General features: G+C 45.9%; 2 protein-coding genes and 1 long non-coding RNA gene across 7 annotated transcripts; 2 read left to right on the forward strand and 1 right to left on the reverse strand.

Moving 5' to 3' along the window:
• Window positions 1-24,208: 24,208 nt before the first annotated feature.
• Window positions 24,209-27,423, forward strand: LOC138656745 (uncharacterized). Its single transcript, XM_069743958.1, has 2 exons — window positions 24,209-26,340; window positions 26,815-27,423. The coding sequence occupies exons 1-2, from the start codon at window positions 25,921-25,923 to the stop codon at window positions 27,340-27,342; spliced, it is 948 nt and encodes a 315-aa protein (XP_069600059.1). The 5' UTR covers window positions 24,209-25,920; the 3' UTR covers window positions 27,343-27,423.
• A 3,421-nt stretch (window positions 27,424-30,844) lies between these two features.
• LOC138658262 (uncharacterized) lies at window positions 30,845-31,971 on the forward strand. The gene is made up of 4 exons (XR_011317419.1): window positions 30,845-31,304; window positions 31,558-31,644; window positions 31,727-31,867; window positions 31,944-31,971. It is a non-coding gene; the product is annotated as an uncharacterized lncRNA (long non-coding RNA).
• Window positions 31,972-57,206: 25,235 nt separating this feature from the next.
• Window positions 57,207-207,832, reverse strand: ELF2 (E74 like ETS transcription factor 2). 5 transcript variants are annotated; one of them, XM_069743960.1, is made up of 10 exons: window positions 207,720-207,819; window positions 200,494-200,573; window positions 143,403-143,562; window positions 141,680-141,845; window positions 73,439-73,555; window positions 71,823-71,996; window positions 71,581-71,667; window positions 62,980-63,172; window positions 62,257-62,586; window positions 57,207-58,678 (listed from the first exon to the last, which is right to left on the reverse strand). In XM_069743960.1, the coding sequence occupies exons 3-10, from the start codon at window positions 143,475-143,477 to the stop codon at window positions 58,054-58,056; spliced, it is 1,767 nt and encodes a 588-aa protein (XP_069600061.1). In that variant the 5' UTR covers window positions 143,478-143,562; window positions 200,494-200,573; window positions 207,720-207,819; the 3' UTR covers window positions 57,207-58,053. The 5 variants fall into 5 exon arrangements, with proteins under 5 accessions (XP_069600061.1, XP_069600062.1, XP_069600060.1 ...); XM_069743961.1 differs by lacking the exon at window positions 200,494-200,573 and having other exon boundaries at window positions 71,823-71,993; window positions 207,720-207,832; XM_069743959.1 differs by lacking the exon at window positions 200,494-200,573 and having other exon boundaries at window positions 207,720-207,832.
• Between the last annotated feature and the right edge of the window lie 79,666 nt (window positions 207,833-287,498).

Here is a 287,498-nt window from a genome sequence, read left to right on the forward strand (position 1 = left end):
GGCTCGGAAGGGAAGGCGCGACATTTGACTTTTTGAATGGAAAATTAGCTCCAATTGTTAGCGGACACCATGTCGCGTTTGGAGAGCCCCTGTGTGCCTAAACATTAGAGCTCCCCCACAAGTGACCCCATTTTGGAAACTAGACCCCCCAAGGAACTTATCTAGATGCATATTGAGCACTTTAAACCCCCAGGTGCTTCACAGAAGTTTATAACGCAGAGCCATGAAAATAAAAAATAATTTTTCTTTCCTCAAAAATGATTTTTTAGCCTGGAATTTCCTATTTTGCCAAGGGTAATAGGAGAAATTAGACCCCAAATGTTGTTGTCAAGTTTGTCCTGAGTACGCTGATACCCCATATGTGGGGGTAAACCACTGTTTGGGCGCACGGCAGGGCTCCAATCATTAGCGGACACCATGTGATGTTTGGAGAGCCCCTGTGTGCCTAAACATTGGAGATCTCCCACAAATGACCCCATTTTGGAAACTAGACCCTCAAAGGAACTAATCTAGATGTGTGGTGAGGACTTTGAACCCCCAAGTGCTTCACAGAAGTTTATAACGCAGAGCCATGAAAATAAAAAAAAAAATTATTTTCTCAAAAATGATCTTTTAGCTTGCAATTTTTTATTTTCCCAAGGGTAACAGGAGAAATTTGATGCCAAAAGTTGTTGTCCTGAGTACGCTGATACCCCATATGTGGGGGTAAACTACTGTTTGGGCACACGTCGGGGCTCAGAAGGGAAGTAGTGACTTTTGAAATGCAGACTTTGATGGAATGCTCTGCGGGCGTCACGTTGCGTTTGCAGAGCCCCTGATGTGGCTAAACAGTAGAAACCCCCCACAAGTGACCCCATTTTGGAAACTAGACCCCGAAAGGAACTTATCTAGATGTGTGGTGAGCACTTTGAACCCCCAAGTGCTTCACAGAAGTTTATAATGCAGAGCCGTGAAAATAATAAATACGTTTTCTTTCCTCAAAAATAATTATTTAGCCCAGAATTTTTTATTTTCCCAAGGGTTACAGGAGAAATTGGACACCAAAAGTTGTTGTCCAGTTTCTCCTGAGTACGCTGATACCCCATGTGTGGGGGTAAACCACTGTTTGGGCACACGTCGGGGCTCAGAAGGGAAGTAGTGACTTTTGAAATGCAGACTTTGATGGAATGGTCTGCGGGCCCCTGGTGTGCCTAAACAGTAGAAACCCCCCACAAGTGACCCCATTTTAGAAACTAGACCCCCCAAAAAACTTATCTAGATATGTGGTGAGCACTTTGAACCCCCAAGTGCTTCACAGACGTTTACAACGCAGAGCCGTGAAAATAAAAAATCATTTTTCTTTCCTCAAAAATGATGTTTTAGCAAGCATTTTTTTATTTTCACAAGGGTAACAGGAGAATTTGGACCCCAGTAATTGTTGCGCAGTTTATCCTGAGTATGCTGGCACCCCATATGTGGGGGTAAACCACTGTTTGGGCACACGTCGGGGCTCGGAATTGAGGGAGCACCATTTGACTTTTTGAATACAAGATTGGCTGGAATCAATGGTGGCGCCATGTTGCGTTTGGAGACCCCTGATGTGCCTAAACAGTGGAAACCCCTCAATTCTACCTCCAACACTAACCCAAACACACCCCTAACCCTAATCCCAACTGTAGCCACAACCCTAATTCCAACCCTAACCCTAAGGCTATGTGCCCACGTTGCTGATTCGTGTGAGATTTTTCAGCATCATTTTTGAAAAATCTGCGGGTAAAAGGCACTGCGTTTTACCTGCGGATTTTCCGCGGATTTCCAGTGTTTTTTGTGCGGATTTCACCTGCGGATTCCTATTGAGGAACAGGTGTAAAACGCTGCGGAATCCGCACAAAGAATTGACATACTGCGGAAAATACAACGCAGCGTTTCCGTGCGGTATTTTCCGCACCATGGGCACAGCGGATTTGGTTTTCCACAGGTTTACATGGAACTGTAAACCTGATGGAACACTGCTGCGAATCCGCAGCGGCCAATCCGCTGCGGATCCGCACCGTGTGCACATAGCCTAATTCTAAAGGTATGTGCACACGCTGCGGAAAACGCTGCGGATCCGCAGCAGTTTCCCATGAGTTTACAGTTCAATGTAAACCTATGGGACACAAAAATCGCTGTACACATGCTGCAGAAAAACTGCACGGAAACGCAGCGGTTTACATTCCGCAGCATGTCACTTCTTTCTGCGGATTCCGCAGCGGTTTTACAGTTGCTCCAATAGAAAATCGCAGTTGTAAAACCACAGTGAAATGCGCAGAAAAAACGCGGTAAATCCGCCATAAATCCGCAGCGGTTTAGCACTGCGGATTTATCAAATCCGCAGCGGAAAAATCCGCAGAGGACCAGAATACGTGGGCACATACCGAAACCCTAACCCTATTCTAACATTAGTGGAAAAAAAATAATTATTTTTTATTGTCCCTACCTATGGGGGTGACAAAGGGGGGGGGTCATTTATTTTATTTTTTTATTTTGATCACTGTGATAGATTATATCTCAGTGATCAAAATGCACTTTGGAACGAATCTGCCGGCCGGCAGATCCGGCGGGCGCACTGCGCATGCGCCCGCCATTTTGGAAGATGGCGGCGCCCAGGGAGAAGACGGATGGACCCCGGCAGGATCGGTAAGTATGATGGGGTGGGGGGGAGCATGGGGGGGGGGTGGATCGGAGCGCAGGGGGGGGTGTGGAACGGAGCATGGGGGGGTGGAACGGAGCACAGGGGGGTGGAACGGAGCACGGGGGGGTGGAACGGAGCACGGGGGGGTGGAACGGAGCACGGGGGGTTGAAAGGAGCACAGGGGGGTGGAACGGAGCACGGGGGGGTGGATCGGAGTGCAGGGGGGGTGGATCGGAGTGCAGGGGGGGTGGATCGGAGTGCAGGGGGGGTGATTGGAGCACGGGGGGAGCGGACAAGAGCACGGGGGGAGCGGAGCACAGGACGGAGGGGAGCCGGAGCAGTGTAGCGGACAGATCGGAGGGCTGGGGGGGGGCGATCGGTGGGGTGGGGTGGGGGCACATTAGTGTTTCCAGCCATGGCCGATTATATGGCAGCATAGGCCATGGCTGGATTGTAATATTTCACCAGTTTTAATAGGTGAAATATTACAAATCGCTCTGATTGGCAGTTTCACTTTCAACAGCCAATCAGAGCGATCGTAGCCACGGGGGGGGGGGGGGGGGGTGAAGCCACCCCCCCCCCCCTGGGCTAAACTACCACTCCCCCTGTCCCTGCAGATCGGGTGAAATGGGAGTTAACCCTTTCACCCGATCTGCAGGGACGCGATCTTTCCATGACGCCACATAGGCGTCATGGGTCGGATTGGCACCGACTTTCATGACGCCTACGTGGCGTCATGGGTCGGAAAGGGGTTAACCTTACAGATTAATCCCCTATCTCCAGGTAGAGGTTTCTTTCTGGTGACCGGTTCCCTTTAAAGGGGTTTACTTAGACTAAAGCTTTAACCCCTTCATGACCCAGCCTATTTTGACCTTAAAGACCTTGCCGTTTTTTGCAATTCTGACCAGTGTCCCTTTATGAGGTAATAACTCAGGAACGCTTCAACGGATCCTAGCGGTTCTGAGATTGTTTTTTCGTGACATATTGGGCTTCATGTTAGTGGTAAATTTAGGTCAATAAATTCTGCGTTTATTTGTGATAAAAACGGAAATTTGGCGAAAATTTTGAAAATTTCGCAATTTTCACATTTTGAATTTTTATTCTGTTAAACCAGAGAGTTATGTGACACAAAATAGTTAATAAATAACATTTCCCACATGTATACTTTACATCAGCACAATTTTGGAAACAAAATTTTTTTTGCTAGGAAGTTATAAGGGTTAAAATTTGACCAGCGATTTCTCATTTTTACAACGAAATTTACAAAACCATTTTTTTAGGGACCACCTCACATTTGAAGTCAGTTTGAGGGGTCTATATGGCTGAAAATACCCAAAAGTGACACCATTCTAAAAACTGCACCCCTCAAGGTACTCAAAACCACATACAAGAAGTTTATTAACCCTTCAGGTGCTTCACAGCAGCAGAAGCAACATGGAAGGAAAAAATGAACATTTAACTTTTTAGTCACAAAAATTAACTTTTTTTTCAACAATTTTTTTATTTTCCCAATGGTAAAAGGAGAAACTGAACCACGAAAGTTGTTGTCCAATTTGTCCTGAGTACGCTGATACCTCATATGTGGGGGTAAACCACTGTTTGGGCGCACGGCAGGGCTTGGAAGGGAAGGAGCGCCATTTGACTTTTTGAATGAAAAATTAGCTGCACTCATTAGTGGACACCATGTCGCGTTTGGAGCACCCCAAGGAACTTATCTAGATGCATAGTGAGCACTTTGAACCCCCAGGTGCTTCACAAATTGATCCGTAAAAATGAAAAAGTACTTTTTTTCACAAAAAAATTCTTTTAGCCTCAATTTTTTCATTTTCACATGGGCAACAGGATAAAATGGATCCTAAAATTTGTTGGGCAATTTCTCCTGAGTACACCAATACCTCACATGTGGGGGTAAACCACTGTTTGGGCGCACGGCAGGGCTCGGAAGGGAAGGAGCGCCATTTGACTTTTTGAATGAAAAATTATCTCCATCGTTAACGGTCACCATGTCGCGTTTGGAGAGACCCTGTGTGCCTAAACATTGGCGCTCCCCCACAAGTGACCCCATTTTGGAAACTAGACCCCCCAAGGAACTTATCTAGATGCCTAGTGAGCACTTTAAACCCTCAGCTGCTTCACAAATTGATCTGTAAAAATGAAAAAGTACTTTTTTTTCACAAAAAAATTATTTTCGCCTCAATTTTTTCATTTTCACATGGGCAATAGGATAAAATGGATCCTAAAATTTGTTGGGCAATTTCTCCCGAGTACGCCGATACCTCATATGTGGGGGTAAACCACTGTTTGGGCACTCGGCAGGGCTCGGAAGGGAAGGCGCGCCATTTGACTTTTTGAATGGAAAATTAGCTCCAATTGTTAGCGGACACCATGTCGCGTTTGGAGAGCCCCTGTGTGACTAAACATTGGAGCTCCCCCACAAGTGACCCCATTTTGGAAACTAGACCCCCCAAGGAACTTATCTAGATGCATATTGAGCACTTTAAACCCCCAGGTGCTTCACAGAAGTTTATAACGCAGAGCCATGAAAATAAAAAATAATTTTTCTTTCCTCAAAAATAATTTTTTAGCCTGGAATTTCCTATTTTGCCAAGGGTAATAGGAGAAATTGGACCCCAAATGTTGTTGTCCAGTTTGTCCTGAGTACGCTGATACCCCATATGTGGGGGTAAACCACTGTTTGGGCGCACGGCAGGGCTCGGAAGGGAAGGCACGCCATTTGGCTTTTTAAATGGAAAATTAGCTCCAATCATTTTTTTTTTTTATTCAAATAAATTTTTATTAAGAATAACAAGATAAATGACATGTTGCATTCTCATTTTCAATACAAAGCTTTTTTCTCCCCCTTCAAACATTCCCCTTCAATCCCACCACCCCCCAACCCCACCCAACAAAGCAGCTCACCTTGCTTAGCACTTCCATCATTAGACCAATATACTATCTAATCCCTCGGCCAATAATATAAGCCACATTTAACATTACCATTAATTAGGAACCTTAATTAACTCTCCCTCTATAATACCCCTATCCCATAGCAATCCACGGAGACCACATTTTATTGAACATTTTGATTTTCCTTCTTTTTTTATAAAACCCCTTTTCTAGTGTCAGGCCCTGCTTCACATACTGGAGGAACTCTCCTCTTGACGGCGGTTCTTCCCTAATCCAATTTCGAGCTATTACCTTCCTAGCCATGTATAACAATCTGGCAATGGCTATCTTTAGGTTGTTATCCACTCCAATCTCATCCACACATCCCAACAAGCACACTATAGGATCCCTTGGCACCTTACAGCCATACGCACCTTCCATACGACTCAAAACTACCACCCAAAAAGCAGCCAGTCTCGGACACGTCCACATCATATGGAGTATATCAGCATCTGCAGTTTTACACCTCGGGCATTCAGAATCATCACGCAAACCAGCCTTAGATAGCACCATTGGAGACTTATAAACCCTGTGTATCACATAGAGCTGTGACAGTCTATACGGTTCGCTCAGTGACAATCATGGGACCCATTCTAGCACCGACTCCCAAGTCTCATTCTCCATTGGACCCAGATCCCTCTCCCACTTAGCTCTCGCCATTATTGGAAACCCCAATAGGAAAGTGTGCAACAGATCTTTATACAAAGTAGATATGACTCCCCCAGTAGTCCCTTCATTACACACATACTCCAGTACTATATCCCTCTGAATTCCAATACCTCCGTTTCTACTCTGAGCTCCAAAAGCATGCCTCATCCGCAAATACTGAAATTCCCCCACAGTCCCAAGACCAAATTCCGCCTGTAATTGGGAAAATGATTTCAATTCACCTCGCTCAATTATTTGATACACGTATTGAATCCCTTTGACTTGCCATTCTGTCAGTACCCCCTGTGCCTCAAACTCCTGTAAGTTGCTGTTATGCCATAGCGGTGAGAATCTAGTCAAATCCGTGACCCCCCGTATATGTCTCAGCCTACCCCACAGCCTGCGTATCAACAACACAGTCGGGTATAATTTCCCCAGAGCCCCCAGGGATCCATCCTCCAAACATTGTACCACTGGCCTTCTTTTTGTCACCACTTCCATCAGCCGCTGTACCGCCCCAGATGACCCTTCATGCGCCCAGCCTTTTAGATGCTGACTCTGGGCTGCAAGAAAATATATTTCAGGGTTAGGCAATGCCAATCCCCCATCTTCCTTGGGTCGCTGAAGTGTCTCCAGTTTGATACGCGGATGCTGTCTCCCCCATATCAAATTCCTGAACAGAGAGTTAATCTGTCTAAATCTCCCACGTGGTATCCAAACTGGCGCATTATGAAGAATATACAGTATTTTTGGCATCAAAATCATTTTAATAAGATTCACCCTACCTACCACAGATAAATGCAGTTTAAGCCAAGCATCCGCTTTCGCTTTAAGAACACCTAAGATTGGAGTCAGATTTCTATGTATATAGTCAGTAACAGGCATAGATACCCATATTCCAAGGTACTTAAATTGGCTAGTCATCTCCAGTCGCCCATCCTCCAGTGACTCCCCACCATCATCATCCACCTTAAACAAGACAGACTTACTCCAGTTTATCCTAAGTCCCGACACCGATCCGAAACGCTCAATAATCCCAATGGCTCCCTCCAAGGACATACCCGGGTCAGCCAGAAATAGCAGAATGTCATCCGCATACAACGCCACCCTTTCTTCAATCATCCCATATTTAAACCCAGTCACCTCATCAGACCGTCAAAGCTTAGCAGCCAGTGGTTCCACAGCCAGAGCAAACAAAAGAGAGAGCGGACACCCCTGTCTCGTCCCTCTAGCCAGTTGTATGGTCCGTGATAACTCCCCATTTACCCTAACCCTAGCCATCGGCATCGAGTACATTAGTTGAATCCAGGATATGAACTGCGGTCCAAACCCCATACTCCGGAGCACCTGCCAGAGATATCCCCACTCCACACTATCAAATGCCTTATGGGCGTCTAAAGATGCAATAACTCTCTGGCCACAGTTGTCGGATCTGAGTTGCAAATTCATATACAGCCTTCGTAAGTTGATCGCAGTGGACCGATCAGGCATAAAGCCGGACTGGTCTGAGTGCACCAGGCCGGAAATAACACTTGTCAACCTCATCGCCAACACCTTAGCCAGAAGTTTAACGTCTGTAGTAAGCAAGGAGATTGGCCGATATGAATCCGGCTGTGTCGGGTCCTTCCCCTCCTTAGGAATCACCACTATTATGGCCTCCCGCATAGATGCCGGTAGACGACCGCCACTCCTAGCCTCCTCCAGAAGTACCCTTAATTTAGGGATCAGCACTTCCCCAAAGTTTTTATAAATTTCAGCAGGAAATCCATCTACGCCAGGTGCCTTCCCATTAGCCATAGACTGCAGTGCCCGACCCAACTCCTCCTCCGTGATGGGAGCTTCCAAATCTTCTCTCTCTATGTCACTCAGCCTTGGGAGCTCCAATTCCTCAAGGAACGCCACCGTGTCCTCCACCAACCCATCTACCTGAGAGGAATATAAGTCCGCATAAAAATCCGCAAAAATGTCCAAAATCTCTGAAGTCTCAGAGACAGCCACACCGCTCCCCGATACCAAAGAATGAACAAAGGAAGTGTTTCTCTGGGCAGAAGCCACCATCGATAGCAAATGACCCACAGATTCGCCCTCCTGGTAAAAAGCCAGATTCATGAATTCCCTCTTCCTTTCAGCCTTACCGAGCAATACCTCCTCCAACTGACTCTGAGCTGCCTTTAGCCTCCTCCCAGCTTCCGGAGTACCCGCTATTACCATCTCATCCTCGGCTATCCTCAGCCCATCAACCGCCAACCTCTCTGTCTCTCTTGATTTCCTCTTACACCTGCTAATATCCCTGAACAGCAGTCCCCTCAAGTACGCCTTCATGGCTTCCCACACTGTAAGAACATCTACACTTCCCTCGTTAATCTCAAAAAATTCCACCAACTCCTTCTTTATCTTTTCCAAGTCCATACTGTGTAGCCAATTAGGGTGAATCTTCCACTCCTTCCTGCTCCCGATCCGTGTCCCCACCGGCCAAAATTCCACCTCAACTGGACTATGGTCTGAAAGAGCCCTAGGTAAATATCTCACGTCCCTTACCATCGTGTCCAGTAAACAGTTACCCAGCGCCAAGTCAATCCTAGACAAAGTACCATGAGCTGGCGAGTAGCATGAGTACGTCCTTTCCCCAATATGTCTAACTCTCCATAAATCAATCATACCTACTTCCCGGACATAGGTCCCAAACGTAGTGATATGTCCCCCTGTTCTATTCTAGGGATTTTTGTTTTTATCCCAAAAGTCATCACAGATAGGGTTGAGCGAAACGGGTCGTTCATTTTCAAAAGTCGCCGACTTTTGGCAAAGTCGGGTTTCATGAAACCCGATCCGACCCCTGTGCGGGGTCGGCCATGCGGTACGCGACTTTCGCGCCAAAGTCGCGTTTCAATGATGCGAAAAGCGCCATTTCTCAGCCAATGAAGGTAAACGCAGAGTGTGGGTAGCGTGATGACATAGGTCCTGGTCCCCACCATCTTAGAGAAGGGCATTGCAGTGATTGGCTTGCTGTCTGCGGCGTCACAGGGGCTATAAAGGGGCGTTCCCGCCAACCGCCATATTACTGCTGCTGATCTGAGCTTAGGGAGAGGTTGCTGCCGCTTCGTCAGAAGCAGGGATAGCGTTAGGCAGGGTCCATTAACCACCAAACCGCTTGTGCTGTAGCGATTTCCACTGCCCAACACCACCTTCGGTGTGCAGGGACAGTGGAAGCTACATTTTTTTTTTTTTTTCCCCTCAGCGCTGTAGCTCATTGGGCTGCCCTAGAAGGCTCCCTGATAGCTGCATTGCTGTGTGTACGCCGCTGTGCAAACCAACTGCTTTTTTCAAAGCACAAATCCTCTTGTTCCTTCCTTTCTGCACAGCTATCTTTTTTGTTTGTCCACACTTTTTATTTAATTTGTGCATCAGTCCACTCCTTATTGCTGCCTGCCATACCTGGCTGAGATTACTGCAGGGAGATAGTAATTGTTGGACACTCCCTGTTTTTTTTTTTTTTTTTTTGTGGGAGATTAAGATTGACATTTTTGCTAGAGTGCCATCCCTGTGTGTGCCATCTCTCACTCAGTGGGCCATAGAAAGCCTATTTATTTTTTTGCTTGATTTGGGTTATAAAATCTACCTGAAAAAATCACTACATCAATCAGTGGGAGAAAAATATTGGCCTCAGGGCTTGTGTGCCACTCTTGACTCCTGTGTGTGCCATCTCTCAGTCAGTGGGCCATAGAAAGCCTATTTATTTTTTTGCTTGATTTGGGTTCTAAAATCTACCTGAAAAAATCACTACATCAATCAGTGGGAGAAAAATATTGGCCTCAGGGCTTGTGTGCCACTCCTGACTCCTGTGTGCGTCATCTCTCACTCAGTGGGCCATAGAAAGCCTATTTTTTGTTTTATTTGTTTTATAAATTCTCCCTGAAAAAAAAAGGGAGATTAATATTGGCCTTTGGGCTTGTGTGCCAGTCCTAAGCGTGCCATCTCTCTCTCTCAGATAGTGGGCCATAGAAAGCCTATTTATTATTTTTTTTATTGGGTTTATAAATTTTCCCTGAAAAAAAAAAAAAGTGGGAGATTAATATTGGCCTCTGGGCTTGTGTGCCAGTCCTGAGCGTGCCATCTCTCTCACAAATAGTGGGCCATAGAAAGCCTATTTATTTTTTTGGTTGATTTGGGTTCTAAATTCTACCTGAAAAAATCAATAAATCAATCAGTGGGAGAACAATATTGGCCTCTGGGCTTGTGTGCCACTCCTGACTCCTGTGTGCGTCATCTCTCACTCCGTGGGCCATAGAAAGCCTATTTTTTCTTTTATTTGTTTTCTAAATTCTCCCTGAAAAATCATTTTATTTTATTTGGTTTCTAAATTCTTCCTGAAAAAATCTTTTTTTTTTATAATTTTTTTTTTCTAAAGTCTCCCTGGAAAAAAAAAAAAAAATCAAATCAGTGGGAGATTAATATTGCCCTTTCTGCTTGTGTGCCAGTCTTGACTCCTGGGTGTGCCATCTCTCTCTCTCTCTCTCCAATTGTGGGCCATAGAAAGCCTATTTTTTTTTTTAGCTTGATTTGGGTTCCAAAATCTACCTGAAAAAATCACTACATCAATCAGTGGGAGATAAATATTGGCCTCTGGGCTTGTGTGCCACTCCTGACTCCTGTGTGCGTCATCTCTCACTCAGTGGGCCATAGAAAGCCTTTTTTTGTTTTATTTGTTTTCTAAATTCTCCCTGAAAAAATCATTTTATTTTATTTGGTTTCTAAATTCTTCCTGAAAAAATCATTTTATTCTATTATTTTTTTTTCCTAAAGTCTCCCTGAAAAAAAAAAAAAATCAAATCAGTGGGAGATTAATATTTACATTTGTGCTTCAGTGACAGTCCTGCGTGTGTGGCATCTCTCTCATTTGTTGCCACCAACAACAGAGTGTGTAACATTGTGCCTGATTTTAGTTGTGGTCTCACTCACCTGTAAAGGGGTAGCTAAATCATACTGAAGTTATAGCTCACCGTGTAAGTTGTGTGACAGCAACAAATACCGTTAGTTTAGTTTTTAAAACAATGAGGAAGTCTGGTGGAAGAGGTCGTGGCCGGGGGCGTTCATTGTCAGCTGGTAATGAGGGTAGTGGTAGTGGTGGAGCATCAGCTGGTCGTGGGAAAAAAAATATTGCACCTAAGTCTGGAGCTGTGGAGCCAGGTTCGTCGTCTGGCTACACAAGGCCTCGAACGCTCCCTTTTCTGGGAGTAGGAAAACCGCTTTTAAAGCCGGAGCAGCAAGAGCAAGTTTTGGCTTATCTTGCTGACTCAGCCTCTAGCTCTTTTGCCTCCTCTCGTGAAACTGGTAAATGTCAAAGCAGCGCGTCGTTAGTGGATGTTCACGGTCAGGGACAAGTCGCTTCCTTGTCCTCTTCAGCAAAAACAACAACAGAGAAGAATGCAGCAGGCGACACAACGGGTTACTCCATGGAGCTCTTTACACATACCGTCCCTGGCTTAGAAAGTGAAGCAGTTAACAGTCCATGCCCATTACAAGTTGAATCTGACATGGAGTGCACTGATGCACAGCCACAGCCAGACTACTATGCTGGTCCTTTGACTCAGACCACAACATTGCCCTCGCAGGGTAATGATCAAGAATCAGACCCTGATGAGACTATGTTGCCCCATCACGAACGCTATACCACCGACCGACACGGTGACACAGACGAAGTTGCACACGAGCTACAAGAATAGGTAATAGATGACCCAGTTCTTGACCCCGATTGGCAGCCATTGGGGGAACAGGGTGCAGGCGGCAGCAGTTCTGAAGCGGAGGAGGAGGGGCCGCAGCAGGCATCAACATCGCAACAGGTTCCATCTGCCGGGCCCGTATCTTGCCCAAAACGCGTGGCAAAGCCAAAACCTGTTGGAGGACAGCGTGGCCATCCGGTTAAAGCTCAGTCTGCAATGCCTGAAAAGGTATCCGATGCTAGAAAGAGTGCAGTCTGGCATTTTTTTAAACAACATCCAATTGATCAGCGCAAAGTCATCTGTCAAAAATGTTCAACTACCTTAAGCAGAGGACAGAATCTGAAAAGTCTCAATACAAGTTGCATGCATAGACATTTAACCACCATGCATTTGCAAGCCTGGACTAACTACCAAACGTCCCTTAAGGTTGTAGCACCCTCGGCCAATGAAGCTAGTCAGCAACGCAACATCCCTTCCGGCAGTGTAGGGCCACCATTTTCCGCACCACCTGCAGTATCTGTGCAGGTTTCTTTGCCAGGCCAAAGCAGTCAGGGTCAGGGAATCACCAGTTTCGTAGTAGGAAACACTGCATCTAGGGCACCGGCGGCAACAATACCATCTCCCACCGTCTCTCAGTCTGCCATGTCCACCGGCACCCCCGCTAGTTCCACGATCTCCAGCTCTCCAGTCCAGCTCACCCTACATGAGACTATGGTTAGAAAAAGGAAGTACTTAGCCTCGCATCCGCGTACACAGGGTTTGAACGCCCACATAGCTAGACTAATCTCGTTAGAGATGATGCCCTACCGGTTAGTTGAAAGCGAAGCTTTCAAAGCCCTGATGGACTACGCTGTACCACGCTACGAGCTACCCAGTCGACACTTTTTTTTCCAGAAAAGCCATCCCAGCCCTCCACCAGCATGTTAAAGAGCGCATCGTCCATGCACTCAGGCAATCTGTGAGCACAAAGGTGCACCTGAAAACAGATGCATGGACCAGTAGGCATGGCCAGGGACGTTACGTGTCCATCACGGCACACTGGGTGAATGTTGTGGATGCAGGGTCCACATGGGACAGCAAGTTTGGGACAGTTCTGCCTAGCCCACGGTCTAGGAAACAGTTGGCTGTAGCCGTTCGCACCCCCTCCTCCTCCTCTTCGTCCTCCTGCAGAAGCGAGAGCTCGTCCACAGACCGCAGTCGCACAACCACTCCATCCGCAGCTGCCACTGTTGCACACCAGGTCTCCCATTATGGGGCAGCTACTGGCAAACGTCAGCAGGCTGTATTGGCTATGAAGTGTTTGGGCGACAACAGACACACCGCGGAAGTTCTGTCCGAGTTCTTGCAGAAAGAAACGCAGTCGTGGCTGGGCACTGTAGATCTTGAGGCAGGCAAGGTAGTGAGTGATAACGGAAGGAATTTCATGGCTGCCATCTCCCTTTCCCAACTGAAACACATTCCTTGCCTGGCTCACACCTTAAACCTGGTGGTGCAGTGCTTCCTGAAAAGTTATCCGGGGTTATCCGACCTGCTCCTCAAAGTGCGTGGACTTTGCTCACATATCCGCCGTTCGCCCGTACACTCCAGCCGTATGCAGACCTATCAGCGTTCTTTGAACCTTCCCCAGCATCGCCTAATCATAGACGTTGCAACAAGGTGGAACTCAACACTGCACATGCTTCAGAGACTGCGAACAGAGGTGGGCTGTTATGTTTTTGTGGGAGGATACACATACACGGGCAGGCAGTAGGATGGCAGACATGGAGTTGTCAGGTGTGCAGTGGTCGAAGATTCAAGACGTGTCAAGTCCTTCAGTGTTTTGAGGAATGCACACGGCTGGTTAGTGCAGACAACGCCATAATAAGCATGAGCATCCCCCTAATGCGTCTGCTGATGCAAAGTTTGACGCACATAAAGGATCAGGCGTCTGCAGCTGAGGAAGAGGAAAGCCTTGATGACAGTCAGCCATTGTCTGGCCAGGGCAGTGTACAGGACGAGTTAGCGGGCGAGGAGGACGAGGAGGATGATGGGGATGATTATATTTTTAATGAGGAAGCTTTTCCGGGGCCACTGGAAATTGGTGGTGCGGCAAGGCCGGGTTCTGGTTTTTGGAGGGACACAAGTGACGTGGATTTGCCTGAAACTGCCCCTCAACCAAGCACAACCGCAGATTTGAGAACTGGAACTTTGGCCCACATGGCGGATTATGCCTTACGTATCCTCAAAAGGGACACACGCATAACTAAAATGATGAACGATGACGATTACTGGTTGGCCTGCCTCCTTGATCCTCGCTATAAAGGCAAGTTGCAAAATATAATGCCACATGAGAACTTGGAACTAATATTAGCAACCAAACAATCAACTCTTGTTGACCGTTTGCTTCTGGCATTCCCTGCACACAGCGCCCGTGATCGTTCTCACACGAGCTGCAGGGGCCAGCAGACCAGAGGAGTTAGAGGGGCAGAAATCAGACGTGGCGTTGGCCAGAGGGGTTTTCTGACCAGGTTGTGGAGTGATTTTGCTATGACCGCAGACAGGACAGGTACTGCAGCATCAATTCAAAGTGACAGGAGACAACATTTGTCCAGTATGGTTACAAACTATTTTTCATCCCTTATCGATGTTCTCCCTCAACCGTCATTCCCATTTGATTACTGGGCATCAAAATTAGACACCTGGCCAGAATTGGCAGAATATGCATTGCAGGAGCTTGCTTGCCCGGCAGCTAGTGTCCTATCAGAAAGAGTATTCAGTGCTGCAGGTTCAATACTAACAGAAAAAAGGACTCGTCTGGCTACCCAAAATGTAGATGATCTAACCTTCATTAACCCCTTCATGACCGGGGGATTTTTCGTTTTTCCGTGTTCGTTTTTCGCTCCCCTCCTTCCCAGAGCCATAACTTTTTTATTTTTCTGTCAATTTGGCCATGTGAGGGCTTATTTTTTGCGGGACGAGTTGTACTTTTGAACGACATCATTGGTTTTAGCATGTCATGTACTAGAAAACGGGAAAAAAATTCCAAGTGCGGTGAAATTGCAAAAAAAGTGCAATCACACACTTGTTTTTTGTTTGGCTTTTTTGCTAGGTTCACTAAATGCTAAAAATGACCTGCCATTATGATTCTCCAGGTCATTACGAGTTCAAAGACACCAAACATGACTAGGTTATTTTTTATCTAAGTGGAGAAAAAAAAATCCAAACTTTGCTAAAAAAAAAAGAAAAAAAAATTGCGCCATTTTCCGATACTCGTAGCGTCTCCATTTTTCATGATCTGGGGTCGGTTGAGGGCTTATTTTTTGCGTGCCGAGATGACGTTTTTAATGATCGCATTTCGGTGCAGATACGTTCTTTTGATCACCCGTTATTGCATTTTAATGCAAAGTCGCGGCGACCAAAAAAAACGTAATTCTGGCGTTTGAAATTTTTTTCCCGCTACGCTGTTTAGCGATCAGGTTAATACTTTTTTTTAATTGATAGATCGGGCGATTCTGAGCGCGGCGATACCAAATATGCGTAGATTTGATATTTTTTTTATTGATTTATTTTGATTGGGGCGAAAGGGGGGTGATTTAAACTTTTATGTTTTTTTTATTTTTTTCACATTTTTTTAAACTTTTTTTTTTTACTTTTGCCATGCTTCAATAGCCTCCATGGGAGGCTAGAAGCAGGCACAGCACGATCGGCTCTGCTACATAGCAGCGATCTGCTGATCGCTGCTATGTAGCAGAATTGCACGTGTGCTGTGAGCGCCGACCAAAGTGGGGCGCTCACAGCGACGGGCAATCAGTAACCATAGAGGTCTCTAGGACCTCTATGGTTACAATGGAGACGCATCGCCGACCCCCGATCATGTGATGGGGGTCGGCGATGACGTCATTTCCGGCCACCCGGCCGGAAGCGGTAGTTAAATGCCGCTGTCTGCGATTGACAGCGGCATTTAACTAGTTAATAGGTGCGGGCAGATCGCGATTCTGCCCGCACCTATTACGGGCACATGTCAGCTGTTCAAAACAGCTGACATGTCCCGGCTTTGGTGCGGGCTCACCGCGGAGCCCTGCATCAAAGCAGGGGAGCCGGCATCGGATGGTATAGTACGTCCGATGCCGGTAAGGGGTTAAAATGAACCACAACTGGATTTCGAAATCTTTTGCCCCACCTAGCCCGGCTGACACCTAGCTTTCCTATGAAAAGGTCTTGCCTGTGGACTATTCTGAATGACTTTTCCAATCTCGTAATTTTCTGCACCTGATTGTCCAGCATACGACATGTTTACACCTCACTAAATGGCCAAACTCCCCACACGGGGCCGTGGTATCGACACTTGGCGCCAGCACCCGTGAGAGTGCTGTTTGTCTGAAGAGGTGGGTGTGCCCGCTTTTGGTCGACGGCACTGCCACTGGGTTCCTCCTAGTACAATAAAGTGTCTCTGGCGGTGGTGGTGCGCACCCAACGTCAGACACACCGTTGTAATATGAGGGGCCCTGGGCCTGTACCGCCGGCCACAAGACAGTTCCCCCCCCCCCAGCTCAAACAGTGCTCTACCACTTGCAAAATTATCTCACAGCTCCACCAATGTTTAGTCTATGCGCTGACATCCTTCAATGCCTGCCACTGACAATACCATTGTATTGACATTTTTGTTATGTTAGGCCTTCGAAGCCTGTCTGCGGTCACTCCTTCCACTATGCCTCCACTGACCACACCACTGCTGCCCGTGTACCCCTGGAACCAATTTAAAATTGCCTACAGCCATGTGTTATTATTTTAGGCCTTCGATGCCTGTCTGCGGTCACTCCTTACAATATGCCTCCACTGACCACACCACTGCTGCCCGTGTACCCCTGGAACCAATTTAAAATTGCCTACAGCCAGCCCAATTTTTTTATTTTAGGCCTTCGATGCCTGTCTACGGTCCGTTCTTTCTACTACTACTACACTGGCCAGGCCACTGCTGCCCGTGTTCCCCTGGAACCAATTTAAAATTGCCTACAGCCATGTGTTATTATTTTAGGCCTTCGATGCCTGTCTGCGGTCACTCCTTCCACTAGGCCTCCACTGACCACACCACTGCTGCCCGTGTACTCCTGGAACCAATTTAAAATTGCCTACAGCCAGCCCAATTTTTTTTATTTTAGGCCTTCGATGCCTGTCTGCGGTCCGTTCTTTCTACTACTACTACACTGACCAGGCCACTGCTGCCCGTGTTCCCCTGGAACCAATTTAAAATTGCCTACAGCCATGTGTTATTATTTTAGGCCTTCGATGCCTGTCTGCGGTCACTCCTTCCACTAGGCCTCCACTGACCACACCACTGCTGCCCGTGTACCCCTGGAACCAATTTAAAATTGCCTACAGCCAGCCCAATTTTTTTATTTTAGGCCTTCGATGCCTGTCTGCGGTCCGTTCTTTCTACTACTACTACACTGACCAGGCCACTGCTGCCCGTGTTCCCCTGGAACCAATTTAAAATTGCCTACAGCCATGTGTTATTATTTTAGGCCTTCGATGCCTGTCTGCGGTCACTCCTTCCACTAGGCCTCCACTGACCACACCACTGCTGCCCGTGTACCCCTGGAAGCTATTTATAATTGCATAGAGCATCCTTTTTTTAATAGTAGGCGTACAAAGTCTGTCTGCGGTTCACTATTGAAATTGTCCTCCACTGCCCAGAGCACTGCAGCTTGTGTACCCCTGTAACTTTTTTCTGCTGCAGTGAGCCACATTTTTGGTTTGAGTCCTACTACCTGTGTCTGTCTGCGCCACTCAATTCAGCTGTGTTCCTTTGAAAAAAGCTGAGCGTCAATAGTCTTGTTTTCAGCCTCTAGGAATTTTAAAACTGCATTGGGTGTACAACTTTGGTAGGGCCTACTAACGGTGTCTGCCTCCCCAAGGTGTTCCCCAGGTTTCCTCTCCATTGCTTCAATCTTCATGCTCTCGTTTAGTAGTTGTTGGAAACTACGCTGCATTAGGCCTACAAATTGGGTATGGGGTGTAGAGAGATGGTGTGTTACACTCCAAGGTGTTCCCCAGGTTTCCTCTTCATTGCTTCAATCTTCATGCTCTCGTTTAGTAGTTGTTGGAAACTACACTGCATTAGGCCTACAAATTGGGTATGGGGTGTAGAGAGATGGTGTGTTCCACTCCAAGGTGTTCTCCAGGTTGCCTTTCCTGAGCTTCAATCTTCATGCTCTCGTTTAGTAGTTGTTGGAAACTACGCTGCATTAGGCCTACAAATTGGGTATGGGGTGTAGAGAGATGGTGTGTTCCACTCCAAGGTGTTCTCCAGGTTGCCTTTCCTGAGCTTCAATCTTCATGCTCTCGTTTAATAGTTGTTGGAAACTACGCTGCATTAGGCCTACAAATTGGGTATGGGGTGTAGAGAGATGGTGTGTTCCACTCCAAGGTGTTCCCCAGGTTTCATCGCCATTGCTTCGATCTTCATGCTCTCGTTTAGTAGTTGTTGGAAACTACGCTGCATTAGGCCTACAAATTGGGTATGGGGTGTAGAGAGATGGTGTGTTCCACTCCAAGGTGTTCCCCAGGTTTCCTCTCCATTGCTTCGATCTTCATGCTCTCGTTTAGTAGTTGTTGGAATCTACGCTGCATTAGGCCTACAAATTGGGTATGGGGTGTAGAGAGATGGTGTGTTCCACTCCAAGGTGTTCTCCAGGTTTCATCGCCATTGCTTCGATCTTCATGCTCTCGTTTAGTAGTTGTTGGAAACTACGCTGCATTAGGCCTACAAATTGGGTATGTGGTGTAGAGAGATGGTGTGTTCCACTCCAAGGTGTTCCCCAGGTTTCCTCTCCATTGCTTCGATCTTCATGCTCTCGTTTAGTAGTTGTAGAAAACTACACTGCATTAGGCCTACAAATTGGGTATGGGGTGTAGAGAGATGGTGTGTTCCACTCCAAGGTGTTCCCTAGGTTTCGTCCACATTGCTTCGGTCTTCCGACTCTCGTTTAGTAGTTGTAGAAAACTACACTGCATTAGGCCTACAAATTGGGTATGGGGTGTAGAGAGACGGTGTGTTACACTCCAAGGTGTTCCCCAGGTTTCGTCCACATTGCTTCGATCTTCCGACTCTCGTTTAGTAGTTGTTGAAAACTACACTGCATTAGGCCTACAAATTGGGTATGGGGTGTAGAGAGATGGTGTGTTCCACTCCAAGGTGTTCTCCAGGTTGCCTTTCCTGAGCTTCGATCTTCATGCTCTCGTTTAGTAGTTGTTGGAAACTACGCTGCATTAGGCCTACAAATTGGGTATGGGGTGTAGAGAGATGGTGTGTTCCACTCCAAGGTGTTCCCCAGGTTTCTTCTCCATTGCTTCGATCTTCATGCTCTCGTTTAGTAGTTGTAGAAAACTACACTGCATTAGGCCTACAAATTGGGTATGGGGTGTAGAGAGATGGTGTGTTCCACTCCAAGGTGTTCCCCAGGTTTCGTCCACATTGCTTCGGTCTTCCGACTCTCGTTTAGTAGTTGTAGAAAACTACACTGCATTAGGCCTACAAATTGGGTATGGGGTGTAGAGAGATGGTGTGTTCCACTCCAAGGTGTTCCCCAGGTTTCCTCGCCATTGCTTCGATCTTCATGCTCTCGTTTAGTAGTTGTTGGAAACTACGCTGCATTAGGCCTACAAATTGGGTATGGGGTGTAGAGAAATGGTGTGTTCCACTCCAAGGTGTTCTCCAGGTTGCCTTTCCTGAGCTTCGATCTTCATGCTCTCGTTTAGTAGTTGTTGGAAACTACGCTGCATTAGGCCTACAAATTGGGTATGGGGTGTAGAGAGATGGTGTGTTCCACTCCAAGGTGTTCCCCAGGTTTCCTCTCCATTGCTTCGATCTTCATGCTCTCGTTTAGTAGTTGTAGAAAACTACACTGCATTAGGCCTACAAATTGGGTATGGGGTGTAGAGAGATGGTGTGTTCCACTCCAAGGTGTTCCCCAGGTTTCGTCCACATTGCTTCGGTCTTCCGACTCTCGTTTAGTAGTTGTAGAAAACTACACTGCATTAGGCCTACAAATTGGGTATGGGGTGTAGAGAGACGGTGTGTTACACTCCAAGGTGTTCCCCAGGTTTCGTCCACATTGCTTCGATCTTCCGACTCTCGTTTAGTAGTTGTTGAAAACTACACTGCATTAGGCCTACAAATTGGGTATGGGGTGTAGAGAGATGGTGTGTTACACTCCAAGGTGTTCTCCAGGTTGCCTTTCCTGAACTTCTATCTTCAGGCTCTCATTAAATTGTAGTTACCGTATTTTTCGGACTAAAAGACGCACTTTTTCCCCCCCAAAAAAGGGGGGAAAATGGGGAGTGCGTCTAATAGTCGCAATGCAGGCTTACCTAGGTGGCAGAGGTGCGGTGGCAGAGGTCCGGTGGCAGAGGTGCGGTTGCGGGGGTGTGGCGGCAGAGGAGGCGCAGTAAGCGGGGTCCCTTTCCCCGGTATGGTGATGCAGCAGGCCCGGTATGCAGCAGAGCCGGGTGAATCCTCTTGTTATCGGTGGTGGCGGCCATTTTCCGGAGGCCGCGCGTGCGCAGATGGAGCGCTCTGCTTCCCGGGGCTTCAGGAAAATGGCCGCCGCGATCTCCATCTGCGCACGCGCGGCCTCCCGCGGCCATTTTCCTGAAGCCCCGGGAGCAGAGCGCTTCATCTGCACACGCGCGGCCTCAGGAAGATGGCCGCGCCCACCGATAACAAGAGGATTCACCCGGCTCTGCTGCATACCGGGCCTGCTGCATCACCATACCGGGGAAAGGGACCCCGCTTCCTGCGCCTCCTCTGCCGACACAAACCCCGCCACCGCACCTCTGCCACCGGACCTCTGCCACCGCACCTCTGCCACCTAGGTAAGCCTGCATGGTACGCCAGGGACCCCTCTCACGCCATACCTCTCACTGCACCTCCTGATCCCAGCACCTCCTGATCCCAGCACCTCCTGATCCCAGCACCTCCTGATCCCAGCACCTCCTGATCCCAGCACCTTCTCATCCCAGCACCTTCTCATCCCAGCACCTTCTCATCCCAGCACCTCCTGATCCCAGCACCTCCTGATCCCAGCACCTCCTGATCCCAGCACCTTCTCATCCCAGCACCTTCTCATCCCAGCACCTCCTCATCCCAGCATCACCCCACCTTGCCTCCTGTGACCCTGCTCTGCCACCGCCATAAGATACTGTAAATTCGGACAATAAGACGGACCCCCATGTTATAAAAAATCTTTTTTTCTGCAATTTTCACCCCAAATTTGGGGTGCGTTTTATGGTCCGGTGCGTCTTATAGTCCGAAAAATACGGTAAATGGAACAACTGCATTTGGCGTACTAGTTGGTTTGGGGCCTACTATCGGTGTCTGCCACTCCTTGCTGTTCTCCTGGTTTCCTGTCCTGAAATTCCATTTTCAGGCTCTTGTTAAGTAGTTGTTAATGTTAGACTGCATTTGGCCTACTAGTTGGGTTGGGGCCTACTATCGGTGTCTGCCACTCCTTGCTGTTCTCCTCAACTGAACAAAGCTGGGCCGCCTGTTTACTACGGTTGCCAATTTTGAACTGCATGTCGACTACTTACTGATTTGGGCCTACTCTCTGTGTCAGCCTCTCATTCCAGTTGTCCTCCACTGCAATGCCCCCTGGTTAGTCCTGTGTTACCAATTTTGAACTGCATTTAGCCCACTTTATTCTTTGGGCCTATATCTGTGTTTCCTCCTCATCCTGCCCATTGCCCAGCCAGTGATAGATGAGTCTGCTGGTACATTGACCCATAACGCAAAATTCCCCGTGCACGCTACACAGCAAGATTGTGACCCTGCTGAAAGTCAGGTTCCTCTTCACACATACCATACCACCTTACACGGGGACAAAGAGGAAGGTGCAGATGAAAGTGCAGGTTCCTTCATCAGGTGGGGGGAGGAATACTAGTTGGCGACGTCACTGGCACAGGGCCTCTCATAGTACGCAAAAGTGTTGCTGCCGGTGGGAGGCGCCCCCGCCGTGCAAACACACCGCTGTACTTTGAGGGGCCCTGTGCCAGTGCCAATGCCAACGAGTGGGCCCCCCCTGCTTGCTCAGGATCACAGCACTTGCAAAGTTGAAATACTTACCTCTCCCTGCTCCACTGCCGTGACGTGGTGCAGATTTACTGGGCCCACTAATTACTTGAACCAGCCCTACCCCCCACAACTTTAGCCAAATGACCCCCAATTTCAAATGCCTTCCAATTATTATAAGGTAAATTACGATTGACAAGCTTCTTTAACAAGAATGGATGTTTTTGCCATTAAAATGGGCAGTGTAGGTGTTTTCCTGGCCTCCACTCACTGCCGACTATGCTCCCCCATTGACTTGCATTGGGTTTCGTGTTTCGGGCGATACCCGACTTTTCGCGATAATCGGCCGATTCCACTCGACTTCTAAGACAGTCGGGTTTCGCGAAACACGGCTCGACTCTAAAAAGGTCAAGGTCGCTCAACCCTAATCACAGATATTATTAAGATCGCCAATAATTAGAGATGGTAACGGTCCCCAACGCTCTACCCTCTCCAGCACCTCTCTTATCTTCTTACTTGAGTATGGGGGCGGAATATACATTGCCGCTATACACATCAACACTCCATTTATTTTACATTTCACCACCACATACTGACCATCCACATCCTCTGTTACCGCTACCTCCTCATACTGCACCCCCGCAGGTATTAACACAGACACACCCCTAGAGTACGTCGAGAAAGTAGAATGATATGCCCTCTGTATCCAGCGCCTATTCAATACGTTCACCCTCTCCCGCACTAAATGTGTCTCCAGCAGACATATCATTGAGACCTTCTGTTCTCGGACATACTGCAGACTTGCCGCCCGCCGTGTTTTATCCGCCAGACCTCTCACATTCCAACTCAATATTTTAATACAATCTCCCATCATGTGGTTCATCATTTCTTAAAGTATCCAATTTCCCAAGTATGAGCTGCCCCAACCCTCCCACCCCCCCTGCCCCCTCCCAACTTACCCCCCTAACCCCCCCATTGTAACGCATTCTTCCTCTCAGCAAGAGTGGGGCTCCACTGCCCACTGCGAACACTCTCCCTTACTTAACCCTCTCCATTCGCGTCCCGCTGCCATAGCAATCACAATTTCCCCCCCAACTTTCACTTTATTGTATCTTAACATTTCAACTTATATTAACATATAGAAAAAGTACCAAACCAATTCACAGTACCCAGCATAACCCTCCTCCCCCGTACTTAGTAGTTGGTACTGTCCCCTCCGGCCATTCCTTCAATATGGCCCAGCAAAACCCCCAACAGTTGCTCAACTCTTTAACCATTGCTAACGAGCGCAGAACTCTCCTCCATCGACAGAGAAAACAAATCCCAACTGGATCTCGCCGAAATGTCAATCGCCCATTCCCTTAAGTTTTTTCTCATGAGTATCAAGCCACTGGGTAGCGTCCTCTGGTGTCAGGAAAAAGTGGGTCTTATTAAAAGCCACCAGTTTCAGCTTGGCGGGAAACATCACTGAATACTGCACTCCCAGCTCCCTCAGTCGCCGCTTGACTCCAGTAAACTTCATCCGCTGTTTCTGAACCGCAGCGGAATAATCCGGATAAATGGCGATTTTTTGACCTCCAGCCGTCAGATCCTCCATCTCTCTAGCCTTTCTGAGGATAATGTCTCTGTCTCTGTAATTGAGTATTTTAGCAAGCATGGTACGGGGATTCGCTCCTGGGGCAGGGGGCTGCGGCGGGACCCTATGAGCCCGTTCAACAGCAAAAACTTTTGTCAACACTGTGCTCCCAATCTTCTCCAGCAGCCAGTTTTCAACAAACTCAGTGGGATTTCTCCCCTCAGTCTTTTCAGGCAGCCCCACTATACGTATATTATTTCTTCTGGATCTATTTTCCAGATCCTCATTTTTAGCAGCGAGCTCGGCTATTGCTTGGGCAAACTTCTTTTCAGCTTTTTGTAGCTTAACTATGTGATCTTCTGCCGTGTTCACCCTCTCCTCCACCACTCCTATACGTTTGTCCATTTTCTGCAGAGCCGCATTAATCTGTGCAGTGTCCCCTTTAACTTCCTGCATCTGCTGGGCCAAGGAGTTCAGGGATTGCTGACATGAAGAGATCAGTGTGATAACATCTCTTATGGTACCGTCACACAGTGCAATTTAGATCGCTACGACGGCACGATTTGTGACGTTGCATCGTCGCTTAATTATCGTTTCAAACATCGTAGACTGCGGTCACACTACACGATGCACGACGCTGAAGCGATAAATTCATGACGTATTTGCGATGTAGAAGTCGTATGGGACAGTCGTACGGTCGTGTCACACACGACGATTCAGAGCAAATTTTGCATAATCTGTGCGTGACGTTGTTCACAAGGGGCGTGTTGTGCCACTAGTTAGTGTGGTGATAGGCCAAAGGTTCTGTGCACACAATTGGTTGGAAAATTTGTCACCTGAGCGCTATTGTTCCCAATGCCACTTCACTGCTTTCAAAATTTCCTTTCTTCACTTCGTACTTGGACACTTGGTGGACCTGGACATCGGAATTTTGTACCTCGCTGAATATACCACGCTTTGCACCGCTGCTTCGAGGTATGTAAACCGCTTGGGCGTGGTGGATGGAACGCTGTATGGACGGCATGAGTGCTTCGTTCCACCGCTGAAGCGAAGTGGATGGTACACTGTTGTGACTGGAGGGCTACAATGTGGCAGATGGTACGCTGTTGTGCTTGGTTGTGACTGGTGGGCTACAGCGTGGTAGATGGAACTCAGTTTGTTCGGCATGACCGCTTCGTTCCACCGCTGAAGCGATGCGGATGGTACGCTGGTGTGACTGCTTATGACCGGTTGTGTGTGTTGAGCTAGAGCGTGGCAGATGGCACAATGTATGGTCACCATGAGCGCTTTGTGTGGCTGCTGTAGGGAAGCGGGCGGTAGTGGCCTATGGCGCGGCAGATGGAAGAAGCGATGCGGATGGTACGCTGTTGTGACTGGTCGTGACTGGTCGTGACTGGTGGGCTACAGCGTGGTAGATGGAACTCAGTTTGTTCGGCATGACCGCTTCGTTCCGCCGCTGAAACGATGCGGATGGTACGCTGTTGTGACTGCTTATGACCGGTTGTGTCTGTTGCACTACAGCGTGGCAGATGGTACAATGTATGGTCACCATGAGCGCTTTGTGTGGCTGCTGTAGGGAAGCGGGCGGTACACTGTTTTGGGTTATGGTGGCCTATGGCGCGGCAGATGGAAGAAGCGATGCGGATGGTACGCTGTTGTGACTGGTCGTGACTGGTCGTGACTGGTGGGCTACAGCGTGGTAGATGGAACTCAGTTTGTTCGGCATGACCGCTTCGTTCCGCCGCTGAAACGATGCGGATGGTACGCTGTTGTGACTGCTTATGACCGGTTGTGTCTGTTGCGCTACAGCGTGGCAGATGGTACAATGTATGGTCACCATGAGCGCTTTGTGTGGCTGCTGTAGGGAAGCGGGCGGTACACTGTTTTGGGTTATGGTGGCCTATGGCGCGGCAGATGGAAGAAGCGATGCGGATGGTACGCTGTTGTGACTGGTCGTGACTGGTCGTGACTGGTGGGCTACAGCGTGGTAGATGGAACTCAGTTTGTTCGGCATGACCGCTTCGTTCCGCCGCTGAAGCGATGCGGATGGTACGCTGTTGTGACTGCTTATGACCGGTTGTGTCTGTTGAGCTAGAGCGTGGCAGATGGTACAATGTATGGTCACCATGAGCGCTTTGTGTGGCTGCTGTAGGGAAGCGGGCGGTACACTGTTTTGGGTTATGGTGGCCTATGGCGTGGCAGATGGAAGAAGCGATGGTAGGCATGAGCGCTTTGTGTGGCTGCTGTTGTTAAGCGTTTGGCACACTGGCAAAAGTATTGTTAATAGGACTCTTTGTCAACCATGTAATTTTTTTTTATAATTACTTTTTAGATGTCAAATCGTGTGGAGTTCATCAGGGATTTCATCGAGATTTATCAGTCTTTTCCCTGCCTCTGGAAAATAAAATCTCCTGAGTATTGTAACAGGGAAAAGAGGAGGGAGGGTTACTTACAGCTCATTGAGCTTTACAATCGTCAGGCACCAGATGAGGCAGCTAACGAAGCAGTTATTAAAAAGAAAATCCAGGCGCTCCGCACGGTGTGGAGGAAGGAGCTGAACAAGGTTCTTCAGACTACAAGGTCCGGAGCTTCCACTGAAGAAGTTTATGTGCCAAAACTGTGGTATTTTGAGCATCTTAATTTTCTGAGGGACCAAGAGGTGCCACGGACTTCAACGTGTCTTCGATTGTTGGCACCTGTGGAACCAATAGTTTCGGAGAACCACGCCGAGCAGGAGTCACAAGGGCAACAAGTAAGTAGCTCTTTGGACGAAAGTTCACCAATGTGTCCTATAATTACATAATTTTTCTCTGCATTTTAGGTTTTATACTTCTGATTATCACATCAGTTTGAAGTTGTTACAAAAACATGTACACATAAGTAACCCTGTCGCAGTCAAGTATTATATGGGGAACTTAATATGTATGAAATGGAGATATATGTAAACCATACCATCTAAGCAATATAGAAAATAGTATCGCTTCAAGCTGCCGATGTACTCTTGTTGAGACTATTTAGACTATAAAATATTGGTCAGGTTCCCATAGCAGTCAGAACAGTGTAGTTCAAAGTATTCAATAAAAGGGAGGGTTAAAGAATATTACTAAGCATCAAATATATTATAATCTTTTTGTTACCTACTACGAATATATAGTTTGGATGCGGTTATGGTGGTACTACTTTTTGTTGCCGGGTTCATAACTTGTTTTTTTTTCCCCCCCCCCAGGATGACAGTGCGCAGGAGAGTACACTAGACTGTTCACAGGACTGCACAACAACAGATTTAGTGGAGGCTGCACCTGCCAGGACTCAATCGAGGCAAGGTCCAAGAAAACGGAAAGCCACCTCAGACGCCTCAAATGAACTATTGAGCCTGGCAAAGAAGGTGTTGACAAGAAATGTTAGCCCTGCGTTAGAGGGGTTTGGACACTATGTGGTTGACAAACTGGCCAAAATGGACGACAACCAAAGAATACTAGCAGAGCGTCTGATTCTGGAAGCAGTAAACAAGGGTACTGATGGCGATTTGGACAAGAACACTTGTTTGGTCTCTTCCCGGCCAATACAGCGGACAGAGCCATCAAATTTCAATGGTTGGTCACAGGGTCAGACATCGATGCGACACAATCCTCACGTTTCCCACTTCGGCCAGCCACCCCCTAATAACTCCTACACGCCAATACCTTTACATATGGCTTCGCCCATCAGGCACCAAAATTTTCAGCCGGAACAATCGTCGTATCATAATTTGTGATTTCCTAACTACTTTTACATTCCTTTTTTTTTATTGTCTTGTTAAAATAATGTTTCAAATAAAAGCTTTTATTATAAATTCTATCACTACTTTTTGATTGGTGTGTCTCAATCACAGCACTGTATGAGGGAACAAATTAACGTAACAAATTCATGTACAGTTAACTAAAAAAAAAAATCGAATGAAAGTTTAACAAAATCTTTTAATTGGAACAACAAAAAATGGATTATTGGCCCGCCTACAACTGCTGGCACATGTCCCGCAGCTTCTGCAGCTCCTCCATTGCCACATTGTGCTGCTCCTGAATATGTGCCATAGTGTGGAGTAACTTGTCTATGCCGGCTTCAATATCCTCCTTGTTGACAGTGACGACAGCTGTGGGTCAAAAAACATAACATTAATAACACAGTAGTCTCCCGATGTGTCTTTGCTTCTGTGAATGAAAAAAAAAAAGTAAGCAAAACTGACTTGGGGGGGAAGGGGGGGGGGGGGGGGTGGGGGTTTGGGTTGGGGGTGAAAGAGTGGGCCTGCAACAAAATCAAAATAACTTAATTGTGGGAACCTACTAGGATGTTGAGGCACGGAGGGCACTTCGGGATCTGAGTCGCTGTTGAATGCCTCGTGCTGTCGGCGGCGGCGCTGTCTCTTTGCCTCTGTGAAGGAAAAAAAAAAAACAAGGTCTGTCAGCATATATGGCAACAGTGGCTGCCGGGGGAGGGGGGGGGTGTTAAGAGGGGACCTGCAACTTAATCCAAATCACATAATTGTGGGAACCTACTAGTATCTGGAGGAGTTGACCCGGAGGGCACAGATCCAGGAGAGGCTGGGCGGGATGCCTCGTGGCGGCGGTGGTGCTGTGTCTTTGACTCTGTGAAGAAAAAAAAAATAATATTTTTTTAAAAAAGGTCTGTTAGCATATATGGCAACACTGGCTGCCGGGGGGGGGAAGGGGACCTGAAACAAAATCCAAATCACATTATTGTGGGAACCTACTAGGATCTGGAGGAGTTGACCCGGAGGGCTCCGGGACATTTGACCCTGAGGGCACAGAGCCAGAAGAGGCTGGGCGGGATGCCTCGTGGCGGCGGCGGTGCTGTGTCTTTGCCTCTGTGAAGGAAAAAAATAAAAAAAAAAAAATTAAAAAAAAAAAAAGGTTGGTAAGCATATATGGCAACACTGGCTGCCGGGGCGGGAAGGGGACCTGAAACAAAATCCAAATCACATTATTGTGGGAACCTACTAGGATCTGGAGGAGTTGACCCGGAGGGCTCCGGGACATTTGACCCTGAGGGCACAGAGCCAGAAGAGGCTGGGCGGGATGCCTCGTGGCGGCGGCGGTGCTGTGTCTTTGCCTCTGTGAAGGAAAAAAAAATAAAAAAAAAAAATAAAAAAAAAAGGTTGGTAAGCATATATGGCAACACTGGCTGCCGGGGCGGGAAGGGGACCTGAAACAAAATCCAAATCACATTATTGTGGGAACCTACTAGGATCTGGAGGAGTTGACCCGGAGGGCTCCGGGACATTTGACCCTGAGGGCACAGAGCCAGAAGAGGCTGGGCGGGATGCCTCGTGGCGGCGGCGGTGCTGTGTCTTTGCCTCTGTGAAGGAAAAAATAAAAAAATAAAAAAAAAAAAAGGTTGGTAAGCATATATGGCAACACTGGCTGCCGGGGCGGGAAGGGAACCTGAAACCAAATCCAAATAACATTATTGTGGGAACCTACTAGGATCTGGAGGAGTTGACCCGGAGGGCTCCGGGACATTTGACCCTGAGGGCACAGAGCCAGAAGAGGCTGGGCGGGATGCCTCGTGGCGGCGGCGGTGCTGTGTCTTTGCCTCTGTGAAGACAAAAAAAAAAATTTTTTTTTAAAAAAGGTCTGTTAGCATATATGGCAACACTGGCTGCCGGGGGGGGGGAAGGGGACCTGAAACAAAATCCAAATCACATTATTGTGGGAACCTACTAGGATCTGGAGGAGTTGACCCGGAGGGCACCGGGACATTTGACCCTGAGGGCACAGAGCCAGAAGAGGCTGGGCGGGATGCCTCGTGGCGGCGGCGCTGTCTCTTTGCCTCTGTGAAGGAAAAAAAAAAGTTAGGTCAGCAGTTCGCTGTGCCACATAGTACTTTTCACCGTTCATACTGTCCCATAGCTGTGGCACTGCAACGTTGAAACTGTCCCATAGCTGTGGCACATAGTGGCTCTGCAACGTTCAAACTGTCCCATAGCAGTGGCACATAGTGGCTCTGCAACGTAGAAACTGTCCCATAGCTGTGGCACATAGTGGCTCTGCAACGTTGAAACTGTCCCATAGCTGTGGCACATAGTGGCTCTGCAACGTTCAAACTGTCCCATAGCTGTGGCACTGCAACGTTGAAACTGTCCCATAGCTGTGGCACATAGTGGCTCTGCAACGTTCAAACTGTCCCATAGCTGTGGCACATAGTGGCTCTGCAACATTCAAACTGTCCCATAGCAGTGGCACATAGTGGCTCTGCAACGTAGAAACTGTCCCATAGCTGTGGCACATAGTGGCTCTGCAACGTTCAAACTGTCCCATAGCTGTCCAACATACTTTTGGGTACCTGAGTACTAACCTCTGCTAATCTCCTGGCGAAGCTCCTGCAGGCGCTCTGGCCTTTTCGACTTGAGATCGCCCCATTTTTTAACAATCTGGGCCTTGGTCCGAGTTATCCCAAACCGCTTCCTGAGGCCCTCAGACACCACACGGACAACTTCCTCCTTGTGCTGGTTGCGGTGCAGCACCATCCCTGTGGTTTCATACTGCATCCTATCCATTGTTCCAATAAGGAACTTGAGCTCTGGGATGCCCATAGGTGGACCACGGCGACTGGCAGCCATTATCACGATGTCAGGGGACAAAAACAAGCTAGGGCAGGCACGCAGGAACGCTGTAACGTCATCACGCCGTCATAGACCACGAGCGTACATTACGTGCCGCTCCGGCGTTATATAACGATACTTCGAACGGCATTTACTATGTGCGTTCCTTTCTTAACGCTCAGTCGTCACAAATGTGACGCTGTTCATAAACGGCAACGCTATTGCGATGCCAATGGCGCGGCAGGACGGCGGAGCGCAGCTCCTCCTCTGGGCGTTGCTCTTCAGGGTCATTCCATCTAAAATGGCGGCGAGAATGCGTTCTGCTCCTCTGGGGCAGCCAGAAATCCTTTTTTTTATTTCTCAGATGGATGCCATGGATTACGAGGGTCTGGAGAGCCGCCCTGCCCACCCACACATCCACAAGCGAGAAGTGCTTGGACAAATAACAAGAATGATGGAGAGGAGGTTTGGTGTCTGCCGCAGTCAGCTTCAGCTGCGTAAAAAATGGGCTGACCTCCGCTATAAAACGCCACAAATGTTTGCGGAGTTGCGTGCGGAGGCAAGGCGAGGCAAGTACTAGTATGGGGGGATTGGGAGATGCATGCTGTCAGGAGGAGGGGGGGGATTGGGAGGGAGTCTAGCGCTCATGGTTGCCAACGTGACCTCAAATGCATTAAAACACATGCCCCGTTTTTGTACAATTTAGTTATTCTCCAAGCAGAATATGCGTTGTCCGTGAGAAAACTTGTCGGGTTCCCTAATCTCAACCTCCATCTTGAAATTATTAAGATGTCCATAATTTTTACTTTCTCAATTTCCCATAAATATTAACGGAGGAGGTTGGCCTACTGATGAAATAATACGTTTTCCAAAGACAGGAAGACCATTGAACCCCAGAGCCCACAGACATGTCAGAGTATCGCACCCCTGTAAAGTGTGATCTCGATTTTATGTTTGAGTATATTGTAAGCTTTGCTCTGCAGCACTCAACATTTGTGTGTAAACATTGTGATTCTTTACTTTAGGTGTAGAGAGACAGCGGCGGCAAGTCAGACACACCATTGCCACCAGTACCCCATCTTCAGGCACCAGTGGGAGCCCACAGTCCGGGACATCACGTAAGTTCACAATCATTTATTGCATTTTTTTTAACATCACACGGGACATAACAGGGTAGCTGAAATATTTGAAGACATTACAGACGCAGTAATGACCCAGCGGCCTACCACACCTCCACCATCTGTTGCGACCATGCACCCTCGCACCCCTGTGAAGTGTGATATAAATTTTATGTTTCAGTATATTGTTAGCTTTGATCTGCAGCACTCTACATGTGTTTTTAAAGATTGCGTTTGTAAACTTTCTGTGTAGAGAGACAGCGGCGGCAACAGGTACCTGCCATTGCCAGCAGCACCACAGCATCCACCACCAGCGGGAGCCCACAGTCCGTGACGTCACGTAAGTTAACAATCATAGATTACATTTTTTCAACTGCATACGGGACATAAGAGGGTAGCGGAAATATTTGAATACATTACAGACGCAGTAATGACACAGCGGCCTACCACGCCACCACCAGAGAGCAGACGGCCTCGCACCCCTACACCACCCTCAACACCTCCCTTTCGACACTCCTCTTCCTCCCCCGGGTCCGCGGCATTCTCCCCAGAAGCTAACATACGTAAGTGACCAAAACTGCGAGCGCTTCCCAACGGCGTGTTCCATAGTTAACCAGATCTGTTATTATTTGCTTTTAGGTGCTGCAGCAGTGGCCAGATCGCTGGGACGGGACATTAGCAGCTCTGGTTCTGGCAATGAGGAACCGGCGTCCCTTCTCCGTAAGTATCAAGATAATGCGAGTGGTTTTCTGCTGGATGTCACCATAGACAACCAAAACTGTAAAATTTAATAAAATTTACATCGCCCTGTGGTGCCAGACCAAATAGAAATTTACAACACAGAAAATTAGGTCCTGCCCCAGAGGTCGAGATGTATTTTCAGAGGAATCAACGTTGGTTCTCCAACCTCTTCTATCCACAGAAACGGCCACCGTAGAGTCGGCTCCTCTCCCTGTGATATGGCTTCAGGTCCCCCACTAGCCCCAGCCATGCTGCCTCTCTCCTTCCCCCTCTGTACCTCATGCTGCTCAGCCTTTCTTGCTTCCTCCTCCTCCTGGTCAGCTCCAGATCCTGGTTCTGCCTCCTCAGCAGCCTCCACTCTGGCATACTGCTGCAGCTTTGCGGCCACTTCCATGCGCCGCTGACATGCGGCGTTCTCCTTCTCGGCGTCCTCCCTAGCATCGGAGCTATCTTGGCTGGCTCCTGCATCGCTGGTGCCAGCGTCTTTCTGCCGCCTCCTGGTCATCGCTGCCGACTCCGGACCTTCTGCTCCGCACCGCTGCACTCTCCGGACCTTCAGCCAGCCGGATGTAGGTGAGTTTACCCGAAAATCGGGGTTAAAGCAGGATTTTTGTCCTTCTGGCAGCGGGAGCACTCTTCCCTGCTTCCACTCACATGGCCAGCTAGGACACGCCCCCCAATTAGCTCCAATCATTAGCGGACACCATGTCACGTTTGGAGAGCCCCTGTGTGCCTAAACATTGGAGATCCCCCAGAAATGACCCCATTTTGGAAACTAGACCCCCAAAGGAACTAATCTAGATGTGTGGTGAGGACTTTGAACCCCCAAGTGCTTCACAGAAGTTTATAACGCAGAGCCATGAAAATAAAAAAAAAAAATTATTTTCTCAAAAATGATCTTTTAGCCTGCAATTTTTTATTTTCCCAAGAGTAACAGGAGAAATTTGACCCCAAAAGTTGTTGTCCAGTTTCTCCTGAGTACGCTGATACCCCATATGTGGGGGTAAACCACTGTTTGGGCACATGCCGGGGCTCGGAAGTGAAGTAGTGACGTTTTGAAATGCAGACTTTGATGGAATGCTCTGTGGGCGTCACGTTGCGTTTACAGATACCCTGATGTGGCTTAACAGTAGAAACCCCCCACAAGTGACCCCATTTTGGAAACTAGACCCCGAAAGGAACTTATCTAGATGTGTGGTGAGCACTTTGAACCCCCAAGTGCTTCACAGAAGTTTATAATGCAGAGCCGTGAAAATAATAAATACGTTTTCTTTCCTCAAAAATAATTATTTAGCCCAGAATTTTTTTAATTTTCCCAAGGGTAACAGGAGAAATTTGACCCCAATATTTGTTGTCCAGTTTCTCCTGAGTACGGTGATACCCCATATGTGGGGGTAAACTACTGTTTGGGCACATGCCGGGGCTCGGAATTGAAGTAGTGACGTTTTGAAATGCAGACTTTGATGGAATGCTCTGCGGGCGTCACGTTGCGTTTGCAGAGCCCCTGATGTGGCTAAACAGTAGAAACCCCCCACAAGTGACCCCATTTTGGAAACTAGACCCCGAAAGGAACTTGTCTAGATGTGTGGTGAGCACTTTGAACCCCCAAGTGCTTCATAGAAGTTTACAACGCAGAGCCGTGAAAATAAAAAATCATTTTTCTTTCCTCAAAAATGATGTTTTAGCAAGCATTTTTTAATTTTCACAAGGGTAACAGGAGAAATTGGACCCCAGTAATTGTTGCGCAGTTTATCCTGAGTATGCTGGTACCCCATATGTGGGGGTAAACCACTGTTTGGGCACACGTCGGGGCTCGGAATTTGACTTTTTGAATACGAGATTGGCTGGCATCAATGGTGGCGCCATGTTGCGTTTGGAGACCCCTGATGTGCCTAAACAGTGGAAACCCCTCAATTCTACCTCCAACACTAACCCCAACACACCCCTAACCCTTATCCCAACTGTAGCCATAACCCTAATCACAACCCTAACCGCAACACACCCCTAACCACAACCCTAACCCCAACACACCCCTAACCCTAACCACAACCCTAATTCCAACCCTAACCCTAAGGCTATGTGCCCACGTTGCGGATTCGTGTGAGATTTTTCAGCATCATTTTTGAAAAATCCGCGGGTAAAAGGCACTGCGTTTTACCTGCGGATTTACCGCGGATTTCCAGCGTTTTTTGTGCGGATTTCACCTGCGGATTCCTATTGAGGAACAGGTGTAAAACGCTGCGGAATCCGCACAAAGAATTGACATGCTGCGGAAAATACAACGCAGCGTTTCCGCGCGGTATTTTCTGCACCATGGGCACAGCGGATTTGGTTTTCCATAGGTTTACATGGTACTGTAAACCTGATGGAATACTGCTGCGAATCCGCAGCGGCCAATCCGCTGCGGATCCGCAGCCAAATCCGCACCGTGTGCACATAGCCTAATTCTAAAGATATGTGCACACGCTGCGGAAAACACTGCGGATCCGCAGCAGTTTCCCTTGAGTTTACAGTTCAATGTAAACCTATGGGAAACAAAAATCGCTGTACACATGCTGAGGAAAAACTGCACGGAAACGCAGCGGTTTACATTCCGCAGCATGTCACTTCTTTCTGCGAATTCCGCAGCGGTTTTACAACTGCTCCAATAGAAAATTGCAGTTGTAAAACCGCAGTGAAATGCGCAGAAAAACCGCGGTAAATCCGCCATAAATCCGCAGCGGTTTAGCACTGCGGATTTATCAAATCCGCAGCGGAAAAATCCGCAGAGGACCAGAATACGTGTGCACATACCGAAACCCTAACCCTAGCCCTAACCCTACCCCTAACCCTACCCCTAACCCTATTCTAACATTAATGGAAAAAAAAAATCTTTATTTTTTTATTGTCCCTACCTATGGGGGTGACAAAGGGGGGGGGGGGTCATTTATTATTTTTTTATTTTGATCACTGAGATATAATCTATCTCAGTGATCAAAATGCACTTTGGAACGAATCTGCCGGCCGGCAGATTCGGCGGGCGCACTGCGCATGCCATTTTGGAAGATGGCGGCGCCCAGGGAGAAGACGGACGGACCCCGGCAGGATCGGTAAGTATGATGGGGTGGGGGGGAGCACGGGGGGGGGGGATATCGGAGCGCGGGAGGGGTGGAACGGAGCGCGGGAGGGGTGGAACGGAGCACGGGGGGGTGGAACGGAGCACGGGGGGTGGAACGGAGCACGGGGGGGTGGAACGGAGCACGGGGGGGTGGATCGGAGTGCAGGGGGGGTGATTGGAGCACGGGGAGGGTGATTGGAGCACGGGGGGAGCGGACAAGAGCACGGGGGGAGCGGAGCACAGGACGGAGGGGAGCCGGAGCAGTGTACCGGACAGATCGGAGGGCTGGGGGGGCGATCGGTGGGGTGGGGTGGGGGCACATCAGTGTTTCCAGCCATGGCCGATGATATTGCAGCATCGGCCATGGCTGGATTGTAATATTTCACCAGTTATAATAGGTGAAATATTACAAATCGCTCTGATTGGCAGTTTTACTTTCAACAGCCAATCAGAGCGATCGTAGCCACGGGGGGGTGAAGCCACCCCTCCTGGGCTAAACTACCACTCCCCCTGTCCCTGCAGATCGGGTGAAATGGGAGTTAACCCTTTCACCCGATCTGCAGGGACGCAATCTTTCCATGACGCCACTTAGGCGTCATGGGTCGGATTGGCACCGACTTTCATGACGCCTACGTGGCGTCATGGGTCGGGAAGGGGTTAATCACTTTGTGATTAGCCTTGCTATGACTAGCTGTGTGCTTGCCTGTCCGACTCTGCCCCCTTCTGTGATAAGCACTTCATTGTCTATAGCTATGTACACCGAGAGCCTGGTGGGGGCGAGGGCAGCCTTCTCAGCTCTGCTGCATTGCAGGAATCAGGGTCTCTTTGCCTACATTATGCTGCTCTCAGATGAGGTAGCAAAAAGCTGCTGCCTGCTTGCCTTTACATTTTGTCGTAAGCATGTGAAAAGCATGCGCAACAGGGTTGAGATCTGGTGACCGATCCGGCCATTGCAGAATATTCCACTTAACTCCTGGGTTGCTTTCTGAGCATGTTTTGGGTCATTGTCCATCTGTACTTTGAAGTGCCGTCCAATTAACCTTCCTGCATGAAAGTATCGCCCTGTACACATCCACCTGCTCCTGTCTTCAGTCACATAATAAATACTAGTGACCCAGTGCCACTGGACGCCATACATGCCCAAGCCATCACACTGCCTCCACCATGTTTAACTGAGGATGTGGTGTGCTTTGGATCATGAGCCATTCCAAACCTTCTCCATACTTTCTTCTTCCTATCACTCTGATACAGGTTGATCTGTTTCATCTGTCAAAAAATACTTTTCTACAACTAAGCAGTTTCCCTAGATGATTTTTGTTTTTTGTGTAAAGTCTAATCTGGCCTTCCTATTTTTAAGGCTGATTTATGGTTTGCACCCTGTGATGAATCCTCTGTATTTCCTCTCATGAAGTCTTCTCTTTATGGTAAACTTGGATACTGGAACACCTACTACCTGGAGTGTTCTTCACTTGGGAGATGTTGTGAAGGGTTTTTCTTCACCATGGAAATGATTCTGTGATCATCCACCACTGTTTTCTTCTGTGGACGTCCAAGTCTTTTTGAATCCCCAAACTCACAAGTGTGCTTTTTTTTCTTCTTGTAGAATGTACCAAACTATTCATTTGGCTACTGCTAACATTTCTTCCCACTGTCTGTTTTTTCGGCCTAATGATGGTTTGTTTCTCTTCCATTGAGAGCTCTTTGCACATGATTTCACTTTTGGTCCCTTTCGGGGCTCCTTTCACACTTCCAATTTTAAGGGCCACAAATACAGACACACACACACCCATTGTATTCAATGGTGGTGCACACATATCAGGATTTTATCCACAGCACCGTGAGAAAAAGTCACCTGAGTTCACCGCAGATCAAATCTCTGAAGTGAACTTGGTGACTTTTTCTCATGGTGCTGAGGTCACCGCAGTTCAGCCTGTTTAGAAATGCAGCTTCAGTGACCAGCGGTAACCTCAATGAGGTCACTGATGCTGCCCTCACGGCAGATTATTCCTCAGCGGTTCTCGGCCTGGAAGGCTGCATCTTGGCACTGTCCAGATTGTAAAACTTAGCATTAATATGTATACCTCTAAAAATAGTATATTTCCTTTAAAATCACAATTTGGTGCTCATGTTTAACGGTGCAATAGACAAAAAAATGGGCTTGATCTCACCCAGTCGCTGCCTCTCTCCTTGCTGTAGATTTCTGTGCTTGTTGAGAGCACGACGTGGGGGAGAGACAAATAAACCTTCTTCGAAGGGGGGGGGGGGGGCGGTTTAACAGTTGAAAACTATCTTCCCTGGCGTGCCCCATGTGTATGACTCCCGCCCTGACAAGGGCAGTCCCCGAGTTTGAGCCTACTTAAATGAAGCCCTTTGATATATATATATAGCCACCCTGGATAGTGTATCCTCTTTTTCTTCCCAACGCGTTTCCCTCCCCGTTATGGGGGTTCATCAGGGGAAATTGTCCAGGTTAATGGAGGTATTCTGCAGTGGCAGATATAACCTCATTCAATAGCGTCCTCCATGTGAGAGTAAGGCAGTCTTTCTCTTGTCGGATCAGGTTGCCATTAAATAAGGGAGGGGGAGGTACTTAGATTCAGCTTCTATCATCACTTCCCTTTCACTTATGTCATTTACATACTCAATTCAAATCACTCCTTTTTAAACATACCACTTTCGGCATTGTTAATTAGGCTCTTTAAACAGTTCACATGTACTTATTAGTTGGTTCTGAGACCCTTGCGCCGTTGAGCGTACCTCATTAACACCTCTGTGTAATGGAGCATCTGCGCATGCTCCCTTGAGCCATTGGCTCCTTAATCCCAACCTGCAGTCCCGATCGGTGATCTCTCGGTGCACAACATTACCCAGGCGCCCCTTAAATGACCTGGCACATGATCCCATGGCCTCAGGTCCTTATTATACTGTGTCTATTAATAAGGTCCGGGACCCCTGTATATCTGTCCGCACCTCAGTATACAACTCCGTGTATTATAATTACATCGCATGCGCACTTTTACCAGCTCAACGTTGCCGTTCCCCACAATTGATGAGCAAGTGGGAGAAGGAGGCAACGGCAAGCTCATTAAGATTAATGCAAATTCTAGTGAATGAGGAGAAAAATAATTTTGAAGTTCTTAATGACAAGCTGAAAGAACAGATAGATATCACCAAAAAATTCAAGCAAGAGAGTGATTTCAGTGTAAAAGAGACAGCCCTACAGAATACAATCGAAAAATTCCAGTATCACCTAAAGGAGAGGAAACATAAACAGTTCTGTAGAGACCTACAGGACTTTAAAGACAATAAAGTATATCAATATCCGGGTGGGAGACAGGAAAGGGAGAGAGAAACATATCTCATCAACAGACACAGAGTACTCAGACACAGACGTAAGACAAAAAAACAACAAAGGCCGCCAGAGAGGTAGACAGAGGGGTTACTCTGGGCGATACACAACTTCATCACCAAGAGGGTTTTTTTAGATCGGATATACCCATTGAGGAATCGGAACAATCCGACATACAAAGAGTAGATTCACAAGTTATTAATCTATCACAAAGGGTGATCACGGATATAGAAATGACTGTCTTTAGCAAGGGATTTTCTTTTGTGCCCACAACAGATATGGTAGCCTTTGATGTCATCAAGGATATTAATCTATTCGTGAGAAAGCTTAGATGGCACAAATTTTTTAAGGATAAAGACCTAAAAACATGCCGTGATCATAACATCACTCTAGATATGCTAGCAGATGTACAATGTCTGGCAAACCTGGATGAAGTAGTACCGGCGTCTGTGGGTAAGGGCCCCTTTACTCCCTTCAAAAACCCAAGCACCAGAATGCCCCCCGGAGGGGGAGACATATCAGCTGTAGATGTATTCCTCAACTTGGTGACAAGGGACATCAAGAAAATAGGAAGGATATACACACCACACAATCTCTCCAAAGAACAAATGGAGGCATTGTGTGATCTTGAAAAAAACTCCTCCATATTAATAAAACCCTCGGACAAAGGGGGAAATATTGTCATGATGGATGTCAAACAATATAAAGACATGTGTCTCTCGCTACTAAGAGATACTGTAACATACAGGGTAGTAAAAGAAAATCCAACGGCAAATTGTATGGACACACTTACAAAAATACTGTCAAAAGCTAAGACCAGTCAATTGATCAGCCAAGATGAGCTCTCTTTTTTTGCTTCCTCAATACCCCATTATGGCCACGTTTTTACAGCCTTCCAAAGGTACATAAGGGGTATACCCCTTTGAAGGGAAGACCAATAGTCTCAGGCATAGGAAGCATTTGTAGCAATCTGGGTACCTATGTCGATCACATACTAAAACCTTTTGTGAGTGCATTGCCCTCCTACATCCGAGACACGACCGACCTCCTCCAGAAACTGGAAGGAATACCTATAGAGAATGACACACTGCTGGCAAGTATAGATGTCGAGACTCTATATTCCGCCATACCTCATGAATCTGGAATAAAAGGAGTTAAGTATTTTCTCGGATCTAGAGGATGTCAGTTTGAGAGACATAATCAGTTTGTCCTGGAACTCCTTGAATTCTCTCTAAAAAACAATTTTTTTTACCTTTGATGGAAAAACCTACCACCAGCTCAGGGTCACAGCGATGGGTAATCCATCTGCACCAAGTTACGCTAATCTGTTCCCGTGCGCAGATGGAGATCGCGGCGGCCATTTTCCCGAAGCCGAGTTTGCATCTCGGCTTCAGGAAAATGACCGCCGCGATCTCCATCTGCATACGCGCGGCATCCCGCGGCCATTTTCCTGAAGCCCCGTGCAGCAGAGCACTCCATCTGCGCACGCGCGGCCTCAGGAAGATGGCCGCCCCCACCGATGACAAGGGTAATAGCGCAGATCGCGCGCTTTTTCTTCACCTGCGCGCAGTGGATTCGGCACTTGGACATGCGCACACCACTACGCCACCAACGGAAAGCTGGCGAAGAAACAGCGATGTCACCCCGCCCACCTGACCTGACCAGCCTGATTGACAGGCGAAAACGGCGACTTTGGTAATGTATTTCGCAGCATAGGTGGGGAATCAGGGTACACTACATACACTATTGTAACGCACAGCGCAGGCCCTATTTAACAGTATTTTTATCTCAATCTGAAAAAACAGGGTGACAGGTTCCCTTTAATATCCATTGCCCCTTACCAGCCTGAGAATACCAACTCCCAGCTGCCTGCTTTAGCAAGGCTGGTTGTTGAAAATGGGGGGCCCACAATATTTTTTTAAATTTAGTTAAATAATTTAGAAAAAAAAGTCTAGGATCCCTCTATTCTTGATAACCAGTTGTGCTGAGGGTTGCAGCCTGCATCTGTCAGTTTCACCTAGCTGCTTATCAAAAATATAGGAGATCCCATGACAGTTTTTTTTTATAGCGCAGGCAGTAGCTGATGAATATCCCCATCAGCAGCCACCTGCTCTCACTGTTATTAGCAGCAGCAGGTGTAGGCTGATGAGAGTAGTAGTCCCATCAGCCGCCTGCTCTCGCTATTATCAGTTGAATATAACAACATTCTTCCCTGCTCGTGCTGATTGCCGGCAGAGCAGGGGACAATGATGAGAGCTGTCTTCAGCACCCAGTGTCAGGGAACAGCGCTAACTGTACCGCTACCTCCCTGTACCATGTGGGACTGATGCGGCACACGTTTGCCACAAGAATTATACACACGGACACTGGTATCTCTGGAAGTGCTTTTCCCAGCAAAGGAAAGATCAGGACCTGTGAAACAGTCATAAGAGGATTTCCTCTGGTAAACAAATTATCGAGTCTGAACACAGATTTTTAATTGTACTAAGGTCTGGGCTTTGACTAGACCTCTTAAAACATTTAAAGGTTTCCCCTTAACCCACTGAAGTATTGCTTTAGCAGTATGATTTGGGTTATTGCCCTGTTGGAAGGTGAACTTCTGTCCTAGCCTTAAATCACCAACTAATAGGTATTGCTCAAGAATATCTCTGTATTTCGCACCATCCACATCTTCCTGTCGACTTGGACAATTTTCCCTGTCCCTGCTGCCGAAAAACATCCCCACAGAAAGATGCTGCCACCACATTTCACTGTGAGGATGGTGTTCTTGGGGTGAGGAGGTGTGTTGGTTTGGCACCAGACATAGCATTTACCTTGGTGGCCAAGAAGTATCGTTTCTCCTTGCGGAGATCCACATGCTAAGCATGCTGGGATGAGGAGACATAAAGTTCCAAAGCTCCTCTGGGTAATATGCTAATTATGCAAATTGTCTCTGTTAGGGCTAGCGGAACGCACCAAATAGATTGATACGAGGTGCGTTCGCAGCCCGGGGTCCACCGTGCAGAGATGGTACCTGCTGCTATGTAATGGCGGATGGACACTTAGCTCACACGTGGGTTAGGCTTCACCCAGTGTGAAATGGTAGCGAGCTCTGTTGCTTCACAAGAGTCGCACAATACGCTGCGCCCTGTTAGCAGTCACAAGGTGCAGCTGCAAGACACTAGTGGGATCCCTAAGAATCACCCCCACTAATCTGGTGATTGGACTGCCTCTGACCCTCGGTGGCTTTTGAGCCTGCGCCTGAAGATGCCCCGAGTTAGATGCACAGACCATAGGAATTCCCACCCTATACTGACGGTTGTCAGGAGAGCACACTGATGGCGCACGGTGCCGTAGAGACGGCACTGCAACGTGTGCAGATAGCTCGGTCGGGCGCTAAGTAGCTTTCACCATTCGCGAGCAGTCAACAACACGAGGAATGGGAATGATTAAGGAGCTTTCACCCATCGACAGTCATTCATCTACACACACACATTGTCAAGGTTTACACTAGCGCATGGCCGAGCTGCCATGTAAACCTTTTATAGCAGTAGCGATCCTGGACCTTCATGATGGTCCAATAGGAGCCGCAACAGGACCTGAGCATGTAACCCCTGACCTCCAATGGGAGGTCGCCCCGTGGGCATGCTCTGTGTGAGAAAAGCAGTCCCTGAAACGCCTGCTCGCCACTGAACAGTGCTGGCTACAAAGGCAGAGCCTGGAAAGTTAGCAGTACCCAAGCACACAGTATCAGCTTGATCCAGACACTGGGACAGACGTCTCTGCTGAGCAGGTTCCACTGCAGCTGGAGAATGGGAAACCGCAGTGGACCTAGTTTGAGATTCCCCCTGTGCAGCAGCGGGAACTTGACACCTAACAGTCTCTTCAGAGGAAGAGAGCTAGAACTCTAGTGCCACCTATTGGATGGTAGCAATCCTACAAATCAATGTTGACCCTTTAATGAGCCTTGTCACATGACTTAATAGCCAAACCAGAATCTCAGTTTGCAGACACTTTTTCAGGGTACTGCCCCTCGTCAGTGCAAAGCGGAGATCTGGTATCGCAGCTTTAAGCCTCCTCATCTCGGCATGCTTAGCATGTCACTCTCCACAAGGAGAAACAATACTTCTTGGATAACGGTCTGACGCCTCTCACAGCTAAACCAGATCTCCGCTTTGCACTGATGAGGGGCAGTACCCCAAACACAGTGTCTGCAAATTGAGATTCTGGTTTGGCTATTATCCTAAGTCATTTGACAAGGCTCGTTAACCCCTTCCTGACCTTTGACGCAGCGTATGCGTCATGAAAACCTGTGCCAATACGACCTGTGACGCAGCATATGCGTCATGGTCAAATCGCACTCCTGCAGGCCGGGTGAAAGGGTTAACTGTAATTTCACCCGACCTACAGGGACAGAGGGAGTTCTACTTGAGCCCGGGGGGGGGGGGGGGGGGGGGCTTGCCCCCCCCGTGGCTACGATCGCTCTGATTGGCTGTTGAACGTGACGTTTCACTTTCAATCAGAGCGATAGTAATATTTCACCAATGAAAATTGGTGAAATATTACAATCCACCCATGGCCGATGCTGCAATAGCATCAGCCATGGCTGGAGATCGCGACCACCACCCATCTCCTCCCCTCCGACCTGTCATTTGCTGTCCTCCTCCCCCCAAAGTCCTCCTGTCCGCTCCCCCCGCAGTCCGATCTCCCCCCTCATACTTACCGACCTCCTGTGTCCCTTCCGGTGTCCGTCCATCTGTTCCATGGGCGCCGCCATCTTCCAAAACGGCGGACACATGCACAGTGTGCCGGCAGATTCATTACAGGTACATTTTGATCGCTGTTCTATCACAGCGATCAAAATAAAAAAAATTATAAACAACCCCCCCCCCTTTATCACCCCCATAGGTAGGGACAATAACAAAATAAAGAACATTTTTTTTTTTGCCCCAATAGGGTTAGGATTTGGCTGCGGATCCGCAGCGGATTGGCCGCTGCGGATTCGTAGCAGTTTTCCATCAGGTTTACAGTACCATGTAAACCTATGGAAAACCAAATCCGCTGTGCCCATGGTGCGGAAAATACCGCACGGAAACGCTGTGTTGTATTTTCCGCAGCTTGTCAATCTTTGTGCGGATTCCACAGCGTTTTACACCTGTTCCTCAATAGGAATCCGCAGGTGAAATCCGCACAAAAAACACTGGAAATCCGCGGTAAATCCGTAGGTAAACGCAGTGCCTTTTACCTGCGGATTTTTCAAAAATGGTGCAGAAAAATCTCACACGAATCCGTAACATGGGCACATAGCCTTAGGGTTGGAATTAGAGCTAAAGTTGGAAATAGGGCTAAAGTTGGAAATAGGGTTAAGATTAGGCTGTGGTTAGGGGTGTGTTGGGGTTAGGGTTGGGATTAGGGGTGTGTTGGGGTTAGAGTTGTGATTAGGGTTATGGCTACAGTTGGGATTAGGGTTAGGGGTGTGTTGGGGTTAGGGCTGTGGTTAGGGGTGTGTTGGGGTTAGGGTTGTGATTAGGGTTATGGCTACAGTTGGGATTAGGGTTAGGGGTGTGTTGGGGTTAGTGTTGGAGTTAGAATTGAGGGGTTTCCACTGTTTAGGCACATCAGGGGTCTCCAAACGCAACATGGCGCCACCATTGATTCCAGTCAATCTTGCATTCAAAAAGTCAAATGGTGCTCCCTCCCTTCCGAGCCCCGATGTGCGCCCAAACAGTGGTTTACCCCCACATATGGGGTATCAGCATACTCAGGACAAACTGGTCAACAATTTTTGGGGTCCAATTTCTCCTGTTACTCTTGTGAAAATAAAAAATTGTGGGCTAAAAAATAATTTTTGAGGAAAGAAAAATTATTTTTTATTTTCACGGCTCTGCGTTATAAACTTCTGTGAAGCACTTGAGGGTTTAAAGTGGTCACCACACATCTAGATAAGTTCCTTGGGAGGTCTAGTTTCCAAAATGGGGTCACGTGGGGGAGCTCCAATGTTTAGGCACATCAGGGGCTCTCCAAACACGACATGGTCAAATGTCGCTCCTTCCCTTCCGAGCCCTGTCGTGCGCCTAAACAGTGGTCCCCCCCCCACATATGGGGTATCAGCGTACTCAGGACAAATTGTACAATAACTTTTGGTGTCCAGTTTCTCTTTTTACCCTTGGGAAAATAAAAAAATTGTTGCTAAAACATCATTTTTGTGACTAAAAAGTTAAATGTTAATTTTTTCCTTCCATGTTGCTTCTGCTGCTGTGAAGCACCTGAAGGGTTATTCTCAAAAGTAAATAGTAAAGTAGGGAAACTATATCCAAAATCATAAGAAAATGCCCTAACTATAAAAACACTTTTTATTATTAAAACCAAAGGCAAACTAAAGTGACAACAAAAACAAACAAGTGCTCAAAACCTACCCACAAAACTAATGGGGAATACTAGACGACCCTAGCTCAGATGCCTATAATTGCCCCTTCCTAACTGCGGAGGTTGGCACCCTAGGGGGGAACGTTATGGCGCCCCCGCTCCACGATGGCTCACCCTAGAGGCCCTGCTACACCCTATTACCGCTATTGAGAACCACTACCCATAAACTAAAGGGTCCTCTACCACTAGACAAGGAGCCAACTGTGCTAGGGAGAACCTAGATCCCCACTAAATATAAAAACACACAAATGTATGAACACATGGCATAGAGATGGTGACTCAGATAAAAAGATACCGCTCTGTATGTAGTTTTATACAGTTACTCCAGTATATGAGTATAAGATATCCATAAGGCAGTCATATCCAGACCACCTACACAGACCGCACATATATATATTCAAAGAGATCATAAATGGATCTAATCCTGATAGCACCGATCCACTAGATACACAGTTACAACATGCGGTGTGTTAAAGTACTCATCTCTGGATACGTCAGCGGTACTGCACCATTCGCCATTGTTGATTTGCGCCTCAACGCGTTTCGCCTATGCAGGCTCTTCAGGAGGCCTGATACAAAGATATCCTGTGTCACATACGGTGATAGATAGCTACCTGCCCGGTGTAGTTCACCTTCTCTTTATAGTCACCGCCGCATTCATCCCAACGGGGGACCTCCCCTCCACTTCCTGTGGCGTTCCGGGATACGTAGTGCGCATGACAGCTGGAGCGCAGGCTATTAGCCATTACGGCGCGCACCTTATTTCCGTTCACTCCAACGTCATAGTGTTACAGCGCATGTCCCCTCAGAGTAGCAGGCAGAACTATCCGCCCCTTGATGCCGCCGGCATATACACACTAGTGCGCATGCCCCAGCTGGAACGCAAGTCCTTGCAGCGCACATCTCCTATTCATTCACTCCAGCGAGATCGCGCATGCCCACTCTGGGTATCGGACTGATCCAACCACCCCTTAGTGACGCTGGCCTGTGACCACTCCCAGCCCGGGATTCCAGGTTGTAGGAAACCCCCGAGACCACTCCCAGCCCGGGATTCCAGGTTGTAGGAAACCCCCGAGAAGGAAAATAGAACACATATGCCCACAGGGTGAAAAGAACCGAATCTATCCCTGCGGCAGATGAGCGCAATCCATACTTAAACATCATACTCCCCCGAACTGCCACCAAATCAAAGAGGGGGAGAAAAAGTGCGGAAATACAGAAACACTGCGGGTGTATATAAACAAACCGCCCTCTGATGGTTGCTAGGCTGCTGCATTAGCTGCCATTCTCAAACTCCACATATTCAGCACACAGACACCCAATGCAGTGGTGTATACAATTGCATGATTATATGCCGATACGTGCTTACTTGATTACTAGACGACCAGCAACCCTTCCATATCGCCAATGTTGCTAATGGGAACACAGTGATATAAGATAGGCTATTGGGGGCACCGTGCTATAAAATAGGTTATTGGCCACTATAGACCGAAACTGGGTGCATGGCCCACCCCTAACTGTTAAATGTCCATATAAAGCCCATTCTTCATAGAGGTATATGTGGGAGGAGCCCAGATGCCCCGGGCAAAGTGTCCCCGATTCCGCAAAAAATGCTATATTATAGCCAATTGCTGTCAGGAGGCAGTGAGTATAGAGAGACAGATGAACCTCAAGATATATACAAAAAGATACCAAAAAATGATATCAACAATCTGTCATGGAAATCCATATGACCCCCCCAAAGAAAAAAGGGGGAGTCCATCAAATGTATGTATGGCTAGAATAAGTTTGACAAGGACTAAGTAAAGAAAAGAACCGTTAGGAATGATGCATCAGTCATGTAACGGCATAATGCCCATTTACAAAAAACACGCATATGATACCTGCTCATTCAATCCCTTAGGTTCCAGAGATTCCAATCTGAAAATCCACTCACATTCACGTTGGAGGATCACCCTATCGTGGTCCCCCCCTCTTGGGTTCATTCTCACCACCTCTATGATCATAAATCCCACTTCCGTTGGATCTCCATTGTGGTGAGTGTGAATGTGTTTAGCCAGTGGGGTATCCTTTTATTGCGAATATCCCCCATATGCTCCCCCACTCTTCTCCTAAACTCCCTCCTGGTTTTCCCTACGTAATCTTTTGGACAAGAGCAGGATGCCAAGTACACGACCCCTGTTGTTTTGCAATTAGAGAAGTCGCGGTGGTAGAACATTTTACCAGTAGTGGAACTCTGGAACCTTTTCGATGGTTTCATCCATTTACACAGGCTGCAGTCACATTTGAAAAACCCACATGGTCTCCTATTCAACCATGTGTCCCCAGGTTTTGGTCTTTGGTATTGCCTGTGCACCAACATGTCCCTGATAGATCTACCCTTTCTAAATGTGATGTTGGGGCGTTCCCCCACTATGCCTGAGAGATCCGGGTCAAACCTCAGTACATCCCAATGTTTGGTAAAGATCCTTCTGATAACATCGTGCTGTACATCAAAAGTACCTATGATCCTGATGATGTCCACGGGATCCTCCCTCACACGTTTTTGTAGCAAAGTTTGTCTATCTGCCTTCTTTGTTAGTTTTGTGGGTAGGTTTTGAGCACTTGTTTGTTTTTGTTGTCACTTTAGTTTGCCTTTGGTTTTAATAATAAAAAGTGTTTTTTATAGTTAGGGCATTTTCTTATGATTTTGCACCTGAAGGGTTAATAAACTTCTTGAATGTGGTTTTGTGCACCTTGAGGGGTGCAGTTTTTAGAATGGTGTAACTTTTGGGTATTTTCAGCCATATAGACCCCCTCAAACAGACTTCAAATGTGAGGTGGTCCCTAAAAAAAATGGTTTTGTAAATTTCGTTGTAAAAATGAGAAATCGCTGGTCAAATTTTAACCATTATAACTTCCTAGCAAAAAAAAAAATTTGTTTCCAAAATTGTTCTGATGTAAAGTATACATGTGGGTAATGTTATTTATTAACTATTTTGTGTCACTTTAGCGCTCTCCTTTAACAGAATAAAAATTCAAAATTTGAAAATTGCAAAATTTTAGCCAAATTTCCATTTTTTTCACAAACGCAAAAATTATTGACCTAAATTTACCACTAGCATGAAGCCCAAAATGTCACAAAAAAAACAATCTCAGAACCGCTAGGATCCGTTGAAGCGTTCCTGAGTTATCTCATAAAGGGACACTGGTCAGAATTGCAAAAAACGGCCAGGTCATTAAGGTCAAAATAGGCTGGGTCATGAAGGGATTAAAGGGTCAACATTGACTTGTAGATTGCTACCTTCCAATAGGTGGCACTAGAGTTCTAGCTCTCTTCCTCTCTGAAGAGACAATTTGCATAATTAGGACCTTGGTGGCCAAAAAGTTAAATTTTAGTCTCATCCGATCACAGCACCTTCCTCTATACATTTGGGGAGTCAACCACGTCTTTTGGGAAACTATTTTCGTAAGTAAAGGCGATTTTCTGCCCACTCTTCCGTAAAGGACACCTCTATGTGTATGGCTTATTGTGATCATATGGACAGCTATCCAGTCTCTGCTTGGGAACTCTGCAGCTCATTCAATGTTACCTTTGATCTCTGTGCTGCCGCTCTGATTAATGCCCTCCTAACCCGGGCTGAAAGTTTTGGTGGGCGGCCCTCTCTCAGCAGGTTTGTTGTGGTACCATGTTCCTTCAATTTGATAATGGATGTGATGGTGCTCCTGGGGATCATCAGAGATTGGGATATTTTTTTCTTTTTTATAACTCAACCCTGACAAACACTTCCCAACAACTTGGTGCCTTTTGTTTAATGGTGTTAGAGCATCTGTGGCCTTTCAGACCACGTGACACTTTATGAAAAGATATATATTTTTTTTGTGTTACATAGTTATTAAGGTTGAAGGAAGACTATAAGTCCATCTAGTTCAACCCATAGCCTAACCCAACATGCCCTAACATGTTGATCCAGAGGAAGGCAAAAAAAAAAACATGTGGCAAAGAGTAAGCTCCATATTGGGGAAAAAAAATTCCTTCCCGACTCCACATACGGCAATCAGACGAGTTCCCTGGATCAACACCCTATCAAGGAATCTAGTGTATATACCCTGTAACATTATACTTTTCCAGAAAGGTATCCAGTCCCCTCTTAAATTTAAGTAATGAATCACTCATTACAACATCATACGGCAGAGTTCCATAGTCTCACTGCTCTTACAGTAAAGAATCCACGTCTGTTATTATGCTTAAACCTTTTTTCCTCCAAACGCAGAGGATGCCCCTTAGTCCCGGTTTCAGATCTATGATTAAAAAGATCATCAGAAAGGTCCTTGTACTGTCCCCTCATATATTTATACATTAACATAAGATCACCCCTTAGTCTTCGTTTTTCCAAACTAAATAGCCCCAAGTGTAATAACCTATCTTGGTATTGCAGACCCCCCAGTCCTCTAATAACCTTGGTCGCTCTTCTCTGCACCCGCTCTAGTTCAGCTATGTCTTTCTTATACACCGGAGACCAGAACTGTGCACAGTATTCTAAGTGTGGTCGAACTAGTGACTTGTATAGAGGTAAAATTATGTTCTCCTCATGAGCATCTATGCCTCTTTTAATGCATCCCATTATTTTATTTGCCTTTGTAGCAGCTGCCTGACACTGGCCACTGAATATGAGTTTGTCATCCACCCATACACCCAGGTCTTTTTCATTGACGGTTTTGCCCAGAGTTTTAGAATTAAGCACATAATTATACATCTTATTTCTTCTACCCAAATGCATGACCTTACATTTATCCCCATTAAAGCTCATTTGCCATTTATCAGCCCAAGCTTCTAGTTTACATAAATCATCCTGTAATATAAAATTGTCCTCCTCTGTATTGATTACCCTGCAGAGTTTAGGGTCATCTGCAAATATTGAAATTCTACTCTGAATGCCCCCTACAAGGTCATTAATAAATATGTTAAAAAGAAGAGGGCCCAATACTGACCCCTGTGGTACCCCACTGCTAACCGCTACCCAGTCCGAGTGTGCTCCATTAATAACCACCCTTTGTTTCCTATCCCTGAGCCAGCTCTCATCCCACTTGCACATATTTTCCCCTATCCCCATTATTCTCATTTTATGTATCAACCTTTTGTGTGGCACCGTATCAAAAGCTTTTGAAAAGTCCATATACACTACATCCACTGGGTTCCCTTGGTCCAATCCGGAACTTACCTCTTCATAGAAACTGATCAAATTAGTCATAGTTACATAGTTATTAAGGTTGAAGGAAGACTATAAGTCCAAGTTTTAGAGATTTCATTGCAAAAGGTGTGAACACATTAGCATGTGCATATTTTTAGTTATTTAATCCCATAACTTTACTTTCTGTCCAACTTAAGGTACCGTCACACATAACGATATCGTTAACGATATCGTTGCTTTTTGTGACGTAGCAACGATATCGTTAAGGAAATCGTTATGTGTGACAGCGACCAACGATCAGGCCCCTGCTGGGAGATCGTTGGTCGCTGGAGAAAGTCCAGGACTTTATTTTGTCGCTGGACCTCCCGCTGACATCGCTGAATCGGAGTGTGTGACGCCGATCCAGCGATGTCTTCACTGGTAACCAGGGTAAACATCGGGTTACTAAGCGCAGGGCCGCGCTTAGTAACCCGATGTTTACCCTGGTTACCAGTGTAAACCTAAAAAAAACAAACACTACATACTTACCTTCCGTGTCTGTCCTCGGCGCTCTGCTTCCCTGCACTGGCTGTGAGCGCCGGCCAGCCGGAAAGCACAGCGGTGACGTCACCGCTCTGCTTTCCGGCTGGCCGGTGCTGACAGTGCAGAGGAAAGCACAGCGCCGGAGGAGACACGGAAGGTAAGTATGTAGTGTTTGTTTTTTTTTTACGTTTACGCTGGTAACCAGGGTAAACATCGGGTTACTAAGCGCGGCCCTGCGCTTAGTAACCCGATGTTTACCCTGGTTACCCGGGGACTTCTGCATCGTTGGTCGCTGGAGAGCTGTCTGTGTGACAGCTCTCCAGCGACGCTGCAGCGATCGAAATAGTTGTCGGTATCGCTGCAGCGTCGCTTAGTGTGACGGTACCTTTAGACTAGTGCTGACTCACCACACACAAATCAAATTACTTTCGCAAGCCACTGTATACATTACACAGAACAACTAGAAAGTGGGAATACCACTAGAGGTATGGCACCCATAGGAGTTGGCGTATGTTAAATGCCAGCAACAGGAAGCCCTACGTGAGCTGAACAATTCGGACTTCCTGGGTCATTTGCTATATACACTTCCTGCTGCTGCCATGTAACACACGCCGACTCCTATGGGTGCCATACCACTAGTGATATTCCCCCTTTCCAGTCACACTTTATTCTGTATATAGTTTCAGCATTGAGTCCTATATACTTCTATGGCAATCCGTATATCCGAAGTAGCTCTAAACTGAGACCGAAATGTCATGTTTATGTGGAGTGTAAATAAATAGTCTTTGTTCTACATCATCTGATGGCCAAGTTCTTCATAGATCTACTACAGATTGGCTCCTACATGTGCACCTGCTGTCAGGAGTGCTATGTTCTACTGCTTGCTACAATCTGGAGACTAATGCCACTCACATGCCATTGTCACCCAATTAAGACAAAGTAATGGGAGCATTACAACCCTCGCTCGTCAGATTCCTGATGCAGCATCCCTTACTCCAGTCCAGCATGCTTCCTCATCCAAAGGTGAAAAACCGCAAGTCTTAATGATCCAATACCTGTGTGACGTTGCCTTTCTTGGACCAAGGATGAGGAAGCACTACACCTGAGCGACAGGTTGTTTTACACCCTAAAATGCATCCGGCTCCCTAACAAAAACTGGGAAAAAAAAAAAAGGTTTGTATTACTCATGCCCTACCTGTTCAAACCATTTCTCCAGTACATACCAATGTTACTTAGCCAGGAACGACTGGCAGCTACTCGCCATACAATTGATACCAGGGAGGGGTTCCTCTGCTCATGTATTCTGCCAGCACTATGGTTTTCTTACCCCCACTTCCCAGTATGTATTTGCAATTTCATGTGTGCACATTGTCCCATGGTATGCTGCGCCATTATGTTGTATATAGGTTTACAGAAGCGGGCAAGAGCAGCAACACAATGGCATACCATAGAAATAAGCATAGCCAAGCCTATAAGGTCCCTACTCTCCATAAGGAAAAGCTTTACACCTTAACGTTCCAACCAGATTTCTCTCAACCAGCCAAACCTGATCTCCTGCTTTACCCTGATGAGTGGAATACACCCCAAAACACACCTGCTAATGGAGTTACTGGTTTGCATTCTTATACCAAGTCGCATGGCAAGGCTGAAGAATATTGACTTTTAGGATTGCCACTTCCAATATGGGGCACATAAAGAGTACTACTTTTTCACTTAGAAAAGGATTCTGGCATATGTAAAAATTCCAGGGGAGCATTGCATGGTCTCCCTATGCAGATTGGCACTTTGCACAAGGAGAAACTTGTGGGGGAGACTCCTGCACCAAAGTCATCAAAAGGTGTGTGCCCGTTAATGAATTCTGAGCACTTTCTCATTATAGTCTCCCTTATGACGACGCGTGTCAGTGACTGCAGTATCATCTCTGACAAAAACGGCCAGCGGTTTTGATGAATTGGGCGAGTATGGCCACGTCAAGTCCCGGCCTGGATCTCCCCAGCTCAAGCTGCTGTAAATTTGAGTGAAACGGCCAAAAGTCACAATATTTTTGTGCAGAAATTATTCGACATTTCACAACAGTTTTCCAGCATAAAACATTTGATTAATTGATCCTTCACCTACAGAAATAAGCACAAGTCATGCTGCAGTGTTCACAGGGATCACAATCCTAATGTATGATCAATGGCGGCAGCAAACCCCACACATGGTATCAAGATGAGCTGCATCGATCAGCTGCTGGCCACAAGTATTGCGATGCCGTATTGTAGCCGCACAAGATCGGAACTACTGATCAAATCAGCATTGCTGGAAGGAAAGGATCAATAGGGTTGGCAATAGCGTGCAAGTGCAGGAGAAACCACAGACTGGAGGATTCAGAATGCTGGATTGTTTGGTCAGTATTAGTATTCTGTCTGTGTGTACAATGAACAGCACACTGAGCCAACAATAAGCAAAGTATATCTAACAAAAAAGATGAAAAAAAAAAAAAAAATATATATATATATATATATATATATATATATATATATATACACACAATTAAAAAAACATTATCTACATATACACCATTTTGTTTGTAATAAATTGCAGCCTGTAGTAGCTTGGTCAGTTTTAAAAGACTAGGCCTTCTGCAAGCAATAAAAGGCAGTGGCGGCACCTTTCCACAAATAGGATGAGCACGCAAAGCTAATTATGTTAGTACAGACATGATTGGCCTGCAGCCATCCAAAAGTCACCATGCATACTATGTCACAGACTTATGAAACAGTTACGGTTCTCCTGACCTGAACCTGACAGCTTCATATTGTACATGCCCTTGAGGCTGTCAGGTTCAGGTCAGGAGAACCCTGGCCAGTCTGTGAATCACAGTGACACACGGATGTGTGAATGCGGCCTGAAGGAAAGCACCTATGACGCCACTATCACTTCCTATACCAATTTCTGTGTGTCCCTACTGTTATAGGAGAAATAAAAGTTAGAAACTGGCCAAAACTTAAGTAACTTTTCAGATTGAATTAAGGAAAGAAATATATCTTGGTACCGTGTTAGCCAGTAGATAGAAAAATATGTAGAATTGAGAGTCCTCAGTGGTTGATACCTTTTAATGGCTAACTGAAAAGATGGTAACAAATTGCAAGCTTTCGAGACTACACAGGTCTCTTCAGAATTTCTTTTGGTCTATGCCTGATGAAGAATCACATATTTATGCACAACATCGTATAGAAAAAAAGAGGGGAAAGAAAAAACCATGGATAAGCCATGATGACCCCTCATAACAAATCTCTGTCTCCCAAATCATAACATTATGGACATGAAATTACTTGTGCTTAAAGGTAATTTCAAATCGCAGAAAGACAGAAGAGTCTGGGAATATAAACTGATGACGACCTTTGACACTCTCACTGCAGGAATGAATGTGTCGCATGGATTTATGTCTTTTTACATCAACTAAGGAACCTGCCCCTCAGACTATGAGGGGTCATCACAACAGAGACCCTAATCACAGGACAATAAAACAATCCTTATCTAAGAGCTGGCCCAATATTTATGGACGTAACTGTTTATCACCCATGGTAATTCTGCTTCATGTCACCTGGCTTATCCATGGTTTTTTCTTTCCCCTCTTTTTTTTTCTATACTATGTTGTGCATAAATATATGATTCTTCAGAATTTGTTTTAGTCTTTGCCTGATGAAGAGACGCATGTAGTCTCGAAAGCTTGCAATTTGTTACCATTTTTTCAGTTAGCCATTAAAAGGTATCAACCACTGAGGACTCTCAATTCTAAATAATTTTCAGATTGAATTAAGTCATTCTTAGTAAATAAGCGACTGTTTCCCAATCAGGTCCTGAAACCCTTTTAGGCTAGGTTCACATTGCGTTAGTGGGTGTCCGCTGACAGAATCCGTTACATAGCGCCACTAACACAATCTAACAGATCCGTTAGCGCACCCATGTATGTAACGCATCCCTAACGCATGCCTTTTTTGGCATGCGTTAGCGATGTTCCGTTATTTTGTGACGGACCTCGAACGCTGTCTGCAGCGTTTTTGGGTCCGTTCTCGCTAGCGCAGATTGGGCATCTGTGATAGCGCGATCGCTAAATGCGATCCTTTTTAGACATTGCGTTAACGCAGTCCGTTGGCGTATGCGCTAGACAGACTGCACAACGCAAATGTGAACCTAGCCTTACTTGTGAATATTAGCAGACCCAATTGATTGAAGCAGTTTGAGATATCTAAAGGCAATTTACTGGGTCCCAAGAGGTTAAATCTGGGCACAATAAGCAAAGGTCAGTCCATCTGTAAGAAGCCACGCATTACTATAGGTCTGCCTAGTAGATCATTCGCAGACCTTCCACTGTACGTTGTCCATGTGGAACGTATCACTTTACATTGTTAGAAAATATACATCGAAAAAAAAAAACTTTGGATATGATACAGCACTGGGAAACAATGAGCTTTTGGTAAACTGGAAAGTTAGGAAATGCATTGCAAAATATAGTGACCGAATTTGAGAAAGAAATCCAAGCGACATTTTATTAATTGTTGTTATACTGGGTGTTCTGCAACCTTAGGGTTTTTTCGTGCAGAAACGCTGCAGATCCGGAAAAAAAAAAAAAAAAAGCTGTGCTAATGGTGCGGAAAAATCCACACGGAAAACACAGAGGATTAAAAAAACAAGGACCATATCAATTCTTTTTGCGGATCTGCTGCATTTCTGCACCCATTCCATAATAGAAATCCACAGGAGTAAAAAAAAAAAAAAAGTAAGAAATTGGCAGCAAATCCACAGAAATAAAAAACCGCAAAAAAACGCAGATTCTGACCTACGTTTTCTGCCAAGAAATGCAGAATCTGCACAGAAAATTGTGTGCATATAGCCTTAACAGGAATCTGACGGTTCTTGCTGCACCATGTGAGGGGAGCATGAGATACCGATCTCACCTATGAGTGACTTAGGCCGGTTTCACATTTGCAGTTGTGTCCACATGCATCTTGATTTAATATCTTTTACATTGTGGACGCAGGTACATGCGTTCGCCTGCGGTTGCTTACGCATACGTCTTTTCGCGGTGTGTGGCGAGGCACGGCTAACGCACCATGTTGCAATTTTTGAGGCGGCAAATTTCCGTCAAATATGCGCAGGCATGAGTGCGTTATAAAAACGCATTACTGTCTATGGGAACGCATGCGTACTCATGCCTTTGCGTACGCATGCGTTCGTTGCGTACTTCAGACTGCGCATGACCAGGAACTGATTTAGACACGCCCTCCTGGAAATATTGAACGCATGCGCATAGAAACCGTAAACGCATGCAAAAACGCATACAAACCCAGTGTTTTTTTTGCAGTCATGCGTAAGCTGATAAACGCTGCGACTCCACCGCAAATGTGAAACCGGCGCTGCTTGCTGCAGTTTTGATTTTTTTTTAGGGTACGTGCACACGTAGGTGGGATGTCTGCGGATTTTTCCACACCTGTTTTTGTAAATTCAAATAAACCGCACTGCGGATTACCTGCGGATTCACTGCAGAATTACCGCGGTTTTTGTGTGGATTCCACCTGTGGTTTTACACCTACGGATTCCTATAATGGAGCAGGTGTAAACCGCTGCGGAATCCGCACAAAGAAGTGACTTATTGCGGAATGTAAACCGCTGCGTTTCTGCGCGTTTTTTTACACAGCATGTGCACTGCGGATTTTGTTTTCCATAGGTTTACATGATACTGTAAACGCATGGAAAACTGTTGCAGATCCGCAGCGTCAAATGCACTGCGGATCCGTAGCAAAATCCGCAGCGTGTGCACATACCCTGAATCTATTTTCTTTACTGCAGATCTACCAGTTCACTGATTGCTGAGCTCTGTAACACCCCACTCACACCACTGATTGCACCTTTCTGCCTATGCAGTGTACACAGAAAGCGGTCAGTGGTGAGGGCAGGGTTATACAAAGCTCAGGAATCATGACTACAAGGCAGCAGGTTGCCTAGTCCTTTGATAAAAATCACTTATCAGCTGGAGATTATCACTAAACTACAGCAAGCAGGCCAGTAGCTAACACATTGCATGAGTCAGGGTCTCTGCCCCTACATTATGCTGCTCTCAAGGTGGCAAAAACTTGATGACAGATTCCCTTTAGAGCTCAAGATTCCAAGAAATGATAATCCAGAACCTTTCAGGTCCCTATTCGTATGGTACAATGAAGATCAAGTGATATCATCCATGGTGGCAAAAAAAACAAAAAGACAAGACAAGGCATATAATTAATTTTCTATATTGCAGTAAAATCTACTTGAATACACTTTGAAACAAGAGTACAACAAAATAGAATATACTTCAAATGTTGAATATACAAACTATTGTAGTTCATTCTGAACACTGGTACTTTATCCCTCCCTCCCCTAGACTGCCCCAATTACTTCAACTAAAAAAATAGCAGGCTTCAAAATGCTTGCACTCCAAAAAAAAAGGGGCTCATGCGTGTGGGGACCGCTCAAATGGGTAGCAGGAGCTGAAATGTATGCCTGGATTCCGTGTGACAGAAGCAAGTTGCCGTACTGTTGCCTGTCGTGCCCGTAGTTTAACCCTTCGCTGATTGAAAGGCTGGCAGCACATGTATGTTTTTAGACTTTTTCAGCCGTTTAATATTTAAAAAAAAAAAAAAAAAAAAATCAGACTTTATTCTACCATATAAAATATGTTACAAGTAATTCTATGCCAATACTGTGCTAGGTACAAGTTCCTTTTTTTCTCTCCATATTTTCTATAATATATTTATATATTTATATATATAAAAAAATTGCTTTACACAAGCCGTTAGCTTATTCAGAGGAAAAATAAAATTGAATCAGTCTAAGGCTTCCACATGAAATCCACTTCTTAATCCAAATCTCTTTTGCACATTGCGCGTAAAAATAAAAACTTAAAAAAGGAGTCTCTTTACACGCGCCACGTCACATACTTGTATAGCAGAGTTGTCACATAGCACCGGTTCAATGAGGGCTATTTGTACACAGTGGTATAAATTGCTGGTATTAAAAAAAAAAAAAAAAAAAAGAAGAACTCATATATACTGTAAATATATAAAGAAATAAAAACATGATCATATACAATTCCGCTTTGACCTAATCTTTGTTTTGGGAGCATAAACAGCCACTCTGCAAAGTAATTTTAGTGTTCGGTCTTATTTAGTGCACCTTAAAAATAGATCTATGTATATCTGAATGAACACTTTGGTCCCTTTCGGTTTCCTTTTGCGGTCACGTTTCCTGGTGATCTTAGAGGCAATATTCCAGTCAGCGTGCGACCCAACATCCGCTCACAGAATTGTCTTTTACACTCCACATATACACATCGTCTGTCACTTGCTTTAAAGTCTCGCTGGACTGGAACCACCTCCCTTTCATCCACAGAAAATGTTTTCAGTTTGACCCAAATCTTACACCCCGCTAGTGGAACGCGTCTCACTTTTCACAGACCACCGTCCCTTCTTGCTTGACAGTCACAGGCAAAGTAATTCCTGCAGGAGCACTAACCACCACAACATGAGTTACTGTTTTGCCCCCATCGGCTGGATTATCCTCTTGAACCAGCTGATAGGTTTTCATTTCTCCGTCCTGCCTGCTCACCAGTATGTCCGATTTCATTTCAGGTCCTTTAATAAGGGTGCTAATGACTCGGGGTGGCGTCTGGCACCGAGCCTGATGTGCAGGCATCGCTAGTCTCATAACAGGGGTCCCATGGGCGATGGACACAGGAGTAAGTGCTCGCACAGTCAGTGGTGTGCCCAACAGATTCAAGCCCCCAGCACCACCTAAGTTGGGCTTTGTCTGCAGCTGACACTGGGTGAGCTGAGAGGTTGGGATGGTTATTATTTTGGCAGGTTGCACTGTGAATTTGTCACTTTCTGAGGAAGCTTGCATCATCGTTGGTATTGTCTGGATTACAACCTTTGGAGCTGTTGCAGTTGTGGGGCTTGTATTGGCTAACAAAGGGGACCCTGGGTTCATGGACTGGACGGCCAAAGTGGAAATTTTCTGGCCCAGGGAAGTCATCACAACAGGCACTTGCATTGCAACACGAACAGTCCTATGAAGAAACAAAAATATCAAATTACTCTCTGCGCCAAGCTACAAACACCAATATTATAATATATCTATCTATCTATATACATACACACTACCGTTCAAAAGTTTAGGGTCACCCAGACAATTTTGTGTTATCCATGAAAACTCATACTTTTATTAACCCCTTCATGACCGGGGGATTTTTCGTTTTCCCGTGTTCGTTTTTCGCTCCCCTCCTTCCCAGAGCCATAACTTTTTTATTTTTCTGTCAATTTGGCCATATGAGGGCTTATTTTTTGCGGGACGAGTTGTACTTTTGAACGACATCATTGGTTTTAGCATGTCGTGTACTAGAAAACGGGAAAAAAATTCCAAGTGCGGTGAAATTGCAAAAAAAGTGCAATCCCACATTGGTTTTTTGTTTGGCTTTTTTGCTAGGTTCACTAAATGCTAAAACTGACCTGCCATTATGATTCTCCAAGTCATTACGAGTTCATAGACACCAAACATGACTAGGTTATTTTTTATCTAAGTGGTGAAAAAAAATTCCAAACTTTGCTTAAAAAAAAAAAAAAATAAATAAATAAAAAAAAAAATTGCGCCATTTTCCGATACTCATAGCGTCTCCATTTTTCATCATCTGGGGTCGGTTGAGGGCTTATTTTTTGCGTGCCGAGATGACGCTTTTAATGATAGCATTTCGGTGCAGATACGTTCTTTTGATCGCCCGTTATTGCATTTTAATGCAATGTCGCGGCGACCAAAAAAACGTAATTCTGGCGTTTCGAATTTTTTTCCCGCTACGCTGTTTAGCGATCAGGTTAATACTTTTTTTTAATTGATAGATCGGGCGATTCTGAGCGCGGCGATACCAAATATGCGTAGATTTGATATTTTTTTAATTGATTTATTTTGATTGGGGCGAAAGGGGGGTGATTTAAACTTTTATGTTTTTTTTATTTTTTTCACATTTTTTTAAACTTTTTTTTTAAACTTTTGCCATGCTTCAATAGCCTCCATGAGAGGCTAGAAGCAGGCACAACCCGATCGCCTCTGCTACATAGCAGCGATCTGCTGATCGCTGCTATGTAGCAGAATTGCACGTGTGCTGTGAGCGCCGACCACAGGGTGGCACTCACAGCGACGGGCAATCAGTAACCATAGAGGTCTCAAGGACCTCTATGGTTACCATTCACAAGCATCGCCGACCCCCGATCATGTGACGGGGGTCGGCGATGACGTCATTTCCGGCCGGAAGCGGTAGTTAAATGTCGCTGTCTGCGTTTGACAGCGGCATTTAACTAGTTAATAGGTGCGGGCAGATCGCGATTCTGCCCGCGCCTATTACGGGCACATGTCAGCTGTTCAAAACAGCTGACATGTCCCGGCTTTGGTGCGGGCTCACCGCGGAGCCCTGCATCAAAGCAGGGGAGCCGGCATCGGATGGTATAGTACGTCCGATGCCGGTAAGGGGTTAATCAAATGAGTTGCCAAATGAATTGAAAATATAACTAGTCCAGACATTGACAAGGTTCAAAAACAATATTTTTATTTTAAATAATTTTCTCCATCAAACTTTGCTTTCGTCAAAGAATGCTCCCTTTTCAGCAATTACAACATTGCTGACCTTCAGCATTCTAGCAGTTAATTTGCTGAGATAATCTGGAGGAATTTCACCCCATGCTTCCAGAAGCCCCTCCCACAAGTTGGTTTGGCTTGATGGGCACTTTTTGCGTACCATACGGTCAAGCTGCTCCCACAACAGCTCAATGGTTGAGATCTGGTGACTGTGCTGGCCACTCCATTACAGATAGAATACCAGCTGCCTGCTTCTTCCCTAAATAGTTCTTGCATAATTTGGAGGTGTGCTTTGGGTCATTGTCCTGTTGTAGGATGAAATTGGTGCCAAACAAGCGCTGTCCACAGAGTATGGCATGGCATTGCAAAATGGAGTGATAGCCTTCCTTATTCAAAATTCCTTTTATCTTGTACAAATCTCCCACTTTACCAGCATCAAAGCAACTCCAGACCATCACATTACCTCCACCATGCTTGACAGATGGCATCAGGCACTCTTCCAGCATCTGTTCAGTTGTTCTACAAATGTTCTTCTGTGTGGTCCAAACACCTCAAACTTGGATTTGTCTGTCCATAAGACTTTTTTCCAATCTTCCTCTGTCCAATGTCTGTGTTCTTTTGCCCATATTAATCTTTTCCTTTTATTAGCCAGTCTCAGATTTGGCTTTTTATTTGCCACCCTATCCTGAAGGCCAGCATCCCGGAGTCACCTCTTCACTGTAGACGTTGACACTGGCGTTTTGTGTGTATTAATGAAGCTGCCAGTTGAGGACCTGTGAGGCGTCGATTTCTCAAACTACAGACTATAATGTACTTCTCTTGTTGCTCATTTGTGCAGTGGAGCCTCCCACTTCTCTTTCTACTCTGGTTAGAGCCTGTTTGTGCTCTCCTCTGAAGGGAGTAGAACACACCGTTGTAGGAACTCTTCAGTTTCTTAGCAATCTCTCGCATGGAATGGCCTTCATTTCTAAGAACAAGAATAGTCTGTCGAGTTTCACATTAAAGTTCTTTTTTTCTGGCCATTTTGAGAGTTTCATGGAACCAACAAATGTAATGCTCCAGATTCTCAATTAGCTCAAAGGAAGGTCAGGTTTATAGGTTCTCTAATCAGCAAAACAGTTTTTAGCTGTTCTAACATACTTGCACAAGGGTTTTCAAGGGTATTCTAACCATCCATTAGCCTTCTTACACAGTTAGCAAACACAAAGTACTATAAGAACACTGGAGTGATGGTTGTTGGAAATGGGCCTCTATACACCTGTATTTCTGAATCATTTAATCTTGGCTTCATTTGAAAAAAAACTATGCTTTTCTTTAAAAAAAATAAACTTTCGAACGGTACATACATACACTTTTTATACCAAGCAGGGTCGCCAATTCTCAGCAATCCTTACACAGTTTACAAAAAGGGGGACTTTTTCCAATGCCCGTAAAACATTACTGTGACTATTTTAGAATTCAATCTTACTATTGTCTTTATATCAGTTCTGTTCTATAGACAACATGACTTAAAAGCTCAATGAATCTTTACTTAGACCTCAATGAAAAAATTATTCAGGTTGGCAACCCTGGTGGCATGTCTTGATACCAGGCTGTGCTCTCAAAATCAGACGGAGTTACTATCCATTCTAAAAAGCCTCTAAGATGATTGACAGGTGGCCAGCAGAGAGCGCTCTGAGTGAAGCAAGTGCTGCCTGGTACCAAGTAGACCTATATGATGAACCATGAAGTTTCTGTTGAACCCAGGGTAAGAAAGAAATGGCTTTTTCTTGGGTGCTGTATCTAGTGGGCTGGACATATTGACTATATGGATAACTTAGTAATACCCCATTTATAGAGCCGTGTCAGTATAGAGATAAGTAAAGAAGCATGTTATCGGTATATTATCTGCTGGGGTACATAAGTCTCAAATTATGTGCTCTGCATAGCAGAAGACTATCCATGCCTCTGTTTGGGAACAATTTCAAAATAATGGGAAAAAATGACTCAATGTACTTCAAAAACCTGTAATGAGATACTGACCTCTGTGCTGGGTTTGGTGTGGTGCTGGTGGGCGAGTGAGGAGGTGCCTCACTGACAGGAGACACCAAGCTGACAAGTCTAGGCTTTCTTGGTGATGTTTGTTGAGTCGGGTTTTTCTCTATCCGTGCTGGCATAGACATTTTAAGTATGCCCTCTGTGGGAATAGATACCCGCTCCAGAGACTTGTCATCAATTGCAGACACCATCTCTTCCGTGCAGGCCTCGGCTTTGTCATCTTCTATGACCACAATATTCTTGGGCATCTCTTTGAACTGGTACACGAGCCGCTGACCCTCCACTTTTGCTAGAATTCCTCTTTGATAGTAATATCTAAAGGATGAAAGTCAATAAGGTAACATGAGTACCCACTTATGTAAAGCAGACAATGAAAGTTGATTTGCAGTTTGCAGCCATTGAGACCCACTCATTTGGGGTGTGCCTAAACGTTGTAGTGTCCATCTGGAAACAGTTTCAATAAGTGGCATGCCCATAAGTGAAACAGTTTTGACATGGCTTTAAAAAAAAAAAAATGTAGATTTTGCAAGGAAGAGTCAGTGTGTTGGTGACACACTCATACCCCAACAATATCTTCAGTATCTGGGCAGCTTTCTCTCTGTACCAGGTACTGCCTTCAGATCTGGTCATGGTTAGGAGTGAAATCAGGGCAATTACTCTGATCACTCTCACAGTCATGTTCTAGTCTGTAATGTGTGTCCTACTTACCGTAAAGCTCTCCCCATAGTCTCATAGTTCATGTCTGGTTTGTTTTTGTGTTTCCCCCAAAGTTTTGAAACGGCTTTAGAATCCACCAGCTTGAAGATGCCCTTCTCCCTTTGTGTCCACTTGATGTATCTGGGGCACGTATTCTTATCCTGAAGCAAATCTAACAGGAACTCCCACAGGTAAGTCGTATTTCCTAGAGAAACCCAAAAATATTTCTTCATTCCTAGCAGTCACATGTACTTATCAGCAGAAGAATTCTTTGCCCCATAAACAGTCCAAAATGAGCAGGAGCACTAATGATTCTGCAAACTGTACCTCTATTTTCACAATGGTCATCTGGTCTGCAGAATAAGCAGAGTAAGGCTATGTGCACACGTAGGAAATGTGGTGCAGAATTTTCTGCACTAAATCTGCATCTGCAGATTTGATGCAGTTTCTGTGCAGTTTCTGTGCAGTTTCTGCGCAGTTTCTGCGCAGTTTCTGCGCAGTTTCTGTGCAGTTTCTGTGCAGTTTCTGTGCAGTACAATGTAAATCAATGAGAAAAGAAAAAAGCTGTGCACATGGTGCAGAAAAATCTGCTCAGAAACGCTGCAGAACTGCACAAAAGAAGCGACGTGCACTTCTTTGAAATCTGCAGCGTTTCTGCGCAGATTTTTCTGCACCATGTGCACAGCTTTTTTCTTTTCTCATTGATTTACATTGTACTGTAAATCACAGTGCAGTTCTGCAGCGTTTCTGCAGCAGAAAAATCTGCTGCAGTTCTGCACCAATTCTGCACTAAATCTGCATCGTGTGCACATACCCTAACACCTCACTCAGACGTCGGTATTTCTCATACGAGTGCCTTCCGTGCTTTTCTCGTACCTATGACAGTCTGTGGTGCTTGTTCACGTGCCTGAGTTTTTCCTCAGACTAAGGCTATGTTCACACTCTGCAGATTCCACTGCGGATTTTTCCGCAGCAGAATTGCAAAATCCGCAGTGAAAACCCATCGCGGTTTTTACTGCGGATTTATCGCGGTTTTTACTGCGTTTTCTTCTGCAGATTTTCATCTGCAGTTTTCTATTGGAGCAGGTGAAAATCAGCAGAAAAGAAGTGACATGCTGCGGAATGTAATCCGCAGCGTTTCCGCGCGGATTTTTCTGCAGCATGTGCACAGCGTTTTTTGTTTCCCATAGGTTTACATTGAAATGTAAACTCATGGGAAACTGCTGCGGATCTGCAGCGGTCAAATCCGCTGCGGATCCGCAGCAAAATCCGCAAAGTGTGAATATAGCCTAAGTATTCCATTTAAAAGAATGGAGACCTATCCTGGTAAGATCAAAATCCCGTGTGGTCACGTGGTCCCGCTCATTACAGCGAGGAATATGGGGGGGTGGGGAGGGAGGGATGATATATCATACCACGGGAGAGAGAAAGGAGAATTCAGACTTTTGCCACTCGCACCGCGTCACATGATCGGGGGTCATCGGTGTATTGCCATAACCGCCAAATGATTGTTGATGGCACATTGCTGTGAGTGCCACCCTGTGGTTGGCGCTCAAAGCAATGCTGCATTTCTGCTACATAGAGGTGATCTGTGCTTCACCTCTATGTAGCAGAGGTAATCAAATCATGTAGAGCATGCTTCTGTAGTCCCATAGAGGCTATTGAAGCATGCAAAAAAAAAAAAGTTAAAAAATATAAATTTTTTTTTATAAAACTTCAAATCACCCCCTTTTCGCCCCAATCAAAATAATAATAATAAAAAAAAAAAATCAAACCTACACATATTTGGAAAGAGGCTAGAAGTAGGAAGGCACTAAGGCGGCTAAGAGGCAAACAATTCACTTCTTCACGCAGGATTCAATTCAGGACATATGCGGCACGAAATCCAGGATGGCAACTAATGGGTGGTGCTCAACCATAAGATATATAATAACGATCCACGTAGAGAATAAATGAAAGTGGCACTCACCCAGATGTTGCTGAATAATGATGTCCTTTATTCAGAAAAACAAATGGACAAACATGGAGAGGAGAGGCGGCTGGTAGCAGTTAGGGTGCGGGTCCAGGACCGGCCGTCGTCCATTTCCTCCTTCCCGCACCCTAACTGCTACCAGCCGCCTCTCCTCTTCATGTTTGTCCATTTGTTTTTCTGAATAAAGGACATCATTATTCAGCAACATCTGGGTGAGTGCCACTTTCATTTATTCTCTACGTGGATCGTTACTACACATATTTGGTATTGCCACATTCAGAATCACCTGATCTATCAATAAAAAAAAAAAAAAAAGGATTAACCTAATCGCTAAACGGCGTAGAAAAAAAAAATCAAAAACGCCAAAATTACATTTTTTGGTCGCCACGACATTGCATTAAAATGCAATAACGGGCGATCAAAAAAATGTATCTGCACAAAAGTGGTATAATTAAAAACATCAGCTCGGCACGCAAAAAATAAGCCTGCACCCAACCCCAGATCACGAAAAATGGAGACGCTACGGGTATCGGAAAATTGCGCAATTTTATTTTTTGTAGCAAATTTTGGATTTTTTTTTCAACACTTAGATAAAAAAAAGAACCTAGACATGTTTGGTGTCTATGAACTCGTAATGACCTGCATAATCAAAATGGCAGGTCAGTTTTAGCAGTTAGTGAACCTAGCATAAAAGCCAAACAGAAAACAAGTGTGGTATTGCATTTTTTTTTGCAATTTCATCGCATTTGGAATTTTTTTCCTGCTTTCTGTTACACGACATGGTAAAAACCAATGGTATCGTTCAAAAGTACAACTCGTGCCGCAAAAAAATAAGCCCTCACATAGCCATATTGATGGAAAAACAAAAAAAGTTATGGCTCTGAAAAGAAGGGGAGCGAAAAACGAACACACGAAAAAAGCTCCGGGGGTTAAGGGGTTAAAAAAAAAGTGCGTCATTTTCCAGGACCTGCAACATCTCCATTTTTCAGGATCTGGTGCTGGGTGAGAGCTTATTTTTTTGTGCGCCGAGATGACTTTTATTGATACCATTTTAGGGTAGATATAGTTTTTTATCATTGCGCCGTTTACCGATCAGATTCATTGGGCTTTTCTGAACGTAGCGATATCAATTTTTTTTTAATTATTATTGTTTTATTATGAACTAGATGGTGGCCCGATTCTAACGCATCGGGTATTCTAGAATATGTATGTAGTTTATTTATGAAGATTTTAAAACAATACAATGAATACACAGAATTCGGCTGGCCGGGCGCGACCAATTAGCGAAGCGTGGTTCAATTCCCGCGCCAATTTGCGGCCGGACTGCGCCTGTCGCTGATTGTTTGCGGCCGGCCACATAGCGTATAGCACAGCCCACGTAGTATATAGCACAGCCCACGTAGTATATAGCACAGCCCACGTAGTATATAGCACAGCCCACGTAGAATATAGCACAGCCGACGTACTATATAACACTGCCCACGTACTATATAACACTGCCCACGCAGTATATAACACTGCCCACGTAGTATATAACACTGCCCACGTAGTATATAACACTGCCCACGTAGTATATAACACTGCCCACGTAGTATATAGCAATGTGGGCACCATATCCCTGTTAAAAAAAAAAAATTAAAATAAAAAATAGTTATATACTCACCCTCCGGTGGCCCCTGGATCCAGACCAGGCCTTTCCCGCTCCTCGCGCACCGCTCTGGTCCCAAGCGGCAATAACACGTGATAATGTAGCGGTCTCGCGAGACCGCTACGTCATCTCCAGTCATTGCCGCAATGCATTATTGCGACCGGAGCGGTGCGCGAGGAGCGGGAAAGGCTTGGGCTGGATCCGGGGGCCACCGGAGGGTGAGTATATAATGATTTTTTTATTTTATTATTTTTAACATATGTTTTTACTATTGATGCTGCATAGGCAGCATCAATAGTAAAAAGTTGGTCACACAGAGGGTTAATGGCAGCGTTAACGCACTGCCTTACACCGCGTTATGCGTATGAAGGGGGCACTGACTGCAGGGGAGTAGGGAGCGGCCATTTCGCGGCCGGACTCTATGCCCGTCGCTGATTGGTCACAGCCAGCTGGCCGCGACGCGGGATTTCCGTGAGACAGAAATACAGAAAAACGGAAGTGACCCTTAGACAATTATATAGTAGATGGGGCAAAAGGGGGGCGATTTGGATTTTAACATTTTTAATTTTTTTTCCCCCACACTTTTTACTTGCTTCAATAGTTTCCTTAGGAGACTTGACGCTTCCATTTTCTGATCGCTTGTGCTACACATAGCAGGAATGATCATCTGCAACGACAGCTGGCCACGGGCCAAGGTTCATAGCAGATCTGCAATGACAAGCATAGGTCTTCTGCAGACCCCCGGTTGTCACGCCAACCTATTGGCGCACCATAATCACGTGGCAAGGGTGCCGCTGGGTGGGGTTTGTGACATGCTTCCTGTCACTCAAATGCCAAAGTCAGATTGACAGCGAGATTTAACATGTTAACAGACCCAGGTGGGTTGAGATACCACCCATGGCTGTTAGGAGCACATGTCAGCTGGTCAAATCAGCTGTCATGTGCCTGAAAAGATGCGGGCTTAGCACCGGCATCAAAGAGAAGGAGACGACCTATGACACACCTATAGATCGTAGGTCGTAAATGGGTTAAATGCCGCTCAGAGCTAGTCCTAGTCGCTGCTGTAAAACTAACATCTTGTGTAGAATAGGCTCAGCTCCTAAACCTGTTCTAGAACATAGCACATTATGGGGCAGGAAGGGGTTAAAAAAAAATTGAACAGCATTCCATGCCACATTGGGTTTGCCACAAGTGATTTGCGTACTACTAGTGCGGCTGGTAAGATTTTAGTAGATCAAGTATTTTTAGAAATGCTCATTTCTGAAAGCAATTTATTAGGCCTGCATAGCTGATGTTTTTGTGGATGGAGATGTCCACCATTCCCATCTGATTTTGAACTACAAGTTTTCCTGTATAAAATTGGATCCCTGAACATCTCCAGTCAACATCAGCAGCAGTCAGTGGCTAGTGAAGAGTATGACAAACCAGAAAAGTTTTCTAGTTTTGTTTTTTTTAAACAAAAACAGATACTAGATTTCCTGGGATAGATCTCTCTATATTCTCTAAATAAACACGTGCACAAGCAGAGATAGACTTTCTTTTGTATAACCCAAGCATGCGCTGATCTGAACAGTGATCACTGAGCAGGGGATCACCCGAGCAACGAGTACACTCGCTCATCACTAATGACAATGAGACTGATGAAAAGTCTTTTCGTAAATAACAGGAAATGTGAAAGCGGCAGGATTTCTGCCAGAGTCACACTACCATATAACACGGCAGAGTGCTACGAGTTTAAACATGGCATAGCGCTCTGCCCAGTGTTATACTATGGGGCCGCTCAGATCCGTCATTATTTTGTTATAGCGATTGGCAGCGACACTCTGCTCACTCACACCTATACAAGTCTATGGGTGCGAATGAAACATCGCACTGCAGTGGGATATCACGTAAGTGCAGGGAGATTCCCACGGACGCTGGCAGCAGAGGAGATGGAGGAATTACTGTCCCCTCCCAGCTGTGCTTCTATCCTGCCCTGCCAGAGGATTGGCGCACAGCGGTAGGATACTGGGCAGCAGAGCAGAAGCTGGGGGTCATGAGCATATTGCATCTGATGCTATACGCAAATGTGGCTCCGGAAAACAGAAGTTATAACGGGACCTGCTCATTAGATTCATGCTGCCTGAATTACAAGCAGCATGAAGACGACAAGGGGTCTCAAAAACGCTGCCCAGGATGGGGGGGGGGGGGAAAGGCATTACCACAAGATGGCAACCAGGATGGGGGAGAGGCATTACCACAAGATGGCGACCAGGATGGGGGGAGAGGCATTACCACAAGATGGCGACCAGGATGTGGCACATTACTACAAGATGGCAACCAGGATGGGGGAGAGGCATTACCACAAGATGGCGACCAGGATGGGGGGAGAGGCATTACCACAAGATGGTGACCAGGATGGGGGAGAGGTATTACCACAAGATGGCTACCAGGATGGGGGAGAGGTATTACCACAAGATGGCGACCAGGATGTGGCACATTACTACAAGATGGCGACCAGGATGGGGGGAGAGGCATTACCACAAGATGGCGACCAGGATGGGGGAGAGGCATTACCACAAGATGGCGACCAGGATGGGGGAGAGGCATTACCACAAGATGGCGACCAGGATGTGGCACATTACTACAAGATGGTGACCAGGATGGGGGGAGAGGCATTACTACAAGATAGCGACCAGGATGGGGGGAGAGGCATTACCACAAGATGGCGACCAGGATGGGGGGAGAGGCAATACCACAAGATGGTGACCAGGATGGGGGAGAGGTATTACCACAATATGGCTACCAGGATGGGGGAGAGGTATTACCACAAGATGGCGACCAGGATGTGGCACATTACTACAAGATGGAGACCAGGATGGGGGGAGAGGCATTACCACAAGATGGCGACCAGGATGGGGGAGAGGCATTACCACAAGATGGCGACCAGGATGGGGGAGAGGCATTACCACAAGATGGCGACCAGGATGTGGCACATTACTACAAGATGGCGACCAGAATGGGGGAGAGGCATTACCACAAGATGGCGACCAGGATGGGGGAGAGGCATTACCACAAGATGGCGACCAGGATGGAGCACATTACTACAAGATGGCGACCATGATGGGGGGAGAGGCATTACCACAAGATGGCGACCAGGATGGGGCACATTAGTACAAGATGGCGACCAGGATGGGGGAGAGGCATTACCACAAGATGGCGACCAGGATGGGGCACATTACCACAAGATGGCAACCAGGATGGGGTAAGAGGTATTACCACAAGATGGCTACCAGGATGGGGGAGAGGCATTACCACAAGATGGCGACCAGGATGGGGGGGGAGGGGAGAGAGGCATTACTACAAGATGGCGACCAGGATGGGGGAGAGGCATTACCACAAGATGGCGACCAGGATGTGGCACATTACTACAAGATGGCGACCAGGATGGGGGGAGAGGCATTACCACAAGATGGCGACCAGGATGGGGGGGGAGGGGAAGGCATTACCACAAGATGGCGACCAGGATGGGGGGAGAGGCATTACCACAAGATGGCGACCAGGATGTGGCACATTACTACAAGATGGCGACCAGGATGGGGGGAGAGGCATTACCACAAGATGGTGACCAGGATGGGGGGGGGGGGGGGGAGGCATTACCACAAGATGGCGACCAGGATGGGGGGAGAGGCATTACCACAAGATGGTAACCAGGATGGGGGAGAGGTATTACCACAAAATTGGCTACCAAGATGGGGGAGAGGCATTACCACAAGATGGCGACCAGGATGGGGGGGGAGGGGAGAGAGGCATTACTACAAGATGGCGACCAGGATGGGGGGAGAGGCATTACCACAAGATGGCGACCAGGATGGGGGAGAGGCATTACCACAAGATGGTAACCAGGATGGGGGAGAGGTATTACCACAAGATGGCTACCAAGATGGGGGAGAGGCATTACCACAAGATGGCGACCAGGATGGGGGGGGAGGGGAGAGAGGCATTACTACAAGATGGCGACCAGGATGTGGGGAGAGGCATTACCACAAGATGGCGACCAGGATGGGGGAGAGGCATTACCACAAGATGGCGACCAGGATGGGGCACATTACTACAAGATGGCGACAAGGATGGGGGGGGGGGGGGGGGGGGGGGGAGGCATTACCACAAGATGGCGACACCACAAGATGGCGACCAGGATGGGGGGGAGGCATTACCACAAGATGGCGACCAGGATGTGGCACATTACTATAAGATGTTTGCTAGAATTACTATACAGTGCTAATTGTAAGACAATATTACTGTATGTGGCTATTTGGAGAAAACAAAATTGTAAAAATAAAAAATAAAGCATGAAAAATATTTTGCCACTAAAAGTGCTATTTTCTATAAGTTGAAGTAAACAAAAAAGTGCACATTTGCTATCACCATATCCATAACAACCCAAGCACTACAGAAAATATAATAAACATGGCAAAAATGTTCAAATGGTGTATAGGAAGGAAAAATGGTACAAATAAAAATGTCTCTTTATCTTTCAAGGAATGCGGCCTCCCAAATGCAGTTTATTTTTCTATATGAGGCCCATACACCCAGCCTAGTTTGAAACTCCTGAATTAGATAATGGCTTTGTGACAGCAGCTGAGTATGTTTTACCCTGAAAAGCTAGCTGGGGGCTAGAGAGAGATTAGACTAGTCTGGTGCAGCCCCCCACTGGCTTCTCCTAGCCCCCTTCCAGTTGACTGACCGTCCTCTCCCACACATGTACAATGGGAGCGACCTGTCAAGTAGAGCAGGGAGAAGCCAGTCAGGGACCGCACCGGACTAGTCAGATCTCTCTAGTCTTCAGGCGGATTTTCAAATGACATTCTCTGAAATGCTGCAGCTTTTCGGAGTAAATTACCTAGCTGCGGTCACACAGCCCGACTGATTCATGCTGCAGGAATCAGGAAATCCTGACAGCTTCCATGTAATGTGTTTTTTTTTCTCTTTCTTTGCTGTAAGCTCTTTTTACCTTTTCCTTCCCGTGGTTTCTTCTTTATGCCCAAATCTGGCGAACCGTTGGCAAATGTTGGCTGCTGCATCTTTGGTTTACGACCAGCTGTACATAGAAATACAGTAAAGGCCATAAGACCACTTAATTGATATAACAGAATATGTATAAAGCGATTACTGCTCCCTACTGGAATACAGCGCTACATTTTAGATCCAGGCATCAGAAAAACATAAAAATCTGTAGAAATTAATTGAAATTACCTTTTTTCTTTTTCATGGGCTCTCCAAGCTCAATAGATATCGGGATGGGGGAGGAATCCATGGGCTCAGAGTCCTCCGTGGACACTTCCACCACAGTCTCCGTGATCACGTCTGGCCTCATGGCAGCATGGATGAACTCTGGGGTGGACACACATGGTGGTACATACACTTCTACTGTAAGAGGGAAACAAGTACACACATTAGTTTCCGCCACCATGCACCTACTCTGTAACACTGCTGCCTTTCCATCTAATGTACAAGGATATACCGGTTAAATGCAGTGTATGGCATTACCATAGCTGGTGAATTTGTAGCTGCCATCTACCGGACTATATTTATTATTTATTGGGTGATAATATTACTAGTGTGTTTGCACAAGAAAACAAATCACTCTGGTGTTAAAGTGCTTCTCCAAAGATCTACTTCACAGTAGCAAAACCAGCGACAGCTGTCTTTCCATGTACACATGGTAAAATGCTAGGACTGCGTTAAAGTAGTTGTATAGGGTTAACAACGAATTACTAGTGCCACAACTACACTTTTTATATCACTATAAAATATTAACATTTCACACAGCCTTAAAGTTCAGATTAAAACTACCATTGTGTCTTCAGCATGTGTGCAGACATATGCATATCCATGGTTACAGACTACAAACCCTGTGAGCGCGATCCCACCAAGTAACATAACATGAAGTAGTCATTACAGATGAGAAGTACACAAGTCTAGCTGTAGTTTATAATATGGATATGTGCAGGAGCTTTAGAAGCAGGCATTATACAGAGATTAGAGCAGTGCATATGGAGGTACAGGACCTTTAGTACATCTCCAGGTTATAGGGCAATATGTCCAGGGACAGGTCTGTTCTCACACTATCCTAATATTGCGCCATATTTCACTACACTCATTAATACAGAAGGCTTATAACAAAGATCACTGCTAATCTCTGAATATCTCTGTCTGCCATGTATACTGTTACACAGGTTGGCTGGCTCATAAAGACATGGGGATTTGGACGTCATAGAGGATCTAATGTTCGAGACCCCCACTATCAGTACAAAAACAGTTTTGGAGGACTCTAGTAGTGCTTGTATTACAGGGGCAGGATTTATCAGACCAGACACAGAGGCTTGCAGACACATGACTCCGCTGACCGCCAGAGTGGCCATAATTTGCCAACAATTGTATCTGATGACAAACCCCATAAAGGGATTGTCCACTACTCAGGCAACCACTTATCAATTACGATATTCCGCCATGTAAAATAACAGTCTGTATACCCCTACGGTGTCGGCGCTGGGATTCCCAGGAATCACATGACGTATGTCACATGAGCACTGCAGCCAATCTGTGGCAGCTAATGGATGGCATCACTCCTGTCCTTCAGATGAAACGGACATCAGGAAGACGTTACCAGCTATCCTGTGGATTGGTGATAAAGGGGTTGTCTAGTGAAAACAAGTTAACGTGCTCACTTTTTGTTTGGAACCAGGAGTGAGCAAAGTGGTAAGTGGCACAGGACAGGAACTGGTTAATTTCATATTTGTTAATTAAATGTGCAAGAATCAAGCTTGTTAGCATGCCAACACAGTAAGTGAAGGGAAAACAAGGTGTACCTGGGGGGCTCCTGGAATCCCGGAGGATGGTGGGAGACTCCATGTGTAGCAGAGCCTCTGCTGCCTCAATGGTCTTATCTGTGCAGTGGACATGGCTGCTGTGTACAGACGCTTCAACTGTGAAAGCAGAAAACCCTGGCATTAGAGATGGAAACATTTATCACAGAACACTTTGGATCTATCAGCTAGAAGTGAGGTTATGCTCCGGAGATGCAGCGTTGCGGCACCTTCATTCCTCACAATCCAGAAGTCCTGGTAGCCTCCACTATGGAGAACATCACTCTGCAGGCTTGTCACTTTTCTCATCCAGAGGCAATGTCATAATATAAAAGGTGGCTCATGCCAACGCCCAAACTACTAATTGGGAGTAATGAGTTTATTTTTTTTTTCACTCGAGGTTTTCCTCACTTGTGCTGATGAATAATGCACTTGATTACTACACAAGCCTGCGGAGCATGCACATGGAGAGACGAGTTATATTTCACAGTAGCATGAAGCAACAATCTATGCCAGACTCCAGAATGGCGGCTGTGCCTTGTTAAGCAGTGATATGGAATTAGGGTGGATCGGTGCACAACCACACTGGGCGCATAGTGATGAACATGCTGGCTGAATTAACCAGACATTTACACAACCAGTCTCAGCACAATGCTTATGCTATGTATGTAATATAGTGTAGGTTTTACAATACCTACTGATCACCATCTTGCCTGGTTTCTAGAGCAGTTCTAGAACTCTTTTGCCCCATGTGACCCGCATTGCTGGCTCACCCGGCTCTGTGCCGCTCACCCAGTGTCCGTAGTTATGGTAAAGCGACATCCAGCCACATAAACCCATGAGCCATGATTTCATGTCACGTGGGTAAGAAGAGGACCAGCGTGGTGTTGGCAGCCAGGGAAAGTGGCGATGGCTAGGTATTTTACACTACATTACATACCTAAACAGGAAGGATTGGGAATACAAGTTCTGCTGAACAGACAATACAAGGACAACAGTCACCCATCGTGTAACAACTATGGACATTGATTTTGGCTTTTCACAATGGTGAACACTTGGATTTTGAAAATAAACTTTAATTATCTAAAGAAAAAAAGAAAGTGTTCATTTATTCAGTGCCAGCTACCAGCTTCTGATCATCCTTCTTTAAATTTACATAAGGCCAAAACATGGCTGGTGGGCAGAGAGGTTTCAGGGAATGGAAAGGTGAGTAAATGTCATTCTTATTATTTTCTGCATCAGGGCCATATGTAACGTTATAGGGGTTTTCCATTTTAAAGTAGTTACCATCCAGCCACGGGATAGGTGATAACTTGTTGACTGGTGGGGGTCTGACTGCTCGAAACTGCACCAATAAGCACAACAGGGAACAATTCTCCCTGCTAGAACGGTGTACCAGTGCACATACTCATCCACCCCCCATTCCTTCCCTACGCGCTCAGCTTTCTTCAGCAGCCCCAAAGAGGGAAAAAAGAGCAGCGGTTAGATGTTCAGCCTGCCGCCCCCTTTTGTAATGGGGATAAAAATTCATGGTTTTGCCTATTGGTGCGGATCCCAAAGGTGGGACAATGAACAAGGTGTAAACGTTACATTCCTAAGATAGGCGATAACCTAAAAAAGGGGTCTGGATCATAAGAACTGCAGAGAGCAGTTCTGCAAAGAGTTGAAGTGCGCATGCTCAACCTCCGTTCTATTCATTCTCAATGGGACTGACAAAAAGACCTGCGCTCTGAACATCGCTTTCTCCAGCAGTCTATCGACTTGTCAGATAATAATCCTTCTATATTATTTCACATTTCGGTGATTACTTTGTATTTCCGTTCATACTGCACCCACACACACAAATGATGCACCATTTGAAAGGTAAACTTGCCCCTTCAGCAAGAAAATAGCCAAACAAACCACACATCCACGATGTGATCACAAAATACACTTGAAACATTAATTTTCATAAATCTGTAGTAAGGAAAAAAATCACCTGCAGGTGGCACCACACTACCCCAAAGTATATTAATACAAAGCTGAAACAAATCCTAACATTTGCCTTTGGGGCTTTCCAGCTTGCCGAACTTGCCCAGCCGATTTCAGGCAGGTACATATAAAATATTTGCTACATATGTGGAAGTAGAATAAAAGTAAAACTTTACCTGTTTAAGACTTCAGCATTAAAACTGAAGATATAAATGAATGCAACCTAAAAGGGACCGGACAGGTTCTGAACCATCAGATTTTCTGTATTATTGGACAGTCATTGAAAAGTCTATCTTCCTTCTAAGGTTGCAGCTTGTTGATGACCTGGAGTCACATCTGGTTCCAAGTAAAAAACTGCAGCGTTGACATAACTCAGACTGTACATTGGTTCCCGATGGGAGAGATTGGTGGAAACAACCTTGCAAATATTGAAAACAAGAAATCCAACCGCAGGGGGGAAAAAAAAAAAAAAAAGGTAAAAATCTGCAGATATTACTTTTTTTTTTTAAAGGGATATTCCCAATTATTATACAATGGGCTCAGTTATGGGGTCAATTCTCCTTCCTAATTTTTACTGTCAAAGTGGCACTGCTGTACAGGGAGCTGCTCCGTTCACATACATAGGGCTGTGTTGCACTTCCCTACAATGCAGATAGATGGCAGTGCTGCTGTGGAGGGGGGAAAAAATGCTGCTGCCCCTGTTCTTTTGCAAGGTCATGACAATCAGACCATTTCTGATCAGTAAGTAAAACACCATTATGATTAATGTTGGGGGATCTCCTTTAAGCTGGAGTCACACACAATGTATACAAAAAAAAAATATTGGTCCGTTTTACATGGACGAGAATCACAGAAATGTTCCCTGAACAGTGATCCGTATGTCATCCGTGTGCAATGCGAGGATGCGATTTTCTCGCATGTAAGCATCCGTGTGACATCCGTATGGCGAGATTTTCATCCTGGCTTGCAAAATGGATATAGATTATATATATATATATATCTATATATATATCTATATATATATATCTATATATATATATCTATATATATATATCTATATATATATATATATCTATCTATATATATATATATATATATATATATATATATATATATATATATATATATATATATATATATCTCTCTCTATCTATATATATATATATATCTCTCTCTCTATCTATCTATATATATATATATATATATATATATATATATATATATATAGAGAGAGAGATATAGATAGATAGATAGATAGAGAGAGAGATACTAGATGGTGGCCCGATTCTAATGCTTCGGGTATTCTAGAATATGTATGTATATAGCAGCCACATAGTATATAGCAGAGGCCACCTAGAATATAGGAGCCATGTAGTATATAGCAAATACTACGTGGCCTGTGCTATATACTATGTGGCTGCTATATATATACATATTGTAGAATACTCGATGCGCTAATACAGGCCACGCAATATATAACAGTGGCCACGCAGTATATAACACAGCCACGTATTATATAACAGCCCACGCAGTATATAACACAGGCGACGTAGTATAGAACACAGGCAGTATATAACAGGGCACGTAGTGGATAGCACAGCCCACGCAGTATATAGCAGCCACGTAGTATATAACACAACCCACGCAGTATATAGCAGCCACGCAGTATATAACATAGGCAACGTAGTATATAACACAGGCTACGCAGTATATAACAGGGCACGTAGTAGATAGCACAGCCCATGCAGTATATAGCAGCCACGTAGTATATAACAGCCCACGCAGTATATAGCAGCCACGCAATATATAACATAGGCCACGCAGTATATAACACAAAGCACGTAGTAGATAGCACAGCCCACGTATATATAACACTGCCTATGTAGTATATGGCAGCCACGCGGTATCTAACACAGCCCACGTAGTATACAGCAGTGTGGGCACCATATCCCTGTTAGAAAAAAATACCGTATATACTCGAGTATAAGCCGAGATTTTCAGCCCATTTTTTGGGGGCTGAAAGTCCCCCTCTTGGCTTATACTCGAGTCATACCCGGGGGTCGGCAGGTGAGGGGGAGCGGGGCTGTCTAGTTATACTTACCTACTGCTGGCGCGGTCCCTGCAGTCCCTGCTTCTTCCAGCACTGAGCGGTCACATGGTACCGCTCATTACAGTAATGAATATGTGGCTCCACCTCCCATAGAGGTGGAGCCGCATATTCATTACTGTAATGATCGGTAACTGTGACCGCTCAATACAGGAAGAAGATGCAGCGGTGGAAGAAGCAGGGACGTGCAGGGACCGCGCCAGGAGCAGGTAAGTATACGGGGAGCGCTGCGCGATATTTACCTGCTCCTCGCTCCGGTGCGGCTCCGTCTCTAGCGTCCTCTGGCTGTGACGCTCAGGTCAGAGGGCGTGGTGACGTAGTCAGTGCGCGCCCTCTGCTGAGCGTCAGTGCTGGAGACGGAGCCGCACGAGGAGCAGGTAAATATTGAAAGCGCCGACGTCATGAGCGAAGAGGTGAGTATGTGATTTTTTTTTATTGCAGCAGCAGCATTATATGTGGCACAGCTTTATAAGGAGCATCTATGGGGCCATAATGAACGGTGCAGAGCAATATATGTGGCACAGCTTTATATGGAGCATCTATGGAGCAATAATAAACAGTATGGAGCATTATATGTGGCACAGCTTTATATGGAGCATCTTATGGGGCAATAATGAACGGTATGGAGCAACTATTTACCGGTAGCTGTGGCATTTCCTACCCTAGGCTTATACTCGAGTCAAAAAGTTTTCCTAGTTTTTTGTGGCAAAATTAGGGGGGGGGGGGGGATAATCGGCTTATACTCGAGTATATACGGTAATTAAAATAATAGTTATATACTCACCCACGGGGATTCAGCGTAGATCCACCAAACCTCTGGCGATACGCGTGCGGCTGCCATCTTCCGTTCCCAGGATGCATTGCGAAATTACCCAGATGACTTAGCGGTCTCGCGAGACCGCTAAGTTTTCAGGGTAATTTCGCAATGCATCGCCAGGAACGGCAGATGGCGGCAGGCGCGTGCGGCTCGGCGGACTACGGAGGGTGAGAATAGCAGGTTTTTTGCTTTTTATTATTTTTAACATTACATTTTTTTTTTTTTACTATTGATGCTGCATAGGCATCATCAATAGTAAAAAAGTTGGTCACACAGGGTTAATAGCAGCGGTTGCGGAGTGTGTTACCCGCGGCATAACGCTGTCCGTTACCGCTGGCATTAACCCTGTGTGAGCGGTGACTGGAGGGGAGTATGTGGGCGCCGGGCACTGACTGCGGGGAGGAAGGAGCGGCCATTTTCTTCAGGACTGTGCCCGTCGCTGATTGGTCGCAGCAAAACAGCCACGACCAATCAGCGACTTGAATTTCCATGACAAAGAGGCCGCGACCAATGAATATCCATGACAGAAAGAAGGTAAGACAGTAAGACGGAAGTGACCCTTAGACAATTATATAATACTAGCTTGTGGCCCGATTCTAACGCATCGGGTATTCTAGAATATGCATGTCCCCGTAGTATATGGACAATGATGATTCCAGAATTCGCAGCAGACTGTGCCCGTCGCTGATTGGTCGAGCAACCTTTATGACATCATCGTCGCCATGGCAACCATTATGACATCTACGTCGATACTGTGCCCGTCACTGAATCAGAAACGTGGGATTTATACGTCCTTTATGACATCGTCGCTGTGCCCGTCGCTGATTGGTCGAGGCCTTGCGGCCTCGACCAATCAGAAACGCGGGATTTCCAGGACAGACAGACAGACGGAAAAACCCTTAGACAATTATAGATTTTATATATATATCCGGAGATAAGTGACGTCAACAGTGTCCAGTGTCTGATTGGTTGCCGCCTGCTGCGAGCGACCAATCAGAAACGTGCCGTACTGTGACACACTCCGCCCGCCATTTTGGTGTGATTTTTGAATTTTTACCTCACAGCAAGTTTCTACTGCGTGGAGGCGGGCCCAGTGACGTTGCTCTTCAAGCTCCTGCCGAATTTCGTCAAAAAAAATGATAATACCATTTACCAAAACTATATATATTTAGTTGTGAAGTGGTTCAGTGACATTTTCACACCAATTTTGAACTTATGTTTGGTGTTTTCTCCATATACTGCCTATTATTCACTGACTGTTATACTGAGAGACTGCCGTTTATTAACCTCTTCTTTGCCACATTGGGTATATTGCTCTATTATTTGCCACATAAGGACATTGTCCATTATTGCCCAGCAATTTCTCTGCAATATAAACTGCCTATTTATTAATATCTGCATTCCTGCAAAGAACTATTGCCTATTATTAACTGGCTATTTTCCTACTACCTGACACTGCCTCTTATTAACCTGTTGTTTGCCACCACCACGCTTAAAGCTGTTTAGCTTAGCCAACATGAGCTCTAATAGTAAGGATACTAATGACACAGAGCCCAAAGCTGCATGTCATTGATAGAGTTTTACGTGATGTCATGACAACAAATGTAGCTCACAAAGAAAAAACACCGTTTGGAGGTAAAGTGATTGTTTTTGGAGGCGACTTTAGACAATGTCTTCCTGTCATCCCTCATGTGACAAGAACTGATGTTGTACAGAGCTGTATAAAATATTCACAACACTGGCAACATTTTACTCGCCTGCCACTTATTAACAACATGCGCTCCATTGATCCTCACTACAGCAGTTGGTTGCTTCAACTGGGAAATGGTGAACTATCTAATGAACATAACCTTGGAGATGATGTAATTGAAATTCCTCCAGACATGGTAGGTACTGGCTCTTTAATAATTGAAATTTTTGGAGATAATCTTTGTATTGATGTGAATGACACCGAAAGTATAAATACAGCTGCATCTCATGCAATTTTATGTCCAAAAAATGAGGACGTTGAGAAAGTCAATTCCCAAGTCATGGATTTATTGATAGGTGACTATACTGAATATATCAGTGATGATTCCATCGATCCTCATGAAGCTGATGACCTCGATCAATACCCACTTGAGTTTTTGAATTCACTAACACCAACTGGTATGCCTTCACATCGGCTGAAACTTAAAATTGGCACCATTGTCATGTTATTACGTAATGTGAACACGAATAAAGGTCTCTGCAATGGCACGCGGCTCATTGTCACTGCCTTACATGCCAATATCATACTGGCTAAAGTAATTAGTGGGTCAGCAGCAGGAAATGTGGTATTCATTCCACGAATTGATTTGTGTCCATCAGAGACTGGATTACCTTTTAAATTAAGAGGGAGACAATTTCCCATCAAGCCCGCATTTGCAATGACCATAAATAAATCTCAAGGCCAGACCCTCCATCGAGTTGGCATTTATCTACCAGAACCTGCTTTTGCCCATGGTCAATTGTATGTTGCTTTTTCCAGGGTGAAGCAATGTTGCAATGTGAGGGTTAAAGTGGTTAATACACCACTTCAAGGACAATTATTGGCTGATAGTACTAAAGTCTTCACACGTAATATTGTGTACAAAAATATTTTAGTTTAAACTTAATTTTCTTTTTCTTCATTATTCAGTTTTTCTAATAACATAGACAGCAATAGGCAAATTCTATGTGTAGAGATAAGGAAAAAAAAAAAATAAATTAGTGTAGCCATAGACATGTAGATTTTAAGTACTTATGTAGGAAATACGTATATAACATACGTACTCATTAGCATATAGGGTTAATAACTCTATATCATATCTACATAAATTTAGAAATATGATATATCAATACATATTTTTATAGGTAAGTAGAACACACATTAAGTACAAGATGTAAGATGTGTATCATTCAAATGCCTGTATTTGGTGATAGGAACCTGTATTTGAAGCTCCAGCAGTATAGCTGCTGAGAGATTTCATTTTGTTTTTAAAAAGGGTGAGGTTTTTGTGAACAGGTAAGAGACGGGTGGGATGGCTGTTCACACACATCTCTATCTTCAGGTGTGTTCTGTACATAGAAATAGATATATAGATAGGTACATTTTTAGATAGATAGGGAAAGAATAGAGATTTTGCTTTCACATCAACATTTTTCTGCTATTTGGAGAATTTATGGTGGAAAAAAGGCTATTTCTGCACTTCCTGCCTAAGGGCTGACCCACGCCACTCTTGCTGTAAGTTGCATGCAATGTATACGGAATTTGTACTTCACTTGCGGCAGGTGCGGCACATGTGGTTTCTGCTGTTTTCGCCACAAAATCTCCACTTACCAGTGTTTTTGTTGTGGCTGCATTTAATGCAATTGCCGAAGCCGCGTTTGCTGCATTTACTGCAAGTTAACTCCAAGCTTCATCTACATTGCATGGCACTTGCTGAAAGTGTGTTGTAGGTCAGTTCTTTGGTGCCAAGTGTGGAAGTTGTATTGTTTTTAACATTACTTCTGCAAATATCAGAAACATGCAGATGTGAAAGAGGTCTGAGTATTAAGAAATAGGAATCAGTTAGTTAGGACCCATCAGTTCAAAGGCTACCGTGATGTGGTTGATGGGCATGCTTATATTAGCCCATCGGTGTACTATGAACGTTGATTTCTTAAATTTTACACTTCTGTAAAAATAAACACAAAAAATTTGGGTACACAAAAAGGCTTTTATTTCTGTTGTACCTATTAGAATTACTTAAAATGAAGGCTTAGCTAAGCCCAAGAGATGATTAAAAACGTTTCATACCAACCCATCAGATGTAAAATTACTGTGAAAATACCTGATGGGCACACAAGTATGCGCCAGTATGGGTACTAAGAGCCTTTCCACATAATAATGAAATATTTTAAAATGTCATAGAACATACCAATATACATAGTTATTGATACATATTATTTACATTATTGTTCTTAAGCAAAGAACCGTTGTTGTGGCATTTGCCACAACACGCAAAGTTGTCGTCTGATGTCTTTCATCCCTCCCCTCATAAGCATGTTCATGGATCCTGTGTAACTGTACCTTAAATAACAAGAATTGTCAAGAGCTGGTGAGTGCAGCCATTTTTTGTTCTTTCTTACTATTATTTATTAATTGTATTATTCTTACATTTGAATAAATAAAGTATATATGGATTCTAGACTCCCGATTCTTTAGAATCGGGCTGCCATCTATTATATATATATATATATATATATATATATAGATAGATAGATAGATAGATAGAGAGATAGAGAGATAGATAGAGATATATATATATATATATATATATTACTATTGTCTAAGGGTCACTTCTGTCTGTCTGTCACGGATATTCATTGGTCGCGACCTCTGTCTGTCATGGAAATCCAAGTCGCTGATTGGTCGTGGCAAAACACCCACGACCATTGCCACGACCTATCAGCGACGGCCATAGTCTGGCAGCGAAATGGCCGCTGCTTTACAGCCCTGCAGTCAGCGCTGAGCGCTCACACAGGGTTAATGCCAGCTTAACGGATCGTGGTGTAACGCACTCCGTTACGCAGCTATTAACCCTGTGTGACCAACTTTTCACTATTAATGCTGCGTATGCAGCATCAATAGTAAAAAGATCTAATGTGCCAAATAATAATAATAAAAAAAAAGGTTATTCTCACCCTCCGACGTGGCGCGCTGTCCCCAGCAGTGCAAGCGGCAGGTTCCGGTGCTAAGGATACTATGCGAGAAGGACCTGCCATGACGTCACGGTCATGTGACCGTGACGTCTTCACAGGTCCCGCGCTCATACCAACCCTGGGACCGGAAGCTGCAGGCACAAGGACTTCAAGGGGCCTTCGGAAGGTGAGTATATGTTTATTTTTTATTTAAATTATTTTTTAACCACGCATATAGTGCCCACATTGCTATATACTACCTGGGCTGTGTTACATACTGCGTGGGCTCTGTTATGCTGTGCAATACACTACGTGACTGTTATATACTACATGCCTGTGCAATATACTATGTGCCTGTGCAATATACTACGTGGCTCTACAATATACTACGTGGCTCTGCTATATACTACATGGCTGACCAATATACTACGTGGCTGACCAATATACTACGTGGCTGACCAATATACTACGTGGCTGACCAATATACTACGTGGCTGACCAATATACTACGTGGCTGTGTTATACACTACGTCACTGTGCAATATAGTACGTAGCCTGTGCTATTTACTACCTACATATACTAGAATACCCGATACGGCAGAGTCGGCCCACCATGTAAAATATATATATAGATCAGTGAGTGACACACATACCACTCGGTGTTCTTTAGCATTAAATACATTTGACCAGCTTAATTTTCCTGAAATTGCCTGCGACAATTAATGTACGAAAGTTTAACAGGGGCCAACTAGTTGCATGAAATCTGCACCAATGTTTTGCTGTGACAGGCGCTGTGAACAAAGTATCCAGCACATGTGCCATACTTTACGGTAAATGTGTTTCATAGCTTTGCATCTTATTTGTGTTCACTGGTTTTTGGAGGATTGAATTCAACATATACACTCACCGTATATGTCTTCTAGCAGAAAAAAGTGGCTTTGTAGGGTGTGTGTCCACGGTCCGGATTGTCGGCGCTTTGGACGGAGAGGAAAACCCGCTCTGTCCAAAGCGCCGCCCCCTTCTGTACGCGCGGCGATTCCGGATGTCTTCATTGCACACATCTGGAATCGCTGCACCCCATACATAGGACCCTGATATTTTCCTTGTGGCGGCGGAGCGCCGCCACAAGGTAAACAGACAATGCTGCGTTCTAAAAAGACGCGCCGCGTGTCTGGAAACGCAGGGCCGCCGGATGCGTGTTCGCGCGCATAGTGGAGACGGGATTTCATAAAATCCCCTCCACTATGCTGTAACACCTGGAAGTGCTAATCAGTCCCGTGGACACAACCTTAGGGTATGTTTCCACGGTCAGGAAACCTTCAGGATTTGCTGCGGATTGGACACTACGTACAGCAGCAGCGTCCAGATATTACAGCATAGTGGAGGGGATTTTATGAAATCCTGTCTCCATTATGCGTGCAGTGACGCCTCCGGCTTCCTCCATAACCGGACATGTGGCACGTCTTTCCAGACCACAGCATGTCTATTTATCTTGCGGAGACACTCCATCTCCACAAGATAAATAACCCAGTCTATGAATACGTTACAGTGATTCTGGATGTGTTCAATCACCGCGTGTACAACGGGGGCAGAGCGGGGTATCCTGAGCGTGGAGACATAGCCTTAGGCAGGGATCACACATGCGAGAAATAGGTCCGAGTCTCGCTTGGTAATCCCCAGCCCTGCCGCCTGCACTCTGGAGCAGAGCGTGCGGCCGCATAGCAATACATGGAGCCGCACGCTCCGCTCCTGAGTGTCGGGTTCAGGGACGGGGATTACCATGCGAGACTCGGACGTATTTCTCGCATGTGCGATCCTGGCCTTATACTTGTGCTGCATTGCATACTGGTCTGTAATGAGAGCTGTGTGCAGATGGTTAGGAAGCCTGTCTCACATCATGCACAGGGGCAGGCATAGCATACTAGGGGAGCATCTGAGGACAAGAATGCAACAGAAATAAGGAGACTAAACGAATGAATCACTAGCTTTAAACCAAGACTGAATTAACAGGTGAGGAATCGTATGTACAGCTGATTGCTGACGGGTAATGCTTCAGGGAATTCAGGAGAGGTGGAATAAAAGATATATTGGAGCTGAGAAAACAGTGTCAGCGGAAAACACTGAAGCAATACAGTGTAACCCGACAGTACAGAATTGGGGGGAATGCTCGTTTTGTGACAGACTAAGAGTTTATAGTTGGCAAGCCAGCTCAGCACCTGCTGCCCCCCACCCTCTCCCGATGCTAGGTGCCATCTCCTATTCCTCTAGCCATTTATGGCTATGTGCACGCAGCTGATCCCTTCCAGCAGCGAGCCCTGCATGCGCCTATCTTTAGGTGACCCTTTCTTATTCCTCCTGCACGACTATTTAAAAGCAGGCCACTTTACAGACCATACCGGCTGACCTGGACACGCTGGAATGTACGGTATAAAAGGTTGGCATATGTCAAGTCTGATTCATGCTGTGCCACACCATGGGATCTCAGGAGGCTACCGGCACATCAGCACACACTGCACTGTATTCCAGCCTGTTCGACCTATGCCGCACTTCTGACATGCCATGGTTCTGAGCGACCACCACAACTGAAACAAAGAGGCAAAAGTGCTCCTATGGCAGTAAGTGGCCCCTCCTGAGCCCGTGTACCACTTGGCTCCAAGATGAGAGCTGAGCAGGGGTCATAGCTGATTGGGCAGTTTTCAGCTATACTCTTGTACCAATCCGTCTCCGCAATCAGTGGGGCTTCACTACTAGGGTTGAGCGACTTTTACTTTTTTAGGGTCGAGTCGGGTTTCGCGAAACCCGACTATCTCAAAAGTCGAGTGAAATCGGCCGATTATGGCGAAGAGTCGGGGATCGACCGAAACACGAAACCCAATCTCAATCTCTCTCTCAACAGAAAAGCTGGTGTTACACATTGCAAATCGCTACAGCGCACAAGCGACAAGATGGCGATAGGCTGAAAAAATGGCGCGAAACACGACTTTGGCGCGAAGATCGCCGACCGCATGGCCGATCCCACACTAGGATCGGGTCGGGTTTCATGAAACCCGACTTTGCCAAAAGTCTGCGACTTTTGAATTTGTCCGATCCGTTTCGCTCAAGCCTATTCACTACTATTGAAGACCAGAAAAGCTGATCTGTGGCAGCCACTTCCTGTACAAAGCCGCCATCTTCTGCCCCATGCACGGTTTACAGGCAGTGGTGTATGATTGGTCATCATCGATATAAAAGTAGAAGACAACCCAGGACATCTTTTTTAACGATGGGCAGAGGCCTAGAAATACTGAAAACTGTGCATGAAGGTCATTTTTACTGAATACAGTCATGTTCCTGATCTGTACACATGTGTATGGAGGATGTCGTGTTTGTCCCGCATCACTTTGCATCTTAGACAGGAGCATGAATATGCAAGGCTATAGTAAGCAAATCCATCGTCAACTACAACATGACCACTAAATACATGTGTGTGATTCATAAACAATGTAACCGGAACCGCAAAAACTACAAATTAAAAAAAAAAAGGGTAAATCAATGCTTTCTTCAAATAGTGGATATAAGCTAGTAGTTTAATAAACGGCTGTCTGTGGTCTCTACCTTGATAGACAGCAGCAGGGACAGGCAACTCCATTTATAATGGGGTCCATGGGGTTAAGCCAAGGTGCCTGTTTACACAGGAAAAATAATGTTGTATGCAGCCTTACATTTCCATCAAGATCTCTAATCTGTGAGAAAAGCTCTAATGGATATGTGACCACAATCTAAGAAAAACCTTAGCAAGGAAAGCAACTAATATAAGAAGCAGATCTGCACAGCAGAGAAGACTGGCCGCGCTCGAAGATGCTGGATCCTGCCCGGAAAAGCGCTTACGCTGCCAGTAGGATAATAAGCAGTTAAGACCTTTAGAGAAAAAGAGAGCGGCCACATTTGGCAGGCGGCCCGAGTCTGCTCCTGGTAATCAGTCACTAGTGGGTGTCACTATGAATATCACAATGCCAGACCCAGGCGGCAGGAGGAGCCGGGAATGTGCCAATCCAGACTCTCACAGCACTCACTTATGGAGCAAACGTGACTGGGATTACTAATCTGCATCTATAGATAGAGACACAGAAGCAGAATACTAAAAGCTCTGGCACACACTGGCAGCAGAGCCACTCCGAAAAGTGAAAGCCTCATCCAGGCTGTGCTAGTCCTGGCCCTCGGGAGCCAGCAGGCAGGTTACATTATCTAGTAACACAGGTCGCTGATCTCCAACCCCAACCACTGAAACTGACTGTGCACATGGCAACAGTGGCGGAAACAGCATTTCAGTGAGGACTGACAGGCGTCATTTGTGTCTCCTGAAAACCTGGACCCTACTGGAAGCCATTATCATAACCACAAGTTTACAGCTCGGGACAGAAGCAGGTACCGGAGGTTTATTTCTGGAAACAGGCAATATGAAGTGATAATCCCCAGCACGATTAGCGACAATGGCACGCCAACATTTCTGGAGTGCGGCTAGACTGACGTGATGTTTGCACCATTAGAAGAGCATTATGTCCTACATCATGGCAGAGGTACAGCTAATAATAATCCCTCAGGCTTTGTGGATCTGTCATCAGATTTCACAACATGAACAGCACAACGCACACAGATACCCTACACCTAATGAGGCTCGACCCGGTACTTGTTTTGAAAATATAAGTCAGGGACGTCTGGACGATTCTATGTTGAAAGCTTTCTCGCTTAATAAAATGCCTTAATGTTTTAATATCGGGATGATAGATCCATTTAGACATGAATTTTTCCAAGTGAGTACACCTGCCTCTTCAGGTCTAAGATCTATTTGATCGTGAGAGATCTGGTGATAGACCCACTTTAATACTGAAATGCTACATATCAAACAGCTAATTTTGGAATACGGTCTAAATGAAAAAACAAATCCAAAAACTAGACAAATTTCCATATAAAGGCATTTAATCTTCTAAAAACCCAAGACTATAAACAGCATGAAAAGAACACAAAATGTATTTACTGTATCCCATAATGAGGTCTGACAGTGCCACAGAAGCCAGTAGTCTGTCACTCCAAAAATAAGCCACCTAAATATTTATATAGGCGATGTAAAAATCGTGCCCCCAGTTTACATTTTAGTGTACTAGTGGCTGAGAAATCGACTTTTTAATTCATATGCAGTAGGAGTCTTTGAAGCCCCCTTGGCATGGCAGTTATGCCCACCACATTTGGCATTAGCACAACGCTCACTCCCCCAGAGCCAGCACTCCGGAACGCCATCTGCATCCCTGCATGTTCATGGAGTGGCCTCAGGAGTAATGAAAGATCTTCTCCACCCTCTGACGTCGCTCATTACACTTCCAGGTGCATCAGTGTAGCGAGTGTCGGCCACAGTCAAGATTCAGGGATCAGAGCAGGCTGAATCCACAGTGTGAATGCTGCCAGTGCACAAGCAAATTGAGCTCAGACAGCTCTTGTGAAGAGAGTCCGGTAAGTCCGAAAAATGCAAATTGGGATGGGGTGCAACTGCACTGAGCCATTGGACACTATGGGTGTGCAGAATCACCCTCATTTGCACATGGACTCAGTCAATTTCTCAGCCACCAATACTCTAAGGCCGGGATCACACATACGCGAGATATGACCGAGTCTCGCAGGTGATAACCAAGCTCTGGCGTCGGCACTCCGGAGCGGAGCGTGCAGCCGCACAGCAAAACATGGAGCCGCATGCTCCGCTCTGGAGTGCCGACGCCAGACCTGCGAGACTCAGCCGTATCTCACGTATGTGTGATCCTGGCCTTAGCCAGATGCTCCTGATTCCTAAGGAGATGTGCCCCTCTTAATGAACTCGGCTCAACTGAAAAGTGTTGTGCGCGTCTCCACAAATCTTACTCCATCCAGTCAGATCTGAGCTGTAAGGAACGATTAGGGTATGTTCACACGTTCAGGATTTCCATCCTTTTTTTTTCAGGACAGTTTTTTTAAAAAAACTGCAGCTCTTGGCAGAAAACGCAGGTCCTTTTTTTGTCCTTTTTTGATGCGTTTTTTTATCCTTTTTTTACTGTGTGTTTCCTAGGAAGCTTTTTAGGGCTAAAATGGCTGAAAATACCCTAACCCTACCCCTAACCCTATTCTAACCTTAGTGAAAAAAAAAAAAAAAAAATTCTTAATTTTTTTATTGTCCCTACCAATGGGGGTGACAAAGTGGGGGGGGGTGTCATTTACTATTTTTTTATTTTGATCACTGAGATATAACCTATCTCAGTGATCAAAATGCACTTTGGAGCGAATCTGCCGGCCGGCAGATTCGGCGGGCGCACTGCGCATGCGCCCGCCATTTTGCAAGATGGCGGCGCCCAGGGAGAAGACGGCCGGACGGACACCGGGTAAGTATAAGGGGGGGAGATTAGGGCACGGGGGGGGGCATCGGAGCACTGGGGGGGGGCATCGGAGCACGGGGGGGCGGGATCGGAGCACGGGGGGGCGGCCACACTCCGCCCACGCACTTCCGCCCGCTCCCCCGCACTTCCTGCTGCAGCGGTTCTGCACATCAAATCGCAGTAAAACCCGCAGATATATTTTTGATCTGCGGGTTTTACTGCGATTTTGACCTCACAATGGAGGTCTATGGGTGCAGAACCGCTGCGGTTCAGGAAGAAGAATTGACATGCTCCTTTTTTCCGGGAGCTATTCAGCGCGGCTTTTTTTTTTACAATTTCCGGACCATGTGCACAGTGTGTCCTGTTTTCCATAGGGTACAGTGTACTGTACCCTGCATGGAAAACAGCTGCGGAACCGCAGCGGCAAAACCGCCGCGGTAAAAAACGCACTGTGTGAACATGGCCTTAGATGAGACCCGTCTCTCCTCGGCTCCTCTCTCCTTGTTGGAGCAAAGCTAAAATGGCATGAATGCCAAAAAACATTATATTTTAGTGCAGCACAAAAATTGTGTGACCTTTCAAAGAATTCTGGCAGAAAAGCTCTGATGATGCGAGCCCCGGGTATACACTGCTGGAATGATTTTTACAGGGGCTAAATCCCCTGTATAAGGCCGGTGTCAGACTGGCGTGTGCAATGTGAGTCCCTCGCCTCAATACCTGGCACTGCCGCTAGAGGTTCAGACCGGAGCATCCAGCTGTATAGAAATACATGCAGCCGCACGCTCCGGTCCTGAGTGCCGGGTATTGAGGCGAGTTTCTTGCCTTGCATACGGAAGTGTGACCCCGGCCTAACTGCAAATTTTATTTTGCACTTTTGGGGGTGACAGACTAAGTTTAAAGAAGTGTGACAATTTACAAAAATAAAAGGCATAAAGCCTAGAGTGCTGCCATATCATGACCAATCTTCCCTTGCAGAATACAGAACGTGCATCTCCTTGGGGCCCATTCACATACTGTCTGCAGTTTATGTCAGGAGGATTTGTCTAATGAATGCCCCTGACGTATGCCACTATATGCTCACATGTTAAAAAGACAACTGTACATTCACACGGTACAAGATATTTTCCTCTGTACGGAAAAGCACAGTAGTGGGGGTTATTCTCTTGTATAACTTGTACGTCCCTTAGGTATCAGTCAGAACTGGGACCTAGAGGACTCTACTTTAACCTCCATAGACAGTAATGTTTGAAACTGTTAAACTGTAAAGCGCTGCGGAATATATAAAGATTATTATTATGTGATTATATAGATTTGACTGAAACTCAATTACACAAAATACTAAATACAGAGCATCAGTAACCAAAACTGATCCAACAGCTGCTATATCACTACAGATTTCCATGGGAGAAATCCTATTCTCACTATAAAGCCTGTGCGCCAATGCCCCACAGGCAGCAGATACGGCCATGTATTACCATCAGTCACCTACTAATATAAGGGGAAAGTGTGTGGCCCATCAGGACTGTATAACCCCGGGCTATGGGCCAGTTTGATCGCTTCCATTCAGGGTAACATTCCCAAATGACAAATGCAAAAATCATGTGGCCTTCAGCTACAACTCTGCTTTAGTAATGAAAAGAACTGCTTAACATCCTGCTGATCTTGATGGCTGTGCCAAGATCACAAAAGCTGGAAGGAAAGCTGAAAAACCAGTCTTTCCAATACACGCAAAAAAAGAAAACCAATAATTTTTACAGTTGCACGTGTCAGGTTATAGCAAATATCCGCTTACAAAATCATTACTCCTAAATGGGTTCATTGCCAAGTAGATGGAGCCATTGGTTGCAGTGAGATCAGGTAGACTCTGTACGTGCCCTTTTATAGCAGGGCCTTTATGTTCCCTAGATGGTCACAAGGACATAGCGTAACTATCCTCTCATACTTCTCCAAAGAGACAGACATCGGAGCAAAAAAAAAAAGCCCGATTCAGTTTCCAGCGATCACACCCCTGCTGAATGCAGTGCACTGAGCCCTAATAGTGGAAGCACCCGAATCTGCAGATATCCAGGCACCCTGACGGGAAAGTAGTAATTATCCTCAGGACAACTGATGACTTGCTGATCGCTCGCAGGGGGTCCTACTGGTAATGATAATGGGGCTCTGCGGCGTCCTGTCAGAATGAGCCCCATCCTTTGATTAGTGATTGACGAGACTTGCAATAGAAACGTTGTCCCCTCACCACCACCGGAGCTGCCGCATCCCTATTATCCGGTATTTTCTATGTAACCCCTATGTGCAGCCCCATGGAATCGATGGCGTGCTCTAAACTGAGTCCATTTATGGTGTATGGATCTGCGAGAGGTAACTCCAAGCACCATCCTCAGCATGCTTAGGATGAGAGCACCCCACCAGCCAGCCATGCTGTGGACACTTGGTGGCCCGTAATACTGGCCGCTATTACACACGGCAGACATTCTACATCCCGAGCCCCGGGAGGTGCCCGCACCATGGCTACACACCGCCATTGGCCGCAGCCGTGTTCCCGGGGCCGCACGCGCTCGGAGCCCCAGCTGCTGACGCCCCGCCCCCCACTTCCGTGTTTACATCTCTTCTCTTCCCTCCAATTCCATCCGCATTGTGAGCTCACACTCCGCTGCCAATCAAAGCCGTCCTGAGCGCCCATTGGCCCGCGGCCCATCCTCTCCGCCGCATCCTCATTGGTTAGCGCTCAGATTTCGAACCATCCCCGGGAGCGGATTGGCTGCGTGCGCTGTCCATCTCACGACCCTCCTGCCCGTTTGATCTCTGCGCTTCCGCTATGAACGGGTTTTTTTAAGGTTACATAAAAAAATAAAAATGGCAAAACCCCCCTGACCCCGTGCTGCCTGCGGGAAGCCTCGCACCCCAATGGCCGGCCGCCACCACGCAGGCGCAGCAGCACAGTGCCAGGCTCGGGCCGCACATTGCACGGACGCTGCACTCGGCGCCGGAGCGCTGCACTGTGCCATGTGTGGTGCACGGGAGGCGGCCGGGAGCAGACAGCGTGGCATCACACACTTCCTGGTCCGCGGCCTCATCCCTGCGCCCGGCCTCCATCACTCACTGCCTGCAACGTGCGCAGCTGCATCCCACCCCCTTCCATCCCAGCCAGTGCCCAGCACACTGGGCCGGGGCAGGCGGTGCATGCTCACTGGCGCGGCCGTGCACCCCCCTGCACCGCATGCATGCGCTCACCGGCTCGGATGAGCAGATCCAGCTGGTTGGTCGGTCCTTCATGCAGCGACGTCGCCATGTTTATCCCGAGCTTGTGCTTCACATTGAGTCACAGCAGCAGCAGCAGCACAGAGGAGGAAGCGGGGTACAGTGCGTGTGTGCGGGGGGCGGAGCCACGGCGGATCCTTCCGCCGCTACAGGAAGACGCGCGCTGCCCCCTCCGCTGTGTGCTGCGGCCGATCCGTCCGCCTCTCACAGCACGCAGGAAGTGCCCGTACGCACGTCTGTTCTCCTCCCGCGGAGGGCACCCACTCGTGACCGACGCAGCCGGCATGAGATGCACGTCAGGGCCATGCTGCCAACAATACACCCGGGATTCCGCCCCGTCTGACAGCTAAACATAGGAAATGTGCACAGCTCCTATGCGAGGCTGTGTGTCTCCATGGTTACACGCTACAAACAAACCCTGTGTGGCCTGACAGGCCCATGTGTGGGGACTCAGTGGCCCGAGCAGAGAAGGCGCCGGCTCAGGAGCGGAGCCTGCAGTAATGGGCACAGCCGGCACCGGAGTCATTCATGCCAGCCCTAGGACTGAGCGCAGCGGTTTAACCCCTTAACTGCTGCGGTCAAGCTGTGACGGATGGTGGCCACCAGTCCCCACGGCCTGCAGAGCCGGGCACACAGGTTATATTCACCGCCTCCCCCAAATAACATCTGGCATTGGGGCATGTAGGGACGAGGGAGCTCGGATACTATGGCCGGGGGTCTCCTGGCTGATCCACAGCACGGGCAGAGATGGGCTGGAGACCCCACTACACCATACTGGAAAGAGGGGCTCTCCAAGAGCATGCGAATAGGCGGACTATGAAGAGCTGTGCCCACACCATTGGGAACACCCAAAAGTGAATATAGTTTCCAGTCTTTAATAATCAGCAGACAACACAGACTCAATAAACACATGTCTAGTTATACCCATAATGTGGCAATAACCACACTAAACCCTAAGCAACGTGTATATCAACATGGATAAATGCATGACAAATGGAGAAGACACCGTACACTGAAAAACCAATGGGAACAACATATATCCGCAGGACTGCATACACCTATTCATTGTATGACAAGGGGGCTGGCTCACTGTGTGACCTGAGGAACCAACAATAGAGACAACCAATACTTATAATAAATCCATGTGGTACAACCTGGAATTCAAGCCCATTGGTACAAAGATGGAAGGACCATGAAAAAAGCCATGAGGAGGGGACAGAGCACACGTACCGCCACCAACTATGTGGCTTCTTCAGGGAAAATAGCCCCTGACACTATGTAGACTATATAGAGACTATTTTCCCCAGAAGAAGCCACATAGTTGGTGGCGGTACGTGTGCCCTCTGTCCCCTCCTCATGGCTTTTTTCATGGTCCTTCCATCTTTGTACCAATGGGCTTGAATTCCAGGTTGTACCACATGGATTTATTATAAGTATTGGTTGTCTCTATTGTTGGTTCCTCAGGTCACACAGTGAGCCAGCCCCCTTGTCATATAATAGCAGATGTGTGCATTTTGGAGCATTATTCGATCCTTAATCTTATTATTGCTATTTGGTTTGCTGATTAGGGTTTAGTGTAGGTTAGTTATTGCCACATTATGGGCATAACTAGACATTTTTTCATCTTTTGTTTTTAAATGTTTTTATTGAGTCTGTTGTTTTTTTGCTGATTATTAAAAATTGGAAACTATATTCACTTTAACCTATTTTGGGTGTTCCGAATTGTGTGGGCATGGCTTTTTTTTTCTTTCTTGTCCTTCATGTAATCTCTGCATGTACTGCAGCTGTCAAACAACCATGAGACACTCCGCCACGGGGACCTGATCATAGAGGGTCTTCAGCGTGCTCGAATACTATTAGCACGCAAGCACGCTCGCTCATGACTAGTCCTATGGCATCAAACTACCGCGTGACGCACAAAACACACGTTCTAAAGGTCAACAGTGGTGAAGAAAATTAATGTTACGGGTCTCAGAACCGAGACCGAGCAAATACTCTTAGAGTTTGGATTTTCTTTTACCCACCGATTAAAAAAAAAAAAGTTTTATACATTTGGTATCACTGTGAATGTATTGACCCGGAGAATGATGTTGCCTGGTTACTGGGGGGAGATAAAAAGGTGGGTATTATTGGTGTAGAAGGGCACTACACTGTGTGCAGAATTATTAGGCAAGTGGTATTTTAGAGGATTATTTTTATTATTAATCAACAACTATGTTCTCAATCAACCCAAAAGACTCAAATATCAAAGCTTAATATTTTTGGAAGCTGGAGTGGTTTTTTTTTTTTTTTAGATTTGGCCATCTTAGGAGGATATCTGTTTGTGCAGGTAACTAGTACTGTGCAGAATTAATAGGCAACTTAATAAAAACCAAGTATATTACCATCTCACTTGTTTATTTTCACCAGGTAAACCAATATCACTGCACAAAATCTAGAAATAAACATTTCTGACATGCAAAAACAAAACCCCAAAAAATTAGTGACCAATATATCCACCTTTCTTAATGATGACACTCAGCAGCCTCCATCCGTAGATTCTGTCAGTTGCTTGATCTGTTTACGACCAACATTGCGTGCAGCAGCCACCACAGCCTCCCAGACACTGTTCACAGAGGTGGACTGTTTTCCCTCCCTGTAGATCTCACATTTTATGAGGGACCACAGGTTCTCTATGGGGTTCAGATCAGGTGAACAAGGGGGCCATGTCATTATTTTTTCTTCTTTGAGACCTTTACTGGCCGGCCACGATGTGGAGTAGTTGGAGGCATGTGATGGAGCATTGTCCTGCATGAAAATCATGTTTTTCTTGAACAATACTGACTTCTTCCTGTACCACTGCTTGAAGAAGTTGTCTACCAGAAACTGACAGTAGGTCTGGGAGTTGAGCTTCACTCCATCCTGAACCCGAAAAGGTCCCACAAGTTCATCTTTGATGATACCAGCCCATACCAGTACCCCACCTCCACCTTGCTGGCATCTGTGTCGGAGTACAGTTCTCTGCTCTTTACTGATCCAGCCTCTGGCCCATCCATCTGGCCCATCAAGAGTCACTCTCATTTCATCAGTCCATAAAACCATTGAAAAGTCAGTCTTAAGATATTTCTTGGCCCAGTCTTGACGTTTTATCTTATGTTTCTTGTTCAAAGGTGGTCGTTTTTCAGCCTTCCTTACCTTGGCCATGTCCCTGAGTATCACACACCTTGTGCTTTTTGTTACTCCAGTAACTTTGCAGCTCTGAAATATGGCAAAACTGGTGGCAAATGGCATCTTGGCAGCTTCACGCTTGATTTTCCTCAATTCATGGGCAGTTATTTTGCGCCTTTTTAGCCCAACACGCTTCTTGTGACCCTGTTGACTATTTGCCATGAAACGCTTGATTGGTGATCACGCTTCAAAAGTTTTGCAATTTCAAGACTGCTGCCTCCCTCTGCAACACATCTCACAATTTTGGACTTTTCAGAGCCCGTCAAATCTCTCTTCTGACCCATTTTGCCAAAGGAAAGGAAGTTGCCTAATAATTAAGCACACCTTATATAGGGTTTTGATGTCATTAGACAACACCCCTCCTCATTACAGAGATGCACATCACCTGATTTACTTAATTGGTAGTTGGCTCTCAAGCCTGAACAGCTTGGAGTAGGACAACCTGTAAAAAAAGTATCATGTGATCAAAATACAACTTGCCTAATAATTCTGCACACAGTGTATGGGGCTTTATTGCTGCCTGCATTACAAAATATAACATTTTATTATAATAAATGAATTAAAGGGTCACCTTCAATTTAACCCCTTCATGACCTTGGGATTTTTCGTTTTTCCGTGTTCGTTTTTCACTCCCCTCCTTCCCAGAGCCATAACTTTTTTATTTTTCCGTCAATTTGGCCATGTGAGGGCTTATTTTTTGCGGGACGAGTTGTACTTTTGAACGACATCATTGGTTTTAGCATGTCGTGTACTAGAAAACAGGAAAAAAATTCCAAGTGCGGTGAAATTGCAAAAAAAGTGCAATCCCACACTTGTTTTTTGTTTGGCTTTTTTGCTAGGTTCACTAAATGCTAAAACTGACTTGCCATTGTAATTCTCTAGGTCATTAGGAGTTCATAGACACCTAACATGACTAAGTTATTTTTTATCTAAGTGGTGAAAAAAAATTCCAAACTTTGCTAAAAAAACAAAAACAAAAAAAATTGCGCCATTTTCCGATACCCGTAGCGTCTCCATTTTTCGTGATCTGGGGTCGGTTGAGGGCTTATTTTTTGCGTGCCGAGATGACGTTTTTAATGATAGCATTTCGGTGCAGATACGTTCTTTTGATCGCCCGTTATTGCATTTTAATGCAATGTCGCGGCGACCAAAAAAAACGTAATTCTGACGTTTTGAATTTTTTTCCCGCTACGCTGTTTAGCGTTAATGCTTTTTTTTAGTTGATAGATCGGGCGATTCTGAGCATGGCGATACCAAATATGAGTAGATTTTATATTTTTTTTATTGATTTATTTTGATTGGGGCAAAAGGGGGGTGATTTAAACTTTTATATTTTTTTTATTTTTTTAACATTTTTTTCAACTTTTTTTTTTTTACTTTTGCCATGCTTCAATAGCCTCCATGGGAGGCTAGAAGCAGGCATAGCACGATCGCCTCTGCTACATAGCAGCGATCTGCTGATCGCTGCTATGTAGCAGAAATGGAGGTGTGCTGTGAGCGCCGACCACAGGGTGGCGCTCACAGCCACCGGCGATCAGTAACCATAGAGGTCTCTAGGACCTCTATGGTTACAATGGAGACGCATCGCCGACCCCCGATCATGTGACGGGGGGTCGGCGATGACGTCATTTCCGGCCAGAAGCGGTAGTTAAATGCCGCTGTCTGCGTTTGACAGCGGCATTTAACTAGTTAATAGGTGCGGGCAGATCGCGATTCTGCCCGCGCCTATTACGGGCACATGTCAGCTGTTCAAAACAGCTGACATGTCCCGGCTTTGATGCGGGCTCACCGCGGAGCCCTGCATCAAAGCAGGGGATCTGACCTCGGATGTACTATCCCGTCCAAGGTCAGATAGGGGTTAATTTTTATTTCTTAAATCAATAGGCCATATGGAAATATATTACAAAGTTACCAGAGAAATCTTTCTCCTCCAGGACTGATCATTTATTTGTTTAAATTGTGAGTTCATGGGTAAAGTCTGTATTCAGTGAGGACAGAATATGACATTACTGAGATGGTAGATGGCAGTCACTACTGATGAGATTCCATGTAGAGGGGAGGATCAGGAGGCAGAGCTCCTCTCCCTCCTTCTACATAGAATGTTATAAGAACCGACTGCCATCTACCATCTCAGTAATGTCACAATCTTTCCTCACTGAATACAGACTTTACCCATGAACTAAAAAATAATCAGTCCTGGAGGGGAAAGCAGCAGATTTCTATGAGGAGATAGATTACAAAGCTGCTACTCTTTAAAGGGACACTGTCACCTGGATTTGGAGGGAACAATCTTCAGCCATGGAGGCAGGGTTTTGAGGTTTTTGATTCACCCTTTCCTTACCCGCTGGCTGCATGCTGGCTGCAATATTGGATTGAAGTTCATTCTCTGTCCTCCATAGTACACGCCTGCGCTGTGCAAGATTGCCTTGTGCAGGAATGTACTATGGAGGACAGAGAATGAACTTCAATCCAATATTGCAGCCAGCATGCAGCCAGCGGGTAAGGAAAGGGTGAATCAAAACCCCCAAAACCCCACCTCCATGGCTGAAGATTGTTCCCTCCAAATTCAGGTGACAGTGTCCCTTTAAACCTTTGGAAGTCTTTTGCTTTTTTATTGATAATTTGTTAATATACGGTATGTTTAATATTACCATCACTGCACTACGGACTTATTACCGGACATTTGGCCACTATAAGATACAGGTATATCTTGATAAAGGCTCATAGTCAGCTGAAATGTTGAAATTGATACCCGATATGAAACTGATACCTGATATTTTCATCTTGTTTTGCTACCGTGTGCAGACTCTACTTTTTGCATTTAATTCTTGAATTATGAGATATTAAGAAGACTATAATAAACTTCATCATTCATTTAGATTCCTCTTGTGTGCCGGAGTTTTTTCTAATATACCATATTACCCATTAGGTTCTTGTGTGATTATCAGCACCTCCAGCACTTTGGATGGGTGCAGTGGGTGCTAGAAAGAAATGAGCCAAAGACATATGTGCAGTACATTCTGTAGAGACGAGTCAAAGAAGTCATTATGGTGGTCTGGGCCAGAGGAAAGGGAAAACCCAGGCCACGGTCACACGTTCAGTATTCAGGCTACGTGCACACGTTCAGGTTTTTTCACGATAAAAATGCTATAAAAACGCATTAAAAACGCAAACATTATGCATCCTATCATTTAGAATGCATTCTGCATGTTTTCTGCACATGATGCGTTTTTTTTCCGCGAAAAAAATGCATCGCGGTAAAAAAAAAAAAAAAGCAGCATGTTCATTCATTTTGCGGATTTTCTGCGTTTTCCCCCGCTATTCTATGCATTTGGGAAAAAACGCACAAAAAACACGTAAAAAACGCATGCGGATTTCTGGCAGAAATGTTTTTTGTCAGGAAAATTTCTGCAAAAAATCCTGACGTGTGCACATACCCTCAGTGAGTTTTTTAACTCCATGTTTTTAAGCTAAAACCAGGAGTGGATCAGAGGAGACGTATAATAGCGACACGTCACCACTTCTGTATTTATCACCCACTCCTGGTTTTGGCTTACAGATACTATGTTATCGGTGGGGTTACATAGGACTGAAAGAGGCATCTACTACAGTTGCAGAAAAGGAAAAGTGTCTTTATTTTGGCTGTCATTACTTTTATTTTTATAATTGAGGAAGGGGTGTAGCCCACAAACATGGAGTGGTTTCTGCCACAAATTGCGCAACTCGCTTTGCTATATCTCTCTGAAGGCAATTTTTAAGAGTTAGCAAGTATGACTTAAAGGGACACTGTCACCTGAATTTGGAGGGAACAATCTTCAGCCATGGAGGCGGGGTTTTCGGGTGTTTGATTCACCCTTTCCTTACCCGCTGGCTGCATGCTGGCTGCAATATTGGATTGAAGTTCATTCTCTGTCCTCTATAGTACACGCCTGTGCAAGGCAACCGGCGGGTAAGGAAAGGGTGAATCAAACACCCAAAAACCCCGCCTCCATGGCGGTCACCTGAATTTGGAGGGAACAATCTTCAGTGTCCCTTTAAAAGGGAACCTGTCATGGGAAAAACTATTAACCTGCAGGTGTGGGGTAAATCTGCTAATTAGTAGCATTCATAAGCCATGCTGCTGCCACATCGGGACTGCCGGAAGGAAATGAACTTTAATGCCATCAGCAGCCAGGGGCTTTCAGTCATGGAGACATGGCTTTGCTCAGTGCACAGTGAGCGGAGACTGTAATCATGCTCCCAGCACTGACTGACAGACGATCTGTACTGATGTACTGTACAGCCGGCAGTCAGTCCCAGGGCTGCGGTCACTGAGCGGTGACTAAAGCCACGCCTCCAAGACTGAAAGCCGGAGGTTGCCGGGAGGAATAAAGTTAATTTCCTGCCGTCACTTGGGCTCCCAGTGCAGAGACAGAACGGCTTCTGAACACTACTAACCTGCAGACTAACCCCATGCCTGCAGGTTAATAACGTTTTTTTCACATCACATGTTCCCTCTGAAGTATCATGACAAATTAAGAAATCTATAAACTCTCTAAGTTTAGTTAGTAGGGTCTGGGTGCGAAGTCTCACTGCTTTCTGAAATGGCCAGATGAGAGCTCTGCCCTTTTGGCTGCTTTGGTGATAAACTCTCCCTTTAAAAAAGACCATGTACAGACTAAAACCTCATTCAGACGTCAATGTTTGTTCACATAACCAAAAACCTGTAGGGGTGCCATCAGTGTTTTGGATCCAATATTAGGCCAGTTTCACACATCAGTACCTCCGGTACGTGAAATGACAGTTTTCTCACGTACCGGAGACACTGACACACGTAGACCCATTCAAATGAATTGGTCTATGTAGATGTCAGCGTGTTTTGACGGACCATGTATCCGTGTGCAAAACACGCAGACATATCAGTTTTTACCCAGACACACAGCACGCTAAACGTCCCGCACACGTGCACAGGGAGAACCGTGTACACTATCCTCCATGCGCACGGACAGCCGCAGGGGAAGCAGCACTACTGTAAGCCGCTGTTCCCCTGTGTGTGGTGCTGAACCTGGCTTTCATCCATTGCTCTCTGCTCTGCTGGCAGCAGCGTGAGCAGAGGACAGTGAATGAAAGAAAAAAAACGACGTGGGGTCTCCCCTAAATTTTACAACCAACGTGGCAAAACTCACAGGTGCGGGCTGCTATTCTCAGGCTGGTAAGGGGCCATTGATATGCCCCCCCTCAGCCTAAAAAAGGCAGCCCACAGCTGCCCAGAAATGGCGCATCCATTAGATGCGTCGATCCTGTAGCTTTGCCCAGTTCTTCCCACTTGCCCTGCAGCATTGGCAAGTGGGATAATGAAGGGTTAATGTCGCCTTCCTATTGTAAGGTGACGTTAAGCCAGCTTCATAATGGAGAGGTGTCAATAAGACACCTATCCATTACCAATTCTAGAGTAGTTAAAGGGAACCTGTCACCCCGTTTTTTGAGATTGAGCTATAAATACTGTTAAATAGGGCCTGCGCTGTGTGTTCCTATAGTGTATGTAGTGTACCCCGATTCCCCATGTATGCTGAGAAATAACTTACCAAAGTCGCCGTTTTCGCCTGTCAATCAGGCTGGTCAGGTCGGGAGGGCGTGGTGACATCGCTGGTTCTTCCTCAGCTTTACGTTGGTGGCGTAGTGGCGTAGTGGTGAAGACACAGCGTGCGATCTGCGCTGTCATCCCTTTCGTCGGTGGGGGCGGCCATCTTCCTGGGGCCGCGCGTGCGCAGATCGAGTGCTCTGCTGCACGGGGCTTCAGGAAAATGGCCGCGGGATGCCGCGCGTGCGCATTAGAGATCGCGGCGGCCATTTTCCCAAAGCCGAGTTTGCATCTCGGCTTTGGGAAAATGGCCGCCGCGATCTCTAATGCGCACGCGCGGCATCCCGCGGCCATTTTCCTGAAGCCCCGTGCAGCAGAGCACTCGATCTGCGCACGCGCGGCCCCAGGAAGATGGCCGCCCCCACCGACGAAAGGGATGACAGCGCAGATCGCGCGCTGTGTCTTCACCACTACGCCACTACGCCACCAACGTAAAGCTGAGGAAGAACCAGCGATGTCACCACGCCCTCCCGACCTGACCAGCCTGATTGACAGGCGAAAACGGCGACTTTGGTAAGTTATTTCTCAGCATACATGGGGAATCGGGGTACACTACATACACTATAGGAACACACAGCGCAGGCCCTATTTAACAGTATTTATAGCTCAATCTCAAAAAACGGGGTGACAGGTTCCCTTTAAAGGGTTAGTCAAACACAGGACACAGTTAGAAAAGTCTTTTAATGAAATAAAACAATATACACATTTTTTCTATCTTTATTACTCTGCCATTCTAAGCGAAGCCCTCGATCTCCTGGAAAACAAGTAAAAAAAATAAATCAACAATACCTGTCCGGCGTACAGTCCGTCCCACGCGGTAATCCTTATCTAGGGGAATTTATAGTTTAGAATCGGGAGCGCTGCTAATGCGACCACTCCCGGCTATAAACTACTGGTGAATGAATGAAATGCTGGGAGCGGAGCTTTGGTGAATAGTGGTGACGTCACCGAAGCTGCGCTCACTGGCGGCCTGAAGTAAAATAAACTCTTCAGCGTGGGAAAATCAGCTGGCATTTTCCCACGCTCAAGTAAACTGTAAATTCCCCTAAATAAGCATTACGGTGTGGGACTGACTGTACGCCGGACAGGTATGGTATATTGTTGAGTTTTTTGTTATTTTTTACTTTTTTTCCAGGAGATAGAGGGCTTTGTTTAGAATGGCAGAGATATAAAGATGGAAAAAATGTGTATATTGTTTTATTTCATTAAAAGACATTTTTCTAACTGTGTGGTGTGTTTGATTAACCCTTTAACTGCTCTAGGATTAGTAATGGATAGGTGTCTTATTGACACCTCTCCATTACTAAGCTGGCTTAATGTCACCTTACAATAGGAATGTGACACTAACCCCTTATTACCCCACTTGCCAACGCTACAGGGCAAGTGGGAAGAATCGGGCAATGCTCAAGAATTGGCCCATCTAACAGATGCAACTTTTCTGGGCAGCTGCGGGCTGCTTTTTTTTAGGTTGGGGAGGGCTATATCCATGGCCCCTTACCAGCCTGAGAATTGCAGCCCGCACCTGTGAGTTTTGCCGGGTTGGTTGTAAAATATAGGGGGGACCCCACACTGGGTTCTTCTTTCAATCATTGTCCTCTGCTCGCGCTGCTGCCCGCCGAGCAGGGGAGAACGGATGACAGCTGGCTTCAGAACCACAAGCAGGGGAACAAGCGCTTACTGTAGCGCTGCTTCCCGGCGGCCGTATGTGTGGTTCTGAAGCGGCACACGTGTGCCACACGGATGTATCACACGGACATGGATATCTCCGGTACCGTGTTTACCGATACTGAAATATCAGGACGTGTGAAACCGGCCTTAATCAGTGTTTGGCCAGAGGGTCTGTCTTTACCATCAGTGTTTTATATGGAATTTTCTCGTATTGATAAACTACAAAGATTCTCCTAAACATTGCAATGAATATCAAGGACTGCATACGTCATAGTCTGATGGGCCATCCGTGTGTTGTTTATCAATGACTGTTGAGAGAAAGTAGAGTAACCTTTTTATAATTTTTTATCTTTCATATACAAGAAAAAATTATGAATATCAGACCACATTCTGATGAAATGTGGACGACAATCACAATAACGTTATCAAAGCTAAGTAACCAAAAGTATCAAAACAAAAGTTTTATTTAAAACAACATACCAAAAGGAGACCAAAAAACACAGTTGAAAAAATCACATTAAAACGGCAAGTGACCTAATTTAGCTAATCGATGCAGAAAATCTGCAACACCAAAATCCCACTAAATACTCATCGCGAGAACTTAGAAAAAGGACTTGTTCAGACGTGTGTGTAACACAAATGAGTGTTGTCTTAGGCCGGTTTCACACGTCAGTGGCTCCTGTACTTGAGGTGACACTTTCCTCACGTACCAGAGACACTATAAAATAAACCCAGCACTCAACTTATGGTGAATCTCTTGGGATTTATTAACAAGAGAGAAGATAAACATTTCGGCCAATATTGGCCTTCCTCAGTAACGTACTGCCAATAGGAGCGGTGAAAGGTGAGTCAGTGAAATTCTGCCAGTGCTGTGAGTTCAGGAAGTAGATAGAAGCAGGCTCACAGGGTCCGACCAAAACAGGGTCTGGAATAGCGTGGGTGGCCTGAGAGGAGCTGTAGAACAGATTAGTCCATGCGACGCGGTGGCAGACAAGCGGTGGACACCGCATCGCATGGACTAATCTGTTCTACAGCTCCTCTCAGGCCACCCACGCTATTCCAGACCCTGTTTTGGTCGGACCCTGTGAGCCTGCTTCTATCTACTTCCTGAACTCACAGCACTGGCAGAATTTCACTGCCTCACCTTTCACCGCTCCTATTGGCAGTACGTTACTGAGGAAGGCCAATATTGGCCGAAACGTTTATCTTCTCTCTTGTTAATAAATCCCAAGAGATTCACCATAAGTTGAGTGCCGGGTTTATTTTATATTGATATATGGTGTGGGATCCTACCCGGGCACCTTCACAGGGTAGTGCTTACGGTTCTTTTTCCCATAAGTGTACCAGAGACACTGACTCACGTAGACACATTAAAATCAATGTGTCTCTGCACATGTCAGCGTGTTTTCACGGACCGTGTGTCCGTTTGAAAAACACGGAGACATGTCAGTGTTCGTGGGAGCGCACGGATCACACGGACCCATTAAAGTCAATGGGTCCGTGTAAAACACGTACCGCACACGGATGCTGTCCGTGTGCAGTCCGTGTGCCGTGCAGGAGACAGCGCTACAGTAAGCGCTGTCCCCCCAGCTTGTGGTGCTGAAGCCCCATTCATTTCTTATCTCCAGCAGCGTTCGCTGGAGCGAAGGAATGAAAAATCTTTTTTTTTTTTTTGTGTTGTTGTTAAAGTTCCCAGTAATTACAGTGATGAATATGCGGCTCCACCTCCCATACGGGTGGAGCCGCATATTCATCACTGTAATGTGCGGCACCACGTGACCGCTCATACAGGAAGAGCTGCGACGCTGAGAGGAAGCATCGAGGGAGCCGGGTAAGAATTTTAATGCCAGCGGGCGGGCGCACAGGGGGACGGAGGGGGGAGATTACCGGGAACTTTATTTTAACAACAAAAAAATAAAAAATAAATGATTTTTCATTCCTTTGCTCCAGCGAACGCTGCTGGGAAGAAGGAATGAATCCTGGATTCAGCACCCAAAGCAGGGGACAGCGCTTACTGTAGGGCTGTCTGCTGCACGGTGCGTGTGGTACCCAGTCGGCACACGGCTGCCGCACGTGTGCCACACTGATGTGCCACGTGAGCACACGGACAACTCCAGTACCGATTTTTCCGGTACCGGAATTATCTGGACGTGTGGGACAGGCCTTAGGGCTCTTTCAGATGTCAGTGTGTATGGTACATGTACGGTTCAAGTGAATGGGTTGTAACAGGACAGGACACAAAACATCCCGCACACGTGCACACTGATGACATCCATGTGTCATCAGTGCGACACACACCAGTGCCTGGGAATTAGAGGTGCCGTTCCCCTGCATCAGATGAAGACAGTTCACATTATTGTCCCCTGCTTGTGCAGCAAGCAGGGGACAATGTTGAGAGTTGTATTTGACTGAAAACAGTGAGAGCAGGTGGCGGCTGATCAGAGTATTCATCAGCCGGCAACAGCACTCCAAATAAATAATTATAAAAAGTAAAAGTGGAGTGGGTTCCCCTGTATTTTTGGTAACCAGCCAGGCAAAACTGACAGATGCCTGCTGCAACCCTCAGCTGTCAGCTTTAGCAAGGCTGGTTATCAAGAATTTGAGTCCCCATGCTGTTTTTTTAATTATTTAAACAAAAACAGATTGGGTCACCCCCATTTTTTGACAACCAGCCAAGCTAAAGCAGACAGCTGGGTGCTGGTATTCTCAAGATGGTAATGGACCATGGATATTGACCCCCACAGCCTAAAATTAGCAGTCAACAGCCGCCCCAGAAGAGGCACATTTATCTGATGCGCCAATTTTGGTGCTTTGCCCGGCTCTTCCCATTTGCCCTGTGGTGGTGGCAAGTGGGGTTCATATTTATGTGGGTCGATGTCACCTTTGTATTGTCCGGTCACATCAAGCCCACGGTTTAGTAATGGAGAAGCTTCTATAAGGCTACTTTCACACATCAGATTTTCGCTGTCAGGCTCAATCCGGCTAATTTTCAAAAAACCGGATCCGGCGAATGTTGCCGCCGGATCCGTTTTTTTTCCCATAGACTTGTATTAGAGCCGGATTGTGCAGGATTACCTTGCGTTTCATCCAGTTTTCCCCAGATCAGGCAAATTTGCAGTTTCCGTTTTCTGGCAAAAAAAAATCATCGCAACGTTTTTGGTCTCCGGCGAAAAAGCCGGAAGCGGCACTTCTGGCTGTTTGCTAGAATGGAAGCCTATGGGAGCCGGAAGGTGCCGAATCCGGAAAATGACGGATTCCGGCGCCAGATTCCGTTTCTTTAAACTGAGCATGCTCCAATTTTTTTTTTTATCCAATTATCTGGATATGCTAGTCGGATCCATCAAAAAAACGGATCCGTGGCATCAGTTTCTCACAATCTGCGCCGGATCAGTTTTTACCAACATTCGCCGGATTGTGCCTGATGCAAAAAACCTGATGTGGGAATGTAGCCTAATTCACCTATACATCACTTATCCTATAGCTATATCTATATACATAATTGTCTAAGGGGTACTTCCGTCTGTCTGTCTGTCCTTCTGTCACGGTTATTCGTTCGCTGATTGGTCTCGGCAGCTGCCTGTCATGGCTGCCGCGACCAATCAGCGACGCGCACAGTCCGGAAGAAAATGGCCGCTCCTTACTCCCCGCACTGACTGCCCGGCGCCCGCATACACCCCTCCGCTCACCGATCACACAGGGTTAATGACCGCGGTAACGGACCGCGTTATGCCGCGGGTAACGCACTCAGTTACCGCTGCTATTAACCCTGTGTGACCAAGTTTTTTACCATTGACGCGGCCTATGCAGCGCCAATAGTAAAAACATCTGTTAAAAATAATAATAATTAAAAAAAACGATTATATACTCACCTACGCTGCCTTTCCCACTCCTCGCCATACAGCCGCCACGTTCCGTTGGCACAGATCGTCTGGCAGAAGGACCTGCCGTGACGTCACGGTCATGTGACCGCGACGTCATCACAAGTCCTGTGCGCCTGCGCGAAAAGGACCTGCCGTGATGTCACGGTCATGTGACCGCTACATAGTCATGTGACCGCAACGTCACGGCAGGTCCTGCACGACAAGGACCTTGCCGCTTGCAATGCAGCGGTCCCGGGAGCGTGGCGAGGAGCGGCAAAGGCGGCGGATGGTAAGTATAGCAGGACTTCCAACGGGCCTTCGGAAGGTGAGTATATGTTTATTTTTTTACGTCTCTATACTACGTGGCTCTGTGCTGGACAATATACTACGTGGCTGGGCAATATACTACATGGCTCTGCTATATACTATGTGGCTGGGCAATATACTACGTGGCTGGGCAATATACCGTACTACGTGCCTCTGCTATATACTATGTGGCTGGGCAATATACTACGTGACTGGGCAATATACTACGTCACTGGGAAATATACTACGTGACTGGCCAATATACTACGTGACTGGCCAATATACTACGTGACTGGCCAATATACTACGTGGACATGCATAATCTAGAATACCCGATGCGTTAGAATCGGGCCACCATCTAGTAGTAAATAAACACACAGCAAGTATAAGTCCCTTATTTGAAATAAAAACACACTTCCTTTTTTATTTAAAACTAACAAACACAGTTAGGCTGTGTGCACACGATGCAGATTTGGTGCAGAATTTTCTGCATAAAATCTGCACTAAATCTGCATCTCCTGGCAGAATCCGCAGGTGCGTTTTTTGTGCGTTTTTAATGCGTTTTTTACCAATGGATTTCTATTATGGAGGGTGCAGAAACGCTGCAGAACTGCACAAAAGAAGTGACATGCACTTCTTTGAAATCTGCAGCGTTTCTGCGCAGATTTTTCTGCACCATGTGCACAGCTTTTTTTTCTCACATTGAGTTACATTGTACTGTAAATCACAGTGCAGTTCTGCAGCGTTTCTGCAGCAGAAAAATCTGCTGCAGTTCTGCACTAAATCTGTATCGTGTGCACATACCCTAATACTCACCTAACGCCTATTCCACTGAAGCCCTCATCTCCTGTAATAAAAAACAACCATATCCCTCACCGTAATCCATGTCTGGGGGACATAACAGTTTTCAACCTGGACAGTGCCAAGTTGCTGACGTCACCATAGTTCAGGGGCCCGGCTGGGGACACAGCCTCAATGATGTCACAGCTGGTCACTCATTCCCCAGTGGTTCTAAGCCGGGATGGTCGCATTTTGGCACAGTACAGGTTGAAAACTATTTATGCCCAGACATGGATTACGGCATGGGACAGAATGACGAACATGTGAGGGATATAGTTGTTTTTTGTTTTTTTTTTATAGCAGTCTATGCCTTCAGTGGAATGGGCGATATACTTACCTAACAGTTTTTGTTGTGTTTTTTAAATAAAAAAGGAAAAGTGTGTTTTGTTTTCATTTCAAATAAAGGACTTTATTCTGCCTGTGTCTTTATGTACAATATAACTATAGGATTAGTAACGGAGAGGCGTCTTATAGAAGGTGACATCAACCTCACAAACATGAACCCTACTTGCCATCGCCACAGGGCAAGTGGAAAGAGCCTGGCAAAATGCCAAAATTGCCACATCTAGTAGATGTGCCTTTTCTGGGTGGCTGCAGGCTGCTATTTTTAGGCTGGGGGGGGTCAATATCCATGGCCCCTTACCAGCCTGAGAATAGCAGCCCCCAGCTGTCTGCTTTAGCTTGGCTGGGTGTGAACAATGGCCGATTTTTTTATTTATTTAAATAATTAAAAAATACAGTGTCGGGACTCCTCTATTCTTGAAAAACAACCTTGCTAAAGCGGACAGCTGAAGGTTGCAGCCTGCAGCTGTCAGTTTTGCCTGGGGAACCCATGTAATTTTTAAAATGTATTTATAGCGCAGGAGACGGCTGATGAATACTCCCATCAGCCGCCGCCTGCTCTCACTGTTATCAGTCTGAGGCTGCCATCACTAGCAGTATTTGGTCAGTATTTTACATCAGTATTTGTAAGCCAAATCCAGGAGTGGGTGATAAATACAGAAGTGGTGCATATGTTTCTATTATACTTTTCCTCTAATTGTTCCACTCCTGGTTTTGGCTTACAAATACGGATGTAAAATACTGAACAAATACTGATAGTGTGATGGCAGCTGGAGTCACACACAATGTATAAAAAAATCTGTCCGATTTTGTCTGCTGAGAATCGCACAAATGTTCTCCGTATGGTGATCCGTATCTCATCCGTGTGCAGTGCCAGGATGCATTTTATTCTCAAAAAAGTATCCGTGTGTCATCCGTATATCATCCTTAGGGCCCCTTTCCACTTGTGTGAGAAAAAACCGGTCCGATTTACGGACCGAAAAAACGGATGTAACGTGTGCGATTGTCATGCGAGTGTAATGCGATTTTTTAATCACATCATCCGTTTTTACATCCGTATGCAATCCGTTTTTTTTCTCTGCAACTATTTTTATACAGTCATTTACAGGACTATTTACAGTGTTCTGTGCCACAGAATGGTAAGGTATCCGTAAAAAACGGATGGAATACGGATGGTCCGTATTCCATGCGTTTTTTTTCTCGCACCCATTGACTTGCATTGGTGAGTCTCGTCCGAGAATCTCAGCAATACGCAGCATGCTGCGATTTTTTTCTCAGCCGACACAGATTTTTCTCAGTCCGATTTCGGCTGGGAAAAAAATCGCAAATGGAATGTCACCTATTGAAAAACATTGGTCCAAGTGCAATCCGATTTTTTATCGGATTGCACTCGTCCGTTTTTCTCACAAGTGGAAAGGGGCCCTTATGCTGAGATTTTCTCACACATTTGCAAAATGAGCAAATAACGGCTGAGCCTTTCCTGTCACCTGCCCAATGCCTGAGAATTTCTCGCAAGTCATACTGATGCTCTGTGTGCTGTGCTATTTTTTCTCATACCCATAGACTTGCATTGGCGTTTCTCAGCTGAGAAACACGGACAATCGCAGTATGCTGAGATTTCACTCGCAAGTGTAATACGGACGAGAAAAAAAACGGATGATGGGAGCTGCCCCATAGATTAACATTGGGCCGAGTGTTATGCGATTTTTTATCGCTGAACACTCATCTGTATTACCCTGTAGTGTGACCCTGGCCTAATACAACTCTCAATATTTTCCCCTGCTAGTGCTGATTGCTGCGCAAGCAGGGGACAAGGATGTGAGCTGTCTTCAGCACCCGGCGCCAGGGAACAGCGCAAACAGTACCGCTGATTCCCAGGCGCCGATACGTCTGATACTGATGTGGCACATGGTTGCCACATGTATTAAAACACATACACTGTTTTTTCCAACAATGGAAATATCAGGACGTGTGAAAGAGCCCTTAGTGAAACTCAGACAGCACACTGACCAATGTAACTCAATAGGGCTGTTCAGAAGACAGGTTTTTTTTCTCATGGCAGAGTGTCCGTGTTGAAAAAATAAATAAAATTGCAGCATGTACTATTCTCCGACAACCATTCAAGCCTAATTTATCAAAGTTTTACACCAGAACAAACTATGAAACGGCGCAAAATATTTGCCCAACTTTAGACTGTGCTAAAATTTGGCATCTTGCCTTGCGCAGGCGTGTACTACGGGGGACAAAGAATGAACTTCAATCCAATATTGCGGCCAGCATGCAGCCAGCGGGTAAGGAAAGGTTGAATCAAACACCTGAAAACTCCGCCCATATGACCGAAAACCGGTCCCGCCAAATTCAGGTGACAGGTTCCCTTTTAAGAACAGGTATCAATCAAAGTCTGATCTTGAATATTCACAACAAGTTTGTGGAAGTGTATCATTACAGGAACAAAAAAGATTTCTGAAGGCCACAGGAGGATTACTGATGCTTATCAGGCTGGAAATGGTTGTAACACCTTATCACACAGATTGTGTACAAATGGAGAAAATTCAAGATCATTATTGCCCTCCCCAGGAGTAGTCAACCCACAAAGTTTACTCCCAGAGCAAGGTGCATAATAGCCCACAAAGAAAGCCAAAGTAAACCTTTATCAACTAAAGGCTTCTCTCAAATTAGCTAATGTTAACCCCTTCCCACTGGGCAATTTTTCCCTTCAGCCACAAGCCACAACTTTTTTTAAAAATTTTTCTGTAGACCGATATGAGTTCTTGGGAGTTTTTTTTTCTTCAGGATCAGTTGTAGTTTTGAGTGGAAAAATGAATAATGCCATTCAATGTACTGGAAAACATGAACAAAATTCAAATGTTTTTATAAGGTAAATGACTTGTCAACAGTTTTTCGAAAGTCAATCAAATTTAGTTTTTTTTGTTGTTTTGTTTATTAAAAAGGTTAATATACAGGGGAAAATGTATTAGTGTTGCCATTTTTTGAGATCTAAACCTGCATGGCATGCTAACAATTTTATTAATATTTTTGGACAGACACCGCAAATTCATCGCTTCTCATTGCTTTTTTTTTTAAAATTGCAACAACTGGAAAAAACACTTATCTCGCTTTTTGATTTCATTATTTTTCTTTCTCATTATGTCGTTTAACTAACAGGTTTTTTATTTTTTTATTAGACTTTTACAAATAAGGCAATACCAAGTATATGTTTTTTTGTTTGATTTTGTTGCTCTTTATTGGTGGGGTGGGTGAATTGAATTTTTAGATACATTACTGTGCGATAATTTTAAGCAGGTATGGAAAAAAAATGCTGCAAACATAGAATGCATTCATTTGTTCATCAATTAACCCCTTCATGACCCAGCCTATTTTGACCTTAAAGACCTTGCCGTTTTTTGCAATTCTGACCAGTGTCCCTTTATGAGGTAATAACTCAGGAACGCTTCAACGGATCCAAGCGGTTCTGAGACTGTTTTTTCGTGACATATTGGGCTTCATGTTAGTGGTAAATTTAGGTCAATAAATTCTGCGTTTATTTGTGATAAAAACGGAAATTTGGCGAAAATTTTGAAAATTTCGCAATTTTCACATTTTTAATTTTTATTCTGTTAAACCAGAGAGATATGTGACACAAAATAGTTAATAAATAACATTTCCCACATGTTTACTTTACATCAGCACAATTTTGGAAACAAAATTTTTTTTTGTTAGGAAGTTATAAGGGTTAAAATTTGACCAGCGATTTGTCATTTTTACAACGAAATTTACAAAACCATTTTTTTTAGGGACCACCTCACATTTGAAGTCAGTTTGAGGGGTCTATATGGCTGAAAATACCCAAAAGTGATGCCATTCTAAAAACTGCACCCCTCAAGGTACTCAAAACCACATTCAAGAAGTTTATTAACCCTTCAGGTGCTTCACAGCAGCAGAAGCAACATGGAAGGAAAAAATGAACATTTAACTTTTTAGTCACAAAAATTATCTTTTAGCAACAATTTTTTTATTTTCCCAATGGTAAAAGGAGAAACTGAACCACGAAAGTTGTTGTCCAATTTGTCCTGAGTACGCTGATACCTCATATGTGGGGGTAAACCACTGTTTGGGCGCACGGCAGGGCTTGGAAGGGAAGGAGCGCCATTTGACTTTTTGAATTAAAAATTGGCTCCACTCTTTAGCGGACACCATGTCACGTTTGGAGAGCCCCCGTGTGCCTAAAAATTGGAGCTCCCCCACAAGTGACCCCATTTTGGAAATTAGACGCCCCTAGGAACTTATCTAGATGCATAGTGAGCACTTTGAACCCCCAGGTGCTTCACAAATTGATCCGTAAAAATGAAAAAGTACTTTTTTTTCACAAAAAAATTCTTTTAGCCTAAATTTTTTCATTTTTACATGGGCAACAGGATAAAATGGATCCTAAAATGTGTTGGGCAATTTCTCCAGAGTACACCAATACCTCACATGTGGGGGTAAATCACTGTTTGGGCACATGGTAAGGCTCGGAAGGGAAGGAGCGCCATTTGACTTTTTGAATGAAAAATTATTTCCATCGTTAGCGGACACCATGTCGCGTTTGGATAGCTCCTGTGTGCCTAAACATTGGCGCTCCCCCACAAGTGACCCCATTTTGGAAACTAGACCCCCCAAGGAACTTATTTAGATGCCTAGTGAGCACTTTAAACCCTCAGGTGCTTCACAAATTGATCTGTAAAAATGAAAAAGTACTTTTTTTTTCACAAAAAAATTCTTTTCGCCTCAATTTTTTCATTTTCACATGGGCAGTAGGATAAAATGGATCATAAAATTTGTTGGGCAATTTCTCCCGAGTACGTCGATACCTCATATGGGGGGGTAAACCACTGTTTGGGCACATGGTAAGGCTCGGAAGGGAAGGCGCGCCATTTGACTTTTTGAATGGAAAATTAGCTCCAATTGTTAGCGGACACCATGTCGCGTTTGGAGAGCCCCTGTGTGACTAAACATTGGAGCTCCCCCACAAGTGACCCCATTTTGGAAACTAGACCCCCCAAGGAACTTATCTAGATGCATATTGAGCACTTTAAACCCCCAGGTGCTTCACAGAAGTTTATAACGCAGAGCCATGAAAATAAAAAATAATTTTTCTTTCCTCAAAAATGATTTTTTAGCCTGGAATTTCCTATTTTGCCAAGGATAATATGAGAAATTGGACCACAAATATTGTTGTCCAGTTTGTCCTGAGTACGCTGATACCCCATATGTGGGGGTAAACCACTGTTTGGGCGCACGGCAGGGCTCGGAAGGGATGGCACGCCATTTGGCTTTTTAAATGGAAAATTAGCTCCAATCATTAGCGGACACCATGTCACGTTTGGAGAGCCCCTGTGTGCCTAAACATTGGAGATCCCCCAGAAATGACCCCATTTTGGAAACTAGACCCCCAAAGGAACTAATCTAGATGTGTGGTGAGGACTTTGAACCCCCAAGTGCTTCACAGAAGTTTATAACGCAGAGCCATGAAAATAAAAAAAAAATATATTTTCTCAAAAATGATTTTTAGCCTGCAATTTTTTATTTTCCCAAGGGTAACAGGAGAAATTTGACCCCAAAAGTTGTTGTCCAGTTTCTCCTGAGTACGCTGATACCCCATATGTGGGGGTAAACTACTGTTTGGGCACATGCCGGAGCTTGGAATTGAAGTAGTGACGTTTTGAAATGCAGACTTTGATGGAATGCTCTGCGGGCGTCACGTTGCGTTTGCAGAGCCCCTGATGTGCCTAAACAGTAGAAACCCCCCACAAGTGACCCCATTTTGGAAACTAGACCCCGAAAGGAACTTATCTAGATATGTGGTGAGCACTTTGAACCCCCAAGTGCTTCACAGACGTTTACAACGCAGAGCCGTGAAAATAAAAAATCATTTTTCTTTCCTCAAAAATTATGTTTTAGCAAGCATTTTTTTAGATTCACAAGGGTAACAGGAGAAATTTGACCCCAGTAATTGTTGCGCAGTTTGTCCTGAGTATGCTGGTACCCCATATGTGGGGGTAAACCACTGTTTGGGCACACGTCAGGGCTCGGAAGTGAGGGAGCACCATTTGACTTTTTGAATACGAGATTGGCTGGAATCAATGGTGGCGCCATGTTGCGTTTGGAGACCCCTGATGTGCCTAAACAGTGGTAACCCCTCAATTCTAACTCCAACACTAACCCCCCCACACCCCTAACCCTAATCCCAACTGTAGCCATAACCCTAATCACAACCCTAACCACAACCCTAATTCCAACCCTAACCCTAAGGCTATGTGCCCACGTTGCGGATTCGTGTGAGATATTTCCGCACCATTTTTGAAAAATCCGCGGGTAAAAGGCACTGCGTTTTACCTGCGGATTTTCCGCGGATTTCCAGTGTTTTTTGTGCGGATTTCACCTGCGGATTCCTATTGAGGAACAGGTGTAAAACGCTGCGGAATCCGCACAAAGAATTGACATGCTGCGGAAAATACAACGCAGCGTTTCCGCGCGGTATTTTCCGCACCATGGGCACAGCGGATTTGGTTTTTCATATGTTTACATGGTACTGTAAACCTGATGGAACACTGCTGCGAATCCGCAGCGGCCAATCCGCTGCAGATCCGCAGCCAAATCCGCACCGTGTGCACATAGCCTAATTCTAAAGGTATGTGCACACGCTGCGGAAAACGCTGCGGATCCGCAGCAGTTTCCCATGAGTTTACAGTTCAATGTAAACCTACGGGAAACAAAAATCGCTGTACACATGCTGCAGAAAAACTGCACGGAAACGCAGCGGTTTACATTCCGCAGCATGTCACTTCTTTGTGCGGATTCCGCAGCGGTTTTACAACTGCTCCAATAGAAAATCGCAGTTGTAAAACCGCAGTGAAATGCGCAGAAAAAAACGCGGTAAATCCGCCATAAATCCGCAGCGGTTTAGCACTGCGGATTTATCAAATCCGCAGCGGAAAAATCCGCAGAGGACCAGAATACGTGTGCACATACCGAAACCCTAACCCTACCCCTAACCCTACATTAGTGGGAAAAAAAAAAAATTCTTTATTTTTTTATTGTCCCTACCTATGGGGGTGACAAAGGGGGGGGGGGGGGGGTCATTTATTTATTTTTTTTATTTTGATCACTGAGATATAATCTATCTCAGTGATCAAAATGCACTTTGGAACGAATCTGCCGGCCGGCAGATTCGGCGGGCGCACTGCGCATGCGCCCGCCATTTTGGAAGATGGCGGCGCCCAGGGAGAAGACGGACGGGACCCCGGCTGGATCGGTAAGTATGATGGGGTGGGGGGGGTCCACGGGGGGGGGGGATCGGAGCACGGGGGGGGGAATCGGAGCGCGGGAGGGGTGGAACGGAGCACGGGGGGCGTGGAACGGAGCACGGGGGGGCTGGAATGGAGCACGGGGGGGTGGAACGGAGCACCGGGGGGGTGGATCGGAGTGCAGGGGGGGGTGATTGGAGCACGGGGGTGAGCGGACAAGAGCACGGGGGGGGAGCGGAGCACAGGACGGAGGGGAGCGGGGCAGTGTACCGGGCAGATCGGAGGGCTGGGGGGGCGATCGGAGGGGTGGGGTGGGGGCACATTAGTATTTCCAGCCATGGCCGATGATATTGCAGCATCGGCCATGGCTGGATTGTAATATTTCACCAGTTATAATAGGTGAAATATTACAAATCGCTCTGATTGGCAGTTTCACTTTCAACAGCCAATCAGAGCGATCGTAGCCACCCCCCCTGGGCTAAACTACCACTCCCCCTGTCCCTGCAGATCGGGTGAAATTGGAGTTAACCCTTTCACCCGATCTGCAGGGATGCGATCTTTCCATGACGCCACATAGGCGTCATGGGTCGGATTGGCACCGACTTTCATGACGCCTACGTGGCGTCATGGGTCGGGAAGGGGTTAACAAAATGCAAAATGAATGAACAAAAGATAAATCGAAATGAACATTTGGTGTGACTACCTTTTGCCTTCAAACCACAATCGATTCTTCTAGGTACACTTGCACAGTTTTAACCTCCTGACGACCTTTGAGGTACCTATATATCATGGTTGAGAAGGGGTTCCCACCCAATGATGTACAGTGACATCATAGTGATCAAGCAGGCACAGGAGCTGTGCTCGGCTCAGCATTGGGAGCTCAGCTTAAATGATAGCCGAGCTCCGGTTAGCACAGCTAGGGACGGTACCCAAACCACCCTCAGTTGTTTAACCTTCGTCGGGCTGCATAATTTTATAACGTAAGGCCGGTTTCACACGTCAGTGGCTCCGGTACGTGAGGTGACAGTTTCCTCACGTACCGGAGCCACTGACACACGTAGACACATTGAAATCAATGCATCTGTGCAGATGTCATTGATTTTTTGCGGACCGTGTCTCCGTGTGCCAAACACGGAGACATGTCAGTGTTCATGGGAGCGCACGGATTACACGGACCCATTAAAGTCAATGGGTCCGTGTAAAACACATACCACACACGGACGTTGTCCGTGTGCAGTCCGTGTGCCGTGCAGGAGACAGCGCTAAAGTAAGCGCTGTCCCCCCCACTGGTGCTGAAGCCGCAATTCTTATCTTCTCTGCAGCAGTGTTTGCTGTAGAGAAGATATGAATATTCCTTTTTTTTTTTGTTTCTCGTGTTTAAAATAAAGATCCATGTGCCCACCCCCCTCCCACCCCCTGTGCGCCCGCCCGCTGTTCTTAAAATACTCACCCGGCTCCCTCGCTGGCTGGCGCTGCTTCCTGTCCTGGCCACATCTTCTACTGTATGAGCGGTCACGTGGGGCCACCGATTACAGTCATCAATATGCGGCTCCACCTCCCATAGGGGTGGAGCCGCATATTCATTACTGTAAATGAGCGGCCAGTGACCGCTCATACAGTAGAAGATGTGGCCAGGGCAGGAAGCAGCGCCAGCCAGCGAGGGAGCCGGGTGAGTATTTTAAGAACAGCGGGCGGGCGCACAGGGGGTGGGAGGGGTGTGGGCACATGGATCTTTATTTTAAACACGAGAAACAAACAAAAAAAAGTAATATTCATATCTTCTCTACAGCAAACGCTGCTGCAAAGAAGATAAGAATGGCAGCTTCAGCACCAGATGCAGGGGACAGCGCTAAACTTTAGCGCTGTCTCCTGCACGGTGCGTGTGGTATCCAGTGGGCACACGGGCGGCACACGTGTGCCACACTGATGTGCCACAGAAACGCACGGGCACACGGACACTGATAATTCCGGTACCGGAATTATCTGGACGTGTGGGACTGCCATTAACAGGCTGCAGAGGTACAATTGTACCTTCATATATATTTTATTGAAATTTGGCCAATATATTCTTGACCAAAACTGCAGAGATGTCACGAAATTTCAGCCCTCTACGGCTTTTCGAAAAAAAAAGTTATTGCAATTTTAAAACGGAATAGTTACAATTGTACCTACTCAGCCGGACGAAGGTTAAGCCCCTAAATGTTGTGAACAATAGCTATTGCAGTATTTAGAAGGCTGGGAGATGGAGGGGGCTCTCTCTCCAAACCGATCGGTACCCCCGAGACGTAATCGCAGGCTGCCAATGGTAGTCATGGCAATCAGAGGTCACATGACTACCTCTTGAGACTGCCAGCTACACAGTGGCCTGTTAGACTATACCAGGAGCATGGTCTAAAAGGCGTTCTCTCAGTGTAACACTGGCAGGTGTAATGCACTGCAATGCATTATACCAGTGATCAGAGTAATCTTCATGGCTGCTCCTCGATTTGAACCAGTGACCTTTCGTTTGGAAATCAACCTAATAACACACTGAGCTATTAGGGAACGTGAGAACAGGTTGTAATTTGGAGTATACTAGAAGAGAAAGATTTCTCCACCACCATAAGGGCTCATACTCACTTGCGAGAAAATCGGATGCATTACCGAGCTCAGATCAGGCTTCATTCTCTCTCTGCATGGATCTTGCTCAAGTATTCAAGTGTCATGCCTTCAACAGACACTTTGATACGCTTTCTAATAACAGGCAGCACATCGCAGCGCTTGTAAGCTGAAGGTACAACACTTCAAAGCATCGGCAGGATCCAGGCAGAGGAGGAGAGTGAAGTCTGATCTGAGCACTGTCAGTTTCCAGCATATCTTTATTATTTTACTAGCTGAAGAGCCCGGCGTTGCCTAGGCATAGTAAATATCTGTGGTTAGTTATAGCAACTCACTTCACTTATTTTCCCATCATGCCTCTCATTTTCCCAATCACATCTTTCATTTTCCCCCTCACATCTCTCATTTTCTCCCTCACACCTCTCATTTTCTCCCTCACTCCTCTTATTCTCCCCCTAACACTTGTCATTTCGACCTCACATCTGTCATTTTCCGATCACTCCACTATTTTCCCTCACTCCTCTTCATTTTCACCTCACACCTCTCATTTTCACCTCAGTATATACGTTTGTCATCTCCCTTATATATAGTATACACCTGTATGTCATCTCCTGTATATAGTATATACCTGTATGTCATCTCCCCTGTATATAATATATACCTGCTGTGTGTCATCTCCTTCTATATATAGTATATACCTGTATGTCATCTCCTCCTGTATATAGTATATACCTGTGTGTCATCTCCCCTGTATATAGTATATATCTGTGTGTCATCTCCTCCTGTATATAGTATATACCTGTATGTCATCTTCTATATATAGCATATACCTGTATGTCATCTCCTCCTGTATATAGTATATACCTGTAGGTCATCTGCTCCAGTATATAGTATATACCTGTGTGTCATCTCCTCCTGTATATACTATATACCTGTATGTCATCTCCTCCTGTATATAGTATGTACCTGTATGTCATCTCCTCCTCTATATAGTATATACCTGTGTGTCATCTCCCCTGTATATAGTATATACCTGTGTGTCATCTCCTCCTGTATTAGACCTTGTTCACACGTTATTTGCTCAGTATTTTTACCCCAGTATTTGTAAGCTAAATTGGCAGCCTGATAAATCTCCAGCCAACAGGAAGCCCTCCCCCTGGCAGTATATATTAGCTCACACATACACATAATAGACAGTGTTATGAAAGGCAATTCAGTACCACAATGGACATAGGGGTCAGAGCACATACAGTGATCTGACAATAACCCAAAATCATAGAACGAGCTCTGAGACGTGGGAACTCTGCAGACCGCAATCCCTAATCCTCTCCAAACAACACTAGAGGTAGCCGTGGATTGCGCCTAACTCTGCCTATGCAACTCGGCACAGCCTGAGAAACTAACTAGCCTGAAGATAGAAAATAACCCTACCTTGCCTCAGAGAAATACCCCAAAGGAAAAGGCAGCCCCCCACATATAATGACTGTGAGTTAAGATGAAAAGACAAACGTAGAGATGAAATAGATTCAGCAAAGTGAGGCCCGACTTTCTTAACAGAGCAAGGATAGGAAAGGTAACTTTGCGGTCCACACAAAACCCTAAAGAAAACCACGCAAAGGGGGCAAAAAGACCCTCCGTACCGAACTAACGGCACGGAGGTACACCCTTTGCGTCCCAGAGCTTCCAGCAACAAAATAGACAAGCTGGACAGAAAAAATAGCAAACAAATAGCAAAGAAGAACTTAGCTATGCAGAGCAGCAGGCCACAGGAATGATCCAGGGAAAAACAAGTCCAACACTGGAACATTGACAGGAAGCCAGGATCAAAGCATTAGGTGGAGTTAAGTAGAGCAGCACCTAACGACCTCACCAAATCACCTGAGGGAGGAAACTCAGAAGCCGCAGTACCACTTTCCTCCACCAACGGAAGCTCCCAGAGAGAACAAGCCGAAGTACCACTTGTGACCACAGGAGGGAGCTCTGCCACAGAATTCACAACAAGACAGGTCATGTGACTGACAGCTGCCGTATTTCCTATATGGTACATTTGTTGTAGTTTGTCTGCTTATTAATCAGATTTTTATTTTTGAAGGATAATACCAGACTTGTGTGTGTTTTAGGGCGAGTTTCGTTTGTCAAGTTGTGTGTGTTGAGTTGCGTGTGGCGACATGCATGTAGCGACTTTTGTGAGATGAGTTTTGTGTGGCAACATGCGTGTAGCAACTTTTTGTGTGTCGAGTTGCATGTGACAGGTTAGTGTAGCAAGTTGTGTGCAGCAAGTTTTGCGCATGGCGAGTTTTGCGCGTGGCGAGTTTTATGTGTGGTGCGTTTTGAGTATGTGCAAGTTTTGTGTGAGGCAACTTTTGCATGTGTTGCAACTTTTGTGCATGTGGCAATTTTTCCGCGTGTGCAAGTTTTGCGTGTGGCGAGTTTTCCATGAGGTGAGTTTTGCACTTGTGGCAAGTTTTGCGTGAGCCTAGTTTTTGCATGTGGCGAGTTTTGCGCGTGGCGAGTTTTGAGCGGCAACTTTTGTGTTTCGACTTTTATGTGGCGAGGTTGGTGTATGTGTGGTGAAATGTGTCCTGAGGGTGGTATATGTGTTCAAGCACGTGGTAGTTTGTGGCGCATTTTGTGTGTGTGTTCATATCCCCGTGTGTGGTGAGTATCCCATGTCGAGGCCCCACCTTAGCAACTGTACGGTATATACTCTTTGGCGCCATCGCTCTCATTCTTTAAGTCCCCCTTGTTCACATCTGGCAGCTGTCAATTTGCCTCCAACACTTTTCCTTTCACTTTTCCCCATTATGTAGATCGGGGCAAAATTGTTTGGTGAATTGGAAACCGCGGGGTTAAAATTTCACCTCACAACATAGCCTATGACGCTCTCGGGGTCCAGACGTGTGACTTTGCAAAACTTTGTGGCTGTAGCTGCGACGCTTCCAACACTTTTCCTTTCACTTTTTCCCCATTATGTAGATAGGGGCAAAATTGTTTGGTGAATTGGAAACCGCGGGGTTAAAATTTTGCCTCACAACATAGCCTATGACGCTCTCGGGGTCCAGACGTGTGACTGTGCAAAATTTTGTGGCTGTAGCTGCGACGGTGCAGATGCCAATCCCGGACATACATACATACACACACACATTCAGCTTTATATATTAGATTTTTATTTTTTTTAGAGACAGTCAAGAGAAGATTTTTCCAAGATTAGTGGTTAGTCAGTCGGTGGCATCATGTTGGGGAACATATAGCTTTTTGCCAAACACATTATGAGAAGCAATATAAACAAAATAACAATTCTGCCAATGTTTTTTTTTTCTTTTTCGTTGTAAGGCCACGTTCAAACATTAAGTATTTGGTGAGGTTTTTTTTACCACGGTACTCGTAAGCCAAAACCAAGGGTAAGGCCGGAGTCACACTAAACGTATGCAAAATCAGTCCGAGTCTCCCTGACGAGAGTCACACGAGTGTAATGCGAGTACGACCCGATTTTTCACACCTAGCACCCAATTTACGTCAGACTGCAATGGGATTTTAACATGCACTTTTAGGCCGGTTTCACACGTCAGTGGCTCCGGTATGTGAGGTGACAGTTTCCTCACGTACCGGAGACACTGACTCACGTAGACACATTAAAATCAATGTGTCTCTGCACATGTCAGCGTGTTTACACGGACCGTGTGTCCGTTTGAAAAACACGGAGACATGTCAGTGTTTGTTCGAACGCACGGATCACACGGATCCATTAAAGTCAATGGGTCCGTGTAAAACACGTACCGCACACGGATGCTGTCCGTGTGCCATGCAGGAGACAGCGCTACTGTAAGCGCTGTCCCCCCAGCGTGGTGCTGAAGCCGGAATTCATCCCTCCTTCCCAGCAGAGTTCGCTGGAGAGAAGGAATGGAAATTTTTTTTTTTTTCCCCCTTAAAAATAAAGTTTGTGCGCCCCCTCCCGCCTCCCATCCCCTGTGCGACCACCCCCCCGCTTGCCAGGAAATACCGACACCCAGCTCCAGTGATGTCTCCTCTCAGCGGCTGCAGCCTGTGCTGTGTGAGCGGTCACGTGGTCCTGCTCATTACAGTGAGGAATATGCGCATATAATTAGCCTTTGCTGGCTATTAAAGTGGGAGACCCACAAAAATAAATGATGTGGGGTCCCCCCATAATTAATAACCAGTAAAGGCTATGCAGACAGCTGCAGGCTGATATTAATAGCCTAGGAAGGGGCCATGGATACTGCCCCCTCCCCCAGGCTAAAAACATCAGCTCTCACATTTGTATTGTCAGGTAACATCAAGACCCGAGGTTAGTAATGGAGAGGTGTCAATAAGATGCCCCCATTACTAACCCCATAGTCACATTGTAAGAAAATACAGACACCCAGAAAAAAAAGTCCTATAATTGAAAGAATGCCACAGACTCCTTTAATATTCTTAACTCCTTAATGAACAGAGGTATTTTTCATTTTGCATTTTCATTTTTTGCTCCCCATCTTCCCAGAGCCATAACTTTTTTATTTTTCTATCAATATGACCATGTGAGGGCTGTTTATGCGGGACGAGTTGAACTTTTGAATGACACCATTGGATTTACCATGTCGTGTACTCGAAAACGGGAAAAAAATTCCAAGTGCGGTGAAATTGCAAAAAAAAAGTGCAATCCAACAGTTGTTTTTTGTTTAGCTTTTTTTTTTTTTTTTTACTAGGTTTGCTAAATGCTAGAACTGACCTGCCATTAGGATTCTCTAGGTCATTACGAGTTAGTTGACACTGTCTAGGTTTTTTTTTATCCAAGTGGTGAAAAAAAAATTATAAACTTGGTTTAAAAAAAAAAAAAAAAAAAAAACACCATTTTCCGATAACCGTAGTGTCTCCATTTTTCGGGGTCTCGGGTCAAGTGAGGACTTATTTTTTGCGCTCCAAGCTAACGTTTTTAATCATACAATTTTGGTGCAGATATGATCTTTTGACTGCCCATTATTGCATTTTAATGCAATGTCGCGGCAACCAAAAAAACGTAATCCTGGTGTTTTGAATTTTTTTTTCTCGCTACGCTGTTTAACAATCAGGTTAATCCTTTTTTTTCTAGTGATAGATCGGGCGATTCTGAACGCAGTGATACCAAATATGTGTAGGTTTGATTTTATTTTTGTTTTATTTTGAATGGGGCGATTTGAACTTTTCTTTATTCTATATTTCTTTATATTTTTAAAAACTTTTTTTTTTTTTTTACTTTTGGCACGCTTCAATAGTCTAGAAGCTGCCATAACCCGATCGGCTCTGCTACATAAAAGCGGTGATCAGATCACCTGTATGTACTAGAATTGCAAAATTGCTAGGTCTCCAGACCTCTGGTTGTCATGCCAACCCACTTATGACCAGCGATCACGTGACAGGGGTCAGCGGTGGGCAGATTTCCGGCACGATTGCCGGAAATGCATATTAAATGCCGTGGTCAGCGTTTGACAGCGGGTCAATAGCCACGGGTGGATCACGAGTCCACCTGCGACTGTTCCGGGCACATGTCAGCTGACATACATCAGAAAAGATGTGGGATCACCGCCGGAGCTCACATCAAAGGGAGGGAGTCCGACATTGGTATAAATGTATGGCCGATGTCGGAAAGGGGTTAATTAAATCATACTTACGACCTCGCCCATTTCCTCGATGCCCTCGTCATCTGCAAAAGAGGTATAAAAAAAAACAAACAACAATATTCTTCACCTATCCGCAGAGATGCTTTTAATCCATTTGTCCCATGACAGGTCCAGCTCTGCTACATCTAGATGGCAGGCTGTATTATGAGACCTTGCAGCCTGGCATCCAGTAGACACCATGTGCTCAGTGTCTGCCTGTGAACTGCTGTTCCCTGTCTGATGGCATCGCGAGAGTGAGAAAGTTCTCCTGCTCGCGGTGCCGTCTGACAGGTCCCGAGAGTTCACGGCCAATGAACTCACTTCACCTTTCTAAGGTCAGCACGAGCGCCGTGGGAAAATGTCCCACCCGTCTCTTACCACTGCACACCGGCGCCATCCACAGGTAACGTCTGTACCACTCCTCATATCGTGCGGTTTTCTCTGTATCCTATATCTCACAACAATCAGGTAAGATGCTATCTTTACATCTCCTTACTTATCTCATATTTATACGTATAATTTGGTTTATGTTTCTACCTTAATATTTAAAACCTCCATACCTCTCCAAGGTTCATCACTTGTTTAATCATATTAGAGCTTTATTTAGCTCCATGTAATAGGAGTTTATCTTTTACCTCTATCCGATTCTAGTATATGTAGCGAATTCTTGATGAATATACCAGTATATAGTATGTGATTTGTCACCTGCATTCATCTTTATTGTGCCATTTCTTTTGATATTCATTGTATATATTTTCTCAGATTTTCTTGATGATTGTACTCATATCAGTAATTTTGTTTATGAAGAGATGGATCTCATGTTTTGTGTTTCCTCTTTATATCCCAGTATGAGGAAGGTCTGAGTTAAAGACAAACGTCAAATTTTGGGATTGATCTACTTTAATAAACATAAATTGATGCTATAAAGGAGTGCCAGAATTTTTTCTATAATCATCATTATAGTGTATCAGGGCAGGGACCCACTCGCTGTCTGTGCATCCTCTGCCTGAACAGTCAGTGCTGAGAGTCGGAAGACAGCGATGCTGAGGAGTCCGGACCTCCGGTCATCGAGGAGATGTATTTATTTTTTTTATTTTTTTATGTTTGGAGCATTTTGGGGCCCATCATATACTCAAGCATCATATGGGGCCCATTATACTGTATGGAGCATTGTGTGGGGCCCATTATATATAGAGAAATATATGGGGCCCATCATATATGGAGCATCATATGAGGCCCATTATATATGGAGCATCATATGGGACCTGTCATATACTGGAGCATTATATGGGGCGCATTGTACTGTATAGAGCATTATATGGGGCCCATCACATACTGGAGCATTATATAGTGCCCATTATACAGTATGGAGCATAATATGGGGCCCATTATAAATATATGGGGCCCATCACATACTGGAGTATCATATGGGGCCCATTATATATGGAGCAATATATAGGGCTTATCATATACTGGATCCTTATATGGGCCCATCATATACTGGAGGATTATATGGGGCTCATCATATACTGTATGGAGCGTTATATGGCGCTGATTATGTATGGAACATTATATGGCACTCATTATGTATGGAACAAAATATAAAGCCCATCATATACTGTATGGTGCATTATATGGAGCCCATCATATACTGTATGGAGCATTATATGGGACTCACTATGTATGGAGTCCATCATATACTTTATGGAGCATTATATGGGGCCCATTATATATGGAGCAATATATGGGGGCCATTATTCTGAATGGAGCATTATATGGGGTGCATTATACCATATGGAGCAGTATATGGGGCTCATTATACTGTTTGGGGCATTATATGGAACTCATATTGTATGGAGCATTATATGGGGCTTATTATATTGTATGGGGCATTATATGGGATCTATTATTCTGCATGAAACATTATATGGGTCTCATACTGTATTGAGAATTATATGGGGCACATTATTCTGTATGGAGCATTATATGGGGCTCATTATTCTGTATGGCGCAATATATGAGGCTCATTATTCTGTATGGAGCATTATATGGGGCTCACTATTCTGTATGGCACAATATATGAGGCTCGTTATTCTGTATGGTGCAATATATGAAGCTCATTATTCTGTATGGAGCATTATATGGGGCTCATTATTCTGTATGGAGGACTATACTGTCGGATTTCTGAGCTATCACTCATGTAATGCAAGAGAAATCTTTGGCATGGTACTATACCTAGATTTTTCCACCGTATCTGTACATCATGGATTGTGGTATGTGCTTGTGTTAAAGGCTCCCACTGATAGTCTTGCGCCCGGGGCCCACGAAAACCTGGAGCTAGTCCTGGCAGGGACAGTAAACATTTTTTTTTTATCTCCCCAGAATACCACCTTAATCCACGCTCACACTATCAGTATTTGGTCAGTATTTGTAAGCCAAAACCAGGAGTGGGTGATAAATACAGAAGTGGTGACGTGCTTCTATTATACTTTTCCTCTGATTGTTCCACTCATGGTTTTGGCTTACAGATACTGATGTAAAAAACTCACCAAATACTCAACATGTGCACAGGGCCTTAAAGGGAAGATACCGCGTTTGTAGGTCATTAATAAATCACTGTAATGTAGCATAACATGCTGCTATAAGCAAGTTTGAAATGCATGTGAAACAGATTGCATGTGTTATATGAGTTTAAAGAATGCACTGGGGGCTGACATCTTGGTTTTGCAGCAGTAGCAGGGCCCTATCAGTGTCAGATTACGGCACCCCATGGACATAGGAGATAATAGACCAGCACTGACCATATCTCTAACATTGTAGCAGCATTAGCAGTGAGCTGGGCACGCCTCTGTGGGCTGCACAACTCACTGCTGTAGGTGTGACTAGCTGCCATTTTATTATAGCCCTGTGCTCTCTATCACAGGACAGAAGCCCTCACTGCTCCTCTGTACTCCAAGCAGGCAGACATCCTCTGCTCCTCACACGCTTCTCTTGCTGTGTCTCCCCCTCACACACAGTCCCTGTGATCTCCGATGCTGCACTCACAGCCTACAGAGAGGGAGGTGACACCTGGAGAGAGAGAGCAGGGCAGCTGACAGGACAGGGATTAAGGTGGGGGAAGGGGGATGGCAAGAATGTTATTCACAAAAAATGCTGCTGAGCCCACTGTGTTCTGCTCCTCTGTAAACAAGCTGTGCCTCTGATGCAGTAACTGCTGGTGATAGCAGGTCACAGGGCAGTCACACACAAAATGGTGCTGCCCTGTGATGCTGCTCTTCATTCTTACTGTTGGGGCAGTAACTGCTGACATCACCATTTCCCTCCCCTTTTGGGTGGTCTAATATCCCTGGGGCAGAGCTGCTAAATCTTACTATAGCTACTTGAGGTCTAAAACGGAAAATGCTCCCCCTAGTGGTCAATATATATATATATTTGTAGAAAAATATATAATATTTTTCATATAGAAATGTTTGCAAACATGACACCAAATTGTCATGATACCTTTTTGTTGTGGGGTGATAAAGACATGGTATTACCACAGATGGAGCTGTATAAAGGCTAGTTTGTTTGGCGGGACACGCTGTACTTTTTACTGGTAATAGCAGGGGTAATGTCTCAGGCTATGAAGGCCATCTTCAGCTCTACCCGACGCGGCTCAGGTCCCACCCTGCCATCTTGTCACAGCAATTTCTGACTGACCAGACCTTGGTTTTGGCTTACAGATACTGAGGTAAAATACTGACCAAATACTGCTAGTGTGACGGCAGCCTTACTGTGAGGAGGTGACATGACCAATAATCCATGTACAGAAAATGGTTGACTCCTTGTGTGGTGACAGAATAATACATTTTTTTTTTCAAGCTTTACATTACAGTTAAAAGGGTTTTCTGCGCCATACAACAACTTTGCAGAGACTATCATGCCGAGTCCTAAACCAAGTACTATTTAAATACTAAAGAGTTGTAGGACGAACATTACAAAAATTTAGCACCATAACTATATGGTAAACTAGTAATTAGTTCCATGGCGCCAAAACCCAAAAGATAAAAGGAGAAAATTAATAGGCACAAGTGTGATAGAAATCATCATTAAGATAATAGTCAAGAAGAGCTACATGAAGGTAATGTACAAGCCCCCGTGTAGTGGACATGCGCCTCTCCAGGGTCCTGTGAGGACACATGGTGGACAGTATGCACGCACACGGTGCTGAGTATACATACACCTCATCCCATATACGTGCTGTACTAGAAGCATGCTGGAATACCAGAAATTGGCTATTTTTCTGGGGTAGATTCTAAATGAACATTTATTAAAACAAAAATGTGAACACAGCCTAAATGTATGGCATCAATTGTCTGAGGTTCACACATGCTGGATTTTGCAGAACATTTACAAAGGATTTCACTCTTGCTGCATTAAAAGGGTGAAATCTGTGGTGAAAACCAGCCACAGAAAATAGCATACTGTACAATCAAGGGCTAGTCCAAAAAAGGGGGCTAACTTGTTTTTCTATCTACAGGATAGGGGATAATCTGTTCAAAATTTGGGGTCTGACTACTAGGAACCCCAGTCTTCTCGAAACCAGTCCTGTGCTGAATGGAGCAGAAGTGTGCTCTGCCACTGAGTCAGTCATCGCCTATGGGACAGCAGAGTGCAACACTCTGTTATATCCGTCAGTCCCACAGACAATGAAGGGAGCAGAGGTTGAGCATACACATCTAATTTTATTCAAGATGGGATGGCAGAGCCTTGTCCTTGGGGTTCCAAAGCATCGATCTCAAGACCACAGGGGTCCTATTGCGGAGACTCCAAACAATTCTGAGATCAAGGCTATGGAACTCAGAAAATGGGGCTCTGCTAGATAGTTTGGATATAAATTGTTTTTGGTGAAATAACCCTTTAAAAGATCTGCATCGCAGGTGAGTGTATGTTTGGAAGCATGCGGCTGAGACATGTTATAATCATATACACATGCCTGCTGCTATATACTACTGCAGATGTTTCCTTTCTAAACCTGCAGATCAAATCCAAAGCAATTCCAATCCATGTGGACTTACCGATAAAGAGTCCGATTACAGTCGATTATTAATATTTAAAAAAACATTGTGTAAATTACACAAGATCTGAGATAAAGATAAAACCCTTGTATGACTGGTATCAAACATGAGACTCCAGGCAGTTTCACTTACCCAAAATCAATCACTTAGTGTACGTTAGTAATTGTACGATTAATAGCTGTTTGCAATACAATATATATTCTGTTAAAATATGTTAACACAACAGTCTATTCAACTTCTCATAGTGTGTAGCTTTCCCACCTACAAAGAATGGAGAGGTCTGTCATTTATCAGAAGCACACTCCAACGCCGATTACAGTCATGAATATGCGGCTCCACCTCCCATAGGGGTGGAGCCGCATATTCATTACTGTAAATGAGCGGCCCCACGTGACCGCTCATACAGTAGAAGGTGCGGCCAGGACAGGAAGCAGCGCCAGCGAGGGAGCCGGGTGAGTATTTTAAGAACAGCTGGCGGGCGCACGGGGGTGGGAGGGGGATGGGCACATGGATCTTTATTTTAAACACGAGAAACAAAAAAAAAAGGAATATTCATATCTTCTCTACAGCAAACGCTGCTGCAAAGAAGATATGAATGGCAGCTTCAACACCAGATGCAGGGGACAGCGCTAAACTTTAGCACTGTCTCCTGCACGGTACGTGTGCTACCCAGTGGGCACATGGGCAGCACACGTGTGCCACACTGATGTGCCACAGAAACGCACGGGCACACGGACACGGATAATTCCGGTAGTGATTTTTCCGGTACCGGAATTATCTGGACGTGTGGGACTGCCCTCAAAGAAACAGTATCAATTTTATTGATTACATCACAGAATAACTACAATTACATATAGAAAAAATTAAAAAAAGACAACAAGGTAAAAGAATAATAAAATCCACAGAAGGTGGGTTTTGAAAAATTACATAATCTCTACATACATGTATGATATAATGATATAACGGTTATCCAGGTCAGGTAAGTACAGTAATAGCAGTAAAATCTGAATTTATATTAGTCTAATGATTCAACCGGATGTGGCGCCATACAAATCGACATCAGTCCCGACTTAACCCTTTCACGACATGCGCAGTAATAGTACGGCGCATGTCGTGTCTCCCCCTTTGATGTGGGCTCCGGCGGTGAGCCCACATCAAAGTTGCGACATGTCAGCTGTTTTGTACAGCTGACATGTGCGCGCAATAGCGGCGGGTGAAATCGCTATTCACCCGCCGCTATTAACCTGTTAAATGCCACTGTCAAACGCAGACAACGGCATTTAACCGGTGCTTCCGGCCGGACGACCAGAAATGATGTCATCTCCGACCCCCGTCACATGATTGGGGGTCGGCGATGCATCAGGAAGGTAACCATAGAGGTCCTTGAGACCTCTATGGTTACTGATGCAGGCCTGCTGTGAGCGCCACCCTGTGGTCGGCGCTCACAGCACACCTGCATTTCTGCTACATAGCAGCAATCTGATGATCGCTGCTATGTAGCAGAGCCGATCAGGCTATGCCAGCTTATAGCCTCCCATGGAGGCTATTGAAGCATGGCACAAGTAAAAAAAAAAAAATGTTTTTAAAAATATGAAAAAAATATAAAAAAATATAAAAGTTTAAATCACCCCCCTTTCGCCCCATCCTAAATAAAACAATAAAAAATTTTTTAAAAAAAAACACTACACGTATTTGGTATCGCCGCGTTCAGAATCGCCCGATCTATCAAAAAAAAAAAGCATTAACCTGATCGCTAAACAGCGTAGCGAGAAAAAAATCCGAAACGCCAGAATTACATTTTTTTGGTCGCTGCGACATTGCATTAAAATGCAATAACGGGCGATCAAAAGAACGTATGTGCACCGAAATGGTATCATTAAAAACGTCAGCTCGGCATGCAAAAAATAAGCCCTCTCCTGACCCCAGATCACGAAAAATGGAGACGCTACGGGTATCGGAAAATGGCATTTATTTTTTTTTAAGCAAAGTTTGGAATTTTTTTTCACCACTTGGATAAAAAATAACCTAGTCATGTTAGATGTCTATGAACTCGTAATGACCTAGAGAATCACAATGGCAGGTTAGTTTTAGCATTTAATGAACTTAGCAAAAAAGCCAAACAAAAAACAAGTGTGGGATTGCACTTTTTTTGCAATTTCACCGCACTTGGAATTTTTTTTCCCGCTTTCTAGTAAAAGACATGGTAAAACCAATGGTGTCGTTAAAAAGTACAACTCGTCCCGCAAAAAATAAGCCCTCACATGGCCATATTGACGGAAAAATAAAAAAGTTATGGCTCTGGGAAGGAGGGAAGTGAAAAATGAAAACGCAAAAACGAAAAAGGGCCGCGACTTGAAGGGGTTAAAGGGTATAATGAAAAATTTACAGGAAAAAAATGGCAGAATGAGTAGGGGAATGAGATCGTATGCAATCCATAAGGAAGTAGGGGTGGTCTCCTCAGTAAAAAGGATCAAAATTGTACAGCATGATTAAAGTGACTGGCAAAATTCATAACACACGGTAAAGCAGGGGTGCCAAACTGCATTCCTCAAGGGCTGCAAACCATGCGTGTTTTCAAGATTTCCTTAGCATTGCACAAGGTGCTGCAATCATTATGTGTGTAGGTGATTAAATTATCACCTGTGCAGTACAAGGAAATCCTGAAAACATGACCTGTTTGCAGCCCTCGAGGAATGCAGTTTGACACCCCTGCGGTAAAGTGCCTTATATACAGTGCCTTGTGAAAGTATTCGGCTCCCTGGAACTTTTCAACCTTTTCCCACATATCGTGCTTCAAACATAAAGATACCAAATGTACATTTTTGGTGAAGAATCAACAAGTGGAACACAATTGTGAAGTTGAATGAAATTTATTGTTTAATTAAAATTTTTGTGGAAATTCAAAAACTGAAAAGTGGGGCGTGCAATATTATTCGTCCCCTTTATCTTAATACTTTGTTGCGCCAACTTTTGCTGCGATTACAGCTGCAAGTCGCTTGGGGTATGTCTATCAGTTTTGTACATCGAGAGACACTGTACATAGTGAGAAAATCATGAAGTACAATATGATAAAAGTAACTGACAAACTTGCGAGAAGAAAATATAGTGACAAATGTCTAGGAATTACCAGTTGCCAAGAAGGATGTACAAAGGAGTATAAAATTACAAATGGAATACAAACCATGTAAAGCATGGAGAGGACTGATAATATACTAACCCACACTGCGTGTGCCCAAAGTGCCTGTGCTTTGACAAGAGCTTGATTTGTAAGGCGCCACCTCAGGTTGAATCATTAGACTAATATAAATTCAGATTTTACTAATATTATTATACTTACCTGACCTGGTTACCCATTGTATCATTATCTCATACATGCATGTAGAGATTATATGTCATTTTTCAATACCCACATCCTGTGCATTTTATTATTGTTTTACTTCATTGAGTCTTTTTTCATTTTTTCTTTATGTAATTGTTGTTATTTTGTGACGTAATTAACAACATTTATACCGTTTCTTTGACATGCATTGTGAATCATGTTATAGGTTACAACTGCAATAGGATACACAACAGAGTTGGTCATTTATTTCTTACATAACATGTTTCCCCCACAATGCTTCACGGGTGGGAAGGTATTCTTGGGGTTGTGTTCATCCTTTTTCTTCCTCCAAATATAGTGTGTGGACTTGATACCAAAAAGTTGTGTTTTGGCCTCATCTGACCACATGACCTTCTCCCATGCCTCCTCTTGATCATCCAGATGGTCATTGGCAAACTTCAACCGGGCCTGGACATGTGCTGGCGTGAGCAGGGGGACCTTGCGTGCCCGGCAGGATTTTAATCCATGACGGCATAGCGTGTTACTAACAGTAATGTTTGAGACTGTGGTCCCAGCTCTCTCAGGTCATTGAACAGGTCCTCCGGTGTAGTTCTGGGCCGATTCCTGACCTTTCTCAGAATCATCCATACTCCATGAGACAAAATCTTGCATTGTAAATCTTCCTGGGTCTGGGGTCAGTCATCTTGTGTTTCTTCCATTTTCTAATAATTGCGCAAACAGTTGTTGCCTTTTCACAAAGGCCATGGTGGAGAGGTTGGAGTGTGATTGAGTGTGTGGACAGGTGTCTTTTACACAGGTAACGAGTTCAAACAATTACAGTATATACTCGAGTATAAGCTGACACCCCCTAATTTTGCCACAAAAAACTGGGAAAACTTATTGACTCGAGAATAAGCCTAGGGTGGAAATGCAGCATTTACCGGTGAATTTCAAAAATAAAAATAGATCATTCTTGCCCCATAGCTGTGCCATATAGTGCTCTGCATGTTCATTATTGCCCCATAGCTGTGCCATATAGTGCTCTGCACCGTTCATATTTCCCCATAGCTGTGCCATATAGTGCTCTGCACCGTTCATATTGCCCCATAGCTCTGCCATATAGTGCTCTGCGCCGTTCATATTTCCCCATAGCTGTGCCATATAGTGCTCTGCACCGTTCATATTGCCCCATAGCTCTGCCATATAGTGCTCTGCACCGTTCATATTTCCCCATAGCTGTGCCATATAGTGCTCTGCACCGTTCATATTGCCCCATAGCTCTGCCATATAGTGCTCTGCGCCGTTCATATTTCCCCATAGCTGTGCCACATAGTGCTCTGCACCGTTCATTATTGCCCCATAGCTGTGCCACATAGTGCTCTGCACCGTTCATATTGCCCCATAGCTCTGCCATATAGTGCTCTGCGCCGTTCATATTTCCCCATAGCTCTGCCATATAGTGCTCTGCACCGTTCATATTGCCCCATAGCTCTGCCATATAGTGCTCTGCACCGTTCATATTTCCCCATAGCTGTGCCATATAGTGCTCTGCACCGTTCATATTTCCCCATAGCTGTGCCATATAGTGCTCTGCACCGTTCATATTTCTCCATAGCTGCCATATAGTGCTCTGCACCGTTCATATTTCCCCATAGCTGTGCCCCATATAGTGCTCTGCACTGTTCATATTTCCCCATAGCTGTGCCCCATATAGTGCTCTGCACCGTTCATATTTCCCCATAGCTGCCATATAGTGCTCTGCACCGTTCATATTTCCCCATAGCTCTGCCATATAGTGCTCTGTACCGTTCATATTTCCCCATAGATGCTCCACATAAATCTGTGCCGCTGCTGCTGCAATAAAAAAAAAAAAATTCATACTCACCTTTGTTGCTTGCAGCTCCCAGCGTCCGGTCCCGGCGTCTCTCCGCTCTGACTGATCAGGCAGAGGGCGCCGCGCACACTATATGCGTCATCTCGCCCTCTGACCTGCACAGTCAGTGCAGATAGATGCCGGGAAGATGGAGCGGCGCCCGGCAGCTGGAACGTGGACAGGTAACTATGCGATACTTACCTGGTCCCGGTGTCCGGCTCCTTCTCCCGCACAGCTGGTCTTCGGTGCCGCAGCTTCTTCCTCTATCAGTGGTCACCATTACCGCTGATTAGAGAAATGAATATGCGGCTCCACCCCTATGGGAGGTGGAGCCGCTTATTCATTTCTCTAATGAGCGGTCCCACGTGACCGCTGAAGAGGGGAAGAGCTGCAGCACCGAAGACCGTGGGACGGCAGGGGGAGCGCCAGGATCGCTGGAAGCAGGTAAGTATGCCTCAGCGCCCTCACCCCCTCACCTTGCCACCCACCTTGACTCGAGTATAAGCCGAGAGGGGCACTTTCAGCCCAAAAATTTGGGCTGAAAATCTCGGCTTATACTCGAGTATATACGGTAATACAGGTTGTGAGTGCAGAATTCTTGCTGGTTGATAGGTGATCAAATACTTATTTTATGCAATAAAATGCAAATTAATTACCTTATATACTCGAGTATAAGCCGACCCGAGTATAAGCCGACCCCCCTAATTTTGCCACAAAAAACTGGGAAAACTTTTTGACTCGAGTATAAGCCTAGGGTGGAAATGCAGCATTTACCAGTGAATTTTAAAAATAAAACTAGATCATATTTCCCCATAGCTGTGCCATATAGTGCTCTGCACCGTTCATTATTTCCCCATAGCTGTGCCATATAGTGCTCTGCACCGTTCATATTTCCCCATAGCTGCCATATAGTGCTCTGCACCATTCATATTTCCCCATAGCTCTGCCATATAGTGCTCTGCACCGTTCATATTTCCCCATAGCTGCCATATAGTGCTCTGCACCATTCATATTTCCCAATAGCTCTGCCATATAGTGCTCTGCACCGTTCATATTTCTCCATAGCTGTGCCATATAGTGCTCTGCACCGTTCATATTTCCCCATAGATGCTCCACATAAATCTGTGCAATTGCTGCTGCTGCCATAAAAAAAAAAAAAGCCATACTCACCTTTCCTGCTTGCAGCTCCCAGCGTCCGGTTCCTGCGTCTCTCCGCACTGACTGATCAGGCAGAGGGCGCCGCGCACACTATATGCGTCATCGCGCCCTCTGACCTGCACAGTTAGAACGGAGGGGCGCCGGGAAGATGGAGCGGCGCCGGCAAGATGGAGCGGCGCCCGGCGGCTGGAACGGGGACAGGTAAATATGACATACTTACCTGGTCCCGGCGTCCGGCTCCTTCTCCCGCACAGCTGTCTTCGGTGCTGCAGCCTCTTCCTCTATCAGCGGTCACCGTTACTGCTGATTAGAGAAATGAATAGGCGGCTCCACCCCCATGGGAGGTGGAGCCGCCTATTCATTTCTCTAATGAGCGGTCCCACGTGACCGCTGATGGAGGAAGAACTGCAGCACCAAAGACCGTGGGACGGCAGGGGGAGCGCCAGGATCGCTGGAAGCAGGTAAGCATGCCTCAGCGCCCTCCCCCCCTCACCCGCCGACCCTGGCACCCACCTTGACTCGAGTATAAGCCGAGAGGGGCACTTTCAGCCCAAAAATTTGGGCTGAAAATCTCGGCTTATACTAAAATATATACGGTATGTAAAAATCATACAATGTAATTTCCAGGATTTTTTTTTTTAAGATTCTGTTACTCACAGTTGAAGAATACCTATGATAAAAATTACAGACCTCTCCATTTTTTGCAGCTGGGAATACTTGCAAAATCGGCAGTGCATCAATTTTTATTTTCCCCACTGTATACATACATATACATATATATGCACAAAACATGATTAAAAAGAAAATGAAGTACTGCAATTAAAAACAAAGCCATGAGTAGCGTGAATAAGACACCACAGAGACAAAAATGGAGTTCAAGATGGTAATGTGTCGAATGAGGGCCCCTGAAGAAGGCAATGCCAAAACGTTTGTTGGTGCAGACGCCACCACTTTACGTTGGCACAAGCATTTCAGACTTTTTATGCATTGGAAATGTGATTCATTTTGCAGCATCACAATTGTATATACCGTATATACTAGAGTATAAGCCGAGACTTTCAGCCCAAAAAAAATGGGCTGAAAGTGCCCCTCTCGGCTTATACTCGAGTCATGGAAGGCGGGGGGGGGGGGGGGGGGTCGGCGGGTGAGGGGGAGCGACGACGGTCACATACTCACCTGCTCCCAGCGCTCCTGACGTTGTCACTGACTGTCCCATGGTCTCCGGCGCCGGCACCTTCTTCCTCTATTCAGCTGTCACGTGGTACAGATCATTAAAGTAATGAATATGGACTCCACTCCCATAGGGATGGAGCCACATATTCATTACTGTAATGAGTGGTACCAGTGACCGCTGAACAGAGGAAGAAGCTGCGGGCGCCAGAGACAATCTTCCGGGAGCAGGTGAGTATTTCATATTCACCTATCCCTCGTTCCAGCATCGGCGCTGCTCCGTCTTCCCGTCCTCTTGCAGTGACTGTTCAGGTCAGAGGGCGCGATGACGTATTAGTGTGCGCGCCGCCCTCTGCCTGAACAGTCAGTGCGGAGAAACGGGACGTTGAGGAGCAGCGACGAGAGGTGAGTATGTCATTTTTTTTTTTTTTTATTGCAGCAGCATTATATGTGGCACATTGTTATATGGAGCGTCTAGGGGGCCATAGTGAACTGTATGGAGCATTATATGGGGCACATTTGTATATGGAGCATCTTATGGGGCCATAATGAACTGCATGGAGCATTATATGGGACATATTTGTATATGGAGCATCTTATGGGGCCATACTGAACTGTATGGAGCATTATATGGGGCATATTTGTATATGGAGCATCTTATGGGGCCATACTGAACTGTATGGAGCATTATATGGGGCACATTTGTATATGGAGCATCTTATGGGGCCATAATGAACTGCATGGAGCATTATATGGGGCATATTTATATATGGAGCATCTTATGGGGCCATAATGAACTGTATGGAGTATTATATGGGGCATATTTGTATATGGAGCATCTTTTGGCCATAATGAACTGTATTGAGCATTATATGGGGCATATTTGTATGTGGAGCATCTATGGGGCCATAATGAACTGTATGGAGCATTATATGTGGCATATTTGTATATGGAGCATCTTATGGGGCCATAATGAACTGCAAGGAGCAGTATTTGTGGCACATTTGTATATGGAGCATTATATGGGGCGTATTTTAATATGGAGCATCTTATGGGGCCCATCATGAACTGTATGGAGCATTATATGGCGGCTCCTGATTCAATATAGATTTTCAAAAACACTTAGGGTATGTGCACAGTTTGCGGATTCTCTGCGGATCCGCAGCATTTTTTGCAGTGCAGAAACGCTGCAGATCCGCAATTGATTTACAGTACAATGTACATCAATGAGAAAAAAAACGCTGTGCACACTTTGCAGAAAATCCGCTGCAGAAACGCTGCGGTTTAAAAGAAGTAGCATGTCACTACTTTTTTGTGAATCTGCAGCGTTTTTGTACCCATTCCATTATAGAAAACCGCAGGCGTAAAAAAAAACGTAGCAAATCCGCAAGAAAACCGCAGCAAAAACGCACAAAAAAACGCTGCGGAACCGCACAAAAAACGCGACAAATCCGCAGGTGCGTTTTCTGCCAGGAGAGGCAGAATCCGCACCAGAAATTCCTAAGGCTAAACCGCAACGTGTGCACATAGCCTTAACCTACTGATGTCTCAATTAATTTTACTTTTATTGGTATCTATTTTTATTTTTGAAATTTACCAGTAGCTGCTACATTTTCCACCCTAGGCTTATACTCGAGTCATTAAGTTTTCCCAGTTTTTTGTGGCAAAATTAGGGGGGGTCGGCTTATACTGGGGTCGGCTTATACTCGAGTATATACGGTACTTATACCTCATGTACTGTTGGTTTTGCACATTATTAATCTAATTCAATAGATTATATACACATATTTGTCTCCCACCCTGTTTACAATCATTCATCGCAAAACGATCTTGATCTCCATTTTGTCTCTGCTGTGTCTTATTGACGCCAATCATGGCTTTGTTGTAAATTACAGTAACCAGTTTTATTTTTAATCATGTGTTGTACTTTATTAATATATATACATTAATTCTCAATTTGTGTGCATTAGCACTGGAGAAGCGTGGAGGAATTGAGGGTGGTCATTATCCAGGTATCTTCTGAGCGGTACGAGCATGCAATAGACTAGAGCCTGCTAGCGGCACTGCACTCCTCACCTAACTAACCAATCTGAGACTGCAGTGATGATCGATAACCTACGCACTGACTGTACCCTACAGAATTAAAAATTCTACTATACTTGAGAAAAAGGATTTCTAAAAAGAGATAGTTATTTGTCTTGACGAGCACTTTACAATTTTAACCATTTCAGAACTTGAAACAACTACTTTAAAGGGAATATTTCAGTAAGGCTATGTGCACACATTCAGGATTTCTTGCAGAAATTTCCTGAGCAAAACCGAACATTTTCTGCAAGAAATCCGCATGCGTTTTTTTTTTTTTTTTTGCAGATTTTTTGCATTTTTTTCCGGAGCTTTCCCAATGCAATGATATAGTGGGAAATCTGCAAACAATCCGCAAAATTAACGAACATGCTGCGCTTTTTACCGTGATGCGTTTTTTTCACGGAAAAAAATGCATCATGTGCACAAAAATTGCGGAATGCATTCTAAATGATCTAATGCATAATGTATACGTTTTTATAGCGAAAAAAAACGCGAAAATCCAAAACGTGTGCACACAGCCTTAGATCAAACCTCCTAACTCATCTATATAGACACGCAGGTCATGGAAAGTTGAATAAAATTATACTTTGATGTCTGCGATCCAATGTCTTATTCTATATCCAAGAAATCCAAAATTTCTTAATATCTAAATGGGTTAAGATCTATGGGTGGGTACAAATCTGCATGAGATTCTGTCTGCAAAGCTTATTTTAAGTGAAAGTGGGCAGTACCAGTGTGAGACATGTAACTAACACAGAACAGTAGAACTGAACTTTGTCTCCTTGCAAACACATTTCTGTAGCTCTCATAGATCAACACTGGTCACCTGTGAAATGGAAGCTGAAGCACTGAGAGGAACCTGCACATGTGTCAGTAAGGGTGCAGTCAGACTAAGGGTAAGTTCACATTTGAGTAGGCAAGGACATGCGTACGCATGCGTTCCCATAAACAGTAATGCATTTTTTTAAAGCACTCATCCACATGCGTATGCTTGCGCATATTTGACAGATTTTTGATGCTTCCAAAAATGCAACATGTTGCGTTCGCCAGACACCGAGAAAAGACACATGCGTCCGTAAACGCATGTGAACTGATGCAAACGCATGCCCTGCGTGGTTGGCTCTCCTGACCTGAGCATGACAGCTGCACAGAAATACATGGTGGCATGCTCGGGTCAGGAGAGCTGATGGCCAGTCCGAGGATTACGATGCGATCCTCCCACGAGTAATACAGCAGTCTGACTGCACCTTATAATCACATACAGCTCTGCAGTGAGATCAGGAGACCATAGAGTGGCCATTACATATCACATGGATATTGCCCCCTTTCATATAAAATAATCCCTGGAGGCAGATTGTCATGGAGATCAGTGTTTGACCCATAGCCCTGAGCAGCTCATATTCTTTTAAGAAAAATGTGGATTTCTTTTAAATAAGTCATCGAATTGCAGATATCACGGTATAATTTTCTTTAACTTTCCATGACTTGTGTGGCACCCCTAGGGGTATTTGCCACAAAAATAGTTACTGACAGTAAATACAAATACTAAAATAGCAAGACTGCACTACCACCTCCGGCCAGAAGGGGGAGCTCCAGAGACTCCCCTTGATCCATTCTGGTCTGAGAGAAGAAATGGCAGTTGGGCCAAGGAGCTGATAGTGAGAGGTCATACAGTTGAATCTCTAACAGCCCTGTGACTGTTACCAGGCCTAAATCACCAGCCTGAGGAGAAGAGGGATAGAGAAAAAGGACATTGTGAGAACCGGGTAGCATTAATCACTACCCAGAACAGGCGCAAAGACGGATACCGGATCCGTGGCTGTATTCATTATATATAATACAGCAACCGGAAAAACGTGAGGTGATATCAGCTTCACTAGGGTCGGACGCAGCAACAGACACAGAGTTCAGCGGTACTCCTGGAGGGGGTAAGCCGATAAAAGGACTCGGGTTGCCCGTCGAACCAGGACCCGGAGGGGACAGATTGGGCCGGCAGCCAGTTCACATACAGCAGCAGGGCCACACAGAAATTGCGTACAATAAGAGGCGAAGACCCCGGCAGGGTCAAAGTAACTCAGAGTTCCCATACAGACTCCGGTGACAGGACTGGTTGTAAATCCTTTTATGTTAAAGTAAACTGGTTAAACATTTCAGTGCCTCAGTCTTTCATTTGGACAATAGCCATCTATCCAGGATCGGGATCATCGCCGCTGGGAGAACCTGCTGCTGATCAAGTAAGTGCCTGTCCCCTCACGATACCCCTTACACTGTGCATTGCCTGAGGCCACAGCACCGGGTCAATCCACCCGTGACATCCCCCTCAAGAGACAGACCCCATTGGTCCGGTGCTGGGTATCCTGGTCTCTTGGGCGTCACACTTGCATGTCCATATACAGTAGACGGCTTGGGATGGTTGATCCTATGGATAGATTCCCTTTAACCCTTCTCCTAGACCAGATTACCAGCGTCACCAGTGTAGCTAATCACTGAGCTCAGCCGCTGTGCCGAGGCGGAAGACACAACTCTGAGCTCACTCACTGGTTAGAGCAGTGATGCGCACTGTTGTCATGATGTCAATGCTACAGCCAAAGCCCCGAGACCGGAGCAGAGGCTGAACCCAGAGGGCGAGTACCTGCTGAGTTTGTTATTTTACGCAGCTTAGGGCCTAATTTTCCTGAAAGTATACAATCCCTTTAAGCTGCCGTAATACCCTAGGCCACCAAGAATGGCGGCGTTAACCCTGTTTAATACATTAGCACAACATGGAATACCTTGTTAACACCCATCCAGTACCTTAGACCACCAAGGATTAACTCTCAACTACCCTAAACCACCAAAAAAGCATGGATTAAAAGGGTCTTTCTTATGTTCAGCCTACCACATGCTTGAAAAGTGGGCACTCATATTTAAGAGAAACGCTATGTGTGGAAAATCACTGCTAAAGTTAATTTCCTAGTACTGTGTGACAAACAACTATAAGAGTCTGGCAAAGCAGGTGACACCAACCTATCTCCACGGTCTCAGTCTCTACTTCCTGTTCTTCTGCCACATCTTGCATCATGAAGGTCTCGTCATCATACACCAGGACCTGAGCAGCGTACCCTTCCTCTAGGATGGCACAGGGGACTGGCTCCACAATGACAGCTGGGTACTCAATTTCCTGAACTTCTTCCTGTTAGGACCAAAATAATGTAAGAGAAGGGAAGGAATCGGAAGAAACACGATCGCTGAAATTAGTTCCATTTTGAGGAAGATTATTGGTTCATAGAATTCTAGCGTTCTGACTTTATCAGCCTAAATAATAGAATGATGTCATGAGACAGATAAAGTAAAAGTAGGAAATACCTATTAGTCATGGTATCTTATCTGTAAATTATGGGAATAGGAGGTTGTCAGGGATCAAGCCAGATCCTGCAACTGTTTTAGGTCTTACATACACTGACTGAGTGGATAGAAGTCATTTTGGGGTGGTGTCTTTCCTTCCCATCTGTCCAAGCATGTGATTTTTCAGACTCACTTTTTTATGGCAATGTGATAGAGAAAAGACATCAGTTCCGGTTAGTACTGTCTATTCGGGATAAGGAAAGATGACATCTAATTGCCTGACTCCCAGGAGAAGTCTGATAAGATAAGGTATCATGGAAGTCATATTAGCGTTTATGGTGGTGAAGGCTTTTACTTATTTATCTGTGTCTCCAGCTTACTGAGCTGCAGAGTTGAGCAAAAAGATTCGCAGGCCTCTGATTTAGAGGCCACATTGGTAGTCTGTGGCTGCTAAACCAGAGCCTTGCAAATCTGTTTTGCTGAACTCTACTCATAGCTTCCTTTGTAATACATTGCTGTACACATTCTTATACAAGGATGAATGTGGTATATTACTGGTCTTTATACTGTTATGCTTTCTATCACTTATAGGGGTTGTCTGGGACTTAAAATCTGATGATCTGTGGTTAGGATAGGTCATCATTAGAAGATGAGTGTTCTGACAACCATCACCCCCAGAATCAGCACAAATCTGACGAACATAAGCTATATATGAGGTGGAACACAGCGGTCATCAATTTGTAAGTCCTGAATAATCCCTTTAATGTAGTGCAAAAAAAGAAAGGTGGGCACATTTGTAGATTACCCCTACTAACTACTGAGCACTGATGTTACCTTTAATGCAATGTCATAAAAATTGTAGAAAAACTAAAAATCGAGAAGTAATATGTCACACGCTATATTGACCTTAGTACGAGGGAGCCTGCGGTGTGTGACGGTTTACCTCGCAATTTTAATTGCTATTTTATATTATTTTTTTTATCTAATAGATCTGGGACATTACAATAAAGTGACTTACTATTCACACGTCCCTTTCCATCTGACACGAAAGGTATGTGGCCGCTGCATTCTAGTGGGAGTATGGCCCCTTACCGGATGACATCCACTGCTCTTGTTTTGATTAGCAACCATGGCGAGATATCACACGTGTCCCACAGCAACAAAGGCCAGTTAATCAAAAGAAGAGCCATGAAGGCCTGTAGGTAAGAGAAGGTATACATACTAATGTCCTGACCGATGGAATTGGGTGTGCAAGAAAATTCACACCATCTGGAGTATTTACTGCACCTGTCCCTGTACCTCTTTGTAGTTTGAGGTCAAGGTCCCGGTTTGCATGGTGTTACTTATTGCACTGTATATAGGTAAAACTGATTGTACCTTATTATAATGTTGATTCTTTTCTCACCTGTTCAGGATTTTCCACTCCATTGCTGACATAGCTCCCCACTGACCCACCACCATCTAACACAGCGGAGGTCATGTTGCATCCCCTGACTCTCGCTGCAAGCAAACTGGCAAACTGGTCAACCAGTCGTCTCAAGAACCACTTGATCTTCACAATGATCCTGTAGAAAAAGAAAAAATATGGCACCTTTAAAAAACATGTTTAATATGCTTTGGATACACCTCATTTTATACCTTACCTTTATGTAGAAATATTGTGACTTAAAATATATAATGTGCTAACTATACAAAAGTCCGAAAACTGACAAAATCGAAGGTGCAGACAAACAGAAAATGTGCAGTAAGGCTTCTTTCACACTAGCGTCGGGCCGAGGTTACCGACGCTAGCGTTGTAAGCGCTGCACAACGGGTGCAGCGGATGCAGATATTCATCGCATCCGCTGCCCCATTGTGAGGTGCGGGGAGGTGGGGGAGGAGTTGCGGCCACGCATGCGCAGTCGGAAAAAGCGGTCCGTCGGCAGCAAAAAAGTTACATGTAGCGTTTTTTGTGCCGACGGTCCGCCAAAGCACGACGCATCCGTCGCACGACAGATGCGACGTGTGGCAATCCGTCGCAATGCGTCGTCAATACAACTCTATGGAGAAAAAACGCATCCTGCAAGCACTTTTGCAGGATGCGTTTTTTTCTGCAAAACGACGCTTTGTGACGGATTGCAGTTAACGCTAGTGTGAAAGTAGCCTAAGAAGAAAGAATGCAGCTTTTGTCTGTATCCCATCGCAGGAGAGGTCACCTGCACATTAGCCATGAATCCCACCAGCTTATCAATATATATATATATATATATATATATATATATATATATATATATATATATATATATATATATATAGTACAGACCAAAAGTTTGGACACCTTCTCATTTAAAGATTTTTCTGTATTCTCATGACTAGCTGCTTTGATGCCTTCGCTGTGAATGTACAATTTTCATAGTCATGAAAGTACAGAAAAATCTTTAAATGAGAGGGTGTGTCCAAACTTTCGTTCTGCACTGTATGTATGTGTATTTATATATTATATCATATACAGTGGGGCAAAAAAGTATTTAGTCAGTCAGCAATAGTGCAAGTTCCACCACTTAAAAAGATGAGAGGCGTCTGTAATTTACATCATAGGTAGACCTCAACTATGGGAGACAAACTGAGAAAAAAAAATCCAGAAAATCACATTGTCTGTTTTTTTAACATTTTATTTGCATATTATGGTGGAAAATAAGTATTTGGTCAGAAACAAAATTTCATCTCAATACTTTGTAATATATCCTTTGTTGGCAATGACAGAGGTCAAACGTTTTCTGTAAGTTTTCACAAGGTTGCCACACACTGTTGTTGGTATGTTGGCCCATTCCTCCATGCAGATCTCCTCTAGAGCAGTGATGTTTTTGGCTTTTTGCTTGGCAACACGGACTTTCAACTCCCTCCAAAGGTTTTCTATAGGGTTGAGATCTGGAGACTGGCTAGGCCACTCCAGGACCTTGAAATGCTTCTTACAAAGCCACTCCTTCGTTGCCCTGGTGGTGTGCTTTGGATCATTGTCATGTTGAAAGACCCATCCACATTTCATCTTCAATGCCCTTGCTGATGGAAGGAGGTTTGCACTCAAAATCTCACGATACATGGCCCCATTCATTCTTTCATGTACCCGATCAGTCGTCCTGGCCCCTTTGCAGAGAAACAGCCCCAAAGCATGATGTTTCCACCACCATGCTTTACAGTAGGTATGGTGTTTGATGGATGCAACTCAGTATTCTTTTTCCTCCAAACACGACAAGTTGTGTTTCTACCAAACAGTTCCAGTTTGGTTTCATCAGACCATAGGACATTCTCCCAAAACTCCTCTGGATTATCCAAATGCTCTCTAGCAAACTTCAGACGGGCCCGGACATGTACTGGCTTAAGCAGTGGGACACGTCTGGCACTGCAGGATCTGAGTCCATGGTGGCGTAGTGTGTTACTTATGGTAGGCCTTGTTACATTGGTCCCAGCTCTCTGCAGTTCATTCACTAGGTCCCCCCGCGTGGTTCTGGGATTTTTGCTCACCGTTCTTGTGATCATTCTGACCCCACGGGGTGGGATTTTGCGTGGAGCCCCAGATCGAGGGAGATTATCAGTGGTCTTGTATGTCTTCCATTTTCTAATTATTGCTCCCACTGTTGATTTCTTCACTCCAAGCTGGTTGGCTATTGCAGATTCAGTCTTCCCAGCCTGGTGCTGGGCTACAATTTTGTTTCTGGTGTCCTTTGACAGCTCTTTGGTCTTCACCATAGTGGAGTTTGGAGTCAGACTGTTTGAGGGTGTGCACAGGTGTCTTTTTATACTGATAACAAGTTTAAACAGGTGCCATTACTACAGGTAATGAGTGGAGGAAAGAAGAGACTCTTAAAGAAGAAGTTACAGGTCTGTGAGAGCCAGAAATCTTGATTGTTTGTTTCTGACCAAATACTTATTTTCCACCATAATATGCAAAAAATGATAAAAAAACAGACAATGTGATTTTCTGGATTTTTTTTTCTCAGTTTGTCTCCCATAGTTGAGGTCTACCTATGATGTAAATTACAGACGCCTCTCATCTTTTTAAGTGGTGGAACTTGCACTATTGCTGACTGACTAAAAACTTTTTTGCCCCACTGTGTATATATATATATATATATATATATATATATATATATATATATATATATATATATATATATATATATATATATATATATATATACACATATACATATACATACACACACACTAGATGGTGGCCTGATTCTAACGCATCAGGTATTCTAGAATATGTATTTATGTACGTATATAGCAGCCACATAGTATATAGCACATATCATGTAGTATATAGGAGCCATGTAGTATATAGCAGACAAATACTACTTGGCCTGTGCTATATACATACATATTGTAGAATACCCGTTGCGTTAATACAGGCCACGCAATATATAACAGTGGCCACGCAGTATATAACACAGCCACGTACTATATAACACAGCCCACGCAGTATATAGCAGCCACGCAGTATATAACACGGGCGACGTAGTATATAACACAGGCCATGCAGTATATAACACTGGCCACGTAATATATAGCACAGCCCACGCAGTATATAGCAGCCACATAGTATATAGCACAGCCCACGCAGTATATAGCAGCCACGTAGTATATAACACTGCCTACGCAGTATAAAGCAGCCACGTAGTATTTAACACTGCCCACGCAGTATATAGCAGCCACGTAGTATATAACACTGCCAAAGCAGTATATAACATTGGCCACGTAATATATAGCACAGCCCACGCAGTATATAACACTGCCTATGTAGTATATAGCAGCCATGCAGTATCTAACACAGCCCACGTAGTATACAGCAGTGTGGGCACCAGATCCCTGTTAAAAAAATAATTAAAATAAAAAATAGTTATATACTCACCCCCTAGGATCCACCGAAGCTCCGGCGATACGTGTGCGGCTGCTGCCATCTTCCATTCCCAGGATGCATTGCGAAAATATCCAGATGACTTAGCGGTCTCGCGAGACCGCTAAGTCTCCTAGGTAATTTGGCAATGCTTCGCCGGGAACGGAAGATGGCGGCCGGTGCGAGCGGCTTGGCAGACTACGGAAGGTGAGAATAGCGGGGTTTTTTAAATTATTTTTAACATTACATTTTTTTTTACTATTGATGCTATTGGGGACACACAGGGTTAATAGCAGCGGATACGGAGAGTGTCCTTAAAACAAGTCAAAATGATGCTCAGTAGTGTGTGTCGCCTCCACGTGCCTGTATGGCTGCCGTCACACAAGCAGTATTTGATCAGTATTTTACATCAGTATTTGTAAGCCAAAACCAGGCTTGGAACAGTTAGAGGAAAAGTAGAATAGAAACATATGCACCACTTCTGCATTTAATCACCCGCTCCTGGTTTTGGCTTACAAATACTGATGTAAAATACTGACCAAATACTGCTAGTGTGACGGCAGCTTATGACCTCTCTACAACGCCTGGGCATGCTCCTGATGAGTCGGCGGATGGTCTCCTGAGGGATCTCCTCCCAAAACCTGGACTAAAGCATCCGCCAACTCCTGGACAATCTGTGGTGCAACGTGACGTTGGTGGATGGTGTGAGACGTGACTTCCCAGATGTGTTCAATCGGATTCAGGTCTGGGGAACGGACGGGCCAGTACATAGCTTCAATTCCCTCATCTTGCAGGAACTGCTGACACACTCCAGCCACATGAGGTCTGGCATTGTCCTGCATTAGGAGGAACCCAGGGCCAACCGTACCAGCATATGGTCTCACAAGGGGTCTGAGGATATCATCTCGGTACCTAATGGCAGTCAGGCTACCTCTGGCGAGCACATGGAGGGCTGCATCGCCCTCCAAAGAAATGCCACCCCACATCATTACTGACCCACTGCCAAACCGGTCATGCTGAAGGATGTTGCAGGCAGCAGATCGCTCTCAACGGCGTCTCCAGACTTTGTCACGTCTGTCACATGTGCTCAGTGTGAACCTGCTTTCATCTGTGAAGAGCAAAGGGCGCCAGTGGCGAATTTGCCAATCCTGGTGTTCCAGCACGGTGTTGGGCTGTGAGCACAACCCCCATCTGTGGACGTCGGGCACTCAGAACATCCTCATGGAGTCGGTTTCTAACCGTTTGTGGCCTGCTGGAGGTCATTTTGCAGGGCTCTGGCAGAGCTCCTCCTGTTCCTCCTTGCACAAAGGTTGAGGTAGTGGTATTGCTGCTGGGTTGTTGCCCCTCCACGTCTCCTGGTGTACTGGCCTGTCTCCTGCCTCTGGACACTAAGCTGACAGACACAGCAAACCTTCTTGCCACAGCTCGCATTGATGTGCCATCCTGGATGAGCTGAACTACATGAGCAACTTTTGTGGGTTGTAGAGTCTGTCTCGTGCTACCACGAGTGTGAAAGCACAACCAACATTCAAAAATGACCAAAATATCAGTCAGAAAGCATTGTTACTGAGATGTGGTCTGTGGTCCCCACCTGCAGAAACATTCCTTTGAGTGTGTCTTGATAATTGCCAATAATTTCCATCTGTCGTCTATTCCATTTGCACAATAGCATGTGAAATTGATTGTCAAACAGTGTTGCTTCCTAAGTGGACAGTTTGATCTCTCAGAAGTTTGATTTACTTGGAGTTATATTCTGTTGTTTAACCCCCTTTACCCCCAAGGGTGGTTTGCACGTTAATGACTGGGCCAATTTTTACAATTTTGACCACTGTCCCTTTATGAGGTTATAACTCTGGAACGCTTCAACGGATCCTGATGATTCTGACATTGTTTTCTCATGACATATTGTACTTCAAGATAGTGGTACAATTTCTTTGATATTAGCTGCGTTTACTTGTAAAAAAAAAAACCCAGAAATTTGGCAAAAATTTTGAACATTTCTCATTTTTCCAACTTTGAATTTTTTTGCCCTTAAATTACAGAGATATGTCACACAAAATACTTAAGTAACATTTCCTACATGTCTACTTTACATCAGCACAATTTTGGAACCAACTTTTTTTTTGTTAGGGAGTTATAAGGGTTAAAAGTTGACCAGCAATTTCTCATTTTTACAACACCATTTTTTTTTTAGGGTCCACATCACATTTGAAGTCACTTTGAGGGGTCTATATGATAGAAAATAACCAAGTGTGACACCATTCTAAAAACTGCACATCTCAAGGTGCTCAAAACCACATTTAAGAAGTTTATTACCCCTTCAGGTGTTTCACAGGAATTTTTATAATGTTTGAAAAAAAAAATTGAACATTTCATTTTTCACAAAAAATTTACTTCAGCTACAATTTGTTTTATTTTACCAAGGGTAACAGGAGAAATTGGACCCCAAAAGTTGTCCAATTTGTCCTGAGTACGCCGATACCCCATATCTGGGGGTAAACCACTGTTTGGGCGCATGACAGAGCTCGGAAGCGAAGGAGCGCCATTTGACTTTTCAATGAAAAATTGACTGGAATTGAGAAGGGATGCTATGCCGCGTTTGGAAAGCCCCTGATGTGCCTAAACATTGAAACCCCCCACAAGTGGCACCATTTTGGAAAGTAGACCCCCTAAGGAACTTATCTAGATATGTGGCGAGCACTTTGACCCACCTAGTGCTTCATAGAAGTTTATAATGTAGAGCCGTAAAAATAAAAAATAATTTTTTCACAAAAATGATATTTCGCCCCCAATGTTTTATTTTCCCAAGGGTAACAGAAGAAACTGGACCCGAAAAGTTGTTGTCCAATTTATCCTGAGTACGCTGATACCCCATATGTGGGGGGAAACCACCATTTGGGCGCATGGCAGAGCTCGGAAGGGAAGGCGCGGTTTGGAATGCAGACTTAGATGGATTGGTCTGCAGGCGTCACGTTGCATTTGCAGAGCCTCTGATGTACCTAAACAGTAGAACCCCCTCCCCACACACACACACACACACACGTGACCACATATTGGAAACTAGACCCCCCCAAGGAACTTATCTAGATGTGTTGTGAGAACTTTGAACCCCCAAGTGTTTCACTACAGTTTATAACCCAGAGCTGTAAAATATAAAATCCTTTTTTTTCCCACAAAAATTATTTTTTACCCCCGGTTTTGTATTTTCCCAAGGGTAACAGAAGAAACTGGACTCCAAAAGTTGTGCAATTTGTCATGAGTACGCCGATACCCCATATGTGGGGTAAACCACTGTTTGGGCGCATGGCAGAGCTTGGAAGGGAAGGAGCGCCATTTGACTTTTCAATGCAAAATTGACTGGAATTGAGATGGGACGCCATGTCGCGTTTGGAGAGCCCTTGATGTGCCTAAACATTGAAACCCCCCACAAGTGACACCATTTTGGAAAGAAGACCCCCTAAGGAACTTATCTAGATATATTGTGAAAACTTTGAACCTCCAAGTGTTTCACTACAGTTTATAACGCAGAGCAGTGATAATAAAAAAAAAAAAAAAAAATGTATCCACAAAAATTATTTTTTAGCCCCCAGTTTTGTATTGTCCCAAGGGTAACAGGAGAAATTGGACCCCAAAAGTTGTTGTCCAATTTGTCCTGAGCACACCGATACCCCATATGTTTGGGTAAACCTCTGTTTGGGCGCACGGGAGAGCTCAGAAGGGAAGGAGCACTGTTTTACTTTTTCAACGCAGAATTGGCTGGAATTGAGATCGGACGCAATGTCGCGTTTGGAGAGCCCCTGATGTGCCTGAACAGTGGAAACCCCCCAATTCCAACTGAAACCCTAACCCAAAACACACCCCTAAACCCTAATCTCAACCATAACCCTAACCAAACCCCTAACCCTTATCCCAACCCTAATCCCAACTGTAAATGTAATCCAAACCCTAACTTTAGCCCCAACCCTAACCCCAACTTTAGCCCCAACCCTAACGGGAAAATGGAAATAAATACATTTTTTAAAATTGTACTATTTTTCCCTAACTAAGGAGGTGATGAAGGGGGGTTCGATTTACTTTTATAGCTTTTTTTTGGCTGATTTTTATGATTGGCAGCCGTCACACACTAAAAGATGCTTTTTATTGCAAAAAATAGTTTTTGCGCCTCCACATTTTTAGAGCTATAATTTTTCCATATTTTGGTTCACAGAGTCATGCGAGGTCTTGTTTTTTGACGGTCCGATTTGACGTTTTTATTGGTACCATTTTTTGGGCACGTGACATTTTTTGATAGCTTTTTATTCCCATTTTTGTGAGGTAGAATGAACAAAAACCAGCTATTCATGAATTTCTTTTGGGGGGGGGGGGGGGGAACGCTTATACCATTCCACGTTTGGTAAAATTGATAAAGCAGTTTTATTCTTCGGGTCAGTACGATTACAGCGATACCTCATTTATATCTTTTTTTATGTTTTGGCGCTTTTATACAGTAAAAACTTTTATATATAAAATAATTATTTTTGCATCGCTTTATTCTGAGGACTATAACTTTTTTATTTTTTTGTTGATGACCCTGTATGGCGGCTCGTTTTTTGCGGGTCAAGAAGACGTCTTCAGAAGTACCATGGTTATTTATATGTCTTTTTGATCGCGTGTTAGTCCACTTTTTGTTCGGCGGTATGATAATACAGCGTCTTTTTTTTCTTTTTTTAACGGTGATCACTGAAGGGGTTAACTAGGGGGACAGTTTTATAGGTCGGGTCGTTACAGACGCGGCGATAGTCAATATGTGTATTTTTATTGTTTTATTATTTTTTTATTACTATTTAGAAAAAGAAATTTATTTGTTGGAACAATATATATATATATATATATATATATATATATATATATATATATATATATATATATATATATATATATATAAATTTATTTATTTTTTTTTGTTATTTATTTTTTTCTTTATTTAGGAATTTATTTATTTTTTTACACGTGTAAATATATATATTTTTTTACTTTGTCCCAGGGGAAGACATGACTATATAGGGTCAGATCGCTGATCTGACACTTTGCTGTGCACTGCTCTGAGCAAGCGCTGTGAAGCCACCTCCCTGCAGGACCCGGAAGGCCCCCGTGGCCATTTTGGATCCGTGCCTGCAGGGAGGAGGAGGCAAGAGACCCTCGGAGTAACGCGATCACATCGCATTGGTCCAAGGGTCTCAGGGAAGCACGCAGTGAGCCCCCTCCCTGCGCGATGCTTCCCTATACCGCCGGAACACTGCGATCATCTTTGATCTGAGTGTGCCGGGGGTTAATGTGCCAGGAGCGGTCCGTCAGCTGCGATAGCGGACACCCGGCCCCGATCGGCCACGCTCCCCCGGTGAGCGCAGCTGATCGGTGATGACGTACTATCCCATCGGTGGTCATACGGGCCCATACTACCTCGACGGGATAGTACGTCCGATGTCAGAAAGGGGTTAAGTGTTCCCTTTATTTTTTTGAGCAGTGTATTATATATACCGTGCCTATTTGTTGAGAATTTCAACCTAAGTATTGCAAGGGGTGAAATCCGCAACAAATACCATACAAAGAAGAGACATGCTGCAGATTTTTAAATTAATATTTTTTAATCTTACTAATCCTTTAAAAGACAAAGAAAATTTGACCTAAAATGTCTTTTGTACATATCCATTTTAAACCCATAACCACTTCGGTAATTTGCTTAATTTTAAAATACCTTACAGTTCTTCTGAAATACTAAATCACTATATGTGCTTTATTTAGTCCACTTCCTCTAACGTTTTGTTTGAGGGAAGTCACAAACACGACGTCATCAGGATGATGGCCCTTAAGTTACTTCTCCTGTCAAATAACCCCTCCCAGAAAAGGGGTCACGGGATGGCGCTGCGGTCATTTACCACAGGTTTTTTCATTCCTGCCCCCTGATGACAGTGAGGTGATAGAAACAGTGAGAGGTCAGTGACGGCCAGCAGCTTGTTTCCATGATACAAATCATCATCAGGTGGCGGTGATAGAGGCAGGGTCAGTGACTCGGCTTGGGAGTTTGCCTATCCTGTTCTGCTTTTGCCTTCTCTTTGGTAATTATTTACCCAACATTTAACAGTCTCCATCATTTTCTCTTTGTGACTCAGGTTATATACTTGCAGAATTGTTTTGAGAGAATAAACACCATTGCAGCTAAACCAACTCTCATATGCAGGGTGATTATAAAAGATTCATCAGTTTTCAAAAGAGGTATATGTTAAAATGTATTACATGCACAATAGGGAAAGGCACATGATAAACTCTCCAATAGGGATGGGTGAACCCAAATAGTAAAGTTCGCATCCGTACCAAACTCCTACTGTTTCTCGCACTGTCATGTGCATGACAGTGTGGAAAACACTGCCTCTGATCAGTGGTAGAATCATTAACACAAGTTAGACAGTCGCAGTTCCCACACTGTAAATAAGAGCGTCAGCCCGCAGCTGTGATCGGAGGTAAAAAGTTTACCTCCAGTCACTGGCGTTGGCTGATGGGACTACTGTTCCTTCAGCCGATGCCTGCAGCTGATAACAGCGAGAATATGCAGCAACTAATGGAAGAATTCATCAGCCGGCCCATGCGCTCTAAATAAAAAATTGTTTTAAAAAAAAAAAAATGGAGTGGGTTCTCCTGTTTTTTTTCTTTGTTCTCTCGTTTTTTTTTGTTTTTTTTTATAACCAGCCAGGCAAAATTCACCGCTGCAGGCTGCAACCCTTAGCTGTCAGCTTTAGCAAGGCTGGTTATCAATAACAGAAAGGTCCCCACGCTGTTTTTAATTATTTAAATAAATAATGAAAAAACAGCGTGGGGTCTCCCCCATTTTTGACAACCAGCCAAACTAAAGCAGATAACTGGGGTCAGGTATTCTCAGGCTGGTAAGGTGTCATGTATATAGCCCTCCCGCCAGCCTAAAAATAGCAGCCCGCAGCCACCCAGAAAAAGTGCATCTTAAGTCATCTATTAGATGTGCCAATTCTTATAAACACCTATCCATTACTAAGCCGTGGGCTTGATGTCACCGGACAATATAATGGTGACATCAACCCCACAAATATGAACCCCACTTGCCACTGCCACAGGGCAAGTGGAAAGAGCCGGGCAAAACGCCACAAATTACGTAACTAATAGATGCGCCTTTTCTGCGTGACTGCAGGCTGCTACTTTTAGGCTGGGAGGGGTCAATATCCATGGCCCCTTACCAGCCTGTGAATACCACACAAGTTGCCTGCTCTGCTCTAGCTTGGCTGGTTGTCAAAAACGGGGGAGACCCCATGCTATTTTTTTTACTTCTTTAAATAAATTTTTGAATAAAGCAAAGAGGGGACCCCTCTATTCTTAATAACGAGCCTTGCTAAAGCTGACAGCTGAGGATTGTAGCCCCCAGCTGGGAGTTTTGCCTGGCTGGTTATCAAAAACACAAGGAAACATGCCAGTTATTTTTTCAATTATTTAGAGCGCAGGCATCAGCTGATGAATACTCACACCAGCCGCCGCATGCTCTCGCAGTTATAAGTAGCAGGCACAGGCTGAAGGAAGCAGTAGACCCATCAGTCGACGTCAGTGACCGGAGGTAAACTTTTTACCTCCGATCATAACTGCAGGCTCACACTCTCATTTGACAGCGTGGTAACTGTGGATCTCTCGATGTTCGTCCCCTCCATTAAAGTGAATGGGGTCCGGTACTGTTCAGGCACCCAAACTTTTTTTTTTTTTTTTAACTGTTCGGCAGAACCCGAACATCCAGGGGTCCACGCATCTCTACTCTCCAAGTTTAGCACATGTTTACAAATGTTCTATGTGTCATCCTTTTGTCACACAACACACATCTATGCGGTAATCCAGTTCGACCCAAACATGCTGCAGCATGTCGATGGTCATTAGATCGGCGGTAAAGCTCATCCATTATTGCTGGCAGCAAGTAAACAATGTCTTTGACGTACACCCAAATAAAAAAGTCAAGCACTACCCAATTTGGAGACCTGGGGGGGGGGACATTTGAAGAGTGCCAAGTCAACACCAGTACAGAACCTAATCCACCAGTTTAGGAGTTCCTCATTGGAATAAGGATGCACCTCTGAATGCCAGTAAGGTGGAGTTCTGTCTTGTTGGAAAATTAAGTTTAAGTTTATACAAGCATCCTGTGTCCTTAAATTGTCAATACCACCGCAGAATGCTCTGGAGGGCAGATGGATCACTTTCATACAGTCTTTGGAACGCTCGCTGCACAGTAACGATTGATATACACTTCTCTAATGCTTGCTCTTGCATAGTTGCCATTTTGGGATCTGATGCCGCAAAAAATCTTTTCAAGGTTAAAAAATTTGGATAAGGAAAAAAAAGTGCAAATACTGGATCCAATTGCAGTAGTTTAGCCTCATAAATGCCACAGGGCCAAAAGTGACCATTGCATCTAAGTGGTTTGACAGCACCACTCTGACTCCAAGGTGTCACCATCACCTCATGTTACATTCGTTAGGAGTGGAAGCGTTGTTATGGCAGCTTCAGGCTGTTATGGCAACCAAGGGCCTGTGGCAGGGCCTTCATAGGCAAACAATAAAATAACAGTGCAATGCATTACAGAAGCAGTGCGGTGTTTTCTACAGGCGATCGAGCCAGCTTAGGCTCAAGTCCCATAAATTGTCTGATAACACACTGTGTGCAGAATTATTAGGCAAGTTGTATTTTAGAGGATTATTTTTATTATTGATCAACAACTATGTTCTCAATCAACCCAAAAAGACTCAAATATCAAAGCTTAATAATCTTGGAAGTTGGAGTGGGTATTTTTTAGATTTGGCTATCTTAGGAGGATATCTGTTTGTGCAGGTAACTATTACTGTGCAGAATTAATAGGCAACTTAATAAAAAACCAAATATATTCCCATCTCACTTGTTTATTTTCACCAGGTAAACCAATATAACTGCACAAAATCTAGAAATAAACATTTCTGACATGCAAAAACAAAACCCTCAAAAATTAGTGACCAATATATCCACCTTTCTTTATGATGACATCCGTAGATTCTGTCAGTTGCTTTATCTGTTTACGACCAACATTGCGTGCAGCAGCCACCACAGCCTCCCAGACACTGTTCCAAGAGGTGGACTGTTTTCCCTCCCTGTAGATCTCACATTTTATGAGGGACCACAGGTTCTCTATGGGGTTCAGATCAGGTGAACAAGGGGGCCATGTCATTATTTTTTCTTCTTTGAGACCTTTACTGGCCAGCCACGCTGTGGAGTAGTTGGAGGCATGTGATGGAGCATTGTCCTGCATGAAAATCATGTTTTTCTTGAACGATACCGACTTCTTCCTGTACCACTGCTTGAAGAAGTTGTCTTCCAGAAACTGGCAGTAGGTCTGGGAGTTGAGCTTCACTCCAAACTGAACCCGAAAAGGTCCCACAAGTTCATCTTTGATGATACCAGCCCATACCAGTACCCCACCTCCACCTTGCTGGCGCCTGAGTCAGAGTGGAGCTCTCTTCCCTTTACTGATCCAGCCTCTGGCCCATCCATCTGGCCCATCAAGAGTCACTCTCATTTCATCAGTCCATAAAACCTTTGAAAAGTCAGTCTTAAAATATTTCTTGGCCCAGTCTTGACGTTTTATCTTATGTTTCTTGTTCAAAGGTGGTCGTTTTTCAGCCTTCCTTACCTTGGCCATGTCCCTGAGTATCGCACACCTTGTGCTTTTTGTTACTCCAGTAACATTGCAGCTCTGAAATATGGCAAAACTGTTGGCAAATGGCATCTTGGCAGCTTCACGCATGATTTTCCTCAATTCATGGGCAGTTATTTTGCACCTTTTTTGCCCAACACGCTTCTTGCGACCCTGTTGGCTATTTGCCATGAAACGCTTGATTGTTCAGTGATCACGCTTCAAACGTTTGGCAATTTCAACACTGCTGCATCCCTCTGCAAGACATCTCACAATTTTGGACTTTTCAGAGCCCGTCAAATCTCTCTTCTGACCCATTTTGCCAAAGGAACGGAAGCTTCCTAATAATTAAGCACACCTTATATAGGGTTTTGATGTCATTAGACAACACCCCTCCTCATTACAGAGATGCACATCACCTGATTTACGTGTATAAAAAGTATCATGTGATCAAATACAACTTGCCTAATAATTCTACACACAGTATAAGTATGTAAAAAAAAGTGTTTTACAAAATTTTGAAATATTAAACAAAAAAAATGCATCTTTAAAGGGCCACTGTCACCCCCTCCAGCCGTTATAAACTAAAAGAGCCACATTGTGCAGCAGTATGCCACCTTGTGCATAATGCATAACACAGTGCGGGGCGGGGATTCCAAAGGTGGCTGGCCGCAATGCCCGCGCAGGCACAGTCTGCAAGCCTGGCTGGGACGTCAGACGGCCAGAGCTTACTGCGTCTGCGCAGCACAGCAGTACACTGCGCAGGCGCCGGTTTTGAAACGTACACAGCGCTGAGGGGGCGGCGCCGAAAGCGCATTAAGATTGGAGTGACGGCAGAGGATTGGTTAGAGCTGGGGAGTGAGGACCCGCCTCCCTGGCTAGAGACAGGAATTGTGGCTAAGTATAAAAACGCTTTATTTGGGGTATACTTGAACCTAAAACTAAAAGAGCCACCTTGTTAGAATGCAGCATTACTGCTGCACAATGTGGCTCTTTTAGTTTATAACGGCTGGAGGGGGTGACAGTGGCCCTTTAAGAGTCCTAACAAAATATTGTATTTCTCCCACAAAGTGAAAAGTGTAAGAGCAAAAAATGTAAATCCATTGTGAAACCTTACCTTCATTCCATCAAATGAAAAATAAAAAACAAAATAAATATAAAGTCATGGCTTCCAGAATTTTCAACACAAACCAATTTTTTAAGTGTTTGTTTTTAACAGTAGTTAAAAAAAAAAAGCTATAGAAACTTGTCATCTGTGAAAGGGAATCTGTCAGCAAGTTATCAGAGGACAGCATGAGATAGGGATTAATAAATCACAGTTTTAAGCGATGTGTCAATTATCATGCTGTATGCGGGTTTTCTTGCCCTGAAGATTTTATCACTGGGACATACGGTATATCATTACTGGCAATGAGCACTAGTCCGACTCCGCCCCCTCCTCTGATAAGTAGCACACTGTCAATAAACTACGTACATACAGAGGCTGGAGTGGGAGGGGGCGGCTTTCTCAAAGAATACAATTGAAAACTCCTCCAGTCAAATGGCCAGATAAAAAATTGAAAACATTATCGGAGTTCGGTTAAAATAGACAGCATATCAGTCCTTAATCATGGATGACTAGTATCCAGTCTGAAACGTGTAGGGAATCTATATACCATTGCTGGATGTAACTGAAGATGGCATTCTTTTCAATTTTTTACCTGAACATTTCGCTGAAGGATTTTTCCCATTAGATTCACACAGCAGTGGACTCAGCAGGAGCGGCTCCTCCGTGCCGATGTTTGTAGAGTCATTGCAGGGGTGAGCGGATTTCATTCTACTACTCAGCTTTCTTAAGTATACTGAATCTAAGAACTCTGGGTCAGAACTGCTGCACCCAGTAACCTAAGGGATACATCAAATGATTCAGGGTCATACTGCTCTCAGATGAGGTAGAAAAATCCTGCTGACAGATTCCCTTAAGTGTTTTTTTTTACTGTACTTCCTATGATGACATTTTGACATCACAGGAGGCTGGAGCTGCACTCACTTCCCACAGCGCCCATCGCCTTTCCTAGAACAGGACGTCACATGAGGGAGCACTGCAGTTACTCACTAGTTTGTTGCATCGTCGCCCCCTCCGAAGACGTCCTGGATTCTGGGTCGTGGACACTGTGGCCGATGTGAATGCAAGCACCTGCTCTATGCTACTGTCCCCGCCGCTGCCATAACTTGTGTGAAAGACGTCACCAGTGGGCAGGGATAGAAGCGGAGATTGATACCAGTGACGGCTCACAGCTCTTCTAACTCTCCCCTTAAACGAGTTGTCATCAGGGGCAGTGATAGCAGCAGAGATCAGGGTCTGCACTCACATCTGTGTCCATCACCCAGGATCCAGGACGCCTAGTGAGCAGCTGTAGCGCTGCCCCTGTGATGTCCTGTTCCAGGAGAGGCGATGGATGCTGTGGGGAGTGAGTGCAGCCCCAGCCTCCTGTGACATCACGTCGGAAACTCCTCTGAAACAAAACGTCACAGGAAGTGCAGTAAAAAAAAAACCCACACATTTAGAGATTGGGTATGTATGGATAAGTGTAGGGTGTTGTGTAATAAATCAGATTACAAAAGATAGTTAAAAAAATACATTTTAGGTGCTGGACCAGGCTTTTAAGTGAATGGTGTCAATCAGAACTACAACTTTCCCCACAAAAACAAACAAACATATGACTGTGAAAAAACTAAAGAGAAAAATTACTGCATACTGAAGGGGTTAAAATAGTTGTCCACATTTATTTAGGGCTAAAAATAAGTTTTTGCCTTGAGATCCATTAAACAATGTTGCAACATTTGCACTTTAGCCTCTGTGTAGCACAGTCTATTGCTGGCTGTAGAATAAGTTAGAGGGGTTGTCCGGTCAGATACTCTGGGTGACTGCAGACTTTATGAATCCCCCCAGTGCAGGCACTGTGCACTGCGGGGATTCGCTGGGATCAGACCGAGGAATGGAGGGTATACATCCCCACAGCCAATGGGCGCAGTCTCACTCTCTATACAATTTCTATGGACAGAGGTCGCTCCCTCTAGTCGGATATGCCCAATGGCCGTCTGTGCCACTAGATGGGGTATGGAGCAAAGCCATGCCCACTGGCTGGGGGCATGTACAACTCATACATCCCTTCTGGCAAATCAGAGCAGCACACACACTATGAACTGGGGGTTTTAAAAGTCTGCAGTCACACACAGGGACTGCAGACTTATGGTTTTTTGCCGGATAGCCCCTTTAAAGAAGTAATCCCATCATTTTTTTTTTTTCATTAAAAGTGTGTATATGTGTATGGTATGTAGTGTGTATCTCTCAGGTATCCAGTGCCGCTCTTCCCACGTCCCCGCTACTAGCTGTCTCGCTCTATGCTCTGCGTGGCCCAAAGTCTCTTTTACAATGTATGCCTACGGAGCCACGTGCTGATGCTCCACACACTTACACCACAAAAGCCACGTCTGGGCCACGCAGAGCACAGCCTGATCCGGAGCGTCTGCAGAGCAGTGAGGTTACTGAGAAGAGGAGCAGAACGGTGCTGGACCCCGGAGGGAGAAGCGGCAGGTGAGTATAGTAATGCACTCACACCACAGTACACATGCACTCACATGTAGTGACAAAAAATGGGAGTGCTTCTGAGAATCGATCAGGCAGCCCGCCATCATGGCCTGAGTTTGTAACTCCTCTCTGGTGACTGATGACCACAGAACAGATAAAAGTTGAATGTGCAGGGAAACAATGATTCTGTGAAAGCCAAACTAAACCCGATTGCAAAACTGATTTTTATCCCCAACCAGATGAATTTAAAGGGGTTTTCTGTTACCTAAAATGCCTGCATTTAACCCCTAACCACCTTTGTAATTTGCTTTATTATAAAATTCCCCCCTATTCTCTCCATACAGGCAGCGGTGATGGAAGCATGGACTGTGGTGGTGGTGGTGTCTGAAGATGTGGGCGGCGAGCATACAAGAAGTGTGACTGCGGCCACTGAAGCAGCTGTCAATTCTCCATCACCCCTCCTAGTCAGGACGTCATCAGGGCACGGCGGTGGCAGAAGCTGTGGGTGGTGACGGCAGAATCCCCCTGTGACGTGCGGCTTGAGACTCCCCTTACATGGAAAACTTCACAGGAAGTACAGTAAAACCACACAACTCGCGATTACAGATAGCGGTGTAGGGATTACGGTACATTACACTATGGTGCTGCATAGGCAGCATCAATAGTAAAAAGTTGGGGACACACAGGGTTAATGCGCGGGTAACGCACTCCGTTACCGCCGGCATTAACCCTGTGTAAGCGGTGGCTGGACGGGAGTATGCGGGCGCCGTGCACTGACTGCGGGGAGTAAGAAGCGGCCATTTTCTTCCGGATTGTGCCCGTCGCTGATTGGTCGTGGCTGTTTTGACACGACCAATCAGCGTCTTGGATTTCCTTCACAGACAGAGGCCGCGACCAATGAATATCCGTGACAGAAAGAAGGACAGACAGAAAGACGGAAGTGACCCTTAGACAATTATATAGTAGATGAGGGAGTTCTATAATAATGCAAATTACAAAAGTGGTTAGGTTTTAGAAATGTATATTTATAAATAGCATTATAGGTATTGGACAAACCCTTTCATGAAGCCCTCCTATGGACTTTTCTTTCACCTAAACCTGTGTCTAGCGGCATCTGCGGCCAGTGAATGAATATGCCTCTCCAGTGTCCAGCACCATTCTGCTCCTCTTCTCAGTGACGTCACTCTGGGCTCTGTGTGACCCAGAAGTGGCTCTGCCCACATAAGCCTATACAGTGTCAGAACGCGGCTTCTGGCTCACACCAAGAGCGCAGCGTGGTCCGAAGAGCCTCACATGCAGTCACGGCACTCAGGAGAGGGGCGGAACGGTATTGGATCCTAGGCCTGGACTCTGGGCTTCCAGCCAAGGGCACACGGCTACAGCCAGCGGGGTTGTCACTGACAACTCTAATATAATAAAGCATTGCAGACATATCAGGGCACGTTTACCCCCAGGATTTTACTTCTTACTTATTGCCTATAGCTCAGAAAAGCTTTACAGGTTGTCTAGGGCTCGGATCACAGCTCGGCTTTTGATGTCATGAGGTATACACAAGCCATTGCTTCTCATTCCAAAAACACATACCCCATGTGCTTTACTTTTATTACTGCGTTCCACTGTATAGAAAAGGCTGGGCAGGCTATTCTTTCCTGAAGGATTATAAAAAATATAAAGTCAGAGGATGTCATATGCCAAAAGGAAATTCTGTTGGCTCACACTTGGTACAAGGGGCCTACAGAGACGGACAGCCGCAGTGTGCGCACTCAGATTTCCTGGCACTCCCATCAGACATTTAGAGAAAAAAAGTATTAAGAATAATCTAAAGTCTTACTCTCAGCATTTCAAAACAGAAAGAAAATTGTGAAGCATCAGCTTTGTCCCACTACGGTGAGGTCCCTAAATTCATTAGTAAGCAGCAGACTGACCATTCTCTCCCATAATGTTGAAATACAGTCATGGCCAAAAGTATTAACACCCCTGCAATTCTGTCAGATAATACTCAGTTTCTTCCTGAAATTGATTGCAATCACAAATTATTTGGTATTATTATCTTCATTTAATTTGTCTTAAATGAAAAACACAAAAGAGAATGAAGCAAAAAGCAAAACATGGATCATTTCACACAAAATTCCAAAAATGGGCCAGACAAAAGTATTGGCACCCTCAGCCTAATACTTGGTTGCACAACCTTTAGCCAAAATAACTGCAACCAACCGCTTCCGGTAACCATCAATGAGTTTCTTACAATGCTCTGCTGGAATTTTAGACCATTCTTCTTTGGCAAACTGCTCCAGGTCCCTGATATTTGAAGGGTGCCTTCTCCAAACTGCCATTTTTAGATCTCTCCACAGATGTTCTATGGGACTCAGGTCTGGACTCATTGCTGGCCACCTTAGATGTCTCCAGTGCTTTCTCTCAAACATTTTCTAGTGCTTTTTGAAGTGTGTTTTGGGTCATTGTCCTGCTGGAAGACCCATGACCTCTGAGGGAGACCCAGCTTTCTCACACTGAGCCCTACATTATGCTGCAAAATTTGTTGGTAGTCTTCAGACTTCATAATGCCATGCACACGGTCAAGCAGTCCAGTGCCAGAGGCAGCAAAGCAACCCCAAAACATGAGGGAAGCTCCGCCATGTTTAACTGTAGGGACCGTGTTCTTTTCTTTGAATGCCTCTTTTTTCTCCTGTAAACTGTATGTTGATGCCTTTGCCCAAAAAGCTCTACTTTTGTCTCATCTAACCAGAGAACATTCTTCCAAAACGTTTTAGGCTTTTTCAGGTAAGTTTTGGCAAACTCCAACCAGGCTTTTTTTATGTCTCGGGGTAAGAAGTGGGGTCTTCCTGGGTCTCCTACCATACAGTCCCTTTTCAATCAGACGCCGACGGATAGTATGGGTTGACACTGTTGTACCCTCGGACTGCAGGGCAGCTTGAACTTGTTTGGATGTTAGTCTAGGTTCTTTATCCAACATCCGCACAATCTTGCATTGAAATCTCTTGTCAATTTTTCTTTTCCATCCACATCTAGGGAGGTTAGCAATAGTGCCATGGGCTTTAAACTTCTTGATGACACTGCGCACGGTAGACACAGGAACATTCAGGTCTTGGAGATGGACTTGTAGCCTTGAGATTGCTCATGCTTCCTCACAATTTGGTTTCTCAAGTCCTCAGACAGTTCTTTGGTCTTCTTTTTTTTCTCCATGCTCAATGTGGTACACACAAGGACACAGGACAGAGGTTGAGTCAACTTTAATCCATGTCAACTGGCTGCAAGTGTGATTTAGTTATTGCCAACACCTGTTAGGTGCCACAGGTAAGTTACAGGTGCTGTTAATTACACAAATTAGGGAAGCATCACATGATTTTTCGAACGGTGCCAATACTTTTGTCCACTCCCTTTTTTATGTTTGGTGTGGAATTATATCCAATTTGGCTTTAGGACAATTCTTTTTGTGTTTTTTTCCATTTAAGAAAAATTAAATGAAGATAATAATACCAAATAATTTGTGATTGCAAGAATTTTCAGGAAGAAACTGAGTATTATCTGACAGAATTGCAGGGGTGTTAATACTTCTGGCCATGACTGTACATCGTAAATGGCACTTTTCCACTGGTAAGTGCTGTATGGACATGTTGATAATATAAACGTATTAATGCACTATAACAATGTAATCTGCACCGCGGTCTCGCTTTCAGACCCTTCTCCTCATTCCAGAATATCGACTTTTGCTGTCCTTGATGCAGGCAGCTCATAGTGGCACTGACCCGCAGAACAAAGCTAATCGCCAATATATTGTCAAAAACAAAATCTGAAAAGAAATCAACGCTGGAATTGTGCACAGGCAAACAGCCACCTCTAAAAATGGTATTTACCTGTAGATTTAATGGTAATCCACAGGTAAATAGCAGACAAATCCTGTGCAGCGGGCTTGCTGGAGCAGTGGCTACAAGGAGAGAGTGTAGAGGGTGCAGGGGGCTGTTACTTAAAGTCATAACGTCATGGCTCACTAAAGTGAGGGCACTGTAATCACTCTCCGACATAATGATATTCACCATTCACTGTCAGAGCAGGAGAGTGATCACAGCAAGCTCACTATGTAGAAAGCGCGGACTAACCGCTCCCTGCACCCCCCAATGACTGGAAGTGAGCGGCTGCAGGGGGAAATATCAATATAACTATTTTCTCCCAGTAGCCACTGCTCCAGTAAGCTTGAAAGACATGATTTAAATAATGTTTACCTTAGATTACCATTACAGCTGTAGGTAAATACTTTTAAAAATGTTCTAGTCCCTTTAAAGGGGTTGTGTCATGTGGAAAACCTCCCTTCTGCCCTGGAAACTCAAGTCATCTGGCATGGCCCGGCAAAAGTAAGGTACAGTAGTTGGCTAAAGGGAATGGATCGTTAGAAAATTAAATAATTTAAAGGGGTTTTCCAGAGTCTAGGTCTAAGAACCTACAGGCAGATAGTTGCTAACTACCTACCTGTTCTGCTCCTGTTGTCAATTCTCCTTTTGGCGACAATACTGAATGACAGCCAGCTGTCAATCAACATGATGTCTAGTGACACCCCATCTACAGAGCAGAACGGAAGTGAAGGCAGTCCTGTTGACATGAAGCAGTAAAGTCACCACCTAAGCAGGCACAGATCATCACTGTACAGAACAGGCAGATAGTTAGCAATTACCTGATTTTATCTTCTTAGCCCAATAAGAATCATTAACCAAAGTCCTGGAAAATGCATTAAAATCACGTTTTTACTGTTTAACAAATTAAAAAATAATTAGTTTGATAGATTTTTTAGCATTTACATCTCACTATAATCAATAAAGGAATCTTAGACTTTTTATCATGGTCACTGAGCCTCACAACAGGCAGAAAATTAAAAACAGTGTGGCAATGCTTTATTAAACCACAAAACGGGCAGATAGCACATAGAACAGTCTCTCAAGAGACACACACAGAGAGGAGGTAACAATAAGCACAGGAAGATGACAGTCTATTGAGTCCATACAAGGTACAAGGCCACTTGACACGAGAGTCACAACCTGGCTTATCCAAACATCTCCATGGAGACAGGCCACCAGCGGGTCCAAATCCTGGCTTTCTCCAGACGTATCCATGGTCCAGCGATGCTCAATGGAGCAGATCTGTATTCTTCCAACCGGAGCCGAAAACCTCTAAGTTGTTCCCTGTAGAATGATAGATCTGTGTCCCTCGTGATGGTGCCATATTGGCTGCTGTCCTGTCTTTGGTCCTTTGGATGTATGTGTCTTGGCAGAATCTCTGGCTGTTTCTCTCCCAGTCTGTCTCTGATTCTCTTTATACAGAGGCATGTATCCCATTTTTAGATTTATCCAGTGTCTTTCAGTCCAGTATCAAGATAAAGGGAACAATGGTGATGAGATCAAGTAGCATTACTTGATTACTTAATCTATTTGCATAGTTTTTCCCTCTCTGCTTTCGAAGTCAACAAACTGGCTCCATAATACAATGCATAATTAGCAAACATCACTAGTCAAAGATAAGTGCACACAATATTATATGGAATATCAGCTTACAAGTCACTATTACAGATTTACACAAGCAAAAGTATAGATAACAGCATATTCTTCTAGGTTTGCTAAAAATAGTCATCTGGGTAATTAAGATACAATCGGGTTTCTTCACATTGCTGCCACATCTTAATTAGCCAGACGTGATAAGATTCCGATCATCCTTCTCCACATATAGGGAGCAGTCCACAACATGTCTTTAACCCCTTAATCCCATATGACGTACTATCCCGTCCAGGTGACCTGGGACTTAATTCCCATGGACGGGATAGTACGTCATATGCGATCGGCCGCGCTCACGGGGGGAGCGCGGCCGATCGCGGCCGGGTGTCAGCTGCCTATCGCAGCTGACATCCGGCACTATGTGCCAGGAGCGGTCACGGACCGCTCCCGGCACATTAACCCCCGGCACACCGCGATCAAAGATGATCGCGGTGTGCCGGCGGTGCAGGGAAGCATCGCGCAGGGAGGGGGCTCCCTGCGGGCTTCCCTGAGACGATCGGTACACGGTGATGTGCTCACCGTGTACCGAGCGTCTTCTCCCTGCAGTCCCCGGATCCAAAATGGCCGCCGGGCTGCATCCGGGTCCTGCAGGGAGCACTTCCGGGTCAGGATCAGGCTGCAGCTGCAGCTCTAATCCTGCCCGGCTGTATGTCAGATCACCGATCTAACAGAGTGCTGTGCACACTGTCAGATCGGTGATCTGTGATGTCCCCCCCTGGGACAAAGTGAAAAAGTAAAAAAAAAAATTTCCACACTTGTAAAAAAAAATAAAAAAAAAAATCCTAAATAAAGCAGAAAAAAAAAAAATATTATTCCCATAAATACATTTCTTTACATAAAAAAAAAACAAAAAAAACAATAAAAGTACACATATTTAGTATCGCCGCGTCCGTAACGACCCGACCTATAAAACTGGCCCACTAGTTAACCCCTTCAGTGAACACCGTAAGAAAAAAAAAAAAAAAACGAGCCAAAAAACAACGCTTTATTATCATAACGCTGAACAAAAAGTGGAATAACACGCGATCAAAAAGACGGATATAAATAACCATGGTACCTCTGAAAACGTCATCTTGTCCCGCAAAAAACGAGCCGCCATATAGCATCATAACCAAAAAAATAAAAAAGTTATAGTCCTGAGAATAAAGCGATGCCAAAATAATTATTTTTTCTATAAAATAGCTTTTATCGTATAAAAGCGCCAAAACATAAAAAAATGATATAAATGAGGTATCGCTGTAATCGTACTGACCCGAAGAATAAAACTGCTTCATCAATTTTACCAAACGCGGAACGGTATAAACGCCTCCCCCAAAAGAAATTCATGAATAGCTGGTTTTTGGTCATTCTGCCTCACAAAAAATCGGAATAAAAAGCGATCAAAAACTGTCACATGTCCGAAAATGTAACCGATAAAAACGTCAACTCGTCCCGCAAAAAACAAGACCTCACATGACTCTGTGGACCAAAATATGGAAAAATTATAGGTCTCAAAATGTGGAGACGCAAAAACTTTTTTGCTATAAAAAGCGTCTTTTAGTGTGTGACGGCTGCCAATCATAAAAATCCGATATGAAAAACTCGCTATAAAAGTAAATCAAACCCCCCTTCATCACCCCCTTAGTTAGGCTAGGTTCACATTGCGTTAATGGGTTAACGCTAACGGACAGCGTTGCACGGCGAAAATGTCACAATTAACGCCGTGCAACGGGTCCGTTAGCACAACCATTGACAGCAATGTGATTTTCGGGTGTAGCGCATCGCTAGAGCGTGCCATTTTCGGCTCGCGCTAGCAAGGTGCCGTTCTTTTGTGGCGCGCCTCAGACGCTGCTTGCAGCGTCCGCGGCGCGCCCGAGGTCCGATCCCCGATCTTCCAGAGCGGGGACGTTAACGCGACCACTAAACACGACACCTAAAAAGACATTGCGTTAGCGCAATCCGCTAGTGCTAAACGGATTTCCCTAATGCAATGTGAACCTAGCCTTAGGGAAAAATAATAAAATTAAAAAAAATGTATTTATTTCCATTTTCCCATTAGGGTTAGGGTTAGGGCTAGGGTTAGGGCTAGGGTTAGGGTTAGGGTTTGTATTACATTTACGGTTGGGATTAGGGTTGGGATTAGAATTAGGGGTGTGTCAGGGTTAGGTGTGTGGTTAGGGTTACAGTTGGGATTAGGGTTAGGGGTGCGTTTGGATTAGGGTTTCAGTTATAATTGGGGGTTTCCACTGTTTAGACACATCAGGGGCTCTCCAAACGCGACATGGCGTCCGATCTCAATTCCAGCCAATTCTGCATTGAAAAAGTAAAACAGTGCTCCTTCACTTCCGAGCTCTCCCGTGCGCCCAAACAGGGGTTTACCCCAACATATGGGGTATCATCGTACTCGAGACAAATTGGACAACAACTTTTTGGGTCCAAGTTCTCTTGTTATCCTTGGGAAAATAAAAATTTGGGGGGCTAAAAATCATTTTTGTGGGAAAAAAAAGGATTTTTTATTTTCACGGCTCTGCGTTGTAAACTGTAGTGAAACACTTGGGGGTTCAAAGTTTTCACAACACATCTAGATAAGTTCCATGGGAGGTCTAGTTTCAATATGGGGTCACTTGTGGGTGGTTTCTACTGTTTGGGTACATCAGGGGCTCTGCAAATGCAACGTGACGCCTGCAGACCAATCCATCTAAGTCTGCATTCCAAATGGCGCTCCTTCCCTTCCGAGCTCTGCCATGCGCCCAAACAGTGGTTCCCCCCCACATACGGGGTATCAGCGTACTCAGGACAAATTGAACAACAACTTTTGGGGTCCAATTTATTCTGTTACCCTTGTAAAAATACAAAGCTGGGGGCTAAAAAATCATTTTTGTGAAAAAAAAAAGAATTTTTATTTTCACGGCTCTGCGTTATAAACTGTAGTGAAACACTTAGGGGTTCAAAGTTCTCACAACACATCTAGATAAGTTCCTTGGGAGGTCTAGTTTCTAATATGGGGTCACTTGTGGGGGGTTTGTACTGTTTGGGTACATCAGGGGCTCTGCAAATGCAACGTGACTCCTGCAGACCAATCCATCTAAGTCTGCATTCCAAATGGCGCTCCTTCCCTTCCGAGCTCTGCCATGCGCCCAAACAGTGGTTCCCCCCCACATATGGGGTATCAGCGTACTCAGGACAAATTGGACATCAACTTTTGGGGTCCAATTTATTATGTTACCCTTGTGAAAATACAAAACTGGGGGCTAAAAAATAATTTTTGCGAAAAAAAAAAAAAAATTATTTTAACGGCTCTGCGTTATAAACTGTAGTGAAACATTTGGGGGTTCAAAGCTCTCAAAACACATCTAGATAAGTTCCTTATGGGGTCTAGTTTCCAAAATGGTGTCACTTGTGGGGGGTTTTAATGTTTAGGCACATCAGGGGCTCTCCAAACCAACATGGCGTCCCAACTTAATTCCAGTCAATTTTGCATTGAAAAGTCAAATGGCGCTCCTTCCCTTCCGAGCTCTGCTATGCACCCAAAAAGTGGTTTACCCCCACATATGGGGTATCGTCGCACTCAGGACAAATTGCACAACAACTTTTGTGGTCTAATTTCTTCTCTTACCCTTGGGAAAATAAAAAATTGGGGGCGAAAAGATCATTTTTGTGAAAAAAAAAAGAATTTTTATTTTCACGGCTCTGCGTTATAAACTGTAGTGAAACACTTAGGGGTTCAAAGTTCTCACAACACATCTAGATAAGTTCCTTGGGAGGTCTAGTTTCTAATATGGGGTCACTTGTGGGGGGTTTGTACTGTTTGGGTACATCAGGGGCTCTGCAAATGCAACGTGACTCCTGCAGACCAATCCATCTAAGTCTGCATTCCAAATGGCGCTCCTTCCCTTCCGAGCTCTGCCATGCGCCCAAACAGTGGTTCCCCCCCACATATGGGGTATCAGCGTACTCAGGACAAATTGGACATCAACTTTTGGGGTCCAATTTATTATGTTACCCTTGTGAAAATACAAAACTGGGGGCTAAAAAATAATTTTTGCGAAAAAAAAAAAAAATTATTTTAACGGCTCTGCGTTATAAACTGTAGTGAAACATTTGGGGGTTCAAAGCTCTCAAAACACATCTAGATAAGTTCCTTATGGGGTCTAGTTTCCAAAATGGTGTCACTTGTGGGGGGTTTTAATGTTTAGGCACATCAGGGGCTCTCCAAACCAACATGGCGTCCCAACTTAATTCCAGTCAATTTTGCATTGAAAAGTCAAATGGCGCTCCTTCCCTTCCGAGCTCTGCTATGCACCCAAAAAGTGGTTTACCCCCACATATGGGGTATCGTCGCACTCAGGACAAATTGCACAACAACTTTTGTGGTCTAATTTCTTCTCTTACCCTTGGGAAAATAAAAAATTGGGGGCGAAAAGATCATTTTTGTGAAAAAATAAGATTTTTTATTTTTACGGCTCTGCATTATAAACTTCTGTGAAGCACTTGTTGGGTCAAAGTGCTCACCACACATCTAGATAAGTTCCTTAAGGGGTCTACTTTTCAAAATGGTGTCACTTGTGAGGGGTTCCAATGTTTAGGCACATCAGGGGCTCTCCAAACGCAACATGGCGTCCCATCTCAATTCCAGTCAATTTTGCATTGAAAAGTCAAATGGCGCTCCTTCCCTTCCGAGCTCTGCCATACGCCCAAACAATGGTTTACACCCATATATGGGGTATCAGCGTACTCAGGACAAATTGGCCAACAATTTTTGAGGTCCAATTTCTTCTCTTACTCTTGGGAAAATAAAAAATTGGGGGCGAAAAGATAATTTTTGTGAAAAAATATGATTTTTTATTTTTACGGCTCTGCATTATAAACTTCTGTGAAGCAATTGGTGGGTCAAAGTGGTCACCACACATCTAGATAAGTTCCTTAGGGTGTCTACTTTCCAAAATGGTGTCACTTGTGGGGGGGTTTCAATGTTTAGGCACATCAGTGGCTCTCCAAACGCAACATGGTGTCCCATCTCAATTCCTGTCAATTTTGCATTTAAAAGTCAAATGGCGCTCCTTCCCTTCCGAGCTCTGCCATGCGCCCAAACAGTGGTTTACTCCCACATATGGGCTATCAGCGTACTCAGTACAGATTGTACAACAATGTTTGGCATCCATTTTATCCTGTTACCCTTGGTAAAATAAAACAAATTGGAGCTGAAATAAATTTTGTGTGAAAAAAAGTTAAATATTCATTCTTATTTAAACATTCCAAAAATTCCTGTGAAACCCCTGAAGGGTTAATAAACTTCTTGAATGTGGTTTTGAGCACCTTGAGGGGTGCAGTTTTTAGAATGGTCTCACACTTGGGTATTTTCTATCATATAGACCCCTCAAAATGACATCAAATGAGATGTGGTCCCTAAAAAAAAATGGTGTTGTAAAAATGAGAAATTGCTGGTCAACTTTTAACCCTTATAACTCCCTAACAAAAAAAAATTTTGGTTCCAAAATTGTGCTGATGTAAAGTAGACATGTGGGAAATGTTACTTATTAAGTATTTTGCGTGAGATATCTCTGTGATTTAAGGGCATAAAAATTTAAAGTTGGAAAATTGCGAAACTTTCTAAATTTTCGCCAAATTTCCGTTTTTTTCACAAATAAACGCAAGTTATATCGAATAAATGTTACTACTAAAATGAAGTACAATATGTCACGAGAAAACAATGTCAGAATCGCCAAGATCCGTTGAAGCGTTCCAGAGTTATAACCTCATAAAGGGACAGTGGTCAGAATTGTAAAAATTGGCCCGGTCATTAACGTGCAAACCACCCTCGGGGCTTAAGGGGTTAAGCACAGTCACGAATGTAAGAGACACCTTTATGACACAAAACTTTCTATCATCCAGTTTCCTCAGAGCATATTCCGTGTTTTCCTTGCGGAAATAAACTCCACACGTAATTGAGGGAGAAACGACTCATATCCATTGGGTCCACACATGGCTTCCTCCGCACTCCGTAGTTCCTGGATTAAATTCCATTCAATCCGCTTAAGCTGGCACATCTCCTGTACTTTCCGTTTCTTTTTAGGGTCATATTTCCATTCTGGTCTTCTTCCCAAGGCCAAGTTGGTGGGATTGGACATAGTAGCATCCAAAACCTTCTGTGCATGCCTCATCAATGGTCTGCTGGATCTCACTGTATGCCTCCCTGGTAGTGAAGCACGGGACAGAGAGTAAGGACACCAGTTCCCGGCAGCTCCATTTCTGCCGGGCTGACTAGTATCCCACTGCTGTATCAAAAAACTTGGCACTCAATAATGCTTGTAGAAAATAAAGTCATTTATTTTGCATCAGGACAAACAGATCAGCTGTAGCTCGTATCTTGCTAAACGTTTTCGGTCCTTTGTGGACCTTCCTCAGAGCAAGTTTATCTGGAGCGTAGGATCTGGACATATACCCAGATGCATGAGTATGCTGACACTATATGTAGAGGCAAATTTCAGAGGCACTAATGGAGACCGTAACTGAGCAGATAAAGCTGCTTGGGCATACGATGTGCCCACACTGTGCACGTTCTATTGCCTGGAGCGCTGGTGGCGTCTCAGCACGCCACCAGCGCTCCAGGCAATAGAACGTGCAGAGACGCCACCAGCGCTCCAGGCAATAGAACGTGCACAGTGTGGGCACATCGTATGCCCAAGCAGCTTTATCTGCTCAGTTACGGTCTCCATTAGTGCCTCTGAAATTTGCCTCTACATATAGTGTCAGCATACTCATGCATCTGGGTATATGTCCAGATCCTACGCTCCAGATAAACTTGCTCTGAGGAAGGTCCACAAAGGACTGAAAACGTTTAGCAAGATACGAGCTACAGCTGATCTGTTTGTCCTGATGCAAAATAAATGACTTTATTTTCTACAAGCATTATTGAGTGCCAAGTTTTTTGATACAGTTGATTTAAGGGGCTGGAAACCCTACTTGAGCACCTCTACTCACAAATCTATAGAGTGCCGTGTATCTTGTTCTTAGTATCCCACTGCTGCCACCATAATGTGGACACACGGGGGGGGGTCGGCAGGAAACCAATGTCCACTAGGCGGAACAGCATGGACCAGGGATAGTCCCGCCGAACGCACGTTCTCTGTTTAACGTGGGCGTAACGCTACTCAGACAACATAGAGCAAGGGTAAAACAGTGTGGCAATGCTTTATTGAACCACAAAACAAGCAGATAACATATAGCACAGTCCCAGCACAGTACCCAAGATGGTGCACATTACAGAGTCTCACCCTTCTGCTGACTCGCCGGGATAATAGCAGCTGTGACTTTAGATCTTTCAGGGTTGCTACCCCACCTGTGGCACGCACACAGAGTAGGTAACAACAAGGGTAGGAAGAGGACGGTCCATTCAGTACATACAAGGCCAGTTGATCTGAGGATCACAACCTGGCTTCATCTTCCAGGGTCGGTTATGCCACCTGTGGCACGCACACAGAGAGGATCTAACGACAAGCGTAGGAAAATGACAGTCCACTGAATCCATACAAGGTACAAAGCCGGTTGACCTGAGGATCACAACCTGGCTGCTCCAAACGTATCCATAGTTCAGTGTTGGGTCAATGCAGCAGATCTGTATTCTTCCAACTGGGGACGAAAATCCCTGGGTTGTTTCCTGTAGAATGATAGATCCGTGTCCCTCGTGATGGAGCCATGATGTAAAATGGCTGCTGTCCTGTCTCTGGTCCTTTTGGATGTATGGATGTCTTGGCAGAATCTCTGGTTGTCTCTCTCCTCCAGTCTGTCTCTAAGTCTCTTTATACAGAGGCATGTAATCTATTTTTAGATTTACCCAGTGTCCTTCAGTTGAGTATCAAGATAATGGGCACAATGGTAATGAGATCACATAGATTAAGTAATCAAGTAATGCTATTTGCCTAGTTTTTTCCTCTCTGCCTTCAAAGTCAACAAACTAGCTCCATAATATAATGCATAATTAGCATATCAGCAAACATCACTAGTCATCAAAGATAAGTGCACACTATGTTATATAGAATATCAGTTACAAGTCACTATTAAAGGCTTACACAAGCAAAAGTATAGATAAAAGCATATTCTTCTTGGTTTGCTAAAAACAGGATAATTAAGATATAATCCGGTTTCTCCACAAAAATGTTTTTATGTCTTCCATGTTTTCGCCTTTCATACTCTTTGCAAAATATACTTGTATGAATGTGGCCAATCGCAGGATTCAGCAATCACTTCCCGTCTTGGCAGAGACAACCGATCTACACAGTGGCACTGAGCTGTGTAGATGTGAATCCAGCACCGGGGATGAGACTTCTTTGAAAGCTCAGCCCAATCTGTTTGTGTCTCCCTGCTGCTTGTTTTCTCACTATGCTCCTGACTACCTCTCTCTTTTTCATAGACTATAATGGGTTCTGTAATGTAACACCGACAGAAGTTGGCAGTCGATATTGTCTGAATACCACAGAGCTTAACTGGGGGGTGGGGGGTTGTGCATGGTAAGATTAGGAAGCAGGGAATACAGGAAAAAGTGTGTAATAACGGGAGACTAAAGATGACATCAATTCACATAGGCCTGATCCAGGAAGCAGTAATCCGTGGCCACCACACGTGAGCCCTGCCTCCTACCTGCCAGAATCCCCGACACCTCTTTCAATTTGTAGGATCAGCGTGATATCTTCATTGCAGCGTGACGCACACGGGATGCTAGCAAGTAGATGTTACGCAGGGTTCCTGTTCAGTGGTTACAGACTACCGACATGGCAGCTGGATCGGAGATTCAATTCACTCATTTTTAGTGGGGAAGGAAGAAGATTTCTCTGATAAAATGTATTCCAATGATTCTTATACTCACCTGTACTATTGATTTATGGAAAATCTGCTGAAAGTCCAGTACCATTTTAAGTTTATTAAACACAAAATTATTTCAATAAGTAAAGAAAATTAAAATAAAGCGTGACTTTCACTAAATGGACCTTTCTCGCCACAAAAATTTAAGATGTGCGCTTTCCTATACCGTAATTATTTCACTTCATCATCTCCAAAAGAATGATTTTACTACTTCGTAAAACAGCTGAAATAAATGTGGTAGGTTTTTTTATTGAGCTCCGTTCTAATATAGGCGTAATAGAAAGAATAAATCTGCGTTCCTGAACACTGCTTGGATTCTTTGTAGCTACAATATGGGCCATTGTTAGAGCCTGGCCTAGATCCAGGGCTCCGAGACAGATGTGCAGAGTGAGTGTAACCGGGGAGGGAGTCATGGAAAGGGAGCGGCCCTGCGCGGATCACACAACATGTCCCTGCGCTGCCCCACTATGCTGTTGCCAAGCAACCGGTAATCTTCCTGTTTGGCCCAGCACTTCCGACATTCACCCATCACAGAACAACAGCAAGTGTAAACAGGCGCAGGAAATTTACTGTAATCAGCTGGGTTAGAATCCGGACACACCAGTAAACATACCGCCACAATGCAGATTTATCATCCGGGCTGCAGAATTTGCAATCGGATGTCTGGAATACGAGTTCTGTACTATGCGTCTAATAGAAATGCCATACAACTGAGCCTAAGCCAACATGCCCACCTTACCCAAAGCCAACCGGAGAAAATAAGTACATTCCAAAGTATCTTGGGGGCACAAGTCACTTTAAATCAATGTTTGGCACCTTCTTATGCCAGTTTTGGGTTATATTCACACAGGGTGGACAGGCTGGGTGAATATACCATCTATACGTTCTATCTGCGCTGCGGATTTTAAATCAAATGCCAAAATAAACTCCATTTCTTGCATATTTTGAAGAAACCTGCAAAGTGTGAAAACAAAGCCCACTATCCTCAACTCCGCTGGGGCTTCGGTGGCTCCCTAGGCGAGTCCTCTCTGTATACAATGACATCTTGTCCCATGTGTCTGCGGCCACAGCAGTCAGGATAAGAGATCGGGTGGTACGGAACAAGGGACCAAAATGGTGTCTGTACAACTGCAAATCTGCAGAGAAATCTGCACCAAAATCCTCACACTTTGATGTGGATTGCTGCTGCACACTCTCTGGTGGAATTGCAGCAGGAATTTCCCCCTGTGTGAACATACACCTACAACTCCAAAACATCAAGAAATGTACAAGTAACAATCATGGCATCATTCACTACCAATACAAGTTACATTCAAGATTGTCCTCAATTTCACATCAAAGCATACCATTGTGAATAGAGAAAATGTTAATAAATGTTTGTGGTTAAAAGTCTGACACATGCATAAGTGGCATTAATAAACTCGCCACATTTTTATCTTAGGAGGTATCGTGCACCTAGGTCTAAATGTGTGGAAATGTTCACAATCTCCAGATCTCAGTAAATATCCCGACAAACGTCAAGGCCCACTAATAATAACTGGGAAACAAATATTTGTAGGAAGGCAAGTTCCAAGCTATTGGCCCATCTATACAGGTCAGCAAACACCCGATGAACCTGCGAAACTATGCAGCCAGAAAAATGATCGTTCTCGGCATCACATCATCCTGTGTAAACAGGTTATGTGCTGCCAAGAGCCATGATATTCTCTGCATACAGAAGGATGATATTACCGACAGTGATGAGCGAACGTGCTCTCACAACGTCTTACCAGTGCACGATTGGGTGTTATCAGAGTATCTGGGAGTTCTGGTATATTGTGTTCGAGTCCCTGCGGCTGTTAGACAGCCTGAATACATGTGGGGATTCCGTAACAAAGAGGCAGTCCACACATGAATTGCCGCTGTCTAACAGCTGAGAATCATGCAGCCGCAGGGCCTGGAAGAGAATATACGAGCACTCCTAGATACTCCGATAACACCCAATCGTGCACTGATAAGACGTTATCTGAACACGTTCACTCATCACCAATCACCGATTGTTCCAAGAGAACAAGCCTGCGGTCGTCCTGTCTAAACAGGTCAATAAACGACAGGTAATCAGTTTGCAAGTAGCCAATTGGCGATTGATTAATGGCCGTAGTAAAACCAAGCCTTATGACACCTATAAATATATCCTTTCTTTATAGATCTATGCTTCATGGCATAAATAAACACCTACAAGAAGGCTTCATCAAGGGGCAGATAACATCAATAAAATCACGTTTATTAGATACAGTAATAAAATCAAACCATGAAGGTAAATAGGAAAATAAAAAAAGTGACAAAACAAAGATGAGATAGATAGGTGGCACAGCCTGGACTTATGTCATTAAAGGGAACCTGTCACCCCCAAAATCGAAAGTGAGCTAAGCCCACCAGCATCAGGGGCTTATCTACAGCATTCTGGAATGCTGTAGGTAAGCCCCCGATGTATCCTGAAAGATGAGAAAGAGAGGTTAGATTATACTCACCTGGGCGGGCGATCCGAAAGTACTGCAGTGCGCAGGTGCCGGGAAAGGTCAGAGAGGCCGCAGCGTGAATACAAGAAGAGGACGTCATCGTAAGAACATGGGAGGCCCCGGACCGGACCGCGACGCCCATCGTACCGGGACCGCCCCTGGGTGAGTATAATCTAACCTCTATTTCTCATCTTTCAGGATTACAGAATGCTGTAGATAAGCCCCTGATGCCGGTGGGCTTAGCTTAACTTCGATTTTGGGGGTGACAGGTTCCCTTTAAGTAGTAAGTATACAAAAAACTATAATATATAGGTAGTAGGCAATGGCATGTACAGCTGTGGGTAACAAGGTATTTGTTCTCTGTAAGGCAAAAATGTTATTGTGTAATAATTGCTAGCAGCAGAGTGAAATGACCAAAACAGGCTGTATACAGAGATGCTGAACATAGGGCTAGCTTATATTAAAAAGTGCATGTATATTCAAAAACTTAAGGTGTAATTGTTTAGGCAAAGTAGTATAGTCATAATATTGCAGCCTCTCAGTATATGTAAGACTCGTATAACATATAAGTCAACAGTGGACATCCCCATTATAACGGAATAGTTGTACACACTATAGTGAAGCCACATTAGCAAAGAATGCCGCATAATGAAAATCAAGCACAATAGTCTATACCAATGATGTCTTTCAAGCCACATATCCATGCTCTTGCCTCCTCCTGCCGACTCAAACTTTAAAAATATTTCCCGGATCCGTGCATTCTTTGACCATGAAACCACAAAAACACTAGTGCACGCCCTTATCATCTCCCACCTTGACTACTGCAACATCCTACTCTCTGGCCTCCCCTCTAGCATCACTCCAATCCATCCTCAACTCTGCAGCCCATCCACCTGTCTCCCCGTTATTCCCCAGCCTCCCCTCTCTGCCAAGCACTGCGGATTTACTGCGGAATTACCGCGTTTTTTCTGCGGTTTTTGTGCGGATTCCACCTGCGGTTTTACACCTGCGGATTCCTATAATGGAGCAGGTGTAAACCGTTGCAGAATCTGCACAAAGAATTGACATGCTGTGGAATAAACAACGCAGCGTTTCCGTGTGTTTTTTTCCGCAGCTTGTGCACTTGGATTTTATTTTCCATAGGTTTACATGGTACTGTAAACTCATGGAAAACCGCTGCGAATCCGCAGCAGCCAATCCGCTGCGGATCTGCAGCAATATCCGCAGCGTGTCCACATACCCTCACTATGACATACAAAGACATCCACAACCTGTCTCCTCCATACATCTGTGACATGGTCTCCCGTTACCTACCTACACGCAACCTCCGATCCTCTCAAGATCTCCTTCTCTACTCCTCTCTCATCTCTTCCTCCCACAACCGCATCCAAGACTTCTCCCGTGCTTCCCCCATACTCTGGAACTCTCTACCCCAGCGCATCAGACTCTCACCTACCATAGAAACCTTCAAAAGGAACCTGAAGACTCACTTCTTCCGACAAGCCTACAACCTGCAGCAAACCTCTGTCTGCTGGACCGCCGCACGACCAGCTCTACCCTCTCCTAGTGTACCCTCACCCATCTCCTGCAGACTGTGAGCCCTCGCGGGCAGGGTCCTCTCCTACTGTACTGGTGTGTGCCTGGTTTTACTCATGTTTATTGTACTTGTCTATATTTGCCCCGTTCACATGTAAAGCGCCATGGAATAAATGGAGCTATAAAAATGAATAAAATAATAATAATGTAGGCAGCAGTCCAGGCAGCCACCACACCCGATGCACGCTTCACAATGAAATGCTTAGCACGATAAAAATTACAGAGCTCTCCATTCTTTGTAGATGGGAAAACTGGCAAAAATCAGCAGTGTATCAAATACTTATTTTCCCCTCTGTATAACATACAGTTATGTCACGTCCCTGACTTCAATGCGGGCTAACAACCCAAGCCCACATGTTCGCTGGCAGACAATGGCTGAATTATTTAACTGCGTATGTTAACCTGTAAAATGCCACTGTCAATCTCTGGCAGCAGCACTTAATCTGCACCAGGAGGTGGGCGTATCATTCTACGCACCCAATGGCGTGCCCATGGCAGGGTGTCGATGGGTGGCCATGATAGCTAGGGTCTGCTAACGTTCCCTGTGCCTTTCATTACGGTACTCCTTTGAATGCCAGCCCTTGCTTTAGTACTGCTGTGTTTAGTACAAGCAATGGGATGATAGTGGCTACTAACAAATACAGTAGAAAGTGAAAAAAAAATTAAAGTATGAAAAAAATACAAAAAAAAAAGAAAGTTCTAATCACCCCATTAAAAATAAAGCAATTTAAAAAATAGACATAATTGGTATTGTTGTGCACGTAAAAGTCTGAGCTATCAAAATATAAAATATATTAATTTGATTGGTGAACGGCGTAACAGGGAAAAAAATAAAAATAAATCAAAACACCAGAATTTGGCTATCGCAATATTGCAATAAAAACAGAATAATAGGCAATCAAAACATTGTATCTACCCCAAAATTATATCAGCAAAAATGACAGCCCAGGGCACAAAAAAAAAAGCCCTCACGCAGCCCCACATCCTGAAAATTGAAAACGTTGGGGAATGATATTGCGAGCAGGGCTGTGGAGTCTGTAAGCCAAACCTCCAGCTGCCTCACTACTGAGCATGTGCATAAAGTGCAGCACAGATTCATCTCAGCTAAAGGCCCAGATCAGGAACAGAACAGACATTTATAGGACATTTCCCAGACTCCAACCCCACAGTCCCACAGCATTGGTCACTACTGAGCATGTACATAAAGTGCAGCACAGGTTCATCTCAGCTAAAGGCCCAGATCAGGAACAGAACAGACATTTATAGGACATTTCCCAGACTCCAACCCCACAGTCCCACAGCATTGGTCACTACTGAGCATGTACATAAAGTGCAGCACAGGTTCATCTCAACTAAAAGACCAGATCAGGAACAGAACAGACCCTTAATAGGACATTTCCCAGACTCCAACCCCACAGCAATGGTCACTACTGAGCATGTACATAAAGTGCAGCACAGATTCATCTCAATTAAAGACCGAGATCAGGAACAGAACAGACATTTAGGCTATGTGCACACGTTGCTGATTTTTCGCTATAAAAATGCTATAAAACCGCAAAAAAACAGCATACATTATGCATCCCATCATTTAGAATGAATTCCGCAATTTTTGTGCACATATGCAAAAAAACGCATCGCGGTAAAAAACGCAGCACGTTCATTAATTTGTTTGCGGAATTCCCACTATATAATGCATTGGGAAATGTCCGGAAAAAAATGCAACAAAAACGCGCAAAAAAAGCATGCAGATTTCTAGCAGAAAATTTCAGGTTTTCCTCAGGAAATTTCAGCAAGAAATCCTGAACGTGTGCACATAGCCTTATAGGAGATTTCCCAGACTCCACCCCCACAGCACTGGTCACTACTGAGCAAGTACATAAAGTGCAGTACAGATTCATCTCAGCTAACGCCCAGATCAGGAACAGAACAGACATTTAGGCTATGTGCACACGTAAGAAAAGAGGTGCAGAATTTTCTGCACAAAATCCGCATCTCCTGGCAGAATCCGCAGCCGCGGATTTGCCGCGGTTTTTATGCGGATTTTCAGCGGTTTTTGCTACTGCGGAATTTTAACATGGAGGAGTGCAGAAACGCTGCAGATCCGCACAAAAGAAATCCGCAGCAATTCAGCACTGATTTTTCTACACCATCTGCACAGCTTTTTTTTTCCTATTGAATAACATTATACTGTACATTACAGTGCGGGTCTGCAGCGTTTCTGCGCGGAAAAATCCGCTGCGGATCCGCAGCAAATCCACATCTTGTGCACATAGCCTTATAGGACATTTCCCAGACTCCAGCCCCACAGCACTGGTCACTACTGAGCATGTACATAAAGTGCAGCACAGATTTCTCTCAACTAAAGGCCGAGATCCTTAGATCAGGAACAGAACAGACATTTATAGGACATTTCAAAATTTTCCCAAATTCTTAGGAAAACATTTACAGCACATCTTGTATTGTACTACTGTACCCAATTTAATGCTGTATGCGTTGCATACGTTTTGCAGTTTTTAGACGCATCCGTTTTTTCGGGAAAAAGACGATTTTGTGACGGTTTGCAGTTAACGCTAGTGTGAAAGTAGCCTAACAGAACTCCTGCCTGCAAAATATTTTAACCCCTTCAGATGGATTTACATCGTTGGACCTTACAGATCCTCGGAAGGTATGTATATTCTTGGTTTATTTTTTTTTTTTTTATATACAGATCAAGGGTCTTCATTGAGTGGATTGAGAGAGTAGAATAAATTAATACAACAACCTTTGTGTTTTTTTCATTAAATTAATTTTTAATAATGTGTGTGGGTTTTTTTTAACCCTTTACTAGTATTGGATTAATAATGGATAGGTGTCATAATTGACGCCTCTCCATTATTAATTTGGCTTAATGTCACCTTACAATAGCAAGGTGGCATTAACCCTTCATTACCCCATATCCCACCGCTACACGGGAATGGGAAGAGAGTGGCCAAGTGCCAGAATAGGCGCATCTTCCAGATGTGCCTTTTCTGGGGTGGCTGGGGGCAGGTGTTTTTAGCCTGGGGGGGGGCAATAACCATGGACCCTCTCCAGGTTATTAATATCTGCCCTCAGTCACTGACTTTACCACTCTGGCGGAGAAAATTGTGCGGGAGCCCACGCCAATTTTTTCTGCCATTTAACCCCTTAATTTACTAGCTAGAACGGCCAAATTTTGCATATACACACTACTAACATTAGTAGTGTGGAATATGCAAAAAAAAAAGGGGATATGAGATGGTTTACTGTATGTAAACCATGTCTCATATCATGTCGGGTTTTAGGAAGGAGAAAGCAAAAGTCGGTAATTGAATTACCGGCTTTCTGCTATATCGCGCTGGATGAAATATTAATATATATATATATATATCAGTATATATGTTTTTTTTTTTTTTTAACACATGGATCCCTTGTATAGCCGTATGTCGGTTTTGCAAGCCTGCGATAAAAACACGCATTGCGGCTGCCGTACGGATTGCATGCGGAGGATGCCATGCGCGGGGAACGGTGGCGCACCCTGCCTGCGGAGGAGCTGCGGACCACTGTTTTCGGGACTTTTCAGCGTATTACGGCCGTAGTGTACGGACCGTATTTTCATACGCTGTGTGTGACGCCGGCCTGAGAGGCAAAAAAATGGAGTTCCATACACATAAATACAATTTGAAAAAAATGTAGATTTTGTTGCAGATATTGTTGCACAATTTATCAGAAGAGCAGGCAGGGGACCCTGGTGGGAGACGGGTTGGCCCGGGCATGGGAGTAAGTGTGGACCATCACAATGGTGCTAGTATAAACCACCGCAAATCACACTGGCTATAGATCATTCTGCTATCCAATGCAGTTACCCTACATATACGTCACCGCTCTGCTGTCCAGAATCCCAGAGTGCCTATCAGCCATATCCTCCTTCTCCTCTCGCTTCCTCAAACTCGATGTGGACAAATCTGAACTCATCATCTTTCCTCCATCCCACAAATCTTCCCTACTTGACCTATCTATCGCAGTCAATGACATCATGCTTTCCCCTGTACCCGAAGTCCGCTGCCTCGGAGTAACCTTCGACTCTGCCCTGTCCTTCAAACCACACATCCAAGCTCTTTCCACCTCCTGTCGCCTCCAGCTCAAAAATATCTCCAGGATCCGTCCTTTCCTCAACCCCCAATCTACTAAAATGCTTGTGCACGCCCTCATCATTTCCCGCCTCGACTAATGCAACATCCTTTTCTGTGGCCTCCCTGCTAACACCCTTGCACCTCTCCAGTCCATCCTTAACTCTGCTGCCTGACTAATCCATCTCTCTCCTCGCTACTCCTCCGCTTCCCCCCTCTGCAAATCTCTTCACTGGCTCCCATTCCCTCAGCGTATCCAGTTCAAATTGCTAATACTGACCTACAAAGCCATCCACAACCTGTCTCCTCCATATATCTCTGAAATAATCTCTCGATATCTTCCCTCACGTGATCTCCGGTCCTCCCAAGACCTCCTTCTCTCCTCCACACTTATTCGCTCCTCATCCAATCGCCTCCAAGACTTCTCCCGAATATCCCCCATCCTCTGGAACTCTCTGCCCCAACACGTCCGACTATCAACCACAGTCGGATCCTTCAGACGGAACCTGAAAACTCATCTCTTCAGGAAAGCCTACAGCCTGCACTGACACCGCTGCTGCCTCATCACTATCGAAGCTACCGCCTCACCAACACCGGAGCTACCGCCTCACCAACACCAGAGCTCCTGCAACCCTCGACCTACTGTCTCCTTCCCCATAATCCTGTAGAATGTAAGCCCGCAAGGGCAGGATCCTCGCCCCTCTGTATCAGTCCGTCATTGTTAGTTTGTTTACTGTATGTGATATTTGTAACTTGTATGTAACCCCTTCTCATGTACAGCACCATGGAATCAATGGTGCTATATAAATAAATAATAATAATAATAATAATAATAATAATAATAATTTATTATATATTTTAGGAGTCAGAGTTGGTCAATTTTAAATGGACTCCGACTCCACCAAAATGGACTCAGACTGACTCCACAGCCCAGATTGCGAGGTCAGTTTTACCGTATTGTGAACATTGTAAATAATAAACCCAAAAAACAACTGTGGAATTGAACTCTTCGAAACACTTTTTTTCTGCTTTCCAGTGCATCACATGATAAAATGAATGGTTTCACTTAAAAGTACAATTCATCAAGCAAAAAACAAGCCCTCTTACCATTATGTAGACAGAAAAACAAAAAAGTTATGGCTCTTGGAAGCAGAGGAGGAAAAAATTAAAAGAAAAAAAAAACAGAAGTTAGCCATGGCGTAAAAGGTTAAATGGAATCTGTCACCAGGTTTTGGTACCCCATCTGAGGAGCAGCATGATATAGGGGCAGAGAGGGCTTGTTGTCATTTTGATAAAATCACTCTTTTATCAGCTGCAGATCTAGCAGTTCTCCAAATTCTGAGCTCTGTTTAACTGCCACACCTCTGATTGGCATCTTTCTGCCTATGCACAGTGTACACTGAAAGCTGACAATCAGTGGTGGGGGTGGGTTATACACAGATCACGAACAATGAGGACTACATGGCAGCAGGTACTAGCCCTCTAGTGAGAATTTCCTGCTGATAAAACGGTGATTTTATCAAAATTACAGCAAGCAGCACAGTAAGAGACATATTGCTGGAAACAGGGGCTCTGCCTCTACATTATGTTGCTCTTAGATTAGATGGCAAAAACCTGATGATAGATTCCCTTAAAATAGCTAAACATTTACAATTTCACAATGCTATGAGAACGGCCTGATCTCTGCTGTGCTCTTTGGCCTAGCTTTGACATTATGCAGACCTGTTGTTCAGCATGAAAAGGTTTTCATCTCCAGCGGTGGATAACAACCTAATAAATCCAAAATTGGGCTGCATCGGTCATTCTCATCCTTCCATAAGAAGACATTGATAGTTGGCAGAAAATGGCCTAAATTAATATTTTAGCCGTCCAAAATCTCTAATGTGTGGGACAGCTAGGAAGTGCAGAGTTCACCGTAGGGTAGGTAATGTTATAAAATAAGGAAATCAGCATTTCCTACCCATTCACTCTCCTGCTGCTGTGGTGGTCCCCACCAGTACCAGAACTGATGACATCCCGCCCCTGAGTCACCTGATGTGTCAATCACTTCTGGGGCATACAAGGGGTGCTAATGCGTATTGCATTATTAGATTCCTTACCTACCACTGCAACTAATACAATGACTTTATAAGATTTCTGATTAAACCCATGATTACATGGCTCACAGCGGCCAACAAAGGCCTTGTGACCAGCACCAGAGTCCCCAGACTGGCAGTCCGCAGAATGAATCAGCGGCAAGACCCAGGGAAATCCAGCGCCCTGCAGACGTGTCCTTACAATGTGTATCGGGAACATCAGCCGCTGCAGCACCCTGCCCGAAAGCCTCAGCAGAGTCTCCACAGCCATATACCCGGCGACTCCATCAGCCTACATGTTACTGCTCATTGTACTCTAATCCATGCTAATCTGAGGAACTACCCAGCAATGGTGCCCTGCACTAAACACATTACATAAGCAAGAAACACAATGTAAATAGACAGCACAAAGCCTCGCAGGCACTTCTCTACAGATCAGTTACCCTGATGGAAATCATTAACCCCTGGGCCTCACAGCATGCTTTGGCCTTTATAACAGAATGGGGTTTTTTTTTATTTTGTTTTTCAGTAAAATGATACCAGATTTATATCACTTTCTTACTTTCTACAATAAATACATTATATACACTTGGGGGAAAAAATTGTTTTTGTGTGGCCACGTTCTGAAAGCAAGAGGTTTTACAGTTGTCTCACAGCGGTGCTCTATGAGAGCTTATTTTTTATATCATTTATGCCGCATGCAACTCTTTGGTCGCTTTTTATTATACACTCTTTGGAGGCAAAATAAAATATTTCACTTATAAATAAACACCGATCATAGTAAGGTATAATCATGTTATCTTCATTCTGTAGGTCCAATGTGATCACGACAAAAGCACATTTATATACCTTTATTTATGTTTTACTAGCTTTGCACAAAAAAATAAAATCTACTATATAATTGTCTAAGGGTCACTTCCATCTGTCTGTCTGTCTGTCACGAATATTCATTGGTCCCGGCCTCTGTCTGTCATGGAATCCAAGTCGCTGATTGGTCGTGGCAATGGTCGTGGGCGTTTTGCAACGACCAATCAGCGACGGCACAGTCCGGTGGCAATATGGCCGCTCCTTCCTCCCCGCAGTCAGTGCCCGCTCCTTACTCCCCTCCAGTCATCCAGTCAGCCCTCACACAGGGTTAATGCCAGCGTTATGCCGCGGTGTAACGCACTCCGGTTATGCAGCTATTAACCCTGTGTGACCAACTTTTCACTATTGATGATGCGTATGCAGCATCAATAGTAAAAAGATCTAATGTTACAACTAAGAATAATTTTAAAAAAAAAAGGTTATTCTCACCCTCCGACGTCGTGTCCTGTCCTCGGCAGTGCAAGCGGCAGGTTTCGGTTCCAAAGATGCTATGTGAGAAGGACCTACCATGACGTCACAGTCATGTGACTGCGACGTCATCACAGGTCCTGCGCTCATCCAACCCTGGGACCGGAAGCGGCCGAGTGCACCACACACAGGCGACAGGACTGCAAGGGGCCCTCGGAAGGTGAGTATATGTTTTTTTACTTTTTAACCTGTTACTTACGTAGCTGGGCAATATACTACGTGGCTCTGTGCTGTATACTACGTGGCTCTGTGCTGTATACTACGTCACTGGGCAATATACTATGTGGCTGGGCAATATACTATGTGACTAGGCAATATACTATGTGGCTGGGCAATATACTACGTGGCTGGGCAATATACTACGTCACTGGGCAATATACTATGTGGCTGGGCAATACACTACGTGACTAGGCAATATACTATGTGGCTAGGCAATATACTATGTGGCTAGGCAATATACTACGTCACTGGGCAATATACTACGTCACTGGGCAATATACTATGTGGCTGGGCAATATACTACGTGACTAGGCAATATACGATGTGGCTAGGCAATATACTACGTGACTGGGCAATATACTACGTCACTGGGCAATATACTACGTCACTGGGCAATATACTACGTGACTAGGCAATATACAGTGGGGCAAAAAAGTATTTAGTCAGTCAGCAATAGTGCAAGTTCCACCACTTAAAAAGATGAGAGGCGTCTGTAATTTACATCATAGGTAGACCTCAACTATGGGAGACAAACTGAGAAAAAAAAATCCAGAAAATCACATTGTCTGTTTTTTTTATCATTTTTTTTGCATATTATGGTGGAAAATAAGTATTTGGTCAGAAACAAACAATCAAGATTTCTGGCTCTACAGACCTGTAACTTCTTCTTTAAGAGTCTCCTCTTTCCTCCACTCATTACCTGTAGTAATGGCACCTGTTTAAACTTGTTATCAGTATAAAAAGACACCTGTGCACACCCTCAAACAGTCTGACTCCAAACTCCACTATGGTGAAGACCAAAGAGCTGTCAAAGGACACCAGAAACAAAATTGTAGCCCTGCACCAGGCTGGGAAGACTGAATCTGCAATAGCCAACCAGCTTGGAGTGAAGAAATCAACAGTGGGAGCAATAATTAGAAAATGGAAGACATACAAGACCACTGATAATCTCCCTCGATCTGGGGCTCCACGCAAAATCCCACCCCGTGGGGTCAGAATGATCACAAGAACGGTGAGCAAAAATCCCAGAACCACGCGGGGGGACCTAGTGAATGAACTGCAGAGAGCTGGGACCAATGTAACAAGGCCTACCATAAGTAACACACTACGCCACCATGGACTCAGATCCTGCAGTGCAAGACGTGTCCCACTGCTTAAGCCAGTACATGTCCGGGCCCATCTGAAGTTTGCTAGAGAGCATTTGGATGATCCAGAGGAGTTTTGGGAGAATGTCCTATGGTCTGATGAAACCAAACTGGAACTGTTTGGTAGAAACACAACTTGTCGTGTTTGGAGGAAAAAGAATACTGAGTTGCAACCATCAAACACCATACCTACTGTAAAGCATGGTGGTGGAAACAGCATGCTTTGGGGCTGTTTCTCTGCAAAGGGGCCAGGACGACTGATCCGGGTACATGAATGAATGAATGGGGCCATGTATCGTGAGATTTTGAGTGCAAACCTCCTTCCATCAGCAAGGGCATTGAAGATGAAACGTGGCTGGGTCTTTCAACATGACAATGATCCAAAGCACACCGCCAGGGCAACGAAGGAGTGGCTTCGTAAGAAGCATTTCAAGGTCCTGGAGTGGCCTAGCCAGTCTCCAGATCTCAACCCTATAGAAAACCTTTGGAGGGAGTTGAAAGTCCGTGTTGCCAAGCGAAAAGCCAAAAACATCACTGCTCTAGAGGAGATCTACATGGAGGAGTGGGCCAACATACCAACAACAGTGTGTGGCAACCTTGTGAAGACTTACAGAAAACGTTTGACCTCTGTCATTGCCAACAAAGGATATATTACAAAGTATTGAGATGAAATTTTGTTTCTGACCAAATACTTATTTTCCACCATAATATGCAAATAAAATGTTAAAAAAACAGACAATGTGATTTTCTGGATTTTTTTTTCTCAGTTTGTCTCCCATAGTTGAGGTCTACCTATGATGTAAATTACAGACGCCTCTCATCTTTTTAAGTGGTGGAACTTGCACTATTGCTGACTGACTAAATACTTTTTTGCCCCACTGTACTACGTGGCTAGGCAATATACTACGTGACTGGGCAATATACTATGTGGCTAGGCAATATACTACGTGGACATGCATATTCTAGAATACCCGATGCATTAGCATCGGGCCACCATCTAGTTATATATATTTATCAACATATTTTATAACCATATTTTGATATCCTTAATATTTTTTATTTTTGAGTTGTGCAAGGGCTTTGGTTTTGCCGAACAAGCCGTAGTTCTTACTAATACCATTTTTAGGTACATATATATCTTTTCAATCACTTATTAATTCATTTTTTAATTGGAGATCCATACAAAAAAAAGAAAGTTCACCTTATAGTATCAGGCCTCATTCAGATGTCTGATGTTTTGCGTCCAAGAAAATCAGACCGATTGTTCTGATCAGAGTGTAGTATAAGAGTGCGGTATATGAGTCATTCGATTTTCTCGTAAGTGGAGGAAAAAAAGAAAAGTTCCTTGACCTTCCCCATTTTGACAGTCCATGAAAATCAGATGTATAGTCCAATATTTTCACTGAACCATAGCCTTGCTATCAAAATCGGACGTCTCTGCAATTTACCGCAGACATGTGTGGTCCCATAAGCTACATAGGTATAAAAAACACGGCTGGCCCTCATCCACAAGAGGACGTCAGAATGAGACCTAGCTGACATGTTAACTATATTGTACGTGTTAAGGCCATGTTCACACAGAGCTTTTTTTTCTGCGGAACCGCTATGGAAAACCCTATGGAAAACAGGAACCACTGTGCCCATGATGCGGGAATCGGGAAAAAAAGCCGCGCTGAATAGCCGCGGTAAAAAAGAAGTACCATGTCACTTCTTTTTTCGGAGCTGCAGCGGTTCTGCACCCATAGACCTCCATTGTGAGGTCAAACCCGCAGTAAAACCCGCAGATCAAAAATATATCTGCGGGTTTTATTGCGGTTTGTGGTGCCGAACCGCTGCAGCAGGAAGTGCGGGGAAGTGGGCGGAAGTGCGTGGGCGGAGTGTGGCTGCCCCGATCCCACCCCCCCCATGCTCCGATGCCCCCCCCCCCGTACTCCGATGCCCCCCCCCCCCCCGTGCTCTAATCTCCCCCCCTTATACTTACCCGGCGACCCGGTGTCCGTCCGGCCGTCTTCTCCCTGGGCGCCGCCATCTTGCAAAATGGCGGGCGCATGCGCAGTGCGCCCGCCGAATCTGCCAGCCGGCAGATTCGTTCCAAAGTGCATTTTGATCACTGAGATATAACCTATCTCAGTGATCAAAATAAAAAAAATAGTAAATGACACCCCCCCCCCTTTTGTCACCCCCATAGGTAGGGACAATAAAAAAATTAAGAATTTTTTTTTTTTCCCACTAAGGTTAGAATAGGGTTAGGGTTAGGGGTAGGGTTAGGGGTAGGGGTAGGGTTAGGGTTAGGGTATTTTCAGCCATTTTAACCCTAAAAAAACTTCCTAGAAAACACACAGACTCTGCATAGAAAACTGCATTAAAAAAAGGATCAAAAAACGCATAAAAAAAAGCACAAAAAAAAGGACCAAAAAAAGGACCTGCGTTTTCTGCCAAGAGCTGCGGTTTCAGTCCTGAAAAAAAAAGGATGGAAATCAGGAACGTGTGAACATACCCTAATACTATTAGGGTATGTGCACACGATGCAGATTTAGTGCAGAACTGCAGCAGATTTTTCTGCAGCAGAAACGCTGCAGAACTGCACTGTGATCACAGTACAATGTAAATCAATGTGAAAAAAAAGCTGTGCACATGGTGCAGAAAAATCTGCACAGAAACGCTGCAGATTTCAAAGAAGTGCATGTCACTTCTTTTGTGCAGTTCTGCAGCGTTTCTGCACCCCTCCATAATAGAAATCTGCAGGTGCGTTTTTGATGCGTTTTTTGTGCAGATTTGTGCTAAAAAACGCATAAAAAACGCACCTGCAGATTCTGCCAGGAGATGCAGATTTAGTGCAGAACTGCAGCAGATTTTTCTGCACCAAATCTGCATCGTGTGCACACAGCCTTACAGTGATGCCCAATTTATCTTTTTTGTTTGCTTTTACTACTTTTGGACAACAAAATCACCTTTTAAAAACAATTTTTTTTTTGTTGACTTATTGCGAGAGCCATAGCTTTTTCATTTTTTTGAATACCGAGTGATATGAGAGCTTGTTTTTTGTGTATCGAGATGCAGTTTTTATGGGTAATAATAATAATCTCTTTATTTATATAACGCTAACATATTCCGCAGCGCTTTACAGTTTGCACACATTAGCATCACTGTCCCCGATGGGGCTCACAATCTAAATTCCCTATCAGTATGTCTTTGGAATGTGGGAGGAAACCGGACAAACACGGGGAGAACATACAAACTCCTTGCAGATGTTGCACTTGGTAGGATTTGAACCCAGGACCCCAGCAGTGCAAGGCTGCAGTGCTAACCACTGAGCCACCAGTGGGTACCATTTTGAACAGACACAGCTATACTGGCAGTGATATGATGTGTTTTTTCCACAGCATTAAATGTGCGCAATAAATGAAAAGAATTTTATAGTGCTAGTTGTTACAAATGCAATTATACTCAACAATATTTGCTGTTTTTGCAGGGATTTGAATTTTTTTTTACATTTTAATCCATTTTTTATTATTTAAATTGGAATTTGGGGTGACTTTTTTTTTTTTTTACACTTTAAAATATTTTTTAGTTTAACAATTATAAGGATACTAGATGGTGGCCCGATTCTAACGCATTAGGTATTCTAGAATATGAATGTCCACGTAGTATATTGCCCAGCCACGTAGTATATTGCCCAGCCACGTAGTATATTGCCCAGCCACGTAGTATATTGCCCAGCCACGTAGTATATTGCCCAGCCACGTAGTATATTGCCCAGCCACGTAGTATATTGCTCAGCCACGTAGTACATTGCCCAGCCACGTAGTATACAGCACAGAGCCACGTAGTATATTGCACAGCGACGTAGTATACAGCACTGAGCCACGTAGTATATTGGCCAGTCACGTAGTATATTGCCCAGCCACGTAGTATATTGCCCAGCCACGTAGTATATTGCCCAGTGACGTAGTATATTGCCCAGCCACGTAGTATACAGCACAGAGCCACGTAGTATATTGCACAGCGACGTAGTATACAGCACTGAGCCACGTAGTATATTGGCCAGTCACGTAGTATATTGCCCAGCCACGTAGTATATTGCCCAGTGACGTAGTATATTGCCCAGCCACGTAGTATACAGCACAGAGCCACGTAGTATATTGCACAGCGACGTAGTATACAGCACTGAGCCACGTAGTATATTGGCCAGTCACGTAGTATATTGCCCAGCCACGTATGTCTCAGGTTAAAAAATAAAAAATAAACATATACTCACCTTCTGAGAGCCCTTTGTAGTTCGGTCACATGACCGTGACGTCATGGCAGGTCCTTCTCGCTCAGGGCCTGTGATGACATCGCGGTCACATGACGGTGACGTCACGGCAGGTCGTTCTTGCGCAGGGCCTGTGATGACATCGCGGTCACATGACCGTAAGTCCTTCTCACATACCATCCTTGGCACCAGAACCTGCTGGAGGTCACGGGAGCATCGCGAAAGGTGAGTATATAATGATTTGTTATTTTTTTTAAATTATTTTTAACATTAGCTGTTTTTACTATTGACGCTGCATAGGCTGCGTCAATAGTAAAAACTTGGTCACACAGGGCTAATAGCGGCGGTCCGTTACCGCTGGCATTAACCCTGTGTGAGCGGTGACTGCGGGGAGTATGGAGCTGGCACCGACTGCAGGGGAGTAGGGAGGGACTAATCGGACTGTGGCCATCGCTGATTGGTCGCAGCAGCCATGACAGGTAGCTGGCGAGACCAATCAGCGACTTGGATTCCATGACAGACAGAGGCCACGACCAATGGATATCCGTGACAGACAGAAAGACAGAAGTGACCCTTAGGCTGCCGTCACACTAGCAGTATTTGGTCAGTATTTTATATCAGTATTTGTAAGCCAAAACCAGGGGAGGAACAAATAGAGGAAAAGTATAATAGAAACATATGCACCACTTCTGCATTTATCACCCACTCCTGGTTTTGGCTGAGAAATACTGATGTAAAATACTGACCAAATACTGATAGTGTGACGGCAGCCTTAGACAATTATATAGTAGATGTTTCCATGGTCAGGATTGGCTCATCATTTGCTCAGGATTTGAGTTTCTGATGCATTTTTATGTGTTTTTTTTATTACATGCGGGGTTTTTTTGTCACTTGAAACAAAGCTAATTGAAAGTTGGATTCTGGGAAGGAAACAAAAGTGATTTCCTGTTTGCAGATATATTATAGTTTTCTTGAAGCAGAAAAAATTTTTTAAAAAATGTTCTCGGCATCAGGTATGTGCACACAGTCAGTAAAGTCTGCAGGTTGGACGCTGTGTACATCCGCAGCATCCAGATGTTACAGCATAGTGGAGGGGATTTCAAGAAATCCCATGTCCACTATGCATTCAAAGACGCTGGTGGCAGACCTGCGTAACCAGGCATGCGGTGCGTCTTTCCAGACTGCAGCATGTCTATTTACGATGTGGAGACGCTCAGTCCCCTCAGCGTAGATTTCCCATAGACTATCATTAGATACAGTAAAACTGCATCTAATTATTATTCACATGCGTATTAACTGCAGAAATGCAGCTTACTACACGTCTACAGGTCTGTAATCACGGCGCTTTGGACGGAGCAGAAAATCCGCTCCGGCCAAAGTGCCGCCCCCTTCTGTACGTGCAGTGATTCCGGATGTGTGCAATGAACACATCCGGAATCTCCACACCCCATACATAGGGCCCTGTGATTTACCTTGCGGCGACGCTCCGTAAACAGACATGCTGCGATCTAAAAAGACGCGCCGCATGTCCGTTAACGCAGGGCCACCGGATGAGTGTACGCACGCATAGTGGAGACGGGATTTCCTAAAATCCCCTCCACTATGCTGTAATATCTAGACGCTGTGGGTTTAACGCTGCGGAAGTATGTGACACAGGAAGTTCCTGAAAGCAGAGAGAGGTCAGTAATATGTAATGTCCTTTCCTCCAGCCAGAGTAAAGCAGACTACTGGGGACTGGTATTTCAGGCTGGTAGGGAGCCAATATCCATGAAACTTACCAGCCGGATAATATCAGGCCGCAGGAGTCTGCTTACCTTGGATGGTTAAGAAAAATAGTGGGATTCCCTTGAAAAACAAAAAATAGCGTGGGGTCCCCCTATTTTTGTTAACCAGCCAAGTAAAAAGCAGATGTACGCAGCGTCAAACTCGCAGCGTTTACTGACCATGGAAACATACTCTTATGGGTCCCATAAGAGGACTTTGATCGCATGTTGTATGAAGCATTACCCGATCAGTGTTTGACTGACCGCTAAACAACCAGGCCCCACTCTGGTGGGATCTGATGGCCGGAGTCTTATGGCAGACACAGAAAGCAAGTCATCCGTACACCACGATCGCGCTGCGATCCTGAGGAGGAGTGCTGGAATCAGAATTAGGTCTGGTCCCAGAACACTCAGCAAAAGTTCAGCTATGTATACCAACTCATGAGCCCATGCCATCCCGCGCAGGGATCCAAGAGATAAAGGGGCCCACTACCACCCCCAAAACAAGTGGAATTGTGCATCAGGAGACGTTATTTGATGGCAAATGGCCCATATACTGTGTCTTGCACAGGGACCTTTTTTCAGTCTCTGTCTGCCACTGGGAAGGTTGAATAAAAAAAAAATCATACCATTATGTCTGCAATCTCATATTTTATTCCAGAGAAATCCAAGTTTTTCTTAATATTTTAAATTAGCTGTTAATATCTATGGGCCGGACATAGATCTCCCTGAGAATCTGCCTCCAGAGCTTATTTTAAATGAAAGGTAGAATTACCAGTGTGAGACATGTAATGACCGACAGTCTGCTGTCCTGATCTACATGTCTCACATCGGTTATGTCTCCTTTCATTTCAAATAAGCTCTGGAGGCAGAAACAGTAGATTTCTTGGGAATAAAACATTGTATTGCAGATATCAAGGCATCATTTTATTCACCCACCTATGACCTGCGTGCCCATACAGATGTCTTAGGAGGGTTGATCCTAAGATTCCGTATACAGTAAATCAACTTAGCCTAAACTATATAGCAGTAGCTCATATGATTGATGTGTAAATATCTGTTTCCACCTTTTAGTTAAAAGTTGGAAAATGTGCTCTACAAGCCATATGTACAAAAAGGTTTTTTTATGGCCTACTGTAAACAGTAGGGCAGGAAAGACATGTTAGAGAACAGTTACAGCATCTGGCAACAAATCAGCAATGTTTCTTCCTGTATGTTAAGCAATCATTATCTGAAAGTGTTACATGAGGCAGAGTCCAAGCTCTTGATACCAATAAAAAGGCCATCAAAAGTTCAGATCAGAGACATGTTGGTACAAGTGTGGACAGTTTTGGTCAATAAAGGACTAAAGGTACCGTCACACTAGACGATATCGCTAGCGATCCGTGACGTTGCAGCGTCCTCGCTAGCGATATCGTCCAGTGTGACAGGCAGCAGCGATCAGGCCCCTGCTGTGCTGTCGCTGGTCGGGGAAGAAAGTCCAGAACTTTATTTGGTCGCTGGACTCCCCGCAGACATCGCTGAATCGGCGTGTGTGACACCGATTCAGCGATGTCTTCACTGGTAACCAGGGTAAACATCGGGTAACTAAGCGCAGGGCCGCGCTTAGTAACCCGATGTTTACCCTGGTTACCATCCTAAAAGTAAAAAAAAACAAACACTACATACTTACCTACAGCCGTCTGTCCCCGGCGCTGTGCTCTGCACTCCTCCTGTACTGGCTGTGAGCGTCGGTCAGCCGGAAAGCAGAGCGGTGACGTCACCGCTCTGCTTTCCTGCCGCTGTGCTCACACAGACAGTACAGGAGGAGTGCAGAGCACAGCGCTGGAGGACAGACGGCTGTAGGTAAGTATGTAGTGTTTGTTTTTTTTTACTTTTAGGATGGTAACCAGGGTAAACATCGGGTTACTAAGCGCGGCCCTGCGCTTAATTACCCGATGTTTACCCTGGTTACCGGCATCGTTGGTCGCTGGAGAGCGGTCTGTGTGACAGCTCTCCAGCGACCAAACAGCGACGCTGCAGCGATCCGGATCGTTGTCGGTATCGCTGCAGCGTCGCTAAGTGTGACGGTACCTTAATGCTCTTTCTATAGTTCTAGGACTGGAGCTCATTTCCATCAGTCCTGTCCTCACAAATACAATCAGATGAGGGAGCAGGTCATTGCTTCTCACATTATCAGAACAAGGAATTCTCTGAATTGCCGTAATAAAATATACCAGTTTTACTAGGGCTCTCCCCATTCACATCTGACTAGTACAGATAGTAGCCTTAATTACAGAACTTGGCCTCTGGAGACATACTAATACACAATCCTGCCCTGGTGCCAGTGATCTCTGCCCTCTCTAAACCCCCGTGTGATAAACAGGAATCACCAAGCTTCTATTCTGCCACAGGGCCAAAAGGTACACTGGGAATTTCTCTTTCAGACACTTTTGCAGTCTCTTATGTGAAGCTGACGTCTTTGGATGCAAATGTATGAAGGTACTTTTGGTGGACAACCCTCATTGAGGATGGGTCTACTAGTCAGCACAGTCCAGCAGCAGCAGACCCCAGACCTGTCACCACTAGAGTTGAAAAATATTTAGAATTGAGAGTCCTCAGTGGTTGATACCTTTTAATGGCATTCAGTTGGCCATTAAAAGGTATCAACCACTGAGGACTCTCAGTTCTAAATATTTTTCTATCTACTGGCTAACACAGTACCAAGATATATTTCTTTCCTGTATCACTAGAGTTGAGCGACTTTTACTTTTTTCGAATCGAGTCGGGTTTCGTGAAACCAGAATTTGTCAAAAGTCGGGTCGGGTGAAATCGGCCGATTATTGCGAAAAGTCGGGGGCCGACTGAAACACGAAACCCAATGCAAGTCAATGGGGAATCTAAATCGGCGATGAGTGGAGAACAGGAACACCTACACCTACAGTGCCCATTTTAATGCCAAAAACATCAATTCTTATTTCTTAAGCTTGTCAATCATAATTTACTTAATAATAATAGTTAGCAATTGAAAACTGGGGGTCATTTGGCTGAAGTTGTGGGGGGGGGGGGGGGTAGGGATGGCTCAAGATTTTCGTGGGCCCAGGAAACACGGAATACATCACGGCGGTGGAGCAGGGAGAGGCAAGTATTTCAACTTTGCAAGTGCTGTGATCCTGAGCAAGCAGGGGGGGCCCACTTGTTGGCACTGACACATGGCCCCTCATAGTGCGGCGGTGTGTTTGATGGCGGGTGGCGCCTCCCACTGCCAGAGACACTTTTGCATATTATGAGGGGCCCTGTGCCAGTGGTAGAGCACTGTTTGAGCTGAGGGGGGAACCTCTCTTGTGGGCGGCGGTACTGGCACAGGGGCCCTCATATTACGACGGTGTGTCTAACGTTGGTTGTGCACCACCACCATCAGAGACACTTCATTGTACTATGAAGGACCCTGTGCCAGTGCCGTCGCCCAAGAGTGGGCCCACCCACCTGTCCAGGCAAACGGAACTCGCACGGGTGCTTGCGCCAGGTGGTGACCACGGCCCTGTGGGGGGAGTCAGCCCATTTAGGGAGGTATAAAAATGGCCTATGGTGGACATTCAGCAGCTGTAAATGGAGGAATTGGAGAAGTCAGTAAGAGGAGGCCAAAAGCAAGACATTTTTCAGGCAAGCTACGTGTCAGCAGGGGAAGGTGGGGCAAAAATAATTTGAAATCCATGATTGATTCATTTTAATGAAGGTAAGATCATCAACAGTCTGAAGAGGAGGCGAAAGAGCTAGAGGCTGAGTCAGCAAGGAAAGCCAAAACTTTTTCCTGCTGCTCCGGCTTTAAAAGCGGTTTTCCTACTCCCAGATAAGGGAGCCTTCGAGGCCTTGTGTAGCCAGACGATGACGCTGCCTCAACACCTCCAGCCTTAGGTGCTATTGTGCTTTTGCCACTACCACCAGATGCACCACCACCACCACCACCATCAGTACCAGCTGGCAACCACCGCCCACGGGCTCTTCCACCATACTTCCTCATTTTTTTGAAAATCTAACCAAAATAAGAACCGTTATATGGTACTGCAAAACAAGGTAGAAGGTGTATATAAACTTGTTGAGAATTTAAATCTCCCTTTTTTGGGGGGAGACTGAACCAAAACTCAGGCCCAGTGTATATAACAATGCAATCTAAGTGGTAGAAAGTGGCTGGCTGACATACGACAAACTAACAGGACTGAAGTATATCCACTTTGTGATAATTTGAATCTCACTTTTTTTGGGGGGGGAGACTGAACCAAAACTCAGGCCCAGTGTATAAAACAACACAATGTAAGTGGCAGAAAGTGGCTGGCTGATATATGAAAAAATACAAGGACTGTAGTACAATTTCAATCTCCCTACAATGATCTCAGGAAAAGTATGGCAGCAATAAAAAGGACTGCTGCACACAAAAGTGTAGACAAAGAAACAAGAGAACTGTGCAGAAAGGAGCAACAGGATTTTTGCTTTTAAAAAAGCAGTTGGTTTGCACAGCTTGCAAACAACAATGCAGCTATCAGGGAGCCTTATAAGGCAGCTACAGAGCTGATGCACAAAAATAAAAAACTCCACTGTCCCTGTCCCTGCAAAGAAAAGGTGGTGTTGGGCAGTGGAAATCGCTACAGCACAAGCAGTTTGGGGGTTAATCTTCCCTCCCTAACTATATCCCTTCTTCTGATGAAGCTGCAGCAACCTCTCCCTATGCTAAGATTGGCAGAAGTAAGATGGCGGTCGACGTGCACGCCCCTTTATAGCCCCTGTGACGCCGCAGAAAGCAAGCCAATCACTGTCATGCCCTTCTCTAAGATGGTGGGGACCAAGACCTATGTCATCACGCTGCCCACACTCTGCGTCCTCCTTCATTGGCTGAAAAATGGCGCTGAAAGCATCATACGAAATGCGACTTTTTCATGCAGATCGCCGACCTCACGGCCGATCCCACACTAGGATCGAGTTTCACGAAACCCGACTTTGCCGAAAGTCGGCGATTTTTTAATTTGTCCGATCCGTTTCGCTCAACCCTAGTCACCACCACTGCTGCTCCATCTGAAATACCAGTTCTGGAGCGACTATTCTTGAGCAACAATTCTGCCACATTTTTCACACATTGCCTTGTACCACATTTACTCTGGGTTTTAAGACACTCTTTATACCTTGATAGGCAAGAGGATGGGGCTTAGCATGGCACATTCTGGCAACATTTTGGCCTCCAAAAATGGTCTAGTGAAAGCCTATCAAGAGATGAGATGAATCTAGACACAGGTCTACGTGTTTTGAGCTCGAACGCTCTTAATCCCGACCGAGGTTCCCCCAATCCCCTATTTTTTCAGGTTTTGTTTTAATGTATCAATAAAGTCATGTTTTAATATATTAGCCCATATGCCGCAGATGCTGGATTTTTTCTGTCTTCTCTACAGATGCGTCATACAGCACGAGCCCCTGTTATATATTTGGCACATCTTGTCTAAGGCTACGTTCACACTTGCGTACCGGGGCTATGCGGATGGCTGCGTACTTCCACCCTGAAGCTCCGCCTACTTCCGCACTTCTTCCGCTTACTTATTTTTAACATTGGGTACGCAGGACATAGGATGCGTCGTTTTGACCCGCCCGCTGACCGCAGGGGGACGCAACACATTCCCGTGCGGTCGGCGGGCGCGTCAAAACGACGCATCTGCATACATCTGCATGTCCTGCATACCCAATGTTAAAGATAGGTACGCAGGATGCATGCAGAAGTAGGCTGACCTAAGCGGAAGAAGACAGAAGTGGGCGGAGCTTTGGGGAGGAAGTATGCAGCCGTCCATAAAGCCCCAGTACGCGAGTATGAACGAAGCCTAAGTTGTCTACATTTAAGACAGTGATCCTAAAATCTGCCCCATCCTGTTATTCCTCGTATTTATGAAAACATTGACAAATAGGCGTAACTATTCCCATTATGATTGGACAGTGTTAATGTCCCCATACACACTAGACTAATATCAATTGAACTCGCGCACCTCAACAGTCTAATGTGTATGGGGGTGCTGAACAACAAATCTTAAGGGTAGAGGTGTTCAATTTCACTTTGTTCTCCCGGAGATAAGCCGCCGGCAGAGATGTCTGTCAGTGGCTTTCTCATCGAGAACACAGAAATGCTCGGCCCGAGATGGCCATTAGCTGAACGATTGACGGAAGCATCATTCAGCTGACAGCGCTCTAATGTGTACGGCTTCATAGACACCCACCCAAATGGTAACACCCAGTTTCCAATTTAGGGTATGTTTCCACATGGCGTAATACATCCGGATTTGCTGTGGACTGGACGCCAAGTCCAATCCACAGCATCCAGATGTTACAGCATAATGGAGGGGATTTTGTGAAATACCGTCTCCACTATGTGCACACAGCCGCATCCGGCGGCCCTGCGTTTATGCGCATGCGGCGCATCTTTCTAGACTGCAGCATGTCTATTTATCTTGTGTAGACACTCAGTCTCCGCAAGATAAATAGCCCAGTCTATGAATACAATGCGGTGATTCCGGATGTGTTCAATGAGCACATGCGGAATCACCGCGTGTACAAAGGGGGGTGGAGCGGGGTATCCGCTGCGTCCAAAGCGCTGCGTTTCCTGACTGTGGAAACATAGCCTTATTCATACATTTCTAGGAGGAAAAACAGAGGAACCGGACAATGCAGCTATATATAGAGAGAGAGATGATCCAGAACAGCAATTTTATTACAATTACTTCCTAATGTAATTTCACAGAATAAAAGTACAACACTACAACCACAGTCAGCAGGAAAACACAAGATGCGCAGCACATGGTGATGGCGTTGACTCATCCTACTTCTGCACGGTAATGGACAATTTTCCTTGACATCAGTGTCCTTCAGTCACACTGTCCATGCACAGATGTTACAGACAATGGATAACAAAATATAAGCTATTGCAGCTTACCAGGGCTGTGATGGTGTGCTCTGGGTAAGACATCAGGGCTGACACTAATGATATGCTACAAAAAGTCCATCAAAGCATACCTAAAAAAAGAAGTAAGCCTGTCATTTATGGAGGAATAATAGCCCAAAATTATCACTGCAAGGATCCCAATCCGTATAATGCATGCAAAGGCGCAACGCAAGAATCCGCAGGGTAGAGCGGGATAACCTGGGGTAAGTCAAACGTTCCAGGCCTTTACCACACCAGAGTCTGGTCAGTAACAATTGCTACATAGCTATACACTGCTAAATATAAAGGGGTTTTACTTATACTCTTAGAATGGCTTGGCCATCACTTCATGATCGATGGTAGTCTCATCTCTGGAACCCACAATAATGGTAGAAAATAGTGGGTGTCATGGGAAGGTGCCCATTCTTAGGGTAGGGTCCCAGAAGTCGGACGCCTACAAATTATAAAATGATGGCATATTCTAGTCACCAGCCATCACCTTAAAAGAAGGGTATAAAACAAAAGGTGTATTCCAAGGGGACATCCAGTACTTTTCTATAGATGATCTGTCCTAGGCATCCAGTAGGAGCTGATCTGCAGTTTCGGGAAGCAGCCCCTTATCAATATATGGAGCTGTGCTCTCCTGCACCATACATGGTTTACATCGGCCAAGGTGAGAACAGCGGATCCAAGAGGTGCCGAGTGTCACACTCCCCAATTTTATATTGATGGGCTAAGGATAGGTTAGCAATATAAAAAGTACTGGACAGCCCCTTTCTGATCTGTTATTTTGAACTAAGAAAACGCATTTACAAAAACAACAATCAAAAACTCCATGAAACGCATGAAAATAAAACCATTTTTAGCAGGGGATCATCATTTTGCATAGTATATAATGAAGACTTTCAGGAAAAACACCAGAAAAAAACTCCAATTAGAGTATGCTGTGTTATGGAGACTACGGACCCCAAAAATGCCAGAAACCAAAATTAGTATTAGATTTTCCTTTAGATTTTAATGTAACATCTGCAGATGAAGCCCAGCAAACTGCTGTACGTGAAGCCAACCGGAGGCCAAGCTCACACCATCGTCAGTCTGAGCTCTGTCCGTGGAAAAAACGGACATCACAAGGACATGGCTAGGACCAATGTTATTCAATAGGGCCATTGAGATGACCGAATGAACATGTGAAAAAAAAAGCATCATGTGCACAAAAATTGCGGAATTCAGTCTAAATGATGGGATGCATAATGTATGCTGGGTTTTTTTTGCGGTTTTATAGCGAAAAACCGCAAAAAAAACACGAAAAATCAGCAACGTGTGTACACAGCCGAGTACCAATATTTTGTCAGATCACACTTGGAATAAAAATTCAGTCATCTGCACGACCCTACAAGGATTCTTTTTTGGCTGGTTACATGCCAAACAAACAGCGTGGCTGGTTACAATGGCTGTGCAGTTTGTCCAGGGGGAACACTTGCAAAATCAAGGTACGGTAATCATTTAAGCAGAAGTATGAAAAATCACAGCAGCCGCCTGAGCCTGTCAATATACTCTAGCATCAGTCATTTATTCAAGTGCTTTGGCGGGGGGTAGGGCAAGACCACAAGCGGCAGATGGCCTTGTGCAGAGGAAACTCAACAATCGTGCAGCTATTGGCCAGCCACAGGTGAGCGCAGTACCCCTCAGAGAAGCCCAACCTGGAGCAATCAGCTGGTCGTGGAGATCGCTACTATTATCACAACCCCTTTAATTGTTGGCTTTTCATCAATCATCACTCGTATGGGTCTTCCTAGGGTGGGGGCACATGGAGCAGTGGCCGCGTGGCGGAGATGAGGCCACCCTGAAGCAGCTGGCGGCACATTGTAAGGGAGTGAAGATGTTATTTGCACAACCGCTCTGCCACTATCACTTCCTTATACCGGATTGTCACACACCGTCATGTTGGCGCCATACCACGTCTGTACCCCGCTCACGCTCTGGCCGTGGCACTATGCTTGACTCTTAATGGAATTAATCTAATAAAAACACAGCCCCCTAATCTCTCCCCATATGTGACTAATAAACACTATCCTCACCAGGAGAAAGTGACCAAAGCAGCAGCTGAAAATGATGCAACTACATGAAATATATCAGGATCCATGTTTCATCCTGTAGTGAATAAAACATAAAACGGCTTTAAGGCATGATATAATGGGAAATTCCGGCAACCTCAGCAGACAGGCATCATCTGCCAGGAAGCCGCTTCACGTACTCGGAGGGTTTCCTCTCCGCTGGCCACTTTAGCCTGCAAGGGCAAATGTAAAAAGCACCTATGCCGAACACTGTGTATAGTCCATGAATCTTAGGCTCTGGCCATACTGCGTTCATGCCCACAACTAGAAGGACACGCTCAGGAAGTATGCGCCCTATAATAGTCTGAGCCATCCGTCCACCATAAAGACCCACAGTAATGCAACATCCACCGCATGCTATAGCCCACAGTAACGAAACATATACCGCATGCTATAGCCCACTGCAATGAAACATACACCGTATGCTATAGCCCACTGTAATGAAACATATACCGCATGCTATAGCCCACTGTAATGATACATATACCGCATGCTATAGCCCACTGTAATGAAACATACACCGCATGCTATAGCCCACTGTAATGATACATATACCGCATGCTATAGCCCACTGTAATGATACATATACCGCATGCTATAGCCCACTGTAATGAAACATACACCGCATGCTATAGCCCACTGTAATGATACATATACCGCATGCTATAGCCCACTGTAATGATACATATACCGCATGCTATAGCCCACTGTAATGATACATATACCGCATGCTATAGCCCACTGTAATGAAACATACACCGCATGCTATAGCCCACTGTAATGATACATATACCGCATGCTATAGCCCACTGTAATGAAACATACACCGCATGCTATAGCCCACTGTAATGAAACATACACCGCATGCTATAGCCCACTGTAATGATACATATACCGCATGCTATAGCCCACTGTAATGAAACATACACCGCATGCTATAGCCCACTGTAATGAAACATATACCGCATGCTATAGCCCACTGTAATGAAACATACACCGCATGCTATAGCCCACTGTATAGGAAAGTGCAGGCTGATGCCCAAACCTACACAGGAGAATTAATGTACGCCGTTGCAAACTGACAATGAAGACACTTTTGGCCTCCGCCTAGTGACTGGGGGCCTATGGGAACATTACAGTATATGCCAAGAGAAGTCCCGCAGATACACCGTAGGCTCAGCGTACAGACTGCGCAGATGTCACATAACATAAAACAATGTGGAAATAGGTGACACATGAACACTAGACAGTAAGTGCCCCCTCCTGCCCACTGGACTTATACACAACTTACATGGGTGTTTAATACAAATTGTGCACCCATTCCCTGCCACCACAAAGCCGCAGAGTATAGTGTACGTTACATCAATTCCAGTGCATTAATGAACGGCTCTGGGTACTGGGCAATGCAGCCGTACAGATGTTACTGCCACATCACACTGGTATTTAAGAAGCCCACAATCACTAGCACTATAATGCCCCTCGGTGTAGATTTTCACCCCAAAACACATGGCGAAAAACAAGTCTACCAGTCAAAACCAAAACAAAGAACAACAACATCCCCGCCAGATCCAAACGAGGCTGGCATTTTTCAGAGAGACCACTAGTAAACACCACCTTATGGCCATTTAAAGGGGCTATCCAGGACTGTATTCATTTTTTTTTACTATAGGCTCCAGATCTAACAGGCAGATAGTTACTAACTACATCTGTCCTGCCCAGCACAGATTTCTGCTGGCACAGAGTGGTCACTGGCTGCGACTGCCAGCCATTCTGCAGTTTCCGCTGACGTCATGTTGACAGAGCAGTGGCTTATTTGCTGATCTAGTCTGCTGACATCATGCTGAATGACAACCAGCTCCCTGCTGCCTAACTGCAGGGAGCCAGCTGTCAAACAACATGACATCGGAAGTCACGCCCCATCCACAGAACACCCTGGAAGAAGAGCTGCTTTGTTGACGTGTAGCAGCTGAATCGCTGGCAGGACTAATTAGACTGGCGAATAGTAAAAACATAATTTAGTCCTGGATGACAGCTATATTTTTAAAGGGAACCTGTCATCCCCAAAATCGAAGATGAGCTAAGCCCACCAGCATCAGGGGCTTATCTACAGCATTCTGGAATACTGTAGATAAGCCCCCCGATGTATCCTGAAAGATGAAAAAAGAGGTTAGAATATACTCGCCCAGAGGCGGTCCGATCCGATGGGTGTCTCGGGTCCGGTCTGGGCCTCCCATCTTCATAGGATAACGTCCTCTTCCTGTCTTCACGCTGCGGCTCTGGCGCAGGCGTACTTTGTCTTCCCTGTTGAGGGCAGAGCAAAGTACTGCAGTGCGCAGGCGCCGGGCCTCTCTGACCTTTCCCAGCATCTGCGCACGGCAGTACTTTGCTCTGCCCTCAACAGGGCAGACAAAGTACGCCTGCGCCGAAGCGTGAAGACAAGAAGAGGACGTCATCGTAAGAAGATGGGAGGCGCTGGACCGGACCATGATGCCCATCGGACCAGACCGCAGCGGGAAAGCCCCTGGGTGAGTATAATCTAACGTCTTTTTCTCATCTTTCAGGATACATCGGGGGCTTATCTACAGCATTCCAGAATGCTGTAGATAATCCCCTGATGCCTGAGGGCTTAGCTCACCTTAGATTTTGAGGGTGACAGGTTCCCTTTAAGGAGACATGCTGATTATCCATAATAATCATTAACGAGTGAAATCAGTAACAGTGGTTATCTCATGACAGTGATTAAAGCCCCACGGTGTGATGGCCAGACAACTGGGGAGGGAAAATAGCTGGTCTCGTTGGGGGGTTCCAATATGCAGGGGTTGGTACCTACCAAAAATGCACCAGAATCAGGGTGATGGGTATCCAAAGCCCACTAATACAGGTGGTCACTAAGGCCTGTCAGGGGGTCCGATCCTGTAAAAATTACTGTAGCAGAAATTGCTGAAAAAAAAGTGATACTTGCTACATAGTGGTAGGAGTGCCCATGCTAACCCCGTCCTGAAAGTGACGGCCTAGTCTGATGAATCGCCTTAAATAGTGTGTGCATTGTATCATTGGTTAAGAGGTGGCACCAACATGGACTATGGAGAAAGGGTAAGATGGCGTGGTGCCCTGAGCAATGCGCTGCTGGTAACCCTTGGGCCCTTGTCTCAGGCAGACGGTACATGACCTGTACTGCCCTCTGATCCACCCTTCATGGCCCAAGTATTCACCAATGGCAGCACCGGCTTTCATCAGACAAATTAGATCAGTGTTCAGGAAAGGTCTGAGGAACGTGACACCGAGCGCCAGGCGCTGACTGGTCCTTTATAGTCCCGGATCACTATCTGCACCCCGGCCGTGCAGCACACCCCATCTCAGACGCCGCACAGGACTTTTCTGATAAACATCGGGCACCATCTGCTGAGTATGAGGGCAGCCGGCTGTAATATATCCGCCAGCCTTGTTCCCGTGGCAGTAAACATGCACGCTTGGCCAATCTTAGCGTATGTGGTAATGGAGGAGTCAGGGGAGACGGTTGGTGGCCCAGTGAGCAGCCATGTAAGGTGTGACAACCGCGGAAGGTCCATGACAACACTGCTCAGGAAAGCGTCACCAGCCGGGCATCCACGGGACTGACGCTAGTGCACACAGCTGTCACCAGTGACGGTCAGTTACAGCCCAGCGGCGCTCAGTGACAGCCCAGTGACAGCCCTGCGGGCCCAGCGACGCTCAGTGACAGCCCTGCGGGCCCAACGACGCTCAGTGACAGCCCTGCGGGCCCAGCGACGCTCAGTGACAGCCCTGCGGGCCCAGCGACGCTCAGTGACAGCCCTGCGGGCCCAGCAACGCTCAGTGACAGCCCTGCGGGCCCAGCGACGCTCAGTGACAGCCCTGCGGGCCCAGCGACGCTCAGTGACAGCCCCGCGGGCCCAGTGGCGCTCAGTGACAGCCCTGCGGGCCCAGTGGCGCTCAGTGACAGCCCAGGGACGCTCAGTGACAGCCCTGCGGGCCCAGTGGCGCTCAGTGACAGCCCTGCGGGCCCAGTGACAGCCCAGTGACGCTCAGTGACAGCCCTGCGGGCCCAGTGGCGCTCAGTGACAGCTCTGCGGGCCCAGTGGCGCTCAGTGACAGCCCTGCGGGCCCAGTGGCGCTCAGTGACAGCTCTGCGGGCCCAGTGGCGCTCAGTGACAGCCCTGCGGGCCCAGTGGCGCTCAGTGACAGCCCCGTGGGCCCTGTGACGCTCAGTGAAAGTCCTGCGGGCCCAGTGACGCTCAGTGACAGCCCCGCGGGCCCTGTGGCGCTCAGAGACAGCCCCGTGGGCACAGTGACAGCCCTGCTGGCCCAGTGACGCTCAGTGACAGCCCTGCGGGCCCAGTGACGCTCAGTGACAGCCCTGCGGGCCCAGTGACGCTCAGTGACAGCCCCGTGGGCCCTGTGGCGCTCAGAGACAGCCCCGCGGGCCCTGTGGCGCTCAGAGACAGCCCCGCGGGCCCTGTGGCGCTCAGTGACAGCCCCGTGGGCACAGTGACAGCCCTGCTGGCCCAGTGACGCTCAGTGACAGCCCAGCGACGCTCAGTGACAGCCCTGCAGGCGGTCCCATGCCCTCATCAGTAATGGGCTCGTCATCAGTGCACAAGTAAAAAGCGAAAGTAGCAGACAGCAAACAAGTGAGAAGCAGAAGTGACAGCGAACTTCAGAGGCCGTGGAGTCACATGACCTGGGTGCCACATCCTGCCGCCACCCCGGGGGGCACACGGTGCCGCTCTCCCCTCCCATGCACGCTGCACTGGGTTTCACAACAAACATGTAGGCCCCAATGACACCAGGCACATCCCCACCCCCAGCGGCCGGGACTCGGCTCCCAGAGCTCAGGATGGCAGGCTGCGAGGGGCTGCAGTGGAGGGAGCGGACCCCCGGCCTGTTAACCCCTAACGTGCGGAGAGGAATCGCTGGCACTGAAGAGGTTAAAGGGCAATGGCGGCAAAGCACAGATAAGCGGGCACAAGGGTGACCAGCGCAGGGCACAAGCCTCGCACCCCGGGATCACCGGAGCTGCCGTCATGCCCGCTGGCTGCATGGGGCGCTATCACACCGGGCAGTACGGGGCGCAGCGCTGCGCTCTCCCGGGCACGGCACCCTTACCTTGCCGAGAATGAGGTCCCGGGGCACGGAGCGACCGCTGGAGAGTGGGGGTGGCAGCGGTGACAACAGAGTGAGAGGCGGGGAGGAGGGGATGTCAGAGCGGAGATACACCGACCGTGTCACAGGAGGAGGAGGCGGGACTACGGCAGCTCTGCCTCCACTGACCGAGCCCACCGGGACTGGAGGAAGCGCGGGGCCACGCGGGACCTGTCACCTCACGTGTCCTCCCGCTGCTAGTCACAATCACTGGTAATAATAATCTGCACTGCTAGTCATAGTAATCTCTGCTGACTAGTGATAATCACTGCTGATGGCCAGACTAATAATAACCATCCTTACTGATAATAATCACGCTAAGGCTATGTGCACACGTATTCTTGATGTCTGCGGATTTTTCCGCAGCGGATTGAGAAATGCACAGGTAAGGCACTGCGTTTTACCTGCGGTTTACCACATATTTTGTGCAGATTCCTATTGTGGAGCAGGTGTAAACCGCTGCGGAATCCACACAAACAATTGACATGCTGCGGAATGTAAACCGCAGTGTTTCCGCAACATGTGCACTGCGGATTGCGTTTTCCATAGGTTTACATTATACTGTAAACGCATGGAAAGCTGCTGCGGATCCGCAGCCAAATCCGCAACGTGTGCACATGGCCTAATAATCTCTGCTACAGTGTTACTTCTAATTTCCACCACTAATAACGTTGTTGAAACCGTTGAACTCAACTAATTTTGTGATGCCGAAAACAAATATGCTGCTTACATTTGCTGATTTGCTCTCATTTTCAATATCCAGAGGAGGTTGTGATTACTTCTGACCTCTTTCGTACAGGCTTATAGAAAAAAGTTGTCATAATTTCATCCTTATTATTGCATTGGCAGCAGATAGTGTATTACATAAGCTATTTAGTCTATTGAGCCTTCAGTATTCTATCTTATGGCGACCAATCAAAAAATGACAACTCTGCTCCAATGACGAAATTCTACCTACAGCTGCATCACCTACTTTTAGAAGAGCTCTGTGTAAGGCCTCGTTCACACGTCCAGATAATTCCGGTACCAGAGAAATCGGTACCGGAATTATCCGTGTCCGTGTGCTCACGTGCGGCAGCCGTGTGCCGACTGAGGACCACACGGACCGTGCAGGAGACAGCGCTACAGTTAAGCGCTGTCCCCTGCGTGTGGTGCTGAAGCCGGTATTCATCCCTTCTCCCCAGCAGCGTTCGCTGGAGAGAAAGAATGAAAAATCAATGTTTTTAAATTTATTTTCCCTTAAAAATAAAGTTTGTGCATCCCCTCCCTCTTCTTAGCTTAGTTTCTTAGCATATTGTCATGTTTCTATGTTTTTTTTTTCAGATATGCCTCATTCTTGCACCTCTTTACCCCCAAGGGTGGTTTGCACGTCAATGACCGGGCCAATTTTTACAATTCTGACCACTGTCCCTTTATGAGGTTATAACTCTGGAACGCTTCAACGGATCCTGGTGATTCTGACATTGTTTTCTCGTGAGATATTGTACTTCATGATAGTGGTAGCATTTCTTTTATATTACCTGCGTTTATTTGTGAAAAAAACAGAAATTTGGCGAAAATTTTGAAAATTTTGCAATTTTCCAACTTTGAATTTTTATGCCCTTAAATCACAGAGATATATCACACAAAATACTTAATAAGTAACATTTCCCACATGTCTACATCAGCACAATTTTGGAAACAACATTTTTTTTTGTTAGGGAGTTATAAGGGTTAAAAGTTGACCAGCAATTTCTCATTTTTACAACACCATTTTTTTTTTTAGGGACCATGTCACATTTGAAGTCATTTTGAGGGGTCTGTATGATAGAAAATACCCAAATGTGACACCATTCTAAAAACTGCACCCCTCCAGGTGCTCAAAACCACATTTAAGAAGTTTATTAACCCTTCAGGTGTTTCACATAAATTTTTGGAATGTTTAACCCCTTCCCGACCTTTGACGCATACGCTGCGTCATGAAAGTCGGTGCCATTCCGACCCATGACGCAGCATATGCGTCATGGAAAGATCGCGTCCCTGCAGATCGGGTGAAAGGGTTAACTCCCATTTCACCCGGCCTGCAGGGACAGGGGGAGTGGTAGTTTAGCCCAGGGGGGGTGGCTTCACCCCCTTGGCTACGATCGCTCTGATTGGCTGTTGAAAGTGAAACTGCCAATCAGAGCGATTTGTAATATTTCACCTAAAAAAATGGTGAAATATTACAATCCAGCCATGGCCGATGCTGCAATATCATCGGCCATGGCTGGACACACTAATGTGCACCCACCCCACTCCTCCGATCGCCCCCCCAGCCCCCCGATCTGTGGTCTGCTCCCCTCGGTCCTGTGCTCCGCTCCCCCGTCCTCCTGCCTGCTCCCCCCGTGCTCCAATCAAACCCCCCCGCACTCCGATCCACCCCCCCGCACAGCGATCCCCCCCCCCGCACAGCGATTTCCCCCCCCCCCCCCCGTACTCCGATCCACCCGCCCGCACAGCGATCCCCCACTCCGTGCTCCAATCTACCCCTCCCCGTGTTCCGGCCCCCCCCCCCCCCGTGCTCCGACGCCCCCCCCCCCCTCCCGTGCCCTGATCTCCCCCCCCGTGCCCTGATCTCTCCCCCCGTGCCCTGATCTCCCCCCCCTTATACTTACCTGGCCTCCCGGGGACCGTCCGTCTTCTTTCCTGGGCGCCGCCATCTTCCAAAATGGCGGGCGCATGTGCAGTGCGCCCGCCGAATCTGCCGGCCGGCAGATTCGTTCCAGAGTGAATTTTGATCACTGAGATAGGTTATATCTCAGTGATCAAAATAAAAAAAAAAAGTAAATGACCCCCCCCCTTTGTCACCCCCATAGGTAGGGACAATAAAAAAAATAATTTTTTTTTTTCCACTAAGGTTGGGGTAAGAACTAGGGTTAGGGGTAGGGTTAGGGGTAGGGTTAGGGTTAGGGTTTCGGTATGTGCACACGTATTCTGGTCCTCTGCGGATTTTTCCGCTGCGGATTTGATAAATCCGCAGTGCTAAACCGCTGCGGATTTATGGCGGATTTACCATGTTTTTTTCTGCGCATTTCAATGCGGTTTTACAACAGCGATTTTCTATTTGAGAAGTTGTAAAACCGCTGCGGAATCCGCAGAAAGAAGTGACATGCTGCGGAATGTAAACCGCTGCGTTTCCGTGCAGTTTTTCCGCAGCATGTGTACAGCGATTTTTGTTTCCCATAGGTTTACATTGAACTGTAAACTCATGGGAAACTGCTGCGGATCCGCAGCGTTTTCCGCAGCGTGTGCACATACCTTTAGAATTAGGCTATGTGCACACGGTGCAGATTGGCCGCTGCGGATCCGCAGCAGTGTTCCATCAGGTTTACAGTACCATGTAAACATATGGAAAGCCAAATCCGCTGTGCCGATGGTGCGGAAAATACCGCGCGGGAACGCTGCGTTGTATTTTCCGCAGCATGTCAATTCTTTGTGCGGATTCCGCAGCGTTTTACACCTGTTCCTCAATAGGAATCCGCAGGTGAAATCCGGACAAAAAACACTGGAAATCCGCGGTAAATCCGCAGGTAAAACGCAGTGCCTTTTACCCGCGGATTTTTCAAAAATGGTGCTGAAAAATCTCATACGAATCCGCAACGTTGGCACATAGCCTTAGGGTTAGGGTTGGGTTGGAATTAGGGTTGTGGTTAGGGTTAGGGGTGTGTTGGGGTTACGGGTGTGTTGGGGTTAGGGTTGTGAATAGGGTTACGGCTACAGTTGGGATAAGGGTTAGGGGTGTGTTGGAGTTAGAATTGAGGGGTTTCCACTGTTTAGTCACATCAGGGGGTCTCCAAACGCAACATGGCGCCACCATTGATTCCAGCCAATCTTGTATTCAAAAAGTCAAATGGTGCTCCCTCACTTCCGAGCCCCGACGTGCACCCAAACAGTGGTTTACCCCCACATATGGGGTACCAGCATACTCAGGACAAACTGCGCAACAATTACTGGGGTCCAATTTCTCCTGTTACCCTTGTGAAAATAAAGAAATGCTTGCTAAAACATCATTTTTGAGGAAAGAAAAATGATTTTTTATTTTCACGGCTCTGCGTTGTAAACGTCTGTGAAGCACTTGGGGGTTCAAAGTGCTCACCACATATCTAGATAATTTCCTTGGGGGGTCTAGTTTCTAAAATGGGGTCACTTGTGGAGGGTTTCTACTGTTTAGGCACATCAGGGGCTCTGCAAACGCAACGTGACGCCCGCAGAGCATTCCATCAAAGTCTGCATTTCAAAACGTCACTACTTCAATTCCGAGCCCCGGCATGTGCCCAAACAGTAGTTTACCCCCACATATGGGGTATCACCGTACTCAGGAGAAACTGGACAACAAATATTGGGGTCAAATTTCTCCTGTTACCCTTGGGAAAATTAAAAAATTCTGGGCTAAATAATTATTTTTGAGGAAAGAAAACGTATTTATTATTTTCACGGCTCTGCATTATAAACTTCTGTGAAGCACTTGGGGGTTCAAAGTGCTCACCACACATCTAGATAAGTTCCTTTCGGGGTCTAGTTTCCAAAATGGGGTCACTTGTGGGGGGTTTCTACTGTTAAGCCACATCAGGGGCTCTGCAAACGCAACGTGACGCCCACAGAGCATTCCATCAATGTCTGCATTTCAAAATGTCACTACTTCACTTCCGAGCCCCGGCATGTGCCCAAACAGTGGTTTACCCCCACATATGGGGTATCAGCGTACTCAGGAGAAACTGGACAACAACTTTTACCCTTCGCCACGACAGCACCCCACATGAGAGAGAGGGATCCGCCCATAGGAACAGGAAACCTACAGAATAAAAGGAGGCGGTCCCCTCTCCTCCTCAGTTTAGGTTTCCTGTTCCTACAGGGACCCGGCTTACCTACAGATGAAGAGGATCCCTGGGCCATGCACCCGCCTGCGCCGGTTTCTGTGGGAACGGCAGGGGCTGCGGTACCAGAAGCAGCGGCGGGGGAGCCCCTGCTTGCAGCCTCCCCCCTCGTCTGGCCAAACATCCACGGTCCGGGTCCGGTCACCGTAGGTCCGGCCGGCACTGTGAGGACGCGCGCGCTGCAGCGGCCGGCTTAATAGCCTCTGGCGGCCGCATGGTGGTGAGAGCGGCGCGTCTAACCCGGAAGTCGCGGGAGCACTTCCGGGTTGGTCCGGGGAGGCAGGAGAATGGGCGGCAAGTTTAAAAATGCAGCGCTAGCGTCGGGCCGGTGTGTGTGAAATGGCTTCACCGGCCGACGAAGCGCACCTGCCCGCAGTGCAACAGCGCTCTCCCAGCAGGGAGAGAAGCACGAGGAGCAGCACAAAGAGTGGTGGCCGACCTCCAGAGAAGAGTTCTACCACCAAACGAATTCCGCCTCCAGAACCGGTACCTGTCAGCTTCACTGGGTGAGTTTTTGAAAGAGTCTCTTCCTATATGCTGATATATGTTCCTCCTGTATCCTTCCTCTAGACTAAGAAAAGGACACACAAATCTAAGCATAAAGAGTGTGCTTTATGTACGCAGCCCCTCCCGGATGATTATGCCAAAAAACTGTGTGCAGAGTGTATCATGCAAACTCTACGGCAGGAAAATATCATGACTCCCTCAGATGTCAGAGCTATTATCCGAGAAGAGATGCAGGGTTTGGCGCAGACAAGTAGCGCCAGTACCCGTCAGCCTAGCAGGTCCCGGTCTCCGGTTAGTTCGGAGTCAGAGGGTGTATGTATTTCTTCAGACGAAGAGGGATCTCAGCCGAGCTCATCCGAGACTGAAGGGGGACTTTGTCTTCCCAACAGTAATGTGGACAATTTAATAAAATCTGTCAGGAGCACGATGGGGTGCCCAGATGGGAAAGAAAAGAAATCAGCACAGGACATAATGTTTGCGGGGTTAGGACAGAAGAAACGTAGGTCCTTCCCCGTCATACAAACCATCAAAGATATTGTCAAAAAGGAGTGGGACAAGCAGAATAGAGGGTTTTTACCATCATCCTCTAAAAGGCGCTATCCCTTCAGCGATGAAGACCTAAACACCTGGTCAAAGGTGCCAAAAGTTGATGCTGCGGTAGCCTCCACAACCAAACAGTCGGTCCTACCAGTGGAGGATTCAGGGGTCCTAACAGACCCGCTGGACCGTAAAGCAGAAGCTTTACTAAAGAGGTCATGGGAAGTCAATACGGGGGCGTTCAGGCCCGCCATATCTAGTACCTGTACTGCAAGATCTCTACTAGTATGGACGGAGCAATTGGAGGAACAGATTAGAGGCAAAACTTCGAGGGAATCTATCCTGCTGAAATTGCCTCAAATTAAAGAAGCAGTAGCATTCCTAGCTGATGCCTCAGTGGACTCGCTACGTCTTGCAGCCAGGTCAGCCGGCCTAGTCAACACAGCCCGGCGTGCACTCTGGCTAAAGAATTGGAAGGGGGACGCACAAGCTAAAGCAAAACTTTGTGCGATTCCCTGTCAGGGTGAGTTCCTTTTTGGGAAGACGCTGGATGAACTCCTGAATAAAGCAGGTGAAAGGAAGAAAGGCTTCCCTAACCAGTATCTTCCATCCTACAGGAGAGCCTTCAGGAGACGCCCCTTTACTAGGAACAAGCCGCTTGAACAAAGAGAGCGATGGGAGTCGAAGGACCCAAAGCAAAAAGGTGCCTTTTTTAGCGGGTCCCATAATCCGAGACGTAAATACCGCTAACCAGGAAGTAGGCGGCAGATTAAAATTTTTTCTTCCCCAATGGGAACAGATAACATCCAGCCAGTGGATTCTGGACATTGTGCAATACGGCCTTAAATTAGAATTTGATCGAATCCCTTGGGATTCCTTCATAATAACATCTCCAAAAGGTCAGGACCAACAGAGGGCTCTAGAAATAGAGATCCTATCTCTTCTATCTAAGAAAGTCCTGATTGAAGTTCCCCAGGATCAAAAAGGGAAAGGGTTCTACTCCCCTTTATTCCTGATTAATAAACCAGATGGTTCATTTAGAACCATCATAAATCTTAAAAAATTAAATTCTTTCCTGCGTAATCATACCTTCAAAATGGAATCCATTAGTTCTACCATAAAACTCTTATTCCCTAGGTGTGTCATGGCCGGAATAGACTTAAAGGACGCCTATTACCATCTTCCCATACATGCCGAACATCAGCAGTACCTAAGGGTAGCAGTCACCCTGGAGGGAAAGGTTCGTCACTTTCAATATGTTGCAATGCCATTTGGGCTTTCTATGGCTCCCCGCGTCTTCACTAAGGTGATACTAGAAGTGATGGCTCATCTACGCCAACGAGATACCTTGATAATACCCTACCTAGATGACTTTCTAGTGGTAGGAAGCTCTGCACTTCAATGTAAAACTCGTTTATCTAATACGATCTCGTCCCTACAGGAGTTAGGTTGGATCGTCAACTTCGAAAAATCTCGGCTGAATCCAGAAACCGTTCAGACATTTCTAGGAATCCAGCTAGACTCCGTAAGTCAGAAATGCTTTCTTCCTCAGTCAAAGAGGTTGACTATACAATCAAAGGTATCAGACGCAATACGCAAACCCTACATGACACTAAGAAAGGCCATGTCCTTACTGGGGTCATTATCATCATGTATCCCTGCTGTACCTTGGGCACAATTCCATACCCGTCAATTGCAGTACGAAGTATTGTCGGCTCAGGGGAAAGACGGTTATCTAGAAAGTAGAATAACTCTTTCCAGTAATGTCTTAGAATCGCTATCCTGGTGGCTAGACATGGACCACCTATCACAGGGTGTGCCATGGATAATAGACCCGTCTAAAATAATTACCACCGACGCCAGCCCTATTGGGTGGGGAGCACATATGGAAGACAATCTGGCCCAAAATACTTGGGATCAGACAGAATTAATATGTTCCTCCAACTGGAAGGAGTTAAAAGCAATAGAATGTGCCTTATATCATTTTCTTCCGCAGATTCATGGAACAAATGTAAGAATTTACTCAGACAATTCCACCGCAGTGGCATACTTGAACCGTCAGGGTGGTACAAAGTCAGGAAGTCTGATGACCATAGCTGCAAACATCTTTCAGCTGGCAGAGGCTCATCTAACATCCTTAACAGCCCTGCACATCAAAGGTGTAGAGAACATCAGGGCAGACTACCTCAGCAGAAACGAGTTGCGTCAAGGAGAATGGACCTTAAACAAATCCATATTCAGAAGGATAACAGAAGCATGGGGGATACCACAAATCGACCTATTTGCCACAAGAGACAACCGGCAAGTACAAAGGTTCGCTTCCCTGAACACCAGGGATCACCCAGATATGTTGGACTCTCTCCACCATCCTTGGCGGTTCAGACTGGCATATGCCTTTCCTCCAATGTCTCTGATTCCTCTAGTGATCAGAAAGATCAGGAGGGAACAGGCAAGAGTAATCCTCATTGCACCATTCTGGCCGAAAAGACCATGGTTCTCTTGTCTCCAGACCATGTGCCTATGCGATCCTTGGATCCTCCCATCAGACAAGGAGCTGCTGTACCAAGGCCCCTTTTTCCACCCGCAAGTGAAAGGTCTTCACTTGACGGCGTGGAATTTGAGAGGCAACTATTAAGTTCCAGAGGGTTCTCAACAGAACTAGTAAACACCCTCTTATTGAGCAGGAAAAGATCTACCACCCTAATATATAGTAGGGTATGGAATAAATTTTTAGACTTCTACACGGTACCGTTCACTAAGCAAGTTCCACTCACACCTATCCTAGAGTTCTTGCAAAAAGGCCGAGAGTTAGGACTATCTGTAAATACCTTAAGAGTTCAGGTCTCGGCATTAGGAGCCCTATATGGATGCAATATAGCAGCTAATAGGTGGATCTCCAGATTCATAAAATCTTGTGAACGTAGTAAACCGGTCCATATTCCCCGTCTACCTCCGTGGGATTTAAATCTAGTATTAGAGGCCTTAACAAGCTCTCCATTTGAACCATTAGATTCAATACCTTTAAAAATCCTAACATATAAAGTAGCCTTACTAGTAGCCCTAACCTCAGCTAGACGGGTTAGTGACATCCAGGCCCTATCAGTAGACCCACCTTTCTTACTGATATTTCATGATCGGATAGTCCTGAAACCAGACCCCTCATACCTCCCTAAGGTAGCGTCCACCTACCACAGGTCACAAGAAATATTTCTCCCTTCCTTTTTTGATTCACCTGTAACTCCAGAACATCATAAGTTCCACACCTTAGATGTCAGAAGAGCCATCCTGACTTATATAGAAAGGTGTCAGACATGGAGGGAGAGTAGGGCTCTGTTTATCTCCTTTCAGGGCCACAAGAAAGGACATGGGGTCACGAGAGCTACCATGTCTCGGTGGATCAGAGAGGCTATCTGCTTGGCCTATACGTCAAAAGGCGAGATTCCTCCAGTGGGTATAAAAGCGCACTCAACACGAGCCATGGCTTCCTCCTGGGCGGAACAAGCAGATGTACCGATCCATTTAATATGTAAGGCTGCAACTTGGTCTACACCTTCTACCTTCTACAACCATTATAGACTTGATCTGTCCACGTCTTCTGATCTGACCTTTGGTAGAGCTGTTCTTAATACAGTAATCCCACCCAAATAATGACTCTCTGAAAATCTCTCATGTGGGGTGCTGTCGTGGCGAAGGGTAAAAAGCCGGATTACGTACCGGTAATGCTCTTTTAATGAGTCCACGACAGCACCCATGTATTACCCTCCCTAAATTGTGCACAGCTCTTTACTTTAAGGTCACAAATAATGGTTGTATAGAGTTAAGAAATTTATGTGACTGAATAAGAATGAATACTAACACTTTTGCGGTTCCCTTTTTATACTCTGTAACTAAACTGAGGAGGAGAGGGGACCGCCTCCTTTTATTCTGTAGGTTTCCTGTTCCTATGGGCGGATCCCTCTCTCTCATGTGGGGTGCTGTCGTGGACTCATTAAAAGAGCATTACCGGTACGTAATCCGGCTTTTTGGGGTCAAATTTCTCCTGTTACCCTTGGGAAAATAAAAAATTGCAGGCTAAAAGATCATTTTTGAGAAAATAATTTTTTTTTTTTTATTTTCGTGGCTCTGCGTTATAAACTTCTGTGAAGCACTTGGGGGTTCAAAGTCCTCACCACACATCTAGATTAGTTCCTTTGGGGGTCTAGTTTCCAAAATGGGGTCATTTCTGGGGGATCTCCAATGTTTAGGCACACAGGGGCTCTCCAAACGTGACATGGTGTCCGCTAATGATTGGAGCTAATTTTCCATTTAAAAAGCCAAATGGCGTGCCATCCCTTCCGAGCCCTGCCGTGCGCCCAAACAGTGGTTTACCCCCACATATGGGGTATCAGCGTACTCAGGACAAACTGGACAACAATATTTGGGGTCCAATTTCTCCTATTATCTTTGGCAAAATAGGAAATTCCAGGCTAAAAAATCATTTTTGAGGAAAGAAAAATTATTTTTTATTTTCATGGCTCTGCGTTATAAACTTCTGTGAAGCACCTGGGGGTTTAAAGTGCTCAATATGCATCTAGATAAGTTCCTTGGGGGGTCTAGTTTCCAAAATGGGGTCACTTGTGGGGGAGCTCCAATGCATAGGCACACAGGGGCTCTCCAAATGCGACATGGTGTCCGCTAACAATTGGAGCTAATTTTCCATTCAAAAAGTCAAATGGCGCGCCTTCCCTTCCGAGCCCTGCCGTGTGCCCAAACAGTGGTTTACCCCCACATATGAGGTATCGGCGTACTCGGGAGAAATTGCCCAACACATTTTAGGATCCATTTTATCCTGTTGCCCATGTGAAAATGAAAAAATTGAGGCTAAAAGAATTTTTTTGTGAAAAAAAAGTACTTTTTCATTTTTACAGATCAATTTGTGAAGCACCTGGGGGTTCAAAGTGCTCACTATGCATCTAGATAAGTTCCTTGGGGCGTCTAGTTTCCAAAATGGGGTCACTTGTGGGGGAGCGCCAATGTTTAGGCACACAGGAGCTCTCCAAACGCGACATGGTGTCCGCTAACGATGGAAATAATTTTTCATTCAAAAAGTCAAATGGCGCTCCTTCCCTTCCGAGCCTTACCATGTGCCCAAACAGTGGTTTACCCCCACATATGAGGTATCGGCGTACTCAGGAGAAATTGCCCAACACATTTTAGGATCCATTTTATCCTGTTGCCCATGTGAAAATGAAAAAATTGAGGCTAAAAAAATTTTTTGTGAAAAAAAAGTACTTTTACATTTTTACGGATCAATTTGTGAAGCACCTGGGGGTTCAAAGTGCTCACTATGCATCTAGATAAGTTCCTTGGGGCGTCTAGTTTCCAAAATGGGGTCACTTGTGGGGGAGCTCCAATTTTTAGGCACACGGGGGCTCTCCAAACGTGACATGGTGTCCGCTAAAGAGTGGAGCCAATTTTTGATTCAAAAAGTCAAATGGCGCTCCTTCCCTTCCAAGCCCTGCCGTGCGCCCAAACAGTGGTTTACCCCCACATATGAGGTATCAGCGTACTCAGGACAAATTGGACAACAACTTTCGTGGTTCAGTTTCTCCTTTTACCATTGGGAAAATAAAAAAAATGTTACTAAAAGATAATTTTTGTGACTAAAAAGTTAAATGTTCATTTTTTCCTTCCATGTTGCTTCTGCTGCTGTGAAGCACCTGAAGGGTTAATAAACTTCTTGAATGTGGTTTTGAGTACCTTGAGGGGTGCAGTTTTTAGAATGGTGTCACTTTTGGGTATTTTCAGCCATATAGACCCCTCAAACTGACTTCAAATGTGAGGTGGTCCCTAAAAAAAATGGTTTTGTAAATTTCGTTGTAAAAATGACAAATCGCTGGTCAAATTTTAACCCTTATAACTTCCTAACAAAAAAAAAATTTTGTTTCCAAAATTGTGCTGATGTAAAGTAAACATGTGGGAAATGTTATTTATTAACTATTTTGTGTCACATATCTCTCTGGTTTAACAGAATAAAAATTCAAAATGTGAAAATTGCGAAATTTTCAAAATTTTCGCCAAATTTCCGTTTTTATCACAAATAAACGCAGAATTTATTGACCTAAATTTACCACTAACATGAAGCCCAATATGTCACGAAAAAACAGTCTCAGAACCGCTAGGATCCGTTGAAGCGTTCCTGAGTTATTACCTCATAAAGGGACACTGGTCAGAATTGCAAAAAACGGCAAGGTCTTTAAGGTCAAAATAGGCTGGGTCATGAAGGGGTTAAAAAAAAATGAACATTTAATTTTTTTTCACAAAAAAATTACTTCAGCTCCAATTTGTTTTATTTTACCAAGGTCAACAGGAGAAAATAGACCCCAAAAGTTGTTGTACAATTTGTCCTGAGTACCCGGTTACCCCATATGTGGGGGTAAACCACTGTTTGGGCGCATGGCAGAGCTCGGAAGGGAAGGAGCGCCATTTGACTTTTCAATGCAAAATTGGCTGAAATTGAGATCGGACGCCATGTCGCGTTTGGAGAGCCCCTGATGTGCCTAAACATTGAAACCCCCCACAATTGACACCATTTTGGAAAGTAGACCCCCCACAAGTGACCCCATATTGGAACCTAGACCCCCCAAGGAACTTATCTAGATGTGTTGTTAGAACTTTGAACCCCCAAGTATTTCACTACACGAAAAAAAAAATTTAGCCCCCCAAATTTTTATTTTCCCAAGGGTAACAAGAGAAATTTGACCCCAAAAGTTGTCCAATTTGTCCTGAGTACGCTGATACCCCATAAGTTGGGGTAAACCCCTGTTTGAGAGCTCGGAAGGGAAGGAGCACTGTTTTACTTTTTCAACGCAGAATTGGCTGGAATTGAGATCGGACGCCATGTCGCGTTTGAAGAGCCCCTGATGTGCCTAAACAATGGAACCCCCCAATTCTAACTGAAACCCTAACCCAAACACACCCCTAATCCCAACCACACCCCTAACCCCAACCCTAACCACACCCCTAACTCCAACACACCCCTAACCCTAATCCCAACCATAATCCTAACCACACCCCTAACCCTGACACACCCCTAATCCAAACTGTAAATGTAATCCAAACCCTAGCCCCAACCCTAGCCCTAGCCCCAACCCTAGCCCCCACCCTAACTCTAGCCCTAACCCGAATGGGAAAATGGAAATAAATACATTTTTTTAATTTTATTATTTTTCCCTAACTAAGGGGGTGATGAAGGGGGGTTTGATTTACTTTTATAGCGGGGTTTTTAGCGGATTTTTATGATTGGCAGCTGTCACACACTAAAAGACGCTTTTTATTGAAAAAATATTTTTTGCTTTACCACATTTTGAGAGCTATAATTTTTCCATATTTTTGTCCACAGAGTCATGTGAAGTCTTGGTTTTTCTTGTTTTTTGCGGTACGAGTTGACATTTTTATTGGTTACATTTTCAGGCACGTGACATTTTTTGATTGCTTTTTATTCCGATTTTTATGAGGCAGTATGACCAAAAACCAGCTATTCATGAATTTCTTTTGGGGGGGCGTTTATACCATTCTGCATTTGGTAAAATGGATAAAGCAGTTTTATTCTTCGGGTCAGTACGATTACAGTGATACCTTATTTATATCTTTTTTTATGTTTTGGCGCTTTTATACGATAAAAACTATTCTATAGAAAAAATAATTATTTTTGCATCGCTTTATTCCGAGGACTATAACTTTTTTATTTTTTCACTGATGACGCTGTTTGGCAGCTCGTTTTTTGCAGGACAAGATGACGTTTTCAGCGGAACCATGATTATTTATATCTGCCTTTTTGATCACGTGCTATTCCACTTTTTGTTCGGCGGTATGATAATAAAGCGTTATTTTTTGCCTATTTTTTACGGTGTTCACTGAAGGGGTTAACAAGTGGGACAGTTTTATAGGTGGGGTCGTTACGGACCTGACGATACTAAATATGTGTACTTTTATTGTTTTTTTTATTTAGATAAATGAATGCATTTATTGGAACAATATATATTTTTTTTCTTTTATTTATTTAGGATTTTTTTTTTTTTTACACATGGAAATATTTTTTTTTTAACTTTTTACTTTGCCCCAGAGGGGGACATCACAGTAAAGTGACTGATCGCTGATCTGACACTTTGCTGTGCACTGTGTCAGATCAGCAATCTGACGTGCACAGCAGGGAGGCTTCCCAGCGCCTGATCTGAGCAGGCGCTGTGAAGCCACCTCCCTGCATTACCCGGATGCAACCCCGCGGCCATTTTGGATCCGGGGCCTGCAGGGAGAAAAATGTAGGAGACCCTCGGAGCAACGCAATCACATCAAGTGGAAGTACGCATCAGGGACTTTTAGTTCTAGAGTGATCGGGTGTCGGACATTCTCAGCCCTGGGACCTTCCAGTTACCCCCTGTAATGCAGGTTCAGAACGTATTCCAGAGGTCGTCTGTCACGACCCTTGGTGCAGATAGTCACAAGGGACTGCATGCAGCTGCGAGGGAAGTGAACAAAGAGCGACGGTGATATCACCAGGCTGTGTGCAGGACCAAATCCACGTGACCCAGGGGGTTGGTCGGGGAAAGGAGCCAAGCGCCAGAGAGTTGCGGTGAGCTAAACGGACCTGCGCCACGTGACCCTGGGGGAGTGGCTGAGGGCGGCGTCAGGCGCCGGAGAATGACAGAGACAAGTGTAACCGAAGAGAAGTCAGAACGTTCTGAGGTCAAAACCGGGAGGTCAAAGAGGGATGAGATGAAAGAGAAGTCAAAACATAGCGAGAGGTTAGAAAGCCGGGCAAAGCAGTGAGGTACAAAAGGTAGCAGAGTCCAGATGGGCCAGAAGGTCAGAACCAGAGAAGACAGTAAACTAGAAACGCAAACAGAGTAAACAGACCAGGTCATACACGGAAGGCAATCAAACAATGCAGTATGCATGCACACCAGGGGGTCAGGCACACAGACAGAACAAAAGTATAACTGACAGAGAATCCTAGCCCGGTGCAGGTACAGTATATATATGTCCCTCCCAGATCCAAAAGGAGGCCACATACAATTAACCCCGCGAGGACAGGGAAGGAACCCTGTCCGCAACCATGACATCGTCTTTCTGGAGATTTGTGGCACCTCTGGTACCTCCACCTCCACGATATATATATATATCTATCGTATATACTCGAGTATAAGCCGAGAATTTCAGCCCATTTTTTTTAGGCTGAAATTGCCCCTCTCGGCTTATACTCGAGTCATACCCAGGGGTCGGCAGGGGAGGGGAGCGGCAGCGGTGTAATAATACTCACCTGCTCCTGGCGCGGTCCCTGGTTCCCCGGCGCCGGCAGCTTCTTCCTGTAGTGAGCAGTCACATGGTACCACTCATTACAGTAATGAATATGGACCCGACTCCACTCCCATAGGGGTGGAGCCGCATATTCTTTACTGTAATGAGCGGTACCATGTGACTGCTCACTACAAGAAGAAGCTGCCGTTGCCGGGGAACAGACGTGCAGGGACCGCGCTAGGAGCAGGTGAGTATATATTCACCTGCTCCCCGTTCCACCGCTGGTCACCGCTGTGTCTTCCCCGTCCTCTGCAGTGACGCTCAGGTCAGGGCACGATGACGTGCTTAGTGAGCGCCGCCCTCTGCCTGAACAGTCAGTGCAGAGGACGGGGAAGACACAGTGGCGGTCGGCGGTGGAATGGGGAGCAGGTGAATATAGCAAGTGCCGGGGGCCTGAGAGGTGAGTATGTGATTTTTTATTTAATCGCAGCAACAGCATATGGGGCAAATATCTGTATGGAGCATCTTATGGGGCCATGTGCAGCATTATATGGGGCAAATATCTTTTAGGGGCCATGTGCAGCATTACGGTATATGGGGCAAATATCTGTATGGAGCATCTTATGGGGCCATGTGCAGCATTATATGGGGCAAATATCTGTAAGGGGCCATGTGCAGCATTACGGTATATGGGGCAAATATCTGTATGGAGCATCTTATGGGGCCATGTGCAGCATTATATGGGGCAAATATCTGTATGGAGCATCTTATGGGGCCATGTGCAGCATTATATGGGGCAAATATCTGTATGGAGCATCTTATGGAGCCATGTGCAGCGTTATATGGGGCAAATATCTCTATGGAGCATCTTATGGGGCCATGTGCAGCATTATATGGGGCAAATATCTCTATGGAGCATCTTATGGGGCCATAATCCGCATTTGTGGAGCATTATACGGGGCAAATGTGTCTATGGAGCATCTTATGGGGCCATAATCAGCATTTGTGCAGCATTGTATGGGGCAAATGTCTGTATGGAGCATCTTATGGAGCCCATCATGAACTGTATGGAGCATTATATGGGGCTCCTGATTCAATATGGATATTCAAAAACACTTAAAGGGAACCTGTCACCCCCAAAATCGATGGTGAGGTAAGCTCACCGTCATCAGGGGCTTATCTACAGCATTCTGTAATGCTGTAGATAAGCCGCCGATCTTACCTGAAATAGGAGAAAAAGACGTTAGATTATACTCACCGAGGGGCGGTCCCGCTGCGGTCTGGTCAAATGGGTGTCTCAGGTCCGCTCCGGCGCCTCCCATCTTCATTCCATGACGTCCTCTTCTGGTCTTCACGCTCCGGCGCAGGCGTACTTTGTCTGCCCTGTTGAGGGCAGAGGAAAGTACTGCAGTGCGCAGGCGCCGGAAAGGTCAGAGAGGCCCGGCGGCTGCGCACTGCAGTACTTTGCTCTGCCCTCAACAGGGCAGACAAAGTACACCTGCGCCGGAGCCGCGGCATGAAGACCGGAAGAGGACGTCATGGAATGAAGATGGGAGGCGCCGGAACGGACCTGAGACACCCATCGGAGCAGGACCGCCCCTGGGTGAGTATAATCTAACGTCTTTTTCTCCTCTTTCAGGTAACATCGGCGGCTTATCTACGGCATTACAGAACCAGTCCCCTCAACAAAATTCGAAAAATAGTGTTGCATGTGGAGCACCCCCCAGGGGCTAGGGGTTTCTCGGATCCGGGCCCTTCTTCTGTACTCAGTGGGGATGTCACGGTGGCTTACCCGGTCCGTGGCCCTAGGGGAACGTCAGCTGTAAGTTGTGGGGAAAGGTCTTTAAAGGGATAATGTTCGTGACGCCACCTGTGGTATTCGGTCAGGGCGACCGACGCTGCTAGGGGTCCGCTGGTGTGATGTTATGGCAGCTAGATGGTATACCTTCCCACAGGTGCAGTATGTCCCCAGGGCTTCCCAGAGTGTAGATCAGACCTGGGCAAGATGCGGCCCGCGGGCTGCATCCGGCCCGCCTGATGATTTTAAGCGGCCCATCAGCTAGCTGTCACTTCTGACAGCCGCCCCCGACACCGCTCGGCCAGCCGCTTCTGAGGAGGACCGCGCGGGTGGCTGGAGTGAAGGCCAGGTTGATACCTGTTTATCGGTGGCGGCGGCCATCTTCCCGAGGCCGCGCGTGCGCAGATGGAGTGCTCTGCTTCAAGGGGCTTCAGGAAAATGGCCGCGGGAGGCTGCACGTGCGCAGATGGAGATCGCGGCGGCCATTTTCCTGAAGCCAAGTTTGCAGATTTAGATCTCAGCTTCAGGAAAATGGCCGCCGCGATCTCCATCTGCGCACGCGCGGCCTCCTGCAGCCATTTTCCTGAATCCCCGTGAAGCAGAGCACTCCATCTGCACACGTGTGGCCTCGGAAAGATGGCCGCCGCCACCGATATTCAACCTGGCTCTGCTGCTGACTGTAATGACCTGGTGGTTAGGAGCACCCGGAATGACCTGATAGTTAAACCACATACAGGACGAACTCTGGGATGTGGGAACTCTGCTGACCGCAAGCCCTAATCCTATCACACACACTAGAAATAGCCGTGGAGCGCTCCTGACCAGACCTAGGCGCCTCGTCACAGCCTAAGGGCTATCTAGCCCTAGAGAAGGAAAATAAAGCCTACCTTGCCTCAGAGAAATTCCCCAAAGGTAAAGGAAGCCCCCCACATATATTGACTGTGAGTAAAGATGAAAGTCACAAACACAGAAATGAAACAGGTTTCAGCACAGGGATGCCAGACTAACTAAATAGACAGAGGATAGGAAAGGTAACTTTGCAATCAGCACAAAAACCTACAAAAGACCACGCTGAGTGCAAAAAAGACCTCCGCACCGACTCACGGTGCGGAAGGGGCCACTCTGCATCCCAGAGCTTCCAGCTAGCAAGACAAAATCATGATAACCAGCTGGACAAGAAAACAGAGAACAAATAAAGACTATCAGGAACTTAGCTTCTGCAGGAGAAGGCAGGTCACCAGAGAGATCCAGGAGCGAACTGAACAAATGCAAAAACATTGACAGCTGGCATGGAGTAACGATCTGAGAGGAGTTAAATAGAACAGCCAACCAAAGGATAAACCACGTCACCTGAGTAAGGAACCTCAGAAGCCGTAGCTTCACTCATAGCCACCAGAGGGAGCCCATAGACGGAACTCGCCGAAGTACCATTCGCGACCACAGGAGGGAGCTTGACAACAGAATTCACAACAGCTGACATTGCATTCCGGGCCGCTGCATCACCTCACCGGTGGAAGGAACCCTGCACACGCCATAACGCACCTCTGCCGCCGCACCTCTGCCGTGGCCACACCACTGCTGCAACCCCCCATGGACACCAGGCCGTGGTGTCGCCCGCCTAAGCAGGAAGGGACCCTGCTCAGGTGCACGCCACACCGCATCACTCCACCTCTGCCGACACCATGCCTTCTGTGACCCTGCTCTGCCACCGCCAGCCCTCAGGTAAGAATCTTACCATAAGATACTGTAAATTCAGACAATAAGACGGACCCCCATCTTATAAAAAATATTTTTTTCTGCAATTTTCACCCCAAATTTGGGGTGCGCCTTATGGTCCAGTGCCTCTTATAGTCCAAAAAATACGGTAATTATATTAGTTCGGCCCTCTAAAACAATCCCACTTTCTCATGCGGCCCCGTGGCAAAATTAATTGCCCACCCCTGGTGTAGATGGTGGATGATGTAAGGCACAGTGAATAACGAGGACACAAGGTTGCAGTCTCTTTACCTTTACTGAAGGCTTCAGCATCCAGGGTAGGGACCACAGGGTAGGCAGAGTCCGGCCAGTCTGAAGGCAAATCCAGAGTCCCCTTATCCAGGTGGAATGCAATAGCCTTCCTCTAGCGCCAGGGAGTTGTAGTACATCCCTGCTGAGCAACTCGGTAAGGTCCTCACAACTATTGTAGATGTTAAGTCTCTTCCACTTTGTCCCCCTGACGGATAGGACAAACCCATATGACTGGAGGCCTGAGGCTTTTTATAGGGACCATAGAGACGCCCTGGCCCCACAAGTTGCCACCCTGCCTCCTGGGTATATAGTCGGGCAGCCAACGTGAAATCAACTGTCCTGCCAGTCTCTGAAGTAACGGCATAGAGATCCTTACTCCCTCGGTGTTCTGGCTACCGGTACTGCGCTTCAGAAGGAGGCAGCCTGCTTCTAGCTGGTCTCCCACTGATGTTCCTCTCCTGTTGCTATGACTTCATTGCTCACTCACTGCATCACAATTCCTTTCAATGTCTCCTTCTTGGGATGCTGCCGCATGGGATGCAGGCGCTGCTCCGTGTACCCTCGCCTTCCGCAGGCCGCAGTCTGGAGCTGGCTGGAACCCACTCCAACCAGCCTCTGCCAAACTCGGTCGGGACTCACTGACTATCTCACACTCCCTCTAGTCAGCTTCTGTCTAACTTCCTAACCAACCCACCAGTTTTACCTAAGTGTGAGGAGTGCCCTAATAGATAGAAGCATGGCTCCCCCTGGCGGACTGGAGTGTGAAGCGTGTTTTGTGGTTGTGATACCTGGACAGAAGATCTCCTTCATTGCCTTCAGACGTAACATCACTCCCCCTGGTGGAAGAATAACATTACTGCAACAACCAGGACTCTGGGGCGCTGCATATGTACCCCAATTTGGTATCAATGAAACAGTCAGCTTGCCATACTCAAAAAGCTCTTCTACCGGTCAATCGACAGAAAAATAAAAGTGGAAGGGTTTTGGAAAATGGCGACACAAGCCATTTTTTTCTTCCAAACTTCTTAATTTTTTTTCACCATTTAAATGAAAAAACAAATATGCAAGTTAAGTGTCGCTGGAATCGTACAGATCACGGGAATAATGCTGCCAGATCATTTTTACCATGGAACCAATGCAGTAAAAACAAAAGCACAAGAACAATGGAGGAATTACATTTTTTCACCATTTTATCTCATTTGCATTAGATAGTAAACTGAATGATCTCTTCAAACAACAACTAGTCCTGCAATAATCAAGCCCTCATGTGTCTGTCTTGACAGAAAAAAAAAAGTTATGGCTCCTGTAAGGGGAGGAAAAAACAAAAGTGCAAACACAGAAAATTGGCTCCAGAAACAAGGTGTTAAATAGTTAGTCTTGTCATAATGAATAGTTAAAAACAAGCACATTTTCAATTCCCTTGACTGTACAGCTTATAAACAGTCCAGAACGCTGCATCCGGCCAGCTTCAGCACCACTGCACACCTCTGATGCTGCAGAGGCAAAGCTCCCTCAGCGTTACTGCAGCACAAACTCGTGACCCCTCTCACCAGCAAGTAGGAAGGCAAGGGACCAGTGGATTCAGTAATCCTGTGACTCACTAAGGCTACGTTCACATTTGCGTTCCGCCAATGTGCGTCGCTGTTGCGCCGGCGACGCAGCGGCGACGCGCCCCTATGTTTAACATAGGGGACGCGTGCGTTGTTTTGGTGGCGTTTTTCGCCACGTGCGTCGTTTCCGACGCTAGCGTCGGACGCAAGAAAACGCTACATTGTAGCATTTTCTGTGCGTCCGATTTTCGTCAAAAACGACGCACGCGTCGCAAAACGCGTTTGCGCGCGTTTTTACGTGCGTCGCGCGTTGCGTCGCCGACGCAGGGCGGCGCAACGCTAGTGTGAACCTAGCCTAAGAATTATTAAGACATCAATTTTTCACTTACGAGTGCAATCCTTCTTTTTCACACGTAGAGCTTGTACCTGTGAAAGTCTATGGGGCTGTTCACATGTCTATGATTTTCTTGTGGATTGTGGAGACATGTCCGATATTGATCCGAGTGTTGGATCAAACTTGGGAATGAAAGTTGATGTGTCCGTGAAAAAATTGGACAGTACTTAGATGCCATCCATGTGCTGTCTGTTTTCCACTAAATGATAGGAGAAAGTGGAGAAACTTTTTTTTTTTTTTTGTTAAATCAAGCTATAGGCCGGGGTAACACTTGCGAGTTCAATGCGAGAAACTTGCGTGAGTCTCTCGCATCAAGTCCCGGCACTGCCGCCGCCACTTGACACCGGAGTTTGCGGCTGCATGTATTTCTATGCAGCTGCACGCTTCGGTCCCGAGTGCTGGCGGCAGTGCCGGGACTTGATGCAAGAGACTCACGCAAGTTTCTCGCATTGAACTCGCAAGTGTGACCCCGGCCATAAGCTGGGTCTCACAGACTGTGTCAGTAAGATACAGTCTCATGCACTGCAGTACCCGAGTACTGCAGTGTATGAGACCAGAATAGATATCAAGCTTAAAATTATACATGTCTCACAGTGGGACTAAATAGAAAAAATAAAAAAGTGAGATAAATATGCTAAAAAAGTTTTTAAAAAAAACACAAAAAAAGCACACACAAATCACAAAAATCTGTTTCACCACACAAAACACTGCATTTGTGAAAACATATAAATTAACAAAAAAAGTACACAATTGTTATTGCCGCATCCAGAACAACCCGATCTATGAAACTGGCATGTTATTTATTATGTATTGCGAACACCGTAAAAAAAAAATAAATAAACAACATGCAAAAAATGTCGCTTTTTCATCATACTTAGTCACAAAAAAAGTGAATAGATAAAAAAGTCATGGAAAAAATGGTATAAATGAAATTGCCAAACCGTCGTGCAAAAACAAGCCCTAATATGGCTCGTTCAACCAAGAAATTAAAAAGTTACAGGTCTTGGAATATGATAATGCAAAAACAAATTGATTTCTGTAAAATATTGTTTTTAGTGTGTAAAAATAGCAAATCATAAAAAAAAATACAAATTTGGTAACGCTTTAATTGTACAGACCCAACGAACAAATCAGTCTTATCACTTTTACCGCACGGTGAACGGCGCAAAATATAAAAACAATAACTAAATTACTGTTTTATGTTCATACTGTGTCTGAAAAATCTAAATAAAAAGTGATAAAAAATGTTATATACCCCAAAATGGTACCAAAAAGTCTGCAACTCGTCCCGCAAAAATAAGCCCTCATACTTCTCTGTTTCTGTTTGCCAAAAAAATAGTTACAACTCTCAGAATATGGTGACAAAAAAAACTACTCGTTATGAAAAACATTTTTTACTGTGTGATAGCAGCAAAGCTTAAAAAAAACAAACATATAAATCTGTTATCGCTGTAATCACACCGACCCGCCTTATCACTTATACCACACAGGGAACCGTGCAAAAATAAAAATAAGAACTATTCTTGTACTGCTGTCTAGTTGTTCATTCTACCTCCCAAAAATCAGAATAAGGCTCTACTCACATTTATCCTGTGCTCTTTGCTGAGCTTTTACGTCACGGTTTCCATGTAAATTCCCCAAAACCGCGATTCAGGCAATCCCCATACGGAACCATTCATTTATGAGGTAGATGGAGTCACTTTGGACTGGTTTGTGTTTCGGCTGTGTCCCATCATTTTCAGTGTCAACAGCCCAAAGTTGTTGTTTTTTTTATTACAGTCTTCACTTGAAAAGTGCCAAACTGCATTGATAAACTACACTGCTCATAGAGCTGAAGATGGGGGAGGATGGTGACAGAGGAGAGTCTGGAGCTATATACTGGTGACAGGGTGAGTCTGGAGCTATATACTGGTGACAGAGGACAGTCTGGAGCTATATACTGGTGACAGGGTGAGTCTGGAGCTATATACTGGTGACAGGGTGAGTCTGGAGCTATATACTGGTGACAGGAGAGTCTGGAGCTATATACTGGTGACAAGGGAGGCTGGTGCTATATACTGGTGACAGGGGAAAGTCTGGAGCTATATACTGGTGACAAGGGAGGCTGGTGCTATATACTGGTGACAGGGGAGGCTGGTGCTATATACTGGTGACAAGGGAGGCTGGTGCTATATACTGGTGACAAGGGAGGCTGGTGCTATATACTGGTGACAAGGGAGGCTGGTGCTATATACTGGTGACAAGGGAGGCTGGTGATGCTATTTACAGGTGAACAGAGGAGGCTAGTGCTATATATTGATGACAGGGAAGGCTGTGCTGTATACTGGGGAACAGGGGAGGCTGGAGCTGCTATATACTGGGGAACAGGGGAAGCTGGTGCTGCTATATACTGGTGACAAGGGAGGCTGGTGCTGCTATTTACAGGTGAACAGAGGAGGCTGGTGCTATATATTGGTGACAGGGAAGGCTGTGCTGTATACTGGGGAACAGGGGAGGCTGGAGCTGCTATATACTGGGGAACAGGGGAGGCTGGTGCTGCTATATGTTGGGGAACAGGGGAGGCTGGGGTTGCTATATACTGGTGAACAGGGGAGGCTGGTGCTGCTATATGCTGGGGAACAGGGGAGGCTGGGGCTGCTATATACTGGGGAGGCTGGAGCTGCTATATTCTGGTGAACAGGGGAGGCTGGAGCTGCTATATACTGGGGAACAGGGGAGGCTGGGGCTGCTATATACTGGGGAGGCTGGAGCTGCTATATACTGGGGAGGCTGGAGCTGCTATATACTGGTGAACAGGGGAGGCTGGAGCTATATACTGGTGACAAGGGAGGCTGGAGCTATATACTGGTGACAAGGGAGGCTGGTGTAATATACTGGTGACAAGGGAGGTTGGTGCTATATACTGGTGACAAGGGAGGCTGGTGCTATACACTGGTGACAAGGGAGGTTGGTGCTATATACTGGTGACAAGGGAGGCTGGTGCTATATACTGGTGACAAGGGAGGCTGGTGCTATATACTGGTGACAAGGGAGGCCGGTGCTATATACTGGTGACAAGGGAGGCTGGTGCTGCTATTTACAGGTGAACAGAGGAGGCTGGTGCTATATATTGGTGACAGGGAAGGCTATGCTGTATACTGGGTAACGGGAGGCTGGAGCTGCTATCTACTGGTTAACAGGGGAGGCTGGTGCTGCTATATACTGGGGAACAGGGGAGGCTGGTGCTGCTATATACTGGGGAGGCTGGAGCTGCTATATTCTGGTGAACAGGGGAGGCTGGAGCTGCTATATTCTGGGGAACAGGGGAGGCTGGTGCTGCTATATACTGGGGAGGCTGGAGCTGTTGTATACTGGGGAACAGGGGTGGCAGACTGGTGCTATGCAGGCTGGCGATTTGGGGGTGGCTGACACTTTAGAATAGAGATTAGTGGGCATATTGCTAGAGATGACCTTGAAAAGCTGAAGGTGTCAAAAAAACGCTCAAAAGACTGAACCTGTGCACAGCACGTGCAGGCATTAATTATTTCAGTGTTTAATTAGCGCTTTTTAAAGCGTTTTACAAAGTGCATCTGCCTTAAATAGATGTCGTGTGCACAGACTCAGTGTGTGACGTCAGTAAGGGGTGCAACCACGAAAAGTGCCTAGGGCAGCATAAAGGACAAATATGGCCCTGGTCAGGGGCTTTCCAAATGCGACATGGCATTCACAATCTATTCCAGACAAATAGCGCTCCTTCCTTTCCTAGACCTGTCATGTGTCCAAACAGAAGTTTTTGACCACATATGGGGTAGCATCACATTCTGGAGAAATTGCATAACAAATTATGCCGTCCATTTTCCCTATTATCCATTGTGAAAATTACAAATTTGGGGCTAAAACAACAGTTTTGTGGAATAAAATGAAAACTTTCAATATGACGACATAATGTTATCAAATTCTGTGTAGTGCCTATGTGTTCAAATTGCTTGGGGGTGTAGTTTCCAAAATGGAATCACTTGTGACGAGTTTTCAGTTAACAACAGTAAAGAAAAATATTTTTAATTGTTCAACCTTTAGTAAATAGCTAAAGTGAAATATGTTATCAGCCAAACCACAGGATTCCTGGGAGGTGGGCATCAGACCATCTAAATTTTACGGGAGCTCAAACACTGTAGCCTCTTTAACAGCTGCTATATGGGCTTTTCTGGCTAAAGAGTGACTACCCTTAAAATTATGGACTGTTTATGTCTTTGTCAGTGGGCAAGCTTACAAAATCAGCAAGGGATCAAATACTTATTTCCCCAACTGTATCAAATGCTTTAGCACATTTCTCATACTATTTTAATGCTCTTTAATAAAGTTCTGGTTTTATGAAGATGGTAATGCTGGATTTCTCAATTTTTATATATCTGATGTTTCCCTATATTCTCCTGTTTATAAAGCTGCATTGCTGGAGCAGTACACTGCAGCTGATGACCTGGGATACACCATCATGATCACATCACCATGGACATGAGATTACTTGTATTAAAGGGTAATTTCAAATCTTAGAGAAACAGAAGGGTCTGGGAGTATAAGCTTATGACAACCTTTGCCGCTCTCAGTGCAGGAATGAATGTATCACATGAATTTATGTCTTTTTACATCAATTAAGGAATTTGCTCCTCAGACCTTGTGGGGGCATCACAACACAGAACCAGACCCCAATCAGAGGACAATAAAACATTCACACTCCTTATCTATGAACTGTTCCAATATTTATGGACATAACTGTTTATCACTCTCTCATCATGGTAGTTTTGCTTCACATCACCTGTCTTATCTATGGCACTATTTCTGTGCTGTGTTGTGCATAAATATGTGATACTTCAGAATTTGTGTTAGTCTATGCCTGATGAAGGGACCTGAGTAGTCATCTTTTCATCTAGCCATTAAAAGGTATCAACAACTGAGGACTCTCAATTCTAAATATTTTTCTACCTACTGGCTAACACGGTACCAAGATATATATCTTTGCTTTATCAATACAGTAGATGGATTCACTGCTGTTCAGAACTTTTACCACTAGGTGGAAGTATGCTGCTAGTTTCTTTTACAACATTCATCCTAAGCGCTCATACCCATCACCGTGAAAAAAACAGTCCGATATCGGTCCAGAAAAGTGGGACAAGTGTCATACAATTTGCTTGCAATTACAGTGCGATTTTCATCACCTAGAATCCGAATGACATCGGTTTTACTTGCGAATGCCATACGATTGCAATGCAATTTTAACATGAGCCTTTACATAGAGTAATTCTGTGTCATTTACACATAGTTTTCAAAGGAAATATTGTTCTATACAATACATTTTTAAAGAGGTCTAGGTATGGAAAGTATTCAGACCCCTTTAAAACAAAATTTCACTCTTTGTTTCATTGCAGCCATTTGGTAGATTCAAAAAAGTTCATTTTTTTCACATTAATGTACACTCTGCACCCCATCGTGACTGAAAAAAAAAACAAATGTAGACATTTTTGCAAATTTAATTAAAATAAAAGCTGAAGTATCACATGGTCATAAGTATTCAGACACTTTGCTCAGACACTCATATTTAAGTCACATGCTGTCCATTTCCTTGTGATCCTCATTGAGATGATTCTACTCCTTCATTGGAGTCCAGCTATGTTTAATTAAACTGATAGGACTTGATTTGGAAAGGCCGACACCTGTCTATATAAGACCTCACAGCTCACAGTTCATGTCAGACCAAATGAGAATCATGAGGTCAAAGGAACTGGCCAAGGAGCTCAGAGACAGAATTGTGGCAAGGCACAGATCTGGCCAAGGTTTCAACAGAATTTCTGCAATACTCAAGGTGCCTAAGAGCACAGTGGCCTTCATAATCCTTAAATGGAAGAAGTTTGGGACCACTTGAAGTCTTCCTAGACCTGGCCATCCAGCCAAACTGAGCAATCGTGAGAAGAGCCTTGGTGAGAGAGGTAAAGAAGAACCCCAAGATCACTGTGGCTGAGCTCCAGAGATGCAGTAGGGAGATGGGAGAAAGTTCCACAAAGTCAACTATCACTGCAGCCCTCCACCAGTCAGACCTTTATGGCAGAGGGGCCCGACGGAAGCCTCTCCTCAGTGCAAGACATAATGAAAGCCTGCATAGTTTGCTAAAAAAACACATGAAGGACTCCCAGACTATGACAAATAAGATTATCTGGTCTCATGAGACGAACATAGACCCTTCTGGTGATAAAGCGGTATGTGTGGAGAAAACCAGGCACTGCTCATCACCTGTCCAATACAATCCCAACAGTGAAACGTGGTGGCAGCATCAAGCTATGACGTTGTTTTTCAGCAGCAGGCGACAGGACGTCTGGTTGCCATTGAAGGAAACATGAATGTGGTTAACTACAGAGATATCCTGGATGAAAACCTCTTCCAGAGTGCTCTGGACCTCAGACCTGGCTGGAGGTTCACCTTCCAACAAGACAATGACCCTAAGCACACAGCTAAAATAACAAAGGAGTGGCTTCAGAACAACTCTGTGACCATTTTTGACTGGCCCAGCCAGAGCCCTGACCTAAACCCAATTGAGCATTTCTAAAGAGACCTGAAAATGTCTGTTCACTATCCAACCTAACGGAAGTAGAGAGGATCTGCAAGGAAGGATGGCAGAGGATCCCCAAATCCAGGTGTGAAAAACTTGCATCATTCCCAAGAAGACTCATGGGCAGGGCAGGCAGACCAGGCCGATGCCTGAGGCCCCCACCTACAAAGGGGGACCCCTGAGTCTGCAGCCCCTTTATGAAGTGCCCAAAGGGTGTACAGCAGTGAAAAATGCTGTGCATTGCCCTGTAGTCCTGGAGTGTCTCTCGCAAACCCCCCTTGACTGGTCCCGGAGCTCTGCTGATTGCTGTAGGATCAGTTTTAACAGTCACATACAGCAGGGATCAGCATAGGCTCTGACCACAGTCTCTAAATCACTGCTTTTAATCTGACAGGGCGACCTCCTGTCACTACTGTCTGGATGACACAAGGCAGGAATATTGTCTGCTGAACCAGGGTATTTATTATATAGAAATAAATGAATTCCCACGTGAAATAATAGGGGTAAACCATACACATACAGGTGTGCATAGAAATCAGCGTTTTTGGTGCATTTTTAGTTTGCAGCCAAAGCCTGCTCTCTTGGCAGTAAAAACACTGCTTTCACAACACCCATTTTTTAGGGTATGTGCAGATGATCTGGAAATGGCAGCCCTTTGGATGCAGCAGACATTCGCTGCGGGTTGGACGCTGTACACACACACAGCTGCCGACCCGCAGCATTTACTAATTGTGGGCACATACCCTTAGAGCTTTTGCTGCTTTTTTTTTTTTTTTTTTACAGTATGCATTTTGTCTACAGTACATGTTAAATAAAGTTAGTTTTATTCACCAAAAATGCAGCGAAAAGCAACGTTGTGACATTTGCAGCATTTTTTAAACTTTGTCATTGACTTCTACGGGTGAAAAAAATTGCTGAAAGAAGTGATATGCTGCAGATTAAAAAAAGATGCAGTTGTGAAATTCAGTCAGGAGAAAATAAAAGGGTGTGCAGGAGATTTCTGAAAATCTCAGTTTTTGCTTGTGCTGTAAAATGCTGTAAACTTCTTATTTGCAGAAGAAATGGCTGCAAAAATTCTGCATATGAACATGGCGAAAAGCTGCTTTTTAGGGTATGTGCACAAGTATCTGTGAGGGCTGCGGATTTTTCCGCAGCGGATTTGATAAATCCACAGTGCAAAACCATTGCGGTTTTTCCTGCGGATTTATCGCGGTTTCTATTGCGGATTCCGCTGCGGGTTTACACCTGCGGTTTTCTGTTATGGAGCAGGTGTAAATCCGCAGCGGAATCCGCACAAAGAATTGACATGCTGCGGAATGTAAACCGCTGCATTTCCATGCGTTTTTTGCGCAGCATGTGCACTGCGGATTTTGTTTCCCATAGGTTTACATTATACTGTAAACGCATGGGAAACCACTGCGGATCCGCAGCAAAATCCGCAGCATGTGCACATACCCTCAAAGTGCCAGCAAAACATAGGAGATTTCCAAAAGCTCCTGCATGCGCTTGTTTTTTTTTTGACTGGAATTCAGAACTTTAGCACTTTTTAAATCTGTAGAGGGTCACTTCTTTCAGTGTGTTTTCACCTGTAGAAAGAAATAAAAGAATAAAAAAGCTGCAGATATTGCAACGGCATTTTTCACTGCAATTTTTTGAGTGGTTTTAGTGAATTAAACTATTAGGTCTCGTTCACATGTTCAGTATTTCGTCAGTATTTGTAATGCAGACACAGCAGTGGAGCAATGAGAAACACGTCACCACTTCTGTATTTCTCAACGTCCTGGTTTTGGCTTACACATACTGATGTGAAATACTGACCAAATACTCAACGTGTGAACGTGGCCTTAATCATACTGTAGACAAAGCAAACATCCTCCCAAAAAAAAGCTGAAAAAAGTGTGAAGAACACCACAAAACAAGCTGAAAAACAGGTGTATTGAACGCAACATTTTTACTGGCAAAATGTTTTGGCAACTGAAAAAAAATTCTGCATGTGAACATAGTCTTACTCTAAAACGCTATGGCTATCTGTTGTGTTAAGGTACCGTCACACTAAGTGACGCTAAAGCGATACCGACAACGATGTCGATCGCTGCAGCGTCGCTGTTTGGTCGCTGGAGAGCTGTCACATAGACAGCTCTCCAGCGACCAACGATGCCGGTAACCAGGGTAAAAATCGGGTTACTAAGCGCAGGGCTGCGCTTAGTAACCCGATGTTTACCCTGGTTACCAGCGTAAACGTAAAAAAAACAAACACTACATACTTACCTTCCGCTGTCTGTCCCCGGCGCTGTGCTTTCCTGCACTGACTGTGAGCACAGCTGCCGGAAAGCAGAGCGGTGACGTCACCGCTGTGCTTTCCGGCTGGCCGGCGCTCACAGCCAGTGCAGAGAAGCACAGCATCGGGGACAGACAGCGGAAGGTAAGTATGTAGTGTTTGTTTTTTTTTTACTTTTACGCTGGTAACCAGGGTAAACATTGGGTTACTAGGCGCGGCCCTGCGCTTAGTAACCCGATGTTTACCCTGGTTACCAGTGAAGACATCGCTGAATCGGCGTCACACACGCCGATTCAGCGATGTCTGCAGGGAGTCCAGCGACGAAATAAAGTGCTGGACTTTCTGCAGCGACCAACGACATCACAGCAGGATCCTGATCGCGGCTGCGTGTCAAACTGAACGATATCGCTAGCCAGGACGCTGCAACGTCACGGATCGCTAGCGATATCGTTCAGTGTGACGGTACCTTTACTTAGTACTGCAGGTGACATCTACTACATTATCTGTTCTCAGAGAGTTATCTCTGTTATCTGCAGTGTTAAAAAAAAAAAAATTAAGAAGGGGTTGGGGGGCAACTCTTTGTCTTGGGGCTTGGGCCCCCAATCTTTTCTGACCCTAGCAACGCCCCTGCGTACAGCTAATAGTGGCAGACCCGTTGGCCGATATAAGGCCCCTAAATATGGAAGCCACAGTGCGAGCACTGGCTCCAGGCCCCTACACTAACTGTATCCGCATCCTGCTAATGTAATGTAACCTAAATGTGTGATTTTACAATGTTAGCATTTGGGGCCCCACTTTAAACTTTTGCCTAGGGCCCCACTTTGTCTAAAACCGTCCCTGAAAAAACAAAATCCAGCTCACCATACCGACATTCCCAGGAGCTCGGAGCACGGAACCGCTGTGTCAGGGCGTGGACGAACAGGAAAGAGAAGGAGATCCAGCTCAACGAAATAGTGAAAAATCCATAATTTATTTCACTCAAAATACAGTGAAAGGACAAAACATCAGCATACAGAAAAAATTATAAAAACAAGGTCACCGCGTTTCCGGTGACTAAGCACCCTTAATCATGATTTTGTCCTTTCACTGTATTTTGAGTGAAATAAATTATGGATTTTTCACTATTTCGTTGAGCTGGATCTCCTTCTCTTTCCTAAAACCGTCCCTACAAGGCCATGTGTCACCCCTGGTATCTGTCCCTACAAGGCCACGCTTCGCCCCCAATATCTGTCCCTACAAGGCCACGCCTGGCCCCCGATATCTATCCCTACAAGGCCACATCTCCAATATCTGTCCCTACAAGGCCACGCCTCGCCCCCGATATCTGTCCCTACAAGGCCGCGTCTCGCCCCTAATATCTTTCCCCCTACAAGGCCATGCCTAGCCCCCCAATTTCTGTCCCTGCTAGGCCATGCCTAGCCTCCGGAATCAGTTCTTACAAGGCAACACCTAGCCCCTGATATTTGTCCCTACTAGGCCATTCCTAACTTGGAGCACGCAGATATATGAGGAGGCCTGTCACGGAAGTACCACACTGCCAAATATGTGGCCTGTATTTTGTTTTAGGCTTACTAAATAGTGCTGTATATAACTAAAGTAACAGACAGGAAAAACACTGGAATACCGGCCTAAAATGCCCAATCTTGGAGCATGCAGATATATGAGGCCTCTCACGGAAATGCTACACTGCCAAATATGTGGCCTGTATTTTTTATTTTTTTTAAATGCAAAATAGTGCTGTATATAAGTAGAGTAACAGACAGGGAAAAAACTGGAATGATGGCCTAAAATGCCCAAGCTGGGAGCACGCAGATATATGAGGCCTGTCACGGAAACACCACACTGCCAAATATGTGGCCTGTATTTTTGGGGGGGATCTGCAAAATAGTGCTGTATTTCAGTAGAGTAACAGACAGCAAAAAATAGAATTTAGGCCTAAAATGCCCAAATTTTTAGCACACGGATATATGAGGCCTGTCACAGATGTACCACACTGTAAAATATGTGGCCTGTAAGTATTATTTTTGGTTCAGCAAAATTTTATGAAGAAATTATGTAAGACACCCAAACAAATTCTACTCTACCGTACCACAAAAAAATGAAAGATTTTTCTGCGCACTCATAAGTGATTTTTATGACCCCTTTAAAATTGCTGGATTTTCACTCTGTGCTAGGAAAAGTATCTGGCTGTTGTCTGCAGTGTCAAAAAGAACATGTAGGAAAAAAATGGCTCTGGATTGCTTTGCAATAAAATAATCTCTTTTAACCCGGCAAAAAAAAATTTCCTAGCCAATTATACCTGGGGCTAGGTATATACAATCAATATATGTTATAGGCAGCAGCAGCAGACAGTAATGGAATGGACCCTCTTGATGTATGCAATGATATCTATATACACACATATAGTGCCTGCAGGTCTTGCACTGCAACCTATATACTCTTGAATTAGTCCTTAGAAGGACTGTTGGTTTAGCTGTATTTGAGTAGTTTAGGATGGTAGACCCCACACTGACTAAGAAATCCCCAAATCTGACCCTATCTCAGCAGCAGCTGTCCCTACACTGTCTGATTCCGGAGCTGAAGGCGCCGAGCAGGGCTGCGTCCGGTCTCTTATAGACCTGATGATGCTGTGTGGCCAGCCAATCACTGCAAGATCACAACAAATATGGCTGCGGCGTTACAGTACCTGGCAGACAATCCCTGCATGTGGATTGGGTCTCTAAAGACCGCCAAAAATGCAGGGTGGAGACCAGAGTTCCCGCCGAGTAATCCTGGAAATGCTCGATGCTCGCCGAGTACACCGAGTACAGTGATACTCGGTGAGTAATGAGTAGTGGCGAGAACGTTTGCTCATCACTAGTTGATAACAATAAAACATAATGATCAATGTAAATTACAATATCCCACGGAGAGCAGGATTTGGAATGACACTCAAAATCAAGGAGACAAATCTAATTACAGGCTGATCCAACTTCAGTGGAAAGTCCTCTAGACAAAGAAATGATGCTCAGGAGTGTCTGTGGCCTCCACATGCCTGTATGTCCTCCCTACAATGCCCGGGCATTTTCCTGATGAGGCGGATGTTCTCAGTGATCTCCTCCCAGACCAGGATTAATGTATTAGTCAGCTCCTGGACAGTCTGTGGTGCAACGTGGTGGATGGAACGAGACATGATGTCCCAGATGTGTTTGATTGGATTCAGGTGTGGGGAACGGGTAGGTCAGTCAATAGCATCAGTACCTTCACCATGCAGGAACTGTTGACACTTCAGCCACATGATGCCTAGCATTGTTATGCAGCAGAAGGAACCCAGTGCCCACTGCACCTGCCTATGGTCTCACAGTGGTTCTGAGGGTCTCATCCCGGTACCTAATGGCAGTCAAGGTGCATCTGGCTAGCACATGAAGTGATGTGTGGCCCTCCAAAGAAATGCCTCCCGCACCATTACTGACCCACTACCAAACCGGTCATGCTGGGGGACACTGCTGACAGACACAACTACCCTTCTTGCCACAGCTCGCACTGATGTGCCATGCTGGATGAGCTGCACTACCTGAGCAACTTCTGTGGGTTGTAGACACTGCCTTATGCTACTGTACTGTTCCTCTAGGGGTGAGAGCAATGGCAAAATGCAAAAGTGACCAAAACAACAGCCAAGAAGGATGAGATGGTCTGTGGTCACCCCGTGCAGAATTCTCCTTTATAGGGTTGTCTCGCTAATTGCTGATCATTTCCACCTGCTGTCTGTTCCATTTGCACAACAGCTGGAGGAACTGATTCACAATCAGTGTTGTATCATAACTAGTGTTGAGCGATACCTTCCGATATCGGAAAGTATCGGTATCGGTTTGGATCGGCCGATATTCAAAAAATATCGGATATCGCCGATACCGATACCCGATCCCAATGCAAGTCAATGGGACCAAAATATCGGAATTAGAATAAACCCTTTCTTTCCTTGTAGGTTCATTCTACATGAAGGAAAACAACTAAGAATAATGTAGGATGTATGGGGGAGGTGGCGGAGACATTAAAGGCAATGAGGATTAGTCCAATCAAATAGAATAGCATGATTTTTTTTTTTTTTAAAGACGTTCGGATTGAAAAAGATATTGACTATGTAAAAATTTTTTTATTTTGTCAGATATTGATGTTTCACTATTCCACGACCTTCCCCTTCTTTTTTTTCCTTTTCCCACACTTTCATCTTCATCATCATCAGCATCTTTGACATCAACTTCTTCACCTTATTCATCTTCTTCTTCATCTTCTACCTATTTTTTTTTTTTATTACATTCTTCATATTCATTTTCTTCAACTATTATTATTCTTCCTATTCTACATATTCTTTTTATTCCACTGTTATTATTCTTCCTATTCTACTTCTTCATCATATTCTCATTTGTGACAGGCATTCCCGTAGTTGTTATCTATAAAAGTTGGAAGATTACACCTTCCGTTCTGCCAGTCACAAAAGTTACATTTGTCCGCGTTCAGTTTGGCCTGCAGCATCAGGCTTTATCCAGGGGCACCACGAGGAGGAACGGACTCACCCCCATACACTGCTTAGTCTTCTTCTGCATATAATTTAGATAATATCTTTTGCTCTGATATTAAGTGTTATGCTTAATGTTCTTCTGCTCTTTGTTCTGCAGCCTCTTGTTCTTCTGCTTCTCGGTATTCCATGTCGTCGTCTCCAGGGTCGTCGTCTTCAGTGTCGTCATCTCCGCCGTCGTCGTCTCCGCCGTCGTAGTCTCCGTCGTCGTCTCCGCCGTCGTCGTCATCGGGGTGGTCTTCCGGGTCGTCGTCGTCGTCGGGGTGGTCTTCCGGGTCGTCGACTTTAGGGTCTTCAACTTGGAAATGTAGCAGAAGGTACAAGAAGGCTGAGAAAATGCCAAGAACCAGCTGATGGAACTGGAACTCGGATGGCTACCCGAAGGTTCAAGAGCCTATGGAACTACCGAGGACCAGCTGATGTTACTGGAACCCGGTTACTAAGCAGGAGGTACCCGTGCTAAAAAGCACTACCAAGGACCGCCTGACGTTGGCGGAACTCGGATACCCAGAAGGAGGCACCTAAGCCAAAGGCTCTGCCCGGAACCAGCTGACGTTACTGGAACCAGGATGGGGAGCAGAAGGTACAAGAGCAAAAGACACTGCCGAGAACCAGCTGACGGTACTGGAACCCGGATGGGTAGCCGAAGGTCCAAGAGCCAATGGAACTACCGAGGACCAGCTGACGTTACTGGAACCCGGTTACTAAGCAGGAGGTACCCGTGCCTGAAAGCACTACCAAGGACCACCTGACGTTGGTGGAACTTGGATACCCAGAAGGAGGCACCTAAGCCAAAGGCTTTGCCCGGAACCAGCTGACGTTACTGGAATCAGGATGGGGAGCAGAAGGTACAAGAGCAAAAGACACTGCCTAGAACCAGCTGACGGTGCTGGAACCAGGTGGTGGACCCGAAGGCCCACAGGAGAGGAGAGAACAGCTAGGCCGCGAGGCAGCCGCAGTTACCGAACCCCAACAGTCCTACAGGGGGAGCTGGGCCTACTGGCACTACAGAACCAGCCTTGACTACCAGTTCACGCAGCCCACATAGGAAGCTCCTAAACTGGAGGCACCCTGGAGTTGGCTAACTCGACCGCACCACGACGGGGCAAGCATAGGCGTCTCAGTGAAGTTGACACAACCCGGAAACAGCTGACGGTGCTGAAACCAGGCTTGGCACGAGGGAGTACCTGTGACAAGAACACTGCCGAGAACCAGCTGGCGGTGCTGGAACCCGGATGCGTTGCCCCAGTGTGCAAGAGCCAATGGCACGACCGAGGACCAGCTGACGGTGCTGGAACCCGGTTACTAAGCTGTAGGTGCCCGCGCTTAAAAGCACTACCAAGGACCGCCTGGCGTTGGCGGAACTCGGATACCCAGGAGGAGGCACCTAAGCCAAAGGCTCGGCCCGGAACCAGCTGACGGTGCTGGAACCAGGTGGTGGACCCCAAGGCCCACAGGAGAGGAGAGAACAGCTAGGCTGCGAGGCAGCCGCAGTTACCGAACCCCAACAGTCCTACAGGGGGAGCTGGGCCTACTGGCACTACAGAACCAGCCTTGACTACCAGTTCACGCAGCCCACATAGGAAGCTCCTAAACTGGAGGCACCCTGGAGTTGGCTAACTCGACCGCACCACGACGGGGCAAGCATAGGCGTCTCAGTGAAGTTGACACAACCCGGAAACAGCTGACGGTGCTGAAACCAGGCTTGGCACGAGGGAGTACCTGTGACAAGAACACTGCCGAGAACCAGCTGGCGGTGCTGGAACACGGATGCGTTGCCCCAGTGTGCAAGAGCCAATGGCACGACCGAGGACCAGCTGACGGTGCTGGAACCCGGTTACTAAGCTGTAGGTGCCCGCGCTTAAAAGCACTACCAAGGACCGCCTGGCGTTGGCGGAACTCGGTTACCCAGGAGAAGGCACCTAAGCCAAAGGCTCGGCCCGGAACCAGCTGACGGTGCTGGAACCAGGTGGTGGACCCGAAGGTCCACAGGAGAGGAGAGAACAGCTAGGCTGCGAGGCAGCCGCAGTTACCGAACCCCAACAGTCCTACAGGGGGAGCTGGGCCTACTGGCACTACAGAACCAGCCTTGACTACCAGTTCACGCAGCCCACATAGGAAGCTCCTAAACTGGAGGCACCCTGGAGTTGGCTAACTCGACCGCACCACGACGGGGCAAGCATAGGCGTCTCAGTGAAGTTGACACAACCCGGAAACAGCTGACGGTGCTGAAACCAGGCTTGGCACGAGGGAGTACCTGTGACAAGAACACTGCCGAGAACCAGCTGGCGGTGCTGGAACCCGGATGCGTTGCCCCAGTGTGCAAGAGCCAATGGCACGACCGAGGACCAGCTGACGGTGCTGGAACCCGGTTACTAAGCTGTAGGTGCCCGCGCTTAAAAGCACTACCAAGGACCGCCTGGCGTTGGCGGAACTCGGATACCCAGGAGGAGGCACCTAAGCCAAAGGCTCGGCCCGGAACCAGCTGACGGTGCTGGAACCAGGTGGTGGACCCGAAGGTCCGCAGGAGAGGAGAGAACAGCTAGGCCGCGAGGCAGCCGCAGTTACCGAACCCCAACAGTCCTACAGGGGGAGCTGGGCCTACTGGCACTACAGAACCAGCCTTGACTACCAGTTCACGCAGCCCACATAGGAAGCTCCTAAACTGGAGGCACCCTGGAGTTGGTTAACTCGACCGCACCACGACGGGGCAAGCATAGGCGTCTCAGTGAAGTTGACACAACCCGGAAACAGCTGACGGTGCTGAAACCAGGCTTGGCACGAGGGAGTACCTGTGACAAGAACACTGCCGAGAACCAGCTGGCGGTGCTGGAACCCGGATGCGTTGCCCCAGTGTGCAAGAGCCAATGGCACGACCGAGGACCAGCTGACGGTGCTGGAACCCGGTTACTAAGCTGTAGGTGCCCGCGCTTAAAAGCACTACCAAGGACCGCCTGGCGTTGGCGGAACTCGGTTACCCAGGAGGAGGCACCTAAGCCAAAGGCTCGGCCCGGAACCAGCTGACGGTGCTGGAACCAGGTGGTGGACCCGAAGGTCCACAGGAGAGGAGAGAACAGCTAGGCCGCGAGGCAGCCGCAGTTACCGAACCCCAACAGTCCTACAGGGGGAGCTGGGCCTACTGGCACTACAGAACCAGCCTTGACTACCAGTTCACGCAGCCCACATAGGAAGCTCCTAAACTGGAGGCACCCTGGAGTTGGCTAACCCGACCGCACCACGACGAGGCAAGCATAGGTGTCTCAGTGAGCTTGACACAACCCGGAAACAGCTGACGGTGCTGAAACCAGGTTTGGCACGAGGGAGTACCTGTGACAAAAACACTGCCGAGAACCAGCTGGCGGTGCTGGAACCCGGATGCGTTGCCCCAGTGTGCAAGAGCCAATGGCACGACCGAGGACTAGCTGACGGTGCTGGAACCCGGTTACTAAGCTGTAGGTGCCCGCGCTTAAAAGCACTACCAAGGACCGCCTGGCGTTGGCGGAACTCGGATACCCAGGAGGAGGCACCTAAGCCAAAGGCTCGGCCCGGAACCAGCTGACGGTGCTGGAACCAGGTGGTGGACCCGAAGGTCCACAGGAGAGGAGAGAACAGCTAGGCCGCGAGGCAGCCGCAGTTACCGAACCCCAACAGTCCTACAGGGGGAGCTGGGCCTACTGGCACTACAGAACCAGCCTTGACTACCAGTTCACGCAGCCCACATAGGAAGCTCCTAAACTGGAGGCACCCTGGAGTTGGCTAACTCGACCGCACCACGACGGGGCAAGCATAGGCGTCTCAGTGAAGTTGACACAACCCGGAAACAGCTGACGGTGCTGAAACCAGGCTTGGCACGAGGGAGTACCTGTGACAAGAACACTGCCGAGAACCAGCTGGCGGTGCTGGAACACGGATGCGTTGCCCCAGTGTGCAAGAGCCAATGGCACGACCGAGGACCAGCTGACGGTGCTGGAACCCGGTTACTAAGCTGTAGGTGCCCGCGCTTAAAAGCACTACCAAGGACCGCCTGGCGTTGGCGGAACTCGGATACCCAGGAGGAGGCACCTAAGCCAAAGGCTCGGCCCGGAACCAGCTGACGGTGCTGGAACCAGGTGGTGGACCCGAAGGTCCACAGGAGAGGAGAGAACAGCTAGGCCGCGAGGCAGCCGCAGTTACCGAACCCCAACAGTCCTACAGGGGGAGCTGGGCCTACTGGCACTACAGAACCAGCCTTGACTACCAGTTCACGCAGCCCACATAGGAAGCTCCTAAACTGGAGGCACCCTGGAGTTGGCTAACTCGACCGCACCACGACGGGGCAAGCATAGGCGTCTCAGTGAAGTTGACACAACCCGGAAACAGCTGACGGTGCTGAAACCAGGCTTGGCACGAGGGAGTACCTGTGACAAGAACACTGCCGAGAAACAGCTGGCGGTGCTGGAACCCGGATGCGTTGCCCCAGTGTGCAAGAGCCAATGGCACGACCGAGGACCAGCTGACGGTGCTGGAACCCGGTTACTAAGCTGTAGGTGCCCGCGCTTAAAAGCACTACCAAGGACCGCCTGGCGTTGGCGGAACTCGGATACCCAGGAGGAGGCACCTAAGCCAAAGGCTCGGCCCGGAACCAGCTGACGGTGCTGGAACCAGGTGGTGGACCCCAAGGCCCACAGGAGAGGAGAGAACAGCTAGGCCGCGAGGCAGCCGCAGTTACCGAACCCCAACAGTCCTACAGGGGGAGCTGGGCCTACTGGCACTACAGAACCAGCCTTGACTACCAGTTCACGCAGCCCACATAGGAAGCTCCTAAACTGGAGGCACCCTGGAGTTGGCTAACCCGACCGCACCACGACGAGGCAAGCATAGGTGTCTCAGTGAGCTTGACACAACCCGGAAGCAGCTGACGGTGCTGAAACCAGGCTTGGCACGAGGGAGTACCTGTGACAAAAACACTGCCGAGAACCAGCTGGCGGTGCTGGAACCCGGATGCGTTGCCCCAGTGTGCAAGAGCCAATGGCACGACCGAGGACCAGCTGACGGTGCTGGAACCCGGTTACTAAGCTGTAGGTGCCCGCGCTTAAAAGCACTACCAAGGACCGCCTGGCGTTGGCGGAACTCGGATACCCAGGAGGAGGCACCTAAGCCAAAGGCTCGGCCCGGAACCAGCTGACGGTGCTGGAACCAGGTGGTGGACCCCAAGGCCCACAGGAGAGGAGAGAACAGCTAGGCCGCGAGGCAGCCGCAGTTACCGAACCCCAACAGTCCTACAGGGGGAGCTGGGCCTACTGGCACTACAGAACCAGCCTTGACTACCAGTTCACGCAGCCCACATAGGAAGCTCCTAAACTGGAGGCACCCTGGAGTTGGCTAACTCGACCGCACCACGACGGGGCAAGCATAGGCGTCTCAGTGAAGTTGACACAACCCGGAAACAGCTGACGGTGCTGAAACCAGGCTTGGCACGAGGGAGTACCTGTGACAAGAACACTGCCGAGAACCAGCTGGCGGTGCTGGAACCCAGATGCGTTGCCTTGCCTATTAAAGATTGTCTTCCTAGAGCCCCAACTAGCGGTGTTGGAGCAAAGGGTAAGCAGGGGGAGATGAGTGTAGGCCGAAGCCTGCACTGGAGGCAGCTTTGTGTCTGCGTTGCGTTTGCAGGACACTTTGCCGGCTACACACTGGGGGAACAGCTGGCGTTGCTGAACCCCACTAACACAATGGCGTGTGTTTTTCTCTGTGCAGCTAGCACTTGCGGGCAAAAACTAGCGATGTTAGAGCCCGTGTTGAAGCAGGAGGAGGAGGAGAGGAGCAGAGTGTAGGCCGAAGCCTAGTTGAACCAATTTCAAAGGAAACCTTTAACCCCCCCCTCAGGTGTTACAAAGTACAAGAGACACACCTTGTGCAGTATTAATGCTGCACAAGTGAAAGGTTGCTCTATTAATTTGTCTACTTGCACACGCTGAATGAAAGACATACACAATTTACCCCATTCTACAGTCAAACTGTAGTGGATGCGTGACTTGGTTTTTTGATGAGACGCAGCACAGGTGTCCAAAATAACGCCTTGGTGCTTGGCGCAGCTTCCTGAGCGTTGTTATTTGCTGTACAGGAGTCTGCGCTCTTGTGTTATCCCTTGGCAATGCCCTGTTAGCGCTGCCCATCTTATGACATCATTTCATGTTGGCCGGTGCGGTTAACGATGGCCATAAATCCCAGACCCACAGTGTCTTTTCATAAAGCCACACTGCGGTGCTGGGATTCGTGGCCTTGAGCAGTAAATATTTTGGCCGCTCACACACGTCCTTACACCTGCTTCAGACTGGGCGGCCTCTGCTGATCCCTTCTCGCATGCCGCGGCCATGAGGCTGCACAGTCTGAAGAAGGCGGAAGGAGATGAGTTAAGACAGGCGAAGATATGCACTGCTCGTGCCCATCAATCACACCCTCGCAGTCAAAATAATTAAGACAACGAGGAGCATTTTATTCAGGCAGGGCGGACGAACAGACGCAAGTAGCCAACCAATGATGTCAGAAGACGGGAAGCGCTACCAAGGGGGGTGCTGCGTATCATTAGAATGGAAAGTCACACCTCAGGGACAGTGGAATGGTCTCAAAGAGACACATTTTGTACGTGTTGAGTTCCACGTGGGCAAGGAGAAAACATCAGCCACCTTGTACAAATGCAGCAGTACTGCTGTACAAGGTGGCTGTTATACATAGAAACACCTGGGGGTGGGGGCCAGGCTCCCTTCAATTTCAGTTCATGTGCCTGCGTGGCGTTTGCAGGTCACGTTGCAAGCTGCACAGCAGGGAAACAGCTGGCGGTGCTGAACCCCACTAACACATTGGCTGGTGTTTTTCTCTGTGCAGCTAGCATTTCCGGGCAAAAACTAGCGGTGTTTGAGCCCAGGGTCAGCAGGAGGAGGAGGAGAGGAGCAAAGTGTAGGCCGAAGCCTGCACTGGTGGCAGCTTTTGGTCGGTTGTGCCAGCGTGGCTTGTGCTGGACACGATGCCGGCTACACAGCGGGGGAACAGCTGGCGGTGCTGAACCCCACTAACACATTGGCTGGTGTTTTTCTCTGTGCAGCTAGCATTTCCGGGCAAAAACTAGCGGTGTTTGAGCCCAGGGTCAGCAGGAGGAGGAGGAGAGGGGCAAAGTGTAGGCCGAAGCCTGCACTGGTGGCAGCTTTTGGTCGGTTGTGCCAGCGTGGCTTGTGCTGGACACGATGCCGGCTACACAGCGGGGGAACAGCTGGCGTTGCTGAACCCCACTAACACATTGGCTGGTGTTTTTCTCTGTGCAGCTAGCATTTCCGGGCAAAAACTAGCGTTGTTAGAGCCCAGGGTCAGCAGGAGGAGGAGAGGAGCAGAGTGTAGGCCGAAGCCTAGTTGAACCAATTTCAAAGGTTACCTTTAACCCCCCCTCAGGTGTTACAAAGTACAAGAGCCACTCCTTCTGCAGCATTAATGCTGCACAAGTAAAAGGTTGCTCTATTAATTTGTCTACTTGCACAAGCTGAATGCAACACGTAGACTATTTAGCCCATTATACTGTTAATCAGTAGTGGAGGCGTGACTTGTCTTTTTAAAGAAAAGCAGCACAGGTGTCGAAAACAACACCTTTTTGCATGAGCGCAGCTTCCTGAGCGTTGTTAGTTGCTGTACAGGAGTCTGCGCTCTTGTGATCCTTTGGCCATGCGCTGTGAGCGCTTCCTGTCTTATGACCTCATTTCATGTTGGCCGTTGCGGTTAGCGATGGACATGAATCCCAGACCCACAGTGTGTTTTTGAAAAAATCACACTGCGGTGCTGGGATTCGTGCCCTGGTGCAGTAAATATGTTTGCCGCTCACACATGTCCTTACACCTGCTTCAGACTGGGCGGCCTCATCTGATCCCTTATCGCCTGCCGCGGCCATGAGGACACCCAGTCTGAAGAAGGCGGAAGGAGATGAGTGAACACAGGCAAACATATGCACTGCACATGCCCATCAATCACACCCTCGCTGTCCAAAAAAATAAGACACCGAGGGGCGTTGTTTCGAGCAGGGGAGATGCACAGGCGCAGCCAGCTAACCAATGATGTCAAAAGACGGGCAGCGCTAACAAGGGTGGTGCTGCGTGTCATTACAAAGGAAAGTCACACCTCAGGGACATTGTAATGGTCTCTAATGAGACACATTTTGTACGTGTTGAGTTCCACGTGGGCAAGGAGAAAAAGTCAGCCACCTTGTACAAATGCAGCAGTACTGCTGTACAAGGTGGCTGTTATACATAGAAACACCTGTGGGTGGGGGGCAGGCTCCCTTCAATTTCAGTTCATGTGCCTGCGTGGCGTTTGCAGGTCACGTTGCAAGCTACACAGCAGGGGAACAGCTGGCGTTGCTGAACCCCACTGACACATTGACTGGTGTTTTTCTCTGTGCAGATTGCATGTCCGGGCAAAAACTAGCGGTGTTAGAGCCCAGGGTCAGCAGGAGGAGGAGGAGAGGAGCAAAGTGTAGGCCGAAGCCTGCACTGGTGGCAGCTTTTGGTCGGTTGTGCCAGCGTGGCTTGTGCTGGACACGATGCCGGCTACACAGCGGGGGAACAGCTGGCGTTGCTGAACCCCACTAACACATTGGCTGGTGTTTTTCTCTGTGCAGCTAGCATTTCCGGGCAAAAACTAGCGTTGTTAGAGCCCAGGGTCAGCAGGAGAAGGAGAGGAGCAGAGTGTAGGCCGAAGCCTAGTTGAACCAATTTCAAAGGTTACCTTTAACCCCCCCTCAGGTGTTACAAAGTACAAGAGCCACTCCTTCTGCAGCATTAATGCTGCACAAGTAAAAGGTTGCTCTATTAATTTGTCTACTTGCACAAGCTGAATGCAACACGTACACTATTTAGCCCATTATACTGTTAAACAGTAGTGGAGGCGTGACTTGTCTTTTTAAAGAAAAGCAGCACAGGTGTCGAAAACAACACCTTTTTGCATGGGCGCAGCTTCCTGAGCGTTGTTAGTTGCTGTACAGGAGTCTGCGCTCTTGTGATCCTTTGGCCATGCGCTGTGAGCGCTTCCTGTCTTATGACCTCATTTCATGTTGGCCGTTGCGGTTAGCGATGGACATGAATCCCAGACCCACAGTGTGTTTTTAAAAAATCACACTGCGGTGCTGGGATTCGTGCCCTGGTGCAGTAAATATGTTTGCCGCTCACACATGTCCTTACACCTGCTTCAGACTGGGCGGCCTCATCTGATCCCTTATCGCCTGCCGCGGCCATGAGGACACCCAGTCTGAAGAAGGCGGAAGGAGATGAGTGAACACAGGCAAACATATGCACTGCACATGCCCATCAATCACACCCTCGCTGTCCAAAAAAATAAGACACCGAGGGGCGTTGTTTCGAGCAGGGGAGATGCACAGGCGCAGCCAGCTAACCAATGATGTCAAAAGACGGGCAGCGCTAACAAGGGTGGTGCTGCGTGTCATTACAAAGGAAAGTCACACCTCAGGGACATTGTAATGGTCTCTAATGAGACACATTTTGTACGTGTTGAGTTCCACGTGGGCAAGGAGAAAAAGTCAGCCACCTTGTACAAATGCAGCAGTACTGCTGTACAAGGTGGCTGTTATACATAGAAACACCTGTGGGTGGGGGGCAGGCTCCCTTCAATTTCAGTTCATGTGCCTGCGTGGCGTTTGCAGGTCACGTTGCAAGCTACACAGCAGGGGAACAGCTGGCGTTGCTGAACCCCACTGACACATTGACTGGTGTTTTTCTCTGTGCAGATTGCATGTCCGGGCAAAAACTAGCGGTGTTAGAGCCCAGGGTCAGCAGGAGGAGAGGAGCAAAGTGTAGGCCGAAGCCTGCACTGGTGGCAGCTTTTGGTCGGTTGTGCCAGCGTGGCTTGTGCTGGACACGATGCCGGCTACACAGCGGGGGAACAGCTGGCGGTGCTGAACCCCACTAACACATTGGCTGGTGTTTTTCTCTGTGCAGCTAGCATTTCCGGGCAAAAACTAGCGGTGTTTGAGCCCAGGGTCAGCAGGAGGAGGAGGAGAGGAGCAAAGTGTAGGCCGAAGCCTGCACTGGTGGCAGCTTTTGGTCGGTTGTGCCAGCGTGGCTTGTGCTGGACACGATGCCGGCTACACAGCGGGGGAACAGCTGGCGGTGCTGAACCCCACTAACACATTGGCTGGTGTTTTTCTCTGTGCAGCTAGCATTTCCGGGCAAAAACTAGCGGTGTTTGAGCCCAGGGTCAGCAGGAGGAGTAGAGGAGCAGAGTGTAGGCCGAAGCCTAGTTGAACCAATTTCAAAGGTTACCTTTAACCCCCCCCTCAGGTGTTGCAAGGTACAAGAGCCACACCTTGAACAGCATTAATGATGCACAAGTCAAAGGTTGCTCTATTTAATTTTGCTCCTTGCACACGCTGAATTAAACACGTACACTATTTAGCCCATTATACTGTCAAACAGTAGTGGAGGCGTGACTACTAGTCTTTTTAAGGTGACGCAGCACAGGTGTACAAATTTACACCTAGGTGCTGTGCGCAGATTCCTTACCGTTGTTATTTGCAGTACAGGAAACTGCGCTCTTGTGTTATCCCTTGGCAATACCCTGTTAGTGCAGGCCGTCTCATGACCTCATTTCATGTTGGCCGGTGCGGTTAACGATGGCCATAAATCCCAGACCCACAGTGGCTTTTACTAAAGTCACACTGCGGTGCTGGGATTCGTGGCCTTGTGCAGTAAATATGTTCGCCGCTCACACATGTCCTTACACCTGCTTCAGACTGGGCGGCCTCAGCTGATCCCTTATCGCATGCCGCGGCCATGAGGCCGCACAGTCAGAAGAAGGCGGAAGGAGGGGAGTGAAGACAGGGGAACATATGCACTGCTCGTGCCCATCAATCACACCCTCGCAGTCAAAATATATGAGACAACGGGGGGCGTTGTGTCGGGCAGGGGGGACGCACAGGCACAACCAGCCAACCAATGATGTCAGGAGACGGGCAGCGCTAACAATGGGGGTGCTGCGTGTCATTAAAAAGGAAAGTCACACCTCAGGGACATTGTAATGGTCTGTAATGAGACACATTTTGTACTTGTTGAGTTCCACGTGTGCAAGGAGAAAAAGTCAGCCACCTTGTACAAATGCAGCAGTACTGCTGTACAAGGTGGCTGTTATACATAGAAACACCTGGGGGGGTGGGGGGCAGGCTCCCTTCAATTTCAGTTCATGTGCCTGCGTGGCGTTTGCAGGACACGTTGCCAGCTACACAGCAGGGGAACAGCTGGCGGTGCTGAACCCCACTAACACATTGGCTGGTGTTTTTCTCTGTGCAGCTAGCATGTCCGGGCAGAAACTGGCGTTGTTTGAGCCCAGGGTCAGCAGGAGGAGGAGAGGAGCAAAGTGTAGGCCGAAGCCTGCACTGGTGGCAGCTTTTGGTCAGTTGTGCCAGCGTGGCTTGTGCTGGACACGATGCCGACTACACAGCAGAGGAACAGCTGGCGGTGCTGAACCCCACTAACACATTGGCTGGTGTTTTTCTCTGGGAAGCTAGCATGTCCGGGCAGAAACTGGCGTTGTTTGAGCCCAGGGTCAGCAGGAGGAAGAGAGGAGCAAAGTGTAGGCCGAAGCCTGCACTGGTGGCAGCTTTTGTTCTGTTGTGCCAGCGTGGCTTGTGCTGGACACGTTGCCGACTACACAGCAGGGGAACAGCTGGCGTTGCTGAACCCCACTAACACATTGGCTGGTGTTTTTCTCTGTGCAGCTAGCAGTTCCGGGCAAAAACTAGCGGTGTTTGAGCCCAGGGTCAGCAGGAGGAGTAGAGGAGCAGAGTGTAGGCCGAAGCCTAGTTGAACCAATTTCAAAGGTTACCTTTAACCCCCCCCCCTCAGGTGTTGCAAGGTACAAGAGCCACACCTTGAACAGCATTAATGATGCACAAGTCAAAGGTTGCTCTATTTAATTTTGCTCCTTGCACACGCTGAATTAAACACGTACACTATTTAGCCCATTATACTGTCAAACAGTAGTGGAGGCGTGACTACTAGTCTTTTTAAGGAGACGCAGCACAGGTGTACAAATTTACACCTAGGTGCTGTGCGCAGATTCCTTACCGTTGTTATTTGCAGTACAGGAAACTGCGCTCTTGTGTTATCCCTTGGCAATACCCTGTTAGTGCAGGCCGTCTCATGACCTCATTTCATGTTGGCCGGTGCGGTTAACGATGGCCATAAATCCCAGACCCACAGTGGCTTTTCCTAAAGTCACACTGCGGTGCTGGGATTCGTGGCCTTGTGCAGTAAATATGTTCGCCGCTCACACATGTCCTTACACCTGCTTCAGACTGGGCGGCCTCAGCTGATCCCTTATCGCATGCCGCGGCCATGAGGCCGCACAGTCAGAAGAAGGCGGAAGGAGGGGAGTGAAGACAGGGGAACATATGCACTGCTCGTGCCCATCAATCACACCCTCGCAGTCAAAATATATGAGACAACGGGGGGCGTTGTGTCGGGCAGGGGGGACGCACAGGCACAGCCAGCCAACCAATGATGTCAGGAGACGGGCAGCGCTAACAATGGGGGTGCTGCGTGTCATTAAAAAGGAAAGTCACACCTCAGGGACATTGTAATGGTCTGTAATGAGACACATTTTGTACTTGTTGAGTTCCACGTGTGCAAGGAGAAAAAGTCAGCCACCTTGTACAAATGCAGCAGTACTGCTGTACAAGGTGGCTGTTATACATAGAAACACCTGGGGGGGTGGGGGGCAGGCTCCCTTCAATTTCAGTTCATGTTCCTGCGTGGCGTTTGCAGGACACGTTGCCAGCTACACAGCAGGGGAACAGCTGGCGGTGCTGAACCCCACTAACACATTGGCTGGTGTTTTTCTCTGTGCAGCTAGCATGTCCGGGCAGAATCTGGCGTTGTTTGAGCCCAGGGTCAGCAGGAGGAGGAGAGGAGCAAAGTGTAGGCCGAAGCCTGCACTGGTGGCAGCTTTTGGTCAGTTGTGCCAGCGTGGCTTGTGCTGGACACGATGCCGACTACACAGCAGAGGAACAGCTGGCGGTGCTGAACCCCACTAACACATTGGCTGGTGTTTTTCTCTGTGCAGCTAGCATGTCCGGGCAGAAACTGGCGTTGTTTGAGCCCAGGGTCAGCAGGAGGAGGAGAGGAGCAAAGTGTAGGCCGAAGCCTGCACTGGTGGCAGCTTTTGTTCTGTTGTGCCAGCGTGGCTTGTGCTGGACACGTTGCCGACTACACAGCAGGGGAACAGCTGGCGTTGCTGAACCCCACTAACACATTGGCTGGTGTTTTTCTCTGTGCAGCTAGCAGTTCCGGGCAAAAACTAGCGGTGTTTGAGCCCAGGGTCAGCAGGAGGAGTAGAGGAGCAGAGTGTAGGCCGAAGCCTAGTTGAACCAATTTCAAAGGTTACCTTTAACCCCCCTCAGGTGTTGCAAGGTACAAGAGCCACACCTTGTGCAGCATTAATGCTGCACAAGTAAAAGGTTGCTCTATTTGTTTTGCTCCTTGCACACGCTGACTAAAACACGTACACTATTTAGCCCATTATACTGTCAAACAGTTGTGGAGGCGTGACTTGTCTTTTTAACGAGACGCAGCACAGGTGTCAAAATTTGCACCTAGGTACTGGGCGCAGATTCCTGAGCGTTGTTATTTGCTGTACAGGAGTCTGCGCTATTGTGATCCCTTGGCCATGCGCTGTGAGCGCTTCCTGTCTTCTGACCTCATTTCATGTCGGCCGTTGCGGTTAGCGATGGACATGAATCCCAGACCCACAGTGTGTTTTCAAAAAATCACACTGCGTGGCTGGGATTCGTGGCCTTGTGCAGTAAATAGGTTTGCCGCTTACACATGTCCTTACACCTGCTCCAGACTGGGCGGCCTCAGCTGATCCCTTATCGCCTACCACGGCCAGGAGGCCGCACAGTCTGAAGAAGGCGGAAGGAGATGAGTTAAGACAGGCGAACATATGCACTGCTCGTGCCCATAAACCACACCCTCGCTGACAAAATAAATATGACAACGAGGGGCGTTGTTTCTAGCAGGGCGGATGCACAGGCGCAGCCAGCTAACCATGATGACAAAAGACGGGAAACGCTACCAAGGGGGGTGCTGCGTATCATTACAAAGGAAAGTCACACCTCAGGGACAGTGGAATGGTCTCAATGAGACACATTTTGTACGTGTTGAGTTCCACGTGGGCAAGGAGAAAAAGTCAGCCACCTTGTACAAATGCAGCAGTACTGCTGTACTAGGTGGCTGTTATACATAGAAACACCTGGGGGGGTGGGGCCAGGTTCCCTTTAATTTCAGTTCCTGTGCCTGCATGGCGTTTGCAGGTCACGTTGCCGGCTACACAGCAGGGGAACAGCTGGCGTTGCTGAACCCCACTAACACATTGGCTGGTGTTTTTCTCTGTGCAGCTAGCACTTCCGGGCAAAAACTAGCGGTGTTTGAGCCCAGGGTCAGCAGGAGGAGGAGAGGAGCAGAGTGTAGGCCGAAGCCTGCACTGGTGGCAGCTTTTGTTCTGTTGTGCCAGCGTGGCTTGTGCTGGACACGTTGCCGACTACACAGCAGGGGAACAGCTGGCGGTGCTGAACCCCACTGACACATCACCTAGTGTTTTTTCTGTGTAGACAACACTTCCAGGTGGCAACTGACAGTGTTGAAACCCAGGGAATCAAAGAGGAGCAGAGTGTAGGCCGAAGCCTGCAGTGGAGCAAGTTGAAAGGGAACCTTTAACCCCCCCCCCCCAGGCATTTGTTGCTGAAAGAGCCATCTTGTACAGCAGTAATACTGCACATGGAAAATGGTGGCTCCGAAAATTATGCTCCTTGCAAACGCTGAAGTACACACTCATATAATGTGTCCCCTCACACCGTCAAACCATCCCGGAAGTGGGACTTTCCTTTGTAATGTGACACAGCACAGCCGTCATTCCAACCCCCTTGGTGCCGGGCGCCACCTCCTCAACGTTGTTTGGTTCTGTCACGGAGCCCGCGCTGTAATGTTATCCCTTGGCCATGCACAGTTAGCGGTGCCCGTCTTCTGACATCATGTAGGTGTCAGGCTGGCAGTGCCTGTGCGTCCAAGCTGCCCGAGATCCAACCTTGCAGTGTCATCTAATGTAGTCCCACTGCGGGCCAGGGATCCATGGGCATGCGCAGTGCATATCATCGCCTCTCACTCACCTCCTTCCTGCTTCTTCAGACTGTGCGGTGTCACGGCCGTGGCATGCTATTAGGGATCAGCTGACGCCGCCTAGTCTGAAGAAGCGTGAAGAAGGGGAGTGAGAGGCTAGTATATGCACTGCGCATGGCCATGGATACCAGGCCCACTGTGGGATCACATTAGACTACACTGCGAGGTGTGATTTCGGGCAGCGTGGACGCACAGGCGCAGCCAGGACGACAACAAATGATGTCAGAGGACGGGCAGCACAAACTGTGCATGGCCAAGGGATAACATAACAGCGCAGGGTCCATGACGGAATCAAACAACGCTAAGGAGGCAGCGCACGGTGCCAAGGGGGTAGCAATGACGGCTGTGCTGCGTCACATTACAAAGGAAAGTCCCACCTCCGGGACGGTTGGACGGTGTGAGGGGACACATTACATGAGTGTGTAGTTCAGCGTTTGCAAGGAGCATAATTTCAAGAGCGACCTTTCCCTTGTGCAGTATTAGTGCTGCACATGGTGGCTCTTTCAGTAACAAACGCCTGGGGGGGGGACAGGTCCCCTTACATTTTAGTTGTGCCAGCGTGGCGGTCGCATGACACATTGCCGGATACACAGCTGGGGATCAGCTGACGTTACTGAACCCCAATAACAGAGGAGCGACTGTTGACTGTGCACACAGCACTTCCAGGCACCAACTGGCGGTGTTAGAGCCCAGGGACAGCAGGAGGAGCAGATTGGAGGTATTGCCGCACACACAGCTGGGGATCAGCTGACGTTACTGAACCCCAATAACAGAGGAGCGACTGTTGACTGTGCACACAGCACTTCCAGGCACCAACTGGCGGTGTTAGAGCCCAGGGACAGCAGGAGGAGCAGATTGGAGGTATTGCCGCACACACAGCTGGGGATCAGCTGACGTTACTGAACCCCAATAACAGAGGAGCGACTGTTGACTGTGCACACAGCACTTCCAGGCACCAACTGGCGGTGTTAGAGCCCAGGGACAGCAGGAGGAGCAGAGGAACAGAGTGTAGGCCGAAGCCTGATTGGAGCAAGTTGAAAGGAAACCTTTAACCCCCCCCAAGACGTTTGTAGCTGAAAGAGCCATGTTGTGCAGCACTAAGGATGCAAAAGGAAAAGGTTGCTCTTTTAATTATGCTCCTTGCAAACACCGAAGTAAACACTAAAAATGTGTCCCTTTATACCGTTAAACCGTTCCGGAGGTGCGAATTTCCTTCGTAATGGGACACAGCACAGCTGTCATTCCTATCCCCTTGATGCCGTGCGCTGCCTCCTCAGCGTTGTTTTAAGCTGTCACGGAGCCTGCGCTGTTCTGTTAGCCCTTGGCCATGCCCAATTAGCGCTGCCTGTCTTCTGACATAATTTGGTGTCAGGCTGTCAGTGCCTGTGCGTCCACGCTGCTCCAGATCCCACCTCGCAGTCTCATCTAACGTAATCCCACTGCGGGCCTTGGAACCATGGGCATGCACAGTGCATAACCTCGACTCTCACTCCCCTCCTTCCCTCTTCTTCAGACTGTGCGGTGTCACGGCCGTGGCATGCTAGGGATCAGCTGACGGCGCAAAGTCTAAAGAAGGCGGAGGGAAATGAGCGAGAGCCCGAGGGGAAGATATGCACTGCGCATGCCCATGGATCCCAGGCCCGCAGTGTGACTCAATCAGAAGACACTGCGAGGCGGGATCTCAGGCACCGCGGCCGCACAGGCGCAGCCAGCCTGACACCAAATTATGTCAGAAGACAGGCAGCGCAAATAGGGCATGCCCAAGGGATAACAGAACAGCGCAGGCTCCGTGACAGCTTAAAACAACGCTGAGGAGGCAGCGCATGGCACCAAGGGGGTAGGAATGACGGCTGTGCTGCGTCACATTACGAAGGAAAGTCCCAGCTCCGGGACGGTATAACGGTATCAGTGAACACATTTTATAAGTGTTAAGTTCTGCGTGTGCAAAGAGCTAAAAAAAAAGAGCTACCTTTTCCTTGTGCAGCATTACTGCTGCACAAGATGGCTCTTTCAGTAACAAACGACGGGGGGGGGGACAGGTTCCCTTACATTTAGGTTGTTGTGCCAGCGTGGCGGTCGCAGGACACATTGCCGGCTACACAGCTGGGGATCAGCTGACGTTACTGAAACCCAATAACACTGGGTCGTATGTTTTTACTGTGCAGCCTGCACTTCTGAGCCGCAACTGGCGGTGTTGGAGCCCAGGAATAGCAGTTCAGGTGGTAGAAAGATGAACACAGCAGGAGACCTGGATGACACCCAATTACTTAATCAGGCAGAGGAGTGGCAAATTCCTGCGAGATCCAGGCCTGGTTCATTTTCAGGAAAGTAAGCCGGTCAACGTTATCGGAGGATAGTCGCATGCGACGGTCTGTTAGTACACCACCTGCGGCACTAAAGACACGTTCCGATAAGACACTAGCCGCAGGGCAAGCCAGCACCTCCAATGCATACTGGCTTAGCTCTGGCCATGTATCCAGCTTAGAGACCCAAAACTTGAACGGGGAAGAGCCGTCTGGGAGTACAGTAAGAGGGCAAGCCATGTAGTCTGTCACCATCTGACGGAACCGTTGCCTCCTGCTGACTGGAGCCGCCGGTGATGGTGTAGACATTTGGGGCGGGCACACAAAAGTGTGCCAGAGTTGTGCCATACTGGGCTTGCCTTGGGCAGAGGCACTGCTTCTGCTCCCTCTTTGGGCAGAGCCTCCCCCACTGCCTCGACGCACTGAGCTGCTTTGTAAAGCACTAGCAGCACTCCTCTCAGTTGGACAGGAGAAGATGATGGAATTCACCAGTGTGTCGTGGTACTCCCGCAATTTACGCTCCCGGGTCAACGCAGGGATGAGGTTTTGGACGTTGTCCCGGTAGCGAGGATCGAGGAGGGTGAACACCCAATAATCAGGCATGTTGAGAATGTGGTCGATGCGGCGGTCGTTTCTCAGGCACTGCAGCATGAAATCCACCATGTGCTGCAGAGTGCCAACTGGCCCAGAAACGCTGTCCCCTGCTTGAGACATGATCTCTGCCCGCTCGTCATCACCCCACCCTCGCTGTACACACTGACCACTGGACAATTGTGTCGCTCCCTCCTCTGGACGGAGCTCTTCCTCCTCCATTGACTCCTCCTCATCCTCCTCACAAATTGGCCCCTGCGTACCCCTTTGTGAGGAACCACGTGGCGCTGACTCTCCAGAAGCTGATGGAAAAGGTGACTCCTCATCCTCCACCTCTTCCACCACATCATCCCTTAACCCTTGCAAAGTTTGCTGAAGCAGGCAGATAAGGGGGACAGTCATGCTGACTAGTGCATCATCTGCACTTGCCATCCGCGTGGAATAATCAAAAGGACGCAAAACCTGGCAGACGTCCTTCATAGTGGCCCACTCTGTGGTTGTGAAGTCTGATCGGCGCTGACTGCGACTTCTTTGCGCCTGATGCAGCTGGTACTCCATAACTGCTTGCTGCTGCTCACACAACCGCTCCAACATATGTAACGTGGAATTCCACCGGGTAGGTAGGTCACATATGATGCGGTGTTCCGGAAGGCGGAATCGGCGCTGCAGAGCAGCAATGCGGGATCTGGCCAAGCTGGAACGCCGCAAGTGAGCACACTCTAGGCGGACCTTGTGCAGCAGGGCATCAAGATCCGGATAGTCCCTCAGAAAACTCTGCACAACCAAATTGAGCACATGTGCCAGACATGGGATGTGAGTGAGGTTGCCAAGGGCCAAAGCTGCCACCAGATTTCGGCCATTGTCACACACTACCATGCCTGGCTGGAGATTCGCTGGCAGTAACCACACATCGCTCTCCTGCTTTATGGCATTCCAGAGCTCCTGCGCTGTGTGGCTTCGATGCCCCAATGAAACTAGTTTCAAGACGGCCTGCTGACGTTTGGCCACGGCTGTGCTCATGTCGGTCATAGGTAAACGTTCACGGGTCCATGTGGGGGTGGACTGTGACGGATCCTGCAGAGAGGAATCAGAGGAACTGGTGTAAGAGGAGGAGTCGATGCGTACAGACTGGATTCCTGCAATCCTTGGAGTGGGCAGGACACGTCCTGCGCCACTCGCACGATCTGTACCTGGCTCAACAACATTAACCCAATGGGCAGTGAGGGAAACATATCGCCCCTGTCCATGCTGACTGGTCCACGCATCGGTGGTGAGGTGGACCTTGCTACTGACGGCGTTCAGTAGCGCATGTTTTATGTTTGCCTCAACATGCCTGTGCAGGGCAGGGACAGCCTGCCTGCTGAAGTAAAAGCGGCTGGGCACCTTGTACTGTGGGACTGCCAATGCCATCAAGTCACGGAAGCTGTCAGTCTCCACCAGCCTGAACGAGAGCATTTTCAGGGACAACAGTTTGGCAATGCCTGCATTCAGAGCCTGTGCTCGGGGGTGGTTGGCCGAGAATGCCCGCCTTTTCTCCCATGCCTGTACTACCGATGGCTGTAGAGTAGACTGGGAGTGTGAGGATGACTGGGAAGGTGGTGCTGTGGGTGGAATTACACAAGGTCTCTGGGAGGAAGCCAAACCAGCTGTGCGTGAGCTGGAGGAAGAGGCAACACGAGCTGAAGAGGTGGTAGCTGCCGCTGTTGGTTGGCCTACATCTTCAGTGTGTTTCTGTAACTCCACCGCGTGCCTGGTCCGCACATGTTTCCACATATTTGTGGTATTGAGGTTGCTGACATTTTTCCCTCTTTTTACTTTATGATGACACAGCTTGCATTTGACAAAACAAATGTCATCTGCAACTGTGTCAAAAAAGGACCAGGCACTGCAAGTCTTGGGAGCGCCCTTTTTGGCTTTGGAAAGAGACAGGCTCCTAACGGGTGCCAAAGTGGAGGCTACAGGCTCCGCAGTCTTCCCCCTCCCTCTCCCTCTTTGGCCCGTAAGAGGAAGCTCTTCCTCTGAGCTGCTCCCACCACCTTCCTGTTCCTCACGCCACGATGGGTCAAGGACCTCATCATCTCCACTACCCTCTGCCACCAACTGCTCCTCCTGGGTAGTCTCAGCAGCACAGTACGCACGAGAAAGCGGCACCTGAGTTTCATCATCAGATGCGTACTGCGCTGTGGTCACCGGAGGCACTGGCCCACCTGCCTCTTCAGAGTCAGAGAGAAAAAGGTGTTGGGCATCACTGCACACTGCCTCTTCTTCCATTTCTCCAATGCTGCTTGGCTGGCCCCCTGTTTCCAAGCCAAGAGATTCAGAGAACAGAAGTAGAGACGGCTCCTGTCCTGGGCTCTCTGACTGCCTGGCCAATTTGGCAGGTGGTGAAGAGACAGATGGCTGCTCTCCAGTGCTCTGTGCCTGAGAGGATGTGGCACTAACTGAAGTCGATGCCGAGGCGTTAGCTGCCATCCACCCGACAACGGCTTCAATTTGGTCTTCACGCAGCAGCGGTGCACGGCGCTCTCCGACAAAGCTGCGCATGAAGGACTGTTCCCTGCTGAAACTGAGTGACGACGAGTCACCGGCGCCCGCAGCAGGCACAGAATCACCACGTCCTCTCCCTGCTCCTCTCCCTGCTCCGCGCCCACGCCCACGTGCCTTACTCCCTGCCCTCTTCATCTTGGTTGACAGATAAAGATAAGCAGAAAAGTACTAAGGCCTTAGTGTGCTTATTCCTGTAATGCTCCTCCTAACAGGTGTAAGAAACACTAATGTTGTAAATTGTGGACTAAACTTTATTATTTTTCAAATGTGGCCTACACAAGTGTTAAGTTGTGTTTGGTGAACTTAACTTTTTTTTTGGTGCAGATCGGGCTACAGAGCTAGTTTAAATCACACGGAGACCGTGCAGACAGCCGTAAACGGCGCTGCAAGGCCAAAAAACCCTCCTCTAGGTTATCCTATATAGTGTTTTTCCACTATTTAGCTGGATACAAGTGGAAAGACACTAATAGGAATTTTTTTTTTTCTAATTTTAAACTGGCTGCACTATTTGAAAAAAAGGAAATTGTTTTTCAAGGTATGAGGCAGTAACGCACCCTGAGCTGAATCCAACCGGCTATGGCTGCACACAGACTACAGGGCGAGCTGCGCTCACACAGAGACCGTGCAGACAGCCGTAAACGGCGCTGCAAGGCCCCAAAAAAAACCTCTAGGTTATCCTATGTAGTGTTTTTCCACAATTGAGCTGGAGACTGGTGGAAAGACACTAATAGGAATTTTTTTTTTTTCAAATTTTAAACAGGCTGCACTATTTCAAAAAAAGGAAAATTTTTCTCAAGGTATGAGCCAGTAACGAACCCTGAGCTGAATCCAACCGGCTATGGCTGCACACAGACTACAGGGCGAGCTAGGCTCACACGGAGACCGTGCAGACAGCCGTAAACGGCGCTGCAAGGCCAAAAAACCCTCCTCTAGGTTATCCTATATAGTGTTTTTCCACTATTTAGCTGGATACGAGTGGAAAGACACTTATAGGATTTTTTTTTTTCAAATTTTAAACAGGCTGCACTATTTGAAAAAAAAGGAAAATTTTTCGCAAGGTATGAGCCAGTAACGAACCCTGAGCTGAATCCAACCGGCTATGGCTGCACACAGACTACAGGGCGAGCTGGGCTCACACGGAGACCGTGCAGACAGCCGTAAACGGCGCTGCAAGGCCAAAAAACCCTCCTCTAGGTTATCCTATATAGTGTTTTTCCACTATTTAGCTGGATACGAGTGGAAAGACACTAATAGGAATTTTTTTTTTCAAATTTTAAACAGGCTGCACTATTTGAAAAAAAGGAAAATTTTTCTCAAGGTATGAGCCAGTAACGAACCCTGAGCTGAATCCAACCGGCTATGGCTGCACACAGACTACAGGGCGAGCTGGGCTCACACGGAGACCGTGCAGACAGCCGTAAACGGCGCTGCAAGGCCCAAAAACCCCCCTCTAGGTTATCCTATGTAGTGTTTTTCCACAATAGAGCTGGAGACTGGTGGAAAAACACTAATAGGAAATTTGAGAAAAAATGTGCAGCAGGCTGCACTAAGAGCAAAAAAGAACAACTGTGTGAGGCAGTGTGAACCCCCCCTGAGCTGAATACAACCGGGTATATGGCTGCACACAGACTACAGAGTGAGCTGCACACACACACACACACAGAGACCTTGCAGAACGCTGTTAAAACAGCGCTGCAAGGCAAGAGCAAGGTGAACAGTGAAGAACACAGCGTTTTGCTAAATTAGCCTTTGGAAAGGAAAATAAAGCAATTAGCAAGCTCAACTGGCCCTCAGTTAGAACACAGCGTCCTGTCCCAAACTGAAATCACAGCAGAGTGAGCGCAAAATGGCGGCAGCGCTTTTTTATAGTGCAGAGTGACATCATTTCAGCAGCCAATCCCAGCCTTGCCAGTACTTACATGCCTACCATGCTAAACAGGATGTGCCCACACTTTCATTCATTCCTCATTGGCTGCTGCGTTCAATTTGAATTCTGGGAACTTCCGATTCCGGTATCCGATACGCGGGAAGTATCGGAATTCATTATCGGAATTCCGATACCGCAAATATCGGCCGATACCCGATACTTGCGGTATCGGAATGTTCAACACTAATCATAACTGGACAGGTTCATTTCACAGAAGTGATTGACTTTGAGTTACATTGTGTTGTTTAAGTGTTCCCTCTATTTTTGAGCAATATATTATAATATATACTTAATAAAAAGTGCCCTGATTGACATCCTACATCATAACATATCCTTTCAATATCGCATTAATTTTTTTAACATAAATTACATTTATGTATATACTGATAAAACTCCAAGTACATTTTTTGAACATTTTCATTCAGCTTTTGTGTTGACAATAACGATATTTAGCTTAATCTTAGATCAAAATCCTTACAATATACGTCTCAGAACCACATATGTGTTGATTGGTCAGCTGGGCGGTCAGTCATAAATATCCGGAAAATGCGGGCCACCCTGTCCATAGAAAAAGCCGGTATCCCGTTGAAACACGCGTCAGGGACATATGTCTCGGGACCAGAGGTGTATCTAGGGTTTCTGGCACCCGGGGCAAGATTTTCACACTTAGGCCGGCGTCACACACAGCGTAAAACAATACGGTCCGTATATTACGGCCGTAATACGCTGAAAAGTCCCGAAAAAAGTGGTCCGTAGCTCCTCCGTAGGCAGGGTGTGTCAGCGTTTTTTGCGCATGGCATCCTCCGTATGTAATCCGTATGGCATCCGTACTGCGTGGTTTTCTCGCAGGCTAGCAAAACCAACATACCGCTATAGAAGTGATCCATGTGTCCCAAAAAGAAAAGAAAATATATATATACTGTCTATATATATATATATATATATATATATATATATATGTGTGTCAGTAGACACATATATTAGAGAGAAAAGCCGGTAATTCAGTGCGGTGTACAGTAAAATCACACTGACAGCTAACAGTAGAATAGGTAGAATAAATGTGTACACATAGAATAGGTATATATATATATATATGTCAGTGAGACACATATATGTATATATATTAATATTTATTCCAGCGCTAGACAGCTTGAAAGCCGGTAATTCAATTACCGGCTTTTTCCTTCTCCTTCCTAAAACCCGACATGATTTGAGACATGGTTTACATACAGTAAACCATGTCTTCTCTCCATTTTTTTTGCAGATTCCACACTACTAATGTCAGTAGTGTGTATCTGCAAAATTTGGCCGTTCTAGCTCTTAAAATAAAGGGTTAAATGGCGGAAAAAATTGGCGTGGGCTCCCGCGCAATTTTCTCCGCCAGAGTAGTAAAGCCAGTGACTGAGGGCAGATATTAATAGCCTGGAGAGGGTCCACGGTTATTGGCCCCCCCCTGGCTAAAAATATCTGCCCCCAGCCACCCCAGAAAAGGCACATCTGGAAGATGCGCCTATTCTGGCACTTGGCCACTCTCTTCCCATTCCCGTGTAGCGGTGGGATATGGGGTAATGAAGGGTTAATGCCACCTTGCTATTGTAAGGTGACATTAAGCCTAATTAATAATGGAGAGGCGTCAATTATGACACCTATCCATTATTAATCCAATACTAGTAAAGGGTTAAATAAAACACAAACACATTTTTTAAAATTATTTTAATGAAATAAAAACAATGGATGTAAATCCTTCTGAAGGGGTTAAAACATTCCCTGGCTTTCTAGGTAATTTCCCACGATCTATGAACAGCCAGCAGAGGGCGCCTCACCGCAAATAAAGCTAAATATAGATCATTGATCTATTTTTAGCCTCATTCCCTGGGGTTTTGCAGCGAGGAGCAGCCTGCATTAGCACAGCTCCTTGCTGCAAAATGTTTTAACCCCTTCAGAAGGATTTACATCGTTGGACGTTACAGATCTGCGGAGGGTAAGTATATTGTTGGTTTATTATGTTTTTTTACTCACAGAACGAGGGTCTTCAGTGACTGGATTGGGCGTTGAATAAAATACTGCAACAACCATTGTTTTTATTTCATTAAAATAATTTTAAATAATGTGTTTGTGTTTTATTTAACCCTTCACTACAATTGGATTAATAATGGATAGGTGTCATAATTGACGCCTCTCCATTATTAATTAGGCTTAATGTCACCTTACAATAGCAAGGTGGCATTAACCCTTCATTACCCCATATCCCACCGCTACACGGGAATGGGAAGAGAGTGGCCAAGTGCCAGAATAGGCGCATCTTCCAGATGTGCCTTTTCTGGGGTGGCTGGGGGCAGATATTTTTAGCCAGGGGGGGGCCAATAACCGTGGACCCTCTCCAGGCTATTAATATCTGCCCTCAGTCACTGGCTTTACTACTCTGGCGGAGAAAATTGCGCGGGAGCCCACGCCAATTTTTTCCGCCATTTAACCCTTTATTTTAAGAGCTAGAACGGCCAAATTTTGCAGATACACACTACTGACATTAGTAGTGTGGAATCTGCAAAAAAAATGGAGAGAAGACATGGTTTAATGTATGTAAACCATGTCTCAAATCATGTCGGGTTTTAGGAAGGAGAAAGAAAAAGCCGGTATTGGAATTACCGGCTTTCAAGCTGTATAGCGCTGGAATAAATATTAATATATATACATATATGTGTCTCACTGACATATATATATATATACCTATTCTATGTGTACACATTTATTCTACCTATTGGACTGTAAGCTGTCAGTGTGATTTTACTGTACACCGCACTGAATTACCGGCTTTTCTCTCTAATATATGTGTCTACTGACATATATATATATATATATATATATATATATATACAGTGGGGCAAAAAAGTATTTAGTCAGTCAGCAATAGTGGAAGTTCCACCACTTAAAAAGATGAGAGGCGTCTGTAATTTACATCATAGGTAGACCTCAACTATGGGAGACAAACTGAGAAAAAAAAATCCAGAAAATCACATTGTCTGTTTTTTTAACAATTTATTTGCATAATATGGTGGAAAATAAGTATTTGGTCAGAAACAAACAATCAAGATTTCTGGCTCTCACAGACCTGTAACTTCTTCTTTAAGAGTCTCCTCTTTCCTCCACTCATTACCTGTAGTAATGGCACCTGTTTAAACTTGTTATCAGTATAAAAAGACACCTGTGCACACCCTCAAACAGTCTGACTCCAAACTCCACTATGGTGAAGACCAAAGAGCTGTCAAAGGACACCAGAAACAAAATTGTAGCCCTGCACCAGGCTGGGAAGACTGAATCTGCAATAGCCAACCAGCTTGGAGTGAATAAATCAACAGTGGGAGCAATAATTAGAAAATGGAAGACATACAAGACCACTGATAATCTCCCTCGATCTGGGGCTCCACGCAAAATCCCACCCCGTGGGGTCAGAATGATCACAAGAACGGTGAGTAAAAATCCCAGAACCACGTGGGGGGGCCTAGTGAATGAACTGCAGAGAGCTGGGACCAATGTAACAAGGCCTACCATAAGTAACACACTACGCCACCATGGACTCAGATCCTGCAGTGCCAGACGTGTCCCACTGCTTAAGCCAGTACATGTCTGGGCCCGTCTGAAGTTTGCTAGAGAGCATTTGGATGATCCAGAGGAGTTTTGGGAGAATGTCCTATGGTCTGATGAAACCAAACTGGAACTGTTTGGTAGAAACACAACTTGTCGTGTTTGGAGGAAAAAGAATACTGAGTTGCATCCATCAAACACCATACCTACTGTAAAGCATGGTGGTGGAAACATCATGCTTTGGGGCTGTTTCTCTGCAAAGGGGCCAGGACGACTGATCCGGGTACATGAAAGAATGAATGGGGCCATGTATCATGAGATTTTGAGAGCAGACCTCCTTCCATCAGCAAGGGCATTGAAGATGAAACGTGGCTGGGTCTTTCAACATGACAATGATCCCAAGCACACCGCCAGGGCAACGAAGGAGTGGCTTCGTAAGAAGCATTTCAAGGTCCTGGAGTGGCCTAGCCAGTCTCCAGATCTCAACCCTATAGAAAACCTTTGGAGGGAGTTGAAAGTCCGTGTTGCCAAGCGAAAAGCCAAAAACATCACTGCTCTAGAGGAGATCTGCATGGAGGAATGGGCCAACATACCAACAACGGTGTGTGGCAACCTTGTGAAGACTTACAGAAAACGTTTGACCTCTGTCATTGCCAACAAAGGATATATTACAAAGTATTGAGATGAAATTTTGTTTCTGACCAAATACTTATTTTCCACCATAATATGCAAATAAAATGTTAAAAAAACAGACAATGTGATTTTCTGGATTTTTTTTCTCAGTTTGTCTCCCATAGTTGAGGTCTACCTATGATGTAAATTACAGACGCCTCTCATCTTTTTAAGTGGTGGAACTTGCACTATTGCTGACTGACTAAATACTTTTTTGCCCCACTGTATATATATATATATATATATATATATATATATAGACAGTATATATATATTTTCTTTTCTTTTTGGGACACATGGATCACTTCTATAGCGGTATGTTGGTTTTGCTAGCCTGCGAGAAAACCACGCAGTACGGATGCCATACGGGTTACATACGGAGGATGCCATGCGCAAAAAACGCTGACACACCCTGCCTACGGAGGAGCTACGGACCACTTTTTTCGGGACTTTTCAGCGTATTACGGCCGTAATATACGGACCGTATTGTTTTACGCTGTGTGTGACGCCGGCCTTAGTCATGTACCGACGAGCTCCTCTCCCTAAGTGAAAAACTGAGAGCAGCAGGAAGAGAAGCTCGATGTCACAGGACCACGAGTATGAAAGTCGCATATGAGTGACGTGTCCATGTGACGACTACTGGAACCTGCAGAGCTGAATCCTGACATTGCAGACTTCTGAATTCTCACAACTAATGCATTGCACACTTTAAGGGCCCCTTTCCACTTGTGAGAAAAAAAACGGTCTGATTTACGGATCGAAAAAACGGATGTAACGTCTGCGAGTGTCATGCAATTTTTTTTTATCGCAACATCCGTATGACATCCGTATTGTTGTCCGATTTTTACGCATGGGTCTCCTTTGAAAAGCCGGTAATTCAGCGCAGTGTATAGTAAAATCACACTGACAGGTTAGATTAGAGTAGAATGAATGGAAAGTAGGTCAATGACCTGTAGTTACCTTCATTCGCTGTGATGCGCCCTCTGCTGGATGTCCTCACATGAACTCGAGCCTGGGAACTTTTCTGAATATTTTCCCACGCTCGAGCTTATATGAGGACAACCAGCAGAGGGCGCATCACCGCGAATGAAGGTAACTGCAGGTCATTGACCTACTTTCCATTCATTCGCTGGGGTTTTACAGCCAGGAGCACAGCTGCATTAGCAGAGCTCCTGGGTGTAAAATTATTTAACCCCCCCCCAGATGGATTTACAGCGTGGGATGTGACAGATCATCGGAAGGTATAGGATATTGTTGTTTTTTTATTTTTCCTTTGTTACAGAGCGAGGGTCTTCAGGTGGATTAAGAGTCTAATAAAATATTACAACAACCTGTGTCTTTATTTCATTAAAAGACTTTGTAATAATGTGTGTGTGTGTGTGTGTGTGTGTTTTTTAACCATTTCATACAATTGGATTAATAATGGATAGGTGTCATAATTGACGCCTCTCCATTATTAAGCTGACTTAATGTCACTTTACAATAGCAAGGTGACATTAACCTTTCATTACCCCATATCCCACCTCTACATGGGAATGGGAAGAGAGTGGCCAAGTGCCAGAATAGGCGCATCTTCCAGATGTGCCTTTTCTGGGGTGGCTGGGGGCAGATGTTTTTAGCCGGGGGGGCCAATAACCATGGACTCTCTCCAGGCTATTAATGTTCTGTCTCCGCCATCCAATTTGCTACCCCCGATTATTTGCTTGCATAATTGCAGTTTCCTCAGTATACAGTATTGATATATTCATGCCTTTATTCATCTGTGATGCTTTGGCTCCCTCTAGCGGCCAGAGTTATGTTGGCAGTTCAATCTTGTTTTTGTATTATCCATGTCTGATTCTCCTCCTCCTTTGCAATGCATTATGGTAGCTCAGCCTCCATTTCCCTCCATTTTTCCTTTCACTTTCTTCGGTTTGCCTTCAAGGAAAGACGCTTCACTTCATCCCCCTTGCGATTGCATTGCCGGTATGTCTTTATGCTTCCTATAGATATTTCTGCTCTATATTAGCTTAGTTTAACCAGTTGTACTCCTAGTTTAGTCACTAGCTTTCTAAATGTTATGCATAATGTATATCATGTGTATTATGTATCTTCTATGCCATGCACTGATTCTATGTATATCATTGTTCACAGTTTCACCGCATCAATATACCACTACGTTTAATAAAGCACAGACTCAACCACAGTCTCCTTATTGGACCCCGGTATAGCGGTTTAGCTGACTGTATAGCTACGTATGAGCCTGCCTCAGCTAGTGAGGACAGAACAGTGAAACGGCAGCCATCCAGCTAGTGGGATTCAAGTCACCGGCTACTCAGAGACTAAATACAGCTGCAGCAATCTCTGCACAGCCAAGCACTTTCCCAAGACACCATGTCTCACAAATCACATAGGACAAGATCTGTTACTTCCGTCTCCTCAAAGACAACATCCATCAGCAGCGCAGTCGCCATTGCCCGCGCAAATGCTGAAGCCGCCAAAATACGAGCAAGCTTTGCTGACCAAGAGATGCAACTTAAATTAGAAAAAGCACGCCTAGATGACGAAGAGAGAAGGTCACTCTTAGAGAGAGACGAGCAAGAGAGAAGGTCGCGCTTAGAGAGAGACGAGCAAGAGAGAAGGTCGCGCTTAGAGAGAGATGAGCAAGAGAGAAGAATGCAGTTAGAGAGAGCCGACCAAGAGAGAAGAATGCAGTTAGAGAGAGCCGACCAAGAGAGAAGAACGCAGTTAGAGAAGGCACGCGTGGATGCCGCCTTAGAAAGCCTAGCAGCAAAAAGGGAAGCTGCCGCAGCCCTCGCCGAAGCAGAATCGCTAGAAGCCGCGCAAAATCCCAAGCTGCATAGCCAAAGCAGTACGTCGAGTCTGGAGTTTCCACTGCAAGACTCACCACAACGCACATCTCAGTATGTTAATGACCTTCCTGATCCAAACTATAACCCTGAACCAGTACCAAATCCAGAATACGACACCTCCAGCGAAGTGAGCGAGAGTCGTCACGAGGCTCAGGACAGAAACAAACTCGAAAATGTGAGGCAAAACAACTCTGCTAATGACTACCCTGCCCCTCATCAGGTAACCAACGTGAATCACCCTGCTGACATACCTTACGTCAGACCGAAGCAATACGACAGCGGCTGGCGCCACCATGAGGACACTAACAGGTACGAACGCACCTCACATCACTATTAGGGCGACCCATCACCAGTATACTCTGCTGACAACCGGTTCACGACAGAATTTGCCAAGTTCTTCACACGACGTGAACTGGTTGCCAAGGGACTCATGAAATTCACTGACCGAGCTGAAGGTTACAGAGCTTGGAAAGCTTCCTTCCAAAATGTCATTAGAGACTTGGGGCTACAACACAGGGAAGAGATAGACCTGTTAGTCAAATACCTGGGAGAAGAGTCAGTCAAACACGCAGTAAGGATCAGAGACATTAATATAAACCGCCCTGAGACTGGCCTCAAAGAGATCTGGAAAAGGCTTGATGAGTGTTACGGCTCAGCAGAGGTAATAGAAAGAGCCTTGTTCAAAAGAATCGATGACTTTCCTAAAATATCTAACAAAGGTCTCCAGAAACTTAGAGAGCTAAGCGACTTGCTAAAGGAAGTCAAAGTTGCCAAATACGAGGACGACCTACAGGGACTTGCATTTCTCGACACAGCCAGAGGTGTTAACCCTATAGTCCAGAAGTTGCCCTACAATCTACAGGAGAGGTGGCTCACACATGGTTCCACGTACAAATACAAACACAGCGTTCCATTCCCTCCCTTCTCCGTTTTTGTAGACTTCATACACCAACAAGCGAGAATTAGAAACGATCCCAGCTTTGACTTTGCAATACCATATGCCACACCATCACCACCTGCAAATCCACGCAGAACATCTGTAGCAGTACACAAGACTTATGTTTCTTCTTCAGATTCTAATTACAGGTCTGCTGGCTGCTCCCAATCAGAGACAAAGGTGCAGGAGCCTGACAAGCAGTGCCCACTTCATCAGAAGCCTCATCCTCTCCTGAAATGCAGAGCCTTCAGAGGAAAATCTATGCCAGATCGCAGAAGCTTCCTGAAAGAAAACGGTATCTGCTACAAGTGCTGCTCGTCCACAGCTCATCTCGCCAAGGATTGCAAGGTCAGTGTAAAATGCACAGAATGTGGCACCACAGATCATAACACTGCTCTACACCCCGGCCCAGCTCCATGGAGTACACAAAACACGCCAGCTGACAGTGAGCATGGCGGGGAGGAAAGGAACACTGATACAGCTACGCCAGAGATCACTTCACAATGTACCGAGGTCTGCAAAGGGACAATAGACAGTAGGTCCTGTTCAAAAATATGCCTCGTCAAAGTATACCCGAAGGGCCATAGAGACCAAGCTGTAAGACTGTATGCTATCTTGGATGATCAAAGTAATCGATCCTTGGCTAGATCAACGTTCTTTGACCTATTCAACATCAAAGGGCCAAGCACTCCCTACTCCTTAAAGACGTGTGCAGGTACTGTGACAACAGCAGGCAGGAAAGCTACTGACTACCAGATCGAGTCTTTAGACGGACAATTCTGCCTACCGCTACCTACGATCATCGAATGTAACCAGATCCCAGACAACAGATCTGAAATCCCTACGCCAGATGTAGCAATCCATCACGCTCACTTAAAACAAATAGCACACCTCATACCGGAACTCGACCATCAGGCCCAGATAATTCTGCTGTTGGGGAGAGATATCCTACAGGTTCATAAAGTGAGACGTCATATCAATGGACTTCACAATGCTCCCTATGCCCAAAGGCTAGACCTAGGATGGGTCATAATTGGCAACGTATGCTTGGGACGCATGCACGCCCCATCTTCTGTGACAAGCATGCTGACAAATACATTGGAGAAAGGACGTCCATCTCTGTTTCAACCTTGTAACAATGAGTTCCATGTCAGGGAACTGCCACACAGCATCCAACTGCCCAACCATCTAATAGACTTTACTCACGACAGCAGTATAGTGTCGGGAAGCTATGAGGATCAGTTAGGGTGCACAGTCTTCCAGAGAACTAAGCAGGACAACCAAGTGGCAATGTCGGTTGAGGACAAGTTGTTCTTAGAGGTAATGGACAAGGGACTCGTTAAAGATGAGACCAACAGCTGGGTCGCACCTCTTCCCTTCAAAACCCACAGACCACATCTACCGAACAACAGAAATCAGGCATTACAATGTTTCTCCTCTCTCATTCGTAATCTGCCAAAGAAACCAGAGATGAAAGATCACTTTTTCTCCTTCATGTCAAAGATTTTTGAAAACCGTCACGCAGAACTAGCTCCCACTCTCAAAGACTCTGAAGAATGCTGGTTCCTACCCATGTTCGGAGTATACCACCCTAAAAAACCAGGCCAGATCAGAGTCGTGTTTGATTCCAGTGCTAAGTTTAATGATGTCTCCCTGAATGACGTTCTACTGACAGGACCAGACCTCAATAACAAACTACTGCGTGTACTTATGCGCTTCCGTAAGGATTCCATTGCCTTCATCGCTGACATCCAGCAAATGTTCCATTGTTTCCTTGTGAGAGAGAGAGACAGGAACTTCCTAAGATTCTTCTGGTACAGAGACAATGATCCTACTAAAGAAGTCACGGAGTATCGCATGAGAGTGCACATCTTTGGCAACAGTCCTTCACCTGCAGTCGCCATTTATGGACTCAAAAGGTCAGCTCAGGAAGGAGAACCGGAATACGGAGCAGATGTCAGACAATTCATAGAAAAGGACTTTTATGTCGACGACTGTCTAAAAGCCATGCCTTCAAATGAGACTGCCATCAGTCTTCTCAGGAGAGTCCAGGACATGCTTGCCTGCTCGAACCTTAGGCTTCATAAAATAGCCTCAAACAGCCAAGAACTCATGGAAGCGTTCCCTTCTCAGGACCTATGTAATGGTCTCAGAGACTTGGACCTGGTGTCAGACCTCGCACCAATGCAACGTAGCCTCGGGCTTCTCTGGAATCTACAATCAGACACTTTCACTTTTCAGGTCAGCCAGGAAGAAAGGCCTTTCACACGTAGAGGCGTCCTGTCTACCATCAACAGTCTGTACGATCCCTTGGGTTTCGCAGCTTCTGTTACTATACAAGGCAAGGCCCTACTAAGAGACTTAACTAGGGAAACATCTGACTGGGATGCACCTCTGCCACCTGATAAGAGGATCCAGTGGGAAGAGTGGAAGAACTCGTTAGCGGCACTCTCCAACCTGCATGTGCCAAGACCATACACCCCTGTGCCATCTACTGAGATACAGAGCCAAAGACTGTACATATTTGCAGATGCTTCTGTCAAAGCAATTGCTGCTGTTGCCTACCTCAAAACTGTAGACTCCAAATGTCAGTGCCACATTGGTTTCGTCATGGGAAAGGCCAAACTCGCACCACAACCAGAGCACACTATACCCAGGTTAGAGCTTTGTGCCGCAGTCTTAGCCGTTAGCGGAGTTCATCGCATCCGAAATAGATATCGACCTGACACAAGCCAAGTTCTACTCAGACAGCAAAGTAGTCCTGGGATATATCCACAACAAAACCAGGCGATTCTACGTTTATGTCAATAACAGAGTGCTACGAATCAGGAGATCAGTTCACCCACAGCAGTGGCATTACATACCCACAGACCAGAATCCCACGGATCATGCAACTAGAGCACTTGACGCAAGTCGACTAGGAAGCACAACGTGGCTCTCGGGACCAAAACTATTGTACATTGAGGAATGTTTTCCAGACACCTTTGAACTAGTAGGAGAGGACTCAGATGCTGAAATCCGCCCTCAGGTGTCTACCCTTCATACAGTGACCTCTGTTATCCAGCTTGGATCTTGCAGGTTCGACAGATTCTCAAGTTGGAAGTCACTTACTCGAGCCATTACCTGCCTGACTCATATAGCTCGCTCATTCAGGACCACCAGAACTCGTGACATGGAAAAATGTAAAGGAGCAGCGAGGCTTACCCACGAAAGCCTAATCACCTTCATGGCTGAAGCTGCAGCTATAATTAACGCAAGACCCCTGGTTCCAGTTCCTAACGACCCTGAGGAGCCTTTGTTATTGACTCCAGCTACTTTACTTACCCAGAAAACAGGACTGTCCAGTTCCCCTCCAGGAGGATTCGACGCGAAGGACCTCTACAAGCGCCAATGGAGACAGGTACAAAGTCTTGCAAATACTTTCTGGGACAGGTGGCGCAAACAATATTTGTCTACCCTGCAGCCACGGATGAAGTGGCAATCTACTAAACCTAATCTGAACATAGGTGACCTTGTTCTTGTGAAAGACTGTCAGATTCACCGGAACCAGTGGCCACTTGGTCTAGTTACCGCAACGTTCCCGAGCAAGGACGGCAACGTCCGCAAAGTTGAGCTAAGGATGACCAAAGGGAATGAACCTAAGACATTTTCCAGACCGGTATCTGAACTGGTCCTTTTGTTGCCTTCGGAAGAAAGGAGTAGTGACATCCGTTGATGCCAGACGGGGAGTGTTCTGTCTCCGCCATCGAATTTGCTACCCCCGATTATTTGCTTGCATAATTGCAGTTTCCTCAGTATACAGTATTGATATATTCATGCCTTTATTCATCTGTGATGCTTTGGCTCCCTCTAGCGGCCAGAGTTATGTTGGCAGTTCAATCTTGTTTTTGTATTATCCATGTCTGATTCTCCTCCTCCTTTGCAATGCATTATGGTAGCTCAGCCTCCATTTCCCTCCATTTTTCCTTTCACTTTCTTCGGTTTGCCTTCAAGGAAAGACGCTTCACTTCATCCCCCTTGCGATTGCATTGCCGGTATGTCTTTATGCTTCCTATAGATATTTCTGCTCTATATTAGCTTAGTTTAACCAGTTGTACTCCTAGTTTAGTCACTAGCTTTCTAAATGTTATGCATAATGTATATCATGTGTATTATGTATCTTCTATGCCATGCACTGATTCTATGTATATCATTGTTCACAGTTTCACCGCATCAATATACCACTACGTTTAATAAAGCACAGACTCAACCACAGTCTCCTTATTGGACCCCGGTATAGCGGTTTAGCTGACTGTATAGCTACGTATGAGCCTGCCTCAGCTAGTGAGGACAGAACAATTAATATCTGCCCTCAGTCACTGGCTTTACCATTCTGGCGGAGAAAATTGCGCGGGAGCCCACGCCAATTTTTTCCGCCATTTAACCATTAAATATAATAGCTAGAGCGGCCAAATTTTGCCCATACACACTTCTAACATTAGTAGTGTGGAATATGCAAAAAAAAAAGGGGATATGAGATGGTTTACTGTATGTAAACCATGTCTCATATCATGTTGGGTTTGTAAAGGAGATAGCAAAAGCCGGCAATTGAATTACCGGCTTTGAAGCTATCTAGCGCTGCATTAAATATAAATATATATATATATATATGTATATAAGTGTCTCCCTGACATATATATGTGGATATATACCTATTCTATGTGTATATATCTACTCTAATCTAACCTGTCAGTGTGATTTTACTGTACTCTGCGCTGAATTGCCAGCTTTTCAAAGGACACCGGTGCGTAAAAATCGGACAGCACTCGCATGGTGCGAGTGCTGTGCGGTTTTTTTTTCTCACAACCATTGACTTGCATTGGCGAGTCTCGTCCGAGAATCGCAGCAATACGCAGCATGCTGCGATTTTTTTTCTCAGTCCGATTTCGGCTGAGAAAAAAATCGCAAATGGAATGTCACCTATTGAGTAACATTGGTCCGAGTGCAATCCGATTTTTTATCGGATTGCACTCGTCCGTTTTCCTCGCAAGTGGAAAGGGGCCCTTAGGATTCTCCCTTACCTGTGGACAGTCATGTCAGCACAAGCATGCAATTTGTATACCTCAGGCCACATTCCGACTAGACGTGCCCGGCCTCGCTCAGTTCATTGAGTGAGACCACACATGTCTAGTCAGCATGTGACCGCATGTATCTAAATCGCCAGCATGAGAGAATCTGACAGCGTGCAGTGCGCACTGTGAGAATTCAGAAATCTGCAGTCACAAAGAATAACTGCAGACTCATTACAAACCTGGACATCCCCTTTAAAGCTCCTAACATAAATAAAAACATGAGTTAGTTAGTATCACACATAACATTTACATCCAGGTACCTTATAGATGACGCTGTCTCTGGAGCCATTCTCCTTCTTTTCTTCATCTTGTCCAGACCCCATGTTGACTTTTCTCATCCACAGCCGTCTCTGCAGACTTCCATCTTCTCCGTTCTTTTGCAGAAAATCTCCACATGACGCCCTTAAAGATACAAGTGTCATTAAAATGCTCCTGAATAAAAAATTGCCCCTCACTATATTGTCTGCACAAAATATGACCCCCACACTGACCCTCTTATGGTTCATGCTCTTCACACTGACCTCTCCTTTCCATACCGGCCCCCTCTTCACACTGTCCTTTCACACTGTGTTCCCTCTATAGGGCCCAGTATTTATACTGTACTCTCTCATCACACTCCCCCTTCCTGGTATACTGTCCCCTCCTGGCTGTGCCCTCACACTGTCCCTCCATGCTACACCCCCACTATTCAGTTTCTATTCTGTGACCATTCACTTTTGTCCCCCCATACTGGCACCTCACACTATTCCCCTCCCTCCTTATACTGTCTCCTCTCACATCCCCCTGTTCACTATCCTCATATATTTACCCCCTCACTTTCTATACTACCTGCTCACCTAACTCCCCATACTGTGTCTGCACACATCCCATCACCCTCACTCCCCATACTCTGTCCACATACATATTTGACATCGCTACTCATACTGTGCCCTCATTCTCCCATATTGTTTCCTCAAACATGCCCCCAATTCCCCGTACTGTTTCCTCATACATGCCCCACATTCCCCCATACTGTTTCCTCATACATGCCCCCTATTCCCCAGTACTGTTTCCTCGTACATGCCCTCATTCCCCAATACTGTTTCCTCATACATGTCCCCCATTCCCCCATACTGTTTCCTCGTACATGCCCTCATTCCCCCATACTGTTTCCTCATACGTGCCCCCAATTCCCCTGTACTGTTTTCTCATATATGCCCCCCATTGCTCTTCATTTTGTGTCCTCAAATCTCCCACACACATTAAATCTCCCATCCCCACTCCAAATCTCACCCAACACATAATAAATACCCCCATCCCCAAATTCTCCCCACACATAATAAATCCTCCTTTCCCCACTCAAATTGTCCGCACACATATTATTGTCCTCTACCCCACCCCATCATTGCTGTCTTCACCACCTCCATCATTGCCTTCTCCTTCATGCCCATCATTGCCCATTTCACCACCTCCAGCATTTCCACCCCAGCAATCCCATCATTGCCCTTTCCACCACATCCATCATTTCCTCCTCCCCCACCATCCCCATCTTTGCCCATTCCACCACTTCCATCATTTCCTCCTCCCCCACCCTCCGCATACTTGCCCATTCCACCACTTCCATCATTTCCTTCTCCATCAACCCCATCCTTGCCCATTCCACCACTTCCTTCATTTCCTCCTCCCCCACCATCCCCATCCTTGCCCATTCCACCACTTCCATCATTTTTTCCTCCACCACCATCCCCCATCCTTGCCCATTCCACCACTTCCTTCATTTCCTCCTCCCCCACCATCCCCATCCTTGCCCATTCCACCACTTCCATCATTTCCTCCTCCACCACCATCCCCATTCTTTCCCATACCACCACTTCCACCATTTCCTCCTCCCCCACCATCCCCATCCTTGCCCATTTCACCACTTCCACCATTTCCTCCTCCACCACCATCCCTATATATATATATTTAGTTATATTTAATACAGAGCTAGATAGCTTAAAAGCCGGTAATTCAATTGCTGGCTTTTGCTATCTCCTTATCAAACCTGACAGGATATGAGACATGGTTTACACACAGTAAACCATTTCATATCCGTTATATTTTTACATATTCCTCACTACTAATGTTAGAAGTGTCTGTGTGCAAAATTTGGTGGCTCTAGGTGTTAAAATAAAGGGTTAAATCAGGGATAAAACTGGCGTGGGCTCCCGCGCAATTTTCTCCGCCAGAGTGAAAAAGCTAGTGACTGAGGGCAGATATTAGTAGCCTAGAGAGGGACCATGGTTATTGCTCCCCCCCCCAGCTAAAAACATCTGCCCCCAGCCACCCCACAAAAGGCACATCTGTAAGATGCTCCTATTCTGGCACTTAGCTTCTCTCTTCCCACTCCCGAGTAGCGGTGGGATATGGGGTAATAAAGGGTTAATGTCACCTTGCTAATGTAAGGTGACATTAAGCCTGGTTAATAATGGAGAGATGTCAACAAGACACCTATCCATTATTAATCCAATAGTATTAAAGGGTTAATAATACACACATTATGAATAAAGTATTTTGATGAAATAAATACGCACATAGGGTTTTAAAATCTTTATTGTATGCCTAATCCACCTGAAGATCCTCGTTCTGTTAAAAAATAAAAATAAAAAGGCAACAATATCCCATACCTCTCCGGCATTCAGTCATGTCCCACGCTGTAAGTCCATTTGAAGGGGTTAAATACATTTACAACCAAGAGCCTGCTAATGCAGCTGTTGCTCCTGGTTGTAAAAACTGGGGAATGAATGGAATGCAGGGGAACGTAGCATTGTAGACTTGTGGTGATGCGCCCCCTGGTGGCATAAACTCATATGAACTCTAGCGTGGGTATTTTTCTGAGCACATTATAGGGGGCAGAAATATGACGACCTTATGAGGGGAGAAATTTGCCAACAGTATGTGGGGATACATTTTTTTTTACATTGTGAACTAGGGAAAGTATGGATGAGTATCCATTTAAAGATTTGTGTGTGTTTGTTTTTTTTTTGATTACCGGGTTAGTGATGGGGGTGTCTGATGGACATCTCTCCATTTCTAACTCCAGGGCTTGATATGGGGGGGGAGCGCCAAACTGATCCTTTGCCCCGGGTGCAGGAAAGGCGAGATACACCTCTGGCGCCCACATTTAGAGCCCCACAGCTGGAGGAAGTTAACGTTATTCTTCCCTACAGCGTTTGAGTTTCAGTCACGGGGGTGGCACCGATGCAGGTTCAGTTACCACTGTGTATAGAGCGCAGCAGCTGTAACCGTGTCCCCGACACTGATGCTCAGCATTAGGACCATCTGTGAGTCTGCTGGGGGCGCAGTTACAGCCACTGCTCTCTATGCACAGTGTGGTAATTGAAGCTGCGCCGGCACCTTCACCATAACTGAAATCCGAATGCTGCCAGAAGGAATAAAGTTAATTTACTCCCAGTATCGGGCTCTACAGTAAGTGTGAGTTCCATGCTTGGTTCAGAATTCTATTATTCTGTAAACTAACACCATATCTGCAGGTTAACTGTTTTTTCTCATGACCGGTTTAAGTAGGGTTCGAAGAGAAGAGGAAAAAGGAAAGGATACAAGAGGAAAAAATGAGAAGGCTGTTGTCCAAATGACAGGGCACAATACATCCATCAGTGTCAGTAGTTATGAGGACTGAAGAGGAGATCTTGTATATTATATCCAGTATACCCATAAATACTTTAATTGCTCCTGTTGGTCTACACTTTAGGCCCTAGCTCCACCTGCGTACTTGAGTGGACAGTATAAATTACTGTCCCAGCTACTCACAGTAATGCAGGGCAAGAGCTGTTTGTCAGGCCATGGCCCCTTTGGGCTCAGCAGCCCACTCCGACATGTACATTATCCTGTCTAAACAACTCACGTAGTAGGAGAAGGCTGGCATTTGTATTTTAGCCCTTGGCCAGACAACATGCTTTCTGCTCTGCTGCCAACGTTCAGAGTCCACAGGAGGGAGACTCAGCTAACACAATGTAAGAGACCTGAGTGTATTTGCTTCTCCCTCCCATTAGCTAATCTGAGGATTAATGATGGATTTGGTCCAGTTAATGAGGAGCCGAACATGGCTCAAAATTTTAATGCAACTTTCACCTTTGGCACTGCTAATTAGTTTTTTTCCCCAAAGACAATCAGAAATGTAATTTAGGGCTACATACAGACTTTGTGTACTGTGGCCAGGGCCGAACTGGAACAACAAAGCAGCCCTGCCACACAAACCCCACCAGCACACATACTATAACACTACCCACCCCTGAGCAGTGAATTTTACTTAGTAATGTCTCTCACCATTCTCTTAAAGGAGTTTTCTGAAGGGCCACACGTGAATGGTGTAGCAGTGCATAAGATAAACCACGGCTCCATTTACATGGCGCTCTTCAAAGCTACATTTCTCATGATCATGGGGGTCCCAGAGGTCAGAACCCCAGCAAACAGAAAGTCATCCTCTATCCAGAAGAAAGGGGATCACTTCCAAACTTAGGATAACCCATTTATACAGGTTTTCAGTATTTATTTTTATTTGCTCATAGAAATGTAGAAAATAATAAACCAATAATGACAATCCAGATTGTCTTGGCTCATCCAATCAGTCCATATGCACAGGACTTTCAATCATTGACAGTCTTGAGGCCCTGTCTTTTACTGACCATATAAATAAGATATTTCTCTGTAGACCTTTGGCAGAGCTAGTTAAATTTGATGAGATCTGCTGAGAATCTGATGTATGTGGTTATCACGCAGCAAATTGTATTAAAAAATGTTAATGGTGTGATAAATTATATAAATAAAGCTGTATATGGCCAGCTTTAGACTTTAATAAACTTATTGAATTATAGAATGTAATCCACCTGTCCTGGATCCGTGCATTTTTTTAAATCACCGCAGTCCGCTGATATATGTGGTGCTCCACGTCAGGCTTTGTAGATGGCCCAGCGTGCTCCCATGTGATCATTCGCCTGGTCCTATATAATGCTCACCAAAACCCACACCAGTGTCTTGATATTAAGAATTCAGAGTTGCTAAACTTTGGCTTGCTCTACACACCTTGTGCAACGCTAATTGCAGTTGCCCCTGCATGGTTCCTCTTCCCCCTCCATTCAGGGACTCAGGCATACTCAACGCCCTGGCATGCTCCCTGTATTTAGCTGTGTGTGTACCACAGTTCACGACAGTGCGTCTAGTGCACGCACACTCCGGTGCTCTTAATGGGGCAGCACACGCACATAGTGAAATGCCCCCCATTCAGTGGCTGGAAGGCATTTAATATTAGTGTGCACCTTCAAGATGGCTTCCAGACAGCAGCTGAATGGAGCCTGAGTCCGTTTCAGTATCCGTTCTACAGAAGATCCAGAATCTAGTAGTCTGAATGGAGTCTTAGTGCTATCTATGTATGCGTATCTGACCTTGGGGTCAGCAGCTGTAGTCCTGGGAGCTGCCTGGGCTGCCTAGGAGTGGTACCTGGTAGCTACCTGCAGCCAAGCTTGACTCCACCATCAGGAGCTCCAGTGAACACCTGGTAGCCGCTAGGTACGACCCTCCTTTGTAAGCCCAGCTCTGTGGCACAGTGGGTTTACTAAACCTGCATGCATAACACCTTGACTTCCCCTGCTTGTCTGCAGTCTCCTGATCCCTTCCGCCCACCTGCGGTTTCCTACGCTTCGCCTGCCTGCATCCTCCTGGATCTTCTATCTGCCTGCGGTCTCTTGGATGTCTTCCACCTGACTGTGGTTTCGTCATCCCGCCTGCCTGCGGTTTCCTGGATGTCTTTCGCCTGCCTGGAGTTTCTTCCATTACACCTCCCTGTCTGTGGACTTCTGTCTCTTGACTATCCTTGTCCTGTGTGCCCCACCTATGTGTTGCACAGACACCCGTGTGCCCACCCTGACCTTGGGCTTGGAGGATGCACATCTCCTTTTAAGTCTAACCTATTAGAGACATCAGATAGATATTAGTGGTTATCTTAATTTATTTTACTTTTTTTTTGGAGTGGCATGAATTTGGTACCTTCCATAGAGATGAGAGCTCACCCTTTTTTAGAATGTATGCTGAACAATAAAGAGACAACAAAACAAAAAGTTACAAAAAATCATACCATGCAGATAAATAGATAAAGAGGCATTTATTTTTCCAGTTTGAGTTCCATAGTGGTTTGGTAGATAAAATATTGTAAAATATACCGAAGACTAGTGTAACATATAGCACAAACACTGAACCATCCTACAGCTTCTATCCAGGGTGTGTATATCTGTAGTGCTCACATAGAAACGTAACATGGAATGATGTGTAGTGTGGTGAGGTAGGAGACTGTACATTGCCATTCACAGTGGGTTAGGGTCACTAATACTATTGCTTGGTGCACTGGTGACATTGTCAGTGAAAGAGGTTTGCAGCATAAGACCAGAATAATAAAGCACCAATTCCAGTATACAAATCCCATTAAATAGACCCCATCACATTCATTCTTACATCGATAAACAGTCATTCAACTAAAATTCAGACAGATAACGGGCTTGTCACTGGTACCTTAAGCGAAAAATTAGTAAAATGTAATAAGATGTATTCTACATCTGGATACTTATAAATCATTAAGAATGACATTTACATCTCGGCTGCTATCATCTGCTCTAACCGTCAACCATTATTGTCTCTTAGGTACGGGCTAAACGTGGGACCTAGATCAAGGGTTAACAAGTTATCTCCAAAGGTAAATGAGAGTCGGAAGGTATTGAGTCGCACACGTGATTATAACCACAGTCACTTCAAAAAAGAAAAGTGTTTCCAACTCCTCCAAGAATGATATTGGTTGGCCAATAGGCATACACGTTCCAAGGGAATCAATTACCAATGTCCACCATGTTGAATTGAGGAAAATCTAAGTTTATTCAGTAAACAAGAACAGAAAATACGTTTCGGAGCGCAGTTGGGGTCTCAAGCCCAGAGATTAAGCTGCTTAGTCTCTGTGCTTGAGAAAGGCGTGCTCGCTCCGAAGCGTGTTGGCATTGAAGATCTTGTTTACTAAATAAACTGGATTTCCCTTAATTCAACATTGTGGACATTTGGTATTTTTTGGTAAGTGTTCCTCCATCTATTTTTCCACTAATCATTGATCCACCATGCCTTATTACATTGCCTAAGAGTACTGGGAGCATGAACCTGTCAGCTGTTGAAATAAATATTGGTTAGATATGGCATATATTTCTCCACAAATGCTGAGTCTTGTAGAAATAGAACAAATTGTGTGAAACATGTTGTATATAATATAATTGATTAATGATCATAAACTTCCTATATTCTTTCCTTATTTCTATATATTACTTTATATGTACATGTATGTGGTTTTTATGTACATATACCTATTATATAGATATACAGTGGGTACAGAAAGTATTCAGACCTCTTTAAATGTTTCACTTTTTGTTTCATTGCAGCCATTTGGTAAATTCAAAAAAGTTCATTTTTTTCTCATTAATGTACACTCTACACACCATCTTGACTAAAAACAAACAGAAATGTAGAAATTTTAGCGAATTTATTAAAAAATAAAAACTGAAATATCACATGGCCATAAGTATTCAGACCCTTTGCTCAGTATTGAGTAGAAGCACCCTTTTGAGCTAGTACAGCAATGAGTCTTCTTGGGAATGATGCAGCAAGTTTTTCACACCTGGATTTGGGGATCCTCTGCCATTCTTCCTTGCAGATGGTCTCACCTCCATCAGGTTGGATGATGAACGTTGGTGGACAGCAATTTTCAGGTCTTTCCAGAGATGCCTAATTGGGTTTAGGTCAGGGCTCTGGCTGGGCCAGTCAATGACTCCTTTGTTATTTTAGCTGTGTGCTTAGGGTCATTGTCTTGTTGAAAGGTGAACCTTCAGCCAAGTCTGAGGTCCAGAGCACTCTGGAACAGGTTTTTCATTCAGGATATCTCTGTACTTGGCCACATTCATGTTTCCTTCAATGGCAACAAGTCGTCCTGTCCCTGCAGGTGAAAAATACCCCCATAGCATGATGGTGCCACCACTATGTTTCACTGTTGGGATTGTATTGGGCAGGTGATGAGCAGTGCCTGGTTTTCTCCACACATACCACTTAGAATTATCACCTAAAAGATCTATCTTCATTTCATCAGACCAGATAATCTTATTTCTCATAGTCTGGGAGTCCTTCATGTGTTTTTTTTTTTTTTTTAGCAAACTCTATGCGAACTTTCAGATGTCTTGCACTGAGGAGAGGCCTCCATTGGGCCATACTGCCATAAAGGCCCGACTGGTGGAGGGCTGCAGTGATATTTGACTTTTTGGAACTTTCTCCCATCTCCCTATTGCATCTCTGGAGCTCAGATACAGTGATCTTGGGGTTCTTCTTTACCTCTCTGACCAAGGCTCTTCTCCCATGATTGCTCATTTTGGCTGGACAGCCAGGTCTAGGAAGACTTCAGGTGGTCCCACACTTCTTCCATTTAAGGATTATGGAGGCCACTGTGCTTTTAGGAACCTTGAGAACTGCAGAAATTCTGTTGTAACCTTGGCCAGATCTGTGCCTTGCCATAATTCTGTGTCTGAGCTCCTTGGCCAGTTCCTTTGACCTCATGATTCTCATTTGGTCTGACATGCACTGTGAGCTGTGAGATCTTATATAGACAGGTGTCGGCCTTTCCAAATCAAGTCCTATCAGTTTAATTAAACACAGCTAGACTCCAATGGAGGAGTAGAACCACGTCAAGGAGAATCACAAGGAAATGGACAGCACGTGACTTAAATATGAGTCTCTGAGCAAAGGGTCTGAATACTTATGACCATGTGATATTTCTTTTTTATTACATTTGCAAAAATTACTACATTTCTGTTTTTTTTTTTAGTAAACATGGGGTGCAGAGTCTACATTAATGTGAAAAAAATCAACTTTTTTGAATTCACCAAATGGCTACAATGAAACAAAGAGTCTCGGTTAATCACAGCTGTTACTAAGCCGTGTCAATGTTCAATTGCCCTATTATCTCTATGTGTAAATAAAGTGATGTCACGGTACATTGCAAATAAAACCATTGATAGCTGAATGTGTTAGGGTACCGTCACACACTGCCATTTCGATCGCTACGACGGTACGATTCGTGACGTTCCAGCGATATCGTTACGATATCGCTGTGTCTGACACGCAGCAGCGATCAGGGATCCTGCTGAGAATCGTACGTCGTAGCAGATCGTTTGGAACTTTGTTTCGTCGCTGGATCTCCCGCTGTCATCGCTAGATCGGTGTGTGTGACACCGATCTAGCGATGCGATCCAGCGATGCGTTCGCTTGTAACCAGGGTAAACATCGGGTTACTAAGCGCAGGGCCGCGCTTAGTAACCCGATGTTTACCCTGGTTACCAGCGTAAATGTAAAAAAAAACAAACAGCACATACTTACATTCCGGTGTCCGTCAGGTCCCTTGCCGTCTGCTTCCCGCACTGTGACTGCCGGCTGTAAAGTGAAAGCAGAGCAGAGCGGTGACGTCACCGCTGTGCTGTGCTTTCACTTTACAGCCGGCAGTCACAGTGCGGGAAGCAGACGGCAAGGGACCTGACGGACACCGGAATGTAAGTATGTGCTGTTTGGTTTTTTTTACGCTGGTAACCAGGGTAAACATC

This window comes from Ranitomeya imitator, chromosome 1 (genome assembly GCF_032444005.1).
Source record: "Ranitomeya imitator isolate aRanImi1 chromosome 1, aRanImi1.pri, whole genome shotgun sequence".
Taxonomy (NCBI): domain Eukaryota; kingdom Metazoa; phylum Chordata; class Amphibia; order Anura; family Dendrobatidae; genus Ranitomeya; species Ranitomeya imitator.

What these genes read in the sequence shown, in the direction of transcription:
- LOC138656745 (XM_069743958.1), top strand. Translation starts at nt 25,921, where the DNA reads ATGTCAAATCGTGTGGAGTTCATCAGGGATTTCATCGAGATTTATCAG. An exon ending in AGGAGTCACAAGGGCAACAA is followed by an intron (nt 26,341 to 26,814) that starts GTAAGTAGCTCT and finishes CCCCCCCCCCAG; the next exon opens with GATGACAGTGCGCAGGAGAG.
- ELF2 (XM_069743959.1), bottom strand. Translation starts at nt 143,477, where the DNA reads ATGACCTCCGCTGTGTTAGATGGTGGTGGGTCAGTGGGGAGCTATGTC. An exon ending in GACTGAGACCGTGGAGATAG is followed by an intron (nt 73,556 to 141,679) that starts GTTGGTGTCACC and finishes CTGCTTTCACAG; the next exon opens with TTGAAGCGTCTGTACACAGC. An exon ending in ACACCAAACCCAGCACAGAG is followed by an intron (nt 58,679 to 62,256) that starts GTCAGTATCTCA and finishes GTTTCTTCATAG; the next exon opens with GACTGTTCGTGTTGCAATGC.